This window comes from Cupressus sempervirens, chromosome 3 (assembly GCF_028749045.1).
Source record: "Cupressus sempervirens isolate cs-2001-9-10 chromosome 3, ASM2874904v1, whole genome shotgun sequence".
In the NCBI taxonomy this organism is placed as follows: Eukaryota; Viridiplantae; Streptophyta; class Pinopsida; order Cupressales; family Cupressaceae; genus Cupressus; species Cupressus sempervirens.
Genome location: NC_143120.1, coordinates 630,221,739 through 630,510,096, shown reverse-complemented (window position 1 = coordinate 630,510,096; position 288,358 = coordinate 630,221,739). Strand labels below are relative to the sequence as shown.

The window sequence follows — 288,358 nt, the reverse complement described above, 5'->3', positions numbered from 1 at the left end:
GCACATGTAGCATGTGTGTGACTCTTGTTTATAAGGGTGACCAAAAGGAGAAGGTTAAGCCCAATAGGGGTGATGATAAAGGACAACCATTTAGATAGAGTCATGCTAAGTAAGAAAAGTGTATGAAAAATGATGTCAAGTATGTAGGGAAGATAGAGAAATTGGTAGCCATGTAGAATGGATAGGTCAAGTTAGCAAGAGGAAGCAAGTAGCAAAATACCTATAACTATCACATCACGAAGTAGGAAGAATGCACTCATTATTGCATTTAATGACATGGTGATGTTTTCACATTGAGAAATAGTCAAAAGAATTCAAATTTGAATCCTTTCCAAAAATGTAAGTCATCATGGCTATAGAACATTTGTGACTTCTGTTCATACATGTTGCATCTAACAAGAATGGCACATGATATTTGTAGACACCCAAAAATTGGCAAAGACCTAAATCACGCAATTTCGATCAATCAGACCAAATTAAAGAGAAAATTAGAAGAAACACAATAGAATTTCAAATCAAAAATCACATTAGGTCATTAATCACCTATCAAATCGACAAGACCTAAAGCAACTTTAAAAGGGGAGAAAAACAATTCAAATTCATAAAATGAAATTCAAAAAAGGAGGAAAAAGACAAAAGTGCTGAAAATAAATAAGACATTTATTAAACCAACAAAATCATTTATCCTCACAAAATTGGAAATTTCTCTTTTTCATTTTAAAAATAATTAGAAATATCCTCAAAATCAAGTCTAATGGACTCTTCCTCCTGGTCCCTTATGAGATATTTTTAGTTTCACTTTCACCCACCAGTCAAAGGTGAAAATCTTGATTCTTACTCCAACCCCTTCTGAAATCCTATAAATAGGAGGGAAATCCAAGAGCAAAGGGACCCAAGTTTTAGGCATCTGCACTATAGGCACATTTTGATTCATCATTTTAGCATTAGCATTTTAGTATTGCTTTTATGTTATTTAGCATCATTTATTACATGTTAGCTTGTTGCATATCCATTTTGATAGCATATAATATGCATTATAGTCATAGATCTTACATGCATTCTTGTAGATATTGATTTTTAGCATCCTCCCATTCTATAACTGTCACTAAGATGCCAATTTGAGAGCTATTATAGCAGTTCAGTTAGAGAAACATGAGACACTTGTAGATATTACATTCTAGTAATTATATCTTAGGTTTAGATTAGTTCATCGTCAATATATCTGCATTCAACACTAAAGTTTCATGAATACGTGTTTGCATCATGTACAAAATGGCACCCACCATGGGGTTGAACTAAAAGCCTCTCTATTTTCAAGTTTTTCAGTCTAATCTTTCATTTGTAGTATAGATCTATGTTTCTTGCTATTCTCTTGTGTAGATATGATCGAATATAGGTTCTACAACATTTAGGAGGCCCCATATTAGCAAGAATAACATTCCAAAGTCTTCCTCAAGCATACAAGGGCTAGATTTGAATCTTTTGACACTTCTACACTCTATTTCAACACTTCTAAGAGATATTTTGAAACTTATGAACTCTTTTTTAATGCATTTAATCTTTTTGTAGTGCATATACATAGTTTTGTAATGCATTTACATAGTTTTGTAACACATTTGCATCTTCTTATAGTGCTTTTGAAGAGTTATGTAATGCATTTAATTATTTCTACAGTGCATATGAAGCATCTTTTAGTGCATTTGATTTTATTATAGCACATTTTCCAATTTAAATAGCACATATGAAGCTTTTTGTAATGCATATGAGCATTTCTATTGTGTATCTAGTAAAATTTACAGTTTCTTGAATCTAACTTCCAAATCTGAATCTTGTTTGCCTACATGTCCCTTCTAAGTTAATGAAAAGTTTCTAGATTGTGGATAACGTACAACAAGAATGAAGACCCTCCTAAAAGTGCTTAGCATTTTCTAGCTCCAAATTAGGTAAGTGGACCTTGGCTCTTGTCCATACAAAGTTTAGCATTTCAAAGTTCCAAACATAGCTTAATAGAAGCGTTTGATCTTGCTAGTCTGACACAGAAGTAGGCCTATGCTCTCAATTCCTTCAAGTTGATCAGAATGTCTGATTTTTTATAAAGATCAGTCACAAATGAATGAGGAAAGAATCCACACATAGCCTAACTAGGAGCCCCTCTGTCTTCAATAGTATAAGGGCTGGTAATCAAACTCTATGTCTGTTGTGTTTGGGAGGTCAAAATAGTAGGGATATGCTCTCGCTCTCCTTAAGTGATCAAACTCCCAGACCTATCATGATTTCCATTTCCTACTTTCCACTAGGTAGGGTTGTCTTTCTATAGAAGGGCTACCTCCCAAGTTGCCTTAGCTGGGTCGCTAAGAGGGATTTCCTCCCAATCTTGCATTCCTAATCGAATGCAAGCCACCTGTGTTCAAAACATAGCCTTCCTCTAGTAGTCCCACAAGGGATTGTGCCAAACCTCCCTGGCGTTGGTGGGAAGCTCTCTATCACAAGAGAGGTAAATCATAACACAATTGGAATACTAAGACAAACTAGTCACCAACTACTTTAGATAACCTTGATAGCAAGCCATTTTCTTCCATTTTCTAAGTGCGTGCAATTTTTCATTTTGTTTTGGTCTTACTACTATTGTGCTTGGAAGTGTTTTAAAACTTAATAATGAACACCAGTGTGGATCACAAACCTTCCAAAAAGACAAACTTCAAATTGGTAGAAAACAAGCCCAAGATGAAGACATCACTGAATCACCCTAAAAGTAGTGCATATACTGCATAAAAGAGCACTTTTGAATATTCCTATAATGCTTTTGATCTCTATTATAATGCATATTTCTTTTAAACAGCACATTTGAACCTCAAAATAATGCATTAGCCAAGTAGAATAATGCATCTAAATCATTAAACAATGCATATAACATTTATAATAGCACATATGACCAATGAAATAGTGCATCTGATCACTAAAATAGTGCATTTGACCAATCCTGCAATGCATTTGAGAAAAAACATAAAAAAGAAACCATCTGCGAGCATAATAATAATAATCATGAACAAATGATCAATTTGGATACCCTTTTCCTTGTTGGTATTTTACAAAGTCTGATAAATTATGTATCTAACTAAAAACATCCTTCCAAAACAAGTATAGCTACAAACTTCATTATCAACCAAACAGTTATCATTTCTTCATTTCACACATCAATTCAGAAATGTTTGGAGACACACATCCATCCCTTACCTGACTTCATGAAAGTAAAATGCATCCTATCAACATTCATAAAAAACTTGTCCAATCTAGCTTGTTACCATAGACAAATCATGGTCAACAGGAACCCTTGCCTTTTTGAACAATGCCTAAGAACTAAAGGAATCCAACTTATATTTCATGCCACTACATAAAACTAGTACAGCTACAAAATCAAAGTGATTGCATATACGAGTGAGTGCTAGAATAGCCAATAGAACCATTAAGTGCACAAAACCTCTAAATCTCCTCCAGCCTACTACAACAATAGATTGCCCACAAAATGTAGCTATTCACAAGTCACCCTCATTCAATTGAAACTTAGAATTTGTGGCCACAATGGATTCATCTAATGTATGGGATGACAAATGTATCAAAACTAAGATCAAATATTTCCAAGAAAATCCTAAGCTTGTTGACACCATGGACAAGATAGTCAAAAAACCAAAAGAACGTTATATACTAGTGTTAGCACAACAAAGTGTGAAATTACTATTTGATTTTTATGTGAACAACTTGAAATGAGACAAAGAAGAGTCACTCCTAGATGTTGTCACACAAAAGTTACAAGATGTACAAGTGGAAATGGAAAGAATGAAGAGAGGAAAAACACAACCCATGGAATTTAGCCTCGAGAGGGTGTTTCCTCTCCCCTTTGATAAGAACATTACCTTCATGCCTTTCCCACAAAATGTGCAAATACCAAAATATGAAAAATATTTTGGCACATAAAATCTACAAGACCACCTCAAACAATTTTATACCTTGAGTATGGAATTTGTCCATGACACAATGTACCTAATGCAATTGTTTCCTAGAAGCCTTGGAGGACAAGCGATAGAGTGGTTCTCCAAGCTACCCTTCAATATCAAAACCTTTGACTGACTAGCTTTCATGTTCATCTTCCAATATTCCTACAATATCAAAAGGGAAGTTACAGTGATTGACTTATGCAACATGAAACAACTCCCCAGTGAGTCATTCAAAACTTTCTTACAATGATGGAGACGCACTTTTGCTAAGTACCATAGAGACATACCTGATAAAGAGAAGACTGACATCTTCATTAATAGTCTCTCCAAACCAATGAATTATTGGCTCCAACTCCAAGGCCCCAAAATTTTCAAAACCACCTTATAAAATGTTGCTAAGGTAGAAGAGATCTTACTACATAAGGACATCATTAAACTATCAAAAGATGAAAAGGGCTTTTCAAATAACTCTACGCAGACTCATAATTCCTCCGATTGGACCACTAATAAACAATAGTTGTGGTGGCGAAACAATAACAAGAAAATTGTTAATGATGGGATGGTTGAAGCCAACCATGTGAAACCTCAAAACTAATCCCATCTAAACCAATCATATCCTATTGTCAACAACACTAACCCAAATACAAACAAGACAATGCCCACCCATTCTATCGATGCAATGCAAAAACCCCATCGATGACCAATCAATAAGTTTCTTACAATCAAGCTCCTCCTCCCCATAGATACCAATCTTCTAATATACCCAAGGTATATACTCCTATCAGAGTGGCTTATCAGAGTTTCTTGCAAATCCTCTTGGTGGATGAGCTCATTGTACCTCCTGAGACTAAACCCTATGAACCCCAAGTCAAACCAAAATGGTGGAATGACAAGCACATTTGTGCCTACCATTGAAACAAGGGGCATTTAATAAAAAATTGGTTTACTCTTAAGGGGGAAATCCTAAAATTGATCAATGATGATGTCATCAAAGTAAACAACTTTAGCAATAATGAAGATCATACAACCTTCAAGAACCCCTTCATGAGTTATGAAAAGGGTGAATCCTCCAAAGCCAATCAGAATGCACCCCCTCACACTAAGGTTAATTATGCTCATCATTATGACAACACCATTAACATGATTTTTGACTTTGATGACACCGTAAATGTCATCATAGTTAAGGATAAAAACAAAAATCAATCCTCAAACATCATTACCTAAGGCCAAGCCTCTAAAGTTATCCTACCACGATCTATGAAAAATTGTGACCCTACAACTGCAAGCTCTTCCTTGCCCAAATACAAACTAATCAACCAATTACTTAAAATTTTGGCCCATATCTCCATTTTTGAACTAATACAGATTTCCTCAGAGCATAAAGTTATAGTCACTAAAGCCTTAGCACCGAACGATCTGGATGTGAGTAGATTCTAAAACAGGGTCAGCAACCTCATCACCCCTCACTGCGTATCTTTTTTAGCCCAAGATGAAATGTCTGTCATCCAACCCCAAAACTCTCCTTTGCATTTTGAATTCTTTATCCATAAAAACTGAGTTAAGTGAGCATTGGTCAATGGTGGAGCAGGCCTCAATATTTGCACACTCAATTTAGTAAAAGCCTTAGAGTATACAAAGGATGTTGTTGATCCAAGAAAGAAAATTACCATCAAAGCTTATGATGATGAGGAAAGATCCTCCAAAGGCATGGTTATTTTTCCAATCAAAGTAGGACCAGTTGTGAAAGACACTTTTTGTTAGGTCTTAGATCTTCAATTAACTTATAACATCTTGTTGGAAAGATCATGGATTCATGAAATGCAGGTTTTTCCCTCCACTTATCACCAGTGTCTCAAATTTCCATACATGGGTCAAGAAGTGACCATACCTGAAGACCAACATTTTGCATAGTATTGTAATTCCCTAGTTCCTCACAATAGGGAAGAAATGAATACACCAACAGATGATATCAGCCAATCCACAACTACAAAAACTTCATGCTCTACCAACCAAAATGATAACCACTCATCAATGTCAACTAAGGGTAAAGAGAAAGTGGGTTGTTCAAGTCCTTTTGTTCCTTCACCATCATCATCCAGAGACCCTAAATAGTCACACTACAAAGAAATAGATAGATTGATGAAATAATTTTATAGAAAGTGTAAATTGCATTGCAAAGGGGTGGGCAAGTACTCAATTTCCTTATTTGATCCCTCGCTTTCTCTGAGATCTCATGGAAAATCATCATCCACCAAGCCTTATCATGCACATTTTATTAAAACAAGTAGCACAACTCCAAACTCAGTGGTAGAAATCAGTCAACAAAACATTGATATCTCTCCCCACCTACACCAAAAAGGTTTTGACCTAATGAAAAATATGGGATACATAGGAGATGGTCCTTTAGGAAAAGGGATAGGCATAAATGGCACAATTCAAGTCCAACAAGTATAAAATAGGGGTAGGTTATGATGGGCAAGATAGGACACAAGCCTCTTCTGAAGCTCGTCCTAAGCATAGCAATTCCTCCCCTTCCAACCTAGTGTGGATACCTAAACAAAAGGATGGTCATAGCCAAAAAACAACTAACATCATAAATGTGAACCTATCCCTCTCAAGTTCATATTCCACAAAAGAACCATCTATAAACACCTTTAATAATAAATATGATCACAATTTCACTAAATGGAAATTTGAGTCATTATCTGAGGAGTTTCTTCATGATAAAACAACTAACAAAAGGATGGTCATAGCCAAAAAAAAGAACCAAAAAATAACTAACAAAAGGATGGTCATAGCCAAAAAACAACTAACATCATAAATGTGAACCTATCCCTCTCAGGTTCATATTCCACAAAAGAACCATCTATAAACACCTCTAATAATAAATATGATCACAATTTCACTAAATGAAAATTTGAGTCATTATCTGAGGAGTTTCTTCACAATAAAGAATATGATGTAGTTCACATACCCACATTTGATAGTTCAGCTACACAAGGAATAATTCATAGTCCAAGACCCACTTCACTAAGAATCAAGATACAACAAAGCAGCTTAGAAGATGACAAACATGTCAAAGGATTTCAATTTCAAACCATATTCTCTGACTTCTTCCCAATAGAGGTTGAGGATGACTACTATGAGCCTCTCACAAGCTCTACTTTTCCTGATACTCTAGACAAAGCTCATGTCATAGGTCTAACAGATATAGCATATGAGCCATCTAATGAAATCATGTTTTCAAACACTGTTGAACTTGTTTCATGTTACAAATCATTACCCCTAGTCCATCTTGAACTCATTAACTAGGATACAACCAAGTCTCACCACATCCCTCATTTTGACACTAACAATGAAATCTTCCTCTACCTTAATGTGGTTGAACCACCTCACTGACAAAGAATAGAAGAAAGGCATATAGTCAAGTCTAGTATCAATTACCTCAGTCACATTAGAACAATTCAAGCATTCCACAACCTCAATGATCACTACCAAGTTGTGCCTGGCCTTGATTAAAAAATGGAAACAAAAAAAAAGTGATGCATTCTAACGTGAAAACCCAACTGTGGCACCCATGGATGAGGTGATTGATACTTTATCCAAACACTCCAAGGAAAGATCTTCTATTTTGATTGAACCAATAGACCAAGTCAACATCGACACTTAGCAAGAACCAAGGGTCATTTATTTAGCACAGTCCTTAAGCACAGAGTAAAGATAGGAATTCATCCACTTTTGTGAAGAAAGATAGATAAACTTTACATGGTCTTACGCAGACATGCCCAACTTAGACGCAAATTTAATCCTCCATTATCTCAACATTTCTCTAGAGGCCAAGCCAATAAAGCAAAAGCTTTGAAAGATGCATCCCCATATCACTCTATTAGTCAAAGTAGAGTTAGAAAAGTTAATCAGAAACAATTTCATCTGACCTTTGGCATATGCATCATGGATATCCAACATTATCCCCATATCAAAGAAGAATGGCAACATATGCATCTGCATTGATTTTTGAGATCTAAACAAGCATGTCCCAAAGATGATTTCCCCCTTCCCAACATTGACACCATTGTCAATCTAACAATAGGTCATTCCATGTTTTCTCTCATAGATGGTTTTTTAGGGTATAATTAGATTAGGATAGCACTAGACGATCAAGAGATAATAGCTTTTACTTGTACATGGGGCACATTTTGTTGGAATGTGATGCCCTTTGGGTTAAAGAATGTTGGGGCTACCTATCAATAGGACATGACCACTATCTTTCATGATATGATGCATATCTTCATGGAAGATTATGTGGATGAGATTCTTGTCAAATCTCATAGTCGAGAAGAACATCTCCCCATACTGACCAAAATATTCACCCACCTAGAAGCGTTCAAAGTTAGGCTCGATCCCAAGAAATGTACTATTTTCATCAAATTAGGCAAGCTCCTGGGATACATTGTCTCAGCCAAAGGGATTGAAATTGACCCTAAAAAGGTACAAGCCATAATCAGTATGCCACCTCCAAAGGACTTGAGTCGATTACACTCTCTTCAAGGTAGGCTTCAATTAGTTCATTGGTTCATTTCTCAATTGACAGAAAAGTGTATACCTTTCACCCACTTACTATACAAAGATATAAATTTTAAGTGGGATGACCAATGTCAGAAGGCTTTTGACTTACTCAAAACCTACTTGATGAAGCCACCCATGTTGGTACCTCCTATACCACACAAACCTTTGTTATTATACATTTCTATAATGGATAAATCAATTGAATCTCTCCTAGTGCAAGAAAATGACCAAGGAAAAGAATAGGCCATATATTACATCAGTTGTACCTTGGTCAATTATGAGCTCAATTACTCTTTTATTGAAAAGGCTTGCCTAGCCATAGTTTTTGCTTCCCAAAAGCTATGTCACTACCTTCTAACACACAAAGCCAAGCTCATATCCAAAATTGACCCCCTCAAATATCTTCTCAGCAAAACAACATTAACCGATTGATTGGCTAAATGGGTGATGATCCTAATCAAGTTTGGCATTGAGTATGTTGATAGGAAGGCAACCAAAGGATAGGCCACTGCCAATCAATTGGCAGATCACCTATAGAGATTTCAAATCCTATCCTAGCAAATTTCCCAAACATGTACATTCTTTAGATAGAGCTAGTAACATGAAAATTCTATTTTGATGGTTCCTACACACACCATGGATCAGGCACCAATATCTTGTTCATCAGATCACTAGGTGTTACCATCCCCATGTCTTACAAACTACTTTTTCCCTACACCAACAACATGGTAGAATATGAGGCTTTATTCTTGGGTCTCAAACTAGCTTTAGAATGGAAGGTGATAGCACTAGAGGTTTTTGGAGACTCCTAGTTAATCATTAATTAGGTCACCATCACTTACCAAACCAAAGATGAAAAATTATTTCCTTATAAACATATGGTTGACACACTCAAGGAATGTTTGGTTCACATTACTTTTGAACAAATTCCCAAAGAGAAGAATAGAGCAACAGATGCTATGGCCACCCTAGCCTCCTTACTCCAACTCTCGGAGCAGCACGAGCAGTATGAGTTCTTAGTAGAAGAGGTGGTTCAACCCACGTTTGTTCAACCCAATTCCCTTATCATTTTCCACTTAGATGCTCTTGATTCCCTTTGGTATAACCCCATCATCACTTACCTCCATGATAACACCATTCTATCTGACCTCTCGCATAACCAAAAATGAAATTTCATTTGAAAAACCTCCTATTACACTTTGGTGGCCAATACGCTATATAGGAAAGGTCTTGATGGTACTTTATTTGGATGTCTTGAAAAGAAAAAATCTAGAGTTGCTCTATAGGAAGTCTATGTAGGGATTTGTGGGTCACACTCTAGTGGGTTCACACTAGCAAAGAAGATTCTTAGGATGGGCTATTTTTGGCCAACCATGGAAAAAGATTCTATTGACTATGTCAAAACCTGCAAGAAATGTCAAATCCATGGTAACCTTGTCCATGCACCAGCCCAAGAGCTAAACCCTTCAGCCACACCATGGCATTTTTATCAGTGGGGCTTTGATTTGATTAGAGCCATCCATCCACCCTCCTCCAATGGGCATAAATGGATTATCACCAACATCGAATACTTCACCAAATGGGTCAAAGTGATGCCACTTGCTAACTCTATGGGAAAATAGATCTCTTCTTTTATTCTCAGCCATATCATTTATCAATTTGGCATACCACATGCCATTCTCACAGACAATGCCATGTACTTTAAAAATCAAATAATTGATGAATTATGTGAAAAAATTCATATTATACATCACTTCTCATCAATTTATTATCCCCAACGCAATGGCCAAGTAGAGGCCATCAACAAAACCATTATCAACATCCTCAAAAGAACTGTCAATGATATTGGTAGAGATTGGCATTTATAGTCGAACCCTACCCTTTGGGCCTATAGGACAAGTGTTAAGATTCCTATAGGCATGACATCCTTCTCCTTGGTTTATGAATGTAAAGTTATTCTCCCTTTAGAGGCTGAGATCCCATCCTTGAGAGTTACTCTTCAAGACATTCTATCATATGAGGATTATAGAATGGCCCATCTAGAATAGCTAGAATTGTTAGAAGAGTATCAGCATGTAGCACATGACCACCTAAAAGTGTATCAGAATAGATTATCTAGACATTACAACAAAAAGGTCAAACCCCATGTTTTTAGATTGGTGACCTAGTACTTAGAGAAAACCCTAAGAACCAAGTAGCTAGGGAAAAGAAAGGAAAATGGGAGGCCAATTGGATGGTTCTTACCTTATTACAGAATCCTTTGGGACTGGTACTTATAGACTTTCCAATTGTGATGGTATAGAACTACAGAGCCCATCAATAGCATCCATCTCAAATGACTTTAGTCTAAAAGCTTTAGGAAATACATCAAAAATAACAAAAAAATCAAAAAAACTCAAAAAATTAAAAAACTCAAAAAATATGGTATAAAAGAAGTGAGAACACCACCTTTGGTTTGAAAAAGGGTGAGAGATAGCACTTTTGGACTTCCCTAAACAACACAAGTCCTTCAATGCTAAAAAATAGTCAAGACAGCCCTCCAGTAACCTCCTCTAGACAAAGTTTGCTTGTTTGAGGCTCATCTAGCACATTTAAGTTAATTTCACACATACCCAATTAAGAAACACTTGTGGGTCATAGTTTCATGGTTCTTTTGGCATCAAATGTGGTTCACAGCAATAGAAACAACCAGTATGACAGCAGTAGTAGCATAAGGCAAATAGAGCCCATAATAGAAATAACAATAAAAATAACAAGAGCAAATCAAAGCCCTTTTCCTTGATTGAATGTACACCCATAGCTCTTTATATTCATGCAATAGCCCCTGTCCATACCACAAAGAAAAGACTAAACTAGAACTAGAAGTGAAAGTAGGAGGAATCAAGAAACATTTGTGGGTCACAATTTTGTGGTTCTTTGGCATCAAGTGTAGTTTATAGCAATAGAGATAGCTAGTATGACAGCAACAAAGGAGAGCACAAAAAATTCAAAAAAATAGGGAGTTTGATTATGTATTGAGATACCATAGAGATGGATTGTAGGAAAATAAATGCACATCTCAGCTATCTACCTTGACCAATGATCACTAATGCTTGTTTTAGTCCTTGTCTGACCCATTTGATGTCCCAAACATAGCCATCCACACCCATGTTCCTGCCTTTTGGCCCATTTTGGTCTCCTAGCCTCTTTAGGTACCTCACACGGTCCTAGTCCCCCCCCCCCCCCCCGTATTCCAACAAATCTCACTCACATCCTCATTCCGCTCCCAAAAATCACAAACTCATCCCAAAATGTCAAAAAAAAAAAATGAATATTGTCTAAAAATGTCAAAAAAATCCAAATTTGCAAAAAAATTCAAAATTTGCCTACAAATTATCAAAAAAATTCCAAAATTACCTAAAATTCAAAATTTTCCCAAAGCATTCAAAATGGGGTCATAATCACCAAACATAGCCGTGAAAGCTCAGAAAAATTAACAACACCCCAAAATTCCTATCAATTCTTTCCTCACCTTAGCTCCATTAGGCTATACAACAGGACATAAAATATTTGAAACCAACATGCTTCGCTGATGTTAAGAAGTAGCATAGTAATATCTTGAAACATTTTGCAAGACTTTGGAAAATCTGGCACAACAGAAATAGCACAAGAGGTGTCCCCGTTTCCTTCCTCTTGTCATGAGCAACAATTCCCCATAGATCATTAGTCTTATTTAGGTTGCAGTGGCCATGATTAGTCTAGCCCCCTTCAACAAATATATCAATGCTATCTTGAAATCCTAGATATCTATCGAACTCTTTCATACTCACTCAACCAAGGCCACAGAATAAGTAAGCGTAAGCATGAGATCTTGGCTCCCCCCTCTAGCACCTTTTTTAGGCCCCTCAAGCACCTTTTCCAAGGCCCAAGTGTCCTTTTTGGACCCCTAAAGTCTCTTTTTAGGCCCAAGCACCTTTTTTAGGCCCCTCTAGCACCTTTTTAGGCCCCTTAACTATCATTTTCAAGGCCCAAGCATCCTTTTCAAACCCCTCTAGTGTCTTTTCAAGCCCAAAATGCCTTTTTAGACCCCTCTAATGCCTTCTCAAGCCTCTCTATGATGGGGACACAACCCAACAACCAGAATAGACACAATAGAAAGGGGAAATATATTAACTGAGAAAATAAGCTGGTACAAACAGTGCAGAGAAAATAGACTCAAATCATGCCCTGCGGGCTTACAATAGCATAAATCTGGAGAATATTTCTCCTTTTAGCACCTCCTCTCAAGCTCCAATCCGAACTGCCTTTTGCAATGCCAGAAATCTCCTTAAATAGACCCCGGAGGGTTAAGGACTAGGAGTACATTCTAGAAAGTGCTAGTAGGCATCCACCGACAAAATAGAAGGTTTCGGAAGCTGCGTTAGAAGTCGGTGCAATTCTAGAAGAATCCAGAAATGGTAGCCGAACTTTCGGGAGGCATAACTTTTGAACCGTAACTCCGATCGACAAACCGTTTACATTTTCGGAAAGCTCTCGAAGCGCTCTATAGCCCTATGGACTAGCTTCGCTCGTCCCCCATTTTTTGACCCTTTTCGAGGTCATTTAATGCCCCAAACCTGACTCTGAAGCATTCTTAGGGGGTCTCCAAAACCCGAAAAATTGCAATAACTTTCAAACCGTGGGGCCTTTTGACCTGATTCTTTTTCTGGAATGCTCTAAATCTCGATTACATTCATCTGGCCAAGTCACACCTTCTAGGTCACCAAAATGATGGTCAAATTGCATGCTCCTATTTTTTCGGGATTTTTAAATGCACTGATAGTTGAACTATGAGAGTTGGAACCTTTATTTGAGCCAAATGGGTATCCAAAAATGCAAAGACATAAAATAGAAACTAAGTCTAAGTACATTTTTTTGGGTGACACAGGATTGCCCTTATACCTTTGGATGCTCCTGCATCACTCTAGCACCTTTTTCAAGGCCCACGTGTCCTTTTTGGACCCCTCCAATGCCTTTTTAGGTCCAAAGCACCTTTTTTTAGGCCCCTCAAATGCCTTTTTTGGCCCAGACACCTTTTCTAAAGGACTTGTTTTGCCTTTTTCAAGATCTTGATGTCCTTTAAACCCCTAACATGCCTTTTTTGGTTTAAAGCACCTTTTCAAGGCCCTATTTCACCTTCTTGAGACCCAAGTATCCTCTTTTGGACCCCAAACACCTTTTCACAGGCCTCGAGAATGTTCATCTCATCACACACCTAGGGAAACATCCTCACATTGGCCTTACTATTGTCTGTAACAGTTCTTAATATACACACAGACATTCTCACCTACTAGTCACAGCTATCCTCACTCTATGGATTGTATTGTTCCCACTTTCACAAGAGTCAAACCATTCCAATATTTATCACAAAAACACAAAAAAATTCAAATTTCCATTAAACATCCCAAAAACATTTAAATATTAGAAAAAAACACAAAAAAAATCCATATATATTTCACAAAATCCCAAAAACGAAACATGACCCTGGATTACAATTGACATTAGTTGTTCCTTTGATTGCTACAATAACAAGCACAAACTTTTTATTCTCCTATGATGGCAATGACAACATTACATTCAAATAGTGTCTAACGAATCATTTATTCTGGCCTTCTCAAGGGAGATGGAAAACCAAGGTGTCCACTTAATGGCATCCCTTCTGGTCTAGCTCCAGATGAAGAAGCCCTTGATGTCAACCCCCTACGTGTCCACACAACATCCATGGGAATCAGAAACCTCCTGTCATGTAATTATGTGTTCAACAGATGTGTAAATTCCCTATATATAAACTATGTTTCTCGCCGATCCTCATTCAAAAATGTCTAATAATAGCATCCCATCCAATAAGAAGCTTCCTCGTGTACCTTTACCATCCAGTGCATTTCCATGAACACATTCTCCACCAACTTGCTTACCCCCTATACAGTGATCACTCATTGGGCCACATCTCACTCTTGTTGCATCTAATTAGTCATCATTTTTCAACACTCCATGTCTTCTTTTGCCTCACCCAAACGTTGCTACAATTGCCTCACCTTCCCTTCACTTAATGCTAACCACTCCTACAACTTCAACACCAAGGAGTTTGCCTTCACAATTTCTTCCCTAAATGACTAAAACTGTGACTATAATAACACCAACTCATTCTAAGTGCTCTCTAAACCCACCTATGTCATCTTTAGAAATTCCTACAACTATTGAGCCCATGACTGTTCAGCTTGCATACCCACATCATTTCCCTCTAATCAGGAGTGCTCCACATGTAGCTTTATCTCTAGAAATTGCACCCACACCTACTTTGCATCCACCACTACCTACAATCATCTTGCCTCCATTTGTGCCCCATCCTCCTGTTCCTTCTCCATCAATCCTAGCAAAAATATGACCTCATGTTCTGCATTCTCCAGTCAAACTCTCTCTACAGCTAATAGTCTTTGTAATCCTTCCATGTCCTGTGATGATTGATCTTCATCTCCCACCTCTAGTTGTGGCTCCTCCACATTTACACCACTCATTCCCCCTTCTGTTGACTCTTGTCCTAGAGTCTCGAGGCTTATCCACCAATGTGTCCCACTCATTACTTCACCTCCACTAACACCTCCCACATCCTTCAAAGTTTCTCCCATAGACTTTTAAGGAGATTTTATTTACCCCACCTCATCCTCCACTCTCAACATACTCTTCATCTTTCTAAGTGGACTATTCTCCACCTACATCATTGGCTCATCATCTAATACCACATGCAATTCCTATTGTGTTGTAGTCCCTAATAACATCATTAAATTAGACAAAGGAATTTCTTTCACCTCCATCCCCACCTCTTTGGGTTGCACTGGCCCTTGTCCCAACTGAATTGCCTCACCCAAACCTAAAATTAACACTTGGACTTCTAACTGATCCGCAGACTCCTCGAAGGTTCACTGAATGCACTTCATTGTTCACCCTTGCCTCATCCACCTTCCTTGGCTAGCATCACCCTCCTACTTTGACTAATCCGGTGAGCCTGGCATACTTTCACTTGTAAAATTCCTACAACTTCTCAATACATCCAATAATTGCATTCTACTCTTCACCTCACCTTGGTTCATTTCTACTCTCCCTCTCTTATCCCATATTATCTGCCTACTTATAGTTGTCACTCACCTAAAACTTGTTCTACACTAGTCTTCCACATATCTACTCCTCACATCTCGTCGCACTGGTAACCGATATACGTGACCCTTTTCTCTGACATTCAGTCACCCAAATCCTTGACGATGCACACTAACCATCAAATTCCACTATTAAATCACTGCTAACACATCCCATGCCTTCTTATCTACCTGGTACAATAGTTGCTCCCTGGTAGAACTGAACAAACTCAACACTATTACACATAATTGGAAGAATTTCTGGTCTACAAATAATGGTTTTCTATGCTATCATGTGCTTTTGGTACCTCAATGATGTGTTTGACTAGAGGTACCAAGATGAAGTCATGATATTTTTATTAGTTTTCTAGTGTTTAACTCCAGTGATCCTTTGGTATCACACATTATTAGTGTCCACTTATAAGTGCCTCCTCTTGTATGGGATGCCATGTGTACCTTGACCAATTTTGTGCACTATCTAAGGTGAGGTCTTTTATCTGGCAAGTAACTATTTACGTGCCTATTTTTATTGTCTTGCAGCTATAGCTTCTATTTCTTAGTGCTTGTCATGTTTTCTTATACATCAATCATCTTTGATGTTACTTCTCGGCATGACATAGTATTCATATCACTATAGCTGAGCTAGTGGTGGTTGTACTTAGTCACTTTTTATCACATGCTCTATGATGACAATTAGTTTTCATCTATTTCAAAAAAGTGATAGTTGTATTCATCTAGTTTGCATTTTCATCTTAGGTTCCTTGAAAACAAATGGTTGGCACATAAGTTAGGATGCAATTCACCAACATTAACCAACAACTTCACAACTGGTTATCAAAAAGTGGACAACAACATCAACATCAACCTCAAGATGAGCTTATGAGCACTCAACTATCATGGACTTTATCTCTTGATCCCATTCACACCAGCATTACACTTCATGAATTTACCATTTCATTCCACTCATTGTGTATGTGGCTTTCAAATCTCAAACAATTCTAGTCACTACCAAATTTCACCACCTCATTGGCTACCTTACATGGCCTTTGAATCTCAAACAATCTCGTTTAACCACCTTCCATTTCCTCTAATTCATTGTATCATCTTTTCTCATCCTCCATCTCCTCCATTTTGCCATTTTATTCATTCATTTTGTGGCTTTTGAATCTAAAAAGTTGACACTCCACCTCATAGCCTTTGAATCTCAAACAATTTCATTTCCTTCCATTCTTCACCTTCACTCACACTTCATTTGTCTCATCACATTTTATCACATTTTCATTTATCTTTCCATCTCCTTTCATCCCATCCCCACACTTGGGGAATTTCTTTTTATTCTCATGTTACCATGTTCCATTCCTTGATACTTTTCCATGTATTCATGCATTTACATTTTTGTGTTCTTTACCCATTTCCTCTCATTCCATATTCATTATATCACATCACACTGTATTACATTGGTTTCCATCTCATTGCTTCATTTCATTTCATCATATATCATTTTGTTCATTTGACATTTCATTCCATCTCATTACTTCATTTCATTTCATCATATCTCATTTTGTCCATTTAGATGTTCCATCCCATTTCATTATCTCTCCTTTTATCACATATCATTTCATGTTATCCCATTACATTACCTATCATATCATTTCAAGTTTCATTCCATTTCATTACCTATTGCTTTACATCTCATTATCTATTTCATTTTGTTTCATTTCATTACCTATCATATATCATTTCATTAACCCATTTCATTTCATTATATTATCACCTCTTATTTCATTTCATTTCATTTCCTTACCCATTTTATTTCATATCATATTATTACCTCTTATTTTGTTTCATTACATTTCATTTCATTTCAAGTTTCATTACCTATTGCATTACATCTCATTATCTATTTCATTATGTTTCATTTCATTACCTATCATATATCATTTCATTAACCCAATTTGTTTCCTTACATTATCACCTCCCATTTTGTTTCATTACATTTAATTTTATTTCCTTACCCATATCATTTCATATCATATTATCACATCTTATTTTGTTTCATTACATTTCATTACCTATCATGGCCTCACCTATCATTTCATTTCATTACCTATTTCAATCCATTACATATTACATTTCATTTCATTTCATCACTTATCATATATCATTTCATTCATTAGACATTTCATTTCATTACCTATTACATTGCATTTCATTATCTATTTCATTCCATCTCATGTCATTACCTATCATGTATCATTTTGCTCATTAGCCATTTCATTTCCCACATAGTATTTCATCACATATCATTTCTTTTATACATTTCATCACATTTTTTTTTATATTTTTTTTTTTTATTACATTATCACCCCATTCATCTCATTACAAATCATTTTTCATTTCATTCCATTACATTTTATTTTCTCACATCACATTACCTCATGTTATATTTCATTATATCACATCTTATTATTTCATTTCATCAAATTTCATTACATCACATTCTATTTTACCAAATTTCATTTTTTGTCATTACATTCATAGTACCGCATCACATTTTCATCGCATCATCAATGCCATACCATCTATTCTAACTCATGATCTATCTACATTCATCATTCACATATATATACACATTTGCATCCACTGCCACCATAATCATCAAATCAAATCATCACATGCATACATAAGTCCATGATATAACAATTACACACATCTAAAACATCAATAAGCTTGGATATCTCATAAAGCAACATGACAATCAAACGATCCATCAAAAGGCTAAAAGCACATGAATATCAGATAAAATGTATCAACGTGAACATCATACAATCATATAACATGAATGTCCATAAGTCAAGGATCAACTAAGTACATCAAAAAAAATGTCTAGTGAATATCAAATGAATAATGATACATAATAAAGAATGAGGCCACAGTACATAATATACACTCATCCATGTGGGGGTGCCTAATCTGACAGTCCCTGCTCACTAGGGGCATCTATATCTTCTCATCATGTCTACTCTGTTGCATCTGTCGATGGTGAAACTAGTCCAATCACAACAGTATGACTTGATGATGCCCCATTTGTCCTCAATGGCAGTGGTGGTAGCAGCCCTGGTGTCATCACCGCTATAAATGTCTATAAGGTACTCAACACCTCACCCATCTGAGCCTCTATGGCACTCATCCACACCACCAAATCAATTGATCCCCCTAACCTCCCTAGTGGTGGTTGTGCCTCTGGTAGTACTAGTTGTTGTACTTTTGGCTATGCCTTTGATACCACCTATTGTTGTTCCTATGGTTGTGCACCTGGTGGATCTCTAATAGGACCTTGCACTCATGGCCTCTATCATCAAACAAACTGCACATTCTCTGGCAACCTAGCCCTCACTTGCTCTACTCCATCCCACTAACCAATCATCCCTCCTCTCACCCATGCACCACCCCAACTATGGATACCTCTGACCCTTCCTACACCCACTAGTCCCTGCATTGGGCCTTGTGTCACTCCCCTCTGTGGTAGTACCATGGCTACTTGGCCTCGCCTCCCCTGTTCTTTGTGCACTCTAACTTTGGCTTGTCATCTCCCTCTACCTCTCCCTAGACCACCCTCATCATCATCATCCTCTCCCCCACTTGATGGCTCAATAATCCCTAGAATCAGCTCGGTTGGGTCTATGTATCTAGGGAATGGATGATCCCAAAACCACCATGCATAATCCCCCTCCATCCCTACATCTACCACCCCATCTCGGAAAGCCCATTGTTGTAATGTGTCTATCATCTGTAAGAAGGCCTCTAGACAAGCCTCATACTCTAATGTTGGCCCCCATACTACCATCTCTGATTGTACCTCAACATAATGTCATGTCCCTTGTGGCATGCCCTACGCTGACTGAACTACCTTGCCACCCACCTGAAACAAAACTACTCTATCATAGTAGTAATGTGACCAAGCAGATACCTCAAACTAAAAAAAATACACCATCTCATCATCATCCTCTGCCCATGGCTCTATGAACCTATATGGTCTCCACACCACCTCATCAATATCACCCAAAACTTGTCATAAATACTCTATCTTGCCCAAATGGGGCTACATGATCAAACCAAAATAAGTATACATATATGCCATACCATGTGGCCATTGTCACAGGCACACTAGATGAGTAATGGGTAGATGCTCCCATGTCCAGAGCTATAACAAAATGACCCTTGCTGATAGCAACGAGGCTCCAAAATACACGACCTAATTTAAATCATGATATAGGTGAGCCAAAATACAACTGCCCCATGCAAATCTACATGGCCTATCAATCATATCCTATATCATTTGGCCCCATCCAACTAGACACCCTCACCCTCGGTAGTCTAGCAACAGAAATCCCCTATCAACCTAGCCAACACTATTGGCAATGCATCATACTATAACATCTAAAACTAGGACATGCTGTCATCACCAATACTGTCATCCCCAAACAAGTCTTGGAATGCAACACCATCGGTAGTCTAATCATAATATACCAAATCCCCTATGGTTGGGATCTAGAAAATCCTGTATACATCCTCAGGAGTCACTATCATCTCCCCCATTAGAAAATGAAATGTATTGTGGTCTAAGTGTCATTGCTCAGCCATAGTTGTCAGTAATCCCATGTTCACTCAGAATTGGCACATCTATAATAAATATGTGAAACCACATCTATCTATCACCTACCTATCTACATTGAACAATCGGCCCACTACCTCTAATGGCCATGGATAGAGTCCTCATACCATGAGCTTTCACCCATGCACTTGTTATTCACCAAACAAACACAATCCATCAATTTTCATCACAAATTGATCATCAGACATCAATCTCATATCTATATCTAGCTTTCTAGCTACCAGTTCTATCTTGGACCTATTACTCATCTTTCTCTATCCTGATTTAGATTGGCTTGTCTTCCCTACTCTATATACTAACTTGGGGCATCACCTATCGATTATCAGATCGATCCTACAACATCACTTCATGAATAAATGACTCCTATTATTTGCTCGTTATGACTATCCCTGGCTGATAGATTGAGAATCTAGTCTTTTGTGTTATCTTACACTCAATAGAGGACCTAAACCCAAATTTTGCCCTCCGATAATCTTTTGCACCATTTCCTAAGCCATATGCACTAACAAATTAGTCGAATGTGTTACAACATTCAAATGCACTACTATAACATCCAAAGGCACAATTCTATATCTCATATGTGCTATAAGATATATATGCACTAATACAATACTCAAATGTGTTATTTTATCATTCGAAAGCACTATTCTTTTGAAACATGCTAAAACATTGGCTATATGTGCTACATAGCCTCTTGTATGCATTATTTGATTCGTATGCACTATTAAATCTATTATATGCACTACAAGACTACCATATGTGCTCATCTGCTTGAAAACTAGGGTTTTTATATGCGCTGAATCACCCCATACATGTGCTATAACCTTACTCAAATCTACTAAAGAAATTCATATGCACTAAAAGAACTTTCAAATGCACTAAACTACTAAAACTACCACATGTACCCTAAAAATCCACACAAAACTTCAAAAACATAGGTAAAAATGCTAAATCTCAAACATAGAAGATCTTGACAACTTACCAGTGCATCATAGTCTATTGTGTGCTCATATCGACAATCCCTCTTGAATCTATGCTCTATTAATGGAACCACCATCTCCACTAAATCAGAGCTCCAAATTACCAAAATGCAAAAAGGGAGAGTGAAAATGACAAGGCTAAAAGGTCTTTTTAACCTATTTAACCCCCCACCCCCCAAGGGGCATTTATATCACCTTTTCACCCTACTTACCCACTATTGGCATCTTTTGGCTCACCAAAAAAAATTGGGTATTGTATCAAACCAATCTAATTATATTTTTCCGCCAAACTCCCAACATGTTAGAAATAAAATAGGAACCTACTCAACTTTTGCACTTCCATACCTTCTTCCAATTTAATTTCTAAGGGGGTAGTATATCTATATCAAATCAAGGCATCCAAGCTGGGGCATCAAAATATTTTGAAACATCAAAAACATCCTACCCCAAGCAAAAAATTTCAAACATCAAGTCTACCAAAACTGGGATATCCAAGAAAAAATATTGCAACACCAAATCAACATTGCAATCAAATCATCAAATCAATGACAATCAAATCATCAAATCAATAACAATCAAAACATCAAATCATCAATGATCAGAAATCAAACCATCACCAGACAGAGACCATGACAATGAAGAAATGTCAAAATATCATTGAATAGACATCTAATCATCAGAAGCTAACATAAAATCAAAAAAATCAAGACAGTCTTTGAACTAATATGTTTCGCATACTAGCTCAAAGAGGGGCATTTGTAGACACCCAAAAATTGGCAAAGACCTAAATCATGCAATTCTAATCAATCGGTTCAAATTAAAGAGAAAATTAGAAGAAACACAATAGACTTTCAAATCAAAAATCATATCAGGTCATTAATCACCTATCAAACCAACAAGACCTAAATCAACTTTAAAATAGGAATAAAACAATTCAAATTCATAAAATGATATTCAAAAAAGGAGGAGGAAAAAGACAAAAGTGTTGAAAATAAATAAGACATTTATTAAATCAACAAAATCATTTATCTTGACAAAATTGGAAATCACCGTTTTTCATTTTAAAAAGAATTAGAAATATCCTCAATTATCCTCAAAATCAAGTTTGTTGGACTCTTCCTCTTGGTCTCTTATGAGATATTTTTAGTTTCACTTTCACCCACCAGTCAAAGGTGAAAATCATGATTCTTACCCCAACCCCTTCTGAAATCCTATAAATAGGAGGGAAATCCAAGAGCAAAGGGACCCAAGTTTTAGGCATTTGCACTATAGGCACATTTTGATTCATCATTTTAGAATTAGCATTTTAGAAAGTTCATAGCATTTTAGTATTTATTTTATGTTATTTGGCATCATTTATTGCATATTAGCTTGTTGCATATACATTTTGATAGCATATAATCTACATTATAGTCATAGACCTTACTTGCATTCTTGTAGATCTGTACTTTTAGAATACTCTCATTCTAGAACTATCACTAAGATATTGGTTTGAGGGCTATTTTAGCAGTTGTAGTTAGGGAAACATGAGGCACTCATAGAGATTACATTCTAATGATGATATATTGGGTCTAGATTAGTTCTTCCTTAGTTTATTTGCATCTTACACTAAAGTTTCATGAATACATGTTTGCACCGTGTACAATAGTAATAGTAGGACAAGCTAGGTGTAGGCTTGAGAATTCAAATTTTGAATTCACATATTAGGGTTTCAAAGAATAGCAAGTAAAGACTATATAAGAGAATTTTTCTTTAGGAAAAAAGGTTATAATGCAAAGTGAATAGCAAGAGAGTCGTAAAGCTAAACAAAGAGTAATCTCAAAGTGAGAAGAGTAATGCTAAGAAGTCACAAACACAATGCGAAAGAGATCATGTTGAGAAGAAGCTGGAGTGCCCAATCAAAACAAGTAACGAAGCATATAGTAGTTAGGAGAGCCAAGCATATAAGAAATTGTGTATGAGTTGCAAAGTCAAGGGAGAGCTGAGCAAGTTGTAGAAAGGTGCAAGAAGAATATTGAAAGAAATTTATATTCAGCTAAGTAAAAGTATTTATTCTAATTAGATCATCCACTATGATTTTTTTTAATCACTACAATAGTAGATCCTATTGAGGATAGATTGTAACAAGTCTTTTGTATTAAATCCCAAAACAAGGTGGCACATTAGTTTTTTTTTGAAGTCCTCTAACTAGACTACTCTTATATTGGCTAGAATTTCACAAGTCTTATCTAAATCCCTTAATCAGGTGACACCTAATAGTTTCCTTGTAATCTTTTAATAGAGATAATCTCTTGATCGAGCACACTTCATAGGAGTGCAACCTTTGTGTGAATTGACTAGCACAGTATGGTTTTTACCTTAGTTGGGTTTCTACAAGATAAATACTATGTTATGTGATTCTATGATTATCCTTAATATTTTTGCTTTATCTTGACTGGTTGATTTGTAGCTTTACCAATAGATCACTTTTAAGACTAACCAGTGAGAAAAGTTGAAGTTATGTATAATATATTGATCACCCCCCCCCCCCCAACCCTCTCAATATATTTACCTATGTTTGGACCAACAATTAGTATTAGAACCTAGGTTCTCTAAACTAAGAAGTCTAACAACTTGAGTCAAAGATTAAGATGTCGAAAAGAGAAGCACCAAATTTTTCAAAAGAAAACTATAACTCGTGGTGTAGAAAAATGAGGTTGCATCTCAGAACTCTCGAAGATGCATACAAGAGTCATGCATAGACAAAATATGTGGAACCCACTACTCCACTCAACACATACTAGAGAAATAAAAAATAGAGTCACACATCCACAATGGATGCTCTAGCCAAAACTTTGTCTTTTACCAAATACAGAGATTTAGAAGAGCTAGAGATTATGTATGAGATGTGGGAAAACCTTAAAATTGTCTATGCAAGTGAAAAGCATGTTCAAAAGGATAAAGATAATATCCTAAGAGGAAAATATAACAAGATGAGAATGTAGGAAGGAGAAGACATTGAAACCTATGGAAAAAGGGTGAAAGATGTGATGTTATCCATCAAAGATACTGGACACTAATACATTAGGCAGTGTTTTGCGACGTCAATTTGCGACGTCAATGTGTAGTTGGCATTTTTTTTTGTCTTATGACCCAACAACATCGCAATTGCAATGTCGTCGAGTTATAAGACAAAAAAAAAAGGGCGCGTTGCTCACATTGTTTGCGCCCAATGAATCAGATCTCCCAACAGAGCGAAAAAATACCTTCGAGCACAGTGAATCAGCGAATCTGCCCCCAATCGAGCACAGAGCGAAAGTTTTGAGGTTAGGTTTGTGGGACACTGCAATTATTTGGAGTAAATTTTGAATCCAAAGACTACATGAATTGTATGCAAGACAAAGGAAACAAACAAATATTCATTGGACTTCAGGTCTAAGGTAAAATATCTCATTCTCTGAGACATCCTCCTCTTGAAGATGAAGGAAAGAAACAAATCTTGATTGGACTCCAGGTTTGATGTGAAGAGGTAAAATATCTCTTTCTCTGAGACATCCTCCTCTTTGATCTCGCCTTATTCGATTCATTATCTAGTCGATATAATGTTTAAATAGAATAGATTTTGTGAAATCTTTCAATGGTACAAGGTGTTGTAGTGGACAGTTAGTTTGAGTATTATTTTTGGGGCTAGATGTGAACGAGAATATGAATTTTTGATTTTTTGATTTGGGTATTGTTTCTTGTATGTTGTCTGATTGACGGGCTGACATGGGTAAATTTTAATTTTAATGAGACTTTAAAGAGTGTTCGATATGAGCATTCATTTTTGTTTGTTTGATTTACATCAATGTCTAAAGTGAGCACCTCGAACGATCTGTAGATCTATATATTGCTGGATTCTTCTGCTTCAACACACACACACAAAAATCCATGAATAATAACAGTAGAAACGGCTTGAAAACACTGATATTTTTGCTATAAAATAAAGGTAAAATAAAGAAATTAGATCATATTCAAGGGTCTAAATTTTTTGTTCTCTCAAAGAGAGAAGATCGTACTCCTCTAACTCTTCACCTTTCCAAGACACATCAAGAAAAATTCACTTACCTTAGACAACATACTTATAAAAATGTCAAAAGCTTCTAGGTTTTTTTATTCTCGCAAAGAGAGAAGAGTATAACCCCCTCAATCCTAACAATAACATAAATAATTAATCCCTTGTTGCCTATAGGAATGCCTCTTTCCTAACTTGGTCTAGGTTTCTGATTATCCTAAGAAGGAAATAAGAATACTTCCCCCATGTCTCAAATTTGTTTCAAATAGCGAGGATTGGGGTTCAAGGATACATGCTAATAGAGGGAGTAGGGATCATTCTTTAGGGATACTTGATGTTGGAGAGAGTAGGGTTGAGGGGGCATGCAGAATGAAACAAAGGCATGACATTATGAGAAAGCACAGAATGCCACTGAAGGCTGTAATCACACTTTCATAAAGAGGATTAGGGATAGTACATGTCATACTACATATCAATTCAATTTTATAGGATGAACAAGATTCAATGAGGACTCTATTATCCTAAGAGACTGGTCAATCAACAACATTGAATGGAACAAATTGAAAGTCATTAGACTTTCCATAACAAACTCCACAACCTACGAAAGCCTGCATGTCTCAAATTTGTTTCTAAGTTCTTGGAGATAAATCTTTGGACTATTGATGGAGGTATGAACCTGCAGATGATAATATGGAAAAAATAGTCTTTGTGGCTGCAAAATATTAAGCTACCTTCTAGCTTCTTCAACCGTGAGTAGAAGAAGAATTATAAGAGGCTCTCGAAGAATTGGGAGGTTAGACATAAGTTTAAATCAATTGTAGGTCTCTCTTTTTTTTACTTACTCTAGTTCACTTTAATACTAGATTTATAGTCTCTCCAAAGACACTCTATTAATTTTTTGGCTTCCCTTTGTTGGGAATATGAAGAGTATGAACTATACTAGTAGCTATAGCAATTATGACATGGTGATAATACTTTTAGCTTTAATATGTTAGATAAGAGTAGCAGAAAGAAGTTAATTCTCTTTATGATTGATAGCAACTCATGTAAGTTAGCTTTTACTACTTTTAGTATTACGTAGTTTTTTATTATTTTATTTCTAGATGGCTAGTACATTTCAAGTTGTAACAACTTGTTGTTGTGCTCTGCCAATGTGAGTTCATGTGTGGGTACATGGTCCTTCCTCTTCCAACTTAACTAAAATAACTATAGTAAAACACTTGAATGGATAAATATAAGGAACACAACATTAGAAAAAGTTGCATCCAATTTATCTTAGTCTAATAATTAAATACTTGTAACAATTATAATAAATTATTTTTAATTTAACTCTTTTATTTGTTATTGCAGAGGACCCCCCTTTGCAACAGCATAGGAATTTGAGATCAAGAACAGAGAAAAGAACTGATGAGGGGGGAATTGATGATGACACTGATGCTCCTCTTAGAGCTTACATAGAAAAAAGAAATAGAAAGAAAAAAAAGAAATGATTGTCATCTACATACCTTAATTGATAATGACTGAATTTCATGTCTCAATGAATTTAATTATGTGCTAATGAATGTTCATGAATTATGTGTTAATGCAAAATATTGATGAATGTTGCATGTTTATGAATCTAATGTGTTAATGAATGTTATCATGTGATATTGATTGAATGTTACATTTTATTAATGGTTGAAAGAATGAATGAATGTTAGATGTTAACGGGGAATGTAGAGTGATGTTAGGGGGAGGGGGGTGGGACCAAATGAGCTTCCACCTTCACGTGGTTGGCCCTGTTTAGTAGAGAATATTAAACTATTCTCGAAACAAAGTGAAGCTCAAATTGGCACAAATAGGGAGTCTATATGATGTAAGGGGTCATTTGAAGTCCTAGGGTGTCCTAGGAAGAGTTATGGGTGGATGGTAGTGTTTACATGATGTAATAGGCTATTAAAGCCCCTAAATGATGTAAAATGCACTCAAAGTGCAAGATCCGTTATTTCTCGCTTATTGCCCAATATCAAATCCTTTAATTTTGATCTCCTTGAAGTCATCTCGGAGGCTCCCAATTACACCGATACATGGATGCAAGAACACTGGCAACAACCTCATGTGTTAATAGGATATGGCATAAAGCTGCACAAGATGACAAGTTGTTTTGGCTCTTGGTGGATTTCGGAAACTATATTTTCTTTCCCTTTGGCCTATGCTTAATCCATCTGCTTCTTCTTCTTCTTCGCCATGTCCATTGCCTTCTCAAGCCTTGTCTCCCTTCTTATCAAAGCCTAGTCTGAATAAAAAGCACAGTGCAAAGACTCAATCTTGGGGTAAGGATGAGATTCATCTTTCTCTTTCTCTTTTCTCTATCCATTGCTATGAGAAAATGAGTAGTCCTCCTATGCAAAACGTGTCCTCTACCCAGTTTCAATCTTCCAAGCATCCCATATTTGAAGATGCAAGCAGGCCCAAATAGGTATAAATCCATCTAGCCCCACAATAGATATTGCTAGTATTTCAGTTTTGTGTGTATTAAATTTTCGTGAAGACCAAAGTTTGTATCTTTTCATTCCTAATTTGATCATGGACTTGTAAGTAAACATCAGAACCAGACAGACCTTATAGTTTTCATGTTAGATGTAAATATATAGCTAGTTTGATGCCCATACGTCTTACACTGCCTGGTCAGAAGGAGCGCTCGTGTGCAGCCTTGAAACCCTTCCAGGTGGTTGATAAGAAAGTAAAATTTCCAGATTTGATTTGTTTAGAGTGTTCCATGATTGGTCATAGGTATTGATGCATCAATGGCAACAGCTTATGAGAAGAAATTAGGTATTGATGCACATAAAATTATTTCTGTGCAATCTATTCGTGCATTTGTTGATGCATCAATGGCAACAGCTTATGAGAAGAAATGGCCACTTTACCTGAGTACTAAAAACACAATTTTAAAAAAATATGATGGAAGGTATGTTTTCAAATCAATACAAGGATTGATGATCTTATTTTTACCTTTTTCTCTAACACACCTTACTTCCCATGTTATCATTCTTTATGATTCTCTAGCTTAAGGATCCTCATATTCTTGGAGATTCTTCTTATATGTGACTTAAATTGGTAGGTTTAAAGATATCTTCTAGGAGGTATATGAGGCCAGTTGGAAAGCTAAATATGACGTAGCAAGAACCTGGTTGGTTTTGTTTCTTGGCACAATAATATGAAGATTGCAATGTTGATTATCTTGATTCTGTCAGGCACACAATAACTTCTTTCAATGATTGATTCATGAACAGGTATGAGCATAGGCTTATTGATGATGTGGTAGCCTATGATTTGAAGAGTGATGGTGCCTATGTTTGGGGATGCAAAAATTATGATGGTGATGTGCAGAGTGATTTCCTTGAATAGGGTTAGTGGTGCAAAATACTATTTTTCACTGAATCTAGCTTTGAACTGATCATTATATCTAATCTTACATATATCTATTGTTTTTGTAAGGAAGGAAACATGAATTGAGATTTTTTCGGGGAAGATATTGGCTGGCTCCACAATCATGATTAATCAGGTATAATCAGTGATTTTGCAAATTATTGCTTCTCTGGTTTAAATCTGTCACTTCTTTTACAGAGATAATATAACAATTTATCAATTATATTGCTTATTCAACAATTACAGTACTAACAGATTTGAAAACACCAAGCAATAACAGTATATGCATTAACTCTTTTGAACATATAGTTGAATATTCTATGGAAGGCTTGTACTATCGTGTTTCATTGCAAGGTTATGCATATTTTTGTTCTCAATAAGATATCACAGATAGACTTGAGACTTGATACATATTCCAAATTGAAATAAGTCACCATCTTTTCCTGAAGTAACCAAATTGGGTAAATATGTTACCTTGGATATTTGAGTCTTACAATTTATGTACAGATTATTTTATAGTATGATTAAGTATTGTTAACTACGTATATTTACTATTTAGTTGTATAGGATACTTAATGAAATAAATTAATGTAACTTTTTTTCTTTTCTTTTTTGTATGGAGTTACCCAGCCCCAAAAAACATTGTTGTATTGGTATGTTGTATGCAACTACCCATTCCCAATTATGATTCCAATTTGGCAACTTAAGAGTTGTGAGAGCAGTTCAAATCACTCACTGGGGAAGATGGTTCATAATCATTTCCCCACTTGCTTCCTTGTATTGTCATAATTGGAACATAGGCATCTCTCTATAATTAATGCTTACTTCTGATTTATTAACTATATTGTTACTATGGATATAACACAATTAAATTTAAATCTCTTGATATCTGGATCATCAATCCAAGCATGGCTATAGAGAATCGTAGTTGTGTAGACACCAAATTTGAACAGTCCACTTACAATTGAGAAATAGATTATTGGTAGTGTCCTCATCTACTTGACATATTGAGCATGCAGAAGCTTGGTAGGTGCCTCAAACCTAGCCCTAGTTTCATTGCCAACCATAAATTTGGGGTATACACGAAAGTTGTTTTGATCTTGTGAGCATTGAATATCAGGATCTCCATTTGACTTCTCGTTATTAATGCCTTGACTCACTACTGTTGGATAAATAACCTAGTTGAATTCCACTGCAAAGAGGTTGCTAGCTACCAAAGATTTGATAAGTGTTACGAAAATATTCACTGTAACAATCTCCTTCTAAATTGAACTCCCGATGAATATTAATCTGGGATTCTTTTGGCACCATCTTTTTTATTTGTTTTTTAATATTCTAAATTCCTACTGTAGCCTCATTGCTCTATTTTTGTTTTTATTCTATTTAATTATATATGTAATATTACAATGTGAAATTCAATGTTCAGATGTTTTTGGATGAAGTAATGGAACTTGTGGAGCTCACTTCTTTGAGAGGTGCCTTGGTTGGGCTTCTTCGACTAAATGGCCTATCTACTGAATAGCGTAAGTGGTTAACAATAGCAATAGAGCTTGTGGCTAAAATTTCAATTATATTCATGGATGAGCCAACTTCAGGCTTGGATGCTCGGGCAGCAGCTATAATTATGAGAACAGTAAGAAATATAGTCGACACAGGGAGAACTATTGTTTTCACAATCCATCAGCCTAGTATTGATATCTTCGAGGTATTTGACGAGGTAAAGATTTGGTTTTCTTAAAATAGCTTTGTGAAGCATTTGAAATTGGCATCTTCTTAAAGCTAAATGAAATATGTTGTAGCTATTCTTAATGAAGCGAGGAGGTCAGCTTATCTATGCAGGTCCACTTGGTCACAATTCTAACAAACTTATAGAATATTTTTCGGTAAGATGCCATCCACTACGGTTTTATTTTGTTGAGAGATTTAGATCTAAATTTGGTACCTTTTGATGAGCAGTTTGATTTTTGGAGTTGTAAGTAGTCATAGTTTATTGTACTAGAACTAATAGGAAGTTGATTTTATATACAAGGAATTGGTCATGCCAGATAGTGTTGACCACTAAGCTTTTAGCAAACATTCTCAATACGTTGAGCTTAAGAATCAAGCACTAGCTGCAATCATCATATATGTTTTAGCTAATTGAAAATGATTCATGTAGGCCATTGAGGGGGTTCCATGGATCAAGGAAGGTTATAATCCAGCTACGTGGATGCTGGAAGTAACTTTTATGTCAGAAGAGCGTTGTTTAGGTGTCAACTTTAGTAAAATCTATAAATCATTAGAATTGTATAGGTGAGTGAGTTTTCCTTATTGATCTCTTCAGCCTATTCCAATGGATTTTAAATTTTATTTTCTATCTTGTACATTTTCCTATCACAGGCAAAACATAGCACTAGTAGATAGTTTGAGCAAGCCAGTTCCAGGCTAAAGAGAGCTTCATTTTGAGACAAAGTACTCTCAGCCCTTTCTAGCATAATGCATGGCTTGCCTATGGAAGCAGCATTGGTCGTATTGGATAAACCCTCAATAAAGGCATCCAAATATCAATTGAAGGACAACTTAAAGCACGAAATTTTTTTTTTTGTTTTAATCCTTCAACCGTCGCAATTGGGACAGAAAACACAAGAATTGTGACGCGGTTGCCATCACACCTACCCTCCAATTGCGACGGGGTTGCTGTAGGTGCGACGGCAACCCCGTCGCAATTGCGACAAAAAAACACAAGAATTGTGACGAGGATGACAGGACAACAAGGTGGCTGCATAGCGACGAATAGGCATTGCAAATGTGACAGCAAGGGGTAGACGTCGTAAATTGTGACTAAATAACTACGATGTCTATGTCTGTCGCAATGGCGACACATTGCTGTCGTAATTGCGACACATAGCCGTCACAAATTGATGCCAAATCTATTAGTGGGAGGAATGCTACATGAAGGGAATTTATTAAGAAAGTTACTAAGAACCTTTCTACCAAAGTATGTCATAAGGATCTCATCCATGTAGGAAATGAGATCAATAGAGAAAATGAAGGTATCTCTCAATGCCTTAATAGGAAAGCTCACTATATTTGAGCTAAGAACTTTGACACCTATCAACCCAATGTTAAAGATGCATTCAAAGCCTCAATCATACCTATTTTCATCTAGAAAGGAAGGGAGGAAGAAAGTGTCTCTACATACAAAAGACACCTAGACAGTCACTATGCTAAAGAAGTTGAACAAGAAGAGCTAGAGGCTTTGTTTGTAAAGAGAATGATAAGAGGAAAATGGAAGTAAAAAGGTAATCTTCCATTCAAATTTTTTAACTCCAAGAAGGTAGGACATTGTGTTGTTAGATATATCTAAATCATGACAAGAAGGAGAACAAAAAAATATGGTCAAGCTCCAAAAGGAAAGGAGAAGAGTGATGCTATATTGTTGAGGAGGGTGTGACTCATGAAGAGTCAACTTATGTAGATGAAAAAGATGAGGATGAGGTATCTTTTGTAGCTATAATAGTAGAAAGGGTGGAGAGAGCCCTAATAACAAGTATCAATATCCACAAAAACTAGATAATTGACAACAATTTATCTCACCATATGTTTGGTGATAGGAGAAAGTTTCATGAGGTGAAAGCCTATGATGGAGGAATTGATTGTTCAATTTAATACCTTAGTAATGAAGGATTGGACATCCTCTCACAATAATTCTATGGTCAGACAGAATCATGTCTTTTACTTAAAATAGTATATTGACTTTATTAAATTTATCAATCTAGGAGCGTAAACTTGAATAATGACTACAACGTATATGCTCTAATTCTTCTTTAAGTCATTCCATCTAAAGAAAAGGCAATGCTAAAGGAAATCTATGCTAGAAACTGAAACAAAAACTTAACTTAAAGATTAAGATAATGTTATGAATGGTAAACCTATCTATGAATCTATGTTGCAGGAACAATTTATTGATTTTGCTATCAATGGTTGCAAGAGCAACAAAATTCTACCTTACAAGGAAATGAACAAGGAAATGAAATCTATTCTCACGGAATAGTTCACTCACCAAGTGGGCTCCCTTGGATGAGTGAATAGAAAGTACAACCAAGATAAGAGATATAATCTTCAATTGTGCATTCTATTCATTCATGGTGAAAGATTACACTTGATTGAAAAATAGTTTCACACTCTTCTGCTGTAAAAATCAACATATTCTACTTCTCCCAACTACTCACTTCAAAACTACAATAGTCATTTTTTAAAGGAAACTACAACTACTTCATAAATCTAAGATCACTCCATTAATGAGGATCAATTATAGACTCATAAAGTTTGAAATAGAAACATCATTAACCATGAATAAATCCTCTAGGTATATAGAAAATTATGGGTGCTACATTCATGCACTACAACAATAGAAAGTAATGAATGATTCACTCTTCTTGTGAAGGTCTAGCAATCTGGTTGGCTTTGGCTTTTTTAGCGCTAAAATGTTGATCTTTGAATATCTATCGTAAATACCTACAAAACAATCAATGTGCACACAATCTCCATATACATATATTTATTTCATCATCAATATTAGAGAAAAGGTGTGAAGTTTAAATTCCCACTCTTGCAAATCCTATGGCTACAGGAGGAAAACTACCCACGACATAGCATAGATGAAGAAACATATATCAGCATTTAATACTACTTCATTATACCATTTATGTCCATGGATTCAAGAAAATATAGCATATTTAAACTATCCATACTTCTACTTCATATCTTAACATATATATATATATATATATATAAACATAAGTTCATCTCCTTGAAAACATAAAGTCGTGATTGTTTTGCAAGATAACTATTTGAAAATAAGTAAAAAAGAACTTAGAATGATGGCCTTTTTGAGGCCCATCATTACCCCCAATTGAGCTATTGTTGGTCCCCAGCAATCATGAAATTTATGATTCTGGCCCGAACTCTCCAATCACTAGTTGTGCTCTCCCCTGGCTCATTCTTAACATAATCAAAGTATCCATAATTTTCCCTGAGCCTTCTCCATCACCAAAATTCTTCTGACATATCATGATGCTCTACATTGTGGATTACTGCTAGTGGCAGTTGTAGGAGAATGGGAGGTTCAAACCTTAATGGGAGCCAATATTTAAGTAGACTCCTTCCCAAATTTATATACCATGGAATTTTGAAAATGCAAAGAGTTAAATTTTGAGGAGAGTGGGGTTCCCTTATCTTCAGGTCATCTAGCATCTATGTTGACCTTTTTCTTGAAGCAACAATTATTGTTTCAACATCATAAGATGTGTGTTGCTCCCAATCTATAAAGGCTTGTTCTCTGACTAGGTATACTTTATTAGCTTCACTAGGGTTTCCTAGAATGGAAATCCAATCTAGAAATGTTTGCTAAGATTTTTCAAATTTTGGTCTCATGAGCAGAGGATTTGTTATTGCATTGTCCCTATATGGTGCAGCTTAGTGTTCCCTGCTTATCTCATTCTGCATCCAAGACATTATTGCTCTCAACTACACATCTCCTATATAAAGGAGTGAGTTCCACTCTGCATCATTAGGCATTGTCAAATTGTGTAGATATAATTCGCATAATAAATTCTTCAAAGGCATTGGAACAGAATAGAATACATTATAAAACTCATGTGGAGTTAAAATGGAGGGATTAATTCCTTCCATAATTCTTGTCAATTTTAAATTTAAAAGATATTACTTGAGAAATAATGCATACACCAATGAAGGTGATCTACATTCCATTAATTCAAGAATCAATCATGTGACTTGTTCAATCCTCCTCTTTAAAATTTTATTTTGGTCTGAGCTCTCTTTCAACTAATAACTTTGTTCATTAATGATATATTTCAATTTTTCTCATTTTAGCTTCCATTTTGCTCTTTACCATAACAATTATTAGAATAAATTGATCCTTGTAGATAGGGGTGTACACAAATTTAGTAGTAGTAATGGTTCTTGGTCGAGAATGCATATCCATTCAGATGTCAAGTGAGGATCTTTTGTGGCACTCTGTGGCATGGAGCATTCTCCCTTCCATATAACAAGCATTGTCACCACATTTTCTTTCTTATTGGACTCATATGCTACTTTAGCAAGTGTTTCTAGTCCATCCTAATTGAGCTTTTCCATTACTTCTTCAACAATTTCTTGCCTGAATTTTGGGTAGTCCTTAGAAGGAAGGTATTTGAATTCTCATAGGTTTCCTACATAATAAGATTTTCTTCAAACTCCTTATATGCTTCAGGCTCTTCAGAATCCTTATCACTATCAATAAGTACATAGTTAACACTAAGGTCAACTCTGGGTTTCGGACTTTGGTTACTATACTTAGTGTTACTAGTCATATTTTGTTGAAATTTTCTCTTCGAAGAGGACTCCTTCACAAATTCAGAAGACTCTAGGTTAACTACTAGAACAAAAACTTTAGTAACCCTACTACCTTCAAAAGGCCTCACATTTCAACTCGTAGGCGGTGTAGATAGGCATGGAGGATTCTTCATTTCCTCTTGCTTGTAGTTACTTCTACCATGGGTGCTTTACGAGGTTTTTCTAAAGCTTCCTCATCTTGTGAGTGTAGGGTTTCATTAAAATTACTTTCACTATCATGTTGTTGTTCTAATTTTTCCTCTTTCGATTCCATAGCTTTACATGTGCCTTCCCTAATGGTAAACCTGGTCTTTACAACTGATGGGTCTTGGGGGCACTAGAAGTTTTTTTATTCTTTTCTTTCTTCTTACTAGAAATGGAGTCATCAGCTTTATAAATCCTCTTCCTAGTTGGTCTAGGATTGGAGGGAGAGGCTTTAGGAACATTTTCAGTCCTAGAAATAACCTTGGAAAAACCAGTGGATTTTATTTCCCTTCGTCCAACACCCTGACCTCTAGGGCCAACCAATCTAGGTTCTACCTCATTTAATTTCAAAAACTCTTCCCATATCCCAATTGATTATTTGTTTAATTCCCTTTCCATAATTAATTTTATCAAACAATGATGGGAGATAGAATGATCCTTTCTTGATTGTACTAAAGAAGCTTTCTTGTTCACAATATTAAACAAGAAATTGGGAACATTTACCTATCTATAGTCATGCCAAAGATGGGCCAAAATCTTGAAATGTAGGGCATGTAGGTACTTATAATGACCTTCACAAGTGAAGTATTGAATGATAAATGCTACTAGTTGGATAAAATCCAAGGGTAAAGATAATATGGAGATTCCCTACTTCTTGTCTATGTCCAGCAAAGGGTCAGGATGAAAACTAAACTATGCCCTAGCTGTACATAAATCAAAATCTATTACCCAATTTTCTTCTTCTTGGAGTAACCTAGTGACTTCAGCCACCACATCTTTGGTAAATTCAATTTTTTTCCCCTTGACCATTGCAAAACCATCCTTCGAGGTACTCAAAAATTGAAGATAAATGTCTTCATCAAACCCCTTGAGACTGAGGTAGTAGTCTAAACATCCTCATCTCCTAAACATCTCACAATTGGTCATGTCACCTAGTAAAACCCTGTGATCAACTGACTTATATCTTCAAAGACCTCCACTCATTGTTATGAATATTAGGACCATGGTGTTCTCAGAACTCAAGAATGGTAAATTAACAAAATTCATAGAGTTACAACACCAGATGTTACAGACAGAAGAAATGGCATAAAATTACTACGTGCTTCTTAAAGATTTTTGATGCATGAAATCTCATGATATCATTTCTTGCATCAAGTCTCATGATTTTTTGTTCATGTATAGGCCTGCCACCTCAAACATGTTGTTAATATATCATTAAAAGTTAAGCTCAACTTGTAATTTCCTTAATTTCCTTAATGATGAAATCATGGAAGGACAGGTCATCAAAAATGTGATGACAGTCATCTCATAAGACAAAAACTTTAAAATTTACATGTGATTTGAAAATTTGAAAAATGAATATCCCTCCCCCAACTAAGGGCATGGGTCCCACCAGGCAAGGATATGAAAGAGTAATAAATTCAAACAACACAAATTCCTAATAAAGAATAAATAAAATAAATTATATACAAAGTTATGTGGCACATACCTCACAAGTGCTATAGGAAAAGTATTCTAAAAAAGATCACCTAAATTGATCGAGTGATGAGATGGGATGGAACTATGGTAAAGAGAGAAGGTGAGGTGGAGTGTACGATAGAGAAATGACTTTCAAAAAGAAAGTGTTTATTATGGAAATCTTGAACAAAATCAAGAATTAGCAGAATTTGGGGTAGAAGACCCAGACTCTTCAGTTGTAGGAATGACTATATGTTTGTTGTGTTGGAATAGTTGTAGGAACTCCTTGTGACTAATTGGTTTTTTGTAGAGCTCAAGGTCGATGCCCATTAACAAGTAACTTGAATTGAATAGGATCAATAGTAGACAACTAGACTGCTCCATTTGGAAATACAGCAACAATTTCATATAGTCCTAACCAACAAGTTTGAAAATTTCTCGGATTGTGTTGATACTTGGAATCATAAATAAGTGCTCAATCTCCCACAACAAAAATTTTATCATTGATAAATTTATCATGCCACTTTTTTCATTGATGTTGGATGAGTTTTGTGTTATTTAAAAATAGATATGTGTCATTCATTAAGGCTATTTAAACTCAAAATTTGGTCTTGTTGTGCAATAATAAGTTCCATACCAAACTCCAAAGTAGCCCTTAATTTCTTATATTCAAACTCCATAGGCATTACAGCTGACCTACCATAGACTAGCTGAAAAGGATTGAAACCTGTTGTAGATTTCTAGGTGGTTCTACAAGCCCAAAGAGCTTTAGGAACGCGTGTGGCTCAATCATTCCTATTGAGTGCTACTATTTTAGTAAGAATGGCTTCCAATTCTCTATTGGTAACTTCTACTATGCCCTTAGCTTTTGGATGGTAAGATGATGAATTACCATGCCGAATAGTTTATTCCTCCATGAGAGCAACTTTCAAATTAGATGTAAACTAAGCTCCTTGATCATATGTCAACTCTCTAGGAACTCCAAACCATGTAAAGATGGATTCATACAAGAAATTGGAAACATTTTTATCCCTTGGATGCTTCATGGGTTTGGCCTCTGCCCACTTAGTTACTTAATCAGTGCAAACTAAAATATAGGATTTATCTTGTGAAGAGGGTTCAATAGGACCTACAAATTCAATCCCCTATTTGTCAAAGGGTGCAATGATTATCTAAGGTTGCATTGCCATTTCATCTAATTTAGCAGGTTTCCCTATGCATTAACACTTATCAAATTTATTTGTGTATCTAGTTGCATCCTTGTATAAACTTGGCCAATAGTACCTAATTGTCAATATTTTAAAGGTTCTTCGCTTCGCTCAAAAATTACCTCCCGAGGGCTCATTAGGGCATGCCCTCAAGATATCATATGTTTCATCTTCCCTTATGCACTAACCATTACTTGATCAGGACCAATATAAAACATAAATCCATAAATCCAAGAATAGTTAAAGCTCTTTTCATCTAATAACTTTCTTTCTTTAGCAGAGAAGTGAACTGGCATTTTTCTTGTGGTTAGGTAACTCACAATATCTACATACCATGGATTTTTGGCTGACAATAGGAAAAGATGTTGATCTAGAAAACTATCATCTATGGCTACAGGAACATTAGGGACATTTAACTAAAAGAGAAATTTAGCTACCATATTGGTCCTATTGGGTTTATCTTATATACTATTGTGATATCAAATTCCTGCATAATAACAACAAGCAAACCAATCTTCCTGATATTGCTAGCTTATTCATTAGATTTTTTATAGTACAGTGGTCAGTATAAACAAATATTTCATATCCAATAATATAGTTCGTGAACTTATTCAGTGCATAGACAATTGCAAGTAGCTCCTTTTTAGTGACTGTGTAATTAAACTTTGCACCTTGTAAATTTTTACTAATGAAATAAATAGCATGTTCAACTGAGTCTACCTTATGGCCTAGCACTGCACCTATAGCATAGTCTAAGGCATTTGTATGAATGTGGAAAGGTAGTCCCCAATTGGGCCTTCTCAAAATTTGTGTTGTGGTGAGAACTTCTTTAAGCTGCAAGAAAGATGTAGCACACTCAGAGTCCCAGGCAAATTCAGAATCCTTTTTTAACAAGTTATAAAGGGGTACTGCAAGTTTACTAGAATTCTTGATGAATCTTCTATAATATCTAGCATGTCCCAAGAAACTTCACACATCTTTCTGCTTCTCTAGCATAGGAAAGGTACTAATGACCTCAATCTTTGCTACGTCTACTTGGATGCCTTTTGATGAAATGAAATGACCTAGTACTACTCCTCCTTCCATCATCATAAAATACTTTTCCCTATTTAGGGAAAGGTTATAGTCTTGGCATCTCTTGAGTACCTTCTCTAAGTTGGCTTTTTCTTCCTCAAAAGTAGTCCAATAAACAGTAAAATCATCCATGTAGATCTCTATATAGTCAGCAGATATATCAAAAAATATACTCATGATAGCATGTTGGAATGTGGTTGGGGCATTGCACAAGCAAAAAGGTAAAATTGAGTAGGAAAAAGTTCCTCATGGGCAGGTGAAGGTTTTTATTTCTCGATCCTTTGGAGCTATTTTTATCTGATTATACCCACTATAATCATCCAGAAAAGAAAAGTATTTCTTGCCAGCTAGGTTTTCAAGAACTTGATCTATAAATGGCAAGGGGAAGTAGTATTTCTTAGTGGCTAAATTAGGCTCCCTATAATCTACACAAACTCCCTATTTTCCTCCCTTCTTTGGTACTATAACCAAAGGTGAGACCCATTGGCTATTAGAGATAGGGTAAATAAAACTAGTACCTAATAGTTTTTGGAGCTCATTTTTAACTATATCCCTCAAAACAAGGTTGACTCTCCTTTGAGGTTGTCAAAAAAGTTTGAAATCAGGACTAATGTAGATCTTGTGAGTATAGAGCATAGGATCTAATCCTTTCAAGTCCATGTAGTCCCAAGAAAATGATTTTTGATTTTCCTGTAGTAACTACAACATAATTTCTAATGGGAAGGTGGCAAAGTATTATTTACATTCAACTTGCTTCCTAAACCAACTTCCATCTTAATAACTTTATCTGTCATGACTAAATGAGCAAAAGGAGAAGAATCCACCTCATGAGGTAATAATGAGGGAAGGAATTTGGAAGCTTCAAAATGTTGAGGTGTTCTCAAAAGTGGTAATATGGTTTCTAAGATGCAGTCATCTTGAGAACACTCTTGAGACTCCACTCCATACTTATTCATGATAATGGATGAATTTATCTCATCTTCTTCTCGAGAGGCTACAAATGACCCTTGACCTATCATTATTAGTTGATGGATGGAATTGGCCTCTAGATCATTGTCACCTAAGTTTGGCTAGATTACTTGGTCATCTAGAAATAGTGGCTAAGCAGGGGAGTATAAATCCAAGTTCTTAGTATATAGATACCATTGGATATTGTCATTTTCCTAGACCAAAAAGCTATATAGGAATCTACAGTAGCTAACCATGGTCACCCTAAAATTAAAGTATATCCACTCATGTTATCCTTTGGGGAAAGGAAAGCAAAGTTTATTAGATACTCACAAGAGTTTAAGGTAACTATGCCATCTTCTATCATCCCATCTGGCTTGATGGTAGAACTATTAGCAAGTTGAAGTATGGTTGGTGTTTCCTTGAGAACAATGATATGCAATTAAGACAATACCTCCTTTGTCATGACATTAATGGATGCTCCTAGGTCAACTAAAGCATTTTGAACTTGCATCCCATGAATGGTGATAGTAACCACAAGACTCCCATGGTTAGAACGTTTATGTACAATTAATTTCTCCAAAATTAAATTAGACAATTGTCCTAAGACGTGAATACTTCTTGGATCCTTCTTCTTTCTTTTGGTTGTTTGATAGATGCTTCTTGATGGCTTTGGTATAGGTAGGAACTTCATTGATAGCATTAAGTAATGGTATTTTTACTATCATTTGCTTGAGTTGATTAAGAAATTCAATTATTGCTTGGTTTCTTGCAAGTTGGCCTTGTTCCATCAACCTATGATGAAACAGAGGTTCTTTAGCTACTAAAGAGGTTTTCTGAACTGACACATCCACTTTTTCAGTTGGGGAATCTTCAAATTTGGTTATTATAGGCTTTTGGGGTGAAGGAAGAGTAATGTCTATCCTTAAGTGGATATAATTCAAGGAAATAGCATAGCTTTGTTATTGTGTTTTTTGTTTGGTATTATTGGGATTAGGATTATGATGAACTAGTAGCTAAGTTTTCTTAGGAGTATTAGTGGCTGGAGGAGGAGGTATTAGAGCTTGCTACTGAAGTGGTGGAATTAAGGCTTGTTGACTAGGTTAGGTATTCCAATTTTGGGTTTTTTGCCAACTTTGTTGAGGTTGTTACCAATTATTATTTTCGACTAAAACTAGTATTTTAAGAATTTTTCCATTGGTTGTTACTATTATAATTTTGGAATAACAACTATTTCCATAACCTACTAACATTCAGAGCATTGTGAGGTTGATAACAACAAGGTCAAGTTGAATTTGAGTCTCAAGGTCACTTGGATTAGTTTACTAGAGTTCTTGGGTTTCAGTTAACACAATGATTAGGTTAAATTTAGTTGAATATGTGAAAGAGAAAACTAAGTGTGGAAGGCTAGTAAGAAAAAAAAGGTTGGTAAGAAAAAGTGGTTGTGAAATTATATGAGAAAATAAAATTGTAATTGTACCGTCTATTGACTGCAACTGCTTCCATGCACACAGTCGCTTTTGGGGGCAACAGTAAGTTGGTGAAGTTTAAAATTGATTTGACTTATTGACATGGGCATGGACATGTCTTGAAATTTGCTTGGTGCAAATTTTTGGTTGTTTAGCCAGTGCTAGGGATATGATTTATGAGGTGGGGGTGGGGACCATGTGTTGTCCCATCACTCCTCTTGAATTTTCTTTCAATATTATTATTTTTTATCAACTTCTTTTTTCTTTTATTTTTTACTTTCCTCTTTAATTTATAATGATTATGGGTTTATTTCTTTGATTGAACCTTATATAAAACTATATTTATATTTCTAGCATATTGAGTCTAACATATAATGGGATTTTATATGTGCCTTGTGGAGAGAGTCAACATTATCCCATATTTATATGTGCCTTGTGGGAGAGTTAACATTATCCCCATACATTTTCTAGCATCCTATAGGTGTTCATTTTTGGGTTTTTTGTTAACATGTTTTTATTTCCTTCCTCACTTTATTTGTTTACTCATGAGGGTTAAATAGCATGGAAATTTATATTTTCCTATAGGTTGAGGGGTGATTTAAAGTAGTTTTCATGTGTTCCAATTGGGATTTTAATCTATAGTCTAACCATTGAATCTACTAGGTATAGTTAAGGTGCAATATAGGATAGATGTATCTATTTGAACATTAAATTAAGTCATGAACCTTGGGGAGCCTATTCAGATTATAACTTAAATTCCTCGTACAAAAACAAGATCTTATTAATATCAATCTCCTTTTTTACATTAGTGGAATCCAAGATTTCAATGGATAAATTATGGAATAATCAACTTGATAACTATGTTAAAGCAATCTTTTTAGAGACATAAATGAATTGAAATCAATTGAAATGTTGTCACATAATATACACCTTCCCATGATATAAACTTATGCAATTTACAACATTGAAACCATTTCATAGATCAAAATCAAGATACAATTATGCTCCTCAATACATGAATGCAAGATACAACAAGAAGGTGTGACAATGGAGAAGTCTCCACACAAGTGACTCAAGAACACCATCAAGACTCCAGTCCAAGTTTGCTCCATCATTGGAATCCATCACAAATCTGCAAATACACATAAAACATACCATAGATAGCTCACCTCCCAACCTAGGCCTCAAGGAGACCACCCACCTAGCTAGGAGAAACAATAGCCAATCAAGTGACAATCAAGTCCAATCCACAATAACACATCCAAGGTATTTCACAAATGGGTTTCACCTTGAACCGATGATGAAGGGGACTACTATATAGGAGATGCCAATGCAGAACATACAAGAACATGCCTCTTCCAAGGCTAGAATTCACATACAATTTTCATACTTCTTTCTCGTTATCTCTCCCAAAACAAGATCAATATCATTGACATGCAAGGGCACATACACCTTGCATTTCTTCTCTCTTCTCTCCATGAGAAGAGACTTTACACTTCCATGGAGTCCAACTAACACCTTCCCCATACTTGGCCACTTCTTCCCTATCCAAGGATGATCAATACTATTACTCCCTTCACAATTATCTTATACAAAAATCAAAAGATGAACATGAATAAGAATGAAATCAAAACTAAAATCTGATTCCCCACATTAAAATACCACAATATACACAATGCACATATGCAAAAGAATACAAGCACATACAAATCTATTTGCAAAGCAAGAACAAGATTCCATAGCAATGGAGATCACCAACCTTCACAAGTGATATGGAAAAATGAAGTTTGAGAAGAGCTTAGTCCCTTTTGCTTGCTCCTAATAAAAAACCCTAATGTCTCTAAAGATAGAGAGTGGGTGAACACCCACTAACTTCTCCAAGGGCCTCTAAAAAGGCCTCCAAATCCCACCCACCTGCTAGAAATAAATTTAGAATTGACCCTAAGTCCTTTGACCATCAACTTGTCCCCTACCATAAATGCAAGATTGGGAAGGAGTGTGGGTTTGGGAAAGGTCAAGAGTTCACTCAATTTTCGCAACATGTGAAAAGTGGAATATTTTGAGGGTCACCAAAGCCACTAGGGGGTTCTAGTAGTATTAAAAAGGTTTCCAACCCATACCCCTAACACTTAGGCACTTAGATTTCACAAAAATTGGCCCCTAGCACCACATTTTGGCCTCTAGAAGTGACTAGAAAATTTGAATTATAATAACCTAATTGGTGGGACTTCACAAGTACCTCTAATCAAGAAGGATTTAATTAGGCTCCTAATAAGTCAATTAGGTTAAGAATTACATTGTCAACCTTAGTAGACATGTCATTTACACATACACATGACAAGTGTCAAGTGACACTATAAAAATCACATTACATAACATATATACATGTCACTAATTACATAATGAAATAGTCTAATGCATACATACATATTACGATCACAAATTAAATCACTTGACAATGAGGTTCGGATCTCTTCATTGGATTTATTTTTATTTTTATAGTTGTACATAGGGTTTCTTATTGTTTCTCTGATAAATTTACATGGTAACTTTCCTGCACACTCAAATTGAATATCAGTAGTTTGATAAACACACACACACACACACACACACACACACACACACACACACACACACACTTAATTTGCATAATCAAATTTCACCAAAACATTCTAAATCTCATTTTGGTAATATTTTCTCATTGCCACCTATTGACTAAATATAACAAACTTGCATAATTGGATTAACCATTTAACATCCATAATCTCATTTTACTAAACTTATTTGTTCCTAAGAAATATTCATATAAAACACATGTAATTCAACACTGTGATATAACCCATCGATTCTAGTCCTAAACCTTTTAAACATATCTCATCAAATTATTTTGAATCTAATTTTGATCAATTGAATATTATCAAATGAAGTATTTGAATGTGTATAACGTAATCGCCAAGGTATGATAAATAAAATCCTCATGAGGTCAAACTCCACATAGAAAAATTAGAATAGATCAATGTTTAAACAGTCAAATAAAGTAGCAAGTCTTGAATATCAAACATGAATGTATCAATTGATATCAATTTTCATTTAAGAACCTAAACCATAAAACCTTAATTTGTTTTCATCATCCTAATCATCTAAGCCCATTAATTTTCTAACACCTAGGTATGTGGATGTATCCTAGAGAACATGTGCAATGTTTATGATTTACACCATAATTTCGATCAACCAAATAACTCATCTCAATACAAAAGTACATCCTCTTGTGCATAATACCCCAATACTCTTTACACACTAAAATGTACTTTTAATATTTCATATTAACTTACCCTAAGGGCACTTCTAGAGGGGTGATAATCTTCATCTTTGAATTTCTAATGATTCTAAGAGAGTAAATATTAAATTATTTTATCATAACAATCATCAAATTAGTATACATAAGATAGCAAGTGAATTTATCATAAGGTCCTCAACATGGTTTCTAGTAATAACCATAACACCTTCCTATATCATCACCTTGTCTTGCTCTAATATCCATTCAATTCTCTTTTATAGGGATTTAAGAGATAATTTTGTATTTAAATAGGTACCTACAAGGATGGGTTCTCCCCCGCTTTCCTTTGACTTCCTCCTAGAAGTCACACAAAACTAGACTGTGTATCTCATGCTAGACCTTGTCTAGACTTCTCCCAATATTTACTCTTATACAAAGAGAATGATTTAGAATTCACATATATACTCATAGATGATAACATATTTACCTAATTACCCTTAAGAAAACTAAGTTCAACCCATAATTTGGTATAGCTATGCTTTCTAGGGTTGAACACGTTTAAAAAATACAGATTACCCACATAACATGCTAAGTCGATAAGAAAATCCTTATAGAGCCTCTCATAATAATACTGCAAGGTGTTCCGAATTTCCATATGATCACTCATTAAGGTAACGACTATATAAGACCCCCTCACATAAGGTTTCCTCAATGCAAGTTGGATTGTTACCAAGGTTTAGTCACTTTTACTTTTAGAGTTTCCATTACATACTAATTTCTGGGTAGGACATTGAACAAGTCCATCTCTACGCATGCACCTTTTGCATCTAAAAGTACATTAGGTTAACTTGTAACCTTAACTAGTCTTATATCGAGGTGTAATACATTACTCATAATAGTCAACATGTATCCACTAGTCCTATTCTTGAAGTCTTGGGAGAGGGTGGGGCACAGATACATCCACTAAGAACCCCATACCCTAATGCTCTACCCCCACCTGATTGTTCTGAATCCCTTTGGTAGGTCAACCAAAAGTCACTTTGCCAACACAATTCACAAGAAGGTGCCTCATAATCTTAAACTCAAAATTGAACATAAAATATTTCATTCCCAAGAACAAAATAATAAATTAAAAAAATCAAGAATGGCCACAACAATACACTTTCAATCAAGAAATTAAAGCATGTCCTAGAGGCAAAATAGGACCATCAACAACAAATTTGGCCAAGTAGCCCAATATCACCTTTGTACATTGTTGGCAAGAAGGAAAGAGAATTAAAATATCAAAATAGATTTGAAATATGAAATAAGAAATTATATAAACAAGGCAATAAATCAAATTGCTTATAAAATTTACATTACTAACATAGTGCGGCCATATCAAGATCACTAAGGGAAAAGAGGGGTCATGGGTCTCCCAACTTCATTATAAGGATCTTTCTTTGAAAATCAGATGGTTGTATACTGGCCATATGACTAAAATTGTGGTTGGTCCCTCATGTCCTCAACGTAATTGGCTTGATTTGCATTGCCCAACAGGTTAGGGTTTTTTTGCATTAAGGGTGTGTCTAGACTAGAAACTTCATGATAGTGCACAAATTTGGGTAACCATAAAAATGAGTTCTCTTTTAACAATCTTACTATTATAGGAAATCTTCTTTCGGTAGAGTTCATGCATGTAGATAACTAATATGTAGGGAATTGTTGATAGTGCAGTTGTCTTATAAGTCATTATTTTAATATCAAACTCCCTATCCTCAATTCACTACAAATACATATTGGGGCATCTACCCCCAGTCTTACTTAGGTCAAATTCACCGCAATATACAAGTTGAAGTTGTGCTATCAAATCCACCCAATTCAATATGATTCTGAATACAATATATACCCTTGTCCTATATTACTTCATTGGTTACACAAATTCTAATTATCATCAGATAATGCACTGAATGTTGATGCTCCTTATCAATAATTCAATATTTTCATTCCCCTTAGCCATTAATGACTTATGGATTCATCTTAGATTGATGGTCTACATCTAGGTAGGTATAAAATCATAGGTAAGATGTTTTCAATTATTACTATTTACCAAGGTAAGAGGCCATCATCACTTTTCCTACCATGCCTCATGGCTTCCAATCCTTTTATCACGTAACTTTGAAACTTTAATCTTTTCATATTAGGTCAATGATATTATCGTGAAGTTAAGTACTCTATACCATAGGGTTACTAGTGATTCCATGCATTTCCAATACTAAGAAGGTCTATGAGAATACACTAGATACTTATAATTTTAGTACCACTCATACTTACATCATAGGCATGTTAACCTAAACAATTGCGCATGGTTCTAACAAGAAGTTGGGTTTTCTATCTTACCAGCTCAATGATACATGTTACATACTTCTCATCATATAGTTACATATTTACCATCATATTCAAATAATTCTATTACTCGATTAGGGTTATATTCCTCATAGTAGAATGGAGATACTCCTTTTCTTTGCATGTTCATACTAACTCACTTGTCAAAATGGCCTCTTAGATTTATTTTCATATCAATTGGGTTCCTAATGGTTACTTGCAAACATTCATTGAGCTCTTCTTTACTTTCCAAGGAATATTGAAACAATACATTTTAACATTGTAATAGGTTGGAAGTATCCTCATATCTTGATAACATTGTATACTTTTTAAGTGTTACATTCTTATTCTCTCACCATTTTATTTCATCTATGCAATAACTTAACATAAGAACAAAATTTAAATCGTGAAGATAATAGGTTTCTCTTACCTATGTTGTAGTGTCCAAATAAACATTAGTCTACTTGATCCCTTTTATACATTATATGAACTACAATACTTTCATGAGTGGCATGGTCATGCGTAATCTGACTTCTACTAAAGACGATGCTAACCATTTTCTCTTCAGTTATTAGGTTATTTACATGTTTCCAATTACATGTTTGAAAGGTGTTTTAAAGTTCTTAACTTAGTTTTCCCCATGGTGATAATGTTCAATAGAACATAAGACCTCAAGTTAGCAAGTATACAATTTCAAATACTTTATGAGATCATTATCTACCTTAATACAAATACAACATTCCTGCATTTAATTATTTGTTTTCATGTCATTAAGACCAAATTATCCATTGTAGTTGACCATGTGTAATCATTAAGACCAATTTCAAGTTTTAGTTAGGTTTACTTATCATTGTTGTAATTTCAAAGAATAAATTGGTTCAGTGAAATTCTACAATGAGAAATCTCTACTTCGTATAGTAGCCTAAAAACTCCTACACTTAACATGGACCCATCGTTTCCCAAGTGTTATGAACCTAGGCTTTGATAATCCAATTGAGGATCCTAGCATTGTGGTTCATGCAAGAATATATGGAAGGTGAAGATAGAGTGCATACATGTTTAGCTCAGTTATTGCACTTGGAAGAAGAAAGAGATGAAGAACTTGAAAAATTCGCAAAACATCAAGGAGTGGTCCCCTATTCTTTTCTTATTTGGACTTCATTTTTCCTATGGGTTTTTGGCTTTCAATAGTTAGGTTATTTTCTTTTTGTTAGTTTAGGGTTTGTTTCCCCTGAGTTTGTTTTTTGGATGGTTTAGGCTTCTTTCCCTTTTCTTTTGGTTTCAGTTTTGGTTTTGGCTTTCACCAAATAGCTTGAAGGTTTGGATGTCTCCATTTGTGAGAGGGGCATTGTGTGACTTGAATAACTTCATCTGGAGATTCTGTTAAGTTTTGTTTCTCTCAATTCTAGGATAATTGTTATGAAGGACTTGAGAGACTTGGGTTGTCTTTATTATGTTTTCATTAGGTTGTCTTTCTTTCTTATGTTTTCATTGTGTCTTGACACCCGAACTCTAAGATTCTCAAATATTTCATAAACCTAACTATTTCTCCAAGTTGATTTATGTTTCTTTAGGAGAGGTCATAGTTGGTGAAATAATTTAAATCTTTCTTTAGCGCCAGTGTAACTCCTAAACCCCAAACTCTGAGATTCCCATATATTTCACACCTAACTATTTTTCCAAGTTGATTTCAATTTCTTTGGGAGAGGACATAGTTGGTGAAATAATTTAATTCTTTCTTTAGCGTCAGTGTAACTCCTAGACCCATATTGAGCTTCATTGCTCACAAGCCAAGAGAAAAAAAAGAAATGCAATATCAATTGAAAAGTGATAAAGAGAAAAGAAAAGATGGAATAATATAATTGGCTTTTTGGAGTAAGCAAAAATCTCCATAAGTGTTCAAAAGAGAAATTCGTAGAAAGTGGAGCAATCTACGTTGGTTTTACAGCGATAATCCCATTGGCTTATTGATATCTAACTGGCAACAGGGCAATGTCCAAGATACTTATGAAGTCAAGAGGAACCTATAACTTTTCATGATTATTCTTCGGCTTTCTGAGTGGTTTTCTAAAAGAGGATATTAATGTATATGCACACACTAAGATAATCATAGAGGAAAGGTGTCTTAATCCAATTTACAATTCTCTTCCCTTTTTTAGTCTATTTTCTTCCTTCATGTAGGGTAAAGATCAACTAACCAAAGGATCTGAGTTCTAATTAAGTGTTTGTCCTTGAAATATTTGTAACATTCCACATATGGATTCGCTAGATGTTGTGACCTAAGCACCCATCACCCATCTGCATGCAGACACCCCCACACACACCCCGGCCTCTTGCCTCCACCATCTTTTCAATTTTCTTGGCTCTTTTCATCTTGTCTCAATATTTCCAGCTCTAGCTTTCAAGATTATTATTGTCCTACTTCAAAAATGTTGAATTAGGTCCAAAGTTTGAGTTACTTCCTTGACCTTTTGATCTCTTTTGGTTTTGTGTTGTCATTGTAGCTCTTAGTATATCTCACAATCCATTCCATTCTAGTTGAGAAGTGAAGTTAAATTTAATTAAGGTTTGGTTAAAGGTAATTCCTCTACCTTTAGAGGTGACAGTTTGAAGTTCTCCCTTTTGGGGACTGTCTAAGCGAGGGAAGGAGGTACAATTCTGCTTAAGGTCCATCAATGTGTCCATTGAAACTAAGATGAAAGAATACATAAAACATTGAAAGTGCCTAAATATGCCTTGTAATTGTATAAAAGCTACCTTAAAAAAAGAGTTCAAAGGCATTAGTTCAAATCAAGCAAGGAAAATTGAGTATGGGTCACACTTCCCTTACACCCAAGGACATGGATTTCACAAAGGCAAGAAATTGAGTCGAAGGAGTTGTGTGCGCACATGGTTGTTAACACGAAACATTGAAAAGGGTGGATCCAAAGGAGATAGAAAATCATCAAAGTTCACTAAAATTTGAAGGATTTGGGATTGCCAATAATAAGGAAAAGTTGGAAATGATCAAGTAGTGAAAAAATCACCTAGATGTGCCCATATTCTTGTAGTTAAGTTAAGATTTAATTGAAATAAAATAGGGAACATGAACATAAAGTCACTACATGTGGGGGGTTCATAGTCATCAATGCAAAGTTTAAAGAATTTGACACACTGGTGCACGCATGATCACCAAGGCATTATTGTTTGTAAACCTATATGTTGGGTCTAATGTCATGAAACTCAAATAGTATCAAAATGGGGCTACCACCAATTAAGAAATGCCATAAATGCTTTATCAAAATATGATATCACGTGGTTCTGATAGTCATAACACGAAAATAACTTGATGCAGACATGACATTTTGTGGTAGTGAGAGAATGCATGAGGTCAATTGAAGTCTTCAATCATGTTTGTATATTTGTGGGATGATTGGGCTTCATATATGTGCAATTCCACAATATTGGGAAAGGAAAATAATCAGTGAAGGGGTTCATTATGAACTTGAGCCGGATTTCAATAGGATCACAGAATGAAATAGAAAAGATCAATGAGAGTCGACTAGGCTCTGACACATTTCATTATAAAGTCAAGAATGTTCGAGAAGGGGAATTTCCCATAAGACCCTAAATCACATCCTAGACAACCAAGGAAATATTTTATAGAAAATTAAAATTTTTGTATAGTAGGGTCTTTCAATATGCAAATGATGCTAGGGGTTAAAGTTAATACTTGTCCAAGTTTATTATTAATTAAATTGATTGTGAAATCCAAGGTGTACGATATTTTTAGAAATTTCGAATATGGGGAAGAAGGGTTTTCATGGTTCGGGGAGGAATCAGCAAATGAAATTGTGAAATGGAAATTAATAAAGCCAAATGAAGTACATTAAAAGCCACAAAACCGAAGCGAGCGTGGAAATTAATAAAGGGAAAACTAAATGTGATAATCATATAGAATTTAGAATTGGAGAATGGATTAAATATTAAATATTAAATATAACATTTTAATGTTTAATTGACTTTTAAATTTTCATAAGGTAGGTAAGATCAATTTCTTTTTTAGATTAAATGCAATATTAATAGAATGTTAAATTTATTTGATATTTAATTGATAAAAAATTTTAAAGAAATTAAACCAAATTTTTGAAGAAGTAAAATATTTGAAAATTTTCAAAAGTTTAAGGAAATAAATTGGAAATAAATTTTTTTTTTTTTAAATCAAATTTTTGAAAAGTGAAATTAAATCATTTTTTTCTAATTAAATATTAATTTTTATTCATATTTAATAAAAAAATTTAAGTAAAAAATATGACTTTTTGAAAAATAACTCTGATGGTATTTTTTCTTCATTCAAAGTTAACTAAATATTAATTTTATCAATATTTAATTTATTAATCTAAAATTGAAATAGAGGAAAAAAAAAGTGGAAAAGTATGAAAAATGGATTTTTGATATCTTGGAGGGAATGTTTTTTGAAGAAATAATAGAAAATAATTAATTATTGTGATTCCTCTCGATAATTAATATGTTTTATTAAAAGCTTTGAAAAGTATTGACAAGTGGCAAAAAGAACTCTTCAAAAAGGGAGTCTTTGAAGCCAAGTAAAGCAGCTGCCTAAATTTAACACATACTCGTGATGGTAGCACTTGATGAGGAGAGGCTATATAAGAAACTCTTATTTCATTTTCTCACACCGAGGTTTGCAAAGCTAATGAGAAGCAAAACTTGAGACTCAGAAGGCTTGTGAACCAGATTTTGAATAAATTCTTTTGAAAGAACGTGGAAGTGCTTAGTATTCTTGAGAAGAGAGAATGAAGGGAATTTTCTTTAAAATGCTAAGGGTTCAATAAAAATTGTGAATTTCATTAGAAATAATTGTTTTCGGTAAGTCGGAGAAAAAATATGGAATGCACATTTTGAAGAGAAATTGAGGAATATGACAAATTCCCAGTCCTCTCGATTTGGAGAAATTGACTCTATTTTTTATTTTTTACTCGCATGTACGATTATTTTCTATTTTGCAGGAAGGAAGAAATGGCAAAACCAAGGGGAGCAAGCAAAACCAAAGCACAGCTAATAAAGAGTGAGAAGAGAGGCTTCTACCCTTAATCCAAGATTATTACAAAATGGGTAGAAATGACAGACACTAACATCAATGGCTTTCATATGAATAAATTCAACCTGAGGATGTTTGAATATAGAGACCATTAGCATACGCATCCGGCCTCCCAAATTGTGAACAATGAGATTGTTGTTGAAGTCAGATTCCCTCTAAGCTTTCAACATCTAGAATTGATTGTGTAGTGTACAAAACATTATAGCCACAAAGATATAACAATTAAGGATTTAGGTGGAAATACCCTTGCAGACTTCTCTCCAGCATCCATATTTGAAGCATTTGGAATTCCCTCACCTCTAAGAATGTTGACGAAAACAAAAGAGCAAACACTCAAAGTTTACTTCGTCAAGACTCAATTTTGTGAGGAAGTTATTAATAAATTATAGTTGAAGAATATGTCTTACCATTCCAAGATTCCCAAAGAATTGAATGCCTTGATGTACAACAGGAGCATATAAACATAGTCATGTTGCTTAGTCGTATTTATGGGATACCTCAATCCAAACGATTTAAAGCATGGACATGATACTTCATCAAGCAAGTGGTTGGAGAAGTAGATTGGGTTGGACTTATCAGCAACACCCTGAATGAACCAATAAATTTGGAACAAACAAAGAAAAATGATGGACTGAGATGCAAAGGGGCTCTAAACATGATTAGAACATGTGACATATTCAAGTAATTGATCAGATGGAGGACCCAAATGTAGTGCAAAAGGGATTCAATCCAAAAAGGGCAGTTCATCCATACGACTAGAAAAGGGAGGAGGTCACAGATCTTAACATATTGTCTAAAATAAACATGAACAAGAAGTTGAGCAACATGTCAGCCCCGGTGCGCATTAGGGTTTCAGTAGCAAAGGCTTTGTTGCGACCGTCAACTTCATCTACAGGTTCTCTTCCTACTGTTGTTGTAGGTGGTTTAGAATCCACGACAAGTAAAGAAGGATCGAAGGAGTCTAGATCAGGGTTTGTCGTTAATGCGATACCGGTTAATTTGGGTGTGGGTGTTGCTTGCCCTACGGCTATGGGATCAACAAAGGTCTCCTATGATGCATCTAAGGTTCCAACTTCTTCTATGACTGTTCCTAATAATATAACATTAAGCACTTGAGAAGGTATGGAGGATTCAACCAAGAGGATTGAATCTAAACCTTTTGCAATTAGTCGCTCTATTATGTTGGATCTTGATGAAGAAACGACATCGAATATTGAACAGATGATGGAGGCTCTCACTAAGGAGGCTCTCACTAAGGACGTTGTGATTTGTCAATTCAGGGGATACCGGCCAACACTCCCAAGGCTTCGTCATTGGATTACAAAGAACAGGGAACCTTGTGTTTATAATTCAGTGCAGATCTACCCTTTGGCTAATGGTTCCTTTATTGCAAGATTCGATAATCTAGAGGACAGAAGAATCATTCATTATGATCATTTTTACACTTGGGATAATTAACTTCCCTTAATGACATTAGTGTTTTAATCCTTCTTCTGAAGCTTTCTATAAGATGTCTATATGGGTTCGTCTTCCTAACCTTCCCTTACATCTTTGGATGGGTTTTGTTCTTGAGCAAGTGGGTGAAGCTTTAGGAGATTTTTTAATGGTGGGTTATGCTTCCTCTAATATGTTTCACTCTACCTTTGCTCAGATTCATGTTGACATTGACATATCCAAAGGTTTTTCGACAAAGCTTAAACTTTGTTCACAAAAAGTGCTCTTGGATAGAGAATCTAGATTATGGTGGTCTTCCTTATAGATGTAGAAAATGTTTCAAGACAGGTCACCTAGTAGCAAAGTGTGACAATCTCAGAGTTAAATCTAAGAGACCCTCTTCATGGTGGAAGGGAGCATCATTAAAACACTATACAGTTACAAAAAATGCAACTCAGGAAGAGGTGAATCCTATAATAGGGAAACTGAGATATAATGTGGGTCAGTTTCCTATTGTTGATCCTAGTTTGGAAAAAGTGGGAATAGTTGTTATGACTGGCTCGGATCTTCAAGATAGGTCTATTGTAGTTTCAACAGAGTATTGATGTTGTTGGTCATGTCCACCATGATGAGGTTGAGGTAGTTGTTGCAAGAATTGGTCAGAAAAGAACAAACAAGTCTGATGTTGGCACCAATTTGGTGGCTGGTAGTTCTAGAGTTGTTTCAATAATGGGGTCTCAACCCTGTGTTTGGTCTTCGAGGCCACATTCTTGGCACATTAAAGCAAAACTAGTTAAGGAGGGTTGGATCCCGATCATTGGAAAGCATTCAAAAAAATCTCCTCCACAATTTGATAGAACCCTTCAATCCCAGAAGAAGGGATACAAAGTTTTCCTTTAGTTTTGTTGTTTGAGGGATTATCATACCCCTCTCGGATAGTTTGGACTTGATGATTATCTCTTTCAACTGTCTTTGTAATATTGGTCTTGAATTGAGTTACTCTTGACCATCTTTGGCTGATCTATTTTGGGTTGGTAGACATATAATGCTAATCAATGCCAACTATTTTCTTATGTACAAGGTTTCGTGATCCCTTCAAAGCTTGTGTTTACCTTAATTGAAAACATATTGTCTAAAATAGTCTTGGATTTCACAAAGTGGTGGATTGATCGTCAACTCAACAAACTAGTTGTGCCTGAAACTAGATTCACCTATTGATTGATGGGACATTAACCACTTAGGGATGAACAACCAGGGGAAATATCCAAAGGAAGTATTGAAGAAGCTTGTGTTTACCTTAATTGAAAACATATTGTCTAAAATAGTCTTGGATTTCACAAAGTGGTGGATTGATCGTCAACTCAACAAACTAGTTGTGCCTGAAACTAGATTCACCTATTGATTGATGGGACATTAACCAGTTAGGGATGAACAACCAGGGGAAATATCCAAAGGAAGTATTGAAGAAGCAAAAACCCTATTGGCAAGTGTAGAACACAGCAAAGGGAAAGGATAGGCCAGACATTCAAGAACCTCAACAAAAGAAGCAAAGATTTGAAAATGTTCCCTCTTCCCCAATTCGCACTCCTAGTGTACAAGAGATGGATCATTTGAGAGCTTTGCCAAGGATCATAATAGAATCTTTGAACCCTAATTTACTTTCTTTTCTCCACATTCTGTGAAATTCTCAAAAAGGTACTTCATTGCAAAACCTTTCAATAGCTCTCAGGTCCAACATGACTTGAAATGAATCAAGAAAAATATACATAAGGCCACTTGTAATCACCAACAAATCACATCAACCACCAAGCTTATCTTCAGGCAAAACCTGACATAGAAGTAACTTGGAGTCATCTTGTGATTTTGTAATCTTAGCATACACGAGACTTTGGTCAAGAGAGGATAAGATACCTCGGTATTTCATTCTATTATTTGGTGGGTCATAAAACACAAATCACCAAGACCCTAGTGAATGTATTGCCTATGCAATTGTTTGCCAACAAAGGAAAAATCACTCCTCTCATTCTCCCCCTATTGTATGAGAGTTGTCTACCCACTCTTGATGCAGTCTACTACCTGTGTTGCTAGTGTGTTGTTAATCGTATGTTTTGGACCTTGATAGAACTAGTTGCTTGTCATTTTATTACGCCCTATGGCTGGGCTTTTGTAAGGGATGGCAGCCTTGTAATGCTGCTTTTAATATCAAAAGCATTATCTTGATTTAATGAGAGAGATCAAAATGTTAACATCATAACCTTCCTTTTTATGGAGAATTTAGATGAGGTGAAGTCTGACTTCTGTGATTTTGATGATTTGCTGTTAACTGTCAAGAAGTGCTCTATTGCTCAAATAGCCAGCCACATCTTTAAACCAAATTTTCCAATGAAAAAATCCAAAAATCTGACGCCAAAGAGCTTCAGCTCGAAGGAGGAGATGAACTTGAGGAAGCCACTCAACGAACCATGCCCTATGACCAGGAACAAAACGAAAGGATCTTTGAAATAAGGCTTTGAGATGTTTGTACTCCTTGTAGGCTCTTGCTTCCATTCCTTCTGAACCTTATTCCTTATGGTTTCATCTTCTGATCTATGGTTTCTCATTAGACTTCTCCTTGTCTTACTGTGCGTTCTAAGATTTGAAAGATCCCTTCTGTGGGTCCGAAATGATTCTTCTCAAATTATTATGTTATTTATACTACAGTGAGACCTACTCCCGCAGCTTATGAAGGAAAAAACACAGCTTATCAAGAAAAAAACATTCTTCTCTTTGAGAAGAAATCATATAACAGAAATTCTGATATTCCCAGAAAATGTCAAACCTGTTTCTACTATGAATGCTACCTGTGATCAAAACTTACACATATATTAGCTTGGAAGTTAAACTAATAGCATTATGTGGAGAGAATATGATAGCACTCCAAATTCATTCAACTTACCATAACATCTGTTGGTTATGTTCATCACTAACAGACTACAGGACATGGATGAGAGTGGGAAGATGATTTTTTTTTCAAATGAAAGCTTTTGCCTACACATTGTTCACTGTATTTTCTCAGAATAGTCAGCCTGAAAAACTTGACGTGACCAAGGTAATGGACTTCCAGCAAAGTACAAATTTGACATTTTTACACAAGTGAAACGTATAACAGATAAATTTATACAGACATGAGAAAAACAGGAGATTGGAATATTAACCAGAGAAAATCAAGAGGTATATTTACACAGCTACAGCACTATCAGGACAACAATCCTGTATGTGCTGAAATCATGCTACTGTCAACCATCAGAAATGACTTCAAAATGTTGTTGAGATTTTTGCTAACTCAAATATTATGACCCGAGGAATACAACTAGGCTTCTCTCCAAATAAAAACACTATTATCTTCTTGAGTTTCTTTTGGTCACAATGACTCAAGCCAGATCTTGGCTACCTGCAATATTCATCTCTGGGACCTGTAACCCATATTCACATTTCAAGGCAAGCATCTCAAAGCTGAGGTACAATTCTGCACCAGGAATTCAGCAACTTGAAATGGTGGAATTTAAATTATATTTCATTGTAGAAATCTGGTCATACACTCAGAATCTCAGATCCACCTTTCAAAAGCCCCAGAAAAAAGAATGAATCTCCTTGACTTCCTCGGCATCATTTAGGAATTGAGCATCATTTCATTTTACAGGTTACATAAAAACATTCTCAAAAGATCAACACTGGACAGCAGGATCAAATGAAAATAATGCATAGCTTTACAATCTATGCTGTCTTTCATGATATTTGGTAATCACAGTTGCATCACCGTGCAGAATGACACATGCTACAGACAGTCATAGAACTCAAATTAGCAAATGTACACTGACTGCAACTCCAACGGGCTGCATTATCGCCATTTCTGTTAGAACGGCTCTTTGATGTGCCAACCTTTAGGAATCCACCTTTGCCCTTGTTGCTACTAGAACCCTTAGAGGTACTGGTTCTGCTGCTGGCTGCTTGTGGAATACTCACATCTGATAACCCATTCTCCAAAGCTCGAACAAGATTCTCAAAATAATTACGAGTTACACTGGGCAGCAGAGGCAAAAAAAGAATCAGTCTGTGTCATGCAGCTGGATGACACCAGAAAGCCACACTTGAGGTATAAAATCAAAGCCCATATCAATCATAAAAATAATGCTTTATGCAAAGACAGGATTATACAATAGTTTGATAAAAGCGTACAGATAAAGAAGACAGGAAATGAGAGGCGGTTGCTAAGTTGTATTATCGTTTGGTGTTTTATATCATCTATGGTCCCTGGTTGGAATTAGAATTCACCAACCATAAAATTTGAAAACCAAATAGAAAAAAAGATTATTTAAATCAACATGAATTTTGAGAAATATAAATCTTTACAATATAGCAATAGAATAAATATTTTAAAATTTAGGAAAATTACAACTTTATACACATTTTGCACAAAAAAAATAAACTACAAATTAACAAAAGTAAATTTCAATATAAAAACACATTGCATGTTGAAAATTAATATTCAAATACTTTAAAACTATTATAATAGATGTGAAGCAACTAATTAAAGTTAAAAAGTAGAAAGTTAATATAATAATTGATGCAAGCAACTTTTTTATTATTATTAAAGTCAGATTTACTAATGCAATCACCGCCCAGCCTCGTTTGCTATCTGTGAAACATGGGAAATTGTTCTGTTGAATCATTTGGACACATTTGACTCTTTGAGCGACCCCCGAGTATCAGAAAATCTGTTTCCGCTCAAAAAATTACTCCATTGAACAGAGCTTTTCAAAAAGAAATATCTGCTAAGATTATGTGCTTCAAAATAGTCTTTAGAGATAGATAAAGGAGCAAATGTAGAATATCGTCATTGATGCCAAAGGTTGATGGTCTAGGTCGTATACATTTTGGAGTATTACTGAAAGTAACGGGAAACCTAAGTTGCCGGATTGGATTCTGGTTTGGATGTGGGTTTGACATTTGGGTTTGGAATTCACTCAAAAAAAATTTGGGCTGGGTTCAGGTTTGTTTTGGGTTCGTCCATACAAGAAATTTTATTTTGTTAATATTTTATATATATATATATATGAAAATGTATGTTGCAACAAATAAGTCCATACACCACTATGCTAATATAAAGCAATTTAGCAAAATACACCACCACATATATTAACGACTTTGTTCGAATGGCATGACAAAATGTCAAAATGCACCACCATATGAGTGTTTCGGTTCAAAAACTTTAAAACATCAATATCAACAATACTAATCCGTAATCAGTCAGACTCATATGTGATCAAATATCAATGTATCATCAAAAACCATCAAATAATATCCAGACCAAGCCAATAAACAGGGACGAGCTCCTTCCAACAGGGACAAGACCAAGCCAACAGCAAACATACACATCCAAACTGCCACTGCCAAAAATCCCAAACTGCCGCTGCCAAATGCAGGTCGCAATATGGAAAAATCCCAAATGGCATCGTTTTAGGTTTTAATATGTAAATCGCTACCTAGAACTAAGTTGGCAAGTCAATAAGATGACGTGGCCTCGACATTCACCCAAATTTGTTTCACATTCCTCCCAGGCTCAGAATTCAACCAAATTCGCTCAGAATTCCTCCGAATTCAACCAAGGTTCAAAACTACGAATTTACAGGGAATTCTGATGGTAACAGGCGAATTTGTAATGATTTCGAACTGACTTCAAATTTGAGCGAATTGAATGTCGAATTTCCTAGTTTTTGAGCAAATATGGTAACTTAGCAGGGAACTATAGCATAAAAGGTTATATCATGTTTCTTCAAACTCAAATTTCACTGCAGTGCCAAAGCAAAGCAATAAACTATTTATCAAGCTGATGATTATTCATCACTTCTTCATCAGCTCCTTGATCGTTTGTTTGAGCTAATTGGCTACTTGCTTGAGCTGGTTGCTTGCTTGAGCTACTTGGTTGTCTAGTTGAGCTACTTGGTTGCGTGCTTAAGCTGATTGGTTGTTTTCTTAAGCTGCTTGATCGTCTGCTCTATCTGATTGCTTTTCTACTTCACCCGCTTGCTGCCAGGGCAGATTGGCAAGTCAACGCTTAATGAAATATTCTTCAACCAAACCTTTTCTTCATGGATCCGTTTTTTTACCAGAGTCTATGCATGTTTTTTAGCGAAGCGCTCTTACTGGTTTGAGTAGTTATGGAGTTATGGAAAAAATGAGGCACAATTTAATTATTTATGGGCTGTGATTGTCTTTGGCAAGTGGCTGCTAACTTAAAATTTGTATTCATTTCATTTACTCAAATGGTTGGCATTTTTGTTTTTGAAATAAAATATTTTACTTATTCCTTCCATTTTTTAAGCAACGGCTTCAAGCATTTTTATGGCATCAGGTGTAACCACATTCTGCAATTAAAACTCAATTTATATTCTGAATGCATTTATAGTGATACTGTTCAGCAGAGCTATTATTGATAGGAGAATGTTTGTAAGTGGTGCTTTTTGAACACGAGCCAACGCATTGTTTTAAGGGATAAGCATTAATTATTTCTATAATTTCTGGGCAGTGCAATTTTTTGAGTCAGGTAGTGTTTTGAATGAAGCAATATTTTCCTTCAACAGTGAACAGTGTGATTGATGACGAATAAGAAAAAGAATTCAAGCCTGTGTGAAAGGAGATATACCTGGACAGTGATATTGGAAGCCAAAAAACACAGCACAAAAGGATGTTGGGTGTGGGGTGTATATAGGGGAGGCTAGAGCAGATATACACAGAGAAGAAGTTGATAAAGATAGCAAAACAGATCTCTGTAGTCTGTAGGAAACACACGGTCATTTTTATAGCAAAACTGAAGTAGGATCTGTTGCAGATTTTGACGGACACTATGGAGTCGAGCATGTGTTATGGAGTCAAGCATGTATGATGGAGTCAAGCATGTGTGAAGTCGAGTAGGTTATAAGTTGAGAATGATAAAGGAGCTGAATATGCACAAGGTTGTGGAATCGAGCCTGTGATGTTTCCATGCTTTTTTGAGTTGGTGTGTAAACCAAAATTGCTGCTTCAGCTAATCGGAGTTGGTGCTTCGAAGACTGTTGGTGCTCTCAATGAGTCAGTGCTCACTTATGTAACCAAAGTTGGTGCTCACTTATGTAACCAAAATTGGTGCACACTTACATAACCAAAGTTGGTGGCCATATCATTAAGGAATGTAAGAATTTGCCTAAGGGCAAAATTCACCCAGGAACTAAGAACTCAAACACAAGCACAACTGTAGACCAAAAATGGATATGATCAATTAATCAGAGTATGTCTGAATACATTGCTCTGTTCAAAATGTGATATTCAAACACACTAGGAGTGCCTATATATAAAGGCCTCTCAGGAAGCACCTAGAATGTCTCTAGAAACAACCAGAAGATAAGACAACTAAGCACCTTATCCAACATTCTAGATGAATGGATAAGAATGACAAGATGTCATATGTGTGTAGAAGATTCCTGTGTTGTAGACAACATGTGCTTAAAGGAGGTGCGGACCCCTTGTGATGTCATCATGACACCTCACAAGAGTGCACATACTCCTAGGTGACTAATAAATAAAATAATGCAAAATAATTAAATAATGCATTAACCTAAGTAAACTTAAGTAAGTGTAATAAGTAAATACTTATTTACACCAACACCCCCCCTTAAATGCAACTTAGGGGAATGTCCTTAAGCTTACGAAACTAGGGTGAAGATGCATAATGGGTCCCGGCTACTAGGCCATTTTAGGTACCCATGTACATAATGAAGATGCAATCTCTCATAAAGCGGAGAAAGAGGGAAAACCTCATGGGAAAAACCCTCCCCCAAAAAGAGAGATGAAAGAAGATGCATGGATGGATAGAGTAATCAAGACCCCCCCCATTACGACATACATCCAGTATATACAAAAAAAGAAAATGAGGACAAAACCTCTTAAGAGGAAAAAGTCCCCCCCCCCTAAAAGTAGTGTGTTGATTAGTGAGAAACGCTCCTATGTAGAAGCTGATCCATGACCTTTGAATGATGTTCCTCCCCTTTGGAAGAAACAATGGCAAGGGTATCCGTGAGATGTGTCCCCTGTATAGAGAAGGAATCTCAACGATGACTGGTGTCTCTGAAACCTATTCAAAAGTCCCTGTGTCGATACTGATGATGGCTTCCTCGAAAACTACTGAAGAGAAGTGTAGATCGAACAAGGAGTGTAGAACCTGCTTCAGGAAACCAACTATCTTCTCAAATGTGAAAGAGATCTCCTGCAGATGTTGTACATAAGAATTCACAATCATGCCAACCTGGAAGGATTGATCATGTAGAGAATCTGCAATAACTGTAGAAGAATTTGCCTCAACAAAGAGAAGCGATAAATCATTATGGAAGTCTCCCATATCTGTTGTGTGTGACTCCAAGAACAGAGCTGAAATGTCTGGCAAGAAATCATCACCTGGAAGACCTCGTGTACCCTACAATGCTGAAGTACATGAATCTATCATTGTGGCAAAAGATGAAGTATTCGCCTCAAAAAGAAGACGAATGTCATCAAGAATGTCTCCCACATCTTCAATGTGAGACTCCACGAATAGGTGTGCAATGTCTGAAAGGAAGTCTTCGTATGAAGGTAGACTAGGAAGACATAAAGTATCTTGCTGCACTAAATCTGAAGCATCTGTGGCTGGAACATGATCAGTAGGAGCAACAAGAGCTAGAGGTGTGATCTCATCTGAGGTTGAAGAAACCATAGCTGGAGTGAAAGTCCTCTGGAGATGGAGTATCACATGGATCTCCATATGCTTCCCAAATAGACCAAAAGATATCACAAGGAAAATGTGCCAATCTAAGAGGACCAAAAGATTCCCTACTCATACTTTTACGCAGAAATTGATTAAGCTTGATAATATATGTCCAATCAAAATGTGGTGGCATTGAATAGAGATAAGGAAGCAATCTTGGATGTTCTCTTAGATGGTCAATTATCGAAGTCCTCCATTTGTAATAGTTCCTTGTTATCAATTGTGGTCTAATACCAAACTGACAAATCTAACAAGAATCCATGAGATGAATCAATGAACCCCCAAAGAATCAAAGAAAATCAAAGAAACCCCCCCCTAATATATGATTTAGCACTTTGTAGCCACTTGCCAATTTAGGGCCTATTTCTGAAAGTGAGAAATTGGTCCACACAACCCAAGAATCTGACTTCAGATCTAGAAAGTAGACGAAAAAAAAAGCACTTTCAAAAAAAACGGAACTTGAAAAAGTGAGCAGATATGCCCGTACGGAGCGTTTGAAGTTGCAAAATGCAAGATTATGCAGGTACAATCGCCAAAAAATGCAATTTCTGCAAAATCTATGCACCAAAACCAGAAAACATCACCACTGAAAAATTTAGGAAATTCTACCTAATTTCAAAAAAAATTGCACCTGAATCCGAGTTCGAATGTCCGAGATATGGGCTCGCAAAGTTAGGCTGCCAAACTGAAAAGCAATCTGGAGAGGGGTTTGGAGGGAAAATTGAGAGTCTAAATTTGACGGTCAAACGGTCGTCGCTATAGTTGTAAAACACCTGGAAATGATGGTCAAATGGCCGTCAATTTTAACACCATATTCTGCTGACGTCAACAAAAAATTCGTGCCCTAGGGTGACATGGCTGCTGACTGGATGTTGACTAGGATTCCATACTGTGACGTGGCGTACAGATGATTACGTGGGAAAAGTGCAAGACCGGTTTCCACGCGGTGACGTGGCAATACCGGGTGACATGTGGAGGCTTTGCTAGATCCACGGGTTTACAAGGGGCTAACAGCTGGATTGATGGTATGTTGATGCGTGTCTGTCCTTAACCCACGCTGGGTTCGCGTGGCAAAACAGCGGTGGGCGGGAACTTTAATATGCCAAAATTTGGGCTAGATATTTAAAATGTGCGGGCGAGAAGAGTCCCCTAAAAAGTTTGAAATTGTCAGAAAAGTGTTGTCATGCCGGAGTTAATATGCACATTGTCGGATTTCCAAGCAGGCGCCGGAAAAGCTACAACGCCTGCAAAAATCCCACGTTGTTCTTGTCGGACGAAGTTCTACGATAGCTGGGAGTGACAGTTGCTGTGGAAAATGCAGAGATAGAGCCGAAAATCTCGATCGCGATGTCGCCGAGTTTTCCAAATCCTGTGCCGAAAAGCTGGAAGGCGAGGGCCGACAAAAACCAACGTCGCCGGAACTTTTTAAGATTGCAGGTGGGAGGATAAAACCACCGTCTGCAAGTGGAAGCCACCGTTGCTCGCTAGAGAACACCAAAGAAGGGCCAAAAATCTGCTGAATGCTACCAGAAAAGGTATAACTGACGCCGGTTTTTGATTAAACATCGCCGGGTGTGTTATGTAGGCTATCAACTTAGGGTAAAATCCCACATGCACCGTGGGTAAGCGCTATGCGCTTTGTAAAAAGAAACACCCACAAAATTATCAAACAAAGAAGCGACCGCTCAAAGAGTGAAGTGACCGCTCCAGTGGAGGGTGTGTCGGTTCCTTTGCCAGGAATGAAGAGTGGGTGGCCGGAATTGTACTGGGCTGCTTCAAATGTGAAGCTCGCAAATTTGTACAACCTCCTCATCATAAATGGAAAGTTACAGACTTGCGATTAATAAAATATACTTCCACAAATGGCAGATCCAAGGTGTCACTACCTGAGTCTGCTAAAAAAAATTTCTCCGAATCTCCGCAAATAATCTAACAGAAAATAAATAGCAAAGAAATAATAAAAAAATACAGATCCGAAATTAATCAATTAGATCTGCAAATGACCATACCCGAACTGCAAATCGGGGCCTCCGAGTTCTGATTTGCAACAAAAATTTGCCTCACGGTCGACTTTGGGCTAAGGTAGCCGAATTTATAGTCGATTTTCACTAGTTTAACATTTCGAACGCAATGGCAAGGTCAGATCTGGCTCTAGACGCTCCCAATTTCTGCAGTATTCTAGATTCGAGCTAAGGTGTTGAAGCAAGTGTGGTCTCGAATGGCTATGTGATGAGAAAATCTCCAAGGTCTGATACCATGTAAGAATTTGCCTAAGGGCAAAATTCACCCAAGAACTAAGAACTCAAACACAAGCACAACTGTAGACCAAAAATGGATATGATCAATTAATTAGAGTATGTCCGAATACATTGCTCTATTCAGAATGTGATGTTCAAACACACTAGGAGTGCCTGTATATAAAGGCCTCTCAGGAAGCACCTAGAATGTCTCTAGAAACAATCAAAAGATAAAACAACTAAGCACCTTAACCAACATTCTAGAGGAATGGATAAGAATGACAAAGTGTCATATGTGTGTAGAAGATTCCTATGTTGTAGACAACATGTGCTTAAAGGAGGTGCGGACCCCTTGTGATGTCATCATGACAACTCACAAGAGTGCACATACTCTTAGGTGACTAATAAATAAAATAATGCAAAATAATTAAATAATGCATTAACCTAAGTAAACTTAAGTGTAATAAGTAAATACTTATTTACACCAACAAGGAGAGCTATTAATGTGTCAGGGTTTTTACTTAAAAGGGATTTTCCACATAAAATTTGGTGTTTTCATCTTAATGTTTTCTCTTTCTACATTTTATGTGGTTTCATGCATTTAAAAGTTCAAAATAATGACTCACCCCACCGCCTTCCCTCTTAGTATTTTTCATGTGCTCTTCAAATGGTATCAAAATAGAAGTCTTTCACAAATGGAGCTTAACTGCTTGGAGGTTGACCTTGATTGCACATGGATTTTCATGAAGGTCTTGCTATGAGTAGAGGACCTTTAATGGGTGGCTCATGTTAAGAAGTAAAGTCCACACACAACTGAGAGGGGGGAAGGATTGGTTGTGACCAAATATAATTAAAACCAAACTTATAAATCAGATCTCCTACAATTAAGACAAGTTGCACAAAAATAAGAAACCATACACCATAACACAAAGATTTGTTGACTAAGGAAACCCTTAATCAAAAAGAGAAAACCCTGATGGTGATGGTACCCACAAGATTATGTACTAATATATAAGTTCCTTGTGAAAGGATGTGACTTGGTTAGGAGTCATATACAATGCATTTAGTACAACTATCCTTGTTAGAGGATGAATGCTTGTTAGGAGACCTTGAACCCTTGTTAGAAGGTTTCAATCCTATTAAAGGCAAAAAGGAAACAAATAGACCTGCTGCCTAAATGCTCCAACAGGTGTGAAAGACAATCTTTCACAATAACTTTGTTTGGCATCTCTTGCTCTCTTTCATCCTAATGATGGATCACGTAGTGTGATTCGAAATGTTGATGGTAAAAATCTTTACACAATTGAATCCAAAAACATCAATATATTTATGCAATGAATTGTGGAAATTTGATCTCTTTAATATCCAAAATTGTGAACTGACTGATCTGTAACTTACTAGTTACTTACCCAAACAATTTCTTTGAAGCGCAACTTAATCATCCATCATCATAACTCTTCCCTAATCATCCAGCATAAAAGTTTGCATCCATTGATCACATGCATAACGATTTCCAACCAAGGAAAAATCTTTCCTTTACACCCCTTTACAAATAATTAATTAGGTCAGTCCGTTAGAGCTTCCCTAATGTACATTTAATTACATAGGTCCATGCTAAGGCATGCATGCCTTCATAAGCATTATAACAAATGTTACAATGCAGTTCTCATACGTAACAACATTAACGTCACATTTGTCAATCATAAAATATACTCTTCCTCAACATAGTCAGCTGCCAATAAAATATTCCACATGTTACACAACAAACTTTCTAGAATAATCCAAATGCTTCCCAATTACAAACATAGACGCAAATAAAAGTCTTTTATCATATCCCAAGCTTGCTAACATTAATTTTAGCTCGCCAATAAGATACAACAAAAATCTTACCAATTGACTTTGTCATTATTCCCTGTTCACTAGTCCTCTAACCAATCCTTACTAGAAAGACTATAACTCATCCACAAGATAACATAAAACCCAACCAACATAGACATGATGTCTACACTCATCTTGCTACACAAATATAAGCTCACATACATAATGTTGTCATATATCAACTTTGTTGTATTGATAATCAACTTGCTATATATAGAATTTGAGTTTGTCATGATCATACAAACATATGTTGTCATTGCTGACAAAACTAGTCATCAATACAACACATCAACTACTCATCCAAGTGCTAACAATACCTTAGTTCCTAACAATCTCCCCCTTTGGCATTGATGGCAACATATGGTGAAAAAAACATCAATCCAAACACGATCTATAACTTGTCAAACACTTAATACAATATTTTGTATATCCTCAATATGTACAGGCTTCATCAACTCTGAAAGGTGTTTTCAACTCGTTCCTCTCCCCTAATCTTCTCACCCTAGAGTCTCTCCCTTTGGTTTTTCACTAACCAATGGCTTTGATCTTTAACTGAACTTCTCCACCTTTGACATCGATGGCAAAGGTGCCAATATGCCAAATAGCAATTGTTCTTTTGAAATGCTCCTTCTTTGATGATGATCTTCATCAAAGTACTTGTATTGGATCAAGCCAATCTACAACCAAAAACATGTCAAGTGCCAAGAAACATTGTTATACCAAAAATTATAAGATAAGAGATCTAGAAATAACTCTACTCAATGCAACCTCCCCCCCCCCCCCAAGGAGAATTACCAAGCATCACATCGAAATGATTAAATATGCTCTAAATACACTGGACTGATGCAAATCTACATCAATTACTTTGCACAAGGTCGAACCATTACCCCAAGCATATCTTTGAGGTACTCCAAGGTGTCTTTAGCCAATGGTTTTAGTGAATATATGTGCTACCTTCTCTTTTCTACTCACGTATTCTAGTCTTATTTCTTTCTCAATAACCTTCTCTCTCAAGAAATGATACTTAATTGCAATATACTTAGTCTTAGAATATAAAACTGGATTCTTGGACATGTTAATTGTACTCATATTGTCACAATGCATGATACTAGGTTCAGCGAATGTAATACCAAAATCCTTTAGCGTCTATTGCATCCACATTATCTGATTACAATTATTTGTTGTTGCTACATATTTTGATTCTTCTGTAGATTGAGAAATGTGTTCTTGCTTCTTGCTCAACCAAGATAGTAACCTTCCTCCAAGGAAAAAACGTTTCACCAATTGTGTTTTTTCGTCATCCACATTTTCTTCCCAATCAACATCAGTATATGCATAAAATGAGAAATCATTAGATCTATCATGCCATGAACCAAATTTCAATGTTCCTATGTGTTTCCTTAAGATCTGCTTGATACCCAACTACAAGTCCAACTACACTAGCAATTGTAGGAGTCAAATACTGTAGTATACCAATTTCTAATCTATATCGTGTTTACATAGTAGTGGGTGAATCATCATTGTTGATCAACTTACATCTTGTAACCATAGGTGTTCCGACTCGTTTGCAATTTTCCAAGCCAAACCTTGCTTAAACCTCTTTAAGATACTTAGTTTGAGATATAGAGATATCATCCTTTGTTTGAGTTATTTGCAATCCCAAAAAGTACTTCATTTCACCAATCATAGACATCTCAAATTCACTTTTCATTTTGTCAAAAAATGTATTGCTTACCTCCTCATTACCTCCAAAAATGATATCATCTACAAATACCTCAATAACTAGTAAACCATTTGAATTGATTCTTAAATATAAGTTACTATTTGCATTGCCCTTCTTGAAACTCAAACTCAACAAGTGTTTATCCAACCTTGCATACCAAGCTCTAAGGGCCCGTTTGGTTGCAAGCATAAGAATTGGGAATTAGAATTGGGAATGGGAATGGAGAATGGGGAATGGGAATGGGCAATGGCAATTCTAGTTGTGTTTGGTTCACTTGGAATTTGATGCGGAATATATTAATCCCATGTTTGGTTTGGTTGTACAAAACTAGAATTGAAATAAGATTAAGTTTATATTTTTTTTGAATCGGTCCCCTGCTATCAATTTTCCTTAACTAATGGCTACCTTCACCGTAACAAATATCCATTACTTGTTCTTCAGAAGGCCCTTCTCCATCTCAAACCCATCCAGTGTGAGTGGCATGAGTTTTTCCTGTCACCGAAGGCAAGCACTTGAACTATGGGTGTCTCTTCCCCGACTAGCAGCGATCTAAACCATGAGCATGATTGCAGTCATGGGAGTTTCCGCTCAAATTTGGGTTATAATAACACCCACAAGTCCTTAGACCCAACAATTGTAATTCAGGGCAATAACATTGCATTGCATTTAACAGATTTTATGCTAAATCAATCGCTCTGTGGTTAGAAATAAGCACTGAAGGGAGTATAAAGTCAGAATGCTAAAGACATACCATACAATCAACTCACACACTGATTTGAAACTCAAGAACATAGTCTGTGTTATGGAAAAGACCCATTGTAATAATGGGTCTTGATGGTATCAGAATACCAACCATCTCGTGTCCCTAATGCTAAAATCGAAAGCACATTTTCCAAATGCCACGAACAATAATCATGAGACTTATACGGTGGGTAATTTATTGATGATCCAAATCAAATCTCTGAAGGGCATGGTTCATGATTACAATCCAAACCTTGAGTGTGACCGCAGGTTTAAATGATGCCAAGATTCCTGAAACATCACCGAGCCTACCACACTCCCCTATGTGCACTCATCAACAATCCAAACCTTGAGCATGATTGCTGGTTTAAATGATGCCAAGATTCCTAAAACATCATCGAGCCTACCACACTCCCCTATTGACACGCTCATCAACAATCCTAACCCTATGCAAGTCGTGAGCGGATGCCAAAACAATTTTTCCCTTACACGAGTAACCATGGATCTCAAAAAACAATATAATTTAGAAAAATCAGATTGGGAATAGGAATGGCCTATTCCAATAACAGGTATTTTTTGGCATAGACATATGCTCATTTTAGAGGCAAAATGGGAATATGTCTTCCTATTCTCAATTCCGATTTGGCGCACCAAACTGAGAATACAAAACATATTCTAATTTTCTCTTCCTATTCCAGTTGTATTCCAGCAACCAAACGGGCCCTAAGTGCTTTCTTCAATTCATATAATGATTTCTTCAATTCATATAATGCTTTCTTCAATTTGCATACAATGTCTTCTTGTTCTGTCAAAGGAATTCCATTAGGTTGCTCAATGTATACTTCCTCTTCAAGTTCTCCATTCAAGAAAGTTGATATAACATCCATCTGATATACTCTGAAATTTTTGTTAAATGCATTAGCCAAAAAGAATCTTACTACCTCCATTCTAGCTACTCGAGCAAAAGTTTCTTCAAAGTCTATACCTTCCTCTTGTGAATAGCCTTTACATACTAGTCTTGTTTTGTTCCTTGCCACTTCTCCTTGTTCATTCATTTTGTTCCTGAATACCGATTTTGTTCTTATAACATTCTTGTCTTTAGGCTAGGAACCGATTCCCATGTATTGTTTTTCTCAATCTACTCAAGCTCTTCTTTCGTAGCATTAATATAAGATTCATCTTTGCATGCTTTGTCAATACTCTCAGATTCAATCTATGAAATCAAACAAATTTCATTTCTTACCTTTCTTCTTGTCAATACTCCTCTACTTGAATAACCAATAATCTGATCATCGCAGTAAGTTCTTGCAACATACTTAGGTGTTCTTTGTTCTTCTCTAGGTTCTTCAATCTAAACTTGAATTCCATCATCAATCTCCAAAACTAATGCCTGCTCTGCATTCTGATTTTGAATTGTTCTCTGATTTGTACTTACCTTATTAGAATCATACTCAAAAGTTCTCTCTCCTACCTGAAATCAGTCATCAATTCTGACATTTTAACTTTCAACAACTCTCTTTAGTCTCAAGTTATAACAAGCCTTACTCTTAATTGAGTATTCAAGGAATATACCTTCATCACTTCTAGGACTGAATTTCCCTATTTCATCTTTTCTTTTGATATAACATTTGCTTCCAAAAATTCTGAAATACTTAACAATAGGTGTACCAAACCACAGTTCATGAAGTGTTTTACCTATTCCTTGCCTGATCTAAACTCTGTTCATGGTGTATACTGCAGCATTAATAGCTTCTCTCCACTGTACATGTGATACCTTACCCTCAAGTTACATTGCTCTTGTTGCTTCACTAACTGTTTTGTTTCTTCTTTCTGCTATACCATTCTACTATGGTGTTTTAGGTATTGAAGTTTGCTTGCAGTTTCCATGATCCTCACAAAACACATTGAACTGATTAGAGAAGTAAATTGTCCACCTCTATCAGATCTTAATATTTTATCCTCGTACCTGATTCATTCTCAACTTTTGCTTTAAATATCTTTAACTTATCAAATGCTTCTGACTTTTCTCTCAAGAAGGCAACCCATATCATCCTAGTGAAATCGTCAATGAAAAGAATAAAGCACCTTCCACCATAGAATGCTTTGTGTCTTTGTAGGTCAACATAAATCTATGTGAACAATCTCCAATTTTCTAAAATAGTAAAAGTTTTGCTCTGAAATGTACTCTTTTTTTGTTTTGCCATCACACATTCCTTACATCATGTTAGAATTACTCACCTTCACTATATTATCAAAATTTATATGACAAACTTGTATGCTATAACCAAATGTCATCGAATTTTGCAACAAGACAACTTATCTCAATAGGATTCAACTGAAATACATTACCTTTGGTCCTTGTTCCTATGACAATTTCATTACCAAGCTTATCCCTAATTGAACATTGTTTATTAGTGAATTGTGAATGATAACCTTTGTCAACAAGTTGTCCAACACTTAACAAGTTATGCTTCTCCATCAGCAAAACATACATCTTTAGTTTAGTCTTATCATCAAGAGTTATAGATCCTTTCCCTTTTATAGGACTAGGTGCATTGTTACCAACTCTAACATCTCCATCATAGCTCTTGAATGGAACAATCTTATCATTGTCACCTCTCATGCGATGTTAGTATCCACTATCTATAATTCATTCTGTTTTCTTTTTCACAACAAGTGAAATAAGTGTTTTTTTTTTTCCTTAAAGGGACTTTCCTCTTTAATAGAAACAAATCCTATATCATCTTCGTCACCACTATCTCTGAAATTGATATCTTTGACCTCAATCTCTTCATCAGTGACATATAGACATTCTTTAGGAATCTTTGATTTGTAGGGTCTAGGTTTCACCTTAGATTCTCTTGTAGGACATCTCACAGTAAAATGACCAATCTTCCTACAATGCCAACAAACAAAAGGTGCCTTGTTTTTTAATATTCACTTACCCTTAGGTTCTCTTCTTGCAATTAGAGAAAGAAATTCATCTTTCTTTCTTTTTCTTGTAGTTCTTCCCAATAATCATCATAATCTCCAAGATTTCTGTTAATGGTGCTTGCACTTTTGGTTAGTGTTCTCTTGTCTTTATATGCACTAGTCCTAAAAGCAGAGTCAATTCTAGGAAAAACATCTTTCAATCTTCCAGTTTCAAAAGCTTGTAATTTATTAATCAATATTTCCCTATTAGAACCTTTAATAAGACGAATAATTTCTTCAATTGCATTTCCTTGTTGTCAAAATCTTCTAGAAAAACTTCATCTTTTGTTATGGTTCCTCCTAATCTTTTTAGCCTTATTGTAACTCCACTAATCCTCTGCACATATGCTTTAATAATTTCATCTTCTTGCATTCTAGCATTTTCTAGCTTAGTTTTCCAATTTTGCAACTTTGCCTTCTTTGTTAAATCATCTCCTTCATATAACTTTTCTCACTGAATCCAAATATCATATGCTAGGTCAAGTTTCTGTACCTCGATATAATCTGATTCAAATAGGGTGCTAATCAATGCCTCCCTTGCAATCATGTTATGCTGGAATATCTTTTTCTCCTCATTTGTGCTTGAAGATAGCTCATTCTCTGCTTTGACCTAAACTTGAGTCTTTGTAACCAATCAGAAGTCAATTCCCATACAAATCAAATGTTTTTACATCTTGTTCTTCCAACTGTCATAGTTATCACCATCAAATTTAGGACTCTCCTTCTTGTAAATCATAGACCTCCTCAAGCTATTAATCATTCTTGTCAAAGAGAACTTGATGCTCTAATACCTACTATTAAGAAGTTAAGTTCGCACACAACTAAGAGGTGGGGGATAAATCAGTTGTGATCAAATATAATTAAAACCAAACTTATAAATCAGATCCCAACAATTAAAACATGATGCACAACAACAAGAAACCATACACCATCAAAATGATTTGTTGACTAGGGAAACCCTTGATTAGAGGGGAAACCCTGGTGGGGATGGTACCCTTACAATAAAATACCATCTATAAGTTCCTTGTGAAAGGATGTGATCCTATTAAGAGTCGTATACAATGCATTTAGTACAATTGTCCTTGTGCAGATCCCTATTAGGAGACCTTGAACTCTTGTTAGAAAGTTCTAACCCTGTTAAAGGTTGAAAGGAAACAAATAGACCAACTACCCATATGCTCCAGCGTGAAAGACAATCTTTTAGGATAACATATCCAAAATCATGAACAGACTGATCTGCAACTTACTTGCCAAAACAATTCCTTTAAAGCTCAACTTAATCATTCATCAGCATTGCTCTGCTTTGATCACCCAACATAAAATTTGCATCCACTAATCACATACATAACATACATGGTGATTTTCAACCAAGGAAAACATCTTTCCTTTATACATCTTTTAGTTATCAGAGATTCACTAAATGAATACTAATGAATTCTACACTTATGTAATCATATGACTGCAAGAATGTATATGTAATGTTTGTATTTCTCTGAAATTTCACTCTGTAATAACTCTAACAATCTTCAATTGTAATGGCTGAAAATATAGAGGAGACAATCGTTGATGATTGCAGATGTAATAGATAGTAATATTGCCTTGCGAATGATAGTAATAACTAAACCTAATTAACACAAAGTTTGCTAACGACCGAACCTAAACAGGGCGATATTAGAGGCAAGCCCAATAAGAATAACTTGGAAACTCATATTTGATACAAGCCCGATAATATTCTGGGCGATCATGGTAACACAAATTCGTTATTGATCTGGGCAATACAATGGATGTCATTTGATGACATTACTCTCATGTATCAATGCTCGATGTATGAGATAAAATAATCACAGCATATATACGTGTGTGTGTGTGTGTACAGCTCAATCTGGGCATGATCACAAAGTATTAAATAGCTTGTGATGTCACTATGTAAAGGAAGCCATACACATCCATATATATATATATATATATATATATATATATATATATATATATATATATATATATATATACATATGTATATGTATGTGTGAACATGTTTCATATACTAACATCGACTTTCTCAGATCCAACTGAAGCTATACTTCGACACTCCCTCTTAGCGAGGGAAGATATGATCAATTTCTCAATCTCAATAATCCCATATTCGAGTTTGCATCAACAATGCTTATACACAATTATATCATTTAGAGAATATAGACTATCTGATTTCAGACAATTTCTAGGATAAGAACATAATCTATCAAATAGTCACTCTTGATCTCAGATAACAAGTATCATGATCTTCAGCTCACTCCTAGACTAAAGTAGTCTATCATGATTCACTTATTGTCATGACTTCTGGCAAAGTACGGGACTACAAGTTGATGTAGTTTGTAATGACAATGGATCAAGAACTCAAGAAATTAACAACACAAGTAGCATCATGATTTTCAGCTCACTCCGAGACAACAACTTAATGAAGTCAATCATGATGCTTTTGTTATCATAATTACCGGCACATTTCGAGACAACTTAATGAACTCTTATGATAACAGGTCACTATAGTTAAGGTCGCCACCTTACAATAGAGACTTTACATCCAATTTAATGAAAGATCATCACCTTTCATTAATTAATAGTTGGTGAAGGTTTTCCAAATGGGGTTGCAAATAGAGTGGGTTTGACCATGGAGGGAACTCTGTAGTTAAGTGTGCTCGAGCTAGAATAGTACTGGGATGGGTGACCTCCCGAGAAGTTCCAATGCTTCACCTCTGTGAGCATCACCTAGATCCAATGAGTGCTAAGTGTTCCATTTATTCTCATGAGAGATGGATTCGTGTTGAATAACTACTCATGAAACATGGATCAATGAGTTTGATTCAAAAACTACACAATTAAACCCTGATAGCAATATCATAATTTGACTTGTTGGGGAAATTATCTCCTACTTATCAATTGATGAGCTTAAGGGGCTTTCTAATGAATGGTTCATAAGGCACAACACTTGGTGAAGGTTTTGCAAATGGGGTTACAAGTAGAGTGGGTTTAAACATGGAGGGAACTCCATAGTTAAGCCCGCTCGAGCTGGAGTAGTATTGGGATGGGTGACATTCCAGGTAGTCTCGGTGCTTCACCTTTGTGAGCATCACCTAGATGCAATGAGTGTTAAGTGTTCCATTTATTCTCATGAGAGATGGATTCATGTTGAATCACTACTCATGAAACACAGGTCAATGAGTTTGACTCAAAAACTACACAGTTAAATACTGATAGCAATATCATAATTTGACTTGCTATGGAAATTATCTCCTACTTATCAATTGATGAGCCTAAGGGGCTTTCTAATGAATGGTTCATAAGGCACGATACTTGGTGAAGGTTTTCCAAATGGGGTTGCAAGTAGAGTGGGATTAACCATGGAGGGAACTTCATAGTTAAGTGCGCTCGAGCTAGAACAAACTGGGATGGGTGACCTCTCAGGAAGTCCCGGTGCTTCACCTCTGTGAGCATCACCTAGATCCAGTGAGTGCTAAGTGTTCCATTTATTCTCATGAGAGATGGATTCGTGTTGAATCACTATTCATGAAACATGGGTCAATGAGTATGACTCAAAAACTACACAGTTAAACCCTAATAGAAATATCATGATTTAAATTTGTGTATGAGATCAATATAGGCTTCTATTCGATAAGCTTAGTTTATTGTTGTTTTTAAATTTGCAAATCTTAGTTGACTGCCAAGTCCAGATCCGAGTCATAAATCAGACAACAAGTTTCAATACTTATAAATTGGTTTGTACTTCCCAATAGGATATGTAGTGTGCAACAATTGATATTGTTGGTACTTTGAATCTATTTTTATTTTGTATTTACGGTGAAGAGCCCCAAATAGAACTTCTATTCTATTGACAAAAATATAGTCACTACCCTAACCTCTCCAAAGTCCACAAATAAATTGTCATTCCTCAAACTCAGAGAAACATTGCATAATAGTTGTAAAGTTTAAAGTCGTGATTTAACGTTAGAAGGCATGCTTTCAAAATAACTTGATCAAACAATTTCCGATACATAATCCAAAATATTGTCCATTCAATTCAACTCTTGAATAATGACTTTCTCGAAGATTAAACAGGTTCAGATTTATACAAGCTACTACAAAGTAGACCACCAATAATATGACCATAGATACAAATAGTTCCACAATCTGGACCAAGATGGCACTATCCTATTTGTAATATAAATGTAGCACAAAGATTGCTAAAACAAAATATGGAACACAAAAGATTGAATGATAAAATTGTTAGGAATACTGGTCTAGTTGGCACTTAAATATGCTAGTTATGTGTTGTACTGATGACAGGTTTTATCATTGATGTCAACATATATTCTTGAGTACATGACAGGCAGGGACTATGTACATCGCAGAGGTTTATTGAGTCAGCGAAGTTGGCACAGAACAGGTTAAGCTATGCGATCTTAGGATTATGTTCACAGATGAGCATAGATGCTACATCTATGTTCTCTTATGTTTTTGTTGAGTATTGGTTGAGTTACAGTTCATTTGGTGAAGACTGGTAGCAAACCAATGTTCAGGAAATATTGACAGAGATAGTTGCTGGTAAATTGGTTGTATCTTATCAGCCAAGTGGAATTAATGTTAGCCAGCTTGGATCGTGGGTAAAGACATGTTCATGATAGCAAGTCTTGGAGATCATTCTGGAAAGGTTGCAAGAGTAAAATGTGAGATATATTTTACTAGCACTTAATTATGTTAGTGAAACGTGATGATCCTTATTGAGGATTGAGTTAAATGTATTGGAATGTGTGGGAACCTTATTGTAATTATTGTAATGATGCTTGAGAAGGAGCGTATGCCTTAGTGTGGTCCTATGTAATCAATTGTACATTGGGGGTGCTTTAACAGGCCAACCTAAATAGTTATTTGGATAGGGTATAAAGGAAAGAATCTTTTCTTGGATGTACTATCATATCATATAACATGTAATTGTGTGGATGTGACTAGTGGATGCGAGTGTGAGAAGAGCAGAGCTTCAAAGGAACTGCATTGGTAATTGAATTGCAGTATTGGTCAGTTCAGTGCATTGGATTTGTTATCCTGAAAATCTACTCCTCGTTGTTGACTAAAGCAATTTGGATAGTGAGTTTAGTTGTCTTCCTATCAGCCTTTAACAGGGTTACAACCTTCTAACAAGGGTTTAAGGTCTCCTAACAAGGATCTGTCCTTTAACAGAGACTATTGTAATGATTGCATTGTAATTGGCTTCTAATAGAGTCACATCCTTTCACAACGAACATTTATATTACTACGCTATCTTGTGGGTACTATCCCCAGCGGGGCTTTTCCTCTGATCAAGGGTTTCCCTAGTTATCAAATCATTGTGTCACTGTGCATGATTTATCTCTTGTTATGCTTCATTAGTTTGGTCATTGAAGTTGGATTTAAGTTTAATTTGGCTACAACTGATTCACCCCCCGCCCCCCTTTCAGTTGTGTGTGTGGACTTCACTTTCTAACAAAAATGTCACTAAATAACACGGTAACATGAGCTATACAGATGAGAGGAAAAATAACCTTGTGAGTCCTGCAAGTTTTGTCCGAAATTCATTGAAGTCTTGTGAAGGGCCATCACCTGCAAGATATACTTGTAACTCCTTTTCAGCACACTGATGAAGTCTTTCTAATCCAGATTCAGCTTCACCTGAAAAAGGAGTATGGATACATTACATTATTTCAACAATTTTTTTAATACCCTTATTTCAACTCTTTTTTTAATTAGTATGAAAATAAAAAGATGAGTTTCATCATGTTTATTATATCATCAAATTTCAATTTCTGTGTAGAAAATACCTTGCAAGTATTCAAAAAATAGCCTTTTAGCTTGCTCATATTCAGGAAGGTAATAGCCATATGCATAGGTCCATTTCAAAACACGTCTACATTCAACTATCTGCAAATTACAAAAAAATAATAATAATGAATATTGCTATGATCAGCTTGCTAATGTAATATCCCTCAAAATAAAGGCCCACATTTAATTGACATACCTGGTGGAATCCTTACATATGATAGCAATATAAACCAGAAACAAAAAAGTTAAAAAAATTTGCTTAGATAGTTTTCTCAGATCAAAAATCATGAATATATTTTGTAATAACTAATTTCACTTATAAGTTGCTGTTTTTTCGAGTGATATAGCATGAAGCATTGCATCAGCTCAAATACTTCAATGGCAGAATTAGTTCAATGCATATTTTCCCAGGTTCAGTATAGTAGAACTCTAGATGATCATCTTTGAAAAAAGCATTTTAATATAGGATGAGAATTAGGTCATAGAAATCTTTAGAGAGTAATTAAAACAGTAAGTCACTCATTTAGTCATACTGCACTTTCACCTATGTTACCAGAAAAATGCGTAGTACTAGAAGAGATAAAGAATTCAACACCTAAAAAAGGATTAAGGCATGTAAGTAGAAATAATCCAGGAGTCCTATCAGCATAAAACTATGGATCAAAGAATTTACCTCTACAAGGAAAAGTACAAAATGACTAAAGCAATGACGCAAAAACAATGAATTTCTACAAAACGGAGAAAAGACAGAAAAACATGCAAGTGGAAATCAGCTAAGGAATTTTGCTCTCCAAACATCAGGTGTTGGAGCACATGGTTGCCCAATGTGTAATGTCCATCTAATTTAGACACTACTTGTTATTCCCCAATTCAATGAATAGATAACAAGCTGCTGATAACGAAGTGCTATTATATGATGCTTAATTCCAAATGCATATGCTATTTACAATTTATAATCTGATAATGATATGAGTATTAATTCCAAATGCATACACTGCTGGAAGATGGTGATAACTGCATGACAATGTATCGCAATATATGAACACTGTATCTGATATTGCAAATAAATATATGCTCAATAACCTGAAATTCTGTCTCTGATATACAATGGATTGCATGTGAATATGCAGGTCATCTGGTACAATACCAGTGTTGTTTATTGCACAGGGTGGATTATTAGAATAACATCTCCTTAGTTAAAATGATTATATTTTTAATGGTCACTTATCGTATAGATATTTTGCATAATAGATTCTTTCTTTTGTTTTGCACGTTTCTTTGTAGAAACATCTCTCATGTAATTTCTATAAGATCATTTTGTTCTTTGTTAATCTTCATCCAATAATTCAAGGCCTTGGCCGTTTACCGATCAAAAAAAATAGAAAAAAATCTTCATCCAATAATTTACCAAATTACTTCTGTCATACGGTAACAGAGCTAGGTTAAAAAAATTGAAAATTTTACAATTTCTTATTGAAATAAATAGTTTCCAATATTTTGAAAATTATTTCTTGGAGTCTAAAGTTCTTTAAATCTGCAACTTGTAAAAGTCCTTCATTTGCGATTCAGGTTTGCTTGCAGATTTCGTGGCTATATATTTGCAGATATTCAATCTTGAGAAGTTTTTGAATCTAGAGGCCCATTTTTTTCTGTTTGAGGACTTCTTCTCTACTCGCAAGACCTAGATCCATCGTTTTCTGGCTCTCATGACCATTCCTATGGTCAATTTTTTCTGCCTTCAACCTCCCACACTTTTATTCCTGTCATTGTTCCTGGCTGACAGGATCTTCATTGCATGCACAGGTTCTTGTGTTTGGTACAGCGACAGGATTCTCGCCCTTTTCTTGCTCAAACAGCTCATTCTGAGGCTGTTTTTCTCCTAGCTGACGGATCTCTATACTTCTGCAGCGCTGATTTATTTACGACTAGGGATTTTTAGCTTCGTATAAACAAAAAAGAAGGCCTGCATTTTTTCCATCTTGACCAATGACGGGATTCTCTGCAAACAGGAGGCATTCTTTTCATCCATAGCTTAGCTTCTACACCTTTCTCAGCCCACCTAATCGTTTTTTGGTCGTTTATTTTTTGCAAAGGCCAATTTTACATTTCTCATGCCTTCATTAAGGAGTTTCTTGGATAAATCTGTATTTTTGACAGACCTTCCTCACAGCTGACTAGGGTTTTTTCAAAAATACCTCAGAATTCTTTACGGATTTAAAAGTTGTTTGCAGATTGTTAATGGCCATTTTGAGGGCTTATCTGCGTTGTTTGCAGAATTTTTTAAATCTGCCTTGAGTTCCCTGCCTACTAATCTATTTTGCTGTCACAAGATTTGTAATTGTTCTCTACATCAGTCTTATTCAATACATGATTTACATGTGTTGCACATATTATTTCTCAATATTTGTGCCGCCATTTAGTCAACCACCTTTCACCTCAGTCTTTTGCAATGGCATCTCTGATCAAAATTCTTCTTGAAGGCAGTCAGAAATTCAGTTGTAGAAACTACAGTACTTGGAAGCAGTGCATGATGACAATCTTTGAATATAGATTTCTTGACCAATTTTTTTCGGCAAGACTACTCGTCCTGCAGATATAGGTGAAGAGAAAGATACATTTGATGACAAAAATCAAGAAGCAGCCATGCTCACCAAACTCTCAATTGGTGATGATCAACTTCCCCACGTTCCTTTTGGTGGCATCGCATGAAACCTCAGGTAAGAATCGTCCATTCTTCCTAAAGAATATGCTCTTCTCGATCATGAAAGATGAACACAAGTGTTCTTGCAAGATCGTCTTAACAAAATCAAGGATAAATCAGTTGGAAGCCACTGGATGCAAAATGGGAGAGGACGTGGTGGTGATCACCCTAAGGAGTCTAGCATCTTCCTATTAGTACTTTGTTGAGACTCTCAACATTGCTTCCACTTATTCTGATGTTTTGTTTTCTGATTTCTTCATAATGATTCTACAGCAAGATCGTTGGAAATAAGTAATAACAATTCAGTAGTGGTTCTAGTTCATCTTCAAACACACAAACTTTCTCAGCTAGATCCATAGGCAAATATCAGTTATCTCAGTCTTAGTAGAATTCCTTTGCTTAGTCATCAGATGATCCAAAGAAGAAAAAATATTCAATGCAACTATTACTATAAGTTTAGTCATATGAAATTGGAGTGTCCCAAACACTTAGCTGGTCAAGCCAAGCAATCTAGTTCACAACCTCAAGTGCATGTTGCAAAGCACACTGAGTAGGGTGACTCTGGCTTATATGCCTTCATGGCTAAAAGACATGCAGATCATGTAGAGTCCTCGGCCTAGTATATTGATTCGGGTACCTCCTGCGACTTCACTCATCATTGAGATCGGTTCACAGTTTTTCAATCATTCTCAAAATTAGTTATGTTTCGAGGGAAGAGTATATTGATGCCAAAAAAGACAATATACAGATTCAGTCTAGAGGAAGGAAGCTAGTTTTCCTTAATGTGTACTATGTTTCAGGAATGGAACTCAACATTCTCTACGACAATCAAATTCTGAGACATTCCCAGAAACTAGACTTCACCTTCAGTTCACATCAATATTGTATCATTGATTGAGACACTTAGTCTATTATTGCAATGGGACTTGAGGATCATGGTCTATTCAATCTTATTGACTATAGTGATTCTCAAGAGCTTGCCATGGCAGTTGATCACTCCTTTGTTAGTACACTCCGGCATCAGCAGTATGGGCACTTAAATGTGCACTATCTTCTCATTGGATTGTTGGAGATTCAAACCTAGAACCTTGGCATTTGCAAGGCATGTCATGCTAGGAAGCAACATCACACTCCATTTTTTCTATGGCGACTCCCCAAAAGCTTCTAAGGAACTACACCTGGTCCATATTGATATCTGTGGACCTATGGCTACTGCCTCTTATACTCAGTCCAAGTAAATTTTTTTTTTTATACATTTTCTTGATGATTTCAATCGTACGATGTGGGTGTATTTCCTTCATAAAAAATCAGAGATATTTGTCTTGTTTCAAAAATCCTGAGTATTTGTAGAAAAAGAGCTTGGTCAACATATTGTTACACATAGGACTGACAATGGGGAGAAATTTGATCCTCTGCCTTCTCCCATTTTTGTGAACATGGCATAAAGTGCCAACTAACAACATCCTACACCCCTAAACAAAATGGACCTCTTAAGCATAGAAACCACATGACTACCAAAATGACATGGTCTATGCTTGAACACAAGAGTGTTCCAAAGAAATTTTGGGCTGAAGTAGTCCACGCATTTGTTTATCTTCTCAACCACTTTCCTACATTGGTTGTCAAGAAGCAAACTCTGGAAGAGGTTGGACATGTTGTAAGCCCATAATTAGCTACCTCAAAGTTTTTGGCTCAATTGCTTTTCTTTTGATTCTTGATGCTAACTACACCAAGTTAGATGCCAAGAGCCAAAAAATCATGCTCACTACCTACAATGATAATCACAAAGCCTATCACCTTGTTGACATCGAGACTAATCATCCCCTCTTCTATTGTGATGTGGTCTTTGATGAGGAACGAGGTCAATTTCAGCTCTCTACTCAAGTTTTAAATTCAAAGGAATTGTCACTCCAAGCTCAAGACTTGTGTAACTATCTTCCATTAGGTCCATCAAATGGGAGGCCTTCACCTGAGAAGGCTATGGTTGTTCATGTTCCTACCTCTCCACTAGTTCCTTCTCCTACAAGTTCACCAAGATAGATAGATAGATAGATAGACACGCACACAAACCCTTACAAATCATAATAGGAAGAATGTACCTAAACACCACCCCCCCCCCCCCCCCAAAACTTGAAATAGCAACTTAGTATAAATGTAATGTTTGTATGCAAATTTCCCTATATTTATAGTCATCCAATTGTTGTCCTCCAGCTTGGCAAGAAAAAGTGTAATCCCGAAAACTCCTCCCATTGTGTCCCAAAAAACTTTGGGTAACACTAATTATTACAATAATCATTTGTCACAAATTATCATATTAGCTATGCTTAATTATTCAATGTTACAACTGCAATTGGTATGAGGATTGGCTAAGTGTGTATGCAACATGATCGTGGTAATATAATGCCTAACAATTATAGTATGAGGCAATGTAATTATGATTATATGATCATGAGGCAATGCAATTAATGATCATATGAAATGGGCATAGGAAAGAATGCAATTATGATGCTATCAATATGAATGTGCTCTAAACAATGTAAGTTGTATCTCGTGTGTCTTTATGTAAATATGCTTCTGATATGGCGTCGTCTCTAATTAGGTCGATAGATATTTGCAATGATAATTGCCAAAGCCAATTTGCTCCTTCAAACAAAGTAATATGCTTATACCATATTCTAAATTCAATAGTCAATTTCTTTGCAAATGGTACGATCTCCAACAAATATGCCTGATACATGGAAGGGGCGTGAGGGAATAGTCACCTCTCATCATCATAACAATAACAATAATAATGAAGAGACACCACTTATCACCACAATGACCATAATTGTTAAATTTGGTAGCTGCGGGAAATATCTGTGTACCTGTGATTGCATCAGCATTATATCTCAGATGTTGTTGCAATATCTAATCCTTTAATATGATGAGACTGCAAAGAGTCATTATTTATGGACAATCTTGTATATGACGAGCCACATTTTTGGAAGATCATGAAGAGTCTTCAGCATTAGCTAGTGAAGAGACCATGTGCAGATATTCAAGAGTCAAGACAATGAAATGTCGAGACAATGAAAGGTCAAGACAACGAAGGGGTCTTCACTTTGTAACAGCAAGATAATGAAGGGTCAAGGGAATTTTATACATTCTTCAGGAGGTGTCCCTATGAAAATATATTGACATCTTGTACTTGTAAATATTACTGCAGTTTGAGCTTTGTGTTGAAGCAAATTGTATTTCAGACTTATGATTTCAATAAAAAGTGATTTTATTGTGTGGCTGGGCTTTTTTTGCCCTCACGTTGGAGGGTTTCCCCAAGACAAATTGCTGTGTCTTAGTGTGCATTATTGCTTCTGCTCTGACGGTATTGTTGTTTATCTTTATTTTTAGGCAAACATTAACATCAAATCGGAGCAGGTTTATGCAGCATCAGGATCAAAGTGATAGTAGTAGTTATTACTCAAGAGATGGTTCTTGTTTTTGTTGTTTAGTTCAAGATGCATCCATTGTTATGTGGATACCTATGTATTTCCTTGTATATGGTCTTTCTTTCTGCATACCTGTGATGGTTTCACCAGCATACATACTGTGATCTTTCCAGTGTGCTTGTTGATGCATTTAGTTCCCTATCGTATGTATTGAAGGGGGGGGATTTTGTACAAGAATTTGTTGCTAACATAATCAGCAGAGTTTATGTTTGATAATTCTATTAGCAAGAGTATACCGGCGAGCATAGTTGCTGCAGTTTGTTGTGATCATTCTACAATATAATCATTCTTTTCTTGATGATAACCTTTTTCCAAGTATCATGGGTAATACTAGAGAGAAATATGATCATGTTGGATAAGCCATTCAGTAACATCACTGTTGTATGTGCTGGTCAAGGATCACAATGACATCTTAGTTTTCAGTTACAAGCATTTGTGATTGTATGACTTGTTTGATTGTTATGGTTATTAAATTCTCTAAGACATTCTTAGACAGGATATGGACACTTCTTGTTGTAGATGTTAGGTCCGCGGAACTGTCATGGATATGAGAATCAAAATTTGAAAGGGTTTTATTAATTGATCAACAATAAAGAGATAAGTATTTTTTATTATATCTTTAAATATTGATTATGAATTTTTCGTAGTTAATTCATGCAATAACATAGGAAAGAGTGAATCATGTAAGCTTCTAGCATCAATTTGTATATTTCTCTTCGAGACATACATTGAGTCTATTACTAATCTCTCTATAATGCTTCTAGGATGGACAATGAAGCGGCACCAGGATGATGACAGATTAATAAGGAACTCAAGGGAAAGCTTGATGAGCTGAAGAGGGAGGACTTTTATAAGACTCAATAAGAATCTAAGGAAGCTTGTGTGGCAGAGAGAGAGTGTTAAGTCCTTTGCAGAGGATGAACAAGCTCGTGTAGCAGTGGGAATGCAAATGCTCCTTGTTTGGTCAAACATTGGTGTCAATTAATTTACTGTGATAATCAAAACTGTGAGTATATTGTTGATGAGGAAACAATAGAATGAATAGGAAATCTTGAACAAGAGGTCCCTAAATGCCTCCAAGACAAACTTGGCTTAAACCCTTTTCTTGTACATCACAAAGAACCCTACTTCTCTTGACACATCCCAACACTCCACGAAACCCTTTTTTCTAACTCCAAGGCTCCTATATGCCTCCTACTTGATGCTCTATGCACCTAGGTCCTAATGACTCATTCCCTTTCTCAATCCTTCTCTAAATTATGTGGCAAAACATGAACTCAAAGTTTTAGACATGGATAGGCCTTAGACAAATACCATTCCTCATTTGGACTCAAATTGCAAAGGTTCCAAATCCCACTTTTCTCTATTAGTGTTTATTTCATACATTAGGCCTAATAGAGACCTAATTCTACTAGCCCTCCTAAATCACCTTTTGGCTTCATATTCATATTTGTTCCAAACACCCATGTGAACTAATTGCAGATTCTAATACCCTTTTGGGAGCGCAACAAGATTCCTATGCTTTGAACCAGGGTCCCTCCTTTGACTTGGTCAACCAAAACTAGTTCATAATATAAATAGGCCCAATAGACCTAATTGTTGCATTTACAAAGTAACTCAACTGATATGATTCATCTCCTTCAAACTTCACTTGGAAAAGTGCTCCCACAACTTGAATTCACTTAATCCACCATTTAATTGCACCTACCCATGCTCCCTTGCATTGTACACACAAATTCATCTCTCTTCTATGACCGCTCACAAGGAGATGCCTAGCTAGGGCTCAATTGTTCTCCTAACTCCAATTAATTCCCTGCATGAAACTTTTTGAAACACAAAGTGCATCCCTATACTTGTGTTTCCCAATGGCTATTGAATTGCACCAGTAAAAGCTCAAGGAAAGGGCATTTTATTACTCAAACCTTGTCAGACCTAGGGTTTCAAATCCAATCTCACAAAAATGGGAATATCTCCCTACAAACTCCACCAATTAACACCAAACCAACTTCAGAAGATAGCTAATTTGTTCATCTATGCATTCCAATGGGTTTGGGGTTATTATGAATCCGTACAAATAGATGGCAACAATCAAAATGCTAGAATTTGGAGGAAAAACAATGAACTTATCATTCATGAGAAACCTTTCAACAACATGCCAAATCAACCCAAATGTCTGTAGATAGGCCCAACTCAACTTCCCCAACCAACTTTTGAACTTCTATAACCATTGGGAGAAGTTGTCCATTGGTATTCAAAATGTTGCTAATGTTGTCACAAAATTGTCAAGCAACTTCATTGACAACTTTTACCACTGTGTGCCTTTGATTATCTATCCCAAATTATTCCTAGATGGTTAAAAACATCATAAGATCATATTTACACAATCCCTAGACCTCCATAAGACCTGTTTACCAGGTTTGACTATGAGGGCTTATATGCCTATTATATCAATGGCCTTACAAAATGGGTCTTATTACATTGCAAACCCAATCTATTGGTCTGTGAGATCGTATTCCCTCTAAGGGTTCCTAATTACATCATTCTCCTCATGGCTTACCATGAGCCTTCATGCTTTAACTTGATCTTTTTCACCAATGGTCCCTATTGAGAGGGAGTCCCAGCCTTTAGATGATCTTCTATGTGCTTTAATGAGTTCTTCTCTGTGAGGGAGAAGTTTGAGGTGCAATCCCTTGTTAATGAGTTCTCCTTTGAGAGGTTCTGAATAAATCTAGGTTCTCAAAATTATCCCAAAGTTCTGAAAAATCAGGGAATATATTGGAAAATCTTTCTTTCACTAAATATGGTGGGAAATTGTCTTCTGGAGTAGATAATCAGATTCTGGATGCACAACTGGAAAACTGGATACAAAGTATGACTGCAGGGACGAGCATACAACAAAATAACTTTTTCAATTACTTAGAAAAGTATGAGGCTAAACAAGGGTTTCACACAGTGAAGGAAGAGCTCAATAACAAGAAGACAGTTCCAGAAAATCTAGAGGATGCTGGGAGACAAAGACTGGGATTAGCTGTGCAGGAAGCTCTCAAATGGCTAGGAAATGAAAAGCTTGATTTCCAAAATGTCAGCATAATATTGAAGGATCAGTGCTACAGTAAATATGGAAAATCGGGAAGGTCGTTTTACAACTATCAAGTAGCAAGCACTGTTCGGTGGTTCACAACCTCAAGTATGGAGGAAATTCAAAATCGAATAGAACCTGATGTCGTAAATAATAATAAATCCATGTCCTTTGTACCTTTGAAGGAGAGTGGGTTTTCAAAGCTAACAAATTCTTTTTTAATTCAGCACAAGACAGTAATACAGAGAAAATGCGACACCCTAAAACAAAACTAGAAAAGAAAGCAGCTTCCTTAAAATTGGAGAATATATGGGAAAAGAATGAAGATGCTTCATCAGTCGTGTTAAGTGTTCAGCTAATCAAAAACCAGAAAGGGTATTACAAAACAGAGGTACTCGATATGAATGTTGAGTATAAAAAACTCCCTTCAAAGTTTCAAAAAGAATTAGCCTTCAGTGATTTCATGGGTTTCCATCCAAAACTCCAAAATAAGACTGATATGGCAAAAAAGAAGTATCCTAAATTCGCTCAAGATCTCCTTGCAAAAGACCAGTGCAAAGATGTGTATAAAGAATGTTCAGCTGACCAAAATCTTCTAATAGAGGAAAAGTCAACCATCATTGTTTTGCAGCCTTCTCGTGATCACATAGGAGTTGTTACACAAGGTCCAAGTTTTTATGTTGGTGATTCGGAGGTTAGCTTTGACAAACAAGTTGAAGAGATCGATTGCACACGAGGTAATAGCAAATTGGAATCTTTGTATGATGAACCATATATTTTTGATACCCATGACATGAATTTAGAGGAACAATCTAAGATGACTGCAAGCTGATGAACTACATCAACAGGACAATAATGAAACACATACCTTAAAGAACCAACTGAGGATTAGTGAAGACATGGTTGTAGCGTCTTTGGTACATTATGACAACACTCACAAGTTGGTTGAGGATCTCTACAGGAAGGCTCAAAGGGAAGTGAAAGGAGATGGGCTTGTTGCTGATTTGTAGGTGGTCAAAACAACTCTCAAAACTTTGAAATCAAATTATTTATATTTGTTGTCCGATAGGGATTATATTCTTAAGGTTGCTGAAATATATGTTGATCGGTCAAATAGAGAAAAGAATGAGATTAAGGAGCTCAACAAGGAGCTTAAGTATGCTCGTGAGGCATTGGATGAAACTCAATTTTTCCTTCAGGAAGCGGAAAATCAGATTCAGAGCACAAATCATTTAAGGAACATGAGGATAAAGTGAGGCGGGGATTTTTCCTAGAGGTAATTGATGAACTTGATAGCATTCAACAAACGTATGATTTGGATAGTTGCCCCAAGCAACCAAGTTCCAAAACTTCAAATCACTTTCAATTTACAGACAACCCTTTGTTTGGATTTCTGATAACCCACTTTTTGAGGTAGAGGAGAGAGTTCCTCTTGATTTCTAGGAAGAGGATGACCTTGACTTCAGAGATTTGGATCAAGCTACAGTTTTTAACAACGAACCTTGGTCACAGGATTGGCGTGGTGAAGTGACTACTGTTGCCCCTCTTTCATACAGCTTGTACATGGTTCTGAATTCTAACTTATATATGGGTTGGATGGATTTCTTATTTCAGCAGTTAAACAGGTCCTGGTGGAGGATTAAGGAGAGTTATGTGTTGATCATAGGGAATGCTTTTTCAGCTTCATTCTTTCTCTTGACCCCTATGTATTTAGGGACTCTTCAGAATGATGATGGCAATATTATCTTTTATGCGCCCTTGGTGTTGATTTCAGCTTTTGGGCAGCTCGTTTCCTACATCATCTATTTAGGATGGGTCATCACTACCTACTGGGATATACATCACTTCTGGATACATTTTTATCTCATCATATCAGTTGGTTATGCCATCAGTGTTTGGGACCCAAGTGTTGGCAATATGTATCTATAGCTTGTTGAGAGTTGGGTCGCAATTCTACTTAGTCTGAGATTGGATACGATGACATTCAAAGTTTTACAGACCTCAGGTGTAGTGACATTAATTGGATTAACATGGGACCCAAGGATCTGGTTGATGGATGGATTGCAGTTCGACACCTTGCTTTGCACTATGGCTAGATTTGTTTTCAGATTGGGCTACAAGGCTACCTGCAGACTCGTATGGGATCCTGGCACTAATTGCTTGAGGACAAGCAATTTTAAGAAGGGGAGATTTTTAATGTCCCCTTTTTGGAACATTGGATATATTAAAGACATATTATGTATAATATTAAAATTGACTTGGAAAGCATGGGCTCGAGATATAAAAGGTCAATTTAATATTATAAAGTGGGCAAAAAGGACAAGGAGAGATAAGACGAAAAGCCAAGAAGCAAGTCAAATAGTCACAGCTGTGAGGATAAAAGGAGAAGACACTCTTTCATTTGGGCATGCTTGATTTATTATTCAGATTTCAGTTTCTCTCTTGCAAGAGTATTTGGAAAGCTTCACCTTTCAGCTAGTATGAGATCGTAGCCCCTCATGCCAGTAGACAATGGATGCAAACCCATTGTCCTTGGAGATGTCACATTAGGTGTCTCATATGCGCTTACAGGTTCTTCTCTAAGTGTTCCAATCTGACTGTAAATTCTGTGTTTAAGATTGGTTTTCGAGTACTGGTTATTGTATTGTTATTGTATAATGCAATAACGTTGTTTTAAGAAGTTTTCGGAGAGATTACTGGTTTCATTGTGTGGTTTGTAATGCATTTCCATATGCTTGAATACTAAATCTTATATTGAGAAGAAATGGGTTATTATCTATCATAGAATCTACGGTTTCTATTGTTGAGTTGTAATATATTTGCCTATCTTTAAGTCTGAATATATTGACTGAAAAGGAAACCAAGTCAATATCCAGTTTGGAATATTTCAAATTGGCTAAGTGGAGATGCAACACGATCATGGTAAAATGATACCCTACAATTATAGTATAATGCAATGCAATTATAATTATGTGATCATGAAGCAATGCAATATGAGTATATGAGGAAATGGGATTATCGGAGAACACAATTATGATGTAATTCTATTTGAAAAGCTGCTGCAATAAATGAGGTGGCATGATAAAGATATGGATGCAAATACATCAATCAGTATGTATTTATGTATAACATGATCATACTACTACTGTATATGTATGTATGACAGCAAAGGCTGTTATGCACATGTATATGGCAGAATGTACGATGGTGTCATGTGTGGATGCACGTAGATTAATCGCATTTGCATATCTAACTAAATGCAGTGCATATCATGATGTTGATCACAAGATGATGGTTACTATAACCGATCATCAAGCCATCAGTCCATCATATAACACATGAGCTATGGTGTTGTTTACAAATGACCATCCCTGGTCACTTCTAGATAACACCATAGCCATGCCACCTACCTAGTGGATGGATGTCTTGGCGATTGCCAAGCTCCATAAATCATCGTAAGATTTGTTTGTATACTAAATAAAAAATGAAGATTATCTACAAAGACAAAGTATGTTCGTTCCTTGCCAGCTCTTTTTGTTTAATAATGTTGGGATATCACACAATGTTTGCATAATATTATCAAGTTGGCATATTAGAACCTTCAGGCTATATGACACCTGGCCTTACACTAATATTGCACCTATCTTATAACCCAACAAACAAACATCAACCAATCAAGCAACTCATAATCCTTCACTGTTATGTGCAAATTTGCATTCATGGCTTTACAATACTCCATGTTCCTTGCATATTTCTAAAATTTGTGGACTTCACTTTACTAATTACTCATGAGGACTTATAAAGCAACAAAGCAACATGGCCATTAATGTAAAATTAAGAATGTGTAAAAGTTGCACAACTTCAAGCTAACAAAGAAAAGAAATTGTTGATATGGTCTAAAACTTGTTTGTGTGTTGATTTAATTATTTACACATGGGTGGAGGATCATAAATGTACCTGCAACCAAGCTTCAGTCACAAACTTCAGTTGTGAAACAGGTTGAGACTGTTTGTCACTTAAAATCTCAATCTGCAACTCATTCAAGAAAACAAAATCATTAGAACACAAATAATGAATGAAAATGCATATGCTTGCTTTCATGACATTGCAAGCTTCGCATCTAATCAGAAAAATTTCAACTGACAAATCATCTTGATGGTTATGGTTAACAAAAATGTCCTGCTTCCATTCCCAATGAGATGGAAAAGAAATATCAAAATATTATAATACTATAGGTAGCTTAAAAAAAAATTAACAACAAAAGAATTGGAAAATGCCAAAAAAAGGATGACAGTATATCAAATCTGATATAATACTAGAATATTTGGCCAAAATGTAGCCACCACTCTCATAATCTAATATTAAATATTGGACCAAGAAGTGACTCGCCTAAGGCTAGAAGCCACAACCCTAGTAAAAAAGAGGTTATTGAACAAGTTCAGCAGCAGGAAAAGATCATCAGATTTTCATTTTAGAAACTCTATTTTTAGGTATTTGTGTTAACTCGATCCAAAGGACAAAACCCCTGACGATTGTTTGAAACCCCAGGGCAAAAACCATTGAACATCTCAAATGGAGATCAGGATTTATAGTTGAGAGGTCCAGTTCAGGAATTACACAAAGCTTGGAGATTTCAGTGCAATAGTCCATTAGCAGTAAACCAAACACATGCCTCATTTCAGCATAATGGTCAAGACAGCACTCTGCTGCAGCATAACTGTAAATGAAGTAGCCCATTTTGGCACCAACAGTTCAGCTTAACAGAAAATTAAAAACAAAGATTATTGGCTGCGATTGAAAGGGCTGCAGACAGCAGCATAGACCAGCACCAACACAAGAAGTTTGCAACAAAGAACTCTGGCAAGGAATTTGTGAAAACAGTTCTCTCTCTGTGTTCAGACTTGTAGTAAGTCTCCATTTAAGGGGATAAAAACTAGAAATTGGCTCTGCTTTTCTGGTGCCCAGCAGGCAGACTTAATCACTAAACTTTGGAATTTTAACTGCTGCATCTCCCTTATGAACAATAAAATGTTGAAAGGAACGAGACAGTGAATTTTAACGAATCCTTCAGAAAAGTTGTGAAATTAGGAAAAAAATGTGAACCATAGACAACATTTCAACTTTTACCCAATGATAAATGGCAAATGAAACCAGCTAGCAATGTTCTCTTCTGTCAAACATTTGAAAGGGGCAGATCCTCCAAGAATCTGCCATTTTAGGACTTCTATTCACTTCTGCCTAAAAGTGAAAAGGGATCAAAATTAGTTAGTATGGCCAGAACTAAGATAACCTAGAGGCAAGATTATACAGCCATGAATCACTACAAGTAACCATGGATAGAATGTGAAAGAAAAGCAAAGATAGTCTTCCTCCAATATATAATATGTTGACAGGAATGAGTTTCAAAGGTTCAACCAAGAAATATAAAGTGTCTACAGTTTTCCTGGTAACTATGGTTATTAAAAGAAATATACAGGATAATGATACAACTACTCATCACTGTATATGTGCTAGAGAGGCTGTGTGTCATGAGACACTTTTAACAGTTTGATAGGATAGAAAAATGAAAATAAATAGCTTCATTACAAAATTCCTCTAATATTAGCACAGAGAATTAGAACACAAAACCAAAGATACAGTTAACATGGGCCTTCTAATGACTTTATAATGAGTTAATCAACATGATATAATGATTTCTGGGAAAAGAACATACAACTGAACGTCTGAACCCCAACAGAAATTGTGCATGTGAAGCAAAGACAACTTTCAGTAGTAGGTTAATATACATAACTTGCAAGAAAGGATGTAACCACAAATACAAAAGTAACTTATTCCTACCTAATCCTGCAACAAGGAAGTGATTGAAAAAAAGCATGAAATGTCATCTAAAACAATGTTCCTTGACAAGAAGGTGCCAAAAAGAACGATTTTCCTGAACACTACCACACTACTGAGACAACCGTTTATAAAAGAGAGGAAATTCATAGTGAGTGCTACACTAGATTAATCCAAGTACTGTTAGAAAGTAAAGTCCACCGATATAACTGAGAGAAGGGGGGGTGAATCAGTTATGCACTTTAAACAAACTTAAATAAACTTTATCAAATCTGAAACATATAATCAATAGATGCAACAACCATAAGATAATAACCATGCACAATGACAAAAGATATTTTAAATAAGGAAACCCTTGATCAAAGGGAAAATCCCGGTGGTAATGATGCCACAAAATGATGTACTAATATAAAAGTTCCTTGTGAAAGGATGAGACTCTATTAAGAGCCAGAAAAATACTATCAGTACATGTAGTCCCTGTTAGGAGACTTTGAATCCTTGCTAGAAGATTTCAACCCAATTCGGAGTTCTTTCAACACTGTTAGGAACTGATAGGAAGTCTATTGTACCCACTGTCCAAATTGCTTCTAAACTGTCTTCACTAAACAATTCTCAGCATAACATATCCAAGGGTGAACTGACTGATACAACAACGTACCTTGCCAATACAGTTCCTTTGAAGTTCCCAACACATCATTAAAATCATCCTCTGCTCTGATCTCATCAAATTCACATCTAAATCTCTTGTAATACAAATGATCATACACATGATACTACGATCACACACATGATGATTACAACCAAGGAAAATACCTTTCCTTTATTCCAAGTCCTTAAACAATTAATTGAGTCAGCCTTGAGGCTAGCCCAATGTACAATGAATAATATAGGACCATCATAAAATATTACAATTAAGTTCCACATGCTACAAAACATAAGACACCAATTACATAACAACAGTCGGCCTGATAGTGAACATATGACACATTACACTTCAGTGACCATCACAGAATGATCAACTGATTCATCTACCTCGAACACATCACCATCAACATGTCTCCAACCGAAATCCAAGCCCGTTGAACAAGCTTTAACCTTGTTGAACAGATACAACTCATTCATCAACATACTGCTTCCTGCACACTGGCCTGCAACCAGTGTTCTGTAAAACTATTGTAACTAACTCAAATCTTCATAACCCTTTCCACAAACATAGATACATCAAGAAGACATATCCAACAACACTACTAATCCCGTGGAACACAACACAGCATCCTTTGACCACGCTGAACAAAACTATTTCTGCAAATTTATTTGTTCCATCCAGAAAGCCAATATGTGGACATCAATGCCAAACCAAGTCATGAATGCAACACATTGTTAATTTTTGTAGGATCGTCTTCTCCAAATGTAGTAGCACTATAATAATTCGATTACTTACTGTGATAATAATCTAAATTACTGCCTGTAACAAATCTCTTAACAACGTCGATCAAGGGTAGGCAGGCGCGGTAACATAAGTGCCTTATTTAACATGGAACAAATTGCCATGGGGATATGTAGACCCCAATCTGTCAAGAACAGATCACACATTGATCACAAGTTATGTTACATGGATTATTAACATCATATAATGTCTTTCAGACTACATCCATTGATGGGAAACATTACTAAACACAAGTAGATATGCAATCAGTTGACAGTCTATATTGACACACTCAGAATTGTGTGTGTCTATATGTGTGTGTGTGTGTGTGTGTCAATCAGACTTCAAGATCCAACTGATGCTATATCTTCAAGACTCCCTCTTAGCGAGGGAAGATTTGAATAACTCAACCATCTTTGAGTTTGTTACTGAAAATATCATCAATCTCATAACATGAGCATTAGCATCAATATGCCTATTAACAAGTATATCTTGGAAGGATATGAGTTATCTGATTTCCAGTACATTCTAGGACAATAACTAAATGTAGCCTTATCAAATAATAATCTTGACCTTAGGGACGACACCTCAATATAGTCTCCATCATGACAAGTATAATAATCTCCAGTACACTTTGAGACATCAACTTAATGTAATCTATCACGATACATTCATTATTATGATCTCCGGCTCATTCTGAGACAGCAACTTAATGTAGTCCATCACGATAATAGATCAAGAACTCTAGAACAACTTAATGTAGCATCATGATCTCCGGCACATTCTAGGACAACAACGTAATGTAGTCTATCATGATTTCCAGCACATTCTAGGACAACAACTTAATGAAGTCCATCGTGATAATAGGTCAAGCCATTGTTAAGATCGTCGTCTTACAAAAGCGACCTTACAACACAAACATCAATGAAAGATCGTCACCTCTCATGATGTTTTCCAATAGAATCATGTAGTTACTCACATGATATCCACCATGAACCAAGTCAAGGGGTGGATCCATTAAAGTTGCTCCTAGAGGGTGGAACAAGGGGTTTCACCTCAAACTTCTCTCACACAGAAGAATGTATTACGAGGAATTATACCTCGAACTTGCCCCTCTCAATCTATAGATTTTTTCTAGTCCAAGGTTGCTTCTGATGGAAATGTCAAACTCCCTTTGGAACTGATATCAACCTTCTAACCTCCTTGTACAAGGTTATCTCCCATGCAGTGTTAGACTTCCTCTAAATATAATATCATCCTTCTAATCTCCTAGCAGCAAGTTTTTTCAAACTTAACTCGTTCAACAAGCCTACATACATGATCACTTGATAATCCATCTCAACATGGTCTACTTCATCTAAATCAATACGATCAAGATTATCAAAAGTTTGACCGAAGGATATCTTCTATATGCTCCCTCTCTTTGTTCAAGGTTGTCTCTAATGAACTGTAATGCTCCCTCTTGATATAGAAGGTCTCCTCAAGACCCCCAATTTATCTAGATGACCATCAAATGACTAATTACTCTGTCATCAAATTGAGTCCTGCACAATATTTGGTAGCATGCCTAATGTACCAATCTTCTTATCCTGAAGAACATCCCTTTAAATCTAAGTTACCGAATTCTCTCCAACAACCCTCAAAGGTTGGTTTGATTCTGTACAAAGTCTAGTCCTTGTCAAATTGTCCCCAAATTCGTCTATAGCCTACAAAACAGCAGATTTTCTGCAAATTCTATCAAAGGAACCCGGGCAGAACTTGGAGCGAATTTCGAAGAACTTGCTGCCCAACAGCTGAACACAGGCCACATTTGGTCTCAAAACAATTTCTTTTACTTTTGTAAAGTGTTTGTTTGACCTAATTTGGTCTAGTCAATTCTCCCAACCCTAAAAGTGACCGATAAAAAGGCCAAAAGTGATGGTTTATGTGTCATTCATGCATTTGTGAATGAAAACGAAAACTTTCTTATAGAGGAAATCCAAATTGACAATTATAGAGGAATTTATTTTAAAAAGCAATGATATCTTTGAACCCAGCGCTTAAAATTTAAATCTCAACTTTTGATCTAGCTTAGTTAGAATTCCTCTAACCAATAAAAAATAAAAATTCAGATAACTACAGTCTTAGTGCACAAAGTTCGGTAAATTTCACCCACTAGGTTCGAAATTCCACGAACTTCAAAACAACACGAAAAATTCGTTGAAGTTCGCCTAGTATTCCTACGGATATATCAAGCAGTCTTTAAGGATTTTCTGTGTATTTTTTCCCTGCACGTAGAGGCTTTTTCTAACATCATTTTGGGCGTTAATCCATTTTATCAGGGGGGTGAACAGGATCGAACAAACGACAGAACGAGAACTAGAGCAAGCAGGTGAGAGCACGAAGGCTCTAGGTTTTTTGTTTAACCATAAAATTGATGGACAAACAAACCAGGCAAAGTAGAGACGAGCAAAATAAGGTTTCTTTTTAAGATGAAGGCACCCCTTTCAATCTTGTTCGCCCGCCTGATCTGCGCTACCACTTCTTATTCCTTAGACGAGCACCTACAAACAAATGGTGAAATAAAATGGAGAGCACCATTCCAAACGATATTGTTTTGTATGTTAATATTATTTTTATTTGTATAATAATGCTAATGCCAATCAGGTATCTCTTTAATTTTTAATGTTATCAAGTTTATAGACTTTATATGTCCCGCACTTGGAATTGAATAATAATTAAAAGTAGTAAATATTATTTATTTATAATGTACTTTTATATACTTAAATACTATTACTTTGTATGTTTTAGATTATGGTAAAAGAAGGTTTTGAAGGGACCCTGAAATCCTTTAACAGCAAGAGAAAAGATATAGCAATAATAACCACCAGGAAAAACAGTCCTAAAACCTACTGAAAAACAGCATCAAAATCAAGTTTTACAGGGACCTAAAACCACAAACATAGTCCAGTAAAAGTACCCAAGTTTTACAAGGACATGGAACCTCACATATAGCTTAGACCGAAACCCAGTAAACAGGACCAAAAACAAGAACCATTTACTACAACCAGCAAATAGGACCAAAACAAGAACAAAACCCAAGAACAAGACCCAAAGTTGCTATTGCAGCTCCATAATCATCTTGGCAGCCTCCTTACCAATTGCAGCAGTATCCTGGATGGAGTCAACAGCCGAAGCAGCAGCAACTTTCAGGGCTATCTTCTTCGAGGTCTGCCTTGTTCTCTTGCTTGGACCCTCGGAAGATATAATTTCTTCATTAGCTCTTTTGCCAAGGCTTGCAACAGTAGCACAGATACTAGATGTAACCTATTCCATCTTTGTTCCACTTTCCTTGATAAGCAATCTGAGATTTGCTCATAGTCTTTAAGTTTATTTGGGATATCTCCCATCTGCACCTCCAATTGGCTGATTTTGGCTTGATCAGTTTCCTAGTTAAGTTGCAGAGTTTCCACTTTCTTCTTCAGCCCCATCAATTCATTATAAATCCATGAATCAACTTGTAGAATGGCGTCAAATTTGAGCTTGGCAGAATGCAGGAAGGAAAGCTCGATTTCCCTCTACGGAGAGTCACTGGTGTCTTCTGCACTGTCATAACGAGGGGAACCAACCTTGTCGATATGTGCCTCCCTTTCCATATGTTCTTCCTCCCTAGTCTCAACAGGGTCCTCATTGTGAACAAGGTCCTCCTTATCTTGTCCCTCAATCTCCCTAGCAGGTGAGGTAGGCTTAACTGTATGATCCTCCTTTCTCATATCAACAGGATTCTCAACTAATTTTCTGTCCTTATCACCTCCACTAGAAACAATCTGATTGCCCTCATTATCAGAGTTACTCTGTTCTGAGTTTCCTTCACTTTTGTCTTCCTCATTCCCTTTCTCATTTTTCCTTTGGTCTCCGGATACCCTTCCAAATTGGAACTTAAATCCCCAACATCTGTACCTTCCTCTTCCTCAAGGATATCAATCTTAGGGCTTTTAGAATTCTCAGACTCAGAATCCTCTTCCACAATTTGCTTTTGAGAATCAGAGGGTTTAAGTTTAAGAACCTCCTCTTTTCCTTTAACATTGTCCTCCTTACTTTTTTTAGAGTGAGAACCCTTATGTTTGTCAATAGGAGTGGAGGCTATGGATTTATTTTTACAATAACCCTCTATGAGAAGTATCAAACCTTTGTACAAGATAGGATGAGACTCCTTCTTCCTATGAGCATACAAGCTTTGAAGCAAAGAAAAGCGTAGATAGAAAGGGAAAGAAAGTCTATCCTTATGCTTGAAATGGTTAAGAAAAAGTCTATCCTTATGCTTGAAATGGTTAAGAAAAACAAAATGAAATTTATGGACTATTTTATTTCTACCATCGAGGATGAAATACTCATGGATACAGCATAGCACATCCTACCAAATTTCTTTTATCTATTCCAGATCAAAGAAATCTCCATTCTTTTCCAGTTGTTTCTCCTCAACATCCGTCTTCGGAATTTTTTGTAGGCAACATTAGAGATACTGGTTTGTTTAGTGAACTTAATACCAGCCATGGGGAGCCCCGTGATCTCAGCTATGAAGTCCTTCGTTAATTTCATAGTGACTCCATGAAGAGTGACCCTATCATCAGACCAATTTTTAGAAAATGCAGTCGTAACATGAGGTTTAAAACCATGTAGACGCTCCAGGTCACTGATCACCTTCCCTTTCTGTAAAATCTTCCAAACATCCTTCTGAGCCTTCCAATCATCACACTTTCTAGGTTCTTGCTTCCATGGTTTACCCCCCATTTGCCGAGAACAGAAAGAGCCTAAAACCAAAAACAACCAAACGTAGAGAGCAAATAAATTAAAATGAAACCAAGTTTCCATCACTTCAAATGAATCTCACTTTTTTGATGATACATGCAAAAGCCACATTACATTGACATGAATGTACTTCCTCGGGAAAGGTAATCTGACAGCCATAAGGCCACTCCATAAAATCATTAAATTTATAATCCTGGCAAATCTTTCCCACTTTCGAATGAATGGCGTCATAATTAATAATACCTTTAAGATCAATGTGCTTATTTAATTCATCAAGCCACCTCACCTTGTACCCCGCCTGAACAGCATGGTTGACTATCCAGTTAGCAACTCCATTGGCCTTTTGATATGTATGGGATATGACCACTTTTTCAAATTTATGAATTAGCGATTTGATCTCCTTAACCGTAGCCTCTATCGACCATGAAATAGAGTTTTTATTATTTAGAGTATTAATAATGTTCAATGAGTCTCCTTCAAACCATAATTTAGGATACCCCAAATCAACAGCTAGCTTCATAGTATAGAGGGCAGTTGTAGCTTCAGCAATATGGCTATTAGAATGACCTATAGGAATTGCGATAGCATCTATAACATTTCCCACATGATCTCTCAAGACACCTCCACATCCCGCTCTTCCCGGATTGCCCTTAGCAGCTCCATCAAAGTTCCCTTTAATCCATCCATTAGAAGGAACGTTCCATTTTATGATCGATCTTGGATTATCAATTTTCAAGTTAGAACCTTCAAATAAAGGATTATCGATTTTAAAGGTTTGATCAGTTTTCCTCTGAGTTTTAAAATTCTCCTTGATGGTTCTAATAATATTCTAACCAAGCACACATCCTGGTAATTCTTTATTTCTAAATATTCTGTTATTTCTTTCTTTCCAAATGCCCCACCAAAAATGAGGAAGAGTTAATTTCCAAAGAAATTGAACATCAAGGTCCTTAGAAGGCCATTTCCAACTTTTAAAAGAGAATTCAACATTGTTTTGATGGACCCAGGGCATACCCCAAAAATTAAGAATCTCAGTCCAAACTTGCTAGGTATAAGAGCAATTCAAAAACAATTGATCTCTATCTTCAAATCCATTTTTGCATAAAGTACACCTATTAACCACATTAATACCTCTTTTTTGCAAATTGTCCAAGGTCAGAATTTTATTTTGAAGCAGAATCCAATAGAAGATATTAATTTTGGGAATGAGACCCTTAATCCAAGCATAAGACCAAAAGGGTTGGTTACCCTTTTCCTTAGAGACGAAGATAGTGGAGACTTTGAATTGGCCACTAGGATCAGCATGCCAAATAATCTCATCCTCAAGAGAAGGATAAAGAGAGACAGCATTGAGAGATAATTGGATGTTCTTGAAACCTTGATCAATGTCAGTCAAGTTCACCTAGGAATCATTCTGCCAATAATAACAAACTCATATGCCATATCTCTGCTTGCTCACATGCCATATCTCTGCTTGCATAAGTCAACTTGAGCCTTGTCTTGAAAATCTTCAATCAAGGGATGATCCTTTAACCAGACATCTTCCCAAAATCTCACCTTAATCCCATTTCCAATTTTCCAAGAACACCCTTTTCCAAGCATTTTCTTAGTCCCCTAAACAGCTCCCCATATGGAAGAAGGATGAATAACATCAGGAGAAGAAAGGAAATCAGGAAGAGATTTAGCATTGAAGAGTTACTTATGTTTCCATATGGTACTCCACTCTTTGTTATCATGGTAAACTCTCCATCCTTGTTTGGCTAAGAGAGTTTTATTCATACTTTTGATTTTCCTGATTCCCAAGCCACCTTCGCTAATAGGTTTGCAAACTTGGTCCCAAGCAATTAAAGGCATTCTCTATGTTTCCTCAGTGCCAGTCCATAAAAAATTCCTTTGAATTTTATCAATAGACTCAGCAAATTTTATTGGAATTCTAAAAAGACTTAAAGCATAAGTTGGTATGCTTTGAAGACAGGCTTTGAGGAGAATTAATTTACTTGCCTAGCTTAAAAGATTTCCTTTCCATCCCACGAACTTCTTGCTGAATTTATTAATAAGATCTTCCCAAAAGGAATCAAAAGCCTTCAAACCTAGAGGAAGACCCAAATAAGATGAAGGAAAAGATCCTATAGAACATCCAAGGATATTAGCAATTTTATTTTGTCTAGGGATAGGGGTGTTGATAAAGAACACAGCACTTTTATTCCAATTTAACAATTGGCCTGAGGCAGAAGAATATAAATTAATAGCTTGCTTCAAGCTTCTGGCTTCCTTAACTTCAGACTTTCCCATGAAGATGGTATCATCAACAAATTGACCACGAGAACAAATGAGAGGATGGGAAGAAGGTTGCAATCCCCTAATAACTCCTCTTTGGACCAAGTCCCCAATGTACCTCCCCAAACAATCAACCATAATAACAAAAAGGACAGGGGATAAAGGATCACCTTGTCTCAATCCTTGAGAAGGATTAAAAAAACGAGAAGAACTTCCATTAACGAGAACAGCAATAGAAGATGTTGAAATCAACTAATGAATAAGACCAACAACCTTATGGTCAAAGCCAAAAGCAAGTAAAATGTTTGAGAGGAAAGTCCAATCAACTCTATCATAGGCCTTAGCAATGTCTACTTTCATAATGAATCCCTGATTGTTAGAACATGACAAGGAATGAATATTCTCATGAGCAGAGATGATAGAGTTAAGGATTTGTCTACCTTGGATGAAGCCATTTTGTTGACCAGCAATGATCAAAGGAATCACAAGGAGTAATCTGGACGTGAGAACTTTGGAAATAATTTTATAGAAAGAATTACAAAGGCTGATCGATCTAAACTGATCAGGAGAATCAGCTCCAATTTTCTTAGGAATCAGGCACAGAAAGGTGGAATTGACTTCCTTTAGCATCTATTTAGCTCCATAGAATTCCTTCACAACATCACAAACATCTTTTCCAACAAGTTTCCAAAGTTTCTAGAAGAAAAACATGGGAAAGCCATCAAGACCAAGTGCTATATCTCCTCCCAAACAACAAAGAGCTTTGAAAATTTCATCATCCTTAGGAATTGAACTCAACACTTTATTCTGTTCCTTCAAAACCAGTGGAGGGATCACTCTAAGGAAATCAGCCTGATGATCCAAATTAATGTTGGGATGAGCAATCATTAGATTAGAGAAAACAGTCACCATTTCTTCCATGATGTCCTTATCCTCAGCAATCTTCAAGTCTCCCTTTTTTAATTGTGAAATGTGAGGTTTGGCTCTATGCTTCAAAGTGGAAAGATGGAAAAATTTGGTATTTTTATCTCCTTCACTCAACCATAACAGTCTTGATCTTTGTCTCCAATAGATTTCTTCTTTAGTAATGATGTCATGATATTGGGCCAACTTCTCATTTTCTTCTATAAGAAGGTCAGGAGTATATCCATCCTTCTGAATTTGGTCCTGGGTTTTTTGAATATCCTCCTTCATAGCCGCCTTATTCTCAAAAATATTCCCAAAGCAGTTTTTATTCCAAATTTTGATTTCCCTTTTGACATTTTTAAGCTTAGAAGCAACTCTAAAGAGAGTTGTACCTTCAATGTCAATACTCCACCATTCTTCCATTTTACTCTCAAACTGTGGGTGCTACATCCACATCTTCTCAAATCTAAAAGGAAAATTCTTCTTAAAAATAATCTTTGCAACAGTGAAAATAAGAGGAAAATGATCCGAGCCAATTTTCTAGCAAACTTCCAACTTACAGATAAAATCTTTTGTCCAATCAGGAGAGATAAGAACACAATCTAGCCTTGCCTGAATACACTCATTACCAACTCTCTTATTACTCCAAGTAAACTGAATTCCATGGAGATCCATATCCATTAAACCCTCTTTGTTTATAAACTCCATTAAGTCCAGTCTCCCTTCCAGTTGAGTAGCATTACCTCCCATTTTCTCATGATCGTAGAGAAGAACATTAAAGTCTCCCATAATAATCCATCGTCCAGAATAATCCTTACTTTTAAAATTGGAAATAGAATCTCAGACCTTTTTCCTTACGTACTTAATGTTTGGAGCATATATATTCACAATATACCAATCCTCCTTATGGTCAACACTAGTAATTTTGGCTATCATAAGATATTTACTAGCAATCAGAATTGTTCCAGAATAACAATTCTTCTTCCATAACATCAGAGTTCCCCCTGATGCGCCTTCTGAACCACTAGCATTTATAGAATAAGTTTTAAAAGCTTTTATCTGTTTTATTTTCTCTTTATTCATCTTAGTTTCTTGTAGGAGGAGAAAATCAAGCTTCTGTTCTCTAACAAAATTCCTAACAACGTCCAGTTTATGAAAGCTATTCAACCCCCTAATATTCCAAGTAATGAATTTTCATTTCTATCTTTTGGGGGTAAAATCCAGAATAGTTGCTTGTCTACCATCAGCAATATTCTGCATACTTTCTAACTCTCTGGTTTTCTTAGAAGTTCTTCTTCCAGGTTTGTCCAGGGAACCAACATCTGGTTTCACCTTCGAATGCTGATTTGTTCTTTTTCCAGATTTTTTCAAGGTAGAAGCAAGAGGTTTCACTTTCGTTGGCTGTTCTATTTTACTGCTTCTAGTCTCTACCCCCTTAATATTGCTCTTTTTTTCAGCCCTTTTTCATTGATTTGGTTTATGCTTTGAGTTTTCTCCATTTTCTTTCACAACTTCTAGAAGAGGAGGTTCAATCATAGGAGAATCAATATCATCCTGAGAATTTAAAGGGTTAAAAACCTAAATCTCCCTGGACTGAATATTATGAAAATCTCCCTCTTCAAATTGATTTCCAGATTCAGCCAAAATTTCTCCCTCCTCAAGCACGATCTTATCATCTAAATCTCCCCATCGATCTTCCATCCTTTGATAAATAACAATTTGTTTTGATAAATCCTCCAGATCATCTATTCTTTGTTCAAGCATTATGGTTTCTAATTGCAAACCATTCCCTTCTTTTTTAGAGTTTACTTTCACAGTATCAGGCACAGAAATAATCCCTTCCTCATGAAGATTCCCATTAACTTTATCCACCTCTGCATGTGGAGCTTTTGAATCTACATTCTTCTTCTGCTCTTTGAGATGAGCTTCTTTGGGTTTCCACACTTTCTTTTGCTGAACCTTAGCCTTTTTCACTTCCTTATCACTGCTAGGGGGATTTTTACTTTTGGAGGAACAATTTTTTACCAGACGACCCTGTTTCTTACATGCATAGCAAGAGTTTGGAAGATCTTCAAAAATAATTTCTTGAGTTTTTTTACCAACTTAGAAATTAATTCCACCTTTTCTAGAAGATGGTTTAGATCCACCACTTTAACATAAAGTTTGGCACTTTGAAGTTTGGTTCTAGCAGCCATAGCATTATCCAATGCCACCAGTTCACCAAAAGAACTGGCAATACCTTTAAAAATGTCCTCATGCCAAAATTCTAAAGGGAGTCCAAGGAGTCTAGCCCAAATCAGGGTAGTTAAGAAAAAAGAATCTGATAAATCCATGTTAGGCTCCCATTTTTTAATAGTGAGAGAACATTTTCCAAAAGACCACGGTCCTCCACAAAGAACCAGATTCGTGTCTTCCTTACAGTTGAAAATAAACGAGAAGAAACCATTCAACATGGGTGCAATATCAACCTCTCCTCGAATAACCCATTTCTGTTTAACCATTTTTCTTAGAGAATCTAAATCTGGTCTTGCCCCTAGAAATTTACCCACTAGGGTGAAATCCACGGAAGATACAGAAAAATCAACTAAAGGGTCTAAGATAAAAACTTGAAACTCACCTTTCTCCCAGCAAGACTTAGCAATCACCGGCAAGAAAAATGATTTACCAATAGGTTTCTTGCCAAACAGGGATGACCAAGTCCTTTGTTCTAAGAACCCTACCTTCAGCCCTTCTAAGGACTTTACCTTATTAGATTCAACATTATCTTTCTCCTTCTCGAGATCCTGCCCCGACACGTGAAAAGCAAAGGAGGAATCCAGGGGAAGGTCATAAACCCCACAACTTGTGTCTGATACACGCGAAGACTTTCCATTGTCCACATCGGCCAAAGATTTTGTCCCATCCTTCTTCCCAGATTCCCCTACAGTTCCTCCAGGGTTTGTACCTCCTGCCAAATTCTCCCCAACCAGTTTCCCGCCTACCTACGAACCAGCTAATTCAAAAACTGTGAGTGTGCCCATTACTTGAGTGGAACATTGATTTCTCCTATTATATGTTATTATTATTTGTTTTATTATTATTATTTATATTGTGACATTTGTAGTGCCCTTTAGTTTTTAAAATTTTTAATGTTATCAACATTATTATTATTTATAGTGTTTTTATATTTAGATAATATTATTATTTAATATGATAAATAGTAGTAGATATAATTTATCTATTTAAATTACAATATTGTTCTCTATAAATATTTATTTAAATTTAAATTTATTATTTATCATTTTTAACAATTAATTATTATAGGCGAATTTAATGTGGAATCTTTTCCGATAGTTTTGAGGTGTCAATTTTATTCGAATTTCATAGTTGTCAAACTCGAACCTTGTGACTTAGACTGTAGTTATCTTTTGATAATTCCTTTCATTATGAAATTATCGCCTTGATATGGAAATATGTCTCATGCATGTGACCAAGCAAGTGCATCATGTTGTATGTATGGCTAAATGATGCAATTAATATCCAATTAAACTGAAACATAGATATGGTGGTGTATTCTGCCATGCTACTTAATATTAGCAGAGTGGTGTATGGACTCATATGGGAATGGAATATTGTTTATATTTTCCCCCACAATGTGGCATTGCCACTCTTATATCATCGAACAATTTTGTGTCACATCAAATATGGAAAGCTTCGTCCTGGGGGTCATGGAAAAGAACAAGAGCATAATAATAAAGCAAATAACGCTTCTATGCATGAATATACTTAAGAAATTGACTATCATATGCCAAAAAAATTAATATTCAAGAGCGAATAACCAACGATACTTATCTAATGAATCATTAACATTCCGGATGTACCATTCTTCTCTTCTTGCTAAAATATCCTCAAGGAACAAGGCAAAATTCTCTTATAGTACGTATTGAAATAAAATTAAGAGAGACAATACAGGAAGTAGATAAATGTAATACTTAAAGATAAGAAATATTTATCTACACATGAATGGAACATCTCCCTTTCAAAGATGATTTAAGTGGGAATAGGACATTGTTTATCATTTCCTCCTAATCACCAATATTCATATGAAGCACCGCATACGTCCCAATGATTGAAATCGTGGTCTATTATATCACCTTTTTGTTCATTGTATTTATATTTCTCTTTAATTTAGTCCCTCTTTCAAATTGCACTTCATTCTTCTTCCATTCTCTGTAGGTATCTTGTGTCCAATATAAATAGTGGTGGGGTTGCAAAGGTGAATAATAACCCACATCACCCTTTGCAAGCCTTGGTTGATGATTCCATGTGCAAAACTTATAATATGTTTTTGTCCTCCTTTCCGTCTGCAAAACTTATAATATGTTATTACCCTCGTTCCTATTCCACACCATTTTGTATGTATATCTATATCTTAATCCACCAATGGTACGTGTTCATTGCAAAACTTATAATATGTTATTACCCTCCTTCCTATTCCACACCATTTTGTATGTATATCTATATCTTAATCCACCAATGGTACGTGTTCATTCTCCCCCACCTTGGCGATACCTTCACTAGTCCATTCAAGTCGTTTACTATAATCTGACTTAGGTGTGTGGCAGTTTAATTGATTTCTCTTATCGGTCATTTCTATCCCTATTGCTTCATGCTTAGTTGCTGTGATCCTATAGTGATTGTTTTTACATCCTGAACCAATAAAGGTTGAAGTAAACATATGAGAAGTGTATGTGACTGAAGTGGGAGATAATAAGCTTGTATATATTTGAAGCTGGAGAAAGTATATATCCATTATCAATGCCAACGGTATACCTGATATTTGTGATTCTCCATTCTACGCTCGATCTGATTCAATATCTTCATTAAAATATAACCTCAGAACTATTGTTGTGACAAATATTTATCTTTGAACTGCAATGTTTCTGCGCTAAAGTTAAACTTTTCAATAATAGTGTGTCTTATATTATACAGTGCCCATCTTATGACTTACAACTCACATTAAAAAAAACTTTATTGATTATCTGGTAGGACATCTGTGCGTCACTCTTTCCAAGCAGTCACCTTGTCTTCTTTGAATGGTTTGTGTTTGTATCAAGACATTCTATGACTATATAAAGAATAGATAAGTAAGTTTCCTTCCTACTTGATTCTTCTTATACTTTATTCTTCCACCTTTTACATTTGCAATCCCAGTCTGAAACCATGTTAATTTTTGTAGGATCATTTTCTGCAAATGTAATAGCACTGTAATAATTTTATTACTTCTAGTGACTGTACTGATGCAACAAAAGCTTACTAATATATATTCAATACTATAGATGCAGAAGACTTGAGATAACTAGATAACTATAGCTATTGCTGCTTGTACTTTGCATGAACTTGTGATTAATGATTTCCAATACCAGCGATATCAAACAAAGTTTATATGCAATCCAAAAGTCTTACCCACATCGGGGCATGACTCTACGTGGCTTCTGCCATGTAGGGTCATGTCCCTACGTGTTAGAAATAATAAAATCGAAATGAACTAAAAATAAAGAATTATAATTTAATCCAAGAGAGTTTGTGATGAACATAATTACCACACTTTAGATGAGCTTTCCAAAATCAACACAAGAGAGGAGACAATGATTTTGAAAAGGGGAAGCAAAGAAAACCCCTTGTGAATTATATGAATGAGGCAAATGCCTAAGAATGAAGAGAGAGAGAGAGAGAGAGAGAGTGAAGGACATAATGAGGAGCCATAGTGCTCATTACATGAACTACATCATGATTGTATATGTAGAATGAGAGAGAAGCATCTCTTATAAAGAGATGAGAAGAGGAGTTATTTGTAACTCCCAAGTGAATGATTGCCACATTCATAAGTGTGTGCATAACAAGTGTCATAATCCTCTTGAGGAATAACTATTTTCCTTAAAAGGAATTACAAAATAGACTTGTCCTCACATGTGGACTAGAGGACAAACAACATAAGGGATACCTTGGTTTATCCCATGTAATAAATACAACCAAGGAAAGATTACCAAGTCTAACACTATGTGACTAATAATACAAATTACAGCCCGTAACAAATCTCTTAACAACCACAATCAAGGGTAGGCAGGCCCGATAACGTAAGTGCCTTATTTAATGTGGAACATATGCCACGGGGATATGTAGACCCCAATCTGTCAAGAACAGATCATCATTGATCGCAGGTTATGTTGCATGGATTAATTACATCATATAATGTCATTCAGATTAAATCCATTGATGGGAATCATTACTAAACAAAAGTAGATATGCGATCAGTTGACAGTCTCTATTGACACACTCAGAATTGTGTGAGTGTATATATATGTGTGTCAATCAGACTTCAAGATCCGACTGATGCTATATCTTCAACACACATAAGCACTCAATTATCTCTCCAAACCTGCTAACAATCTTCCATTTAAGAATACCATCAGCATTCAGGCTAACAGATAGTACACACAAAAAATCCAAAAAGATTTACCTTCATGTAAACAATCTCCAAAGTACATGTAACTTTCAGAACTATAGGAGATATATTTTGATACAAGTGTATTATAGTGTATGTGATTAAACATGCATACACTTGTTCTCAACTGATAAATATTGTGCTTTCTGATTTCTTGATTAACTGATATTGTGGTGTGAATAGACTGGACAGCTTCGTATCATATGGGTTATGCAATCTACTAGATTCAAGTAGAAAAAAAGAAATATACTACCCATTTCTTATTATCCTACACCATCCAGAATGCTGTAATTTTTCTCTAACAAAAAATTATTAGTATAGACTGTAAAGGTAACCTGAATCAAACTGGCGAACGTAAAATGACTCAACAAAGCATTGTCCTGATAGCAACTGAAGCACCAGAAAACATAAAAAGATGAACTGCACGAATATTTATGTACTTTGAAAGTGTTAGCTGGGTATAGCTGGCATAGTCTATACTCTTCATCTGTAGTTGAAGTAGAGTTTATACAGGCTTCAGACAGACTTGATAAAATTATACAAACTGCTTGATAATGGTGTTCAAAAATTTACAACCAAAAAACAAAAAGTGATGAAGGCCCCCTAGACAAACTAAAAATCCTAAGAATTAATTATGTCACCAAATTGTGAAATTGAAGGTATATCACCAAATTATCAGATGGGAAACTCCATAGGGCACTTGAACAGAAGTCATTTAACCTAACATGAATAATAATTGCATTAGACAAGCACTAATTAATCTAGCCATGAAAATACATAGCACAAATAGGAACACTACCTGCACAGATTGCATTCGCTGTAGATCATCCAATGCCTTCGCTCTAGACTGCTCATGCAACAGCAAAGCACAACTTCAGAAATCAACCTACAGTACAAAAAAGTCCTATTTTTGTATAGAAGAGAATGGGTAGAGAAAAACTCAACTGATTCATTGGTTGCCCATCTTTCATAATAATGAGTGTATTTCTCCAAAGAATTTTTTGCCATCTCCCTCCTCCTCTCAGCTTCATCATACTGCAGGGACATTCAAAACATTCCTTATTAACAAAAACATTTATTCATTAATACATAGACACCGACCTTCAAAAAACAATGATATTATTTAATCCAGCAATAAAAATATAAGCTTACAACTCCTTCCTGTTTTGCTGTCTCATATCTATTGCAAGCATAAAAGCCACCAGTTCTTTCACCATGCTCTGACCAAGCACCTAGACAAAGCCTGGCAAAGTAAAAAGGTAGCAGTTAAAACTAAGTAATCTTTCTTACAGTCATTGCAGGTTCTACTATGATGGGCAGGGATTATTAGACAACATTAACAATTAAAATTTCATTTGTTATAATAAGAATGCTATGATAGCATGTAGTCGCGCAGAAAATAGATGTTTATAAATTTAACTTAATTAAATATAGAAACATGGGCATTAGTGTCTAGTTAAAAAAGAGGAATAACTCACTACAATAGCAACTCAAACATCATAAAGTTTGATGATAAGACTTACCAGCAAAATTCAAATTTGCATGGCGGTGTGCATGTAATATGCATACATCCTTGATTTTTCTCAATTGGACGTTTGCACTTCGGGCATGGCTTAGAATTAGCAAGAATCCTGAACAAAGTTGAAACATGTAAGATTGGAGTTCTTCCAAAAAAACAATAGTATTTATTATAAAATTGCCAACATCTGAAATCCAAGAAAGATAAGTTCATGCATGAAAATAAATTAGAAACAGTTCAACATGCACTAAAACATCTAGAAGTAGATTGATTTTCATTCTGTTTTGTAGAAGCCACTGGCTTCCTGAAAATCAAATCAGTCCAAACAACTCATATGAGATACAAGAAGGTTTAGTAAGATGATAGAGAAAAGAAATAATTTCTATTTGAAAATATACATATTGATATCTAATTCACACCCAACAGATTATGCTGTAATTATAGAGAGGGGTTCTCCTAAGAACATGACCCAGTTTAAAATTCCCCTCATCACAATGTGCAGCCCATGACACCAGAAAAAGTGTGGTGAAATTATAGCATTAATCATATACAAAATGGAGTGCACTTAAGCATAGACAATATTTAAATCTTAAGAATGTGACCCAAGTTTACCCAACAAGACTTTGTTCAAAGCTCACCCTACTACGAAGTAATTGGTAAAATACTTGTTTGTTATTAACAGAGACTGAGAGGTCATTATATACAAAAGAATAAAACAATGTTTCTTTAGGAAACGATCGTAACGAATAGAAACATTCTATTATAGCTGAGAAAGCTAAAAAAGCTTCAGCTAACTAAAGCTAACTAGATATTTACAATAGATTACCATTAACTAATAATAGACGATAATCTATTATCGTAATACCCTCCCTTAATGGTTAATCTATCTAGAACACCAAGCTGTCCTCTAAATTTGAAAAATTTATCAGGACCAAGAGGCTTGGTGAGAATGTCTGCAATCTAACCTATGATAGGAACATACTGCAAATTGATTGTCCCGTCTTCATCCAGCTATCATATGTAGTAACAGTGAACATCCACATGCTTGGTTCGTTCATGGAAGATTGGATTTCTTGCTAACTTGATAACCCCTTCATTATCAACAAACAAAGTAGTTGGTCCTACTAGTGACATTACATATCCCCAAGCATCCGATGAAGCTAAACAACTTCACATCTTGCCTGAATAGTCCCTCTATATTCGGCCTCTACAGAGGAGAGAGAAACTGCCTGCTACTTCTTACTGGTCCATGTGACTGCACCGGATCCCAAACTAAACACATATTCAGAAGTTGACTTTTTATCATCAAAAGAGCCTGCCCAATCTGAATCTATGAACCCACTGAGTTTAGGATTAGAACTTCGAGAGTACAGAAGTCCATAATCAGAAGTGCCCTTCACATAATGAAGCACACGCTTTGCTGCCATCCAATGATCAGCCTTAGGAGTTGTCATAAAGCGTGAGATATAGCTGAATGCAAAGCTGATATCAGGCCTAGTAGCAGAGAGGTAGATGCAGCTGCCTACTAGTTGCCTGTATGTAATATCATCAACAGAAGGAGAATTAGACTTTGTGGATAACTTGAGACCTTTCTCCAGAGGTGTAGATACAGGCTTGCAATCCTACATACGGTATTTGTCTAACAGGGCCCTGGCATATTTGGACTAAGCGATGAATATACCAAAAGACTATTGCCAAATCTCAACACCTAGGCAATAATGCATGAGCCCAATGTCGGTCATATCAAAAGACTAGCATAAATTCTGTTTGATTCCCTAAATCAAAGATGGTGAACTGCTAGTGATGATCAATCATCCACATAAATAACCAGAAGGATGATGTCACTGTCAGTAGTCTTGATGTAAAAATTTGAGTCTGAAGAACTCCTCTTGAAGCCTTGATTAGGAGATGCGTGATGATCAGGTTCCTCATCAAAAGAATTTGGATCAAACTCAAGTGAAGCATCTACAAAGCGAGGTGCTCTTGCAAGAGAAGCCAGAGGTGTCTGTACAGGTATCACTATTATAACTAGAGCTACAGGAGCTACTGGAGCCCTCTCATTAGGTGGACCTAATGGAAGCCGAACTCCCAAATCATGAGCCTTCATAGGCCAATCTATAGGATTAGGAACAGAAGAAATAGGCATGAATGGTCCTCGCTGTCATTAAAGACTACATCACGACTATAGATGAGACGAGATGTCTCAACATCGATTAGGCGGTAGGCTTTGTGAAGACTATTGTATCCAGCAAGCATGAGTTTTTGACTCGTGGCATACAACTTGGTGTACATGACGCATCAGGGATCCAAACAAACGCAAGGGAGCCAAAAACCTTCAGGTGCCTGATTTTGGGCTTGCGACCTGACCAGGCATCTTCCAGAATTTTACCTTTGACCGCCACTGTCGGTGACCAGTTCAACAGATAAACTACAGCGTCAACTGCTTCTACGCAAAATTCTTCAGAATGTGTCTGTGTTCGACCATGGATTGAACCATCTCAGTGATTGTCTGGTTTCGATGTTCAACTACACTATTATGTTGTGGCATGTGAGGTGTGGTTAACTGGTGTTTGATGTCATATCTATCCAAGAAGCTAGAGAAAATATTAGAACAAAATTCCCCCCCATTGTCTGGTCTAAGAGTAATAATAGATTTCCAAGACTCTTTTTCAACTAAAGGTTTAAACTTTTGAAAAACAGGAAATGCATCTGATTTCTTTTTAAGGAAATACACCCACAAAATCATCAACAAACAACAAAAAATACCTAGACCCAAGAACAGAAGGAGTGGCCATAGGGCCACACATATCAGCATGAATAAGCTGAAGTACCTAAAAAGCTCACCATGTATCGCCATTGGTGAAAGGTGTACGATGTTGCTTCCCAGTCCGGCATGCATCACAAACTCCAAGCTGTTGAGACTGTATCTTTGGCAATCCAAGAACAAGCTCTTCCCAAGCAAGTTGTGAGAGATAATGCACATTTAACTGCCCATATCATTGATGCCAAAGTGTGCTAACAGAAGACCGTCGAGCAGCCATAACTCCCAAGAATCACTAGAATCAGTAAATCTGAAAAGACAATCATCCTCAAGATCCACTGCAACAGTAGACTGAGTCGCCTGATCAGTGATGGTGCACTGATGTGAGCTGAAGGTGACATCCAAGTGTGGAGAATGTCGCAATAGCTGACTGACTAAGAGTAGATTTAATTCCATTCTTGGAACGTAGTACAAATCGAGGAAAATGAGATTCCTCCTAACAGACACGTTGCCGACAACCAAGTACTCTTCTCCGCCACCAAAAATAATAGAGTCTGAATAAGGCTAGTCATCAGTAAACTAGTCTCTACGGTGAGTGAAATGACAAGAGGCACTTGAATCAATGTACTAGGCAGATGACTTCACATGATCTGTAGGTCTTTCAGCCATGAAGACGTAAAAGGCAAACTCCGTCTACTCAATGTGCTCTGCACTGTTCATTTTGGGTTGTGAACCTGATTGCTTAGATTGTACAGCTAAGCGTTTCCGACATTCAACCTTCATGTGTCCAAACTTGTCGCAGTAGTTGCATTAAATGTTCTTTTTTCAAGAACCATCTAATGCTGGAGCAGAAGACTTCTGTTGAGATGGCTGTTGAAACTTGCCTTTATCCTTCTAAAAAGATTTAGCAGCAAAGGCTTTCTCTATGGAGCTAGAGCTAGAGCTGCTACCGAACTGTTGTTTCCACCGATCTAGCTGCAGCAGTAGAGTGCAGAGATCAATGAACTTTGGACCAACCAAGAAGATGTGATGTTGAGAGTCTCGATAAAATGCTCGTAGGACTTTGGTAAACTCCGAAGAGTGATAACCACAATCTCCTTTTCCTCTATCTTGCGACCAATGGCAAGCAACTGATCACGGATTTCCTAAATCCTATTGAGGTGTGCCTGGAGCAAGGTTCGCTCACCCATGACAATAGAAAACAAAGTGTTCTTCAAAAAGAAAGCTCTTCTTTTGTCAAAAGTCTAATGAAGACCTTTGAGATGTGTCCGAATCTCAATAACTGTCTTGCCGGATGGAATTTGAGAAAGTTGGTTATTAGCCACTGATAATTTGAGAAGCATCACCACCTCTTAATTATTCGTATCCTGATCAAGACCAAGAGCAGTTGAACGCTTTGTAACACTCGGAACAAGTTGATCGGTGTTTTGATATTCAAAAATTGCGATGATCTGATGCTTCCAAGTGCCATAATTTCGACCATTGAATTTGGAGTTGTGCTCAAGAAGAATGTTTGTCAGAGATGCCATGGCACATTTTTCAATGGAAAGACGTGAAAATCTGTGATGGCACATTCTTCGAGGCAAAAAATGGAAGTCCCAAAAAATTCAGTGAGCCACCCAAAAAAGAGCTTGAAAACCAAGAAGGAATATGGTGTCATTTTTTGCATCCATTGGCTCAAAAATTGAGGAACCCAAAAAAAACTGAGAATCTAGTTGAGCTCTTGAAAAATTCACCAAGAATCTGAAATCAAAATAATTTTTTGAGCCCAAAAATTAGGGTTTCAAAGAAAACCCTAAGCAACTGCAAAATGAGCTCCAAACAATGGCAGATTTGGACAAAATTTGTAGTAGAAATCAACCAATAAATAGGCAGATTTGAAAGTTGGCAAAGTATGTGTTGAGGACGTGAGTTTATTTGGTAAAAATCTGGAGAAGTGCAGAGTCATGAGCTGCTTATACCACCAAAAGAAGGCGCCCAAGTTTGGCACACACAAACACTAGTTTGCCACGCAATTGAACAGACACAATTTGGAAAAAATTGCACGGGATGCAGTCACCAGTTGATCAGGAAACCACGCGGATTGCAGATTGGAGACGCAACTGTTCTAATCACGATTTGTAGACGGAAAACCACCCAAAAAAAAACACAGAAATTGCATGGGATGCAATTAAATGGTCAAAACTTTGCATCCATGAACCATGAACCATGAACCGGGGATCAGTCAATTTGCAAACAAATTAGGTGATTTGTTTTGCTGAAAACCCTAGCCGAATCTATTACTGGTGCAATTTTTGTTGGTTATAATTCTCCAAGATTCAAACAAATGAAAATCTTCAAAAAAAACGGAAACCCTAGCCAGGTTCATGTGAATAATCTCAGAAATAATTTCAAAAAATTTTAACAAATAATTTCAAAAGAAATTATTAAATTTTCGAAAAAATTTGAAGTATTGGCTCTGATACCATATTACGAAATAATTGGTAAAATACTTGCTTGTTATTAACAAAGACTAAAAAAAGCTACATTCTATTCTAGCTGAGAAAGCTAAAAAGGCTAAAAAAGCTTCAGCTAACTAAAGCTAACTATATATTTACAATTAATTATCATTAACTAATAAGAGATGATTATCTATTAACAAATGACAACAAAGAAATAGCTGTAGAATGATTATATGTATTCGAAAAATAAAAAATATAGGAAACTGAAAGTTATATTAGATGAACAAGTCATTCTGTAAGAAGTATTGATGTTAATTGATGATTAATTTTACTATCAAGATACAAGAAAAATGCTTCAAGACCTACAAGCATATTTACCAATATGTTACTCAGGGTGGTCAAAGTAACTTGGAGGGATTTAAATAAAAGCCTATAAGTCAAATCCATCAGAGCATACCAATTCATGTTTTCTGACTCTGCACTGTTCTTCAAGATCCACTTTGCCACTGTCTCGCAATCCACTGGACGGTGAGCTTCTTCTAAACACTGGAGGATATTTGAGTTACAAAAGAATAAAAACTCTTGACATGGGAAGAAACAAATTTGAATGAGCAATTCAGCATGTTTACCTTTTATGTCACTAAAGGGAAAAGCCTAGTTGCTGGTGTAATCAGATATCAGCAAACTAAGACACAAAACAGAACTTACATTCCAGCAAAAGATATATGAGCATTTGCAAGTAATGTCATAACAACCACTTCCAACAACAAATTCTACAGCATATTCGCAGCCAGGTGCCGGACACCACTTAGTCTACAAAAAAACAACAGATTATCAATTTGATGGTATGATACTGCATTATAGTCATAAAAATAAATGTCAGTTGATAGTTGAAAAATCCAATATTATGTTATGTAGCATATATGTCCAGGACAATTCAAATGAAATCATTTTAATTATAAATTTTGAAATAAATACAGTCAGAAACTTGTATAATAGCCTTCAGCCTTCAAAAGGATCTAGATTATGGTCATTATTTGGTTTGACATCATTTTAACCAGCAGTAAATGGAGCACCACTCCCACTGCATGAGGGTTATGGTAAATTGGTGTTGTATTAAACAGAGAAGACAAAAGCTCCGTATATAGATTTACAAAGACTAAGTGCTTAGAAGAAACAATGTGAATTAGAAACAAAAATAGAAACTACCTAATAGACTATAGACTAACTACAATGACTATGAGAGAAACATTACAATATCCTAATACCCTTGATGGAGCCTTAAAGTTCAAAAAAATTAGGCATCCATTTGAGCATATTTTATGAGTATCAGCCTCCACGATTAAAATCCATTTCTGCAATACATTTGAAGATGATGATGATCATGTTCACAAACTGATGGAGTAATGTAAAGATGGAGAGCTCTTTGATCAGATATTGAAGTCAAAGAGATAAGTGTTAATGTTAATCTGATGCAGCCGGCCTGTTCATTAGTCAACGGAAATTTTAGCATATGTTGTGCAAAGTCAGGATTGAAGGACTTACCTAGATCATTAATCCACTCTATAATGTCAATATGGGTACAATTTAAATGGCAACCAGAGACAGAAGTTTGCTGAGAGAGATTTGAAGCATATCTATCTTTGGATAGTTGTATATCCTGAGCATGTACAGTAATGCTTTCTGACTTTTGCTACCAGTCGATATGAAGGTAATAATGATGTAAATACCAGTCAGAGATAGTGCAAATAAGTGGAGTAACAAATGGGCTATGATTAGATTTCTTCCTGCAAGTAATTGTTGAAGTTTCTAAAGTCTGTCTTTCAGATATGGTGATCAGATGTAAATACTGGGCATATAAGATCAGAAGTACAGGAATACAAAGCCAGGCACTAATGTTTACATAAATAGTTATGGCATCAGATCTTACTGTTTGCTATAAAGGTTATCAGGACAGAAGTATCAATTCAAGGATTTTCTTCTCCAAAATAGCTTGCAGTGCTAGACATCTTTTCCTGAGTTTTTTGATGGAGAGCAGATATCATGATGAGCAGTGATTACTGGAGATAATATTAAGCAGCGTAAATATAATACCATTATCAATAACCAGTAATTTGATTCTCCAAGTCATCATGGGGTATATATGTCATAATCAAATATTAGATGTAAATCTTTAACTTCTTAATTTGCCCCTGAGGAAAGATGAACACATTTATTTAATCTTCAAATCTTTGAGTAAACCCGATGATTTTTGTAGGACCAATAGTTAATAACGGCAAAAGTAAGGGTAGCCACCACATGAAGAAATACTTTTGTAGCCATCACGAAGATGCTAAGACCATCATAGCGAAGGTTTATAGCTATTATAATTATTAAAGTTATGATTATTCGGGGAGAAACCTGTTTGAAGAAGTCGGAAACAAATACACAACCCGTTGAAACGTATTTGTCCTCCTTAGCATCGGCGTTTTCCATGGGGCTTTAAGTATCATTTACAATCAATTATCATCGATGTATTCTACTTATAGCATTTTGAATGTTTGTGGCCGGTGTACGTTTGGATGAAGGGGCCGTCAGAAATTGGAAAAGTATCATGGTGCACCATATCTATCCAATGGAGACACTTCATATGTGGCAAAATCTTTCTGTGGCGCCTCACACATTCGACAATGTTATGATCCTCACTGTAGAACAAGACAGAGATTTTCAAAGTGGTCTGGAGAACAGTTTGGCACCGTTGGGAGTTTGGCATATGCACAAGAGTCACATGCCCGATGATGGAGATCTCAACATTTGTTAGATATGTGGAAAAGTTCAAATGATTGGAGCTCTTGTTTGTCTTACATAATTTAATCGTTCCTGATTAAAGTTTTCTTTTATGCAAATGTTGAGGGATTTATCGATCGGTTATTTGTTATGAAAAGTTACATTGTTCTGGGAAAGGCATATTGCCTTTTCGTTGTTTATAAATAGGAGAATGTGAAATTCAAATATCACAATTCAGATATACAAAAAACTCTCTGCATTTTTTAAGCTTATATGTTATTAAGATTCCTTCCTTGAAAGAAATTGAATTTTGAACCAAGCTCCTAGATATTGAATGATTGGGCATATAATTTGATATTGTGTGAGATAAAATTGTGTTGAGTAGAGCATAAGCATTTAAGTGTCTTCAATACGAATTTCTCTACAATATAATCAGCAAAAAAAATTATTTTGCTTTAGAGTTAAATTACTAAATAAGTCATCCTTTATGATCATTTTTATCTTCTATTAATAATTTGCTATTAGGATAAGTGGATCAAATTGTTCGTTGCTATTTAAACCCAATAAATACAAATATCGTGAAATATTGTAATTGTTTCCTTATTTGTATCTATTTTGTCTCTATAAGGGTTAAAACATTATAGACTGGTTCAAATAAGCATATATACGAAGTGATTTGACGAATCCTGATAACTGAATTGTTTATAGATTTAATATAAATAATATCATAAAGTTGTATGTGAAAACATATAGTTTTGACTCTATCACCCTTTTAAATTTCAGCACTGATCATTAACTCGCTCATGATTTTCAATCTATATGCTGGCAATATTCTAATCTCTTTCTTTTAAGGGTTTGATATCTATTTGTTTTAATAATTCACTTTTAATCTTATTTCAGCATTCACAAGTTTATTAAAGTAATCATATTTTCAGAGATTAATATTCACTATTAGCAATCCAGAAGTTTCCTTAAACTCTTGCTATTTTGGGAAATTGCTTTTGCATTGAATCTATCTGGTATAAATGTCTTGGATCCAAGTTTGTTATCCAAGATTAAGTGCACTGGCCTTGGTTTTGCAAAGCCAAAAGCGCAGAGGATCTGGATTGAATTAATTGATCCTGTCAAGTTGGCCACAACCAATTAGATATCCCAGCATCAAGCAGGCAAGGCTTGTAGGATTCTAATATACGGTTTTGGGAACCAACAACCCTCACTTAATGGTCATTATCTAACTACCCTACAAAAGATTGTATATGTCTTGTAGTGTGTAGTGCTTCTCCCGTTTGCATTTTACATGTCATCTGATGGATGTGACTTTAATGATTGAAGCTTATTGTGTGATCATGTTTGGCCCATGAGTGGTTTACACCTTTGGGTGATTTGACTTATGATCTTGCATCAACAAATTGTTTATGGATTTTAATTGGTTGTGTGAAACACGATGTAGCTGGTTGTGTACCTTATTTGATAAGCCTTGCTTTGGTTATGTATGTGTATTGTTGCTCCTATGTGACCAGTTGAGTTGATCTTGTGAACCGGTGACTATCCCCGTACTATGCTTTTATGTGACCTTGTGAAATGCACCCTATATAATTTATTCAAGTCCACTCTCAGATGACTATTGTGGTTATGATTGGTACTTGGCTCATGAGATTTATGATGTGTTCTGATGGTTTCAGTGAGGTATGTGCCAGTGGTTAGCTAGTTTTGGATGGTATCACAATGTTCTAGTTCCTACAGTAGTGCAGTAGTGCTGATTTATATGTTAGATTTGTTAATAATATTTTGATCATATCTATATAATGATGCTTTATGATATTATCTAGTGTATTTTGCATTCACAATTATGGAAGTTATATCAAAATAATTTTTATGACATTTCATAATATATTGTGCCATATATGTTATCGGGTATTTTAGTTGTTACTTTATTGATATATGCGTAGAATAATTGTGAAGTGATTAATGAAATGATTAGGTTTTAATGCTTTATCATATGATTATATGTTGTACTGCACCACTACTATGTGTGGATTGCCTGTGGGTTGCTAGTAGCAAGTGGGAACAGAGCCATAGTCATTTTCTTACAAGATCTACACTGTGTTTCGTTCTCCTTCACGAGACTTTTGTCTCTCTATGCTTTGGCTATTTATATATTGAGCATCTACACTTGATGTTTTCATGTTTACTGAACAAGTACTAGGTACATTCATCCTGAGTTGTAAGAATTAAGTGTACATATATCCCCAACAGTGGCACCAGGAGATGGTACCTTTTCGACTTGTATATTGAGACAATGCCATCCCTATATCGGCAACGTATCTGATTATTAATATATTATCCCTCTGGTACATGATTGGTAAATCTGGATTAATATTACATTTGTGATAGACCAATGAATGTCTATGCAATAGAGTTCTCGCAATTGTCGCAAAAGAATTTCATTCAAATGTTGATTTAATGTATATCGAGGATTTTTAATTGCTTTATTTTAATTACTGGCGAATTTGTCATAGTTGGATTCCATCTAATTGGAATTGATTTATTTTATTTGGGGAAAGCTCAAATAGATTAGTTTAATTATTTACATGATCTATTTTGAAGGTCACTTTTGAAGAAAGTGCTTATATTGCCAAAATGTGAGTTTTATACACACTTGTTATTCATGCTATGAGAATTTGATGATTTTGCTCCAAACTTTCTTGGAGAAAATTGATCTTTTGCTTGTTGGGTAAAATTCGGGTGTTGGATCTGTGTATGAAATGGCTCATTGGATTCGTGTCGGAATTACTCCCCTTCGCCAAAGGCTTTGTCTTTATTTATTTCATCCTTTTCTGGGTTTTCATCATTCATGTGAGGTAGGGCTCTTCATATCTTCTCTTTCGCTCCGTCTTTTTGAATGAAATAAATTTCTATTAGTTCGTGGGTTGAGAACTAGTGCTCCCTCACATTTTCATTGATTTCCTCCACCCAGTTGGACGGTTGTGAGTATTTGTTATTTGCCCATGTGGGGTTTGAAGCTTTTTACAATGTTATGTTGTCGATTTTTTGTGAAGTGTCTGAATCTAATCTTTTATTTGAAAAGTTTGGTGTTGGGTGTATTTAGACCAATGGGTTTTAATTTTGTTGATTTATTTGATGTTTAATTTTTGGGCTTTTTATTTGCCACATCATTTTGCATGTCACCTAAAACCTATCAATCGCCATGTTTGGTTTTACTTAACTATGATTTTAGTAGCCTTTGCTACAAAGAGTAGGATCATGGAATTGAAATGGCTAAAGGATATTCTGAGTATTTTTATATCTCAATCTGAAAGTGCTCCTTCAGTGTTAAAATGCTGGTTTTTGCCCTCCGCTAAATTTTTGCCCTTTGCTGAATTTTGTCAGAATTTGAGTATTTGGTTGCTTTTTGGGTGTTTTGTGGCTTCCTTGTGTTCTAACGAGATGATTTATGAATTGCATGGGAATTTATGCTCTTGGCATAGTGGTTGATTGAGCTAGGTATTGTTGTGTCTTCCTTTGGTTTTCACTCAATTGTTCTCCTTAGGTGTTTGAAGACGAGATATCCTCCTTTTTTCGTTTACCCGTGTACTAGCTCCTTCCATGTTTGAGATTGAGCTCACATGTGATATGTGGACGTATGGCGTTTGAGACTGCATTCAGACATGTATTTGAGATATGCTCCTATGCCGAGGTCTGAGTGACCCAAACTCTTGGTGTTTGATACCAATTGAGTTTACTATCTTTTGTGGTTTACGACTTTGAGAGTCTTGTATGGCTTTTGCCACATTGCTTTATTCTTATTTATGTTATTTCTTGTGGCCTCGTTGTTGTATAAGATAAGCCTGTTTAGTTTCTAAGCATTGCAGTGGAGTGGCCCTCCAAGGTTAGCAAGGACACACAAGGATCCCAAGGTATCCCTTGGTAGAGTTCTTAATAAGTAGAGCTCATATCCATCCCCACTATCATTTTAGGTAGAGTTCTTAATAAGTGATAACTAAATAAATGAATGGTATCCTAAAATTATAACAACAGATTAATGCGATCGACTACCTTGTCGTTGTTTGAGCATAAGGACGTAGATATGCTATGTCTCGCCTTGTCATTGTTGAGGATGTTAATATGGCATAGTACCTTGTCATAATGGAGAATGGTGATGTGGTACACTATAGCCTTGCCATATGAGAGAAGGGTAGTTTAATGTGCACAGGTTTTCTGAGTTGTGTGATAACACTCCATTCTCAAGGCTCCACACTAAATCCTTGTTAGCACTAAGTAGTACCCTTAGTGTAATGTGACTTTTGGTGTCCTTGTTTACATTTGGTTAGTGGATCTCATGTTGAGTGTTCCCTATGTATGTCTGCATTCTACTCTAGTATATTGTATTGGACCTCGCAATGTCCTATGAGATTAAGTATTTGTCCAGTGTGTGTCTTAGCCACTCTATGCTTGTTTGTAGCATGGTTACTATCTCCACAAGCGCGGTTAGGGATTGAATTCCTCTAGCTATAGGGTTTGGCACTTGTATGGTCACTCTCTTCATTGCAAAGATATTCGATAATATCCACGTATATTTGATGTTGTAAGTATTGATGTTGATCTAGCCTTGCTTATTTATGCTTTACATTTATGTTCTAATGCAATCGAATGACCATTGACTTGATATGCTTGTATTTGGTTTTCTATGGTGTCAAGGTAGTTGCATTTCAATTGTGCATTGGTTCCATCTTAGCTTTGGTCTTTTCCTTATGTGTTTCATCCAAGACAAACCATTTGTCATATGCACTTGCATACTATTGTTTGCAACCTCTCAAGCTTCACCAAATGACATTTTTAAATGAAATGTCCTCTAAGTAGTTAGACATCTACAAATTGTTGTCTAAGAATTTTGGCGTCTACGCCTGAGATCTATCATCTGCAACCTCCATGGACTGGGTCTTTTTCAGACCTCACCAATTTCCCTTTTGGCCTTTGTGTATACAAATTGTCTTCTTTTTGTCGTCTCCTCCCAGTTTGAGTTGTGCTAGAAAATTAGGTGGTGTGTGATGTTTTTGACCTTTTTGGGTTGGTTCCTAAGGTGCCCAAGGATGTCTTCTAAGCCCTAATAGGCATATTTCATCACGAGGAACATATCTAAAATATATCTTTTACTTAAGATATATAGATATATAGATATATATATATATATATATATATACTTTTAGGATGTTTGAGAGTGGCTACAAATTTCTAGGATTTATGATAAAGATTCTAGATTTTGAAGGTTTTTAAGAAATTTCAGACTTAGCCAAATTTCAAGATTCAACATTTGTTCATCAACATGGTTTCCAATGGGCAAACGAATGTAGCCTTATGCCCTTGGCTTGTGCATGATCATTCGAGGGTCGTTGCTTATTGTATTGTTTATGCTATGGTCAGTTGGTAATGAGCTTATATGCTTAACAATGTTAGGAACTTTTATTTGGTGCTCCGAAGCTAAACTACCTCCACGAGCTGCTTTGACTGCTCCCCAATATTCAACTTTTGTTCAGGAAAGAGATACAATTTGTTGTTTCATACTAGTACAAGAGATAGCACTCGTTTGCAAACTAAATAGATACACAGAAGTGGACTTTTTGTCAACAATCCAGCCTCCCCAATTAGAATCTATATACTCAATGAGTCAAGGATCTTTAGTTCATCCATAAAGGATACGAAATCTGATATGTCCTTGACAAGTGCATGATGTGCTTCATTGTATCCTAATGATCTGATGTAGGAGTTATCATGAAGCAAAATACATTGAAAAGCTAAAATTAGGTCTAGTAGTGGTAAGATAAATTAAATTGCCCACTAGTTGCCTGAATGTGGAACCATTCTTAACAAGAGAGCTAGATTTAGTTGTTGACTTGAGACCAAACTCCATGGGTGTAGACGCGGGTTTGCAGTCTTGCAATCTGAATTTGTCTAATACAGCCCGTGAATACTTTAGACTAGGAGAAGAAGATCCTAGGAGACTGTTGTCAAGCCTCAACACCTAGGCAATAGTGTAGAAGCCCAAGGTCAGTCATGTCAAAAGATTGGCATAGATTCTATTTCATTCCCTGAATAAAAGGAGTCAAACTACTACCGATTATCAAATCATAAACATATATACCAAATAAGGATGATATCATCAATCAAGAGTGATTAGGAATCACACTATGCTAGGATGATATCACATCCATTTGGACCTTCCAACTACACTGAGTTGCCAAGGTTGAGACTAATCTGATGTGGCTCAACTTTGTCATTAGAGAAAAAGTCTCCTCATATTGTTTTGTTTTGTTTTGTTGGCCTATTCTGATTGGCCACACATTGTAGAACATGTGTGCAACAAATAAAACGACCTCATACGGTCATTCAAGCCAAAGATTTGGTAAAATAAACTGTCATATGTGAGTTGTTGCGTAGAGAATAGAATCTTATTACAATAGGGGTGGAAAACATACCCAAAAAAAAAGAGTAGCCACTAAAATGTGTGACTGAGAAACATAGACAGCAGTTGTGACTACAAGGAAAGGATTGACAACCAAAACGGGCGCAAAAAATGTGGTTTTCGAAGGAAAAAATGTGGTTTTCAAAAGAAAAAATGTTCACAAATCATCCAAGAATGGATGTGACTTGCAAACATAAGTTTTAAACAACCCTCACATGAGCCATTCTGAGACCAAAAAACAACCAAGAGACATGGACTCACAAAAAAATTCAAGAAACCCTAACTGGGAATAGAAAGATGATGATTTGCAAATTTAACATTAAAATTAAAATGCCAAGAAAAATGATGAAAATTTTAGAACTAATAATTTCATAAAGAAATTATATGTTTTTTTAAGAAAAACTAACTTAGCTCCGATACCATATTACACAAGTAATTGGTAAAATAATTTTATTAATTAACTAATGAACAAGAAGTTAATTTATAGTTTACAAAGCCAATGTTTCTATTACGAAACAATTGTACTAAATTACAGAATTATAACTACTAAAGCCTACATATTTTAGAACTTCAAAAAAAGAAAATATTAGTTTCTAATAAAATTTTAATTACAAGGGGTTAGAAAAACAAATAATATTGCCCATTGGGAAAACACCAATACGAGCATCTTCTTTGCATTAGGCTCAAAGAGCAAATACTATGATCTCATCTTGAGATGACCATACTAAACTCTTTCCTAGCATCATCCACCACTTCTAGAACTGAGAAGAGTCTTTAAAATATCAACTTGCACCCATTGACTTCACTATCTCTATATGGTGAGTTTTTCCCTAAACAAGAAAGTATCTTTGTGCTATAATATTTAGATTATAATGCATATTGTTGTCTTGCATTTTGTCACCACAAAATGTAGGTAACAGTACAAAACTTTTTCAACTTAGTTTCGCATTTCTCCAAGATAGTTCACTATTTAATTGGCCAACATTGATCAATCAATTGACTCCAAATTGCATAATGAGTCCATTTACTGAAGGATTTCGTCAAATTCTTTTTGTTTTTCATTTTATTAGGCCTATGCTTGATTTTTTAAGCCTTCGACATTGTTTTTTGCATTTTTTAGTGTGTTTGTTTGTTTTTGATCTGTTGGTTTTGTTCAAACCATTGTTTCCAGTGTTCCCTTCAATTTGGTATAGCTTAGGGCTTAATCAAGCTTGGCAGTCAAAAGATATGACTATTTAAGATATCATGTTATATTTTAATGTAGACATTCACTTTTTGAAAAATATAACATAAATTCACTTACTGTTATGTTTTTAAGTTACTTTATCATTTAAATTTATCACTTAAATAACTATAGAGCACTTTATGTTATATTTTTAACTTGAGTTGCTTTTTAATTTTTCACTTGAGTGACTTTATCAACTATATAGTTTGATTTGTTGTTGAGTTAATTTATGTTTTATTTCAAAATATTTAAGTTAAATATTACTTTTTGAATGATATTTAAATATGATATATTAAACTATATAGTGTAAATGTTATTTTTGACCCAATAAAGTGATGTGTCCTCAAAAATCAATCAAACATGTGCTTAATTGATCACTTACGTTGTGCAAATGCATCCTTTTAACTCATTTACATGTTTACATGAAAAGTGTCTCCAAGAGTGTGATTGCACTAGAAATGCATGTAATGGACTTCCTACAGTCCACTTTGCATGAAAACCCTCCTTTACATGTATTTCACTTTACATGTAATTGCATCCCGAGAGTGCAATTTGCACTAAAAAGTCATTTTTACGGACTTGGGCATATAAAAGCTAAGTTTTTAAAATATGCAATGGTCATCCTAGAGTGTGATTTGTATGGAAATGACTATTTACATATTAAAATGAAACATGCAAAAGCACTCCAAGAGTGTGATTTGCATAGAAGAACAAGTCTCATGCATTTTAAAACATGTAAAGACTCCTCAAGAATGTGTTTGGACATTCCATCACATGTATTTGCAACTTGAGACCACAATTTTGCCTCCAAGAGCAAAAACATCCATGTTCTTGCCCTTGAAGAACACATTTTTTAGAAGAAATTACCCATTTAATGGCTTGAAATCCATGTAGATAGGGTTGTTTTTCATCCTTGTGCCTTTTCATGCCTTAGGCATTGCTTTTCCTTGCAAAAATGATTCATTTCTTTGCACCTAGAGGCCACATTTTGCCCAAAAACACCCAAATTTGGAATATATATTGATGACATTTTTGACCAAAGCGGAATCGTTTTGGCATTTCAATCCATGTCATTGCTATTAAAGATCACATTTTTGCATTCCAATGCTGAAAACGATTCATGTTATGGCACGTTGAGACCACAGTTTTAGCAAAAAAAGTCCAAACACTGCTATCTTCAAAAAATATCTTGCATATTGGGGATTAAAGGGCACATTTTTGGCATATCCTTGCAAAAAATGCCTCATTAATTGCTCATTAATAACCATCATTTGCAAGTGTTGAGGAAGTCAATATAGTTGGTTAAAGATTTGAATTTAGCAGAGAAGCATTCTTCAAACCTATTAATCTTGCACTTTTGGCTCCTTGATCACCAAGTAAATTGGAGTTTCCAATCTTTTCTATTACATTGCATATTTTCATTCATCCTTGTACATTTGTCCAAAGATATGCCATGTAAACTGCAATTTTTCTTTAAATAAGATGAGGACTTCCATTTTTGAGTGTTTGGAATTTCCGCAAATTCTAAATTCAAATTTGCATAAGAGAGCAACTTGTTTTTTTACAGGTTGAGTCAAAGACCAGAGCTATGTTTTTTTTTTTTTTTTTGTGTGTTTAGTTTCATTTGTTGTTTGTTTGTTGTTTCGTTTTCCTTCCTTTTGAAGAGGTTGCAAGTTATTTCCCAAGAACGTGAGAGCATTTCACTCCATTTCACTTTCCATTATTTCATGCAAGTGCATCACATCATTCCATATTTATCAACATATGCCAAAGCACTTTGCATCTCATCCTCCATCCGCATTTACATGTAATTCCATCCTTCAAACCTAATTACATGTAATTACATCCTTCGAACCTAATTACATATTTACATCAAGTAATAATTACATGTCACTCTTTTAAACACCAAAGTCGCCATTTGCACACATCCATATGCATACTAACTTGCATTCTTGGCCATACCCTCAAAAGCCCATCTTTGTCCACATTCAAACCACCCTTGAGAGTCTGATTTTAGCCCTTTTCGCCCAAATACATATGCTTTCCGGTTCATTTCCAGCCATCATATGTGTTCCATAAGTGTCTAATCCATACTTCAAACACTCATCCCTTATTGATTCGTCATTGTAACTCAAATCCCGAAGTTTTCATGGATCCAATCCCATTGGAAGATGCTTTCATCTTCACATTGCGGTGCACTCTTCAAGATATGTCAAATTTTCTTCTAAGAACAAAGACATCCCATCGAGAAGATATGTCTTGATTCTCAGGAAGCAGTAATTCATTTGATCTCCATTTTCCCAATGGTTCTACGAGAACCTAAGTTCGTGTGGAAATGCGCCAAGCACTTTGCTTCAAAAAAAAGATTTAAAGGTGTTGATGGAAAGTTGTTCCGAGTTTACATCCGGACACCATCGAGAAGTTTTTCAAAGTGTCAAAGACTCCAGAAAGTGCTAATCTACAAAGGAGAATTCACGACAACTCTACCGGAAAAAAGCTTGGTCACATCAAGTTTTCAAATGACAACGGGTAATTCATCATAGAGAGTCAGATGCTATCAAAAGATGCAACACCATGATTATCAAGGTGAAAGGAGTGGCACGAAATATAGGAACTCTTGATCCTGTGATCATCTGGGATTGCATTATCAAGTACAAGGCATTTGTCGACAATCTACAGGATTGATTCATTCAAAATCAATAAATTCAACATATGCAAAAGATGGATTGCGTTACATGCAATCACATGTAATCTGATTACATATCCACATGACATGTGATCCAATAATTTCTCACCTAGTTTGATTGGGTCAAAGTTGGTTGAGTTGCGCCCACTTTTTCCTCCCATTTTTTCTCAACTCCTTTGCTATATAAAGGAGTGCCCCCTTATTGGAAAAAACATCTTTTGTTGTATGCAAGAAAGCTTTTCCAAACTTGTGCAAGCATAAGTTTGATTGTATAGTAACACTTTGGGAGAAAAGTGAATAGAGGAAGCAATTTGATTCGAAGTTTTGACTGTAATTTGGGCCTATTGTCTTTGATTCATGTTATTATTGTGTGTTGAATAATAGAGTGTAGTGAGTTAAAAAGCAATCGGAGTTGAAGCTTTGACTGGGAGCGATTGTGGTGATACATAGACTAGAAGCTTTGAGTGTAGCTTGTATTACCATCTCAAATTCACAAAAAATAGTTAGAATTAACCTACTTCTAGAAGTCATTGTGCCCCAATAATTGAGGTTTTGTTTCTTATAGGATAGATTAAAACTAAAAATAAGTATAGAATAGAAATCATCTACTTCTGGAAGTCTTTGCGCCCCAATTGTAGTGATTTTTCTTATAAATTAGAAAAACAAGACTTAGAACCAAACCGGTACCCTTTTAACTAGCCTTTGAGCTAGTGTGGATTTATCAGTATTACTGTTTCCAGCTTTCGATAGAAGTGTAGTTAGAGATTTCATCTTGCCCATTACTTGCTCTACGAGTAAGTGGTTTCTTTACTGAAAGTTAAGAGGAAAGAATATTGGTAGTACCCTTTCAAAATCTCTTAACTTTTTGCTTACCTTGAGTTGATCCAAAGAACAATGAGAAAGGGGAGTCTTCCCTTTAAGTTAGAAGAGACTCTGTCTCATACATTGTGGCTGGTCATCCTATTTTGTGACTAGATTTTCACAAAACTGTCTGTTGCAAAATATCCACCCAACACATGCAAGAAGATGCAATTGTGTGTTCATCATGTTCCAACAATGATGAATGATACACTAAGAAAAATGCTCTTCAACATCATTCTCTTTTAATGTTATTATGACCTTTAATTTTTCTAACATGGAGTCAATACAATCATAGATTTCCCTCAAACATAACCAATGTGTATAAAAAAACCTAAACATATCCATTAAAGGCTCAATGAAACTTGAGAGATAGTCCACAGAAGACCGCCACCTGTCATCTAAGATCAATGTCTTGACCTCCTAACCGCTCGTTGAATTCCATTGCTTCCAAATACTCCATTCATTGCTAGTAACCCAGAGCCTCCCTCACCTTCAAAAATCATCTTAAAAAGATATTTTGTGATGAGAATCGCATCTTACCAACCTCGAGTCATGTAAAAAATAAGTTAACGATACAATAAAAATCTAAGTAAATATAACATGAATGAAATTTTAAAAATAAATCTTATAATATAAGATAAGATAAATTATTAATGTCCAACTGGAGACCAGCAAAAGTTCTAGGGGGTTGAGAATTACAACCAAGAGACAGCAAGCAAAAGGGACACCAAACAGTGCCTAGGGAAAAGCAAACAAACAAGAAACGAGAAGGAAGCAGAAGAAAGCAAGGGCCACCAACTAAGAGTCCCTAGTCTCAAGGAAATATCCTCGCACAAAAGGGTACCTACCAAGGCGAGGGGGGGTGGTCCATGGCTGTCTCCGAGAACTACAAGTTCTGGAGGGCTACCACTGAGGTGTGTAGTCACTAGAGATCTCACAGTCTTGGTATGAATCAAAGCAGAGGGCTCCAATGAAAGCTTGGTGCCTCCAAAAAAGGTGACCGGCGTGAAGGAGGTGATGAGTTAAACACACTCAAGTCTTGGGGGAGACTAAAGCTATAAAGAATCATCTCGAAGATGTATGACCTCAAGGAGGTAGAGCACCAGACACTATTGGTTAATATTTCTGAAAAAGGAAGCAAGAGACCGACAATCCTAGAACAGACAATATAACCTCCCATGTGTCCCATAGTAAGTGGGGTAGTGAAATAGGAAGTGCCACTTAATCTCCACAAATCCCATATCACAAAGCTAGCAAATCCGATCGTCTACGTTTATCTAGTGGTCAATCTCGATGCGGAGTAGATGGGGTATCACTCTAAAGGAGCCCAAAGGCATACGCAGGGCATGAGTCCAGCATCTCGTAACATACGAGGGGCAAACAATGATCATGTCTTGAATATCAATGTAGTGCTTAGCATAAAAGGTCATTCTAAGACAAAGCCCTCCCGGGGGGTCAATCCAAGTCGTATAAATATACTTCATATAGAAGTCCATCCTAACATGTTCATTCAACTCCAACTAGGTAAGGAAGAGATACGCAAGGGCATCCAACAAGTACTGGAAGGGAGGTAGAGGGTCATATCTATGGTTACTAAACCAAGACAAGTCAAGGCCTGAGCATACTTGCATCGAGCCTAACCAGTCGAGTCAATTGCCACAATCGTCTTCGAGGAGGGGTAAGCCAAGTAAGAATATCTATGGCAGCCCTTGGCAGAGTCAACAAACCCTCGAAGACGATGCATAAACCACATCAAGTCGAAGATGGAATCCAGTTTATGGGGGTGAACTTGACCAAAATGATAGTAGTAGGTGTAGACTGGTGGCCTCTGATAATGCGCCAAAGAAGAAGCATCTAGATTTGCTCAACTAAAGTCCAATCAAAGGGCACAAAGGAGGGTCCCCAAACCATAGAGCCATAAAGGACCGTTGGCCTAATCAACGAATCCATAAGAGACAACTTGGACGTGGTATCTTGGAAGTGATGTCGAAAACATTCTCTCAAGCAAAGCAATGGAATCGAGGCCCTTGTTCACCTATGGTTGCATGGTCAATCTGATACTAAAATGGAGTCTCAAGAATCTGACAACCAAATAGGTGTAAGTAGATGAGATCTCGATCTTAAGCCCCTAGAAGAAGTAGTGCAAATGAGATGTCTTCAAGCAGTTGAAGCCCATAACCCAGTCTTACCTAGGTTGACAGTGAGTCGTCTCGAGTTACAGAAGGCCAAGTTGTCTAGGAGGCATTGAAAGCCCTTTTACGGAGGAGGCTAGGAGAACCACATCATCAACAAAAAGAATAGACATTAGAACCTAGAATAAATAATAGCCATTACCAGGCAGTGAGAAATCCCGAAGGAAAGTCACAAGCTCATCAATATAGATGCCAAAAAGGGTAGGGGAGAGTGGGCCATCCAACTTCACTCCAATGGTATTGTGTATGGGGTCAAAAAGGCCCCCAAGGAATCTTGAACCAACCCACCACACACTAGTAGAGCCTCATAATGGCATTCGAAAGGATCTTTGGAATCCTGATGTCTCTAAGTCTTTGAGATAAACTGACCAAGGAATAGAATCAAAAGCTTTGCAAAAGTCCACAAAGCAACAATATACCGTTGCCAAAATGTGGTCCATAGTTTGAAAGTTTATCCTAAAACCCACTTGATCTCTTGCACCACAATGTCGTCTGTCAAGCTCTTTGGAAAGGATGGCTTACAAGACGGTAGACATAGAGCCTGGCAAAGGTGTGCTCAACCATGATGGTCCTATAGTTACTAAAAACAAAAGTTGGCTCGATTTTGTTATCGGGTGGATGTTTTAGCTCAGTTCATCTTGCTACCTAGTTTTCCTGGGCTTCCACGGTTTTGCAAACGTTGTTAACAATCCAATCTGAGCTTTTTTTGGTGTGGAGTGTTGGTGTTTCATAGTACGAGGAAGATAGTTCCTTGATTTGTTTCATTTCCTCCTGCTACTTCAGGAACCTCCTATAGTGCGATTGTTGCAAGCCTCTCCATGGGGACCTTTGAGACTCGTTATGCCAGCTTCGGTCCTTGCTTCTGTTGTCATCCCTGCGCCATCCTTAACATATCAGAGACTATATGACAGACTGATCAAAGTTGAGGCAAAGAACCTTTGTTTGAGGGATACTATTCAAACACTCTCTCAGACCAACGTTGCTACTAAAGGGCAAGTAAACTCCATCACATTAACCCTCAACAATTTCTCTGCTACTCTCATTTCTGAAACTGCAGACATCAAAACTCACTTGACACGGTCATAGAACAACTAAGAGACCTTGACAGCTTCAGAAAATAGCAAAACAAACTCATGGTCAAGCACACTTCTCTTTTGTTGGAAACTAAGTAGAAGGCCAAATCTTGGGCCTCAGTTTGCACCAATCTCAAGTCCACTCCTCTAGCAGGTGCGAAAAAGATTGTATAGGGGCACATTACCAAGAAGCGTTGGAGAAGTTTCCGTGAATTTGACCTCAAGTTTTGGGGCCTCCCTAACTTCACCTTTGATCATATCACAATTGGACATTCCTTTCTCACATATTAGTTAGGCATCTTAGATATCTCTTTAGACAAGTATTGGGTGGGACCAAACTGTACCCTATTTCTGTGGTTCCTCACTTTCCAGCGGCTTACGAGCTCTTCGACCAAAGAGGGAGCTATTCCCTCTCCTTCGAAGATCTTTTTAGATGAGGACCTTACTAGAGCACAAGTTGCCAAGTTGAGACACTCCAAGGTTTGGTTGCAGACACAAGACGCGTTGGGAAGTGGGCGGTGATTCGTAACCTCAAAGCTATTATTTGGGATTCCCCTCCTAGTGGATGGGAACAAAAGCCGACTCTTCTAGTCAAATGATGGTCTCGCCAGTAGTCGCATGTTAGAGAACCATCCTTCAGCTCCCTTCATGTCAACTGCTAGAATGGAAATGGCACTCTTTGGTCATTACCCGGCTTGTTTTCAGATGCGGTTGGCTCACCTGATATTTTGGTTGTCATGGAGACTCGTGAGAGTCTGGCCCGCCTTCTCCCAGGGTTTTCCAGATATCAATGGCTATCTATTTGCAGAGAGGAGGTTCAGGCATCGGGTGGTGTCTGTGGCTCTCGTAGCGTGGCTTGTTTGTTCAGAGATGACCTCATCAATGTTACATCGGTGATTCACTTGGAAACCTCATCCAGATTTATGTGTCTATAGATTTGTCCATCTAGTCGCTATCGTAGAGACATCTTTATAGCACTCTATTATTTCCCACTGGCCACTTCTTTGAATGCCATACATAGTCTGGAGGATGTAGATCCCTTCTTCGATCTTTACCAGTGCATATCCAGGTTTTCAAGCTTGGGTGACATCATCATTCTGGGTGACTTCAATGCACAAACTACAAATCTTTAAACCCCTCAACATGACCGCATTTGTGACTTGACCTATACTTGGGAGACGGATCCTGCCAATATGGGCTTCCAATGACACTCTCAAGACTGTTTTGGGCCTCTTTCATGTTATGGTCACCATCTCCTCCAGCATTGTGAGTCTTCCGATCTGTTCATCCTGAATGGCCTCCCCTACTTTCTAGGTTCTGGACACTTCACTTATTGTCCCCATTGTGGTGATGCAAGTGTTGTCAACTAGATTCTCATGCCGACCTCCTTTGTCCCCTTTGTTAGCCACTTCATCATCGCCCTACCCTTTCTCTCGCGCGCCCGCACTACTTTCTGCTTCTCAGAGTGCAACTGCTACCTCTTCACCCTCCACCTCAAATGGCTTCTCCCCCCAACCATTTTTCAGATTCCTCCCAAGCTTTTATCTTTATTTGATCTCCTGGCAGCTAGTATTTGGGAGTCCACCCTCCTCTCCATCCCCCACTGCACTTCTCCATCACCACTCAACCTCGCTAGACGGAAACCTTGTCCCATGAACCAGTGGTATGATGATGATTGTAAGTCCTTCCACTGATCCCTACATGCTTCTTTGCTCCTCATTCCTCCTCCTTCACTCAGTTGCATTCCTCATACCATCATCTTCTTCGTCACAAGAAGCAGTTGTTTATGGCTTCGTAGTGTAGATCCCTGAGTGACACGCTCGCTCGCATCCCAAAACCTTTTGTCATACCTTGTTCCCCTGCCACCCTCCACCACCCTTCACCTTTGACTGGCACTCTCTAGTGTTACATGTCTCCACTCTCTATGATACTCCTGGCCCATCAAAATTCATGAGATGTAACAGAGTCGCTGATGAAGAAGGATTCCAAGCAAAGCTTTTCAAGCTCGGTATTATGATTCTTTGCTCCTTCCTTTCGGTGCTCTTCAACAAAGTGGTTTGCTCTAGGTTCCCTGATTCATGGTCAAGGCATGTGATCTATCTAATCCATAAGTCCAAGTTGGTTTCAAACCCTGGTAATTACATGACTTGGGCATACCTCTGCCAAGCTCTATGCCACTATCCTCAATACTATTCTTTCCAGACAGCTTGACAGGAGACAATGTCATGCTAGGGGGTAGGTGGGGTTCCATGCTGACATTCAGACTATGGATTACATATTGATAATGCAGGTTATCATTGAGGAGGCACGACACCATTCTAAGAAAGTCTACTGCTATTTTGTAGACTTTCGTAAGGCTTCTGACTCCATCCCTCAGGAGGCCCATTTTCCAAAGGCTCGGAGACATTGGTATTTCAAATATTCTTCTAACTGCGATTATGAGACTTTATGATATAGTGTTTGACAAATTTAGGACTCCTGAGGGTTTCTCTAATAAGATTCAGAGCACTGTTGGGGTGAAGCAAAGCTGCCCTCTCTCCCCCACTTTATTTAATATATATATTGATGAGCTTGAGACCTTCTCGAGTGAGGCTTCCCTCCCTAGGAATGATTGCTACTTACACCAAGTTCTGATCTCCATTCTCATCTTTGCCGATGGTGTGGTTCTTTTAGCCTCCTCTCCAGAGGAGCTACAGAGGCTTATTAATGGGTTGGCCTCTTTCTGCGATCAACGTAAGCTTGTTGTGAACCTGAGCAAGACTTGGGTTATGGTCTTCAACTATCTGAAGACCTTGCATCTTCGCTTTAGCTTTGAGGGCTAGGCGATTGAGATCATCTCTTCATACACTTATCTCAAGGTCATGTTCTCTTGTCCCCGCTTTAGCATGAGACCTACCCACCTGCCCAGAGTTGCTAAGGGATGGGCTCCCGTGCCCTTCTTGAGAGACTGCTTCCGGCATCACTTTCAGGATGCTCAATCCAAGTTATCCTGCTTGGACTCATTGGTTAGATCGACTATTTTATACGATTCTATGGTTTGGGGACCATCTCTTCTTGATTCAAATTGGGCCTCAATTGAGCAGGTCCAAACCCTTCTCCGTCGAATTATCATATGTCAACAGTTCACTCCACACGATATTATCTTGGCTGAGCTTAGGGCTCACACTTTCAAACTTAGCGCCATTTTCAATTTGATCTGGTTCATTCACCGCCTCAAGGGCTTTGCGAACTCCGTAGACAGTCGCCACAAATACTCCTACCTCACTCACTGCTTCTCAATTGATATTGCCAGCTCCGATTTGAGATCCAAGGCTCGTTGCTTGAATGGGCACGTAAGACTTGACATTTATAGACAGTACATCACCACGACCTGGATTTAACCCTCCTTGGGGTCTGTGCCCTCGGATGATCTACTTTGAACACTTCATGGAGATCCATGATGGGATTAGTGTTTGTCCCTTCTACATTAGTCAACGCTAAAGTCACGCCCTCCACATCTCTCTAGGATCTTTTGGAGTTAGTTCCCATCGGCTTTGATGTCAAACAGATCAACATTCGACTAGAGACGATCGAATTTTCCGCCTTTGCACTTTATTTGAGAGAGAGGCTGAGATCCACTTCATCTTCTGATGCCCCATTTGCTATGAGATCGAAGGCAGGTTTCACTACTCATTTAGAGACTGCAGATCCCTCTCAACCTTTTTCAGTTATTCTAACCAGCGGTGCTTAGCACTTTATCTCTAGGAGACTTCACAGCTTCGTGATCTCACTTTACAACGTTTGTTTCCTCAGAGTGGGGCCTCAGATCAGCTCATCACCACCTTTTTCCCACCCATGTCCCCCTCCAAGGGCATGAAGCAGCCACTCGTCACACCGATCTCCTAGCACACCAGATTTGTTAGAGCTCACCGTGGATTCACCAAACAATGACACACTATCTCTAGTGTTACTCAAAGACGGGCCCGAACCCCTAGTCATCCAAGGCCTTGTCCTTAGGTGTTGGATTTCTTTTTACCGAGAAAGGACATTTGGTCCTTCTCTCGTTTGTTGCTGTTACCTTTCTTTGCTTCTTGTTTGCTCTTTCTTGGACACTGTTTGGTGCTCCTGTTGGGTTGTCTTTCTTCCCTGTTGTATCTTCCAGTCCCTTAGACCCTTTGTTGGTCTCTTGTAGGACATCATTATCTTTATCTTATCCTATCTTATCTAGAACCATAGTTAATGGTCAATTAGGCTTCCTTTTTAGTTTTTCTCAGTTGAGTCTATTCCTAGACTATGCTATAATTAGCATTTGTAAAACTCTATTTAAGAGTTCATTATTAATGCAATAGCATTTCATTGTTTTGTTCATTCTGTTTTTAACAATTTCAATATTTATGAATCCATGACAGGACCTCAAGCGGAATATTGAGTTGCAGCAAAGCGGGTCCTAAGATATGTGAAAGAAACAAATGACTTTGGCAATCCTTGTAGCAAAAACATGCTCCTAGGCTGGTTGGACCCACATTCAAATAGGGAAGGCTTTGTTGATAACACAAAATCTGCTTCTAGATATATTTTCAGCGTGATATGCATGCAGTTGCATGGAGCAATAAAAAGAAGCAAGAAAGAACTCTTTCCTTGACACAAGCACGGTATCTAGAAACCTTCAAAGCAGGATGTGCGGCAGTATAACTTCAAACATGAGGATGGTTCAAGCAAGGCATCCACCCTTATTTTGTGACAATCAAAAGGTGCTAAAACTTGCCAAGAATCCAATGTTCTACGTGCATACTAAACATGTGGAGCTTCATTGTCATTTTCATCAGGCAACTATTGAAGATGGATCAGAGATATTGATGATGTTGCAGTATTGAGCAAATAAGGATCAAATTCCAGAAATTCTTACAAAGTTCTTGAGTCCCCGAGAATTTGCAACATTTTGGGATAAACTTGTTTTAGTTAGTAGATTGACCATTAATGGGGATTATTAATGTAAAATTGTAATTAAAGTTTATCATTTAGGATAGACTTTACGAATTATTCTTTATTATATACTTGTCCTCCTTGTCCTTTTCTTTTTTAGTTGTCAATCTTATTCTTTACAGTTAAATCTGTTGTAGCTATTATTTAAGGAGAAAATCTGTTGTGGCTATTATTTAAGGAGACTTTTGTACCTTTGTTAATATCAAATTTCTTGGTGTATTTTTGTAATACTCATATCAAATATCAACCCCTATTATAAAAAATGATTACAGTTTTGAATGAGAACCAATGTGACTTCTGTGTACATTAATAAATGCTGAATACACATATTGGAGTGTGTCAAACATTTATCTTTCAATCTCCATGCATTCATAGTTCTAACAGGAGAGAGCAAGGAAGCTGTCACACGGCCATTAAAACTTCTACAATCTATCCAAAACTCCAAAGTGAGAGAGAAAAATGAAGATTAAGATAAATAAGAAAGCATCAGAGATTTGCTGAAGGGAATATATAACTAAGGCTTAATAACACAGATTCAGGCAGCCAACAGTTATAAAGCGACAGCACTTACTTTAGAGATGTCTACTTATGAAGAAAGATATTATTAACCAAGGGTGGTGTCCATGCACCTCCCCTTGAGGCTATATAGGGAGGTCTTCACTTAAAGAAGAGGATTGATGAGAAATTTTTAAAAATATTGCATTCAAAAATACAGCAGCCCTTTATATTTAACAGAGTAATTGGTATGCAATTGGATTAAGTCTATCATTTAATCTCTTATATGAATCATTGCTTTATTTATCTGATTGACTTGAAAATCCACAAAGGAGGTAGAATTGACAATCATTCATCAAATTAAATAGAGCAATATTATTAGAAACGGGAAAGGAACCACAATAGGGATACGGAGTATGGATCCTATCCATTAAGTGGATGCTCATTGAGTGAGTTGCTTGTGAGCCATGGGATCAGATTGAGTTGGTTGCTTATTCGATGCTCTTGGGCTTGACTGTGGAGGACAGTCTTCCAGCATCCTATGGTGCAATCCCCTCAAGTTTCTATTATGGTTGAAGCTATAGTGTGTATGTTTACAAAGAGGAATCTGCATTATCATTTTGTTTAATGATTAATTGATTATTCTCCTAAATTCAATTGCTATTGTGTAATTCAATAAAAGAATGCTCTTGTAAATAAGTTATATTTTTTGATTTGTGATTCTTTTGGGCAACATTACATATATCATAAAAGGGGGCATTGTAGAGGCGCTGTCTACACAGGGACCAAAATGCACTTTTATAAATTAATTTAAAAATTATATATAATAGTTTTATGAATTTCAATTTATTGAAAGAAAAAAAACAAATTGATTATACAGGTGCATTTTGGCCCCTCCATAGCCAAAATCCATTGTAGAAGCCAATAGCTATGGTAACTATAACCTGTTCGTGAAGGCAATGAATTCAAAATCAAGAGAGACTATAACCAGTGAGACAAAATCAACAGGGCTCAACTGAAAGGAAACAAAGCAAACCAAAGTTATAGAAAAGTGACAATAAGGACCTACTATATTTGAGGTCAATAATAGCAAAACAATCAGATTGAAGGCCTAACCAACCTATTTTAAATCCAACAGATCAAATATCAACTGTTTATGAAAATTGATGTCTTAGCGAAAGGTCTAACGGCACATTAGAAAAAGAATCTGAAAATAAGGATGCAAGCCTGAACTGTAACCTCAATCATGCTAAAGTGAAACCATTGTTTGAAAACAAATCTTGGAAGCCCAATTCTTTGACTGCTATTGTGTTTATTCCTTTCGGGTTGAGCTACTCTCATTAAGATCTGAAAATATGTGACGTAAATTATTGACATACATACAGTGCAAGAGAGTGGCATACCTGGACTGGCATTTGTTTTATCCATTATAAATCCACATCTACATACACTTTCACTAGCATTTCGGATTTGATTGATTTACGCATGAGTGATGACATCATCACATTGACATTCACTAATGGCCTACTAGCATATAATTTTATATATATTTATAATTGTGTGTATGGTTATCCCCAAAATTTAGGAAAAAAATTGTCATCCCAGTGGCTCCTGTACCATTAACTCAGAGAAACTCCATTTCCCATAGAATGTTGGATTTAGAATTCTATATGAAACTTCAAGAAAAGTTTAAACGATTAACCAGCGAAAAGAACAATTGAAAGCAAAACTAGGTATTAGCACCCCATTTCATCAACATCTGAAAATAGAAGTCCCATTGATTGCTATTTATTCTATTATCAACTGCATGGACAAGCAAACTAACTACTAGGAAATGAACAAAAGTGTATTCCTCTGTGACGCTTGTCATTTCAGGTGAAAAATTAATAAAATACAATTTTTATTGCTGCAAATCATGTTAAGGAATAGTAAACACCTTTCTATTATCTTCAACATATGATCGAAGAAGGTAGCGCATATACTTGATTCTATCTTCGTCGGAAACCAAAGAAAGAACCATATCCTCCCCAACAGCAGCCACACATGACGGATCAGGGCATCGTAATGTCAGGCATCCCGGACCATCTCCAATTGATGTATGAATGTAACCTCCACAGTGAAAAATTTACCATTAGCTTCTCTCTTAAATTATCTATCATTGTTTTGACTAGAAAATATTTTTTAATCTAAACATCATACCTAGCAAGTTCCAAACCTAAAGCAATCAGAAAAGAAGTGCTTTGCTACATCAGGTCAAAGAAATGAACTCTGTAAAAAAATCAAAGAAACTTCCTTTCAAAAGAGTCACAGAAGATATCATGTATAATTTATGCTTAGCGTATTTGTCATTAACCATAGTGTACGGGCATGGCAGATAGTCACTGTGAGGACTGATCCTTTAATGCCAGCAAGTCAACCACACCATCTAACCAACTACATAGCATCTTGTAATTTCCATTAAATTATTTACAAACAAAAACCTGCTTACATTACAGACTTCATGGTAGCCTGTAGCCTAATATTGATAAAGATCAGTTGCAAAAGTCCACTCTAAAAAAATACCTGCCCAACATGTGTCACAAAACTGATGGCCACAAGCAATAGCTTTCATCTGTTGACGAGCATAAGTCTCAAAGCATATACCACATGTCAACTGCTGAGAGAAAAACAATGACTATTGACAATCTGGGGCAATAACAACAATCTATTCTATGCACAGGCAGATGCAAAAATAAAATCTGGTTAAAGAATGCATTAGGCAACCAAGCTCACTTACCTCTTTTACATCTGATCGTATTTCAATTATTGGCCTTTCCAACAGGCCTACTGTCTTCCGTACATTTTCTTCATCTGCAAACCACTCATCATTGACCTTACTGATGCTCCTATTAACAATAGCACAAGTCAGTTCCACCATAATGATCAAGCAAATATGCCTACATGGTGTAATATGTTAAAACATAATATACCTTGCACACACAAATGTGTATATACTAACTAAATGCTATTTAAATTAAGCCTCCTTAATTGATAGTATGGCTTCAATGGAAGTACATAGAAGATGTGAACTAGTTGATATGATTTTCTTTGCAGATTACTATACATAAGGTGCACATTATCAAACCATGAGTGGTCATCCAGCACCCATCACCATCTAATTCAAATTATAAGATCAATCTTTACCGCTTTCCTTATCCTTACCTCATGTTATTCTTTAGACAACTATTACTGCAATAGATAATTTGCTTTATTGACTGGAAGATGCTTGGCGTACACTTTTAGTCTAAAGAGTGGAAGTCAATCCGCGGTGGCCTTTTGAATTAATAGAACTTTTGACATAAGCAACGAAAACAACTTACTATCTCATTAAAGATTTGAAGTTTTCTTTCCTATAATGTTTAAAATAATCTACCCTGTTTCCAAGACAGTTCTCTAGTCACTACAGGCATACTCTTCTCAATTGGAAGCATAACCTTCTTTTATTTTTGTAAATACTGCCTAATTTATCTAAAATACCATCTATGTGCATAGATTATTACTCAAAAGCAGACCTGCAGGGATTCAGAATTAGGTTCAACTTACAATTGTCAGATCTGCAGCAAAACTACAGAAAACAAGATGCGTGTTAAACCTACAGGAACCAACTCCTTACAGGATATGATGGGGCAAAAGTAAGCTTTGTGCATAATGTTCAACAGAATCTCCTCTATTCAATTTCAAACCATCCTAGACCATTGGCAAACATTCAGTTAAGTACACTGAATGAATGCCACAGAACCAGGGATTAATGTATTATTGCTAACGAGTGCATGCCAGACATTTGGGCTGGGACTCTGATCCAGGTACTAGTGTGGTCTACATACCAGTTTGGTGCCTGTACACCCAGCGTCCTCCTCTGGTTCTACCTGGGCATCCAGGCAATACCATGGCAAATACCGGGGAATCTCTAGGCATATGCATGATCAGAAAATCCCCCTCCCCGCCCTGCCCCAAACAATGAAAAAACTGCAATTCGCCTGAACTTTATCTATTTAGTACATGGAAGTCATTTCAAAAACACAAATCACCAAAACCATTTTTTTCTCCAACCTGCCATTGTTGGGTTGCTTCATTTTTTCTGAGGTTGATGCTATAGAGGAGTAAGATGTACCAAAAGCTTAGGAGTCTTGTTGTACAAGGAAAATTTAGCCATTTCTAGTTTTCAATAATTTTTCAAGCTTTTTTCATTTTCAAGTTTATAAATAAAAATAAGTTCTAAAAAAAATTCAAACTTCTTATGCATAATAAGTGGGGTTGTAATGCCAAATCTGTTTTTATTCTTTCAATTTTAGTGTGTTAATTTGTAATGTTTTTCATTCTAGATTCATATAGAATGGCTAGACGTTGTAGCTTGGTTGCCCAATAATTAACAGAGTTCTTTAAAATTTACAAATTATCACCTCTTTCATGAAATACAATAATGACTCAACAAATATATGGTGGAGGGAGTTTTCTTTGGTAGTGTAGCCATTGTCAAAAACAGTATATGAGCTTATTTTCAAGTGAAAGTTCACTTACATGCCATCCCTTTACAAAGAATAAAAACTTATTCCAGCCTAAATAAAAAAGAATTGCCAAAGGATCTAATATTGGCTTATGTTAAAAAACAAAACGATGCCAACATGAAAAGTAATAGATCAAAGTGTCTTGCATAGCCACTTGCCAAGAAAAGATAACAAAAACCTCCTAATGATTTCACGCAACTAGTTTTCTCACATTCTTTCATACCAGTGCCACCATCTTTTAAAGAGGAGAATGTTTCAAAAATAAAATCACAGAGATTGCAGATCAAAGCATTGTTCCTTGCATTTAAGACAATGGGCATCCTTTCAACATTGGTAGTGTTGATGTATAGCTACGTCGAATCCCTTCTAGGATTGACCTAGTACACCTAATGGCTACTTGGCATGTCGGCCTTAGCCATGTTGCTAATGAACCTTTTCATTTCAGTCCTTAATTGGGTCAAGTCCTATTTGGGCGATTCACGTAACTTGCAATTATGTAATTGAGCAAGACCTATATAAAAGTAAATTGTAATTAATAGGCCCGATCCTATTCTTGGCACCAAAACTACAAGGCTGACTAGAGGTCTATTAGGAGGCGTTGATTCATATATATGCAAGGCCATTCTTGCATCAATAGTAATGAATTTTGCGATGTATAGTATATGTAATGTGCTTGAGTGTGATGACAAGAGCTTATCGTCTATGGTTGGGAAGGCAACAAATCTGATGGTTTGCCTATGGTTAACGAGCACTACCATAAAATTTAACATGCTATTAGAGCGGATCTAAGGAAGCGATCTGAACTAGAATACGAAAATTGGATTCTAGAAGATTTGTGATCACTTATGGGTGTCAAATATGTGGTTCGATGGATTATTGTATACTGAGAAATTCATGCTAATTGCATGCTAATGGAAATTTAAAAGAAAGAACCTATTCAGATTGTCATTTTGATTAGTTTATTCAAAGAAGAAGAAATGGCATACAAAGGGAGACTATTCGATTCTAGAAATCAAATATAGAGGGAACTTGAGTGACTGATGTAGAATGCCACGTCCTCTGCAGAGGATCAACACGCTTGTGTAGCAATGTGAATGCAAAAGGTCATCCCTGGATAAACATTGGAGCCACTTTACCCATATTGTGTTAATCAAAGCTATAAGAATGTTACCCTAGTTGAGAGAGAGTCTCACCTAAGAGGGAGCCTCAGCTTTTAGATGATCCTTTATGCGCTTTAATGAGTTCTTTACTGCAAGAGAAGTTCAAGGTGAAATTCCTTGTTAATGAGTTCTTCTCTACGCAAAGTTTGAGGTGAAGTCCCTTGCCAATGAGTTCTTCTCTGTGAGGGAGAAGTCCGAGGTGCAGTCCATTGTTCATGAGTTCTTCACGAGGGAGAATTTTGAGGTGTGATGCCTTGTTAATGCATTCTTCTCCAGGTGGGAGAAGTTCAAAGTGCAATCCCTTGTTAATGTATTCTTCTTTGTGAGAGAAATTTGCAGTGACAGCCCTCATCCCACCCTCTACAAGTATGGTGGATCCACCCAATGCGAGTATGCATGGTGCAGATGCATTCTTCTCTAGGAGAAGTTTGAGGTGAAAGCCCTCGCTCCACCCTCTGGAAGTAGGTATGGTGGAACCACCCTCTGCGAGTAGGCATGTTGCAGATGCATTCTTTTCTAGGAGAAGTCTAAGGTGAAAGCCCTCCTTCCACCGTCTACAAATAGGTATAGTGGATCCACCCTATGCAAGTAGGCATGGTGGAGATGCATTCTTCTCTGGGAGAAATTTGAGGTAAAAGCCTTCATCCCACCCTCTGCAAGTATGGTGGATCCACCCAATGCGAGTAGGCATCATGGAGATGCATTCTTCTCTAGAGAAGTCTGAGGTGAAAGTCCTTGTTCCACCCTCTGCAAGTAGGTATGGTGGGTCCACCCTCTACGATTAGGCATGTTGGAGATGCATTCTTCTCTAGAAGTCAAAGGTGAAAGCCCTCCTTCCACCTTTTGCGATTAGGTATAGTGGATCCACCCTATACGAGTAGGCATGGTGGAGATGCATTCTTCTATGGGAGAAGTTTGAGGTAAAAACCCTTGTTCCACACTCTATGATTAGGTATGGTGGATCCGCCCTCTGCAAGTAGGCATGGTAGATTTTATGGAAGAAATTCCATGATGTAGCACTTTTGTTTATTCACCCTCTCAGACTAGCCATGGTGAGCATCATCACATTTCTCTGATGAGCACTCGTGTTTTCATTCATGAAAGTAGCCATGATGGATCCACCCTCTGGGAGTAGCCCTGGTGGTTATATTCCCTTGCATTTTCAAGCAAGTAGGCACAATGGTTGTCACTATGTAACTTAGAGATTGAAGGAATCCTACCTAGATAAGAGAGAGTGTTGATGTGTAGCTAGGTCGGATCATTTTAAGTTCGACCTAGTACACATAATGGCTAATTGGCTTGTGAGCCATAGCCATGTTCCTAATGAACTTTATCATTTCAATACTTAATTTGGTTAAGCTCTATTTGGGTGATTCATGTAACTTGCAATTATGTAATTGGGCAAGACCTATATAAATGTAATTTGTAATTAATAGGTTTGATCCTATTCTTGGCGCAAAAACTACAAGGCCAACTGGAGGCCTATTAGGAGGCATGATTCATATATATACAAGGCCATTTTTGCATCAATAGTAATGAATTCTGCAGTGTATAATATATTTAGTATGCTCGGGGGTGATGATAAGAGTTTATCATCTATGGTTGGGAAGGCAATAGCTCTAATGGTTTGCCTGTAGTTAACGAACACTACCATAAATTTAACAGTTAGACCACCTCATTAGCAATGATATGGTAAATACCCTTTGCAATACACCTCCTAACTATGCTAGTCCTTGAGATGAAAACGTCACCGTATTGACATCATCAGAGATGTCATTGATAATGATCTAAGATACATTGTCACCAAACCATGTATGTCCACCACTTCTCTTGGATGAAAAGATAGCAAAAAAGGACCATTGATCAATGTTATAGGAATGCCCCCGAAAGGGGCAATGTTTTTTAAGGCAATTGATTGTGATGGACTAATAAAAAATGCAAGTTTCATTGCCAATATCCTCAAAAGATCCATTGAAATAGTGGGTCCTAAGGATGTCCAAATCATAATGAACAAAGATAAAAATTGTAGATAAGTTTTATCCCCATCATTCTCATACATGTTGTTAATAAGTCTTTCTTTTGACAAGTAGGCATCGTAGAAATTGAGACTCCTGCTGGAAACGAGTCTCAGCTGTGATTTTCCTTCTTGTTGATTATGGATTCTCATTTATGTGAAATCAATTAAGTTGTAAGGACAGCTATGAAAACTCTTTCACTTCTGAGAGAAATCCTAGCAAGCGTCACGTAGAGAGACTCCATGATGTCATCATGTTGAGAGATTCTGTGGTAGAAGTTGGATGTCATGTTGAAAGAGTCCAACATCACGTTGAGAGTTGGTTGTGATCCTTTCACAATTGACATGTTCAGAGATTCCATGACAGCATCACGTAGAGAGAGTCTATGACGTAAGAGCCTTGCAAGATTGTCATGTTGAGAGATTCCATGACAACATCACATTGAGACAGTCTGTGATGAAAACTAGCTGTGATTCTTGCAAGTTTTTCATGTTCAGTGATTCCATGAATCATGCTATGTTGAGATTACATGTTTTTTATGTGATTAGAAGTTATCATTGACATTTTTGGTGGCAGCTATGTGTGACTGCTATGCTAAAGATCTCTCTCTCACTAAGCGGTTGTGTTGAAGATTGTAGCTGCAATAGAGATTTTTATCTCTGGTTTTTATAAGTATGGTCATCATAATCATTATGGTCACCTTCAGCTGAAGAGGACATTGTGATAATAATTGAGATAATATCAAATATAAAGACATGTATCTTACGACATGTGTTGAGGCATGCATATGGAAATACGAAGTCATGTTTTGGAAGTTGAAGGGACCTTCGGTTGTAATGTGAAGGGTCTCTCTATCTGTTATCGATATCACATCAAGCGAAAAGGATTGTACACTTGAATATTTTTATGATCAATAAAAGTAATATTTTTGTTGTGTGGCTGGGTTTTTTTCCCCTTTATTTGGAAGGGTTTCCCCAAGAAAATTCTGTGTCTTTTATTTATCGTGTATCTATTTTTTCTTTCTTATTGCTGTTTATCTTAATTTCTGGGTTCAACTTAACAACTACTGCTGAGATACAAAATTTAAGTATATGTGAACAGATCCTTAAAAAAGGATGAGTACAAACACATCTATGTAAAAGAAAAAGATAATAGATATACACCAAGAACTGGAATGGACAAGCAACATAATTAGTGACTTCTTAAATACAATTCAAGCAACTTAACACAAGTGATGAAATATGAAGAGAGAAATTGTACCACTTAAAATGCCGCAGAAGGATTCCAGCCTTAACCCTTGATATTGAAAGAACTGTAGAAATGCTTGTTATTGCCTCCTCTTGGCAACGTCGGATATCTTCTTCACTTAAAATTGTATAGTTCAGCTGGAAAGCAACCAAATGACACAAAGTAAGATTTTGGTGTCAAATAGATTGCAAATGGGAATGTCCCAAAGGCAAAGATAAAAATAATATTCAATAATCTTTTGATTGAGTTTTCCAACCAGTGGTTGATTTGAATTCGTACTTATATGAGAATCTCCTCTCAAAAGCACTACATGCAAAGTTATGTATTTTCTCAAACAGGACTGTAATTTTAGACTTCGTATTTGATTATCAAATACCTACCTACTGAAAAGTTAAACTATAGCTAGATGGAAAGCATACATATTGTATAATAAAGGCCAACCAACACAAAAATGAGTAGATAAACATTATAATGCGAACTGACACCAACTTTTATGCCAATAGATAAGGTTACTGTAAAGTACTTATTTACCACAGAAATCAGAAATCTGGGATCACAAACTCTCACAGATGCAGATGTAAACAAAGCTGCAGACATAAGGATTCCTCAAGAACAGTGAAAGCAAAAAAATACATCGACTGAAAAAATAAGCCTAATAAACACACAAAACTAACTTGAAGAATTGTTAGTCATCTAAGCAATTGAATACAGAAGAAAAACTATAGAGAACTGTCATACATGCATAAATCATGGAAAGTCTAATACAGGAAAACTAAGGTGAAGAGAAAGCAAAACATCTCCACAACCACGTGCATATAAAACAGATTCTCAAATGTATTTTACTCATTCTCCATATGCAAAATGTACAGCCACCATAATACCCATGAAGTTAACTTACAAGAAGGCAGTGACCAAACTACATTTGTGTAATGTCCCCTTTTTGGGACATTAGAAATACTAAAGGCATATTATATTTAATATTAAAATTGTCTTGGAGAATGTGGATTTGAATTATAAAAGGGCAATTTAATATTACAAAGTGAGCAAAAAGGACAAGGAGAGATAAGACGAAAGGCCAGGAGGGAGTCAAAGAGTCACAACTGTAAGGATAAAAGGAGATGAGACTCTTTCATTTGGGTAGGCTAGATTTATGATTCAGTTCAGTTTTCTTTCTTGTGAGAGTTTTTCAGAAAGCTTCAGCTTTCAAGTAGTATGAGGACGTAGTCCCTCGTGCCGACGGACAGTGGACGCAAACCCATTGTCCTTGGAGATGTCACATCAAAGGTCTCGCTTGTGCTTACAGGTTCTTTTCTTAAGTTCTCTAATCTGACTGTTAAGCTGTATTTAGGACTGGATGTTGGTTATTGTATTGCTGTTGTATAACACAATAACATGTTTGAAGGAATGTAATGTGAGTTTACTGGTTTAATTCTATTCGTATGTAATGTACTCTCATATGTTGGCATTTTGAATGTTATTTCGAGAAAGAATGACTTAATATCTGTTGAAGATTCTACTAGTTTTATTGTATTTTGCGATACATCTGCACTGTTTAGTTCTAAATATATGGTTGAAATAGAAATCTAGTAAATATCTGGTTTGGGATATTTCAGTGGTATCAGAGGTGGTTTTCCTGTCAGCCTGTGAGATTATATAAAGATGAATGAATTAAGTTCACTATCAGAATTATCAATGTTTTAGCATTTAGATTATTGGTAAGAAATAGAGGTTATTTTATTTAGTATCTAGGCAAAAAAGGTAGAGCGAATAATCTTTGCTTACAGGTTGTGATTTGTTTGACCATTGATGCATGCCATTGGCTACCCATCTCAATGGACTTCAGTGCTCTTGGGGAGAAGGATAGATGGGAATACAAAGAATAGAATTATGTTGCTTATTGAGAGCAGACTCAGGATAGACAAACACCCAGGTGTTCTAAAAGACGGTAATCCTTACCAAGGAAATTAATGTGAGTGCAGGGAGAGGGAAGGAATATACAGTCGTTCAGTTATGTCTATTGGTATAGAGAATCTACTTATCATTGCGGTTTGCAAGTTATAGAGGAAAGGCACCCTTAGCGTATGGATAGACTACTGATAGAAGGGCATGGAGTTGTTATTCTTTATGCATATTAGAGGGTACTGAGTTGAAGGCCCCCTCTGTGAAGACATTAGCATTGGAATCGGGTTGTTAATGTTGTCTCGGGGATGGAGTTTCGAAGTCAAGAAGAATGGTGACAGCTGAACACAACAATCTGTCTCGTGTTTGTCATTGAAGGTACCAGACGTGACTGAGAATATGAAGCATATTCCATTGTTATTGCACAGTCACCATAAAATTTATACAAACTACAACAAACCATGAGTTGGGTTGAGCTACATACTACAAAGTGTACAGGCTCGTGACTGGATCATGAAGCAATACGAATTGTAGGAGATATCTAAAGCCTTGAGGTGGATAAAGCTGACACCCATAGACATACGACCAGTGTCCTTGTGGAGATTATTATCCTTGAACTATCGTGGACCATACAAAGCCTGGTTTGAACTGCTATTTAGGGGAAGATTGTTTGATCCGGTTAAGAAGAATGTTGCCCCAACTCCACATTCAAGATGATTTCAATTAAGTCAAATCCATTGTTATAACCACTAGTGTTTTTTAATGTGTGAAGGATTAATAACTGCCATAGATTGAATCGGATGTTTCTCTACTTGGAAAGACTTGTTATTTTAGTATATCGTAAGTCGATGTTGTCATGAAGTCTGGTGCCACATGGAAGGAACTGTAAACATCCAAACGTAATGGCATCTCCTCTAGATTGCATAATGTATGTTTGAGCAAGCTATTGGAGCTTTGCAGTAACGTGTGGGTTGTTGTGCAATGATGCACTCCAACTACGATTGGCAATATGGTCTGAGTGCACGTCAGACATAAAGACAAGGACGTGTCTTACCCAGACCTCACTTCAGAAAAGAGCAAACGTGTCTTATAGTGATTTTGTATTGGTTTGGGAGTTGTAACGCTAGGGGAAGACATGTCGACAAAGAACTCTGACAAATACGAGGTGATCATGAGCGAGAAATTTACAAGGTATAGCATATGATTCCAGTGTGAAGAGAAGAGTTCCTACTTGGTGCAATAGAATATTGTTTCGTGATGGCCGAAGCAATGCATTAACAAAACTTCATGAAGAGTTTTGGAAGGGCACACTAGCAAAAGCAAAGGTTGAGTTTGTGCACCGCATCATTAACGACAGAGCATAGGAAGCATGGATGTTAAGTGCCAGGTGGAGGTTTGAGTCGGTGTTTGACAAGAATCCTTCAACGGTCGGTTTCACATAAATAATAATCATTTCAACTTTGAAAATAACAGACCAGCCTACATAGCTATTACATCCCAAAATTTTGACCTAACTTTAAACTTGTTCATAACCATTGAATTTAATGGATTATTCTTTCATGATTATGTGAAATAGGTAGTTATTTATATATGTTGTATTAACTGTTAATGAAGATGGTCATTAACCATTAACTATTATTAGATGATTAGCAGTTGCTTGATTTAAATATAATGATTAGTATGTTTATATGAAATGATTATAAAATTGTTATTATGGCAAAAGTGTTTTCATGGCTAGTTGCAGGGGAAGATGAAGGGGGGGAAGCATTGCTAAACGGGATCATCGAAATGGGATGTTCGCTTAGTTCAATAATCAGGATCGACAGGTATGACCTTAAACTTCTTTGGAAAGGACGCAACAACTTGATCACAGGATATATTTATGGGACTTGCATGAGCAATTAAGAAAATAATCTAAGAAAACATAAAATAATCTAAATTAAAAAATAAAACATACCTCAAAGGATTTTTAATTGATCTTTCATCATAATATTATAATAAATATTTATATACGTACATATAAACATAAAAATGAAGTGGCACCATTAAATTATAATAACTTAATATAATGATGTCACCCTATTGATATACTTACATGAACGTATGTAAGTATATATTATAATAATAGTGAAACTATAATCTTTCCAACTTCTCTTCCAACCTTTTTATTTATTTTTCCCTCTCTTTTCCCAATCGATTTAATATTTAGAAATTTGGATGGCATATAATCTTTTTAAAAACGAAGGGAGCCAAGAAGTCACGGCTCATCCCTTTATAGGGAAGCCGAGAGAGGAGTCGGACGCGTTACCATCCTTTATGCTCTCCACATTTTCGAATTCCTTTTGCAGTGTTTTTTCCAAACTCCTTTAACCTGACTTCATCTCAATATTACAGTATTTTTACATCTATCGAATCCCTGCAAAATATCAACTAATAACTTGTTCAAAGCCAACGATATCTTTCCTTTGCCGTACAAGTAATTTTGGTTAAGATTCAGAAGTTGTGAGCACTGTAGTGACATTTCAATTTGCTGAAGAGAACCGATCAAAAGTTCAAGATTTTCAAGCATTACCAACTCCTTAACAGGTCATGTGATTACTATTCCAATATGTCCATTTTCTATAGCAGCCGAACCTCTTTTCTTTGTCTATGATCATGTTACTTTTAACTTGCTAAATAATCACTACAATTCATAAGGAACTGTCTTTTTACTTTCAATGTAACTAGAATCATCATAAAGAAGTTGATTTGTATCCCTTTAAGAAAAGTTTCTAAATGTATCAGGAACTTATATGATTGTTATTGATCTCAAGAACAAGTTTTATAATGTTGAAATTCATGATAAAAGATATCAAGAGCAGAATGCTCATAAACAACCAATACATTTGGGATTCACCGGCAAAGAAGCCATGGAATGGTGAAGAGGTGTAAAAAAGAGCAGAATGATCATAAACTTTTAATACACCTGGGACTCACCGGCAAGGAAGCCATGTATGGTGAAGAGGTAGAATAAATCTGCAAAAAAGCAAAAGAGAAATCAGACATGGAAAACTTAAATGATAATATACTTAATAGCTCATGCTCATCCCGTAATGTAACCTGTTGTCAAGTCGAGTGGTGTTGATCGGGTTGTTGAACCCATCGGAAATCCTTAGCCAAAGTAATTTATAAGCATGTGTGCCATCTAATGATCACTTGATGTCAATATCGCCAGATATGTAAGCATGTTTGTTTCATAACTGAGCGGACATTCAAAACACGAGGATGCTTAGGTGGCTAGACTGAAGAACATTCCAAGCCCGATCCCAAGGTAGGGAGGGCCACTCTAATTTAATAGAATGTGTGGGGATAAGTATGGTCCAAGGTTGGGAGGTTAAGCCTATGACAATGCTTCTCGTCTCACCAAAGCCGAGGCTTGCCCAACCAGCTAAAGATCCTCCGATGACACTTGTATGTTCCATTCTTTTTCTTGTTAAGCATTCAATTTTACTTGTAAGTTTCGTTATTCAATTGATCATGAATATAGTTATGCTAGATGGTTGTTAATCTAGTTATTTCAGCTGCTCATGAATACAGTTGTGAATAGTTAATGTTAAATCTAGTTATCACAATTGATCATGAATACAGTTATGCTAGTTAGTCGTTAATTTAGTTATTTCAGCTGATCATGAATTTAGTTGTGAATAGTTAATCGTTAATCTAGTTATTATAGTTGATCATAAATATAGTTATTTTATGTTAATTGTTAAAAGCAATTAATGTCATATGAATAGGATTCAGTCATCTATTTATGAATGTTGGAAGTTTTCAGTTTAATCCGTCTTTGTTTTAGATAGGAAAAGCCATTTGTTACAATAGCAAACACAATAACACCATCGGAGGTCCCAATAGGAAATGAGTTTATGTGGGGAATGACAGATGGCTCCAGGGAAATATTGCGTATGACATTAAATACCATTTTTAACCTGTCGTATATGTAGGGGAGCCGTTACCATAGCAAGTAAGAGGGACTCGAAATTGCCTGCGTGCCACAAGTCTCATGGATCTTTAATGTAACGGTTCAGGACAACATTTTATTTGTATCTCTATACGATCAAACACGTTATGAAAGAGCAGGCCACATCACCGCAATAAAGCATGAGCTTCATTTTTACTGGGTGGTGATCGGACACAGAATGGTGAAAGAAGAGTTTCCTTTACTGGTCCAAGCGATGTAAGGAATTCATATTTAAAGTATGGTTCAAGTCAAACTTTCCAAATTGAAGGCAAACATTTCCGAGTTGAAGGGAAACACTAGCACATAGTTTCCAAAAATATTAACCTGAAGTTTGTGATTGATTCACAAATCTATGATTATCTGGCATCGTATTGTATCGTCTATCTATTGAAAGAGTCCTAGAGAGTGACTTATCTACCACTTTCAAAGGATAGTATACCTTTGCATTTGATATTATTGTAGTCAAATCAACTCGAAGTAGTCTAGTGATTTTGAGGGATTGGATATAGGAAAGGATATGCTAGTCAAAGCTAACAGAGGAACAGCTTCCAACAATTGAGGCAGTTGTAAAGTTGCCTCCACCCAATCAAAATCTGGAGAAAACCATTCATGTACTAATTTTGAGTCCTACTCGAGAACTTGCAATTTAGTCTACTGCGAAGGCGAATGTCTTGTTGTAATACCATAAAAACATTGGCATCTAGATAGTCACTGAGGGTACTAAATTATATGAGGAGGAAATAGTAAACTTAAAGAACAATTATTCTAGAGGTACAGGCCACCTCCAAAAGGAGCATCAAGGATTTTGATTAGACAAGGGGACTCTTAGATTATGTGGAAAAATATTGCCCAATTTCCAGTTATGCATCACAATTGAAAGATTGTAGGGAGGTGTATTAAAGGGGAACGTATCTTCAAAAAAACTAAAGTATCAAACTTTCCAGTAGCTTAATGGAAACTATTGCAGGTGTTGATGATAATCTTATAGTAAAACCTAATAAGGGACTATTAAAGCAATTGATAATGACATGGATAAGAGCACCTTAAATCAGTTAAATTCTTCAAGATTGCATGCATTAATTGTTGGTCAAGGTTACAAGCAGGTGTGTGGTAAAGCTAAGGTGTGGGGAGATGGAGTGGTTCCTGAAGTCTCAACTCATCTAAAAGGAGCCAAAAATATAACTTTAGAGGGTGTCTATCACTCTCCTGTTGGAGCTGATGACATTTCTAGACCTTGGTATGGTTCAAATTCAATTCTTGACAAGTAAGTACCCCAATCAGTAGATATAAGAACTAAAATACTCAACATTTACAAAGAGTATCAAAGACTTCCTACCTGAATTCAGAATCATTTACCATTCAGTGAATACTTGGAGCTTCGTCTAGAGCATCAAAATAAGATGGATATGGCAAAAAGAAAGTACTTTGAATTGGTTCAAGACTTCCTTGAAAAAGACCAATGCAAAAATTTGTATGAAGCATTTCCAGCAAACCAATGTCATTTAATAGAGAATCTTGAAAAAGAAGAACAATCAACCACCATTGATTTGCAGCCTTCTCGCGATCACGCAAAAGTTGTTACATAGGGTGTAAGTTTCTATGTTGGTGAATGGGAGGTTAGCCTTGATGAGCAGGTTGATGAATTTGGTTGCACATAGGGTAATAGCATGATAAGGAATTTGTATGAGGAACCTTTATATACAAATGATAACATAACAAGCACCTTGGCTTTCACATGCAATTCAAGAGAATGGAGGAAAGAAAGCCTATGAACTTGAGAGGTGTGATGAACCAGGTATTTCTTATGGCCATGACATAAAATTAGAGGAACATACCGAGATGAAACTGCAAAACGATGAACCGCTCCAAAATGACAAGAATGAAATGCATACCATAGAGAACCAGCTCAAGGTTTGTAAAGACATGGTTGTGGCATCGTTGGTACGTTATCACAACACTCACAAGATGGTGGAAGATTTCTACAGGAAGGTTCAAAAAGGAGTGGAAGCAAATTGGATTGTTTCTGATTTGCAAGTGATCAAAATGGCTCTTGAAACTATGAAATTAGATTATTTATGTGTGCTTTCCGACAAGGATAATATTCTTAAAGTTGTTGAAATACATGTTGATCAGCTGAATAAAGAAAGGAATGCAATTATTGGGCTCAATAGAGAGCTTAAGTATACTCATGAGGCATTAGATGACACTCGGATCTCCTTTCAGGAAGTAGAAAATCAGATTAGGATGATTAGTCACTCTCAGGAACATGAGGATAAAGAGAGGCAAGAATTTTTCCTAGGAGTAATTGATGAACTTAATAGCATTCAGTAGACGTAAGATTTCGATAGTTGCCCTAAGCGACCAAGTTCCAAAACTTCAGATCACATTCAACTTATAGACAACCCTTTCTTTGAGGTGGATGCTGTTTGGTTTTCCGATAACCCATTTTTTGAGGTCAAGAAGAGAGTTCCTCTTAATTTCCAGGAAGAGGATGACCTCGGCTTCAAAGATTCGGATCAAGCTACATTCTTAACAGCGAAACTTGGTCAAAGGATGAGAGTGGTGAATTGACTGTGGTTGTACGTCATTGGATCAGTCCAAATTGGTTTCCTAATTTTGCACCATATAGGAGTTGGTTGGATTATACACATTAGCCTTTGGATAGTTTTCGGTGTAGTATTGAGGAGAGTTATGTGTTGATCATAGGGAATGCTCTTTCAGTTTCATTCTTATTCATAGTACCTATGTACCTGGAGGTTCTCCAGATTGATGATGACAGTATGGTATCTGATGTGACCAGGGTGTTACTTTCAATTTTTGAGCGGCTTGTTTATTTCATCATCTATTTTGCTAGGGTTGTCACCATCTAATGGGTCATGCATAGTTCATTGATACATTTCTATCTTATCATATCGGCTGGTTATGACAACGGGGTTTGGGACCCAGGTGTTGGCCATTTGTACCTATGGCCTGTTGAGTACTTGGTTAAAATCCTATTCAGCTTGAGGCTGGATGTAGTCATGATCAGAGTTGTAAAGTTTACAGGTGCAGCGTTTTTTCATAGAGTTGTATGGGATCCAGGGATCCAGTTAACGGAGTGATTGCAGAGGGGCACCTTGCTTCACAGTATGGCCGGATTTGTTTTTTGTTTAGGCTATAGAGCTACCTGCAAACTCGTACGAGATCCTAGTACTGACTGCTTGAGGACAAGTAATATTAAGGAGGGGAGATTTGTAATGTCCCCTTTTTGGGACATTAGAAATATTAAAGGCATAGTATATTTAATATTAAAATTGACTTGGAGAGCATGGATTCAAAATATAAAAGGGCAATTTAATATTACAAAGTAGGCAAAAAGGACAAGGAGAGATAAGACGAAAGGCCAGGAGAGAAGTCGAAGAGTCACAGCTGCAAAGATAAAAGGAGATGAGACTTTCATTTGGGCAGGCTAGATTTATGATTCAGTTCACTTTTCTCTCTTGTGAGAGTTGTTTAGATTGCTTCAGCTTTCAGCTAGTATGAGGACGTAGTCCCTTGTAACGGCAGACAGTGGATGCAAACCCATTGTCCTTGGAGATGTCACATCAAGTGTCTCGCTTGTGCTTACAAGTTCTTTTCTCAAGTTTTTCAATCTGACTGTTAAGTTGTATTTAGGATTGGATGTTGGTTGCTGTATTGTTGTTGTATAATGCAATAACATGTTTGAAGGAATGTAATAAGAGTTTATTGGTTTAATTCTATTTGTATGTAATGTACTCTCATATGCTGGCATTCCGAATGTTATTTTGAGAAAGAACAACTTAATATCTATTGGAGGTTCTGCTGGTTTTATTGTATTTTGAGATACATCTGCACTGTTTACTTATGAATATATGGTCGAAATAGAAATCCAGTAAATGTCCAGTTTGGGACATTTCAATTTGATTGACAACAATATTGCTCCTTTCTATCAATGGTCAATATACCTTCAAACTACTAACAAACTGTCTAAAGCAATCTTTATAATTGCCTTAAATAGGCTCTTTATTTGCAACAATCTCTGATAGCTCCTAGTCTTCTGTGCTGCAAACAGTATTAATCCTCATAGGAGCAACTATCGTTTGGGGAATTAATCGGCAGACCAAAGGTATAAAAGATTTCTTTGAACAAAAATCATGGGAAACACAGATTTTCAAAAAAACATAGAAAAGGAGGAAAAAACTGTTGTTTTAGAACTTGAAGGCACTTCCATAACATACAGAGAGAGAGAGAGAGAGAGTAAAAAAGAAGTGAGCTCATGAATTGTAGAAAATAGATTTTTCTGTTTATATTCATATTGTTAAATGCATAGGCAAATATTCTGTTAATTTTTTATGAGGGCAGTCACCAAATACTTGTCTATCCATGAGATCAGACAAAAGCCAAGTCTATTAAATACCTGCGATCAAAATAAATTGTAAAAAATAATTTCTTCATATAAAATCATATTGCTCATCACACAGGCAAATATTCAGTCCACTTTTTAAGATGGCAGTGACCAAATAGCTGCCATGTCTGAGCAAATATTCAGTCCACTTTTTAAGAGGGCACTCACCAAATTGCTGCCAAGTCTGAGATCAAATATTAGATAAGTATGTGAAATAACTGAGACCAAAACTTAAGAAAGACTTTTAAAGAGTGAAGTCACCAAATAGTTGTCTAAATCTGATATCAAATATTAGCCAAGTCTACTAAGTTACTGAGATCAAAATTTATCAGACAGCAATCTAACTATTGTTAAGAATTTATTAAAAGTGGAATTTCTTAAAACTGGGAACCATTTTGAAGTGATCCAAGACTTTCATTGTGATTGAGGCAAGAAGTTTTGAAGGGGTAGTACAATATTTGAGAAAGCTAGTAATTATAAACTAAAGGGGTTCTTTTCTTCCATGTTAAAGGGCATCTATAATAGTCCATAGTAGTTATAATTTTCAAATTAGTGTCTAATATTGATTATATAATCGATTGCATCAGAATCCATGGGGCAAGGTGTACAAAGAGCTCAGGTAATTGAAACCACAATTTAGAGCAAATCCATTTGCTGATTCGACACCATCTCACATGCAAATTCAAATATGATCAAACTGAATCTCCAACTTCAAAGAAAAGGTCATCCCTGTATCAATGACAACCTTCTTTTTAATATTCATCTCTCTTGCATGTTCGTTAATATTTCCTCTACATATTTATTACCTTCCAAGGTATTCTCTTCTTGTAAAGCATCTAATGAACTTGAATGTAAATCAATTATGTGGTTCAGTAAACATCAACTATACAATGTTGACATTTGGATGCAAGTCCTATTTTATAAACTTATTACTGGAGCAGCACTTAACTTCAATTGTACAATGTTGACAAGTTGGTGCAGCACCATTTATACCAGCAAAGCAAACCTGTACGTTTGTTGCCAATTGTATTGATCACAGTACATGACTATACACTTCATTTGAGGTTTTTTCTTATGCAATTTCCCTATAAATATGCTCAAGTTGCACCCACAAATTCAAATAAAAATGCCACATATATATCATTATTTTTATCATTTTTATTGCAATTTTGTGGTCCTGTTTTCAAAATATCTATGAACTTATAATGTATTTTTCTCTTACAGGACCTCAAACTGATGTAAAAAATACTTCAATTGTGTTTGTAGTTGAGGAAATAATGTAAACAATATTGAAAATGGGGTACATCTTATCCAGTCTCACATGATTGTACCTGTCTTGTATATATGGAAGAGTAAGACCATACTACCACAAAATTAGCCAATTTTCATTGAGGTGTGATTTGCCTCTATTTGCCCTAATATGCATAAAGGCTAGGATAACAGCAGTAGAACAGGTTAATGCAATATAACATAGTCACAGGACACATATATTGTCAGTTCTAGAAGATATCATTGTTTCTTATGATTAGTTAATCTCATTAATTTATCGCTTAACTTCATACATTTCATTCCTGAGCTGCAATTCTGCCCTCTTTCTAAGAAGCCGGATTCAAAATCACCACAACCTCCTTAAACATTCACAAAGACATTAATAAGTCTGTGAGTGCGAAAATAAACAGTGCACCCCAAATAGAATGAACATTGAGCATAAACTAAATCACCACTTCAAAGCCAATCTCTAATAACTCATATACTCTCCATTCATACTATTAATTTCCATAAATTTCTAAAATGTCAAAGAACATTAAGCAGACTTCCTCTATTTTAGATATATAACATAAAATGCAAATATTCCTTGAATTATTCCAAAAGCAAGAAACCTAACGAAAGAGAACATTTTAATCCACAAAACAATGATCACTTATCAAATCAAGCAAACAATCAATCAACAAACCACTCAATCAAATTAGCATTCACTCAATCATCATTCACCAATATAACCACTACCAGCATTCATTAAATCATCATTCACCAATACAACCAGCATTCATTAAATCATCACTCGTCAATCATCTAATTAACAATCACTTAATCATCATTCACCAATTCGTCAAATCATATTGTTGATTCCCTAATTCGGGTCTCGCTTCTTCGTAGGGGCAGTTCCAGAAGTGTTGCAGTGGTGGGAATGGATGTGCTCTTGCAACACAACCACTGGGATTTTAGAAGTCAGTTCATCATGATTGGTGTTTGGATAAAACGGGTGAGGATCACCTTAAATCAAATAGCCTAAGCTAAGGAGAGGTGATTCGCCAATTCAAGACTTTGTTGGACGAGCTTGGAATTTGACAAGTGGTATTCGCAAGGCTCCACCTTTTCTAGTCATAACTTTATGTTGTCGTCCACCTCCGACATGGTCCACCAAGTTCTCTTCATTGTTAGCAAGAGAATGAGAAGCGAAAGTCCTAGACATAGGGCTCACACATTCATATCTTGTTGTAGGAGGCATCTACAAGGGTCTGAATTAAGACACATCAATTCTAAAGTAAGTGCAATTCCCAACCAAGGAAATAGTATTCGGCACTATCTGAGGCAAATAGAAATATTTCAAATAAAGGGTCGTACGAAAATACCTCACTTCATATGACTTGACTCCCAGGAGAGCAAGTTGTAGGCGATGTAATTCATCCTTTGTTGTAAACTAAGCTAACATCAAATAAATGCACCCACAAACTAAATGGAACGCACCTATGAGGGTTCAACACATGACACATTAATTAAATAAAAGAAAAAGCCACCAAGTACAGAACCCCATGATTTATTAAGAAAAAACAAGCCAAGGCAAGAGAGAACGTCCCAAAAAGAAAATGCTACAATATACACCCCCGAACTACAAGCTATAGGGTCTTGTTCTCAAAAAAGTAGAACTCTACAAATAGTACAGTATATTTCCTCACCTACCAAACAAAAGTCCAATATTTACAACCTCTTTCAAAATACTAATCATTGAGGTTTTATAGAACAGCCCTCAATCGAGATGGCCTAAGAACGATTACAATTAGTTACAATTAACTGGTATGCCAAAAAATCCAACATGGACCACTCGACTTCCTGTGCTGCAAGAAAATGCTCGAATCTTATCGGTCCATTGCAACATGACTGTCAGTTGGACTCCAACTGCAAAGGCATGACAACCTACTCAGACTCACCATGATTGTGTAGGCAAATCTAAGCACTTAAAAGTGAATAGCTTTCTAGAAAAACTACAAGTCATGAGGCTTTGTCTAGAAGAGCATATTCCCATAATGCATCAGCGGGCCCTATCAAAATAAGGATGTTCAGAGGGGCATGTGACAGTCAGTCGGAGCTTGAGGGGAGTGCATCCTCTGCGAGGTTGTAAAGAACTCTGATGAGTTGACACGTATCACTCGGTGTCGGCCCTACATTGAGGTAGTGTAGAGGGATCAACATTTTGGCAACTTTTAAAGGTTCTCGGCCTGCCAAGAACAAACTTCACTATCTTTGGTTACACAAACTAGGGCCTTCTCCACTGGATTGGAAATCAGCTCAGCTTTGATTTCTTGGATCATCTCCATGAGTTGTTTGAACAAACATCTGAGGTGATGAATATGGCATGCAAAAGGCAAAGATCATAGTTCCCCCTTTTTAAAAGAAAGTAGCAACATTTATTCAAGGTGTAGAACAAACCAGAGGACTTAAAGCCTGATGCCACCGCAGGGAGAAGCTTTTGAGAGAGAGAAACGAGACCAAAGCTCCAAAACAACATTAGCCAAAAAATGTCAAGATAATATTTCTAAAACAAGGATCCAATGTGGCTAACCAATTCCCTCAAAGGAAAAGGGGCCACCAAGAACTGAAAACAAGTGGCTACATTTGATTTCAGCTTTGTAATGAAAATTTATATGTCATATTCCACAAAAATAACATGTCCAACTAGCACTCTAGATTAATTAATCATAAAGTGAAAGTAGATCATCCACAGATTTATGTGTCTATAGAGAGGGCTTAATTCTTCTCTTTACTAAAAGAAACAAATGGTCTCCACTTGTCTGCTAAACTACGTGGGTAAGGCATTGTCCCATAGCTGACTTGATAGAGCCTTGTTGCTAGCTAGGCTTCCATAGCCCCAACAAGGTTATCGCCTACCACCATTAACATTGCTCTATTGCTAGTCGAGGGTCCATAACCCTAGTAGAGTTGCTATATGACCAAAATTTTGCATTTTTACACTTTTATTTTTCAGTTCCACATTATACCCTTTGGCTTATATATGTATGAAAGATTATGCCATTATCCCTCCAAGTTAGATGCAAGGTAGTAACGGGACACCTTTGATTTTTCACCTAGCATTGGAAAGATATCTCATCCTCGATATTTAATCATGAAGCATGTGAATCCAAGTTGGTCGTCACCACTTTCATTAAATAACTAGTATAAATGCATAAATGCTACAAAAAATGTCTTCATACATACAAAATATCAAAAATAATCTTTCATTTTAAGCAAAAATTAAATGTGATTACCTTTTTCGGAGTTCAAGGAGTACAAACTTCCTCCAACAACAACAGTAGCCAAAACTTGGCACATCGTCCCAAAAAATAGACGTGGCAATTCTTGGAAACCAAGTGAGGTTACAAAACTGTAAAGACGTTATCTCAAAAAAGTTAAATGCAAAAGGAAATAATCACTTGCTCTATAAAAGGGCAATCGGTGGCAAAAGGTGGCATAGCATTTGCAGGCCTTAAGAGTTCGAGCAAAGACTAGGTTAGCCTAGCATATAGATATGGACACTCATGTGAGATTAACCAGCCCATTGCCTCAAAATCCTTTCCTGGGGCTCACAGACGACAGCCGACTAGCTACACTTGACAGAGTTGACAATAAATTGGCCCTCACAACCTTGAAATGGATTCTTAGCAAGGATTTTCTTCATAGTGAAGACCGATAAAGGCTGAACACTAACCTTTTGTCTCACTTTGTCAGTTCTCTATTGGATTTTAGGGACTCTGGACACAATTGTCTTCTGGTCAGAATGTTTGGCAAGGTTTTTTTTTTGAGGGGCTTGAAAACGTGCTTGCATCAGCGATAAAGGGCATGGGGTTATCATTTCTTGATGTATGTTTTATGACCCACCAAATAGTAGAAGAATATACTAAGGTATCTTGTCCTCTCTTAAACAAAGTCTCGTGTATACTAAGATTGCAAGAAGATCATACGATGACTCCAGGGTTCCTTCTATGTCAAGTCTTAACTATGGATAAGGTTGGTGGTTGATGTGATTTGCTGATGATCCCAAGGGGCCTTACCTCATTTTCCCAGATTCATTCAAGTTACGCTAGATGCAGAAGCTATCCAAAGCTTTTGCAATGAGATACCTTTTGGGGATTTTCACTAAATGTACAAGATAAGCAAATTAGGGTTCAAAGATTATATTTAATCCTAAGGGGTAGTGATAACAACAAATAGTACTTTGGTGGATAAATTCCTTAATTATCAAGCTTCGCTTCGCCAAGTTATACTACAACTATGCGTGACCTGGTGCAACCTTCAAAGGTTTTACAAAAGATTTTCATACCAACACAGACATCATCATGAAGAACAATGTATACGAATGATAGAAGTTGGGCACATGCGTGAATGTGGTTCGAACTAGCTTTTTGCACAACGATTTAGAATCAATAAAATGTGTCAAAGTATGAACCAAAGGAATCCATCAAAAACCATCATATTTTCCACTGCAATCACAAAACTTTATCTAATAGTTTTAAATTGATGCAGGAGCATCCTAGGGTTTTTTAGCAATCATGCATGTTGGAGGTGTTTTGGCTAAGTGTTGTGGACTCGGTCACCAAACAATGGTGCTCGGTTGTTGAAGGGTCTAGTTGTGGCCGAGGAGCTCAGTCATTGAAGGGGCTCAGTCTCTGAAGGAGCTCGGCAGATACTGGGAGGTCAACATAAACTGTGGTGCTCAACATGCACTAGGAGCTCAGCATACACTGTGTTGCTCGGCAATGCTTGGGAATTTACTGATGCTCGGCTTGGTCTTGGTTCCTATAGGTGTCGAGTTGTCTATGAGTCGACTTTAGGTATTTAATTTGTGTTGTAGCCAACTTGTGGCTCAACAAATATTTAATGTAAGGGATTTAATTTAATTTGTAATGAAATGGGCCGACTTGTGGCTTAGTTGGGTATAAGTAGGGGGTCTTATGGAGTCTTTAGGCAGAGTGATCCAGCTTGGAGAAGAGGATGAAGGCTAGATGTGAACTTTGAAGAGCTAGTAGCTGTGTCTTGACAACTAGAGGATTGGTTAATGGACCTGAGGGTACAAGTGTGGATTCTTCTTGGTGTTCTTATCCAGTTATGGATCTAGACTAGCTGGGATTGGGATTGTAAGTTGGATCTTGTGGGATCTTGCAGAATTGATATTGTAATTGTTGTTTGTATTTGGCCCTAACCTGGAAGGCCTTATAGCCAGGCATATTGCATGTAATCAATTATCTTATGAATAAAGAGTTGTGGTTTGGTATCAAATCTTGCATTGTTGTTGTGTTTCCATTGTGTGGTTATTTGCTTGGGGCTAGGACATCTCCATTGGGGATTCTCCCGCCTTGCACTGCATCATAAATGTAAATGAGGAAATTAAGAGAATAAGTGAGTGCTAAAACACATCAAGTATTTACCAAACTTCAATGAAAACTTTATTATCTCACTAGCTCATAGCAACAATCTTAGAAATCCTCCCCTTACAAATGAGAAGTGAGGCTATTATATAGGTCCTTGAATACAATGGGTGGTCTAAATCAAAAGAAAATGGAATCTACAGGTCCTTATGCCACATCAGCCCTAATTAGGGTTAGGGAAAACAAAATGGAATCTACGTTAATGCAAGATGGAATCCACTATTGCAATGGGTAATAAATGCTTGATCAAGAAAAGAATGAGGTGTAATCAATGACCACTACACCCACACCACTGTTCATTAAATGCATCTATCCCTGAATACGCTACCTAAAGGCATGGAATCGATCCAATACCATCTCTAACTCTTCTTTGTTGATGCTTGGTGTCAATTACTACTAGAGTTCCAAAATTGCCATTGCTCTTTCAGCCTTTCCTATACTTTCCTCCCAATTTGGTAACAAGTCCCAAGTGGTGTGCACGATATTCAAGAAGATGGAAAAGTTCTCAAAATCATCTCTCGAAAACCATGCAACAAAAAGATATCCTCCAACTTGCCTTGTCCATCGTTATTTCATTCTTAACCAACCTTTGTGACAACAAGGATGCAATTGAATTGGAAAACCCTTGCCTGATGTTGTCAGGTACCTTACTCCATGGAGCAAATTCCTTGGTGAAGCTCTCAAATGTTTCCTTGGTTGTAATCACTGCACTGAACCACTAGAGGAAGTCATAGACATCCCCTTCACCAAAAAATTCATCATCAATCAATGTCAACTTGGGGGTCTCCATCAGACTCTGTATATCAGAGATCAACTTATCTTGGTAAATGTGCTCATCCTCCCATGATCCATCCATGCATTAGATCCTAGAGAATACGGCTAATGCCCTACTATGAACTTGCACCAATTCTTTTGCACAATCGAATGCTTCTTCTTGAATTCTTTTCACCCTAACATTTGCACCTTGGGCAATCTGGTTTGATCCAATCAATATCGTCTACTACTTCAACTAAAACACCCGCAAGTGGAACAAAAGATGGACTTTCTCTCACTGGACGAGGCAAGTTCTTTATGAATTGACATAAGGTCTTGATTTCCCTGTTCTACTTCCGGTACTCTCCTTCCAGCTTTTGCTTCCTTTGTTTCAAAGCCCAAGTGGAATCATCAAACTCCTCTATTATTTGTTCAAAGGAGGCATGACCAAGATTGATTTTTGTGACATAGTACTCATTTATAGATGTTTGGTCCTTGGTCTTATCATTTGTAGGAGTTGCCATATGCAAAATCCTAGATCTTGATTCTCCCCTTACAACCTTAGTGAACCTTTTAGCTTTCCCCTTTTCCTTAGATTGATTGACTCGATCCAAAAAAAAATGTAACTCAACTATCAGGTCAACCCCTTTTTCTTGATTTTTCTAAACTTGTCACTTTAACCATTTTGGAATAGGTATATTTTATCTCCCTGTATCATCAGTCGATCTTTCCCATGGACTGTTCCAATGTTGATTTCTTCTTCACCCCTTGGACTATCCACTGTTACTTCAAGAGTTGCAACCTCTACGGTTGGTAATCGTTGCCAAAACTGCAGGAACTTCTTCCTCTTCTAGATTAGCCGCAGCTACCACTATTTCTTGCACCACGATTGAAACAAGACTTTCCTTTGTAGGCATATCTTGATCTATATTTTTCCCTATACAGATTTCTAATATGCATTTATACTCGAGCTATCCTATATTGGCCTTTCCAAGTTCTCTTCTCGCTCAAATCTCCTTTTGCTTGTCCCCACTTCCTGTCTCTCAAAAATTTCTATAGCTTGTACACTAGGACTGCGACTCAAGAAAGAGGGAACATTTCCAGACATTTGCTTATTTTGTTGAGGATTCTAAATGTTTGGCCTACTCCTTGCCTTCCTTTCTTGAGCTAGCTCTTTCCCTTTCCAAATATTTGCCTTGATCCTTCATTCGTAAGTGGTTGACATCTCATCAATTGATATGTGAATCCACTCTTGGGCACAACTAGTTTGTTGAGTTGACAATCAATCCACCACTTTGTGTAATCCAAGACTAGTTTAAACAATATGTTAAGATCTATGACCTACTTCCTTTGTCAGTCATATGGATGAATTGCCCTTGTTGGATTGAATCCCTTTTGCACTAAATTTAGGTCTTCCTCCGTGTGATTAGGTACTTGGAATATGTCACATGTGCTGATCATGTTTAGAGAAAATCTTGAATACATTCTCTTTCTGATTTCATTATCATTTGATGCATTTGTCCAAAAATCCTCGAGGTGCACTTTACGTTGGTACTTTGATCTTGCTACTAATTTAATCTTATTATAGGGATCAAAATCTTTCCTTCTCAGATAAAGTGGCAAATGGAGGAAAGCGTGGCTGCATATTGCTTCTTACTAGTCTAGGTGACTGCACCGTGTCATCAACTGAACCTACCCAATCTAAATCTGTGAATCCACTGAGTCTGAAATCACGACTCCTAGTGTAAAGAAGTCCATAATCAAAGGTGCTCTTCACATAAGGCAGCACATGCTTCACTACTACCCAATGATTATCCTTAGTAGTTGTCATGAAGCTTGAAATGTCGCTCACTGCAAAACTAAGATCAAGTCTAGTAGCAATGAGCTAGAAGAGACTGCCCAGTAGATAAGACTGCCAACTAGTTGCATGCAAGTAATTTCATCAACAAGAGGAGAATAAGCCTTGGTTGACAACTTCAATCCCTTCATTGGTGTGAAACCAGGTTTACAATCTTGCATATGAAACTTGTCAAGCAAATTCCTGGCATACTTGGACTGAGAAATAAAGATGCTACCATTAATCTACCAAACCTCGACGCTTAGGTAATAATGGAGAAGCCAAAAATCTATCAAATCAAAATCCTTGCACAGATTTGGTTTGATTTCTACAATCAAATGTGTTGAACTGTCAGTAAAGATCAAGACATCCACATAAAAAACAAGAAAGAGAATATCATCAACAAAGCATTTTGAGTCAAAAGGACAATGCTGAAAACCATGGGCAACCAAGTACTAGTTAATTTTGATGTACCACACTCAAGAGGCATGTTTGAGTCCATAGAGTGCTTTCTTAAATCTACAAACTTGTTGTTCTTTGTCAATAACCTTGAAACCTAGAGGTTGTGTCATGTAGACTTCTTCCTGCAACTCATTGTTGAATGATGCACTCTTAACATCCATTTGATGGACTTTTCATCCAAACTAAGTTGCAATGGCAAGAAGAAGATGAATTGTACTTGTCTTGGCAGCAAGAGCAAAACTTTCCTCACAATTAATGCCTTCCTGTTGTGTGAATCCTCGAGCAACTAATATGGCCTTTATTTATCTAAGGTACCATCTACATGATACTTGACCTTATAGACCCATTTGCATTAAATGGGTTTCCTCCCTATAGAAAGATTAGAGAGAAATCGAGTGTGATTCTTCATAAGAATCGTATTCTACGTCCATAGCACGTTCCCACTCTGGAATCCCTTTTGCCTTTTGGAATGTTTAAGGCTCATAAATGCTACGAAGCTTAGCCATGAGAGAAAAGTTAATTGTATCCGGTGACTTGCCTTTATTTCTAGAACGTCTTGTTACAAGCTAAAGTTGTCATTGCACCAAAAAATCACTTGTCAATTCCCAATACAACCACTAGACTTGAGGAACACAAGAGGCAATTAAGCCATGTCACATTTCTCAAATGGAAACCTTGGTGGTTAGTCCAACAATTCCCCCTTAGCGTTACTCAAGGAGATTTGAACTTGAGACCATGCTCTAATACCATTTGTTACAAGCTTAAGTTGTCGTTGCACCAAAAGATCAACCTGTTAGACTTATAGAACACAACAGGCAATTAAGCCATTTCACAAATTCCAAAGGGGAACGTTGGTGATTATTCCAATAGATCTACCCTTAATGAGCTCAATGAGACGAGGATCACTGATAGTCTTAGCCCAACATTTAGGTCAGAGAATCAATGTGCCAACATCAGTAGGAGGAATAAGTGGAGGTGGAATAGGATCTACAACAGGTTGAAGATTAGCATCATCTAGACGAAAGTCGAGTAGTGCATCATTAAATTCAGTTTATGTATCATCCCTCCCATCAGGTGGACCTAACGGAAGACAAACACCCAAATCAATGGCCTTCAAATGTTGATCCTCAGAATGTTGTTGAGAAGAGGAAAATGGTCCTCGTTCTTCATCAAAGACAACATCTAGACTGGAGTAAGACAATCATTATCTACATCAAATAGTCGACACATCTTATGGTTGTCACTATATCCCATAAACATGAGCTTCTGACACTTGGAATCCAACTTGGAGTGTTAGGGATTTGGAATCCAAACATATGCTTAAGAGCCAAAAACTTTTTGATGGTTGATCCTAGGTTTGTGGCCAGCGTAGGTTTCCTCAAGAGTCTCTACCTTAACAGCATGTGTGGGAGACCTATTAAGGAGATAGATTACAATAAACACTGCTTTTGCCCAATATTTCTTAGGAAAAGTTGTGTTCCATCATACAACTAGTCATTTTTGTAATGTTGCAATTGAGACACTCTACAACACCATTTTGTTGAGGGGTGTATGGTGTGGTTAACTAACATTTTATTACATGTGTATCACAAAAAGTAGAGAAAGCAGTAGAACAAAACTCCACCCCTGCCCCCCATTATTTAACCTAAGAGATATAATAGAACAAACAAACATTTCCTACTAAGGCCTTAAATTTTGAATAAAGTAAACACCTCTTATTTCTATATAAGAAAGTACACCCACATTTTTCTACTAAAATTATCAACAAGAAGTAAGAAATACCTGCACCTAAATATCAGTATTCATTGGACCACATACATCAGCATGGACCAATTGTAGTAAGTTAGTAACTAGAGGCTCGCCATGAGTCACCATCCTTGAATGGCATCCTATACTACTATCCAATCAAACAAGCTCCACAAACTTGTTGATTTTGAGTTTGAATTTCAATTAGGTTGTGTAATAAATCATCCCAAACAAGTCGAGCATAATAGTTAATGTTCAAGTGACCATATCACTGATCCCAAAGACTGTTAATAGATGTTGATTTTGCTACGAAAGAAAGCATGCTCAAGAGAATCGACATTATCCACAAGTCTATATAGACCATGATAGACCATGATCCTCAATGCCAATAGCAATAGTAGTGTGCATTGCACTATCAACAATCAAACACTTATAAGAACTTCATACAACATGAAGTTGAAAGAATGTTGCATGATCTGATTCACTGAGAGTAGGTTCACTTCCATGCCAGGAACATTGTATACATTAAGGAAGATGGGATTCCTCTCACTGGACTATATTTGTACGTTGCCCTTGCCGACAAGAGTATACTCTTTGCGTACTCCAAATTTCACTAATTTGATAAAGGGAGAAAAAATTGTAAACCAATCACCCCTGTGAGTGAAATGTCGAGATGCACCAAAATTTATATACCAAGCAAAAGATTTGAAATGATCTGCAAGTCTTCTAGTCATAAAGGCGTAAAAGGCAAACTCAATCTGCTTTGTGTGCTCAGTAACATTCGGTTTAGGTTGAGACCCTACTTGCTTTCATTGTTGAAAAGCCAACCAATTGAGACAAACCTTGAGAAAATGTCCATATTTGTGACAATAGTTACACCACACCCCTAAAGCATCCTGAGACTAATTAGAGCCCTTTTGTTGAGATGCCTGAGAGTGTTAAGATTTACCTTTATCCTTATGAAAGGATATGGCTGAAAAGGCATGCTCTAAGGAGGAAGAGGTGCCAATGCTACCAAACTATTGTTTCTAACGATCCTACTGCAAAAGTTTGGTGCATAACTCTGAAAATTTCTAATCAACATTAGTGGAAGTAATGTTGATAAGGTGCTCATAAGATTTTGGTAGGCTCTTCAAGGTGATGACTACCATATCTTCTTCCTCCATTTTCCAACCAATGGCTTCGAGTTAATCCTGAGTGTCCTTAATCTTCACGAGATGCTCCTGTAAGGACATGCATTCATCCATCATGATGGCGAAAAATTGGTTCTTCAAAAACAATGCTCAGCTTTTGTCTAATGTCTCATGCAACTCCTTCAAGTGTTGTAAGGGAATCCAAGGCAATTGATCATCTGTGACAAAGAGCTTGAGCAGCATGACAGCTTCTCGATTTCGCTCATCAAACTTGTCTATATTTGCTTGCATTATAGTAGAAAGAGTCTTTGTGCCCAAAACAATCGTCTCAAGTCGACGATATTCAAAAGATTGTCAACATGCATTGTTTCTAGGTGTTATAATTCTTGTCCTTGAATCATTGATTGTCCTCCAACATTAAGTTGCTCAATGACGCCATCTTACATGTTTCCTAATGCACAGAAAGCGAAAACTATAGAAGAGGCGATAATACAAATTCAAAACACATGAATTCCAATGCAGAAAACAGAGACAAATTTAGGTACAGACTTCAAAAATATTATGAAGTACAGCTAGCACAGATTTCAGGGGAATTCTCTAGTTGACCCAAATAAAACCAACGAAGACCCAAATGAGATATCAAAAAACCCAAGAAGAAACTGAAATCAAAATAAAATTCTGATGGCACAAAGTTTGAGGGATAGAAAACGAGGCACCCAAAAAAACTAAAAGCAACCCAATTGTGATCTCAAAAAACCCACCAAGAATCTACAATTAGTTTTTCAAACCATCAAAGAATCTGAGAGTTTTGAAGGAAACCCTAGCCATCTAAGTAAAACTCAAAAATTGCAGATTTCTTGTAAAATATGGTAGATATCTTTGTTTGAAACAGCAACAAATGGGCAAATTTGAAGGTCATTGCCACAACAATGGTCGTCGTCGACCATCAATAAAAAAAAGAGAAAGGAGGTCAAGATGCCTAACAAATCACAATGATTGGCTTAGGAAAAAAAAACTCATGTTACTGCTCTGTAAAAAAATGACACCAAAAATGCTCGTGGGTTGCAAATAATAGAGGTGACGACGAATATGAAAAACTGTTGCCGAAAAAAACATTCATCGACCTCCAAGCCAAAAAAAGAGCACAAAAATGGTGTTTTTTTAAAGGAAAAATCACCAAAAAAATGGTTACACGAGGAAGTTTTTGTTCCTGCTGAAGACGATACCAGCAACCCTCAAATGCAAAATGGCATCCACAAACACCCAAGTCGGGTTAGAAAAAACACAGCTCTAAAAAAACAGCCCAGGAAAAAAAATTCTAAAATCGTTGAAAAAAATCTAAAAATATAAAAAAATTCAAAAATAATTTTGTAACTTTTAAGCTCTGATACCATATTATGTAAAGTAATAGGTAAAAATATTCGATGTATTAATAGCAAGGTCACCGGGAGACGAGGAGACTTCGAGGTCTTCGGTACTGGTACTGGTACGGCAATTTTTCAAATAGGAGACGGGGGTACTTGGAGACGGCAATTTTTTTTTTTAATTTTTTTTAATAGTTTAAAGAGTATAATACTAAAAATAAATACAAAATTTGAAAATAGTAATACTGTAAGACTAAAGTAAATAATAATAGTAATGTCACATTTAAAATTAAAATAGACTAATAGAGTCAAAGATTTCAAAACTCACATGATCACAATATTGTATCTCATAGACATATTTGTTTTTTGAATATTGCATATGATCACCATCATATCAGATTGATAATTGCTGAGATTATCATTACATATTCAAATTTTAAATTCAAAAAAGTATAGTTTGATGCTGAATTGCCGATATGCAAACAAAAATGAACACTTTGTACAATAAACAAAAAATAGAAATATATCTAGTATTAGTATGTCGATGGTACTATCATCTACTCCACAAGGTTGTGATCATCCATCTCAAGGTCTTCAGCTATCATGCTCTCCAAAAAATCATCTCTCCAAAAATATTTTAAATGATTTAATCATTTAAATTGTCGAATAAAAATAATTTTTTTAAAGTGTTTCTAATGTTTTTAAAGTTATTAATTTATTAAATAAAATATTTTAAATGATTTAATCATTTAAATTGTCGGTGGTCTTAATTTTTGCATTAAAACATTAAAATGAGGGCTAAAATATATAAAATTATTTAATATTATATTTTACATTTATATTTTATTAGGAGACTTCAGGCAGACTTCACTTTTTGGTTTAGGAGACGGGGAGACTTCAGGAGACTTCGTCATGAACTCTCCAACCTTTTTTGAGGTCTCCGAAGACGCGAAAAGTCTCTTTTAGGGGGGAGACAAGTCTCCTGGTAACCATGATTAATAGATGATCAAAGAGATCATTATAAAGAGTTTCACAAATGTACAAAATAGAAAGTTTCTAATAAGAATCTTAAAAATATCATAAAGACGATCTTATTTACAAATAATTCAACATAATAAATAATTGACCATTGAAAGTAATAAAACAACAATATTTGAATAAACTGGGCTTAGGAAGTGGACTCCCATGCAGCCTAATTTTTTCCTTTTAATTGACAGCTCCAGCAATTTGTGGCAAAAGAAGGGAAGCAAGGGTATTGCCCTTCTTGGGTGTGACACGACAAAGGTGATGAAATCACAACTTGACTTGGGTACTTCCTCTAACATCACAAAAGACAACACCAGTTTCTTTGATAGGACCCTTTTCATGCTCTGATGTGAATATTGAGTGGTTCTAAATAATACTTGACTGGGGACCCACAAACCTTTGTCAAATGAATTGTAGTGGGAGATGTGTCAATGTGTTCTAATAGCACAACGAAAGGTGGTTCTTCTTTTTGGGATGCAGAACTCCTTCCAAGTGGTCAAAGTGATCTGATCGAGTGAAGCACAAAACACTTGCAGCTTATCCTAGAATTGCATGTCATCATCCTCTACTTCTACTTGCTCGTTAGATGGCTTGGGTAGTGCTTCTTGTGGTAACACTTCTCTTGAAGGTGTCCAAGCGTTCTTCAAGGCTTTCGAAGTTGAACTTTCATCATCTTCAACTAAACAGGAGAGCTCAAAAAAGAGGGAACTCAGACAATTGGCCTTTGTAGGTTAGGGGAAGTTGTCCTCGCTCGCTTGTGTCAAGGGGGGGTCTTATTGACCTTGTTAGTTGCTTTTCTTTGAGTGTCATACCATCGGGCCTCCCTCAAATAATGAAATCACATCCAACATTAGGGATCGGAAGGAGAACTTTGAAAATTTGCTCCAAACAGGTTAATCTCTCATTGGACATGAAACTTTTGGAATCTCTTCATAAATGTTGTGATTCTCAATCATAGGTTCTTCTGTTATGTATGACTCCTCATAAGAAACCTCTAGCATAGCCAAAGAGTGTCAGTGATGGGGACACAACCCAAGAACAGAATGGACACAACAAAAAAAGGAAAATTGTATTAACTGAGAAAATACGCTAGTACAAATAGTACAGAGAAAATAAACTTCAACACATGCCCTAAGGGCTTACAGTAGCATAAATCTGGAGATAATTTCTCCTTTCAGTACCTCCTCTCAAACTTCACTCCGAACTGCCTTTTACAATGCCAGAAATCTCCTTAAATAGACCCCGAAGGGTTAAGGACTAGGAGTACATTCTAGAAAGTGCTAGTAGGCATCCACCGACCAAATAGAAGGTTCCAGAAGCTGCGTTAGAAGTCGGTGCAAATCTAGAAGAATCCAAAAACGGTAACCGAACTTCCGGGAGGCATAACTTTTGAACCGTAGCTCCGATTGATGAACCGTTTACATTTTCGGAAAGCTCTCGAAGCGCTCTATAGCCCTATGGACCAGCTTCGCTCGTCCCCCATTTTTCGGCCCTTTTCGAGGTCATTTAATGCCCTTAACCTGACTTTGAAGCATTCTTAGGAGGTCTCCAAAACCCGAAAAACTGCAATAACTTTCAAACCGTGGGGCCTTTTGACCTGATTCTTTTTCTGGAATGCTCTAAATCACAATTACATTCTTTTTCTGGAATGCTCTAAATCACAATTACATTCATCTAGCCAATTCACACCTTCTAGGTCACCAAAAGGATGGCCAAATTGCATGCTCCTATTTTTTCGGAATTTTCTAGCACACTGATAGTTGAACTGTGAGAGTTCGAACCTTTATTTGACCCAAATGGGTATCCAAAAATGAAAAGACATGAAAGAGAAACTAAGTCTAAGTACATTTTTTTGGGTGACATAGGATTGCCCTTATACCTCTGGATGCTCCTGCATCAGACACCCAGGGTAGATTGAAAAGTGACCCTGTCACTTTATGAATGGTAGAGGAAATCCCAAATGGGAAACCTCAACTGCTGAAATCCAAGTTGAGTCCTCGATCGGTCGTCCTTTCCATTTGACCAAATACTCTTCATACTGCCTGTTTCTGGTACTCCTACCCACACGATGATCTAGAATGTCTTCTATCTCCTCCTTCTTAGAAGCAGGAATTGGACATGGCTCTAACACCTCATCTGCACCATCATCATGATACTCTGTTAAATCTGCAATGTTGAAAATGGGAGAAATGTGAATACCATCTAGCAGCTCCACCTCATACGCATTTCCTGAGTCATGTTTCTTCAAAACTTTGCAGGGGCCAAATTTCTTCATTTTCAGCTTGTTGTAAGTACCGGCTAGAAATCTTTCTTTTCGTAAGTGCACCATGACTAAATCCCCTACTTGGAATTCTTTATGTCTTCTCCTTTAATCAGCCCTAGCTTTATACTCTTGATTCATCTTGGTAATGTGTGCCTGAACCTCCTCATGTAGACGCTTGATATGTTCAGCAAATTCTTCCGCTTCAGCACTTGTCCTCTCCCCTTGCTCTATCTTCCTCAATTCTGGTGCAGTCCTTGGGCTATTCCCATATACAATTTGGAATGGTGATTTTCCAGTACTCCTATTTATAGAGTTATTATAAGCAAACTCTGCCTGTGGTAGAATCAAATCCCATCCCTTGGGCTTATCCCCAACTAAACATCTCAGCAAATTGCCCAGACTTTTGTTTACCACTTCTATTTGGCCGTCAGTCTGTGGGTGATGCGTGGAACTGAATTTTAGGTCTGTTCTCAACTTCTTCCACAATGTCCTCCAGAAATACCCCACAAATTTAGTATCTCTGTCAGAAACTATACTCCTTGGAAGACCATGTAGTCTTACCACCTCTTTGAAAAACAAGTCTGCAATATGGACAGCATCATGAGTTTTGTGGCATGGAATGAAATGTGCCATTTTGGAGAACCTATCAACCACCACGAATACTGAGTCATTACCCCTTTGTGTCCTTGGCAATCCAAAAACAAAATCCATACTTACGTCCTCCCATGGCCTTGATGGAACAGGCAATGGCTGATATAGGCCAATATTTTGACTAAACCCCTTGGCAACTTGACAAACTTGGCAACTCTGTACAAACTTCTTCACATCCTGTGAAATTTGAGGCCAAAAATAATGTTCTCTAAGAATGGCAATGGTCTTATCTCGACCAAAATGTCCTGCCATCCCTCCACTGTGTTTCTCCTTAATCAGATTTTCCCTCATGGAACTCCTTGGAATGCACAATTGACTACCTTTGAACAACATGACATCTTGAATCAAATAGTCTAACCACTTGGTTCTATCTACAGTAACAGGTTCTTTACAAGCTTTCCATGCTTCAGCAAAATCAGGATCCTCAGGGTACAAATTCTTGAGTTCATCAAACCCAACTACTTCAACCTGCATTACTGTAAGCAACAACTGTCTCCTACTTAGTGCATCTGCAACCCTGTTAGATTTTCCACTTCTATGCTTCAACACAAATGTATAACTCTACAAGAACTCTACCCACTTCATATGCCTCTGATTCAATTTACCTTGGCTATTTAGGTACTGTAATGCCTGATGATCAGTATACAAAACAAATTCTTTTGGCAATAAATAATGCCTCCATTTCTTTAAGGCCTGAACTATTGCATAGAACTCTTGATCATAAACAGAATACTTCTTATTTGCATCATTCAATTTTTCACTAAAATATGCAATAGGCTTACTTTCTTGGCTTAATACAGCCCCAATAGCGCTGCCACTGGCATCACAATCCACCTGGAAAACCTTTCTAAAATCTGAAAGTGCCAACACAAGCTGTTCTGTTACCTTCTTCTTCAGCAATTCAAAACTTCTCGCAGCTGCTGCAGTCCATTTGAACTCTTTTCTATCCCCTCTTATTGTATCAGTTAGGGGTGCACATATGCCACTGAAATTCTTAATAAACTTCCTGTAAAAACTAACCAGACCATGAAATGATCTTACCTCAGTAGCAGACCTTGGAGTAGGCCATTCCAAGATGGCTTTTACCTTCTCTGGATCCATTTTGAGACTTTCAGGTGATATAACAAACCCCAAATAGACTAACTCCTTTTTTGCAAAGATACATTTCTTCAGATTAATTAATAGTTTCTCTTCCCTTAGCCTTTCAAGGACACTACGAATATGCAGTAAATCTTCTTCCAAAATCTTGCTGAAAATTAAAATATCATCCAAATAGACAATAACAAATTTTCCCAAGAACTTCTTAAGTACCTCATTCATGAGCCGCATGAAGGTGCTTGGGGCATTCGTCAATCCAAAGGGCATGACTAACCACTCATAAAGACCCTCCTTGGTCTTGAAGGTTGTTTTCCACTCATCTCCTTCTCGAATCCGTATCTGATGATAACCACTCTTCAAATCTATCTTTGTGAAGTGCTGAGCTCCACTCAAGCAGTCCATAAGGTCATCCATCCTTGGCAAAGGAAACCGGTAATTGATGGTTATCCTATTTATAGCTCGAGAATCTGTACACATCCTCCACTCTCCATCCTTCTTTGGTGCGAGTACTGCAGGTACTGCACATGGACTCAGGCTCTCTCGAATCAAGCCCTTCCTCAACAGCTCCTGAACCTGTCTATTTAGCTCCTCTGTTTCAGTAGGAGTCATCCTATGAGTAGCCTTGTTAGGCAAACTAGCTCCTGGAATCAGATCTATCTAATGACTGATTTGCCTTATTGGTGGCAATCCATCTAGAACATTATCAAAGATAATATCTCCAAACTCCCCTAGTAAATTTGAAACTTCAAGTGGTATTTCACTACTACCTTCTTTATCTTTCCTAGGAATCAAAGCATAGCACATATGCTGATGTTTCATGCCATCTAAAAACTTTCTTCCATCAACAAGACAAATCCTAGCACTGCTACATACCTTTTCACCTTCCTTTTTCATGGGCTTCAATTTGTGGCGAACTCCATCCTTTGTCAGAGAGTATGTGTTTGCATGTCCATCATGCACTGCATGTCTATCAAACTGCCATGGTCTACCCAACAATAGATGGCAAACATCCATCGAAATAACATCACAGAGAACTTCATCATGGTAACTCCCAATTTTAAATTTCACTAAACATTGTTCACTTACCAAGACCTTATGATCATCTTTTACCCAAGCAATCCGATAAGGCTGGGGATGTTTCTCCCTCTTGAGCTTCAGCTTAGAGACCATCTCTTCTGATACCAAGTTATCAGTGCTACCACCATCAATGATCACGTCACAACATTTATCCTCACACTTGCATCTGATACGGAACAAACTCCTTCGTTGTCCTGGTTCAATCTCACCACTTAGTAGGACTCTTTCATTTACCAAGGTCTCTCCTCTTTCTGCATCTTCTGAATGTGATGATTGTGCATCCTCATCCACATGAGCAACCCTAGCTTGGCCCTCAACTCTCCTATCTGTCCTTCCTTGTTGTTGAGGGCATTCAAAGGCACGATGACCTTCTTCATTGCAATGGAAACAGGTACCACGGAAGCCTCCTCTTCCTTGTCCACATCCTCTACCTCTTCCTCTCTGATTTCCAAAGTCTTGGTCACAGGAGCGGTTGAAACCCTCATTCCTCTGGTTCCTGCTAGTACCCTCATCTTCATTTGTCTTTTGGGTTTCATTGCGGCCTCCAAATGACCTACCGCTTCCCCTTCCTCCTTGACCGTGTCCTCTTTGTCTTCCTTCAAACCTTTTATTAAGCTTCTCTTCAACTCGTAGTGCAAACTGGTATGCCTCTTCAATGCTGGTCATTCTTACCAGACTTAATTCCTCCTGGATGCTAGGTCGCCACTCACTGATATAGCGAGCAACCTTCTCCTTATTTGCTTCTGCATGCCCTGCTCTAATCAAGAGTCGATAAAATTCCTCTGTATATTCTTGGACTGATCTTCCTGCTTGCTTTAACCCATGCATCTTCTTAAACAAATTAAGCTCGTAGTCCACAGGAATGAACTGCTTCTTCAATTTGTCCACCATGCGATCCCATCTTGTGATCTTCTCCTTTCCTCTTCTGTTTCTTTCCAATTGAACCTCTTGCCACCAGATTTTGGCATGGCCTTTCAGTTTGGCCTTTGCAAACTTAACCCTATCTGGGTCCCTTATATCCTCATACTCAAAGTATTCTTCCAGTTCATTGATCCAATCGATCAACTCATCTAGTTTCAGATTTCCTGAAAATACACCCACTTCAATTGTGGGTCTTTTCCCAAACTTAGTAATGGCCCTAAAAAGCCTTTCCTCTGCATGATTCAAAACTTCCCCGTCAAATTCCTCTTCCGGTCCCATTACTTCTTCTTCATTGTCATCCTCACTGTTGTCACCTGCGGCAACATTTACTCCTCTACAAAGCTCCTCTTGCAATGCCTGCACCTGCCTTTGGAGGGCTCTAACCTCCTCAGGATTAGCTCTAGCCCTTCCACCACGCTCTCTTCGTGGAGGCATCTTCTTAACTCAAACCACAACCACACAGTCCTAGTGCAAACTGCCTCACAGTCGGCGTTCTGTCTACACACTCAGGAAAACCAGCGGTGATACCACTTGATGGGGACAAAACCCAAGAACAGAATGGACACAACAAAAAAAGGAAAATTGTATTAACTGAGAAAATAAGCTAATACAAACAGTACGGAGAAAATAAACTTCAACACATGCCCTAAGGGCTTACAGTAGCATAAATCTGGAGATAATTTCTCCTTTCAGTACCTCCTCTCAAACTCCACTCCGAACTGCTTTTTACAATGCCAGAAATCTCTTTAAATAGACCCCAGAGGGTTAAGGACTAGGAGTACATTCTAGAAAGTGCTAGTAGGCATCCACCGACCAAATAGAAGGTTCCAGAAGCTGCGTTAAAAGTCGGTGCAAATCTAGAAGAATCCAAAAACGGTAACCGAACTTCCGGGAGGCATAACTTTTGAACTGTAGCTCCGATTGACGAACCGTTTACATTTTCGGAAAGCTCTCGAAGCGCTCTATAGCCCTATGGACCAACTTCGCTCGTCCCCCATTTTTTGGCCCTTTTCGAGGTCATTTAATGCCCCTAACCTGACTTTGAAGCATTCTTAGGAGGTCTCCAAAATTCGAAAAACTGCAATAACTTTCAAACCGTGGGGCCTTTTGACCTGATTCTTTTTCTGGAATGCTCTAAATCACAATTACATTCATCTGGCCAATTCACACCTTCTAGGTCACCAAAATGATGGCCAAATTGCATGCTCCTATTTTTTCGGGATTTTCTAGCACACTGATAGTTGAACTGTGAGAGTTGGAACCTTTATTTGACCCAAATGGGTATCCAAAAATGAAAAGACATGAAACAGAAACTAAGTCTAAGTACATTTTTTTGGGTGACATAGGATTGCCCTTATACCTCTGGATGCTCCTGCATCAGTCAGAGAGCTCTTTGTTATTGTTCAAGCTCGATAATCCTTAGCTCATATTAAAAATCGAGCGACATCTCACAAGCATTGGGAATTGGGTCTATATGCACAAGTTGCAAAGCAGCCCAACTAGCATACTTGTGGTAATTTGGGTCCATGTCCTAATTGGACCTCAACCGTTGTTTGTCATGTGCATTTGTTGCATTCAAGTTGGAAGTCCCAAAGAATCCATTGGCTTTGGCAACTACATTTGGCTTTGTCCTACCATGTGTGCCAGGAAAAATTGAAAAATTGTTGGCTCCCTGACTTAGCTCTTGCCTCTTCGTATGGGCAGTTCCATAAGTGTTGCAATGGTGGGAATGGGTGTGCTCCTACAACATGACATCTAGGATTTTATAAGTTGGCTCTTTGTGGTTGGTGTTTGGAGAAAAGGGGGAAGGATCAGCTTTAATCAAAGAGCCTAAGAAGAGGGGAGGCAATTCACCAATTCAAAGCTTTGTTCAACAAGCCTGGAATTTGTCAAGTGGTGTCGACAAGGTTCCACCTTTTCTAGTCAGAACTTTGCGTCGTCATCCACCTCCAACACAGTGCTCAACATTCCCTTCATTGTTGAAGCCAAAGTCCTAGACATAGGGCTCACACATTCATATCTTGTCGCGGGAGGCATCTACAAGGGTTTGAATTAAGGCACATATTCCTAAAGTAAATGCAAGTATTTACAACCAAGGACACGATATTCAGCACTGCTCAGAGGCAAGTAGAAATAGTTCAAATAAAGGTTCTATGAAAAGACCTCACTTCCTAAGACTTGCATCCCAAGAGAGCAAGTTGTAGGCGATGCAATTCACCCTTTATTCTAAACTAAGCTAATACCAAATAAATGCACCCACATAAACTTAGTGGAACACACCTATGAGAGTTCAACACATAACACATTGACTAAATAGAAGGAAAAGGCACCAAGTACACGGTGCCTGTGATTTATTAAGAACAAACGTTCCAAGGCGAGAGAAACAGTCCTAGAGAGAAAATGTTAGTGTACACCCCTAGACTACAAACCATAAGGTCTTGTTCTCAAAAAAAGTAGAACTCTACAAATAGTACAATATATTTCCTCACCTAGCAGAAAAAAGTCCAATATTTCCAACTACTTTGAAAATACCAGTGGTCAAGAAAATGTAGTACAACCCTTGGTTGAGATAGCCTAAGAATGATTACAATTAGTTACAATCAATTAGCAAGAGAAGTCCAGCATGGATCGCTCAATTTTCCTGTGTTGTAGGCAAATGTTTGAATCTTATTGCTCCACCACAATGTGATTACCAGTTGAGCTCAAGCTGCAAAGGCATGACGGCTTGATCAAAGTCGTTATGATTGTTCAAGCAAATCCAAGAGCTTAAAAGTGAACAGTTTTATAGTAAAATGTTAGTCAAGAGGCTTTGTTTGAAAGAGAATATTATCAGAATGCATCAGTAGGCCCTATCGAAACAAGGGTGTCTAAAGGGACATGTGGCGGCTAGGCGAATCTTGAGGGGAATGCATCCTCCACAATATGCTAAAGAGCTCCAACGGGCTAACGCATGTTTGCCACTATCGACATTACGTTGAAGCCACAACTGCACTTGTGCAACCATGAACAAAGGTGAAACTATGGATTGCTCTGAAGCAGTATAGAGGGATCTACTTATACAATTGAAGGAATTCATTCAATCAATCAATCATTCATACAAATATCAATCATTCAACAACAATCAAATGGTCAAGTCTGATTTAAATTGAACTCAAAAAAGGTACAACAATCTAAAATATTAAGGAAAGCAATTTGTGTGCAATATTATTGTAATTATTATTCATTTATAAATTTGCTAGGGAGGTGCAACAACACCAATTTTCCACAAAGAAGTAGCCCAACCCAAGCTAGTTATCTTGTGGGCCAAGAGGTCAAATTGACTTGGTCGATAGATTTGCACTCTTGGGCTTAGTTGTGAGGAGTTTGTTGGTTTTTTGAAATGTCATGGTTTCAAATTATCGCAATAAGAACAAGATACATCTAGGGGCAGCTACTCCCCATCTGCAACATATCCTTTCAGACACTAGGCCAACAATAAGGCTAGACCCTTCTTCTACTTTAGGCTCTGCAAAACCTAGGTGGGTGTACCTATAGATTCTTTATATGGTACCAGTTGTTCAAAAGCATACACTGAATCTAAACAAAGCAGATAAAACCCTTATTTCTCCTATACTTATGCAATGACAAAGATATGCAGTAGCAAATTGCAACTCTATGATATCCACAAGCTGAGACTTTTTAGGACTGCTAACCAACAGAAAATGAGAGCTTTAGTTTCCGCTCATCGAGATAGAATTAAGCGGAAGAGAGATTTTCGTCATTTGTGGATTACTCGGATTAATGCAGCATCCCGTGCTAATGGATTCTCCTATAATAAATTTATACAATTTTTATACAAAAGGCAGTTGCTTACAAATCGTAGAACACTTGCACAAATAGCTGTATTAAATAATAATTGCTTCTCTATGATGCTCGAAAATATTCCTGTATTATGAAATAGTAACACCCAATCTCTCGGGGAAATTTTCTGGGAAACTAAAGACAGTACGAAAATGAATTCGGAGGGTAACATTTTTCAGCTCTTCAACATGAAAGGGAAAAGATTTTGATTAATGATGTTGAAAATCAGCACAACCCATGTATGTAACAGAAAACACATGCAATCTCCTAGTTGATCAATCCCTTATCTATTGGGCATAAGCTAAGTCAAAACACACACATGGATACCTAAGATATACTCATATATTCAGGTATCTGATCTATCCATTCGCCTTGTAAATAGACATCTATCTTTATAAAAACTCTCATACTTACTATAATATCCTCCTGGTGAAACTTGCAACCCTATCAAGGTAAATAAGCATTTACTTGGCTCTTTGTTCTAATAGCAAACCTATCTAGACATACAACCTTAAGGGATTGAAAATGGGTTTAAGCTCTTTGTATCAGAATGATATTAAGAAAATGAAGCTTTGTATTATTCTCCTTGAAACCAGTATATGCCAAAACTCGGAATGTACACAATAAACAACTGTATAATCTATTTGCTTAGAAGAAATCACAATTGTTGTTCATAACAGAGAGATATGCTGAAGAATGTGATGGAATCACAGTCCTGGATCCGACAATGTGGTTTCACAGACAAAACTGGAACCAACAATGTGGTATCACACTTAAAATTGCCAACCCCTACAATGGATGAGAAAGAGAAAGATATAGAAGAAGAATGGAATCTCGGATCTGATCTGAAGGTGACATGTGTCCACTTGAATCTCCATTCTTTGCTGTTGTAGAACATCTCTCATCTTTCTACCCATGAGATCTAATTTGGTTTTCATCATTATTTTGTAACAAACCAGAAATATCGCTTCTTCAATGATGAAAAACCTTATGTTGCCAAAATATCTGAAATGCATCATAAAATGCTGATGATACCTTGATTCAACTGACTTAGAGGTGAAAAATTTCACCAATAACTGTATTTCACTACCTTTTACATTCATTTAGTTCACCATTTCACTGAAAATCTGATCTAAACTGCCTCAACTGAATTAAACTGAAAATTGGGCACCTAAGACAAATCCTTGCATAATTCTAACTAGTAACCTCCTGTGCAAAAACAGACTCCAGAAACAGAAAGTTCATTCTCTCCCGGTTTTGGCAATATATATATCAGAAACTCCCAAAATCTTGCTTTGAAAATCAGGCTCCTTCTAGGCTTTGAAACTGCACTTGGTTGCAAATATTAAATATTTTTCAAAGTTTCAACTATAGGATAAATCAAACTTTATTTAAATCTGTTCTTGCACGTATTTCTGGGAGAAAACATTTTTAAAATAATTTTTTATCCATGTTTGATTTTTCCCTCCTTTTCTCCATCCGAGTCAAACCTGGTTTGATTGACCCCGCCACGTGTCAAGTTTTGATTCGCTGATTTATGTATAGTCAACTGAGACCCGCCACCTGGGCACCATGTGTCACCATCTTATTAGTTACTTGTTCCGCCACGTCATCGAGCCATGTCATCATGCCACATCACTGCCATGTCATCGGTCGCTATGTCATTATCTCAATCAGCATTGTGCCACGTCATCGAGACATAGTGACCACGTGACACATGTCATCTCGATCCTCATTAGCATCCAATCATCATGCCATGTCACTGTCCTGTCATCATGCCACCTCAGCTCGCCACGTCACCGCCACATTAGTTGGGTTGCCATGTCGCATGGTTATCGTTCGAACATCTTTGTTTTAGCGACAGCAACCATCGTCCGATCTGCCATGTGTCGCCATCATGTGCCTCCGACTTTGGACTGCCATGTGTCATTATGTCGCCACGTGTCAGTTATTGATTCATTCTCAGGTTCCACGTCATCATTGACGTCATCTATATGGCATGCGTGTCAATCCAAAATTTGTTCTGTCTTACTCTCCAGCCGACTGGGTGGGAACAACACGAGTTTGAGGCTTCAAAAGCCTTTGTGTCTTTAAGACATTATGTTATAGTATGGTTTTGTATTTAAACAACACAAAATAACCATGCCTGCTCAATGTGGGATAATGCATTTGAACTGCTTTCTTGCATGTGTGTTGCATCATTCAAACTCATTGCATCCTTTCATAATCCGTAGCCACATTTTCTTCTTTTGTGCCTTCACTCTCCAAACCCACAACTTCATCCATCTCTTCTTGGATTTTTTCATCACTATTGGTTTTCTCAGAAGCTCTGTCATTGCCCATTCAATTGTTGCTAATGTTGTGTCTATCCCTACAATGAACATGTCCATAAACATTCCTTTGATGTTCTCCAGAGTAAGTTGTGTTCCATCTTCTTTTAAATCTAGCATTACATCCAAGAAATCCTTCACATCATTGCTGTTGGGCCTTGACGCTGTGGGATTGCTTGGCAAAGAACTTGTTTGTTTCAACACGTGCCTGTAAAAAGGCAGGGTACGGCTCTTTGGAAGAAAAAAACTTCCCACTCTTTTCAAACAGCAGCTTCCATACTTCAAAAGATGGCATCAAACCAGTCAACAACCCAGTCAAGGGGTAATTGGATTAACTTTGATCTAGTGCAGCCGCCAAGGAAGGACTAAATTCTTTGGCCTCCTCATACTCAGATTTGGGGAAAGAATCACCAATGCACATGTTGGTTTTAAACAAAACAAGGCATAAGACGGTGCCTCTCCTCAATGCAAAAGGTCTCAAGAGCCCAACAAAGACTCGTCAAAAGGAAAGGCGAGTTCACATCTGCCCATATAGGATCCGTCCCTACTTCAATAATCATGTCCAAGCAGCTACTGCAGACTCATTTGTTTTCATGACCTTAGATGGGTGAGTGCCAACATGGCAGAGGATGTTTTGATAAGAGAAGTCCACATCGATGGCCAATCCTCTAATGGCACATCTGCTTACAAGTTGCAATAAAGGCAACGCCCCCACCCCCCCACCTTTTAAACTTAACATACATGTGGATATATGTTTAAATGGCAATCCACAGGGAATGATCTATTCGGCCAATGCTCTTTTTATGCTTGTAGAATCCCATAAACTTGTGGAATAAAAATATAGATGGCTCAAAAGGTAATCCTCCAATCAAATGTTCACTTATCACTACTAATGCAATCTTGCATACTCTTTGAAACTCAGACCACAAATATGCATATATTTTGTTATCACATTAAAAACAACTTTCAAATCTTACTCCACTTTTGCCTGATAACACACTATTTCCATTTAGGATGTTATCCCCAATGTTTTCGTTATATGAAAGCATATAGGTCAAATATCAACTTGATTAGAAAACATTATGTATGTTCATTTCTTACATCCCATTCGGTCTTTAAACACAAGTGTACATATCAAGGAATCATAATGAGTAAAAGTCATTACAATATTGCTTTAAAGACCAATGCATAATCAACCTGGTGAAATTAGTCGAGCCCCCAAGTGGTTCCGACTAAAAAAAAATTCATTCTAAAACACCTAACCGAACTCTGAAATCAAACATATTGATTCTTTGTTCTGCATTCTCTTGCCCTATCGAATCTCATCTCATGATGAATTCTCAGTCAAAAGATATTGACTGTCAAAGTTGCCTTCTCAGAACTGCCTGCAAGAAAACATATCAGAAAACAATAAATCGCGTTTGGTTTTGGCTTCGAAAACTGGGCAAACTGATACTTGGGGGCACAAAAACTAGGACATTGGTTCACTATCATAAGGACAATATAAATTTGCGATTAGGGCTCATGACGAATAACAAAGCAAATTTGGCGAGCGGTCAAAGTGGGCTACTCCAATTTGCAAACTGGAAACATTGGGAGGAAAGTGATTTTTTGTGAATGGAATGGACCTGGGAAAGTGTGCAAACGGATTCGCCAAAACTTGCAAATTGGCACACTTAAAGTATTTCTAGAGTAGAACACAACAGTGCAATCCATTCGATCTCACCTATCACGAATTTCGAGTTATGACATCTCAAACAGGGGTACTGACCAATCTGCACTTTATGCCACCAGTAAAAGTTCACAAATTGCATTTGGAATCGCGTTTGAAAATTGATCAAACGGATTCGTCATAAGCTCAAAACATAACAAGTCTTTGACCTATAGAATGCAATGCAAAAGGAATTTTCCCATTTCGGTCAGCTGGGTTAAAGTTATAACAAGTCAAACAGGGCCTCCCAGAATTCTGAACAATTTGCATCAGCATGACAACAATAAATGACCAACTTTGAGGGATTCAAAACCTAGTCAAAATATATCAAAACGACTCGAACTCTGATACATAGGTTCTCTAGTATGGACACTAAACACTCCCAAACCAGCGAGTCATGAAACAATACCGAGTGCGAGATATTCAATTGCAAACTAGGCCTCCTATTGTTGTTTGACAATTAGGCAAAAAATGCAGATTTGGACATTGCTCAAAACGGAACTTCACGGAATGACTCGGAATGGCAATTTATCTTCATGGGACGAGCAGATATACTGAATGCAAGGTGTTAGAAACATTAAACACCTCTTAGGCCTCAAAAGGACAGCCGGGTACACATGCATCAAAATCGCCTATAGGGCTTGATTTTTTCAATGGTACTCAAAATCAGGGCTTCAATTTTGAGTCCCAATAGAGTCAATATCCCAGAGTTCTTCAGCTATATAGCCCACCCAAAGTTGTTTAGCTTGTGGGTCAAGGGGTTGAATTGACTTGGTCATTCCACACTTTTGGGCTTAGTTGTGAGGAACCAGTATCTGAGCATCCTTCAATTAAGTAGACCACCCCCAGTTGCTTAGCTTGTGGGCCAAGGGGTGAAATTGAGTTGGTTGGTTGTTTCTACACTTCAACTTAATTTTGAGGAACCAATCTCTAGGCATCCTTCAATTAAGTAACCAACACCAAGTTGGTTAGCTTGTCATCCAAGGAGTTGAATTAACTTGGTTGATCATTCAGCACTTTTGGGCTTAATTGTGCAGAACAATCTTACTAGTATAATATTTGTAAAAAAATTATATTGTAGAAGTTGTTTTTGAGCAAAATTAGGTGTAGCCCTAAAAAGGGACATTACAATTGGTATTGGAGTTTTGATCCTACCAGCCTACAGGGTAAAGAGAAAACAATGGATGTATTTTATTCAAACAAATTTGAAGGTCTAAGAAGAAATCTTTAAACTCGGTCCAACAATGATAGTTCAAAGTCTATAATGATCAAATGATATACTAATGGTTATAAGTAGCCAACAATGGCACGGTAAAAGGTAGCTTAATACCCACATGTCAACATAGGCCAATAAATATCTTGTATGGGAAACTACCAATGATAAATATGCTATGAAAATTGAATGAGACTTAAGGAAATTCACTCGAAACGTGAAAATTCTTGGGCTCCATTTCAGTTACAACATGAGTGGCTATATAAACCCAAAATCAACATACAATTAACAATGCTTGTAATGTCAGGGTGACCCCATAGCAAATCTCTATTGATAGAGATGTGGAAGGTCTAGTGTTCAAATCCTTACAGGTTTATTGGCTTATTTGTGCATGCATTTTGGTAATGACAACGGTTGTTAATGGTGATGGTTGCTAGATCAATTTGATAGAGTCCAATGGAACCAAAACCAAGGAAATAGTACAAAGTAAGGAGGAGGTAAGAAGTTGAATGGCATACAGGTGGGGAATGGTTAAGAAACAGGAGTATGTGTAGAGGAGTACAAAGGTTGAGGGATGAATGGTGTACGGAATGCACGATGAAAGGATGATAGGAGGTTGGCACACAAGAGTTTGCGGTCATAGTAGGTTATGCGGTGTACAAGGTGGAAGCTCAACAATGTAGGAGCACGGAGAGTGTGGCGATTGGTGTATCAGGTGGAGGTGGCAGTGCAGTGCGAAGGAGTATAGGAGTAGAGGCAACAATGGATTACATGGCGTAGGTAAGGATGGTGAAGGAGTATAGGAGAAGATAAGATCGCAAGGGTGAGGAAAGATGATTGAGGGGCTGATGTGGAGAAAAAGATAATTTGCGAACGAACACATGGGAAACCCCACAAGGTGCAAGATTGATTAATGACCAAATACCACATTGAAATCCAGCCCAAGTGACAGTGATCAAAAATGTTAATTTGCATGCATACAGAGTGCAAAACGACGAAGGATATTATAGAGAGCATTAAGACAAATCTATAGGTGTTAATGCCTCAAAGCTATGAAGTGGGGTCCCCCACTATGATCCCACTAGTTCAAAAAGTTCCACTCGAAATTGATTGCCAACCAAAAAACACAATGCTTGTAACATCCCCTTCAGCTAAGTAGATGGCAGTGATCCCTTTAGCCTATTATATATATAATTCCGATAGGCTAAATTCAGGTTTTGTGAGGGAAGAAATTAATAAAGATCTCCAATAAAGTGATATTTCCAGATAAAATTATTTAAATTAGTTTCTGAAGTGGTTTAAAAGGGGCAAATGTTACAAAGACACTTTATTAAAGTGACTAATTGATTTACTTTGAAGGTGTGAACTAAAAATTAACTTCGGGAACATTCTATGGAAAATATAAAAGTGAATTAGAAGCTTATTTGCATATGCCTAATTCTACTTTTTGTTGTCGAGACTAGGAGCTTTCAGGGACAACTAACCCTAGAACAAAACATAAGAGAAATGATCTTGGTGGTGAGACATCTAGCCTAGCCTATTTGCAGGAGGAATCACATAGATTTCATGCAGGTGCTGAATGATTGAAGATTGAATAGTTTGAGGAGTTTTGCAGTCAAATAAAATTATCTTGGATATTTGCAGGATCAAAAGAGATTTATAGGTTAAATAAAGAAATAACGCATTTGAAGATTTCAATGACTAACAAAGAATATATATTGGCTGGGCAATAGCACTTTCTATGTGTTAGTTGATGGAATCAAAGTAACAAGAATCGGAATCGGATCGGAATCGGCAAGGCCGAATCAAATCGTGAATCGGCCATGAATCGGAATCGAATCGGCCATGAATCAGAAAATTTTAAAAACCCTTGAAATTTAGTGAGTAACTTATTTCATAAACCCTTTATCGCTGATTCGATTCACCGATTCATAAAAAATCGTTTGGCTTGAATCGAATCGCCGAATCGCGTGAATCGCATGAATCGCTGTGATTCTTGGAACTATGGATGGAATATACCTATTACTGGCCATCATTTTGGAGACATGCTGGACGTGAGTTTTTGTAAGACAGGTTGTGGGCTCTGACGCTGCATTCTGGCTGCTTCCTTTGCCACACATCAGTCAGACATTGCTAGGCATTTAAAATCACAGGTTGCTGGGTGACATTTATTGGTGGTTCAATGGTAGTATATTGTGGACATTAGGTATTTCTTTCTGGTAGATAGCTATTCCTGAGCTGACGTGAGGGGATTGAAGGAGTTTGTAGCAGACTGTATGCTAGGCGTGAGGGATCGAGGACTACCAGAAATTATGCAATGCCATTGTGAGCTGCAAGGGGCAGGGCGTTGGACTTGGAGTAGGATCCAGCCACGATACATAAGTCAACTCTTGTGAGGACTGATCCAAGTGTTTCAATCTGTTATCTAATCAGGTGAGAACAATGTTTCTGCTTATCGCTGTAATCTGAAAACAGCGTACAGTCATAATAATTTTCAAATATGCAGTTTTGTGAAATGATTACGAACTATTTGTTACAATATCCTCTAAAATCTATGAATGCCAACTTGAAGTTTGTGAAGACAACTATGTTATGGTCGGAAATCCCTCACAGTTATATGCACATAAACTGTTTGACAAAATAAGTGGACACAAATCTCAGTATAATTGCCAAAAAATGGGTAGAAAATTTGTTTGAATCTTTGCAATGCTCAATAGTAAATAGATTTCAACTGGCCTTTCAGAATTAAAAGTTTAACTCTTCAGACATCAATTTACAGTGAGACTAATTCCAGTCCTTTCATTTTCCACTGGCCTCGCCATACAAAGTGCTAATTTTAGCAGTGAACTCACATGTAAGCTTGTATGAAGTTTTTTCAAACACAATGTGGGGAGCAATGTAATATCATGTCAAATCGAATTAGTTTCCTTATATTGACAGCCACTATAATGTTTGGAAGAACAATCCACTTTCCGACATCGAGGAAATAATTGCCCCAGAATGGGTTTAAGTTCTAACTGGTCGATCCTAAAAAGACTTATATTTTAGCTGATTTCAGCAAAAACGGAAGGCGAGCAAGAACTCACCACAGTATTTCAGTGCAAGGATAGGCCTAGGGTTTAGTATACCAGCTCTACAATTGTCATGTTAGCGATTAATCAATAGTTGTATAGAATTACCTTTGTTAAAAGCAAGGATTCTTAACCCCTGACCTAAATGGAGATTACCTGGGGACGGTGAATAGAGAAATCGGGATCGTCAAGATCGTCGGCAGCGTTCTCGACAAAGCCATAGTCGTCGTCGTCGCCATCGCCGTCAATATCTTCTGCTACTCCGTCGCTGTCTTCGTCTAGGTACTCTCCATCATAGGCATCGTGCATGTCATCCTCAGATTCCATGTTTCCAAAGCAGAGGAGCTGCAGGATAATCTATGGCGTCCTGCTGGTTCGAACGCGGGTTTCAGCCTGATAAGTGTGATTTACATTCAAGCGAGCGAACGGGTATGAGAAGTTGGGAGTGTTTTTGTTGAATTGTCGTTGATGGCGCGGCTTCTACTCGCGCCGCTGCTATTGCTATAATTTGGCAAATAATTTACAATTTGCCCACTCACGCAAGCATATACCAACTCCACAATTAATTCCTTTCCCACAAGTATGTCATGTTTTATACACTAGCTATTGCACCTTAGTGTGGAATGGGTACGTCGAACTTTTTTGACCCATCTCTTGTCTACAACTTAACTAATTTTCTACTTATGTTCTCTATCATCATGATGATGAACCATAAAGTGTAATCCACAACATTGATGCTTAAAAAATAACACAATCAAATATAGAAGCATATTGATTAACTCATGGCTTATAGAAATCTACTCACTCCAAAATAAAGTTGTCCTCCACAACATAATAAGTCATTTTAAATAAACATATCTCCACTTTTCCTTATGTTTATTCTTCATTTAATCTCTTCACTTTTCTCACATTCATCTCATCATATTATTTCATCATTTTTCATATAATTATTCATTCTGTAAGGCTCACTTGTGCCAATTTTTACATGACTTATTTCATGAGAGAGCAACACCATATCATCATTTAGTGTTACATCATTGTTTTTGAAATATAAAGCGATCAAAACAAGGGGATCGGCCCTTACAAAAAAAGTTGGTAACCAGCGCACTACCACCAAACACCTACCGAAGTAACAAGATGCAACCCAACCACATAGACAATATCAATCAAAAAGCACTAGCAATAAGGAAGCAAAACTAGCAGAAGTCTAAAATAATCTAACCAACTAATGTTAAGGAATGTATAACCAAACACCATAGCCAAAAACTACATTGCTAAACAAACTATAAAGTTTCAAATAAAAAATTGTTGGCTCAAACATGCCAACCCAAGTCTTAGTAACAGTTGTGAACTAGCAACTATGTTGCAGCAGAAAACAAACAAAAAACTAGGATCCTTAAATCCCATAAAAATAGTCAATTTTTTTCTTTTCCTTTCCTGGCCAGGAGAACCCGAGCCTAGTCTTCAGTAAGAAACTTGTAGAGGAGCTTATTATCTTCCATGTCCATCCTCGAATCATCCTTCTCCTATGCCAACAATTAGAGGGTGGTAGTCGCTGCATGAGTGACCTTCAGTGCAAATTTAGAGAAAGTATGAAATCCCTCCTCCAAGGTTCTGAACTTTTTTTCTAGCGGTGCAGTCTTTTCATTTCGTTCCTCCTCTTTTTCGTTTCCATCCTTATCAACCTTTCCAGGTTCCTCATTAGTCTTTGTCAATTGATTTTCATCCTGCAAAACTTGAGGGTTAGTAAAAACATTACATTTTTCTTTAATCGGAGAGGAAATTGGGATGGGGGAAATGTCCACTTTGTTACTATCTTCACAAAAAGTTATGGGCTAAAGGGTGAAACTAGCCAATACATGAGTCTCAATGGTAATGTCTTTACCATCTAACACTAGGGTATTACCAACATACGCTTGGGAATTATCCGCCGAGTTTTCACTTTTCTCTTTTTTCTCTTCCTCATTATCTCTCTTAGAGTCAGAGATTTTCCTCCTCCAGCTCCCTTTCCTTGCTCTCAGAACTCCCCTCTTCCTCCTCTTCCAACCTATATCTTTTGGATTTTTGCTTGTACCTAGCCTAGGATTTAGCCAGCCATCCCAACCTACGCCTAACCTTACCCCCTCCCTCCTCTTTCGACTTCTCAATTTCCACCTCCACAGGTTTTTCAACCTTAATTTTTTTACAACCCTTTTTTTCTATAGCCAACACTAGTTTTTTCTTTTTCGTAACATCTCTGTTGGGGGAGGAGTGTGGGGTGTAGATTTTGGTACCTGTGCTGGTACTCAAGGGGGAATTTCAATTTTTGCATTGGTTATCAACCACTATAACCCTAAGGGGACAAAGGGCAAGGTGGAATTGATAGAGACTAAAAATCAGGCCTTGGTGGATAATGGTAAAATTTAGACCCTTGCTCATTTTTTCCCTAACATCATTAATCATATCCTCCAGAGAATGTAAGATATAAAAAAATGGAATAGAAATGAAATCTCTTTTTCTAAAATGATTGAGCAATGGAAAGTGATAGAGTAGTAAACTCCAAACCTACCTTCAAGCATAAGGTATTTCATAATCACCAGACAGACGTCATCCCATGGAGCTGGAAGCTTGTCCCTTTTGAATCCTCCCCTATACCTCACTAGTTCTTCATTCTCCTCAAAAAACTTGATCATACTGGCCTCATCTATAGTTTTTGTGACCTTCTGCCATTTTTCTCCCTCATGGACAGCCTAGTAGCCATTACAATCACTTCCTTGTCAACTTGGAATGTAATGCCATTTATTGTGACCTTGTGCTCATTCCACCCATTCACAAATTGGAGTGCACAATTTACGGCATATCTCGCCATCGTCTGCATATAGGGAAGAAATCCCCCCTCCTTCAACAAATACCAGGTTGCCATTCTGTCTTTAAAATTTTCAATCTTCGATGGTTCCAATCTATTCAAATCTCCACCCATCTCCTCCTCATTGATTTTCGACCCTCCAACCTCAACAATTCACATTTAAATTTCCTTACTATCAAGATTCTTGTAAATATTAATCACCAATATCACAGCAATCCTACGATTAACACCAATAGGGGTTTTAATCGTCTCCCAAACTGATTTTCGGGTTGCTTCAAAATCTCAATCAAAATTATGATGGGATTTGCATGTACTTAGCATTATTATTCTCACATCCCTAAATGTACTGACAACCTTACTATTGAAAGCTTTCGTACTTTCAAAAAGGAAGTAATTCAAATTTCACCTTGTGTTACCATAATGGCGAAATAATTGCCACCTCAAATCACCTCCATTTACTATCCAATCAGTATAGTACCATCTTGTCAACTTCCCCTTAAACTTTCCATTAAATTTAGCACATTTCGTCTTTCTAGGTATAATGTTGCCAAAATTGGCACTGACCTTTATTTGCCAAATCATGCTTAACTTTTGCTCCCCTCCTTTTCCTTGCCGATCAAGGCTTTCATTTCCTCCTTTAAATTTTCTAAGTTGCTCCAACATGTTAATTTCCTTAATTCAAATCCCATGGCAGTGCAAACATTTGCCACCATATTTCCTTCTATGTAAATATGTTGTAATTGGACTTTCTCCATCTCAACTACAATATGTCTTATATCCATGATAACATTTAGGATATTCTAGCCAGGTTTAGAAACTCCCTTCACCAAATCAATGATTAATTTGGAATCCCCTTCTATGGTTATTTCCTTTATCTATAATTCCCTTATCAATTGAAAGCCCCAAAGCAAAGCCATTGCTTCAGCCAGATTATTACTTCCTCCTCCAACATTCCCAGAATATACTAGCAGCACATCTCCATTTCTATCTCTTAGCACACCACCCACTGCTCCTATACCCGTTAAGAAGTTAGCTTGTGTGAAATTGAATCTATATTGTTTATGTCCATCCTCAAGTGAATATTACATAACTGATTCATTAATTGTATGTGTGTGTGTGTGTGTGTGTGTGTGTGTGTGTGTGTGTGTCTTATTATTATTATTATATATTTAATATTATACATAGACATATATACTTAAGATTAAGATTATACTAAGAATCTACATAATGTAAGCAGTTTGTATGTAATCAAATTGTTGATAGCACATTATGTTAAATTGTAGTTCAGTCAGATTGATATAATCATGAGATTCATTATAAATGGTAAATCATCATTAGCTATATATATATATATATATATATATATATATATATATATATATATATATATATATATATATATATATATATATATATATATATATATATATATATATATATATATATATATGGTTAGTTATATTAAATATACTAACCAATGATGATTAACTATAGAGACATGTCTCTTTATAAGACATGTCTCCTCCTTCTCATATTTATATGAGAAGCAAATCTACAATTGGAACACATCAATAACAATGGCAATGTTATTACATTTGCAGAGATCCTAAATTTTTAACATGTTATTAGAGCCATGCTGCAAAATGTAGAGAATGAAATAAAATTGACAAAGATTATAATTGTTTGGACAACTTCAAGAAAATATTTAAATAAGACAAGTTATATTAACAGATAGATATGAGCCCACATCATCAAAGGATAATGATCTTCAATTATCAGACATGCTCTTAGACGGTGTTTTCATTATCAGGAGAAAATAAAGGACAAGCACCTCTTCCAACATATTCCATTATGGATATCATACTCCTTCCCTTCATACTCTCATCTCTGACATTCTCACCTAGAGCCATTCCAATTCCAAAGGGAAGTTGTGTATCGTTGAGGACAGCAAAGCAGAAGACAACCACCAAGCATTGTCAAAGACAACCATGGAACCCAGCAAGTAGCATTGACACACAATAGAGCAGTGATTGAGAAAAATGGCAGTTCGAATCAAGTAGAAGTCATCTTCATTAATACATTTGATGTTACAAAAACAATCCTATGGGTTGTGTTATTGTGTATAGGACAAACCTACAAGTTAGAATTTGGTGATGACATTTGTACAAATGTGGAAGCTTTATCAATGCATTTACAAGCTGAGCACTTCTTTGACACTGCTGTGGAGACAATTGTGTTTTCTTGAGCGAATAATTATGGTCCTTCTCACACCCGAGCACTGTCTAGTACTCCAACTTTGAAAGTATGTATTTGCTGAATTCTACAAATAAATAACAAAAGCATGTCAATCATTTCCTTGTCGTCCCATTCATTTTTGGGAGGGGATAGGGTGATTCATTAACCCCACAAAATTTTGAGAACATTGTCCACACTAATGGATCAAATCTCATTGGTAGGAATTTAGTTATTCGTTGGTATTGAATTGAGAGGAATGTTTTTCCTTCAAGTGGGAGAAAACAAACACATAATAGCATAGTCTTCAAAGCCAATTCATCTGCAGTCAACAAGAATCAGAAATTGACAATTACTGTCTAACGTCAGCAATCCTCCACTTTTGGAACATAGAAAAGAAGAACATTGCTCCATCAATCCTAACATGACGGTCATGCAAATTCATGTGTGGATACAAGGAAAGATGATTGAGATGTATATCATCACTTGTCAAAGATAAGGGACTGAACAAAGTAAATAAGCATACCCCATGGACACTTTAAATGATAGTGAACCAATCAAAAGACATCTAATGTATAAGGGGAGCGAAAGGAATTCATAATCAAGTTAGTTGACCAAGGTTTTGGAATATTGCGAAATATATCAAATGAACAAGTGTTAACAATAGACGACACAGGTCAACAAGAATTGATTGAGTAATGTTAGCAGATAAGATTAGAGATATCAGGGTGAACATGACGGTGATTAGAACCATGTATGGAATAGGAGCAAATTTGACATCTTTTATGAAGTTATAGAATCACTTAAGATGGAATTGAACTATATCATGTTTCAATGCATGTCCCACGTGCACAATATTCATCTATGATCAGACTACTACAAGATTTAGTGGGGATAAGGTATGTATGTATAAACCATTATAATCGAAAGTAAATCTATGACATGTAAAACATTAAATATAATAAGCCCCCTGTAGACACCTAAATTTGATTACATCACTTAAGTAATCTTATTCAGTCATCTTCTAAGGCATTATTAATTAAGTATTTAATATTTAATTAATCTATTGTCATCCCCTAGTTAATTAGTTAATTTAATTAACTATAGTCCAATTGATAAAATTAAAAGATCACCCAAAATCAATTTATCAATTAAATCCCTATTCCTTTATTAAATTGAATAAATCCTCAAATCTATTCAATTTCATTCTATATCCCCATTTTATTAAATAAATCACTTAATAAAATATCTAAAATCCTCCTAACCCCTAATCCAACCCATTCACACATACTAACCTCACTTAGCCACCTAACTAAACCATCCCATCAAATCTAAGCCACTTACCCCCTAATCCCCCTCTAATCCAAGCCTAATCCTCTTCTAATTGTAGAACAAGATTTAGTATGCAAAGAACATTAATAATAAAGTAAACATTCACAAACCAAAACTAAATTCACATATATGTTTAGACAAAGAAAAACAAACAAGAAGTGCAAACCTCAAAAGAGAAAACACTCCATGCTTTCTTGATTTTGTAGATGTGTCCTTTGATGTGGATGTATGCTCAAGATGCTCAAAGCTGCTTCAATGGAGATGGGTAATGGAAAATTGGTAGCTTTGTGAGCTCTCAGTTTGGCATTATAAGGGTATGGGTGTGGATTTTGGCTCTCAAAAGGGCACGATAACTTTAGCTCAAGGATTGTTGTTGAAATGGCTTGGGATGGGATTCAATTTATAGGCCAAGGGGTAGAGGGATGGAGGGCTTAGATGCAAGGATGGGGAGATGGTTAAGGAGGGCTAAGATGCACTCAAAGGGGAGCACATGGATTGTTCTTGTTTAGCACCAATGGGAAGGTGACACTTGTCACAAGGAGGATGAGTGTGAGAGGGTAGGGTAAAGAGTTGGTTAAAGGCATGATGAGTGGGGTTGAGTATGTAAGAGAGATGTAAGAGGAATGAGTGTGGAAGAGGGAAGAGTGTGGAAGATGGATGTAAGAGTCATGAGTGGGCTTGTAAGAGTCTTTTATGGTTTGTAAGAGCACTCATGACTTGGTGGTTGGGATTTTTGAGGGGAGACTTTGGTTTGGTTTAAGAAAGTCTTAAACTTGTTTAGGGAATGTGACAACATTAGGGGGTGGATTAGGCTTTGGTTTAGGATTAGATTAGGGATGTTAGAGATGTGCAAGTGGATGGCATTAATGAGAGTGGGTGAGTTAGTGGCTAAGCTTGGTTAGTATGGGTGGATGGGGTGGATTAGGCTAAATGGAGGATTAGGGATAGGTTAGGGATTTGAGGATTTGAGGATTTTATTTATCAAATAGATTTATTTAATAAATGGGGATTTTTGAAATTAGATAGAAGAATAGGATTTAATTGATAAATAATAGGTTTATTTGATTTATCAATTAGGACTATAGATGATTAATTAAATTAATCAGCTAGGGATGGCAAAGGATTAATTAAATAAGAATTTAATTAATGATGACTTTAGAGATGGCTAAATTAGATTACCAAAGCGGTGTAATCAAATTTAGGTGTCTACATTTTGCCCCTCTTTAACATAGTGTTGAGACAACACTATTTCAAAGAAGTTCGAATGAAGACGACATGAAGAAGATGTTTTAGCAACAAGGTTGCCTCAGTCTCGGATAAGAAGAGGAGAGACTAGACTTAGATGATGCCCCCTCAAGAAGGCGACGAAGAGATAAAAGAAGCTCGACGGCTTCTTGAAAAGTACAAGAATCCGAGATGAGCAAGGAGACTCAGATTGGCTTAAGAGAAGAGGTTTAGTTAGCTCAAACTCTCACTGTGGGAGAATGATAAAGGGAAAATTAGAGGCACAAGAGTAAAGCAAGCTTAAGACTTTCTAGGATTGGGGGGGGATGGAGAAGCGGAGCGCTATAAAAGGAATCCATGGATAGGGGGATGAATGATGGAATGATAAAGTTGATGCAACAGGATTTCAAAGAGTCAGATTGGCAGAAGATGGGTTTTTGGAGATCTCTAGGACTAGGATTGTGGATCTCGAAAGATGAGGCTTGGTGGATTGATTTGATTGGTGGATCCCTAAAACTAGGATTGTGGATCCCTAAAGCTAAGTGTGAGGAGTGATCCAAAGAGATACTGATGCATAAGTTGGGATAGGTGCTGGATATGGATGGGGGATAATGGAGATGAAGGGAATCCATTGAAGCTTTTTGAGCGGGGGGATACTTCAAAGAGAAATAGCACCATGTAGTTGAGCACTAGATTTGCTATAGGACTATTGGTTAATTGCCAAGGTTACCAAGAACATCAAGGCTTTTTCACCAACTGTCCAAAGGACTGACGAACTGACTCAAAACAAACACGCAAGGATTGCCCTAGTATCACACATGAATCCCAGAGGAAGCAGTGTGGAAACGACACTAAGTAACCCACAAGCAGAAAAAGAAAACAAGCAAAAAACCTGATCAAGACCTTACGCTCTAATTGCCCCATTCGCAACATAGCATGATATGGAAGATCGTGGCAACCTTGAGGAGGGAACAAGGAGATTGCTTGGAAAAGATATTTCAAGACCCAAAACAAAAGATTCCAAATCAAAAGAAAGTGAAAATCCAAAAGAAAACCATTTGCCAACAAGATGGGTAGGACGAGGTACTAACGGACCAAGATCAGACATGAGGAAAGCTATATCCTGCAAGGACCTATCGGAGAGCACCTAAGCTGCTGGATTTGGATGAGTGATGCGTCTGGCAAGCTGAACTAAGAAGGATAACACTTTGGTGACAAGAAATCTAGCTAAAGGATGCATTGGAATAGCTAACCAAGGGTTGTGCGATGTGTGCAAGATGCTGATCAAGGAGGAACTGACACGAAAGGTGGATAGATACAATGGTACTAAGCTAAAAAGGATGTACAAGCTAACGGACCAAGATATGTTACAAATGTACAAGTTTGTTCATGTTTTGGTTTTTTGTGAGATGGAAATGTTTGTGAAGGATGGGATGTCTGCCATAGTTGATAGGTGGATAGTTAGATGATTTGTAAAAATCTTAAGTGAAAATAGGGTTCTTTGTGTGTATGTGATAGGATACAAGCTAGGATACAAGATTATTTACAAGCTGGAATATGGTACAAGCTTTGGACAAGATTCGGATATACAAGGTATGGTACAAGATTTACAAGGTATAATACAAGCTTTGGTACAAGATTTTACAAGCTATACATGAGGTATTTACAGGCTTCATCAGATTTTGGATATTTGGTTGGAACACCAAGGGAACAAGCAGGTTTTTTATGGCGATGGTGGGTGGATGGAGGAGGGATAGGATAGTGATAGATAATGGATTAGTCTTTAGTACACAAGGCACCTGAATTACCAGGTTTTCACCAAAGTACCTATCCAAGGCGTTTGAATTGCCAAGTTTTCACCATTGGACGCTTATTTTTCTTTACTATTTTTTTGTATTTTTCAAAAGCTGGGTATACCAAGGATCTTCAAGCATAGAACTTCTTGAGATGAATGATGTTAGTGGGATCATTCAAGAGTTCTCCTTCTGGTGTAGATAATTGATAGGCTCCGGAGCCAAAGGATGTCGTGACAACATAAGGACCAAGCCATGTAGATTCAAACTTGCCTTTCTTTTCTCGATCTGCTTGGACTTTCATGTTTTCTTTGAGGACCATGTCACCTGGTTGAAAGTGTCGTGGGAGCACCTTCTTATTGAAATTCCTTTGAGATGAGTTTGGTAGATTGTGAGATGGTCATAGGCTTTTTGTCTCTTCTCGTCTAAGAGATCTAGCTAGGTGAGCCGAGCTACTCTGTATTCTTCATCTGAGATTTTCCCTCGCAAAGATATGCATAGTGAGGGAAGTTCAACTTCTATAGGTAATACCGCTTCGGTACCATAGACTAGGGAGTATGGAGTTGTGCTTGTGGATGTACAGAAGGAGGTTCGATAGGCCCATAGGTTCGGATTTATTTGTAGGTGCCAATTGTGGCCAGAATCATTGACAACTTTCTTTAGGATTTTGAGGAGGGTTTTTTTAGTTGCCTCTGCGTGGCCATTACCTTGTGGGAAATATGAGCTAGAAAAGTTGTGATGGATATGGAGGGAAGTGCATAATTCTTCCATGTTGAGATTTTCAAAGTTACCTCCGTGGTCGGTGAAGATGGTGGATGGGATACCGAAGCGACAAACAATGTGGTACAAGATGAATTTGGAGACCTGAACTCCTGTAGCTGAGACTAGGGGGACTGCTTCCACCCACTTAGTGAAATAGTTTGTTGCTATTATTATCCATTTATGTCCATCAGATGAGAGAGGTGTGATAGTTCCAACTAGATCAAGGCCCCAACAAGCGAAAGGCCAAGGTGGTGCAATAGGTTGTAGATCTTGTGCTGGAGCATGCATAAGATTTGCGTGTTGCTGACATGGGAGACACTTTCTGAAAAAGTCACAGGAGTCTTCTTCAATGGTAGGCCAATAGTAGCCTACTCTAAGGATTTTTTGTGCTAGGACAATACCACTCGTGTGGGCACCGCAAAGTTTGGAGTGTACTTCTTTTAACACCATTGCGGCCTTGTTTTCATCTAAACATCGAGAGAGAGTATCGTGATAACCTCGGCGATATAGGGTATTGGCTATGATGACATAGCGAGATGATTTTCGAATAAGGTTCTGGCATTGGGTATGTGTGAGGTGCGGGGATATGATACCATCTTTAAGGTAAGCGTGAATTTCATGGTACCAAGGGGATTGGGGACCAACCAAGATACAAACACGGTTTGAATCCTCATTCGCATAGGCAGGTGTGAGGAGCTGCTCGACTAAAAACTCATACTGTGTAGCTTCTTGAGGAATTTTCAAGAGCGAGCCGATAGTGGCCATGGCGTTTGCTGCCTTGTTCTGCATTCGTGGCACTTGTGTAAACTGAAGCTTTGTAAAATGCTGGGTCAGTTGATCAACTAGATCTTTGTAGGGTAATAGCTTTTCGTCTTTGGTTTGATATTCATTTAGGACTTGCTTGATGATGAGCTGAGAATCGCCAAAGATTTGTAACTCAGTGATATTCCATTATGTAGCTATTTTTAATCCTGCTATGAGAGCTTCATATTCTGCTATATTGCTGGTGCTAGGGAATTGTAGCTTGAAGGCTTTTGGAATGTAATCTCCTTGAGGTGTAACCAACAATATTCCTGCCCTTGATCCATGAGAGGTGTATGAACCATCAAAATAAAGCTTCCATGGGGGCTGTTCTTCAATTAGGCAAATATGCTCATCTGGAAATTCGGTGAGCAAAGGATATGCATCTACTAGAGGTGCATCAGCTAGGTGATCTTCTATAGCTTGCCCTTTGATTACCTTTCTATCCACATACTGGATGTCAAACTCACTTAATAGCATAACCCATTTTGCTAGCCAACTTGTGAGCGCTATTCTAGAGAGCATATACTTGAGAGGATCAATTTTGGATACTAGTTGGATGGTATTACTTAGCATGTAGTGGCGAAGCTTTTGAGTTGAGAAAACAACTGCCAAACAAGCTTTTTTCATAGGAGTATAATTGAGTTCATAACCAACTAGGGTTCTGTTGATATAGTAGATGGCTCTTTCCCTGCTATAATCATTGTGTTGTGCTAGAAGGGCCCCTAGAGCAGTAGGTGTTGCTGATATGTACAAGATCAAGGGATGACCAGGAACTGGTGGAACCAAAATAGGGGAATTGGCTAGATACTGCTTGAGTTGATCAAAGCTGCATTGACATAAAGGATCCCACTTGAAGTTCTCATCCTTCTTTAGTAAATGTGAAAATGGTGTACACTTATCTGCAAGTTGGGAGATGAAGCGTCGAACGGATTGGAGCTTTCCTTGAAGAGAGCGAAGCTGTCGCAGTGTCTGGGGAGGAAGCATGTCTAAGATAGCCTTGACCTTCTTGGGGTTGATCTCTATACCTCGTTTAGAAACTATGAAGCCTAGATGCTTGCCAGATGTGACCCCAAAGACACACTTCTTGGGATTTAGCATGAGATGATATTGGGCTAACCTATCAAAGACTTTCTCCAGGTCAGCGAGATGATCCATGAAGGTGTGAGATTTGACTAGGATATCATCCACATAATCCTCCAAAATGCTATGGATAAGATCATGGAAAATGGTTGTCATAGCTCTTTGATAGGTAGCCCCAGCATTCTTTAGGCCAAAAGGCATCATGGTGTAGCAAAAGGTTCCCCAAGGGGTAGTGAATGTTGTCTTATGCTGATCCTCTTCTGCAATCTTGATCTGATTATACCTAGAAAATCCATCCATAAGGGATAGAATTTCATGTCCAGTTGTAAGATCTATAATCATATCTATGTTGGGTAAGGGAAAATCATCCTTTGGACAAGCTTTGTTAAGATCTCTAAAATCAGTGCAGATTCTGATGTCACCGAAAGGCTTAGTGACAGGGACCATGTTGGAGATCCACTCTGAGTAATCGATAGGTCGGATAACCTTAGCAGCTAACATTCTTTCTAATTCAGCTTTGACCAGTAATGCCACCTTGGGGTGCATTTTTCTAAGCTTTTATCTGACGGGCTTGATCTTTGGATCGACTGCAAGATGATGAACTACAAGCTTTGGATCCAACCCTGGCATGTCCTGATATGACCATGCAAATCGGCCAATGTTCTCTCTTAAGACCTCAAAGAGGAGATCAACTTGGTCTTGTGATAGGGATGCAACAACGTGAACAAGTATGGGGATCTCTGAAGAACCGATGTTGACTTCTCTAGTATCCTCTATTAGAATAGATGACACCTCTGGTTGATTATCTTGAGGAGGCAATACTAAATCCTCATGTTCTGCTTGTGGTTCTGGATGTTCTGGCCGAGGGGTTCTCTTTGCTGCCTTAGCTAGTCCTAGATTCACCTTAGTTCTAGTTTTGGGTGTATCGGAACTAGGTTGGGGATTTTCTCCAAAATACCCCTTGGGATCTAGCTTATAGATATAGGAAGAATCTGGCTTTGTCTGCTTGTGAGGTGTTTCAGCTCCCATGAATCTTAGAAGCGCTTCCTTTGATGCGAACTCATCAATGTGTATGATGCTTGGTTGGTCCCAATCTATGAGTTGTGGATGGGTGAGTGGTAGGTCAATGAGATGGATGGATAGTTCTCGGAGAACAGAGTCTCCTAGGAAGATTTGGTCTGGGATATCGCCGTAGGCTCTCTTTTCAACTTCCTCAGGAATGTCTTCAATTTCGATAAGGTTGCAGTGGATGTTCGAAAAAGCGTGACCGTTCTCGTTGGTGCCCCCAGTTGTGGGTATGCCAAAGCCAAGACCTGACTTCGTTTCCCATTTATGTGCTTCGATGGGACATTGCATGCCCCTTTCTTCTGGTCCTAGTCCACCACCTTGATAGTTCCATTTTTCAGTGATGAGCTTATGTTCTTGGGGATACTTCTGGCTGAAGTGATCAAGGCATGCTTGATTTCTTGGAGGTGCATCCTTATGTAACCAATTGTTGATATCTAGAGTGAGCTCTTCATGAAGAGGGGTTTTTGAGGACACAAAGGTGGTTGGGCCAAACTGTTTGTATCGAGGAGGTGGAATCTCCCTAGCTTTGTGATATGTTGGTCGTCCATGGGTATGTGGATCAAGTGGGATTGCTCCAACAGTAAATGCATCTGATAGACTATATTCTCTACAGCCTTTGTTGTTGATCTTTACGGTAGATAGGGTGGAGGCGAGGATGGTTTTTGTGTCATTACAAGTGTGGGATGAGCTGGCGATGGCTGTGCCGATGTCTATTCTAGGGCAATGGTTTGTATATGAAGCTTCAACCGCATTGCAGTAAGCAAAGGGTTTTGGATCGGCATGGATGGTCACCTCAGTGCCCTGATGCAAAAATTTGATGCACTGATGGTAGGTGGATGAAACGGCCTTCATAGCGTGAATCCATGGGCGACCGAGGAGGATGTTAAATGGTAGGTTTAGATCAACAACATGGCAAACTGTCTCTTGGATGACCGTCCCAACCTTGATTGGTAGCAAAATAATTCCTTCTGCGGTTCTTTCCAAGTTGTCATAAGCTTTGATAGTGATAACTTCACTGATCATATCTGCCTCAGTATACCCAACTTGTTTTATGAATTTTAGGGTGCAAATGTTCAAGGCTGATCCATTATCTATCATTACTCTTTTCATGGTAAAATTGGATACCATGATGGCTATGTGAAGCGGAAGGGTGTGATCTGGCTCGATCCTAGGTATGTCGGTGGGTTTGAATGATAGGGCACATGAGGAGGATAGGTGTCCAACAAGATTACGAAAATCAATAGCATTGATATCAGAAGGGACACGGGATTCTATGAGAGCACTATCAAGGATGTCTTTGTACACAGGACTAGTGCGAAGGTGGTCTAAAATGGAGATTTGGGCTGGCATGTTCCCAAGGTGTTCCAAGATATTGTACCGGCTTTTTGATGGAGCTAATGGTGCTGATGAAACTGGTGGGCCTGCGATGTTAAATCGCGCTCTTCGAGTGGTGACTGCACACTCATTGTCTGGTCCTCGGATATTGACAACATTGACAGAAGGCTCTTTCTCAGATATACAACCTATGAGGCTACCATAATCTATATAGGATGAAGTGTGGTCATTGTTCTTCCCATGCTGTTGGTTTGGCTGGCAGTTGTTGGTGTTGTTTTGGATAGGTGCTTTCCAGGATTTTGGTTGTTGTGTGGAGGAAAAGCATTTTGATAAATCTGTAAGCCTGCATTGAGAGAGGTTTGGGCACCAACAATGATTTCTTTCCGATCAATGAGGTCCTGCACATAATCTTTCAGTTTCATGCATTTGAGGGTGGTGTGACCATTTACCCTATGGAACTTGCAATACTCATTGTCTTTGTACCATGCAGCTTTGGATTGGCTTGGATCAATTTGTTGGGTAGGAGGAAATTTGATGAGGTTTTCCTTAGCCAATTTCTCAAAAATGACATCCAATGGCTCACCAAGGGGCGTATAGTTTCTAGGTGTAGGTTGGAATCTGGGTTTTTGCCCTACAGCTACATTGATGGCATTAGCTTGATTATTGGACCATTGAAAGTTGGGTCTTGTATTGTGGTTTTGATAGCTTTGGTTATTCCGTTGTTGGTAATTGATAGCTTGTTGGTTGTTTTTTTGATATGGTGGGTTAGACTGGTTTTGAGAAGGACCAACAATATTCACATGTCTGGTGTCAATAACCCCATCTGTTGCAACATGCTTGTTTTTGTTCCAATACCTAGACTTGTCATTGGAATGTGATTGATTTTGGTTGACCTCTTTGTAAATCTTGACCACACCATCTTTAATGAGTCCTTGCTCAAGGATCATTCCTTTCTCTTTGATATCCTTATAGGTCTGCAGACAGTTCATGGTCATGTGGTGAGCCAAACTGGGATGGGCATTATCAATAAATATTTCCACCACATGGCGTTCTGGCAAGGTGCAGGATATGCGGGTGGTAAGGGTTTGCCATCTTTGTAGGTATTCGACAAGGCTTTCTCCACCTTTTTGCTTGGTGTGGACAAGATCAACTATTGATAGCTCTGTTTCAACAAGATGGGCATATTGGGCTACGAATGCCTTAGATAATTTAGCAAAGTTTTTAATTGTGCCATAGGGGATTCTGTAAAACCATTCAAGAGTTGGTCCAGCTAAGCTTTTGGGAAAAAGGCGCAAGAGGAAGACATCATTGTATGCCACGTCCTGGCAGTGCATGTAAAATTCTTTGATATGTGTGACAGGGTCTCCTTTTCCTCTGAATTTGTCGAATTTGGGTACCTCAAAGTGTTTGGAAAATGGTGTCATGGTAATGGCTCTGTCAAATGGGTAAGGACACACATTCTCAAACTTGAATGTCTTTGGATCATTCCCTTCTTGGATTGCTTTCAGAGCTGTCTTCATTTGCTCCCATTCTGAATTAATAGGTGATGGCTGGGGTGCCCCCAATGTAGGAGTGCCTTGAGGTAGGTATGCGCTAGATGGGGCCACTGAATATGGATGGCTGTGAGGGATTTGTTGATAGGGATTGTACATTGTTTGGGCAGCTGCATGGTGGATGACAGGTTGTTGAGGGGGAGGTGGCGCATATTGCTGCATGTGCTGTGAGGCTTGCTGTTGATATGGGATTTGAGGTTGGGATTGAGGAACATAAGTTGGCTGTGCGATAAATGGATTGCTTTGTGGGGGTAAGGTATAAGATTGTTGTGAGGCTTGGGGAAAGGATCGGGGGGCTTGTGGGGTTTGACCAATATATGTGGGTTGTGCCCCCATTTGGGATGGTATCTGCAAATAATTGGTGGTTGGCTGGGGTGGTGGATTACCTCCTAGGAGTGGCATTGAAAAGTAGTTGGTAATAGGGGGTAATGGATTAGTTGGTGGTGGAGGTGGTGGGAATTGAAAGCTTGGGAATGGAACTGATGGGGTTTGATAGCTTTGTGGCTGGATTTGGAAGCTTGGTAGAGTGGTGGCGGGAGCTAGGGTCACTTGCGAGCTTGGCAAAAAATTGGCAGTAGCTTGTGAGATTTGATAGCTTTGTGGAGTGAGGGTAGTAGCTTGTGGATTTGTGGCTGATGGTATTGAGCTCCCAAGACCTAATGGAAATGATGGGATTGTGCTTTGGGCTGTGGTGAACAAGCTAGGGGTGATGAAAGGTTGATTACTTGGCCCCATGGGTGGCATCCCTGTTGTATATTGCTGAGTTTGGCCAAAGATGCTAGCATTAATTTGGGAGATGGGTGGATTTGGAAGGCTGGGTTGGGGAGCAGCAGTAGTAATAGTGAAGGGAGTGAATGGTGAGGTGTTTTGGGTAAAGGGGGTTTGGAGTGGAGAGGTATGAACCAAGGATGGAGTGGTGGTGGCTGGGTTGGCTTGCGGCATGGAGATTTCAACTTGGGTGGATGATGGTATGTTTGGGTCTGTTGGATCATATGGATTGGCTGGAGGCTCTTCTTTTGGTATATATTGAGGATAATTTGGATCATAAGAGCCTATGGGTGGTGGCAGTTGCCAAAACAATGAGTGAGATGGATCTGATAATGGAGGGGGTCTTCCAAAGTCAAAGGTTCCTACATTGTCCCTTCAAAAATTAGCCATGATTGTCTCTTTGTTCTTGTCTATAATGGTGTTTACCAATACTGCATTTCCTAGTTGGTTCATGAAAGCTTCAATGTCAGTAGGTGATGGCATAGCTTTTTCTGGGCTGAAGGATGGCTGAGTGCTCAAGGGGGGTGATGTTGTTCGGTCCAAATGATAGGGCTCCATTGTTTCTTTCTTCTTGGCTAAGCGAGTGACGGGTGGCATGAAGATGCAGAATGTTCCTAGGGATGAGATGCAACAAATGCTGGTGGATGCAAAAGGGGGGAAGGCTTTTCTATGCAAATGATTTCCTAGGTTGAGGCAAAGCTATATGACAAAACCTAAGGAGGATTGGGTTGGGGATTCTAACTTCAAAGATATGTTGCCGAAGCACAAAAGGTCTGCTTTCCTATGTGCAAGTTTGGTGGTGATTGTGTCAACTTAAGGATAGACTGATGATCCTTTAGGAAGAACACAAGATTGACCACTTGTGGATCCCAACCTTTAGCTCAAGGTGATGAGGGATAACAAGTGACAAAGCTAGATTACCCTAGACAAAGCTATGCCAAAGGGATAACCTTTGTGAGATTGGTGGATTTGGAAGATTTTAGGAATGACAAACTTTTGGCAAGGTGACAAAAAATTTTGAAGGCTTGGATGTGAAGATTTTGGATTGCTGGCTAGATGGTTTGATTCTAAATGAGATGGATGAGCTAATAATGCTTAAGGGGATAACCTAAGATGGCTGGCTTTTCTACAAAGATGACTCTAAAGTGAAGCTTATCCAAGAAGATGTGGAGAAACAAGGGTGTCTAATCATAGAAATCATGCCTAGTTGGTAAGGCATAAGCAGGATTAACTCCTGGATGTTGGCTAAATTTGATGGTGCGCTCTAACCAGGCCTCTTGAAGTGCTTCGTTGGTAGCTTTTTCCTCTGCTTTGTGAAGTTTGGCAATTCGTGGGCTTGGTGTTATTTCTTTTCTCTTGGCTAAAAGTTCTTGGTATGCTAGAGATGGCTTGAGTTTGACTTTGTGAAACTTCTGTTTGGGTTTGGGTTGTTTCGACATAAATTTCTAAATTTGCTTGGCTTTGAGAGATCTCAGTTGTTTTGCTTCGACTCGTTCAACTTCTGAAATAGGTAGTGACTACGCTAAGTGTGGCCTAAGCTAGGATTGACCAAGTTTGGCAAACATTCATTCAACAAGTAAAATAAAATCAAGCAATAGATAGGAACACCTAGATAGAAGTTTGTGGTTCTCAGAATGTGATACTTGCACCGAGGAGTGTGTATGTTCTACAAATGTTTCGATCAGTCATTTCAAACACATTAACATCCTAGATGGTTGTCTGCAAGGCTGATAATTGGTTTAGCTAGGGAGTCCTCGATATACGCAAGGTACGTGAGGCCCAAATCCGTAGATGAGACCAAAAAGATGTCACACAGCCGAGAGGAGCGGTAACCCACTTCTCCTCTTTCACTTCTCAAGGGTATAAAGTTCCTTGAGGCTTAGCCCGAGTGACAAAAATCTTGATCCCAAGAGAGGTGTCTTTCGATTCACCTCCCGATTCTTATACTCTACTAAAACACTGGAGTTGAGGTCGTCCAAGGGGTGATGAAATCTCCAAGCAGGCCTTCTAAAAAGCAACAAGGTTTTGGATCCTAATCTTATGCACCCAAGATGGCCTCAAAAGACGACAAGGGTAGAGAAGACTTGGATGACCTTGGGCAAAAAAACACGCTTGTTCTTTTACCAACTGACTCTTATGTGTGCTAATCTAGACTTTGCAAGCACTCATGTTTAAGAGAAAATGTTCAATTCCAACTTGAAGCGCCAATAAAAGTAAATCGATCGAAGAATGCAAACAATAAGAAGAGTTAGGGTCAACAAAAGCAAACTCGCGCACCTGGAGGCCCTCCACGTCAAGTATCGATTAATTTTCTTTAAGACATTCAAGATTGAGTGTGAGTTTGTTTTAAGCCCAAAACAAAAGTGTGTGAGATTCGATTTCAAGCGCGCGCCCGGAGGCTCTCCGCGTCAGTTGTTGTTCAATTTTAGTGCCCAAACTTGAAGTGTGATCGATTTAATCTAGAGTTTTGGTCATTTAAGAATTTTGATAAAGTTAAAGCAAACGTTCAAAGACCAAGTAAGTTAGTTAGATTGTGAAACATTTAACATCTTTTTAAGTAGACCCATCCCCATAAATGGCGCTAAGATTGCAACCAATGGTTGAATTGACGGGTGATTAGAAAAGAGGTGAGTCTAAGGAGCTATTCAAATTGATTTTTGCAAATTTGCATTTAACTTAACAAAGTTTCTTAATTGTCCAAAAATCAAACTTTGCCCAAATTACATGCAAAAGAGAGATTTGTTTGTTCTTTTTAATGCACCAAATTAAGTGTTTGATATTGCAATGGTTAATTGATCTTTGGCATTCAAGATTGGATTTGTTGTTTTAAGCATGCATTCCAAAGAAAATTGATTTTAATCCATGGCATTCAAGAGTGTGTTTTGAGCAACATTCATTCAATGAAAAATGTGTTTAACCATTCAAGTTCGTTTTAGCAACATGCATTCAAAGACAAATGGTTAAACATTCAAGTTCATTTTTTAGCAACATGAGAACCTGCAAGAAACATGGTTAGTGGTTCCATATGTGCTCCAACTTGCAATGAGACAAAAAAAAACAATTTAGTTAGTTACCAAAATCTTCAAAAATGAGGGCTTAACTATGGAAAAATATTTTAAAACTTTTTTTGTTGTTTTTCCTACGCGTAAAAATGCTTAAAATGGTCTAAATCCTACGGAACCACTAAAAGTCAAATTTTGATTTATACTCTTTAAAAAAAAAAAAAAAAAAACTACAAAGTGCAGAAATAAAGATTTTAAAACAGAAGTGCAACAAAGACAGGTGAAGACGACAGTTCATTAGGCGCAAATGCCAAACTGTAGAGACGCTGATTTGCGGAGATGCTAATCTGTCGAGACGATGGCGGCAGCGGAGACGACAATTTAGGTTGCGGAGACGACAGAGTAGCCAACGGAGGCGCTGATCTACGGAGACGATATTCCAAGATGCGTAGACGACAGTCAGAGACGCCAAACTGTGCAGACGACAATTTGGTTGCAGAGACGACAAAGTAGCTGGCGGAGACGACAATTTGCAAGCGCAAACGCCAAACTGTGGAGACGACACTGCGCGAAAGAAAATTTGAAAAATGTGGATTTTTTCCAGAAGTTTTTTTTGTTATTTTCGAATTTTTTGAGGGTATGTCTTCTTCTTAAGTGCGTTCTTTAACCTGCAAAAATAAAAAAAAACACCCTACAACTCACTCAAACAACAAGAAACATTAGATTGTTAGAAAAATAATATATAGATAGAAATTGATGATTAAATGACCCATAGTGGGGTCCCACCAGGCGTGCCAAAATGTAGAACAAGATTTAGTATGCAAAGAACATTAACAATAAAGTAAACATTCACAAACCAAAACTAAATTCACATATATGTTTAGACAAAGAAAAGCAAACAAGAAGTGCAAACCTCAAAAGAGAAAACACTCCATGCTTTCTTGATTTTGTAGATGTGTTCTTTGATGTGGATGTATGCTCAAGATGCTTTCTCAAAAGGGCATGATAACTTTAGCTCAAAGATTGTTGTTGAAATGGCTTGAGATGGGATTCAATTTATAGGCCAAGGGGTAGAGGGATGGAGGGCTTAGATGTAAGGATGGGGAGATGGTTAAGGAGGGCTAAGATGCACTCAAAGGGGAGCACATGGATTGTGCTTGTTTAGCACCAATGGGAAGGTGACACTTGTCAGAGGGAGGATGAGTGTGAGAGGGTAGGGTAAAGGGTTGGTTAAAGGCATGATGAGTGGGGTTGAGTATGTAAGAGAGATGTAAGAGGAATGAGTGTGGAAGAGGGAAGAGTGTGGAAGATGGATGTAAGAGTCATGAGTGGGCTTGTAAGAGTCTTTTATGGTTTGTAAGAGCACTCATGACTTGGTGGTTGGGATTTTTGAGGGGAGGCTTTGGTTTGGTTTAGGAAAGTCTTAAACTTGTTTAGGGAATGTGACAACATTAGGGGGTGGATTAGGCTTGGGTTTAGGATTAGATTAGGGATGTTAGAGATGTGCAAGTGGGTGGCATTAATGAGAGTGGGTGAGTTAGTGGCTAAGCTTGGTTAGTATGGGTGGATGGGGTGGATTAGGCTAAATGGAGGATTAGGGATAGGTTAGGGGTTTTTGGATTTGAGGATTTTATTTATCAAATAGATTTATTTAATAAATGGGGATTTTTGGAATTAGATAGAAGAATAGGATTTAATTGATAAATAGTAGGTTTATTTGATTTATCAATTAGGACTATAGATGATTAATTAAATTAATTAGCTAGGGATGGCAAAGGATTAATTAAATAAGAATTTAATTAATGATGCCTTTAGAGATGGCTAAATTAGATTACCAAAGTGGTGTAATCAAATTTAAGTGTCTACACTAATCATGTGCACAATCATAAACATGGATTAGGACTTGCTAACCCAAGCTAAAGTCAACAATCTCATTCTCCCCCCAACCATCTCCATTTATAACCCAACCATCCCCATTTATGGCTCAACCTCCCTCATTACTCCTTTGACCAACCCATATTCTACCCTCTCACATCCAATCACCCTGTGACATGTGTCACCTCCTAATTGGCTTCAAACAAGCACAATCCATGTGCTCTCCTTTGAGTGCATCCTAGCCCTCCCTCACCATCTTGCCATCCTTGCATCTTGACCATCCATCCATCTACCCCTTGGCCTACAAATAGAAGCCTCTCCCTTCACAAACATCATCCACTTTTCAAGCAAACTTATAATGCTATTTTGAGAGCCTAAAAACTACCAAAATACCATCATAATGTTGAAACCCCTCCATACCTTCATTGATGAATCATTCATCCACACCCATATTTGATTATCACTCATCCACTTGGAGCTTGAGCACATCGTGAGCATACATCCGTTATCCATTAGGGACATAGCTTCGTCATCATCAGAAGCACTTGAGGAGTTTACCATCTTTGGTAATTTTATCTTCTTTGGTCCTATCTTAAGTGTTTACTTGTTTTTAGTATTGTTAATGCTTTCATTTAATAGTCAGTATTCATATTACAACACTAAAATAGGTGATACATCCTAGTTCCAATTCAAAAATCACTCAAAAATACCAAAAATAAATAAAAATTCAAAAATTGCCAAAAAAATTATAAAAAACATTCATAAATCATCCAAAAAAAAAAAAAAAAAAGAAGCTTCCTCCTCTCACAATCCTTTCACACACACCTTAGTTTCCACAATAAAGACCTTGACATGAGACAAAAAAAAAAGAAAAAAAACCTTTCACGGACCCTACACATTGAGAAACCAATAGAGTTACAACCCTTTCACATAGACCTCTCGAAGAGAATCTTTTGGAGTTGTAACTGTTTGCAAGGCCTATACCAGTTGCCTCACACCATAAAAGAAGAACCAACCCCATCACTCCTCTACCGACCATCGATACATCTAGAAAATGAAGCCAAACTCGCTCTTCAATGTCCTCCATTGGATTGCCAGAGGATTATGCACAAACCACCCCAAAAATCAAACCCACAAGGATGGAGGGAAAGACAACGCTGATAGCCGACACAGCTACCCAAAATCACCCAAAAATACCAAAAAAATATTCAAAAATCATCCAAAAATACCTAAACAAATTCAAAAATTGCCTAAACAATATAAAAATAAAAATAAAAAAAATTCCAAAGCATTCAAAAAGGGGTCATAAATGCCAAATATGGCCATAAAAGCTTGAAACATTAAAACACCACCCAAAATTCCTCTCAAAATTCTGATATTAAGAAATTGATATTAAGAAGAAGAAGAAGTGTGGTAATGTCCTGAAACATAATTCCAGGCTTAGGAAAATCTAGCACAACTCAGATAGTGAAAGAGATGCCGCAAAGCCGATTGTCGCCTTCCTTCCATGCAACCATTATTAATGTGAATCAAGAAGGATTTTTAGTCTTATTTAAGTTGTAGCGGCCACGATTTTTCTACCCAGCTTCAACAAATATATCGATAGTGTCTCATAAGCCCACGTGTCCTTTTTGGCCTGCTCTAGCGCCTTTTTAGGCCTAAAAGCTTTTTTTCAAGGCTCACGTGTCCTTTTTGGACCACTCTAGTGCCTTTTTAGGCCTTAAAAGCCTTTTTCAAGGCCTAAGTATCCTTTTTGGACCACTCTAGCACCTTTTTAGGCCTTAAAAGCCTTTTTCAAGGCCCAAGTGTCCTTTTTGGACCCCCCAAGCACCTTTTTTAGGCCCCTGAAATGCCTTTATAGGCCCAAGTGCCTTTTTTAGGCCCCCAAAATGCCTTTTTAGGCTCAAAGCACCTTTTTCAAGGCTCTATTTTAACCTTTTCAAGCCCTAGAAATGCCTTCATAGGCCCAAGCACCTTTTTCAGGCCTCCGAAATGCCTTTTTAGGCTCAAAGCGCCTTTTTTAAGGCCCTATTTTAACCTTTTCAAGCCCTAGAAATGCCTTTATAGACCGCAGCACTTTTTTCAAGCATCTGAACTGCCTTTTTAAGCCCAAACACCTTTTTCAAGGCCCTATTTTGACCTTTTTTGACCCCTGAGACATCTTTTTAGGCTCAAATGCCTTTTTCAGGCCCACAAGACATCTTTTTTGGCCCACACGCCTTTTTCAAGGCCCTCTTTTGGCCTTTTCAAGACCCTTTTTGAACTCTTTTGGCTATCACAAGCCTTGCGTAGGTCCCAATGCCTTTTCCACGCCTCATAAGCATCTATCTCATCACACACCTAGAGAAACGTCCCCACATTTTGTCTTATTATTGTCTATCATACTTGCTAAATCTACACAGACATTCTCGTCTACGAGTCATGGTTCCCTTACTCTACAGATTGTATTGTTCCCACTTTTGCAAGAGTCAAACTATTTCATTATTTATCACAAAAACACAAAAATATTCAAATATATATATCAATCATCCCAAAAACATTTAAATATTTGACAAAATAACATAAAAACATCCATATACCTTCCATAAAAATCCCAAAGACAATACATGACATTCCATTATGAACAACATATGTTGTCCCTTTGATTGCCACAACAACAAACACAAACTTTCTATTATCCTACGACAACAACAACAACATTTCATTTAACTACTAATGTTTGGTAGATTTTTTATTCTGGCCTCCCTGGGGGAGGTGGCAAAACAGGGTGTCCAATCAATGGCATTCCTTCAGACCCAATCCCAGATGATGATGCTCTTGGAGTCATCCTCACACCTGCCCAAAGAGTATCCATTGGGATTGGGATGTTACCACGCCTCAAGAGTGTGTTTATCTGCTCCATAAAATATTTTTTAGATTATACAACTCCTCTCCTTTGCTCCAAAGGGACCGCTTGGTGATATAATCCCATATAGTACGTCGCCTCTCGCGCAACCCTCACTAATTGCTCCATGACATCTTTCATTTCTGTCCGTAGTCTTTCTACTCCTGGAATAGTTGTTGTCCTCTGCGCAATATCGCATTCTCTTTCATATCTATTGGCTAGCATTTTAATTGACATCATCTCATATTTCACTGTATTCAACTGATTTTGGTACCATGTAATGTACACATTACTTGCATTCAACTGCATTATCCATATTTGGATCTGCTCTGTAAGAGAAAGTGCATTGTGGCATATTGGTTGCAAGTAACATATATATATATATATATATATATATATATATATATATAAGGAACATTGCCAATGATTTGCAGTCATTAAATCTGTGTACCAAAAAAATTCATCCATTGTCAAGTTAGCATTCCATTATCAAATCTGAAACAGGATCACATTAGTGTTAGCAATTCCTATACATACATCAAACTTTGAAGAAGATTCTTAAAAGATGATCTAAAGTGTTATGAACATCGAGACATGAAACAATCAGTTTCCTTATTTCATTGTATTGTTCATTTTTGGACATCTAAATAAGAGTTTATGATTATTATCAACAATGTAAGGACTAAGGACAAGAAACCTATGTAAATGTTTAAAGCCCCAATATCCTGAATGTGTTTTCTGAAGGACAACATGGGCCAAAGCATTTTAACCATCTACAAGTCTCTCTTTGATGAATGAAAATGTATGATTTATAGATTCATTCATGTAGCACCACTCAAATATACACATATATATTTGGAGATAGTGATTGACAAAACATCCACAGAATGTATCTCATCAAATAGATAAGTTGACCAAATCATTGTTAATATAGAAATGATTTAATAATCTTAGAATCTCAAGTATCTTCTATAATAAGAAATAATTGATTCATATGATTAGTCTCTCTCTTATGACACATTTTGGTACAACCCAAATGTGCCATCCTAAGATACACAATGGAGATATTTATGAGTTGCATTAAAACTGATTGCATCGAGTCATGAAAGTGAATAAATCAAAATGGAGTGTAGTTGAAAGGTCGAATATAAATACCCAAAGAATCAATGTTAAGTATGTAACTCAATATAACATGTTATGCAATCTAAGAAGTATAGTTTATGCCCTCGAAATTCATACACCCAAAATAAGTAGAAATTTACATTATGGAGCATTGGATAATTACCTTAACCAATGTTTCATTCCCATGAGAGTCATCTTTTTTTTATGAGCCTTTGCTGGATTCATTAATATCAAGGTTGTTGATGTATAGATAAGTATTTATTATTCTTAAAGTATTACATTTATCTACTCAGTATAGTCTCTTTGTAATTTTTCATTTTTATACTATATGAGTTATTTTCCTTGATCTTTTCCTCTAAGAATGTAACTGCAGGAATGATATCAAGACTCAAAGGGAGTTTGACACTTCTTCAAAAGCAATCATGGATAAGGAGCTCTAATAATGATATTCAAAGGAAGTTCAAAAGTTGTTATGAGTAATAAAATGATTTTAATGGGTATAGACGTTGTGAACATATAAGAAAATAAAACAAAATTCCTTAAATAACTTGCATGATCATACACTAGGGTACTAAGTATGTAAAATTGTTCAAGAGTTGAATTTCACATTGTGAGGGGTAAATATAATAAACAATGTTCAAATTTCCACTTGAAATTGATGTTCATGGATTGTCATAGAAAGATAAGTAATTCTTACTGTTGAGTATTTCAGCTATCTACTCACTATAGTCTCTCTCTTTCTTGGTTATAAATTTATATGTACTATAAGAGTTAATTTGCTTTGACCTTTTCTTTTTTCCTTCATATCTAAGGATGTTCTTGCAGGAAAATAAGGTCGGTACTTTACATATGCTACCAAATACTGTGCAGACTCAATCTTATGAAGTAGCTCCAAAGAAGTTGTGATCTAGAATTCATTAGTCTTATGATGATCAAGTTGAATAATGTGAGGATCTTGAAACAAATATCCATGATGATTGCGATTATGAGTATCCTTCTTTATTAAGAGGGAGTCTAACATTTCTTCTAAAGCAACGTTGGAGCTGAAAAGATTTATAATCAGAGGGAGTCTAGAAATACATGGGCATGTCTTCGTGAATTTGATGGGCCTGCCTCTATGTACATCATGACGAAGTATTCACTTATCACCTGAAGGTTAAAAAGATTAATATTTTATTCAGAGGGAGTAGACCATAGCACTTCAGAGGTAAACTTGACTTGACATCAGAGGTTTCTTATGCACTTACTAACATCATATGGTTGATGATTATATGCATACAGTGATAAATCTACTTTTGTAGAAAATGTTCCATGAATTAATGTCATGTGACCTTATGATATGTATCCTAAGGATGATATTGGTGCACTTAGCAAAAGGATGAGTTATATCATTTAGTTGATATGGAGGTACACTTGCATCATTTTGTTGCATCATATTCATGAATATATATAAAATTTGTTTGCAAGCTTGTTTTGTGAAAAGTGACGATTTTATTTTAGTTGATCTGTCTTCAAACAATGGTTAAATTTGGTGTTATCTTTGTTCTTTGGGCCAAATTTTTTCAGACACATTGGGCGATAGCCAGACACCATGAAAACCCATTGTTTTGAAAGTTTGGGTTATCTTTGTTCTTTGGGCCGAATTTTGCCAGACACATTGATAACCTTCATGGGTCTTTTGGGCAATAACCAGACACCATAAAAATCCATTATGTTTTTTTTTATTTCTCTCTCTTAATTTAAAATATTATGATGATTACAACTTATTGTGTAAGTTAAACTTGTTTCAATTTCCCTTGCTAAAGAGGGAGTGTTAAGAAGTTAGCTTGTGTGAAATTGAATCTATATTGTTTATGTCTATCCTCAAGTGAATATTACATAACTGATTCATTAATTGCATATGTGTGTGTGTGTGTGTGTGTGTGTGTGTACACACACACACACACTTAAGATTAAGATTATATTAAGAATCTATGTAATGTAATCAGTTTGTATGTAATCAAATTGCCGATAGCACATTATGTTAAATTGTAGTTCAGTTAGATTGATATAATCATGAGATTCATTATAAATGGTAAATCATCATTAGCTATATATTCTTTACACACACACGCATGCACGCACACACGCACGCACGCACGCACGCACCCACACACACACACACACACACACACACACACACACACACACACACACACACACATATATATATGGTTAGTTATATTAAATATACTAACCAATGATGATTAACTATAGAGACATGTCTCCTCCTTCTCATATTTATATGAGAAGCAAATCTACAATTGGAACACATCAATAACAATGGAAATGTTATTACATTTGCAGAGATCCAAAACTTTAACAATACCCCCTTTTGCAACACCATCGGAATTTAGTTTGAGTTGTGTTAAGGTTGGTGGTTCTCATTTTTTTTTTCTGTCTCTTTAAGACCTTGGAGTTATCAAAATGATTGAAATCCTCTTGGATACCCCATCTCTTTGCTATTTGTGTTTCTTTTCCACCTGGTTCTTTCTTTGGTAGCTTGCATTTAGCAGTCATTATATTTTCCTTTAGCAATTTCTGCATGATTCCCATGACAACCTCCTCTGGTTTTTCCTCCTCCAAAAGATTTTATTGTTTCTTTCTTTCTAAATGTGCTAGAAAATATAAGGTGGAACACTTTTCCATATAAGTATTAGTTTAGGGTGATAGAAGGGACAATCCCAGTTTTCCACAAATTGACTTAAGTTATCCTTCAACACCCAACAAAATCCCAATTTCCCCCAAAAAAACTCCCATATATTTAAAGTATATGGGCATTTTAAAAATAGGTGGGAGATATTCTCCTCTTCTCCTTTGCAAAGATAACATCTGTTTGGTACAATAAAACCTCTTTTTTCAGATTGTCCAAAGTTAGAATTTTTCCATGCTGGATAGTCCACCAATTTTTATTTTTTTTGGGGAGGAGATTACTTATCCAAACTTTACGCCATATTAGGGGGTACAAGTCTTTACTCCATAGATGTTTATAAGCTGAATTTACTGTAAAGTTGCCATTAGGAGTTAAGTCTCATACCACTTTATCCTTTTGAATTAGAATTGGGATTCTTTGTGCTTCCATCAATTCTTCTAGTTCTTCAAGGAGTTGAATATCCTCTTGAGAATATGTATCATTTTGCAATTTCTTTCACCTTATTCCCTGGTCAATATAATCCACCACTCATTGTCCTATCACCTCCTTCAACTTGTCCATTAGTCTTCTAAATTTATTGTAAACCAGTGGTTTCCCTCCCATCCAGCTATCTTCCCAGAAGCTTATTTTGTGCCCATTACCCAAGATCCATCTTACCCCTTCCCTTAGCAGCCCCTTATTCCTAATAATATTCATCCAAATTTTGGAACCTCCCAGAAGATCATTATTAAACAGATTATGGGAGAATAGGGAGTTTGAGAGATCTTTAGCTTTTGTGATACTGCTCTAATCAATATTTCCTTCTCCCAATCTCATCCAAATTTTGCAAGGAGAGCCTTATTCAAGTATCAAAGTCTTCTAACTCCCAATCCCTCCTTTTCCTTCTATTTACAAACCTCCTCCCAACTAACCAGGTTTAATTTGTTCTTATTTTTCATTCCTGACCATAGAAAGTTCCTCTATATTTTCTCTATTTTGTCAGCCATATTTTGATTAATCTTAAAAAGAGACAAAAAATAGATTGGAATGCCCTGGAGGGCCACAGAGAGTAACTGTAATTTACCAACATTACTTAGAATCTTCCCTTTCCATCGTGCCAGTTTCCTTTAGGTTCTTTTGGCAATAGTGTTCCAAAATTCATTGGTCGCCTCCCTAGTGGTAAACGATAGTCCTAGATATGTGTTCAAGAGGTTGGCCGACTGAAAACCTAATATGTTCCTTATCCTCCTTTGCATAATAGCCTCAATATTGAAGAAATAAAGCTTACTCTTAGAGTAATTTATTTGATGCCCTGAGCTTTCTTCATAAATTCTAAGTATACTTTTCCAAGCCTCAACTGCCATAATAGAGGATTCACCAAAAAGAAATGTGTCATCCACAAATTGTTGTAACACCTCAGTATCAGCAGTAGTTGTAGGTTTTATTCCTTTCACGCATCCTGTGTTAACCAATTTAGAAAATGATCTCTCCAACACCAATTTAGAAAATGATCTCTCCAACACCTCTGCTACCATAATAAAAAGATAAGGAGACAATGGATTACCCTGTATTAGTCCTCTTTCTGCAAAAAAATTACCCCAAGGGGATCCATTTAGAAGGACAGCATATTGAACTATCCCTACCATCATCTTAATAAGGTTTATAAGTCTATCATTAAACCCCACTCTTCCAAGAACTTTTACAAATATCTTATACATTATGTTACAGAGGCTTATTAGTCTAAAATCCAATAGATTCACTAGTGTCAAGGTCTTGGGAACCAAGGTAATAAAGGTTTTATTTATCCTTTTTAGGATCTTCCCTGATTTGAAGAAATCTCTGGTGGCCCATATCACTTCACTTTTAACAACCTCCCAAAAATGTTGGAAAAACATAGGAGGAAGCCATATGGACCTAGGGCCTTAAGGGCTTTCATTGAGAACACAACCCTTTTCACTTCCTCTTTCGTGATGTTACCTAAAATGTAATTATTTTCCACATCTTTGAGCACCTGTGGGATTGCATTTATCAAACTTCTTCTAATAACTTGATTTCCTATATTGTTATCCTTCTTATAGGCCTTGCAAAAATATTCTACCGCATGTCTCCCCATCTCCTCTTGATCCTTATATTATCTTCCCCCTTCTCCTTCCAAATTATTAATCATGTTTCTTATTTTATGATTGGAAGCAGACCTGTGGAAGAAAGTAGTGTTCCTATCTCCCTCAGTTAACCATTGAACTCTCGATCTTTGCTTCCAATAAATTTCCTCCTTTAAAATGGTGTCATTCCATTTTTTTTTCTATATTCTTCCTCCTCCCGAGTATCAACATCTAGATTATTACCCCCCACAATCTCTTTTTGTAGCTTTTTAAGTTTTTCCTCCACTTCTCCTTTAATTTTGAACAAATCACCAAAGGAACTCTTAGCCCAACCCTTAACATTCCTCCTAATGTTGTCTAACTTCTACATTAATCTATACATAGCAGTACCATCTATTCTTATATTCCACCGTTCTTGGATACAATCTTTGAATTCTAGGTGGGACTGCCACATAGTTTCATATCTGAAAGGTTTTGATCCTCCTCTTTAACCATCCTCCTAATGAAACATTAGAGGGGAGTGATCAAAGACAGTTCTTGTGAGATTCTCCAGAAGAGAATTACCCAATCAGTCCCAATTCCTTGACACCATTAATCTATCCAATCTTACTTGGATTAGATCTCTTCCTTTTCTATTATTAGTCCACGTGAATGGGTTCCCTCTTAAATCAACATCAATAAAATCCATTCTACTCATAAAATCATGAAGATCTTGCAAGCTTCCAGGGTTGTCTCTATTTCCCCCTAATTTTTATGAGTGATAGAATGGGATATTAAAATCTCCCATACACATTAATTGTTCATTATTTATGGTATTTATAATTCTTTCCAGGTTTCCATAGGTTTCCTTCTACCTTGTTATTAGAAGCATAAATGTTAATAAACCCCCATTTTTTATTGCTAGTTTGGTACTTCGCTGTTATAAAAAAATTATCCTTCCATATCTCAACCCCAATCATAAAGCACGGGTTCCACATGGTTGCAATACCCCCTAAGGCTCCCTCAACATCCATATGTAAAAAGGTAGCTCTTGGCTAGACATGACTAACTAGTCTAACAAAATTAGCACTAGACATTTTTGTTTCTTGAATTAACACACAATCAACCTTTTCTTGAAATATATATTGCTTTAGAGCATATTTCTTATGGGAGGTTATTTAACCCCCTTAGGTTCCAAGAGAGAAATTTCATTTCTTACCTCTTGGTACAGTCTCCAGTGTAAGTTGCTTACCACTGGCCATGTCCCTTGCTGCTTGTTTTGTCTTGGTTGCTCTACTAGATGGTCTTCCTACTATCCACAAGTTCCTACATCTGGTTTCTTCCCTCCCTTTTTCTTTCTTTTCTACACTTCCCATTCCCCATTCTCACTCTCTTGCAGTGAGATGGGACTTAATTCATTTTCAACTTTCTCCAAACTTTCCATTACCTTAGCAACGATCTCCGTTAGGGAGGCCTTTGTCACTCTTAGAGGAGTGCACACCCGTTCTTGGGTACCAAAGTCTACCTCAATATGTTCTTGTAAGTACATATCACCTAGACTTGCTGGCGAACTAGGAAGGGAGTGGTATGCCACTATTTTACCCTCTTCCATTATTTCTCCTTCCTTAAGCCCCCCCTAGTGGTGAACTTATTAATTCCTCTATCTCACGTCTAAATGGGTATTCTTCCATTTTCCTATTCTCCTCTAGAGCTTCCCTTGCTTCAAGTACACTCTACCCCTTGACTCTCTTAATCGAGATATCCTAAGTTATGTTATCCTCTATATTTTGGACATCAACAACCCCCTCCTCCAGTCTTGGGGCATCTAAAGGTTCCCCAACAATCTCTTTAACTATTCCAGGTGATCCAACCTTTTGTTTTTGTTTCTGCATTTGGATTTTACAGTCAACTATAAGATGTCCAAATTGCCCACATTTCTAATAGAAAGTCCAGTGTTCTCATACTCTATGGGTTGGTACTTCTCTCCCCACTTAGTTTTAAGGGTAACTACAGTCAGGAGAGCTTGATTCAATGCCACATTCACATAGAATTTGGCATACACTAGCCTAGATTTCTGCATTGTCACCTTGTCCGCAGTCACAAAGTGACCAAAGGAATTTCCTATCCACCTTAGAGTCTTCTCATCTCGAAATTCAAGTGGTAATCTAGGTAACCTTACCCAGACAGGAGCTAGCTTATTGAGTTCCACACTAGCATCAAATCTTGGGTGCCATCTTGTTAATGCAAGATAATGCTTCCCATAGTACCAAGTTCCCGAGAGTATAAAATTGAAATCCTCCTCTGTAGAGAATTTAAAATAGAAAAGGCTACTCGGCATAATAGAAATATCAAAACTACCCATTATCTTCTATTTTTGGCTAACCCACTTATGCACCATCTCTCTCATGGGTCTGAAGGCCACAAATCTCCCAACCACACAAAATTTTAAACTAGAGGTAACATGGTCCACCCAATCATCCAGGAGGGAGATCACCGGCCCCTTGGCATTGTGAGCTATCCTGGGTTCCTCCTTAGAAACATTAACCACCTGGGATCCCACAAGAGTATTCCTCCAACCTCCTAAGGTCCCATTTGTCATCTTTTGACCACTTACGATCAAGCAACCCACTGAGACCCCATTTTCCAAAAGATTAGGGTCAGAAAGATTCCTTCCCACCTCCTCCATGGACCCACACCCATCAGTCATAACCTCTAAATTTTTGTGCAAGGTCAATACCATCTGTAGATCAGAGCAGGGTGGAGGGTCCAGAGGCTTAGGGCCCGCCATGGACATACTCAAATTCAAACTTCAAAAGAGCGGCAACTTCAATTTTTTTGAATTAAATGTTAGTATTACATCATTGTTTTACCCATAACTACTTTTCTTTTCTTTAAAATAATACCTTTAAACATTGTCCTAAAGAAGGACAATAGGTAAACATTTAAATAATATAACCTTTGACCTTTATTTTTCTATCATAATCAACTAAATACACATTTTTATGTTATCATTCATAAACATCATTTAATCCTACCACATAACCTCGGTCATTTTATCATCACCTAATACTTGTCACTTAGTCATCCTATTAATTTCACATCATTAACCATTTTTATGACACTAGTTTGTAGTTTTTAAGGGAAACATTCAAGTCATATTTAAGGTTGGAAGCAAAGCATAATAATTGGCATGTCTTGAAGAGATTCGATGTTACTCTCTCTAAGATTTAAAATCTATTACAAAATTTGATAGCCAATACAGTCCAATGGAAGACAACATATGTCAAGGAGATTTAAGGCTAAAACTATTTTGAAATCTAAATGATAAATATAAGATCCAATAGAGCAAAATACATGTCTATTATGTCTAAGAAATATATAAAAATATATAAGTTTTTGAATTATAGTATGTGGATAATTTTCCCTTTTTCTCATTCATTTCTCTATGTAACTATGAATCATTAAATATGATTGAAAGCGTAGAGTGAAAAACTATACCAAGCTTAACCTAAAAACTTACAATACAACATCTAATAAAATGTAACCCAAAAACTTACATACAACGTCTAATGAAATGTAATATAGAAAACTCATGCCAACTACTAATATCATAAGAGCATCTAATACCCATAAAGCATCTAATGAAGTAATATCAACTTTTCCATCGTCCAGATTGAGGTGATAAGCATCCCAAATTGTAGAGGAAGCATCCATACTATTTTTCTAACTAGGCAGTTGAAAATCATGTTATGGGTCACATCCATGTCCACAACTTTAGCTGTGATGGATATCCTAAAAAACGGAAAGTCACAGCTTATATCAAGAGACTTCATGGGTATAAGCCCCACATTACAAAGTATTTCTTCAAAAATTGGTTTGAAGAAAGGCTTACGATGCATGGGATCACTATGAAGTTGTCGGAGGAATTTATTGCTGAGATTACAGGTATTCCTATTGAGGGTCTTATATTTGGTAAGGAGACTAGTATTCAGATGTGGCCTTCAATAAATTCCCTAAAATTGATGAAGAGGAGAAAAAGCTTGAGAAGAATGGTGATTTCTACAACTTGAGCCAGATTAAGGTTATCTGGAGGGATGTTTTATCATGCATTCGTGAGTATTTTTTCCTTGATGGTAGAGCTAAGAGAGTCCACAAGATTCATTTTGTGTTCCTAAATTGTTTTAGGTATAAAGATAGAATATATTTTCTATTTTATTTGAAATACTCTTTGATTCAAAGCCTCCAAGCCCATTGGAAGGAGTCATGTCTTGTGCTCCATGAGGGTTTAATATTACATATTGAAAATTACTGTAAAGCATGGTTGTTAAACCCTCTTTGACTATGGGGAAAAAGCAGTAAGTGACTGGTAATGAACCTCACTCTAAGAAAATGAAGGTTAAAAGTGAGGAAGGCACTAGTGACAACAAGAGTACCAAAAAGGGTAATAAACAGGAGATTAAAAAGAAGAATGTGGAGGAAGTAACATATTTTGAGAACTCTGTAGAGAATGATAATAAAACAAAAATGGGGGACCTCAGCTCAAACCTGGAAGTTTATTCTAGGAGAAAAGGAATGTCAATTGGCAAAGATCATGTGGAGGGTAGTAAAGATAGGAAAACTGAGTCTAACACAGGGTCTGAAGCTTTAGAGGATGAAGAGGGGAAACAAAGTGTTCACCCTTCTCCTTCTAAAAGGAATTATAATGAGGAGAAGATCGATATGGACACTAGAAAGAATAATGAGGGTAATGTCCTTGTCATGAAAGAGCATAGTCTGAATAAGGAGAACAAAGAGGAGTTTAATGAGAAGCAGGATGCAAACAACAAGATCCAAGTCAATATAGAAAATAAGAAACCACTATTGACATGGTGAATGGGGTTGATGAAGGGTGCAGGGATGAATCTCTGAAGTTATCTTTCTTTCATATTGCCAAGCTTAAAGTGGAGGTGTAACGTCAAGGTGACTCATGGTTCTATAATGAGATCATGGTGCTCAAGAAAAAAAAATGGGGTTATTCAAAAAGATCTGGACCATGAACATGCCATGAGAGCCCATATAGAAAGACAAGTTGGTAACATTCCTGACAAACTTAAGGAGTATGAGCTAGAACTCCATCAATTAATAAAGGATAGTGGGCAAAGAATGGAGCAGGTTACCTCCAGTTTGTGTGTTGCGGCAGTCAGTCTGGGCAAGAAAAGCAATGAGGAAATTATGTCTCTAGGTACAATTGGGGTGACAAGTCCAGGAGGGCCAAGCAAGAGAGCAAGGCAGAGTATGAGGAAAAAGATTATTGAAGCACCTGAGTCTCCTAGTTTTGCCATGGTAGATATTATACAGAGTACTGCAGAAGCAAGCAAAGAGGTGGAGAAGATCATTAAAGAGTTGTTGTAGGTGTTGGTCATGGTTGCTAGTTCATGTGGTTTTGCTAGTTCTACTTTTTAATTTTTTCAACTTTTGTTTAAACTTTAGGTTCTAGGCCCTTGTAAAACCTATGTGTGTTTGGTTTAAACTTTTGGTTTCAAGTCCTTGTAAAACTTGGTTTTATGTGTTTTTTTAATAAACTTTAGGTTCTAGGTCCTTGTAAAACTTGGTGATGCTTATTGTTGATCTTTTGCTTTTGCTAAAGGGTTTTAGGTCCCTTCAAAACCTATTTTTACTTTAATCTAAAACTTTAGCTGTGATGGTCTTACCATTTCCATTGATTTGGATTCTCCTTTCGCAGCATCTCTAATTGTCAAACTAGTTAGTTGATGGGTCCATGATCATCTCTCTATTGTAATGAAATTGGTCGTCACATTTAGACACAATGTCGTCTCTCTCCCCTTCACTAAATCCATTGAGAGTAAGAATGGAAGAATTTTGTGAAGGGATAGGAGGAGAACAATCATCTGTCGGGTAACTCTTTGTCGCTTTGTAGCACTCCGATCCATCTATCATGTTGTACTTGTCATCAATTTCATGCAATGGCTCACTAGGTTGGCACATGTCCTATTAGCCTCCAACAATTACCACCATCTGTTTGGCAGATTTTGGATAAATTGTGCTTGATGAAAGATATTCATGAAATAGTCATTCACCTTAAAATGCCTCCAAACCCATGCTTTTGGCTCATGCTTGTTGGCCCGACTATGTCATCTTTAGATCTACAATGGGCTCGAGAGCAGGCATGGTGGTCACACTTCGTATTGTGTTTTCCTTACTCAAATTAAAATTCATTGAGTATAATGATACTAATAGTTTAGTATGGTGATGGTCTTGACCAATTACAAGTGGTTGTTTTGGTGGTTCAGTTTCTCTTTGAGGTATTTCATGAATTGATCCAATCTCGAACATTTCCCACAAATGATGCACTAGTAAGGTTTCTAAAAATCCCACCTTTGGGCACTTATCTTGTTAAATTATTCATGGAGAAATTGAAGTGGTGACACATCTTCTGTGTTTCTAGGGACTCTAGTATGGTTCTTAACAAATTGATCCAAGACAAATCCAGGTCCCCTGTGAGAGATCTCTTCCAAACAAAGTAAAAGTATCAAAATCATGAGAGGTAGAGGAATCATAAGCCAATATAGAGATCGCATGCATATAATCATTCATTAAAGAATGTATATATCAATAAGCTGATGATTTTGACTCTACATACAATAGCTACTACTAAAGAGTTCATCCCCTATGGTTAAGGGTTCTTACAAAATGTTGGTGGTTCAAAGTAAATTGCTTTTACTATGAATGCCAAAATATAAGCCAACTACAAAGTATGACCAAAAAAATGAAAGGTATTGCAAATGTGAAAAGATAAGTCAGAAAATGAAAAAGAGCTAGGATTGTTTGAATGATCATCTTCCTCTGAGCGAGATTGTTGATCATTACATTGAAATATGTAGCTTCTTCACTTCAAATATGACTATGTCTATGACATAGCAAGTAAGAAGAGGAGGTCAATTTATTAGTTCCTCACGTTAAGGCAAGAGAATAAAGTTTTCACTATACATTTTACTATTAGTTCTCCTCATAAACAATGTAGAAGAAATTAAACCTATGGTTAATCTATGCTTTGATACATAATATTAATATTAATTAATTAGTACTTATTTTTTCCCTCTTGTGATTGGCCCCTTCCATATTAGCTAGTGGTAATTTTCTTTTTAAATAACATTTTTTGGGGAAAAAAACATCTCCAACAACAAACAACATAAATGGTGGCATTTGTGCATTTGTTTAGCAACCCACATGCCTATGTTGTGCATCCACATTTAGTATGGTCCTTCAAATGCGACATTCCAGTTTAAGGCAAGTAGCTTCAGGTAAAATTTCATAATAGTGATTCTTTGAGCTAAATTATATTCTTGGATTAGCTCTCCAATTGAGTTCAATCTTGGATTGACTTGACAATGGACAACATTTGCACATAGATTGAAATATATTATATTGGGAATGATTGTACAAGGTTAGAAATAAAATAGAAAATCACCTCTAGTTATGTAATTTTAGGACAAATTTTAAAGCCAATTGTGGCATCTATACTTTTGTCTACAATGTCCTTTAATGTATATTTAAGACTATCAGTGTCAAGGAATCCATAGATAAATTATCGATGGTAGAAATATGTAACTATATTATTTCTATATCATTTATTTGCTGCCATGGATTGTGTGTAAAATGGCCATGTGATAATTTATTTCTTGTGGATTCTCCTATAAGTGTTCTTTTAATTATATTCCTTTTTATGTATTTCTCATTTAAATTCCTTTGTTTTTTATTTGTAAGTGATCAAGTGCGATTTGGATGATATGCCAACAAGCATATTGACCATGCCAACATTCATGAGTACAAACAAAGTGTACTTTATATTTTTCTTCTAATTTTTATTCTTGTATCTCTCCAATCAACACCCTTTTTGGCATGTAGTATTGAAGTTTTCCTCTAAAAAATCTCATAGCTTGTAAGACATCAGAGATTGCCTTGGATTCCATTGCATTTCTCTACAGGCTTCAAACTAAATCTTCTAGGGCTACTGAATGGGGGCATAGTTGTCTGAATGGCATACATGGCCAGACTAAACCATAAGCTTCAGATAAGAAAACCCTATAAAATGCATTTTGTATATATAATATTTTGTTCTAAATTTCTTTGTTATATTTTCTATAAAAGAAATCCTCAAAAATATCCTATATATCTTTAATATTTTGTACAAATTTTCTCTCGAGCTAAAAATGCCATAAAATTTAGCTAGAAGATTAGTAATAGTTATAGCTTATACTAGTCGTATGTGTATACATCATAATTTGTGTTACTGTGAGAATTTAGCATTTACAATACAATTGGCTATTGCAAAGATATTACAAGGGTGATGGTAGCTATTATAGGTTTCTACTACACTTTTTACCACTGCCTAGTAATTCATAACTTCATATCTATCAATGAATAAACATGCTACTCTCGTCTTCTTGTCTTACATTCTTACTTTGTCAACTTAAATATGCTTGATTCTTAAAATGGATCATTTTTTGGCCAAATATACAAATTTTCTAGATCCAATTATTATTTATATAACCAAGATACGTTTATTCTCTCTTGATGTTGTGTTCATTAGTGGACTTGAAACCTCCTAATGCAATCTACCCTTAGTTTAACCCAAAATTTAGTTTTAATATTTCTTGTTGAACATTGTTCATGAGCTTATTTGTTTGTAATTAACAAGTTGGATGTTTTAGGGGATTATTGTCCTAATCTTTCAACCCGTAGAAGAGGGAGATAGTGGTGCAAAAACAATGATATGAGATGGGGCATTAGAGAAAGTAGAAGCTATATTTGAGGTGCATGTCTCCAACCATCATCCAACCAGTGTTATTGCTTCCAAGCCTAGACCTTTATTGGTAGGGGCTCATTTTTTCAAGGTAGTCATAATTGGAGAGGGGGGACATTAGGGAATACCTCGACATGCAATTTATCCTATTCTTGCAGATTTTGCTTCTATTGTTAGCTTCAACAACTTATTTCTAGGGTAGCTAACCCCTTGGACTCATGAGTATTTTACATTACATTTTTTTACATGGCATATACATCTAGTTAAGCATGCGACCAATGGAGATGGAGTCCATATTACATTGTAAAGAAGCAAACCCCAAGCCAAATATCTTTAGTTCATTTCTATAAGCTAGTAGTTGACATAATTATTGAATGCATATTTCTTATGAAGCAAATTGCTAGGAACTGAATATGAATTCCCTTAGTATTCAAAGCAGTTAGGTTTAGCTTCAAGTTTTCATGGGATATGCATGACCAAAATCAAAATTCCTCTTATCTTCTACATCCTTGTCTAAGTTTGTCTAATTTAACAATTATTTTATAAATCATAAAAGTTATTTTTCACCTCCGTCAATTATATGTTGTCCAATTTCTACCTTATGACCAATTTAACAATTATTATGTAAATCATAAAGGTTATTTTTCACCTAATTCAATTATATGTTGGAAACTGCAATTGAAACAATTACTATGTTGTCATTGATGTGAAACCTTACTGGTAATACATTTGCTAATAGTGTAGAGTGTCATATCAGATAACTGATGAAGACGATTTGAAAAGAGAGATAATTGAATGAATTGGTGAAGTTGTTGAGTAAAGAGGAGTAAGTATCATGGAAATACAATGGGCACTTGATTAGTTAGTGCTTGACAAGATAATGTGTTGTTTGATCATAAGGAGTACAATGAAGTGTAGGACTAGTGATTGATTCAAGTATACAAGTCAAGAAGTTAATGCATTGCCAAGTAACAATTTTACCTAGTCAATGAGGAAACCAAGCATTACCGAGCAAAATAGTATTAGCCAAGTACTAGTGGTGGTCAAGCAAGAAGAAGGTGAATTCAAGTAGCTATCGAGCATAGTAAAGACTGAGCAAGCTAGTGTAAGTTGAGTGATAAATATCAATGATGACCATGTTACCTAGTGATGACCGAGCTAAAGAACATAGTGATGGCCAAGTGAGAACAAATTAACAATTTGTGAAAGAATCAAGATCTGAGGCTGACATAATTGAATTGATAGAATAGTAAAAACATGTAAAGGATAAGGATTGATGAATTAGAATATTTAATCCATGAATTGAGTTTGTTAAGCAATCTAAGGAGAGGATTGAATGAGAAGTTTCTAGAAGTTTCAATGAAAGAGCAGAAGGACAAAATGATGGACAACTTCAATGAATCTCATCAAACCCTAAGATCTATGGTTATGTTTAAGTGAAAAAAGATTAAATTACCTATTTAAAGAGGCATGAGAGATGTTTTAGGTTGGTTGATCGGTTATTGGACTAGAAAATTTGTGAAGAAAAGTGAAGAACAAAGTTGTAGAGGAAAAGTGAGAAGTTGGTGATAGCGTGATTACTTGAAGTGTTGCCAAGCAGATCAGAGATGGAGAATGTAATGAAGTCCAGTCAATGAACCAAATGGAGATCTAAATTTGAAAAGTTATTTGTATTTTATCAAATCAATGTAGTTGTTACTTTCTAATCATTGTGGTAGTAGAAATCCTTTAATCAAGGTTAACCTAATAGTCATATTATAAATCCTTTAATTTAGGTGACATTCTCATGGAATGATTTAAAGTCCTCTAATAAGGTCACTCCTAATAAGGTGATTAAATCCTTTAATGGGGCCACACCTAATAGTGTGGTATGTACCCTTTAATAGGTTTGGGTCTTAACCAAGCTCACTTCATAAGAGTGAAAAAGTGGTATCATGTTATTGGTAGTTTTTCCCAAATTGGGTTTTCACATTAAATATTGGTGTTATATGTGTGAATGTTGTTTTCATATTGCATCTATTTACTATTATATATACATATATCTATTAGTCAGTATATACTAAATAAAAAGCTAAGTGGTGAATGAATAAGTTGATTTATCGATGAATTGCTATATTGGTTGAGTGGATTTATGAGTTTGGATAAGTTATTTGAAGTTGTTAAAAGTTGAATTGGTACATCTAGACCTGAGGATAATTGATTCACACCCCTCCCCCCCAAGTTATTCTAATCACCCAGAGTAGTCCTATGGACAATGATAGTAGATCAGACGATGATCTTGAAGAATTATTATCAAGAAGGATACCAAGAGGGAAAAAAAAAATGAAGGTAAACTTCTTATTATATGATTTACATGCAACAAAGTTGGTCATATTACTACAAGGTGCCTTGGCAGAGATGAAAAGGAGGAAATAAAATACAACAAATATTGAGGAAGGTAAGACAACAAAGACTACAAGGGAAAAGGTAAGAAATCTTGTTATATTGTTGAAGAAGATTGTTCTAAAAGTAATTCGAAGAAGAAGTTGTTTATGTTGCAATGAAAGATGACAGTGATAGTGGATCAGATGATGATCTTGATGATCTTGAAAAATTATTATCAAGAAGGATACCAAGAGGGGAAAAAAATATGAAGGTAAACTTTTTATTATATGATTTACATGTAACAAAGTTGGTCATATTATTGCAAGGTGCCTTGGTAGAGATGAAAAGGAGGAAATAAAATACAACAAATATTGAGGAAGGAAAGACAACAAATACTACAAGGGAAAAGGTAAAAAATCTTGTTATGTTGTTGAAGAAGATTGTTCTGAAAGTAATTATAATGAAGAAGAAGAAGAAGTTGTTTATGTTGTAATGAAAGATGAATATGATGAAGATGAGAAAATTTCTTTGATCTCACGTGTGAGTAAGAATGATAGATGGATAATTGGTATAGATTGCTTACATCATATGATTGGTGATACAAGTTTGAAAAGCTAGAACATTATAATGGAAGTTGTGTTAAGTTTGGAAATGATGCACCATGTTATGTGAAAGGTAAAGGTTCTATTGCATTGAATGAAAAGATCATATGTGATAATGCAAATTGGGTTCAAGGATTGAAAACTAATTTGTTGTGTATGGCACAATTGAATAGTTCAGGCTACTGAGTTGAATTTCAAAACAAGAAGGTAAAGATCTATGATGCTATTGATGAATTGATTGGTGGAGAGAAAACAAGAGGTGAATATAAGACAAGGATGTGTATTGATTTCTAGGATTTAAATAAGGCTTCTTTGAAAGATGATTTTCCTTTACCAAAAATTGATATGATAGTAGACTCAACCGCTGGACACGTGTTGCTATCTTTTATGGATGGATTCTTTGGGTATGATCAGATTTTTATTCCTCCTTATGATCAATACAAGCCAAATTTCATAACTCCTTGGGGAAGTTTTTTTTGGGTAATGATGCCTTTTGGATTAAGAAATGTAGGTACTACTTATAATGTACTATGACATCAATTTTTCATGATTACATGCATAAGATTCTGGGAGATTACGTGGATGACATTTTAGAAAAGTCTATTAGATGTGATGAGCATGTTTGTATTCTTAGATAGATCTTTGAAAGGATAATGAAATACAATATGCATTTAAACCCATGAAAATGTGCCTTTGGTGTTGATAGTGGAAAACTCCTTGGGTTCATAATATCTAATGGAGGTATCAAAGTAGATAGAGATAAAATTGATGTTATTGTCAAAATGATTCCTCCTCATAATATCTTGAAACTTTGTAGCTTACAAGAAAAGGTACAAGTTATTCACAAGTTTGTGTCTAACTTGGCCAATCATACTATTCCCTTCACTTCCTTGCTTAAGAAAGATTATACTCTCTCTTGGAATGAAGATTGTAAGCTCTCATTTGAACAATTCAAGACTTATCTTGCTAATCCTCCTATTCTAAAACCAACTTAACCTAATAAACCATTATTTCTGTATACTTTCACCTCTAAGGTGTTGAGTGATATCTTAGCTCAGCATGATCAGGATGGTAAGGAATGTCCTATTTATTATATAAGTCGTACACTAATTGATTATGAAACACACTACACTACAATTGAGAAATAATGCTTGGATTTAGTTTTTGCTTGTCAAAAACTCATACATTATCTTCTTAATGGTGAAGTCCACATTTATTTGAAGTTTGATCCTTTAAAGCATCTATTTTCAAAGATAGATTTATCTGGGTGACTTGCTAAATGGGTCATGCTCTTGACAAAGTTTAATTTAAAGTTTATTTCTCATAAATTTATTAAAGGGAAAGATTTGACTTATTATTTGGCTGATGCTCCCTCTCATATTCTTACATTGACACTCGATAAGTTTCCTAACAAATTTATCTTGCCTATTAATATAGATGAGACATGGGAGTTATACTTTGATGGGTCTAGATGTCAAATTGGATCCAGAGTAGGTGTTATATTAAATAGCCCTGTCTAGGAAACCTATTCCTTTATCTTCCAAACTTACCTTTTCATGCACTAATAACATTTTTGAGTATGAATTCCTTATCATTTGATTGAAAGAGACTTTATCCTTGAATATCAAACATATTAAAATCTTTGGTAATTCATAACTTGTCATACAACATATTAATGGTATGTATCAAGCTAAGAATGATAAATTGACTAAGTATCATGATCTTTATTTTGATATGAATTTTTCTTCTTTCTTTATACAAAACTCACCTCAAAAAGATAATCACCATGTTGATGCTATGGCTAGGGCAGCATCCCTTATCACTTTAGAGGAAGGCATGTTAGATTTTTAATTCACGATTCACTCTTTTTTCGAGCCTTCTATTTCACATGATAACTTTCTAGATGTAACTTGTCTTAACTTACATCTAGATGAGTGGTATTCACATATTTATTAATATCTTAAAGATGGTTCTTTTCCTGAATCAACAACTAGAAATCCTAGGAGTAGAATGTGGAAGCTTGTGGCTTGATCTAATATTCTTGTTGATGTTCTTTATAGTAGATCTTATAATGATCCTCTCCTTAGATGCCTTACTAAAACTAAAATCCCTTTGGAATTGCAAGAAGCTCATGTTGGATCATGTGGGGGGCATTTTGGTGGGAAGTCCTTAGTTAACAAACTCCTTTGTATGGGATATTATTGGAAAACTATAGAACAAGACTCATTTTCCTTTGTCAAAAAATGTTTGCAATATCAGCACCATAATAATATTATTCATGCTCTTGCATATGCCTTGCATTCTCAAGCTCCACCATGGCCTTTTAGTGTGTGGGGTTTTGATCTTATTGGTAAGATCTCTCCTCCTTCTTCTCAAGGACATACTTATATCCCCATTGCTACAAATTACTTTACTAAGTGGGTAGAAGTTTCACCTCTTTGCTCAACCACTATAGATGTAATTTACGACTTTATTTTTCAAACCACTATCGCTATATTTGGTAACCATATGGCTCCCATCTTGAATAATGGAGCTCAATTTAAAAACAAGGAAGTTAAGGCATTTTTAGAGAAATAACGTATCCATCACCATTTCTTTTCTCCTTACTTCCCTTAATCTAATGGACAAGTTGAATCTTCTAATAAGGTAATAAAAAAAAAACCTTTAGAAGATAGTTAATAAGCACACTAAGCATTGGTACTCTCAGTTGGTGTATGCTTTATGGGCTTACTAAACTAATGTTTGAACTGCAACTGGAATGTCTCCTTATAACCTAGTTTATGGGGAAAATGCGAAAATGCCTTTAGAAATTGAGATTCCTTCCTTGAGATTTTCTTTCAAAGATATAATCGATAGTGACACTTTTTGAGAATAATGTTTGCAAGAGCTTGAGATGTTGGATGAACAAAAAATCAATGCTCTAGAACACATCATGGCTTATCATAAGACTATAAACAAAAGATACAAAACTAGAGTGATTAATCACTCTTTTTTGGTATGAGATTTAGTTCTTTATGAGAATAAAGGGAACCTAAATGCCTTACCTGGTGAGAAAGGGAAGTTTAGTCCTAACTGGCTAGGTCCTTATATTATCACAAAAGTATATCAATCTGGGGCATATAAACTTGTTGTGATGAATGACGTGCCTTTTAAGGAACCTATTGGTATTATACATTTATGATTTTACTATGTGTAATCATTCATTCATTTTACAAATTTTCTTTTCTTTTCATCTATAATTAGTTATAGAAAATTAATCAAGGAAAAGGAATAGCAAAACATATTCATTATATATATATATATATATCATTAAAATGTTTTGGTATACATAAGTAGACACTAGATATAAAATGTGCTTGATATCAAAATGGTGCAATAAAATCTCATCCATAGGATAGTGAGATCTAGATCTCTCTTCTCTCTAATGTGATGAAGGGGTTTTCCTTTGAGTTGTGGATAAATATGTATGACTTGTAGAGGTACTCCTCTCTAATCAGCTATATGATCTATACTAGTGCTCCCATAGCTCCCATAGCTCATGACCTTGTTGATCCAGCTACTCTCGCATTAATTGGAGCTCCACTTCTACATGTGTAAATATGTCTGAATGGAACTTGATATATCATCCCCTCATGTATTGGATCTGTGAAGTGGATATAATCCTTTCTTCTATGGCCATGTTCATCATGATATCTCTCGCAAAGGATCTCCATTCCTCTGTACTCATTGTAAAAATACAATGTTCACCAATCATATATTTAGTATCATTACTTATGCATTCATTCTATACCACTTTTTGTACTTGGATATCCTTTCTAGAACTTGAGATCTATATCTTAGAGGTGGTTAGCTAGTGGTGGATGACTGGACTCTCCACACTCTACCTATTTGGTCCTAAGAGTAGTCTTTGGTGGAGGCTCATCATCATCATCATCATCCTCATCATTTTTATCATCTTCATCCTTTCCTCATAATACTCTATAGTATGGTCTTCAATCACATGTAGGGTAGTCATCTAGGAATATCACTCTCACACCATGAAATTGAAGTACCATAGGTAGTCTCTAAATACTCCTATATCCTCCAATGTAGGGGGTACCTCTGTGTCATCTGGACCCTCGGTATCTATCAATGTAACATCATCCACTGTCAGTCATTGTTTGGTCCAAGGAATATCCCTATATCTAGATCCATATGGATATTAGTGCATAGATGGAGGAGAATCCTATTGAAGACCAAATTGTCACATCACTCTATCATAATAGTAGGGCACCACCATGTACTCATGCCTACCCTTTAGAACTCTTTTTCTTTGCATCTGCCTTAATTGTACTATTGAGTCCATCCAAGCTATCATGAGATGGTAGGGTCTCCATGTAACATCAATAGACTGTAACTAGTTTAATATGATCCTCCAATATAGTATATCTCTGAACTACTAGGGATGACTCAATGCATAAGCATATACTCATGGTGACTCTACTGATATCTCAGTTGAAAACCTTGATAGACTCATGTATGTGAAATTCTTGAAGGCCCACACCTGTAAGAGTGTACATGTCCTAAGACTAGATTATTGATATTTCAAAAACTTCCCTAACTCATAGTACAAATGTGTTATCATGCTCCATCCCCATGCATATACTGTTGACTCTCTCTCTCTCTCTCCATATGCCTAACTATATGTGCTAAAGGAGTTGGGAATATCACACCCTTTCTATCGAGTATGACAATAGTGGTTGTGATGTATAGCATAATCTTTCTCAAAAGAGGTGCCCATCCAAATATGATGCCCTTCTTATGCACTTGGTCTAGTCTCTGTCTCTCTCTATATGGCATACCCATAAGATACTCAAATCTATCATAATATCACTACATGATCTCTATCCTTGGTGTCTCATTACAAGTCCCCAAACTAGAAGGCATAGAATCTGATATGTATCCTCCAATGTGGCTATCATCTCTCCCACTAGTAAGTGGAAGGAGCATGTAGTCTCATCCCATCTCTCCATCAATGCTAATAGCATACCTCACATGTGGTTGTTGTGCCACCCAATATAGACTTGTATCCCTAAGTATCTAGATATCTACTAGTCCCAGATCCTAGATATGATCTCAGATGTATATCACACCATATGACATGTAGTTCTCTCTCATAACTGGTGGATCTTATAGAAGCATCAAACAAGAGATCTATCAGTCCATCATATCAATGTGATACACCACCTAATCTACATATGGACTAGGATGACCTCTTGGGGGACTAGGTTGAGTTTCCTAGGATTAGGTCAGCCTCTCAAGGGACTAGGTTGACCTCCCTAGGGACTAGGTCAACCTGCCTCTAGACTAGGTCGACATGCTCATGGGATACCCTAAAAGCCTGAGGACTAGCCGAGCTAACCCAGGACTAGGTCGACCTCCTACTAGGGACCCTCTAGATCACTCATACAGCTACAATCTATGAATATGGAAACCAAATATGTGTGAAATAATGTAAATATGGGTCTGATGCTTACCTCTTCAAGTGTGGCACCATCCAACCCATCATGTTGGAGCACCTCCATTTGCATGGGCTATAGTTGCTTCATCTTCAACATCTCTCTTCCTTCTTATTCTCTCCTTCAAGCACAAGGTAATAAATGAGATTTCAAAAGGTAACTTGGACTTATAGAACATTTCTCTAGGTTATATTTTGAATATTTTTTACAAAATCTTAATTTACAAGTATTAAATTTCCTCATCGTTACAGGCGTTAGAATTGTAATTCAATTACATACCCTTCTAAGATCCTCTTGACATATTCAAAGTCAATCTACTAGTGTTTTGATGGCTCATTTTCATCACTTCCTATTCACAGTTATTATATTTAGCGTGATCCCATATTTCACCTTTTCTAATGAGCTAGCTAAAATAGGGGGAGGGGGGCTGGCTATCTCTAAGCTTCACCATATTTCTATAGTAAGTACTAGGTGATTTTGGATTATCACTAACTTCTAATTTTTTAGGATGGGGTTACAAATGTTTTCTTGCAAGGTTTGCACGTGTGGACATTGTTATATCCTTTTTACAAGTTATGATTATGTTTTCTTATGTTACCTTGCATATGCACGTAGTGTCATATCCCATTAAAGTGGGGGATACACGTACTATCTTAAATTAGATGCACTTTGATTTAAGATATTTGAACTCCTCTTTAGTGTGTTTTGAATTTCATGTTTACATCTTTAGCACACACCTCACATCTTTTCTCTTCTTTATCTTGGGTGAAACTGAGGTAGGACCTAATCGATCCTCCTTGATTTCTCCCAATCATTCAATCAGGACCTAATCTATGAGTGTCATCTCTTCCTAGGATCCTAAAAGCCTAGATTGGATCTATGGGTGATAGTCTAGAACACATATTTCATTATTGAACATCTACTAGTCTGAAATCTAGACAAGAAGACCCTAAGATTAGCCTTTTGGACTAGGTCAACCTAGGTCAACCTTGTCAGACTAGGTTGATCCAGGTTGACATGGTCCAAACTAGGTCAACCTGGGTCAACCTAGTTCAAACTAGGTCAATTTTGTCCCAATGCTTTCAATGATTTTGGGCTTGTAGTTGTTTAACACTCCCGTTAAAATCTGGTTTGTGTAGTTGGCCCCGATGGTGTAATTTTACAATTATTCCAAAAATCCACTATAAAAGGCATCAAATCCCTCATTTGCACATGAAATGACATGACATGGTATGAGAGGAGCAAGGAGAAAGAAAGTGTGGACACCCCAATCTAACTTAGAGCAATTGCAAGGTGGAAACAAAGGCTAGTTTCTTATTCTTCATTACAAGTAAGGCTATCATTCTTCAATCAAGTGTTCTAAGGAGAATATATCAAACATGGAGTTGAAAAGGGATATCAAAGATGGTTAGAATAATCTAGCCTTGGAGGCTTGGTATGATTTATATGTCATTCTTTAGATCTAATTCTTTAAACCTTCATACATATACATACATGCACACTTACATGCTAGGGTTTCACTCAGAGAGTAGATTCTTAACATTTTGGCATCTTTATATTCTAGATCTACACATATAGGATAACACACATACACATGAAATTTTTCCTAACAAAATTTGTGGAGGTGTAAATCACCAATATTGAGGGTTGACTAACGCAAACCCCTTTATAGCCACCTACACACACACACACAAAATTATTACAGATTTGTAGGTTGGGAGCAAAAAGGATTGTAGATCTAGAACCTATTATACAAGATCTTTATGGAATTTTCAGTTTTAGAATCATAGATTATGTCAACTTGGTTGTAGGATGTCTTTCCAAGTCAACCTAGTCCTCTAGTCTTAGATTTGCAAGAGATTTATGGGTTTTATTCCTCTTAACATTTTATTCTAAGATCTGCAGTTAGAAGTTTGAAAATTGTTCAGATCTACAAGTTCTAGAGCCAAATTATATTTTCCACTATGCATTTCTTGATAATTACTTCATCTCTTATTTTCCCTCTTAGCATACATTTATTTTCATATCTCTGTTGGGCTATTTATGTGTATTCAGATCAATACTTGTCATATCTCTTATTTACATTGCATGAAAGAGAACTTGCTAGCATACTTGATGAGTTTCTAGATTTTGTATTAGCATCCCTTTATCCTTTTTGTAGTTTTTCTAATCAAATTTAGGGCTTATTGAGAGTTATTCTTGGAATCCCCTCTTTCTCTTGTATTAACTAGCTCAAGGAGAAATTGTTCCATTTGCTTAGTCTTGTTTGCATTGTTTAGCATTGGTGCCATTTTCCTCTTGGAGAACATGAATAGAAACTAGTGATAAGAAGCTCCAACCAATCTCAAATCCAATGTAAGTGAAATGAAACATCCAATAATATAACCAAGACAAACAAGAAACCATGCAAATCATAACTTATATATCATGTCCTTCTACACACACCTCTAGATTTAAACTATGGAAAGTAATATCCCCTCCATAAAAGCCCAACAAGAAGCAATAAAAACAACCACAACATACCATATAACTAATCATGAATGTAAACCTCTCACAAGAAGATCAAACTCATAAACTATTCCTAACCCAAGGAATAACATTTCATAATCCAATGAATATGCCCAATATAAGCCATCTCCTAAGCTCAACCATAATGAGAGCATAATATATTCACAAGGAGATAACCAATGATAAACCATATCTCAAATGAACCCTTCAGAAATAAGTCATGTACAATAGCTCAAGATTCATATCAATTAAAGACAAGCATAAACACAATGCACTCGAGATAAACAATGGGTTGTACCTCTCAAGTAGTAAATCATTGATTAAACCAGAGCGGGGAATGAGAATGCTCATCAAGATATCCGAGTCTCCAACAAAGACTCATTTGAGAACAATATTCTCTCAAGACATATCAGGTGAATTTTCCCCAAACTTCTTGTTGAAACTATTAATCATCCCAACAAATACATCTATATTCCAATAGAAATAAACATCACCACTGTCTCTAAGTATCCATGAGCACTTGTAACTGATTAATCCATACCAACTCCAAATGCAACATAACAATATTATGAAGTATCCAAAAAACTATCAATACACTCAATCATGACTTCATGAATACAAACATGATTACACAATCTAACCATCTCAACCAAAGAGACAACATGCTTCATATGAACATACCATAACATGTCAAAAAATCTTACATGTATAGAGAGTATACCATGACATAATAATGAGACCATCCTAACACTAAGGATGATATGTCAAATGAAAGCATAAACTATACCTTTACCAAGAAACCCATGAGTCGTTAAGATGCAACCATCTCATTACACCATGAAGATAACCACCACCAATAAGTGCACCATGTAAATTTAAAAGATGCTTCTACAACAACAAAATCTAAGATATCCTCCAACATCTACAAATGCTCAATAAATATATTAATGCCAGTAACTCCCAACCAACTGTGGTATTGAGTCACCCATGGCATCATAGCAACCATCTTCTATATGAAGATCCTCCAAGTCCACACAAAAAAAAAAAGTGTCAATACCAAGTGAAACCAAGATTTGAAAACAAAGAAGATACAAATCAAACTAGGAATGAGTCCTTCACTGCCACATCATAATTGTCACAAGCTCTCACTAAACTATGTATTCAAGCTATCTATGACATTACAATGAAAATATATTAGCATGAATGCTAATAGTACTACTATGGGGGAGTATCCTACCATTATTGGAGACATGATTCAAATATTGTGTTACATTCATGATAGAATTTGTCATTGATGTCAACATACTAGTTGTTCAATGAAGATTGGTAGTGTAATTTTCAGAGCTTGTGTTCATATAGTTTGAGGATTGAGGATCAACTTATGAAAGCTTAAGGATATGTTCTATAGAGTATCTAGATGATACAACTAAGTGTGTGCGCAAAAATATGAAGACTGGACAAAGTTATTAAAGATTTAGTGAAGATTGGTTTAAAGTAGTGTATATAGAGAATAGTTATTGGTAAATTGGTTTTTATCTTCTCATAGAGATTTAATATGGTTAAGCAGAATTAGATAGAGGCTGAAGACATGTTGAAGATGTTGAGGTTGAGTGAGAAGAACATGAATATCATTGTGTGAAGAGTTATGAAAACTGTGATCGACAAATTGGTTGTAATTATGAAAATATGTAATGTTGCAATGTAATATCTTAAGTTGGTCCTATATTATTACTGTAAATTGGGAAAACCTCAAGGCTGACTCAATAATTTGATCTAGGACTTCTGTGTGGTAATGAATTGTGATATATGGTCATATCTATTTGATGTATTATGTGAGCTTACATGTGAATATCTTTTGGATCAAAGAAGAGGTTGGTGCAATAGAGGCACAATGAGCTTACAAGGAACTATATTTGGAAAGAGAAGGTGTTGGTGAATAGTTGTTGATGTACACTTATATTATTTAACAAGGATCATATTGAAGTTGTTTGGACATTGGGTCCTCCTATCTTCCTATCAACTCCCAATAGGGTTGGAATCTCCTAACAGGGATTCAAAGTCTCCTAAGATGGACTCATGTACTAAATGTATTTTATTGAATCCTAATAGGTTCTTTCCTTTCATAAGGAACATTTATATTAGTACATCATTTTGTGGGTACCATCCCCACCAGAGTTTTAACTCTAATCAAGGGTTTCCCTAGTTAACAAATCTATTATTATTATCTATGGTTATCTTTCTATGGTTGTTGAATTAATAAGGATAATGAGAGTTGTTTTAATTGCATAACTAATTCACACACCCCCACCCCCCCCACCTCTTAGCTATCTTGGTGGAATTTACTTTCTAATAATTTGTATCAAAGTGTCAAGTCCTTGAAGGAAAAGCTCAACAACTTTAAGGAGATCTAAGGTGAGTCAGTCTAGGAAAGAAAGTCCAAAATCTGATAGAGTGAACTATGATAGTTGGAAAGAGAAGATGAAGACTCATTTTCTATGCATGGGTCTGCGTTATTGGTTGATTGCTAAGAACAAAAAGGATGTGATTGGTAAGATAATCTTGAAGGTTTTGATGAAAAAGAAAAGGACATATTCATGTTCAATATGCTTGCAAGAGAAGCAATATTATTAGCCCTTCCTGAAACTAAATTTTCTCAAGTACAATGTTTAAGACTTGCTCATGAAATTTGGAACACTTTTCAAAGTGCACTTGAAGGTGATAATCATGCTTAGAAGGTTAGATTATAGAATTGGATATGCTTATTTCAAGATGCTAAAATGAGAAGATGAATCTATAAGAAGTTGCTTTTGTAGAATAGCCAAGATTGTTATACTAATCAAGACTTATGGAGGAGAAAAATATGAAGATGTTGTATGGAAAATATTGAAGAATTTGACACCTACATGTTGACATACAACACAAATGGTAGAACAAGTTATTCCCTCAACAAAAGATTTTACAAGAGAGACTCTTCTTGGGAGATTATAGTCACCAGAAATATGGATGAGATAGAGTAGAGAATTTTCTAGAGTTGAGATTTCTTTCAATGCATTAAGTGTTCAACCTATGTTGACAAGGAGTGCAAGTATAAGTGGAGATTATGCTAGTAGTAGACAAACAAGAGTAGAAGACCAAAACAAATTTTAAGAAGGATTTTCCCTACCGATGAAGAGAGTGTTAGCATGAATGCTGATGGTATTCCTTTGGGGGAGTATCCTAAGAATTAGTGAGCATGTGGAATAATTGCATTCATGACTATGTTTGTCATTGATGACAACATAGTATGGTATCTGTGAAGATTGGTAGACTAGCAGACAAAGATCATGGTTGTACATAAAAAGTTTTGATGGTCAGGTGATGCACGATTAAGGACATGTTCCACATTGTGTCTTGTTGTTGAGGTTAAGTGCTCATAACATAAGTCAAAGAAATACATAAGATATACATGATTTAGAGAGAGAAGTGTAGAGACAAAGTAACTGGTAAGTAGTTTATGATGATTGGATTTTATCTCCCAACATAGATATAATTAGGGTATGTGAAGTTATACACTAATAAAGGAGAATCTGATGATGATGTTAGTGAGTGCATAAAGTCTAGAGTCACATGTGTGAGAAGATGTATAGAAAGTGAGCCGACAGTATAATGTGATTGTGAAATAATTAATTATCTTAATGTGGTCTTATTATAATTAATTGGGAAAGCCCCAAGGCCAACTCAAGGAATCATTTTGAGGACTTGGTATAAAGGAAAGTATTTTCCTTGATTATAAAATGTGTGGAAAACAAAGTGATCAAGAAAGTGCAAACAAAGAAGAGTGTTTAAAAAATGTGAGTAAGAGATCTGAGGAAATATTAGATATGAAGTTTGTGATCTGGTATTGAGATCAGAAGGAGAAGATGTTCAGTTAACAGGACAAAATAAGAGGAAGAAGCAGTATAGTTCATTTCTATTATTTTCACAAGGCATAATATGGAGATCATTTGGACAGTGGGTTCATTGGTCTTGCCCTTAAAGTTGTTTGGAAAATGGGCCCATCTACCTTCTACAACTCCTAATAGGGTTGTAATCTCCTAATAGGTATTCAAAGTCTCCTAATAGGGTTGACACAACTCTTAACAAGGATTCAAAGTCTCCTATCAGGGATTGATATGTACTGAATGTTTTCATAGATTCCTAATAGGGTCCATATTCTAACAAGGAATATTTATATTAGTATATCATCTTGTAGGTACCATCCCCACTAGGGTTTTCCCTCTAATCAAGGGTTTCCCTAGTTAACATATCTGGTGTTATTGTGCATGAGTATTTTGTTGTAGTTTTTTGTTATATTGCTCATATGTTTACGATATAATAAGGTTGATAATTGTGATAATAATTGGATAATTAATTCAACCCCCCCCCCCCCCCCCCCCCCCCCCCTCTAATTATATTGGTGGACTATATATTCTAACAATTAGTATTAGAGGATCAAGTTCTTGAAGGGAAAGCTTAACAACTTTGGGAGGTCAATGGCGAGTCACTTCAAGAAAAAAATTCCTAAGTGTAATGATGAAATTTTTGACATCAGGAAGAGGGAGCTTCTTGGTGAGATTTCAAAATTGTGTAAAGAATAGAGCATCGAGTTTCCTAATCTAGAATCCTTTTGTTGCATTCAGAAGAACAAAGGCATAAGTAAAAATTGATCCAGATTTGAAGAAGAAGAAGATCAAAGAAGGTATTGATTTGCTTATGAAAAGGGAGCCAGAAGGTATGAAATTTTTTGTTTGTTGGACATGTAAAGAATTCAATTATTTTTTGTCTAGATGTTCTAAGAGAGTAAGGAAAACTAGAAAGAATTTGTTTTCTGATGAAGATGAAGAATTTAAAGCAAGTATGGAAAGATTATTGAATGATAATGGTGATAATGAGCCTAAATTGGTTAAGAAAGAGGAAGAATTAGAAGAGATGACTTTAGTAACTATTGTTAATGATGAGGAAGAAGATAATCTTATAATTGTTAGAGAAAATGTATAAATTTTCTTTGAGACTAGCAATGACTTGCAAAATGTTGTACAATTTTTTGAGTAAAGAGGAGAACATAGATCTAAACCAAGATAAGAAATAAGAGGTGAGATAGAAACTACTACTCCTAACAAGAATCTGATAAAGAATCACCCTGAAGAATAGATAATTGGAAGCAAAGACAAAGGAGTAATGACAAGAAACAAAGTAAATGAGGAATTATATCTGATTTCTCAAGTTGACCTAAGAGTGTAGATGAGGCATGCAAAGATGATCATTGGGTTCAAGCAATGAATGAAGAATTAGACCAGATTGTGAAGAATAACACATGGGAATTAGTCCTTAGGCCTAAAGACAAGAATGTTATTGGAACTAAATGGGTATTCAAAAACAAGATGAATGAACAAGGCGAAGTTGTAAGAAATAAAGCCAGACTGGTATGCAAAGGATATTCACAACAAGAAGGAATAGATTATGAGTAAACTTATACCCCTATAGACAGAATGGAAGAAATGAGAATGTTCTTGGCCTATGTAGAAAATAAGAAGTTCAAAGTGTATCAAATAGATGTCAAATCTACCTTTCTCAATGGAGAACTTGAATAAGAGGTATTTATTGAGCAACTTGAAGGTTTTCCTCTGATAGAAGACAAAGATATGGTATATAGATTGAAAAAATCTCTATATGGCCTAAAATAAGCACCTAGAATCTAATATGCAAGGTTGGACAAGCATTTTGCAAAGCTTGGATTTGCTAAAGCTACGACAACTAGTAACTTGTACTTGGAAGAAATTGAGAATAATTTACTGATAATAGTAATATTTGTTAATTATATAATCTTTAGAGGAAATGATGAAGAAAGTGATAATTTTTCTAAAGAAATGAAGAATGAGTTTGAAATGAGTATGATAAGAGAGATGAAGTTCTTTCTAGGTTTGCAAATTGTGCAAAATAATGATGGTATTTTCATTTCACAAGCTAAGTAATTGAAAGACTTGTTGAAAAGATTTGGCTTAGAAAATTGTAAACCTATTGGTACACCAATGGTAATTGGTCATAAGTTTTCTAGCAAAGATGAGAAACCTACAATTGAGCAGAAGAAGTATAGATCAATGATTGGATGTTTGCAATATCTAACTCACACTAGACCAAATATAACAATGTAGTTGGGATTGTAGCTAGATTTTAAGATGATCCTAAGGAGTATCACTATGCAACAATAAAGAGGATATTTAAATATTTGAAGAGAACATCTGATTATGGGATATGGTATAATAGATCAAGTGATTTCACTCTATGTGGTTATATTGATGCAGACTGGGCAAGCAGTATGGATAATAAGAAAACCACTAGTGATGGAGCATTCTTTCTTGGAGGAAGACTAGTTTCTTTGCTAAGAAAGAAACAAGATTGTATTTCATAGAGTATAATTGAGGTAGAGTATGTAGAAATAACAAATAATTATAATTAGGTCATGTGGATGAAGCAGATGCTAAAAGATATTGGGATAGAATTTTCTAAACCTGTTATCATATATTATAATAACAAAAGTACAATAAGTATGTCTAAGAATCTCATATTGCATTCTAAGACTAAGCATATATCTATCAAGTATTATGTTTTGAGAGAGAAGGTAACAAAGAAAGAAATCAAATTGGAGTATGTTAGCATTAAAGACAAGATTAGAGATATCTTTACAAAGCCCTTGCGTAAAGATACATTTGAGTACTTAAGAGGTATGCTTAGGGTTATGCCCCTGCCTACTTTAGAGTAGATGATGCAGAGATTACATTAGACTAGTGGTACATAGCACTATTGTTTGACTAGACTAAATATTGATGCTTCTTGTATGGGGGAGTATCTGTGATGAGCAGAGTCATTAAGGACTCTTGGTTATTGGTCTTGAATAGTGTCTTTGGACAATTGAGCTAGTTAAATATTTGGAGTAGAGAATTGACACAATTAAGTCTCTATCATTGATGTCAATGGGGGAGATATCCACATGAAAAACATCATCTTTAAGTATGGGGGAGAGAAGTGTGACAACTCCTAAATATGAATGGGGGAGAGACAGACACCATATCTGTATTAGGGAGATTTATAAAGATTCATGTAAGGAGAAGGAATATCTCTATGAGGGAGATATACAACATAAAGAGTTATGATGTATGGGGGAGAAGCTAAGAGTTGTTTAGAATGTGAACAACTAATGCCAATCCTAAGAGATGCAGAATATAAAAGTGTTCCAAAGAATTTTAGATTTGATTAATGAAGAGGATTTGAAAAGATGTGAGCAAGAACAACAGAGTGTTGCTTTGGTATTCTTGGAAGTTAGATGTTTTTCATCTATGTTGCCGTCAATGCCAAAGGGGGAGATTGTTAGCATGAATGTTGATGCTATTCCTTTGCGGAAGCATCCTAAGAATTGATGAGCATGTGGCACAGCTAACATATTGCATTCATGACAATGTGGTATGGTTTTTGTGAAGATTGGCAGAGTAATAGACAAAGATCATGGTTGTACGAACAAAGTTTTGATGGTTAGGTGATGTGTAGTTAATGACATGTTTGACACTATGTCCTTCTAATGAGGTTAAGTGCATGTAACATAAGTCAAAGAAATACAGAAGATATACCTGATTTACAAAGAGTAGTGCAGTGACAAAGTACCTGAAAATTAATTTTTGATGATTGGATTGTATATCCTAACATAGATATAATTAGGGTACATGAAGTTATATAGTGATAAAGGATAGTCTAATGATGATGTCAATGAGTGCTCAAAGTCTGGATTCACACATGTGTGAAGTTGTATAGACTGTGAGCTGACACTATTATGTGATTTTGAAATAATCAATTATCTTAATGTGGTCCTATTATGATTAATTGGGAAAACCTCAAGGCTGACTCAAGGAATTATTTTGAGGACTTGGTATAAAGGAAAGTACTTTCCTTGATTATAAAATGTGTGTAGTACAAAGTGATCAAGAAAGTGTGAACAAAAGAAAAGTGTTTGGTAAATGCGAGCAAGCAATCCAAGGGATAATTGGATGTGAAGTTTGTGATTTGGTATCGAGATCAGAAGGAGCAAAAGTTCGGTTGACAGGACAGAGGAAGAGGAAAAATAAGTATAGTTCATTTCTATTATTATTCAAGGAATAATACAAAGATCATTTGGATAGTGGGTTCATTGTTCTTACCCCTGAAGCTGTTTGGATAGTGGGTCCATCTGCCTTCTATAACCCCTAACAGGGTTGACACAACTCTTAACAAGGTTGGAATCTCCTAACAAGGATTCAAAGTCTCCTAACATGGACTAATATGTATTGAATGTTTTCACAGACTCCTAATAGGATCCATCCTCTAACAAGGAATATTTATATCAGTACATCATCTTGTGGGTTCCATCTCTACCGGGGTTTTCCCTTTGATCAAGGGTTTCTCTAGTTAACATATCTAGTTTTGTTGTGCATGAGTAGCTTGTTGTGGTTTCTAATTATATTGCTCACATGGTTAAGATTTAATAATGTTGATAATTATGACAATAATTGGATAACTTATTCACCCACCCTCTCAGTTATATTGGTGGACTATATATTCTAATAGAGAGAACATAAAGGTAACAAAAACCTTTAAGTGTTGGGCTTGTAATGAATACAGTAAATATTGTTCTAATATCCTAAGAGAGTAAATAAATTCAAGAAGCCCTATAAATAAAGAATGCCTAAGGATTTCCATTTTTCTAATGAAGAGGAATTTAATGCTAGACTAGAAGAATCCTTGAGTGAAAGTGATGATGAGAATGATCAAATAGGATTTGTTTCTATTAAGGAAGAAATCACTGAAAAATAATTTAAAAAGTTAGAGAAGAAAAAGCATTAGTATCACAAGTTGAAAAGAAGAAATCTGATTAGATTATTGATAGAGGTTGTTCTCGTTACATGACTAGAGCTATGAATAAGTTTGTTGAATTAAATAGCTATGATAGAGGAATAGTTAGAGTTGGAAATAATGTAGCTTTTCATATAGAAGGAAAATGAAGGAAAAGGATATATTACACTTGATGGAAAGACTAACACTGATGATGTTTATTTTGTGGATGGTTTGAAACATAATCCTTTGAATGTTAGTGATCTAATGGATAAGGGATATTAGTTGCAGTTTATAGGGAAGATTACATTATCAAAGATAAGGATGAGGCATTGATTGGTACTAGTATAAGAACAAGAGGTAATGTATTTTAGTTGAATTATATTGAGAAGCCAATCTTAGTTGTTGGAGTGGATGATAGTTGGTTATGGCATAAGAGATTTATTCATATCAACTTTGATAACATTATGAAGGTGAGTACTACATTTGCTATTAGAGATTTGCCTAATATTTTTAAACCTACTAACATGGTATGTAAGGAATGTCTAATGCCAAAATAAAACAAAAGTTTATTTGCAAGCAAGAAATTCACTACATCTATGAAGTTGGAGATTGTGCACATAAATTTGAGTGGTCCTACAGAGACAAGAGCATTCTATTGTGAAAGGCATTTTATGACTCTTGTAGATGATTTTAGTAGAATGATGTGGGTAGCATTTCTTAGAGAAAAAATTGAAGCTTTTGAGAAATTCTAGATATTTAAGAGTAGAGTTGAGAATGAATATGGTTTGAAGATCAAATGTTTGAGATCTCATTGAGGAGGAGAGTTTACTTCAAATGAGTTTAAATTTGGTGTGTGAATATAATGGTATAAAGAGACAACTATCAAACCCTAAGATACCTAAACAAAATGGGATAGTAGAAAAGAGGAACATAACTATGTAGAAGCAACAAGAATAATGGTGTTTTAAAATAATGTATTTGAGATATTTTAAAGAGAAGTAATAAATACAATAATATACACTATGAATAGAGTAAAAATTAGACAAGGTACTAGTAAGACACCTTATGAACTTTGGTTTGGACATACACCATTAGTTGAATATTTCAAAATCTTTGGAAGTAAATGTTACATTAAGAGAGATGATGATATTGGAAAGTTTGATTCAAGAAGTGATGAAGGTATGTTTCTTGGATATTCACTAAAAATTAAGGCATATAGATGTTTTAATAAGAGAACTAAGACTATTATTGAGAGGGCAAGTGTGAGAATTGATGAAAAATTTAGAATTCAAGAAAGAATACTTGATTATAATTCTAATGAAGAAACTAATACAAGCACTAATAGAAAGAGTGTTAAGAATAAACTATTTTATGAGACTAACACTGATTTTTAGAATGAGATTCAGAGAGAAGAACAAAGAGAAGAACCAAGATATGAACCTAGAATTGAAATCAGTTTTGAAGTAGTGACACCTAGTGTAAGCCTGCTAAAGAATCACCCTACTGGTCAAATTATTTGAAGCAAAGCCATAGGAGTTATGACCAGAAATAAGGTACACGAAGAACTATGTTTAATTTCTCAAATTGAACCTAAAAGTGTTGATGAAGCTAGCTAGTAAAGATGATTTTTGGATTAAAGATATGAAAGAAGAACTTGAGTAGATTCAAAAGAAAAATACATGGGAATTGGTTCCTAGACCTAAAGATAAGAATATTGCTGCAATTATATGGGTATTTAGAAATAAGATGAATGAACAAGGTGAGGTTGTGAGAAACAAAGCAACATTGGTATGTAAAGGTTATTCATAATAGGAAGGAATTGATTTTGAAGAAACATTTGCACCTATTGCTAGATTAGAAGAAATAAGAAAGTTTTTGACATATGCAGCTAACAAGAACATTAAATTTAATCAAATGGATGTCAAAACATATTTTTTGAATGATGAACTAGAAGAACATGTATACACTAAGCAACCTGATGGTTCCTCACAGATGATAAAGATATGGTTTGCAGATTGAAGAAGGCATTGTATGGACTAAAACAATCACCTATAGCTTGGTATGCAAGATTGGATAAGTATATGACAAGTTTGGGATTTTCAAAAGGAAATGCTAAAAGTAACTTATATTTGAAAAAGATAGACAATGGTTTATTGATTGTTGAGGTATTTGTGGATGACAATGTTTGGAGGAGATAATGAATCAAGTAAAGCATATGTAGAAGAAATGAAGAAAGAATTTAAGACGAGTATGTTTGGAGAAATGAAGTTTTCTTGGGATTGCAAATTATTCAAAACAAAGATGTTATTTTCATATCACAAGATAAGTATCTTAAGGATTTGTTGAGAAGATTTATATTGGAAAGTTCTAAACATGTTGGAACACCTATGGTAACTAGACATAAGTTATCTAGCAAAGGTGAAACCCCTACCATTGAGCAAAAGAAGTACAAATCTATGATTGGTGGATTAAAATACTTGACACACACTAGATTTGATATAGCTAGCACATTTGGAATTGTGGTAGGGTTTCAGGTAGACCCTAAAGAGACACATTATAATGCAATAAAAAGAATTTTCTAATATTTGAAAGGTACACTTGATTATGGATTATAGTATGACAAATCACACAAATTAACTTTATGTGCATACAGTAACATGAATTGGGCGGGAAGAGTGAATGACATAAAAACACCAGTAGTGGAGCATTGTTCTTGGGAGGAAGACTGGTTTCTTGGCTCAACAAGAAATATGATTGTATTTCATAGAGTACAACAAAAGTAGAGTATGTAGCAGCAAAAAACAATTGTAATCAGATTATTTGGATGAAATAAATGTTGAAATACATTGGGATTCAATTTTTAGAGCTTGTTATCACACATTGTGGTAACACAAGTATAGTGAGTATGTCAAAGAATCCTAAGACAAAGAATATATCTATTAAGTATAACTTTTTGAGAGAGAGAGAGAGATGCAGATAAAGAGATAAGATTAGAGTATATTAGCACAAAGGAGCAGATAGAAGATATATTTACAAAACCTTTGGCAAAAAAACATTTGTGTACTTGAGAGGTATGCTTAGGGTTATGCCCTAACCCACCTTTGAGTAGTTAATGTAGAGATTGCATCAGCCCACTGGTAATAGAGCATTAATTATTTATTTGGACTGGATGATTGATGCTTCCTCTATGGGGGATTATTTGTGTTTAAGCTGAGCCATGAAGGACTCTTTGTACCGGTATTTAATAGTATCTTTGGACACTTGAGCTTGTTGTAGATCTTATTTATAGAATTGACACAATGATACCTTTTTCATTGATGTCAATGGGGGAGAGAATAACACATGAAAAACATACTGCAATATGTATATTTTGGGGAGAGAATAACAAATGAAAAAATGTCTTGTGATATGTTTTGTGGGAGAAGATTTGAGAGATTCATGTTAATTGATGAAAAGGATTTGAAACGATGCTAATGTATGGGGGAGATTAACACCTTCCTTATGCATGTTGATTACTGTACACATGACATTCATGGACAACATGAATAGGGAAGCAAATGCAACATAGATATAATTGGTATTCTTGGAACTAGGATGTTTTTCATCTATATTGCCGTCAATACCAAAGGGGGAGATTGTTAGCATAAATGACAATAGTATTCTTATGGGGGAGTGTCCTAGCATTGTTGGATACATGATCCAAAGGTTGTGTGTCACATTCATGATAGATTTTATCATTGATGTCAACATATTGGTTATTTAGTAAAGACCAGTAGTGCAACAGATAGAGTTTGTGTTTGTGTGGTTCAAGGATTGAAGCTCTACTTATGCGCACTTGAGGAGATGTTCTAAAAAGTATCTACATGCTATAGCTAAGTGCGCATAAATAAATATGAAGACTAAATAAAGTTATTAAAGATTTAGTGAAGACTAGCTTAAAGTAGCGTATGTAGAGAATAGTTACTGGTAAATTGGTTTTATCTCCTAACATAGATGCAATTTGGTTAAGTAGACTTATAGAGGTTAGAGACTATTTGAAGATGTTGATGTTGAATGAGAAAAACTTGAAGATCATTGTGTAAAGAGTTATGAAGACTATAAACTGACAAATTGGTTGTAATTGTGAAAAGATGTAATGTTGTAATGTAATATCTTAAGTTGGTCCTATATTATTATTTTAAAATTTGGAAGGCCTCAAGGCCGACTCAATAATTTGTTCTAGGACTTGGTATAAAGGAAAGTCATTTTCTTATGGTAGAGGATGTCAGTGAATCTATCATATACATTCATATCTATTTGATGCTTTATGTGAGCTTACATGAAAATATGTTTTGGATTACAGAAGAGGTTGGTGCAATAGAGGCACAACAAGCTTACAAGGAATTGTATTTGGAAAGAGAAGTTGTTGGGGAACAATTTTTTGATGTAAAATTGTATTATTCAATGAGGATAGTACTAAAATTGTTTGGACTATGGGTACTTCTATCTTCCTATCAGTTCCTAATACGGATGACACAACTCCTATTAGCGTTGAAATCTCCTAATAGGGATTCAAAGTCTCCTAACATGGACCCATATGTACTAAATGTTTTTCATTAACTCCTAAGATGGTCTACCCTTTCACAAGGAATATTTATATTAGTACATCATTTTGTGGGTACCATCCCCACTAGGATTTTCCCTTTGATCAAGGGTTTCCCTAGTTAACAAATCTGGTGCTATTGTGTATGGTTATCTTTCTATTGTTATTGTATCTATTGTTTACATATTTTAGAATTAATAAGGATAATGAGAGTTGGTTTACTCATATAAATGATTCACCCTCTCCACACACCACCCCCCCACCTAGTTATCTTGGTGGACTTTACTTTCTAACAAAACTATCCTCTAACCATGAGAAAAAACCAAGACATCAAACCATCAAGAACTCAAAGTGCACATCATGAGCTCCTCAAAAGAAATAAAATAACCATGATCCTCAACCAAGAAGATATATTTCCATAACCAAATGAGGAGTCCACACTAATAAACATCAATGAAGTACTAGTATATCCAATCACGTCATGCCAAAATCTATTCCACCATGATCACATTTTCCAACTTGTCAGCATAAAATAGTCAACCATAATCCTCCACCATGATTATACTTGGTAACAACATATCCTCCTCTCTACATGAAAACAAATCAACAAATCATGTGGCTAAGAGAATAGACAACCCAAATCAAGGCCACTAATTTGAATATGCATCAATAATGAAAGATCAATGGGAAAAGACAACCCATATCCAAGTCATAAATGCAACCTGTAAGTATAGACCACTTACAACATAGCACAACTTGTAGACCCAACAAGTTATCATACATATCCAAATCAAACATTGATAACCATATCATCATGAGACTGATCTAGAATACAAGTTATGTATACAATGACACTACAATACAAATCTCACAAATATACCATGTCATAAACTCACAATGTTATCATAGTGAATATAAATCATAAATCATTTAGATCAATATATCATCTAGTAAACCATGTCAAACCTACACCAAATATGAACCAATGTATAGATCTCTCTAAGAACATTTTGTTGACTTTTTGAACTCCAAAATATGGCTCCATATGCCCAAGTTATGCCCAAAATTGTGTAGAAATAACATTTGACTTCTGGGCTCATAAAACATGACAAAATTTCAATATCACAAAATCAAACCTATACCATTGTCTAGCTCTTTGAATCAACTTTTCAAAGACTATAAGAAGTCTAAAATCTGACCTCCTAAGTGAAAGTTATGGTCGTTTGAATAGGACAACCTATTTGCTTATATAAACAACTTTCAAAGTGATTTTTTTTATGACAAATTTTTTTGATGGGATTAAATTTGACGATCGTCACAACATGCAACTAAAAACTTATTGTATTTACTTTCAACTTAATCAAACTGGGCATATTATATATCAAGATTAATGGAAAGGCCAACTCAAATAAGTTTAGATAAGCAAATCCAATTTTATAACCTAACCAAATATGTAGGCCCCAACCAAAACTCCTTATACGCCCGACAAATAGGTTTTGTAACTAATCCCTATGTAGATCTATCATATCCTGATAAGAGTCAACATGGGAATTTTGTAAATATTTGCTCCATTCCTGCCCCCTCTACCCCTAAATATTATATCCCCCACACCATAAGATTTTAGCCCCAAACCCTTATCCCCATTCTGTTGCCCTTCCCCCTTGCATATCAACCCTAATCCAGTCAAGAATGAAGAAAAAGTCCTCATCATCAGCAACTAGGATAGCGAAAATCAATGGTAGGAGTACCTAAAGGTTGGTCTTTTTGCTTTCTAGAATGGGCCAAGAACAAAAATGCACAATCGAGCATTGATTGTCTTGAGGACTTTTGCAAAAATCTGGTAAGTATCTCTCACCACACTAACAAATTACTATACATCCATTATAGTGATGAGTTTGTTAAAAAAGACCTTTTGTATGTTTCTAATTGTTTCTTCAAAGGTCATGCCATCAGTTTTTTTGAATGATTTCTTGACTATAAGGAAGATAAATTAAATTTCTTAATTCCAACCTAGTTCTTAATTAACCCCATCCCTTTGGAGTTTAGATAGATAGACATCATTAAGAAAATGGGTCTTTCAATGAGAGATCTGATTGGATTGGATGCCTCCTTTGAATTTTGCAATAACATCAAACTCTTGGTTAAATGTAAGGCTAATAATATGGAACTTAAACCAATCAAAGTAATTGCCAACAAATCTCTATACAAACTAAAATTTGAATCCAATGTATGGACTAAGATGGTAAGAAGTAATGTAATAAGAAGAGAAGAGAAGAAGAGTGAATTACAAAGCCTACAGTAGTATAAGGAGGAGAAAAGATTTATCTATCACAACAAGGTGATTACTATACTCAAAGGGATCTCATTTAGCAAACCAAGTTGCAGATCAGAGATCAACTACTACTTAATCCTAATAGGTGGATTAGTCAAATCCTTTCACAAGGTAGACTTAACAGTCTTATGTAAATCTCTTTACTGAGTGCATACTTCATTATATGTTTGTAAATCCTTTTGCAAGGTGGATCTAGTAGTCCTTATTGCTCTTAATAGGGCAGATCATCAGAAGTGATCATTGTAAGCCTTAACAAGCCAACTTTATACTGCAATACTAAAGTTTGTGGGTATCATCCCCACCCTAGTTTTACTTTCTATTTGGAAGGTTTTTGGGTCACCAAATTGTGTGTCAAAGTGTTATGAATGCTTTAATGTTTTCAATTTCTCATGCATGTAATTAGATCAGAATATACATGAAGGATTAATTGTTAGTTATGGATTAAGTTTTATTGATTACTAATTCACCCCTCCCCTCTCAATAACTTAGCCTATCATAATATTTCCAACACAACATACCTCATGCCATCCTAATAGATAATGCCTTGTATTTCAAAAACTAAATAATTGATGAGCTATGTGAAAAGATTTAGATCAATCACCATTCCTCCTCAATTTATTATCCCCAAGGCAATGGCTAAGAAGATGCCACCAACAAAAAAATCACTAAAATCCTCAAAAGAACCATCAACAACACTAGTTTGGACTAGCATTTATGGTTAAATCATGCATTGTGGGCATATAGAACAAGTGTTCAAATGACTATTAGGGCAACCCCCTTTTCCTTAGTCTATGGAAGTGTAGCAATTCTCCATTTGGAGGTTGATATTTTATCTTTAAGAGTCACCCTACATGATGTCATGATAAATGAAGACTACCGAGTTGCCTACTTAGAACAATTGGAATTCCTAGAGGAACATCAATGCATAGCCCATGAACACCTCAAAGTGTATCAGAATAGGTTGTCCAGACACTATAACAAGATGGTAAAGCTACATGTTTTTCAAATTAGAGATTTAGTTTTTCAAGAAAACCCTAAAAATTAGGTAAATTAAGAAAAGAAAGGCAAGTGGGAAGCCAATTGGATTGGCCCTTATATCATCATAGATTCTTTTGGGACAAGTACCTACAAACTTGTTGATTGTGATGGGGAAGAAATAGTAGAACCCCTTAACAACATCCATCTCAAAACTTTCTATGTCTAAAGCCTTGGGGAAACACTGCATATCTGAAAATATCAAAAACAACTAGAAAATATTCCAAAAAAAAAACTAGTATAAAAGAAGTGAGAAATAACACCTTTAGGTTTCCCCAACAACACCTATCCTTCAATGTAAAAAATACAACAAAACATGGCTATGGCAAAAAACCATCCATGCCATTTTTTTCTTATTCGTAGCCTTTCCATTGCTTACCTCAAGACTACCTAGCACAAGTAATAGAAAATTGAAAAAGGGGATATAGGATGTCGCATTTGAGTCAATTTTACACATACCCACTTGAGAAACACTTGTGGACTGTAGCTCAATAGTTTCTTGACATTAGAAATAGTTCACAGTAGATATATCCAACACAAAACAACAAACAAGGTAGTAGCTCAGAGGAAAAATGGAGTTTGATTATGTTTTAAGATACTACGAGCATGAATTATAGGAACATAAGTACACAGTTCAAATATCTCCCATATGGTCTCAAAAATCCATTTTAGCCTCCATAAATCCATATATGGTCCAAAAAATCCATTTTCACCTTCATAAATCTATATGTAGTCCAAAAAAATCTATGTTTACCTCTATAAATGCACATATGGCCCCAAAAACACACTTTTAGCCTTCATAAATGCATGTGTTCCCAAAATCCACTTTAGTCACCATAACTCTTTATACACTCCCAAACATCCCTTTTGGCCTTCATGTCTGCCCATGTGGTTTCCATATTCCAACAAATCTCAAATTCTTCCCCTTTTCACTATTACCAGGTCAAAATAGTCAAAAATCATCAAAAACAATCAAAATTCATCAAAAACAGTCAAAAATCATCAAAAACTTTTTTTTAAAAAAAATCAACAATCAAAAATATATCATAAACATTATTATTAATTTTGCATGAATTATTTTTATATTTTTCAATCTAATGACCCACTGATTTCATGTTGAGTTGGTGCCCATTTATAATTATCACCCCTTCGAGACGGCTTTGTGTACCTCAACCAGTTTTATATGAAATCAGTGGTGATGCCCATACATTGAAAAATATTTAAATATTTTATCATTGAACCCTTGCCCAATTACTTCTAACAAAGACATTAAAGCAAACAAAAAATTAATTAATTAATTAAGAAGCAATGCCATTATGTCTTGAAACATATCTTAGAGCATGAGAAAATCTAGCAAAATGTGGATAGCTGAAGAATTTATCCTTTGTCCGTCCTTACACCCTTCTCCTTCTCTAGGAAATCAAAAGGGCATTCAAAACTTATTTATGTTGCAGAGGGCACAATTGATCCAACATCCTTCAACAAATATATCAATGTTATCCTAAAATGCCATCATGACCTCGCATCTCATCTCTATAGTTTAGAGCATGTTCATAATTTTTTCATCACTCAAATTGCTACAAATGCCCATCACAATCTAGTTAGGTCACCATCCTACTACACAACAATAATATTTCTAGCACTCTACAAGGTTGGCCTACTTCCCAATTGTAGGAAGCACTACATGAGACTAAATGCCACACAAGTTGAACCCTTGACCCTTCTAGCTAGTGGTGGCATAGAATAAGTAACAATTTGATAGACCATCATGGCCCCCAAAATGAAGGCCCAAGTGGCCTTCTTCGAGCCCCTTAACACTTTTGTTTTAGGCCACCCAATCCCTTTTGTAGGCTCAAACACCTTTTTCTAGGCCCCAAACATCTTCTTCAAGGCCCAAGCACCCTTATTTTGGCCCCCTAGCACATTTTTAGGCCACTCGATTCCTTTTTGTAGGCTTTAGTGTCTTTTTGGGCCCCTTAGTGCCTTTTCAGTCCATCAAATGCCTTTTTTGGGCCCCTCAGCACCTTTTTCCACCAAATGCACCCTTTTTAGGCCCCAAAGCACCCTTTTTTAAGGTTGACATGCCCTTTAATTGGCCCCCTTTTTCTAGGCCCCCTAGTACTTTTGTTTTAGGGCCACCCAGTGCATTTTGTAGGCCCAAACACCTTTTTCTAGGCCCCAAGCACCCTTCTTCAGACCCCTAGCACTTTTTTAGGCCACTCAATTCCTTTTTGTAGGTCCTAGTTCCTTATTGGGCCCCTTAGTGCCTTTTCAGGCCATCAATTGCCTTTTTCAGCCTAAACACCCTTTTTCAAGCCCCCTAGCACCTTTTTCCACCCAACGTGCCCTTTTTAGGCCTCAAAGCACCCTTTTTTTAAGGCTAACATGCCCTTTAATTAGCCCCATAAGTATTCATCTCAACCCACACCTAGAGAAAAATCACAACTTTGGCTCTAACTTTTCTATAAAGGCTATCAATATACACAGAATTTTTAAATCTAGTTCTTCCTACAATTCATGAGGTAGCACTTCCAACTTTTTCCACCTAGTACACTTCTACTCTCAAAATGTTACGCATGTTCATACACATTCTTCATTAAGAGCCCACCTTCAATTTTTTTTTTTAGCATCCAGTTATCACACATATGTGAAGGTCAATCTTCCTCTAAATATCCCCTATTCATGCTTTTTGTGGATATCAACAACTCTCCACTCTTGCAAAAATACCAAACCCATCCAAAACAAAATAAATCTAATGATTTCAAACAATGTGTCCAACAAGGCCACTTGCAACCCTACCAAGGTACACACATTGGTATATAGACAAGAGATGCATGCCAGATACCTTTTTTTTGCCACGAAAAAGACCTTTTATTTATTATAAAGGAAAAGGTACAATTACATCCAACACAACACCTCACAAAATACTCATTCTAGCCTCCCTCGTTGAGGTAGTATGCTAGGATTTTTGGTTGGGGGCATCTCCCCAGGCATCCTCCTAGAAGTTGAAGCTCCTAGTGTTGATCCCCCTCACACCTGAATATCATCTATTGGTATCGAGAACTTCCCACTATGCAGTTGAGCATTCAACAAGTACTTAAATTGCCTATCCAAAAACTGAGTCTCTTGTCATCGTTCCAATGGGATAGACTGATAATATAACCCCATATAATATGTGGTTTCCCAATGCACTTTTGTAGTCCTTTGCATATCTCCAAACCTGTTGTCCACCAACCTATTGATACCTAGTGCAATGATTGCTCATTGAGCCACATTATGTCCATGTTGCATATGTTTGACCACCACCTTCTAGTGCTCCACATCTAATTTTGCCTCACCAAGCCACTGCTGAAATTGCCTCATCTTTTCCTCATTAGTCAATAACCACTCTTGTAGCTATAATGACATGATGTTTGTTTTTTACACCACATCCTCAAAAGACTTCAACTACACATGTAGTAACACTAGCTCATTTAATGGACTTTCCACCTCTTGAGCCATCCTTCAAGTATCCTACAATCTTTGTACCTATACTCACTCAGATTGAATCCTCGCATAATTTCCCTTTGCTCATGATCTTTCCACTTGCATCTCAGCTTCCAATGACCACCCCTAAGCCGATTCTACATTCAACACCACTTAGAGAAATTTGGCTTATGTTTGCACTCCATCCTCATGAGCTTTATCCATCAAACTAAACAAAAATATGACTTCTTGTTCCACATTTTTTGGCTAGACTCTCTCTATGGTTAGCACTCTCTGCATCTCCTCCACTTCATGTGTCACTTGTAGCCTCTGGCTTTGGCTTGGTCATACCTAATGCTCCCATCTCCTCACTTGTTAACCCTTGTATCAAGATATCAAAGCTAATCAATTAACATTTTGTTCTTGTCACCTCACCCACACTAACATCCTCAATCATCCTGTGCACTTTTCCTACAGTCTTCTTAGGACAGTATGTCTCCCCCACACCCATAGCTACTCCTAGCATGCCTTTTTTCACCCCTAGAGGACTACCTTTCACTCACATCATAGGATCACCACCTAGTTCCTCCTATAACACTTGTTTCACTACACTCCCTAAAAACATTAATAATGTTGACAAGGGAGATTCTTCTACCCTAACTCTTGAGCCTCTAGGTTGTGTCTACACTGGCTCTATCTGACTCAACTCGCCATGATCATGAACAAGTGCCTGGAGCTTAGGCTGGTATACTAGTTCACTTAACATACAATGGTTACACATTTCCCTCCACCCTTGCCTCACCCACCTTCTATGATTGACATCTTCCATCTCTACCTCTTGTCTAGTGAGCCCACCATGCTAACAACCTTTCACTTTGCCTCTCTAATGATTGAATCTCCCATAATTGTGATACTTATTCCTTCATTGTGTTGTATTTCACATGTGCATGCTCATCTATTTATGGCCATCACTCAACACGCATTACACTTTTTTTTAGTCTAGCTACACATTCACTCTACGTAACCCACCACACTTGTAACAAGTACACTCACCATTCCACTCTAACTTTATTGTGCCCTGGTACACATACTCATCTATCACTAACACATATCTTCCAAAGTAATCATCATGCATCCCACTACAAAATCCACACTATTACACTCAATGACTTGTTACAAGAATCATACATCAGCTTTCATCCATAGAGCACTAAACAACCTTGACGGTATTGCACATAACTATTGTCATAATGGTCTGAAAATATTGGCCTTTTTACTATCATGTGTTTCTAGTACCTCAATGATGTATTTGACTAGAGGAACTAGGATGAAGCCATGACATTTTATTTGCCTTCTACTTTCACTATTCTTATCCAATGATACTTTGATTTTATACATTATTGGTGTCCACTTATAAGTGCCTCCTCTCAATTGGAAGGCCATGTGTACCTCAACCAATTTTATATAACATCTTAGGTAATGTTCCTTGTTTGACATGTATCTATATGTGTGTGTACTAAGCTTATCTATAGGTTTTCTTTTACTATGATAGACTTTTGTTAATGGTTACCATATTTTTTCATGTATATTATTTTTTTTCTATGAAAATTCTTAGCATGATAGAGTATACATATTACCATAGCTGAGTTAGTGGTGATTGTATTATATCCTTTTTATTTAGATGCTCATGTTAGAAATTTTATTGAAAACCTCATTGTTGTTGAAGATCAAAGAGGGAGATTGTTGTAAAATATTTTTTTCAATCATTGTTTTACCATTGATGTCAAACCTACTATATGTAGGGATGATATTCGCTTACAAGATTCATGCACTATCACTTAGTTGATTGATGAAGAGGATTTGATCAACAAGATGTAACAAGAGCACCTAAGGGAAAGGTTGAGTTATGATATTGTAATGAAGTGCAAGAATCAGTTAAGACAATGGTCAAGTAATGTATTGATGACAAACTCAAAGATAAAGAGTTTGGTCACACCTAGATAAATTGGAGGAAGAAGTTTTAACAAGGTTAACTGCAAAGCCTTAACTTTGGTCATCAGTATGTGTTGAGCAAGTCAGTTGAAGCCAAGTAAGAAAATTCTTAGTTGATGTCGAGTGATCTTCAAGTGTCGAATAAAGATCAAGTGTCAAGAATCAAAAAAATTTAGTATGTGCCGAGTAATCTTCAAATGTTGAGCATCAGGAAAAACATAGTTAATGCTGAGAAACATAGTATGTGATGAGCACCAGTATTTTAATAGTGCCGAGCTATTGCATTATTTCAAATGATGAAGATTCACCAAATCTGAGCTGACATAGTGGTTGCATTAAATTTTGTGAACAAGTTGGAAGATAAGGATGATGAGTTGTTGGCATAGAATCTTATGTGAACCATTTTTTTGGGTGAATTCTAATGAATTATTTAAGAAGTTTCTAGAGGAAATAGAATATGGAATAGATATAATGTATCCTACTCAATCCATGTGAATTGAAATTGAAAAATGGAAGAATCGAGTAGGAAAAGTAACTCCAAGACTTCTATTTAAGAAGTCATAGACCAAGAAGCAAAGTGATGCTAATCCTATTGCTACAGAAGTGCCAAAAATTTGCAAAGTTATTGAAAGGGTGTCAAGAAGGAGACATCTAGGAGAAGGAAGAGCACAGAGGCTCTTCTTATAAGAGTGGTCATGAAGAGATGATTGCCCTAGTACATTGAGTATGGAGACTCAAAAAGACAAAGCTTGAAAGAAAAAGCAAGCAGTTAAGAGTTGCAAAGATAGAAGGCTAGGCAAGGATATGAGTTGAGAAGTGATATGAAATCTGCAAGATAAGTTGTATGTTGAAGTCAGGTCAAGATTTTCTAATACTCTCTAGTAATTGTATTAAATCTAAAAATCCTATGGAATTAGGTTTTCCTAATAGCCATTTGTAAATCCTTTAATAGGGTGGCATTCCAAGTGAATGTTTTAAAGTCCTTTTACTAGGCCCACTTCTAACAAGGTGGTTAAATCCTCTAACGAGGTCACACTTAACAGTGTGTATTGTAAGCCTTTAATGGGGTAGGCATTTCATAGGGCATCACTTCAAAAGGGTGAGAATTGAGTAGCATGTTACTGGTGGTTTTTTCCAAATTGAGTTTCCTTGTAAATCATTATGTTATGTGTTGATTTCTTGTGTGTCGTACTTGCATGTTAATTTACAGTAACTTGCTAATTTGACAAGATAAAGTTTTGAAGAGTGAATTCTTGGATTAGTTCACTCTGTTAAGAGAAAAGATTGAATAGGACATATGGACCTTGAATAACTGATTCAACCCCCCCCCCCCCAGTTATTCTAAAGCAATTCTAACAATTGGTATCAGAGTAGTTTGCTGATTTAGTTTCAAGTTACTAGAAGCAGGAAGATCAAGATGTCCAAGAGAGAAATTTCCAAGCTTAACAAAGACAACTTTTTTGCATGGTAGAGTTTGATGAAATTGTACCTTGGATCAATAGATGACTATGCACAAACTTCCATTGGAATAGAGCATGTAACTCCAGTAGGACCCCTTACTATAGATGACTTAAACAAAAAGAAGGAACATAATCAAGCAATGTTGGAGATTGCCTCTGCACTTAGCTATGCTAAATATGATGATGTCAAAGACTATGACACTGCATTCAAGAAGTGGAAAACTCTATCAAAAATCTATGGAGGAGATCAAAATGTCTAGAGAGCAAAAAGAGAAAGTCTAAGAGGAAAGTTTGATGACATGAAGATGGAGAAAGGTGAGAATGCTGCTCAATATGCTGCAAGAATAAAAGAAGTGGTAAGTGCAATAAGGATTCTAGGTGGTCAACTGGAAGAAGAAACATCCATCAGTAAATACTTGAGAACTTTGCTTCCTATCTATGCTATAAGAGTTTTAGCCATTCAAGAGCTGAGGTGTGTACAAGGAAACACACTAACTTTTAAAGGAATAGTTGGAAGATTAACTACATTTGAGCTATCCAATTTTGACAACTAAAGACCTGAGAACCTTGAATCTACTTTCAAGGCTAACATGACAATAAAAAATACTAAGGAGGACAAATCAAGCAAAAGAAGAAGAAAAGGAAAACATGCATCTAGTGATAATAGCACAGATGAGGAAGATGTGGAATAGTTAGAAGTATTACTGGCCAAGAGATTTCATAGAGGTAAAGGTAAATTCAAAGGTAAACTTCCTATCATATGTTTCAATTGCAATGAAGTAGGTCATATAGCTGCAAGATGTCCATAGAAGAAAAACTTTAAAGAAGGAAGCAAGTTCAGGAACAAAAGAGAAGATGATAGCAAAGATTATAAGGAGAAAGGAAAGAGATGCTACATTATTGAAGAAGATTCTGATGAAAATGATGATGAAGTAGTGTATGTAGCCATGAAGGATGAATCAAACAAAGATGAAGATGAAGCAATAGCATTGGTTACCTGTGTAAACAAGAATGACAAGTGGATCATAGACAGTGGGTTCTCACATCACATGATAGGAGATAAAAGTAAGTTCATTACCTTTACTCAATATGATGGAAATAGTGTTAGATTTGGTAATGATGCCCCATGTCAAATCAAAGGAAAAGGCTCTATAAAACTTACAAAGAAAATTTCATGTGACAATGCATACTATGTTGAAGGATTGAACTACAACTTGTTGAGTGTATCTTAGTTAGGAAATGTAGGTTGCAAAGTGGAATTTGGAAACAAAATAGCCAAGATCTATGATATTGATGGAAATTTGATAGGAAAAGGTGAAAAAAATAGGAGTAATTTGTTTTACCTAGACATGGAGGAAGTAACATTTCTTATTGTTAGACTTGATGATGTGTAGTTGTGGCATAAAAGGTTGTGTCATGTTAATTTTGATAATCTGACCAGCAATAGTAGAAAGAAAAAAGTTAGAGGATTGCCCAAGTTAAAGAAACCTAAAAACATAGTGTGTAAACAATGTCAACTAGGGAAGATGACTAAATCTAGTTTCAAAAGAAAAGCATACACTTCCAATGAAGTTCTAGAGTTAGTTCATACAAATTTATGTGGTCCAATAGAAGTACAAAGCTACCTAGGAGATAAATACATAATGCTATTTGTAGATGATTATTTTAGAATGATGACAATTATGTTCTTAAAACAAAAATCTAATGCATTTCAAATGTTCAAGTGGTATTTGGCTAGAGTTGAGAAGGAAACAAGAAAGAACTTGAAATGTCTAAGGTCAGATAGAGGAGGTGGATTCACATCAAGAGAATTTGAAGTATTTTGCAATGACAAAGGTATCAAAAGGCAAATGTCAACACCAAGAACTCCACCATAGAATGGTAGTGCTGAAAGGAGAAATAGGTTAGTGATTGATTGTGCCAGAACCTTGATGATGGAGAAAAATGTTGCACTTAAGTGCTGGAGGGAAGCTATAAGTACTACAATCTACACACTAAATAGAGTTCAAGTCAAGAAAGGTACAAATGCAACACCCTTTGAATTATGGTATGGTCATTCACCTAATGTTAAACATTTCAAAGTGTTTGGTTGTAAATGCTATATTCTAAAAGACACTAGAAATGGCAAGTTTGATGCAAAAAGTAATGAAGGTATATTTCTTGGATACTCCACTAGAAGTAAAGCATATAAGTGTTTGAATACCAACAATAACAAAGTTGTGGAGAGTGCAAATGTAAATTTTGATGAGCATGCAAAAGTTTAGGATGATGAATCAAAGCAAATAGAGGACTATAGATCCTTTATATACTTCTATGAAGAAATGATAGCTAAAGACAATGCTACAAATCAAGTTGGGAATCAACAACAAACTTTAGTATCTACCGAGTCTCAACTAGTGAATGTCAAGTTGTATTCAAAAGCTGAGCTGTAGAATATAGAACATGCACACTTTGATTCTAAAAATAGTATACATGAAAGGAATGATGAATTACCTGATGAAGAAGAATGAAATGACTTTGAAGCTAAAGGAGCAAATGTAGAAAGAAGGACTGAGCCCAGATTAGCTAAGTATGTAAGAAAACATCGCCTTATAGATCAAATCATTGGTGATAAGGATGCTAGACCAATGACAAGGAATAGATTCAGGAATGAATCATGTCTACTAAGCAAGGTTGAACCCAAAATAGTCAAAGATGTACTACAAGATGATGATTGGTATAAGGCCATGAAAGAAGAGATAGATCAAATTGAGAAGAACAAAACTTGGTCTCTAGTTCCTAGACCAGCTGATAAGAATGTAATTGGTACGAAATGGATGTTCAGAAACAAACTTGATGAGAATGGTGAAATAACAAGAAACAAAGCCAGATTAGTTTGCAAAGGCTATGCACAAGAAGAAGGATTGGATTATGGAGAGACATTTGCTCATGTTGCAAGAATGGAAGGGGTAAGAACATTACTTGCATATGCTACATATAAAGGTTTCAAAGTCTACCAGATGGATGTGAAGTCAGCTTTTCTGAATGCTATACTAGAGGAGGAAGTCTACATAGAACAACCAGAGGGGTTTGTTGATGAGAAGAACAAGAACATGGTCTGCAAACTACACAAAGCACTCTATGGACTAAAGCAAGCACCAAGAGCATGGTATGAAGGGTTGCACAAATATCTTGTGAATATAGGATTTGAAAGAATAGATGACAACAACAACCTATACATCAAAGCTAAGGAAGGTAAAGACATTTTGATTTAAGAAATCTTTGTTGATGACATAATATTTTGAGGAAAAGATGTTTTATGCAAAGATTTTGCTAACCAAATGAAGCATGAATTTAAGATGTCAATGTTTGGAGAAATCAAAATCTTTGTCGGATTACAAGTACATTAGTTGAAGCATGGCATATTTGTGACCCAATCTAAATACATCAAGGAAGTACTGAAAACATTTGGGCTAGAAGAGTCAAAACTAGTCAGCACACCAATGGTAATAGGTCATAAACTATCAAAGAATGATGAATCTGCTGAAGTAAATCAAACATTAGACAAGTCAATGATTGGAAAATTGCAATATGTTGTACATAGTAGACCAGATATTGCATTAGTTGGTTGAATAGTAGCAAAATTTTCTACTAATCCAAGAGAAAATCATTTAATGGCAGTAAAAAGAATACTAAGATACCTAAAAGGAACTGATGACTTTGGTTTATACTACAAGAGGAATGAGAAGTTTGAACTAAAAGCTTACACATATGCAAACTGGGGAGGTAACATTGATGATAGAAAAAGCACTAGTGGAGGAGCACTTTTCTTAGGAAAGAGGTTGATCACATGAACAAGCAAAAAGCAAAGCTACACCTCACAATCTACTATTGAAGCTGAATATGTGGCAGCTGCTATAAATTGCACTAATATTGTGTGGATTAAACACTTATTGCAAGGTATGAAGGAAGAGGTAATTGAGCCAGTGACACTTTATTTTGATAATACAAGTGTTATCAATATATCAAAGAACCTAGTTATGCATGCTAAAACTAAACACATTGCAATCAAGTATCATTATGTAAGAGAACTAGTGGAAGACAAACAAGTGAAGATGGAGTATGTCAACTCAAAGGAAAAGATTGCTAATATCTTCACAAAAGCACTACCTAAAGATTCTTTTGAGTATCTTAGAGGTAAGTTAGGGGTGATACCCCTAGCTAAAGCTACTTGAACCAAAAAGTAAGTATAACCTACATCAAATAAGTAGAATGATGAAGATTTTACATATTGATGCAGAGGATGTTTACTTTGGGATTCATGCCTAAAGTAATAGAAGTAACAGAGAGAGAGACTAACTAAATTTGCAAAGAGCTACATCCGCATATTAAAGATGATAATATGTATTTGGAATTGTTGTCAAAGAGGGAGAAGTGAACAACTGATCAATAAGATTGTTAAAGAAAAAGGATAAAAGAAGTAGAGGGAGATTTTAGAGGTTGATCAGAATAGAAAAAGAGGAATAATACAGATACAGTAGCAAAGAGGGAGAAGTGAAATAAAGATGTGATGTTACAACTTACTTTTTGGCATTTGATTTGTTGTTCTAACCTAGTAAGCTTTTGGTGGAATAGTTTAGTTTGATGGCTAATCAGTTTGGTTTGCCATCAATGCCAAAGAGGGAGATTGTTAGAAATCTGATTGAAAACCTCATTGTTGTTGAAGATCAAAGAGGGAGATTGTTGTAAAAGATTGTTTCCAACCATTTTTTTGCCATTGATGTCAAACCTACTATATGTAGGATGATATTCACTTACAAGATTCATGCACTATCACTTAGTTGATTGATGAAGAGGATTTGATCAACAAGATGTAACAAGAGTACCTAAGGGAAAGGTTGAATTATGATATTGTAATGAAGTGCAAGAATCAGTTAAGACAATGGTCAAGTAATGTATTGATGACAAACTCAAAGATATAGAGGTTGGTCACACCTAGACAAATTGGAGGAAGAAGTTATAACAAGGTTGACTGCAAAGCTTTCGCTTTGATCATCAGTATGTGCTGAGCAAGTCAGTTGAAGTCGAGTAACAAAATTCTTAGTTGATGCCGAGTGATCTTCAAGTGCCGAGTAAAGATTAGGTGTCGAGCATCAGAAAAATTTTAGTATGTGTCGAGTAATCTTCAGGTGTCGAGCATCAGGAAAAACATAATTAATGTCGAGTAACATAGTATGTGCCGAGCACCAGTATTTCAATTGTGTTGGGTTGCTGCATTATTTCAAATGATGAAGATTCGCCAAATCTGAGCGAACATAGTGGTTGCATTGAATTTTGTGAACAAGTTGCCAGATAAGGATGATGAGTTGTTACAGAATCTTATGTGAACCATTTTTTTTGGGCAAATTCTAATGAATTATTTAAGAAATTTCTAGAGGAAACAAAATATGGAATAGATATAATGTATCCTACCTAATCCATGCAAATTGAAATAGAAAAATGGAAGAATCGAGTGGGAAAAGGAACTCCAAGACTTCTATTTAAGAAGTCATAGACCAAGAAGCAGAGTGTTGCTGATCCTATTGCTACACAAGTGCCAAAAATTTGCAAAGTTATTGAAAGGGTGTCAAGAAGGAGACATCTAGGAGAAGGAAGAGCACAGAGGCTCTTCTTATAAGAGTGGTCATGAAGAGATGATTGTACTAGTACATTGAGTATGGAGACTCAAAAAGACAAAGCTTGAAAGAAAAGGCAAGAAGTTAAGAGTTGTAGAGGTAGAAGGCCAAGCAAGGGTATGAGCTGAGAAGTTATCTTAAATCTACAAGATAAGTTGTATGTTGAAGTTAGGTCAAGATTTTATAATACTCTCTAGCAATTGTATTAAATCTACAAATCCTATGGACTTAGGTTGGCCTAATAGCCATTTGTAAATCCTTTAATAGGGTGGCATTCCAAGTGAATGTTTTAAAGTCCTTTTACTAGGCCCACTTCTAAAAAGGTGGTTAAATCCTCTAACAAGGTCACACTTAATAGTGTGTGTTGTAAGCCTTTAACAGGGCAGGCCTTTCACAAGGCATCACTTCAGAAGGGTGAGAATTGAGTAGCATGTTACTGGTGGTTTTTCCCAAATTGGGTTTCTGCATAAATCACTGTATTATGTGTTGATTTCTTGTGTTTCCTACTTGTATGTTAATTTATAGTAACTTGCTAATTTGACAAGATAAAGTTTTGAAGAGTGAATGCTTGGATTACTTCACTCTGTTAAGAGAAAAGTTTGAATAGGACATCTGGACCTTGAATAACTGATTCACTACCCCCCTTCTTAGTTATTCTAAAGCAATTCTAACAACTCAAAGATGACATTTAATTTATATCTCTTTACAAAATGTGACAATTAGGTGCATTCATGTAGATTGTATTTCATAGGGGGTCCCATAAAACAAATGGTTAGCACACAAATAGGGAATAATTAGGAAATCTTACACAACATCATCTAATAGATTGATAATAAAACTGAGACATAACATAAAATAACTCACAACAACATCACCATCATAATGAGCTTTCACCATTCAAGTATTGTGTACTTCATTTTTCATCAACACATAACTGCATTTGATCACACTTCATTACCTCATTATCTCACAATATTCATGCCACCTATTGTATTTTGTGGCCTTTGAAGCTCAAAATTTTCGATCACAATTTACTCTCATTGCCTTTTTTCTTCCATCATCAATCATATTCTATTCATTTACTACATCACATTTCTCATTAGTTTCATCACTAGTGACTCAAGAATTATTTGTGGCCTTTGAGTCTCAAACATTTGAGTTGCATGTCCATCACTTTGTCCTCATTTTCATCTTCCATTATTCCATATCATTTTATTCATTCCTTCATTTAATTATAAATTCTTTAACCCATTTTCATCACATCCTTATTTTATCTTTTTAATCATTTTATTCCTTTTCATTCATCTATTTAATTCATTTTCATCTCCTCACTTCATTTTATTTCTCATAAAAAATTTATTTCATCATCCTTTTATCATTTTCATTATATTCATTTTTACTTAATCATGTCATCTTCATTTTGTTATATTGCGATGCAAGAGCATCCTAGGCTTGCTTGCAATCCTACATGTTTGGTGGGATTTTTGCATAAGTTATGGTAGCTTGGCATGGTCTTGTAGCTCATCATGGTCTGGTAGCTCAGCATGGTCTAGGAGCTCAACATGGTATGGTAGCTTGGCATGGTCTAGTAGCTTGGCATGGTCTATGGAGCTCAGCAATGCTTGGGAATTTACTAGTGCTCAGCTTTGTTTTGTTGACACTCCACTTGTTCTTAGTTTCTACTGGTGCCGAATTGTCTATGAGACAACTTTTGGCATTTAATTTATGTATGGGTATTTAATTTAGTATTGTAGCCAATTTGTGGCTCAACCTATATTTAATGTAAGGATTTAATTTAGTTTGTAATGAGCTAGGCCAACTTGTGGCTTAGTTGGGTATAAGTAAGGGGTTTTGTGGAGTCTTTAGGTAGTTGTGATCATTCCAGCTTGGAGAAGGGGATGAAGTGTGGATGTGAATTTAGAAGAGCTAGGGCTATGACTTAGGAACAAGAAGATTTCTTGGTGGACCTGAGGGTACAAGTGTGGATTCTTCTTGGTGTTCTTATCCAATTGTGTATCTGGACTAGTTGGGATTGAGTTTGTAAGTTGGAACTTGTTGGACCTTGCATAACTGGTATTGTAATTGTTTTTTGTCTTTGGCCCTAATCCAAAAGGCCTTATAGCCAGGAATATTGCATGTAAGCAGTGATTATATGAATAAAGAATTGTGATTTGGTATTAGATGTTGCATTATTGTTGTTGTGTTGTTGTGTTTCTACTATGTGGTTGTTTGCTAGGGGTTTGGACATCTCCTTTACGGATTCTTCTACCCTGCACTGCATCATATTACCTCACTTTCATTTCCTTTTTCTTTACTCACATCATCTCATATTAATTTCATCTATCATATTTCATTACATTCATTTTTAATTATTCTAAACCATCTTCATCTCATCATCTTACATCATTTCATATTCATTTCCATTTCATCATTTACTCATTCCATTTTTATTTTACTATCTCATTTTCCTATCATATTCATTTCATTTTAATTTCATTCTCTATTATCACCTCCTATTCATATTACACCATTTCATATTCATTTCAATAATTCATTTTCATTCCATCTTTATTTCATTGTACTACATCATTCCATGTCAAACATTAAACCATCACTTTTCACCTCTCTAATTTTGTCATTTCCTTCCATTTTTCACCTTCATTCTACTATAACCATTCTCATTCATTTCCTATTTATTCCATTTCATCATTTTAATCATTCATTTTCCTATCATTAACCCATTTCATTTTCTTTAATCATTATCACTCCATTTCTTTCAATCCATTTTCATCTCATTTCCATTTTTTATTCTTTTTTTAGTTAATCATATCATCTTCATTTGTTCATTTTACATCATGTTTATTTTATCACATCTTTTCCTTAATTCATTTCATCTTATTACATTCATATTTTCTTAATTATTTTCCATTTTATATCATTTCCTGACATCATATTATAACATTGCACTCATTATCTCATTCTCATTTCATCATTACATTGAACCATTTTTATGTCTTTACATTACCATCTATTCAATTATCCTATTTTCATTATCATGTCATTGCATTACATTTCATTTCATTCACCCATTTCACTTCTATATTCATCATCTAGATATTATTTCACTACACTAAGCATTGATTCATATGTACGCTAGCTACATTAAACATCCACATTACATCCACATATAAGTGTTGGAATTATGATTATTTTTTTCATTACTGACAACATTTACTCAATTCTGAATGCTTACCAAGCATCCAGTGGTTACCTTGTAAACTTAGCAGTTCAGCAGTTTACACTGAGTAGACTGTGGCTACCAAGCAAATACTAACAATGTGAAGTCTAGCAGTGTCTACTGAGCTTCTCAGTATCTACCGTGCTTCATAGTGTCTACTGAGTAGATAGTTTGTGTCATGAAGATTCAACACAAATCGAGCGATGAAAGATTCAGTGTTTACCGAGTGAAGTAAGGTAAACTCAGTGTACAGTATCTACCGAGTGACACTACATCTACCGAGTCACCAGTGGTTACAAAGTTCATAACTACATCAAGTGATTAGTATAGACCGAGCCTTCACTTCTACTAAGTGCATGATGATGCTGAGTAATGTAGTGGATGTCGAGTATCAGAAGGTCACCGAGTCAGTTCAGTGAACCTAAGTTATTTACTATTGGGCCAACTTTGTAATGTATTTGTTTACTTGTATTTTAGCCAACCTTGTACTTTTGTAAGTTTGAAAGGTATATATGTAAGATGTATTGTAAGATATCAAAATGTATGTATGTATGTATGATGCATGGAATGAGAAAGGAATGCGAAGTAATGTGAAGTATATGCGAAAGATTATCAGCAGCAGTTCACGAAACTCAGCAAGGTTAATTCAGAGACTGAAAAGTTATATCCATCACATGAGGTGATCACTCCATAAGGGATCTTATCAGCAATCAGTTACAAGTAGATCCACTACTTCATCCTAATAGTTGAATCAATTTTTCCAAATCCTCTAACAAGGTAGACTTAACAGTCTTTGTTGAAATCTCCTAACAGAGTGCATACTTCATTGTATGTTTGTAAATCCTCTAATAAGGTGGACCTAGTAGTCCTTTGTACTCCTAATAGGGTAGATCACTAGAAGTGGTCAATGTGAGCCTTAACCGGCCAACTTTATATTGTAGTATTGAAGTTTTGTGGGTATCATCCCCACCCCAGTTTTACTTTCTATTTGGAAGGTTTCTGGGTCACCAAAACATTGTGTTCTCTTGTGTAATGATTGTTTTATGTTTCAGAACTTATGCATGCAGAAGAATAGATGGATGTATGGTAAATTAATAAAAAAATTTAAGGTTACTGATTCACCCCTCCCCTCTCAGTAACCTATCATATCTTGAATATTTCCAAAAATTAGTATCAAAGCTTTGTGGTTCTCAAGATAAAAGTTTAGCATCTTGAGCAAAGATCTAAGGAAAGATGGAGATATTCAGACTTAGCAAGGCAACTGAAAATGAAAAGCTAGATTTGGAAATGGCCATGGCTCAACTCAAAGAAGCAAAGGACCATCTTTCTCAATCCCTTAAAAGAAGGAAGGAACTTGCAAGACAAATGAATGACCATCAGTATGTTGAAGAAAAGATTGAAGACCTTTTACCATCAAGCAGTTTAGATGAAGCTAATGAGGCAATAAAGGAACTCCTAGCAAAGAATGGATCTCTGCAGGAAGAAGTAAGAAAACTTAAAAGAGAACAAGAAATCCAATCAATCAGGCTATCTGAAGTTTTGGAACAAAGAAACAAGGCAAATGAAGACTTGGAGGCAAGAAACAATCGATACAATTAGCATGAAGACCTCATGGATGAAATCACTGGAGCAAATGAAGAAATCAAGATTCTCAAAGCACAAAAAGAAAGAATAAGAAGTGATCTAAATAATGAAAGGGAAATTAATGAAAGAATATTAAGAGATTTGAGATGTGAAAATAAAATTGTTGAAAAATTAAAGAGTGACCTAAATACTGAAAAAAAAATCAATGAAAGAATGATGAAGTCACAAGAGGACATGAATCAACTAGTTCAACAAAATGAGCAGAATCTTCAAAAGCAAAAAGATAAAGCAGGACTTGGATACAATGAAGACCAAGGTGAATCTTCCAAGCAAGGTGCAAAAAGGAATCTAAAACCCTCATGCAATCATTGTGGAAAAATTGGTCATACATCAAACAAATGTTGGAGCAATGGAAAAGGAAAATTCAATGGAAAGTGCTATAACTATAATCAACATGGTCACAAAGCCAATGAATGCAAGGAGAAACCAAAATTTGAAGGTAACTGTCACAAATGCAAGAAGCAAGGTCACAAGGCATCTCAATGTAGATCCAAAACATTCAATCCAACTGAACAACTTTTAAAGGCAATATTTGGATGGGACTACAATACCTGGTGCAGATGTCATTATTGTGGAGAATATGGACACATTGGTATAAACTATGCAAGACATCACCTAAGGAAGAAGGACACTACTATAAGGTGTTATACATGCACTAAACTTGGTCATATAGCTAAAAATTGCATGAATATAGGTAAAATTGAAGATGAAAAGAAAGCAAGGGCTAACAACATAAGGAAACAAATGAAGCAGCAATGGATTCCTAAATCCACTGAAGATACAAGCTCAAATCATGGAAGTGAAGTCACTCAATAAGTGGGTGACTCCATCCCCTCAAACTAAATTCCTAAGAATGATTTGGAGCTATACTCAGCAAGCAAATCATAAGCAGTTCCAAGAAATGTGAGAAATGTAAATGATCCAATCAGTATTCCAGATACATGGCCAGGATCATAGAAAATACATCTTTCATTGATTGCATCAGACTTTACCAAGAAAAGTGGTTAAAGACCTTACCGAGCGAAGTTGGGAGTAAAGGAATTTTGTTCGTCTACCGAGTTGATACTTATGTTGAGTTAGGTTAGTGGATGACAGTCTGTCACACACTATGACAACATGGTACCTAGCATTAATGGAAAACTTTTTATCAAAATGGGCAAAAATCAACTTCATTTTCATCATATTCTCAAAGCTAAAAGATTTCTAGGTGCATTTGAGTGACTTCAAAGTGATTTTGAGCAAATTTGTAGTTACGAATTTGTTCAAAGATTTCCATTACTTACCGAGCAATAATGGCTTCTACAAGCACAAGCACTAGCAAGGCAAAACATGGATCAAAAATGTTGGTCAAGGGTGCAAAATGGAAAGCACCAAACTTCAAGTTGGTTCCCACAGTGGCAGAGGCACTAGACCCTAATGGTGCTCAATCACAAATACCACCAAAGGTACTTCTGATCAATGATATCCAAACCCATTTCAAATGTTCAATTCAAGAAATGGGAACCCTAGAAATGGATAGTGCATTAGAAGAAATGTGTGTTAGTGGCCCACTAAAACTCAAACATAAAAATTTGGAGACGAAAGGGTTAACCCACATATCCCATATGCCAAGAAGCTTCCAAATAAAATGGATTAGGTATATCCTTAGCCATGTTCACAATGGTTAGCTATGGCTAGAGCAACCTATATTGATCACTAAGAAAATGATTCACAAGATTATTGGCCTTCCCATACTTAGCAAAGCTAAATCTACTAAAACCCTAGGTCGGGATGAACTTCAAAAGAAAACCCTAGCTGAGTTGGATGACAGAGGCTTAAAGGTTAGCATAGTTACTAGTGTAGAACTTAGCTATGGAATTCATTTGATAGCTCACAAGATCTATAGCTCTAGTTGATTGAACAATGTGTCTTGTGAGGTCATAGACCTGGCATTTAAGGTTGTGAAGAAGAATTTGGAGTATGACTTGTCTAACCTAATGTTAAGACAACTGAACAAAAACATGGACAGTATCTAATCATCCAAGAATAACCCCTATAAATTTGGTTCATTATTGACATGTTTATTCTTCTATGGACAAAAATTCTTTCCCTCCAAAGATTCTATCGTATGGAGAAAAGATGTCCCCATTCTATATCAGATTAATGAGTTTATAGCAGAAATGGGTGTCAATTTTGATAGTATAATGGACAACTATTTTGAAGACTTCAAGCAGAGGATGAACAATAGGTTTACAATTCCTCCTAAACTTGTTGAAGATTACAAATATGATGTTTATTTTATGGTTGACTACGATAGAGTATACATTTAGGCAATTAGGCCCCGAGTTGCATGGGTGAAACCTCTACCTTATGAGGTAAACATTGATGAAACTAGGGATATTATTGAAGCATTGGTAAATGAACCAGTAGATCCCAAGCAACCAATTTTTGGAACCTATGATGAGGCTAAAGCCACAATAGAATTGGAGATCAAACTTCCCCAAGCAATTAGTAAAGGTAAGAGAAAGGTTGCCAAGTTGAAAATTACTACCAAGCCCTTAATGATTATAAAGGGAAAAGATGAGGATGAAGAAGAGGAGCAAGAACCTAAAAATGAAGAAGAAGAATCACAGAAGGAGGTAGAGCCTACAAAGAAGAAAGGTAGGGTTATCATCACAAAACCCCCAAAGGCCTCCACAGTTGTTTTCACTAGGTGAGGAAAAGGTAAGAATAAGGATGAAGTAGTATTCATTAAGCCCCAACTGACCTTCTAAGAAAGGTTGAAATAGATGGAAGAGGGAGCTGGCATCACAAATTTCAAAGCTCTAAAATTTGAAACAAGGACCGATGCAGAGAAGATGCAAATTGAGGAACTGGTACCTAACAAGATGGAAAATGGAAGTACTCCCCAAACCAAATTGCCCCTCAAATCTCTAAAGAACTGTTGGTAAGACTACAACCATGGTGGGAGTCAGCCACCCAAACAGCAAAGGACATATATGAGCAATCCTTGAAGAATCTTCTACCGAGTCTTATTGAGATAGAAATAAAGGTAGTTTTGAAGAACAACGAAGGTAAAATGATGATCAGATTTCACACATGTTTGATTTTAATTAAGGACATTGAGCATGTTGTCAGAGATGCAACAAATATGTGGAAGAACATCTACCATCTACATAAGCCCAGTAATGATCTAGTGGTAATCAAGGATGATGATGGCACTATTAGTGATGAAGGTGATGAAAGCGCTCCAAGTGCTAGTGATGATCAGGCACTAAGGTCTGATGATGAAGAAAAAGGGGAAGAAGCTAAAGAGGAAGACAAGGAGGAAGGGGATGAAGAAGATGATCCAATGAAGATTGCAACACAAGTCATTACTTCCCTTCCTCACTCTCCACCTAAGATGGTCACATCATCAGGGTTGCAGATAGCTTCAGTAGGATTGACCACATCAGAAACATCATCTACTCCTACCTCCCCACAGATTCGAGCATCCTCTATGGAAGTAACAATTACTTCATCTACCAAGCTGCAGCCTTCTCCATCAGCACTCAAATAATCAGTCACTGCAGCATCAGCTATATCAACCTCCTTTGATCAATGTATAGTAAGTTCTATAGTTCTTTCTACAATTTTGTCTACAACTCCAATTGTGAATATTCCAGTTTGTACATAATGTTTGGGAAGCACACCAATTTTGGATTTAGTTGGTACTTCTCTCAACTTTCCTCCTGTTGCACCAATTCAAGTATTTTCTGCTAGTCCATCCATGTCAACTATTGTCTCTATTTCCAAATCCAAGGAAGTAAGCATAGAAGTAAAACTTAAGACTCCTCTAAAACTTATGCTTACCGGGAAGAAAATTGATGAAGACACAGATTTGGATACATAAATTGTTATTCCCAAGATAGACTTGGACAATGCCTCAGCCAGTGAGATGAGAATGGTTAGTTAGCTTTTAGAGCAGAAGGCAAGGCAGAAGCAACTTAGAGAAGAAAGGGATAGATAATATACTATTATAGAAAATGCTTAAAATATAATTATTGAAGCTATTGGTGTTGATGTTGATTCATCTCAACACATTTTGTTGCAATTAGAAGAGGTTGTAGATAAGTTCAATGAGGACACCTCTGGGCAAGAGAAACTCATTGAAAAGGTAAAAAAGAAATTTGATAATAAGGTGCTTGAGCACATTGCTCAACACATTGCAATAAAGCAGGTTGAACTATCTTCAATTTTGAGCAATCTTGAGCAAGCATTCACAAACGTAACATCACTTTTTGGCAAGCTCTGTGATGTTACCAATTTCACTAAGGAATTCAAGGGAAAAATGAATAAAGTAGATGTGGAATGAAGGATAGTGCTCAAAAGTTGCAGCTTGACCATAGTTCAAGCTCATCTCATCACATGAAGGTGAATTTTTTGTTCAAAATGCAAGCAGAGTTACTCAGAGAAGAAGCCAGAATCAATTCTACACTGATTGACATTCAAAATATGATTCTTCTAGTCATGGATCAAATGCAGAAACACATTGCCTACTCACAAAAATTGATTCATGACAGCAATTTTTCAATAGTAGATCATATGATTGAACTTTTTGTAGAAGTTCAAGTGGCTCTCTCCACCTGTAAAATTTTGCAAGATAATTGGGATAAGAAATTTTCTCTTATTCTCAAGGTACACTCAGATTTTCTCTCACATTTTGGTCTCTCAATTTAAATTTATTGTATATACATTCTTTGGCATTATTGTCAAAAAGGGGGAGATGAGATTGTTGGCGGGGGGAGATAAGATTGTTGGTATTGGAAGTATGAGTTGTATAGGAAAAGGAAGAAAAAGGAAGCCATATGTATGGGGGAGATATGTGAGATATGTGAGATATGTAAGATATGTAAATAGCAGAGTAAATTAGAATGTCAATTTTGATTCATAAGTGTTTTTGTCACTAATGCCAAAGGGGGAGATTGTTTGCATTATGATTTTTTTTTCATTAGTGACAACACTTTCTTAATTCTAAATGCTTACTGAGCATCCAATGGTTACCTTGTAAACTTAGTAGTTCAGCAGTTTACACTGAGTAGATAGTGGCTACTGAGCAAATATAGACAATGTGAAGTCCAGCAGTGTCTATCGAGCTTCTCAGTATCTACCATGCTTCACAGTGTCTACCAAGCAGATAGTTTGTGTCATGAAGATTCAGTGCAAACTGAGTGATGAAATATTCAATGTTTACCAAGTGAAGTAAGGTAAACTCAGTGTACACTATCTACCAAGTGACACTACATCTACCGAGTCACCAGTGGTTATCGAGTTTAGAACTACATCGAGTGATTAGTATGGACCAAGCCTTCACTTCTACCAAGTGCATGATGATGTCGAGTAATCTAGTGGACATTGAGTATCAGAAGGTCACCAAATCAGTTCAATGAACCCGAGTTATTTACTATTGGGCCAACTTTGTAATGTATTTGTTTACTTGTATTTTGGCCGACCTTGTAATTTTGTAAGTTTGAAAGGTATATATGTAAGATGTATTGTAAGATATTAAAATTTATGTATGTATGTATGTATGATGCATGGAATGAGAAAGGAATACGAAGTAATGTGAAGTATATGCGAAAGATTATCAGCAGCAATTCAAGGAACTCAGTAAGGTCAATTTAGAGACTGAAAATTTATATCCATCACATGAGGTGATCACTACATAAGGGATCTTATTAGCAATCAGTTGCAAGTAGATCCATTGCTTCATCCTAATAGGTGAATCAATTTTTCCAAATCCTCTAACAAGGTAGACTTAACATTCTTTGTACAAATCTCCAAACAGAGTGTATACTTCATTGTATGTTTGCAAATCCTCTAACAAGGTGCACCTAGCAGTCCTTTGTGCTCCTAATAGGGAAGATCACCAGAAGTGGTCAATGTAAGCCTTAACCAGCCAACTTTATACTACAGTACTGAATTTTTGTGGGTATCATCCCCACTGTAATTTTACTTTCTATTTGGAAGGTTTCTGGGTCACCAAAACATTGTGTTCTCTTGTGTAATGATTGTTTTATGTTTTAGAGCTTGTGCATGCAATAGTATAGATGGTGTATGGTAAATTAATAAAAAGTTTTAAGGTTACTAATTCACCCCTCCCCTCTCAGTAACCTATCATATCCTAAATATTTCCAACAATAAGAACATCATAAAAATAAAACAACATATGCATATCACATAAAACCATCCATAACATGACTGCATGCCACTGTCAAACATATAAAGTCCATGATACAAAGACACAAAACTCCAACATAAACATAAACGTGAAAATCTCGATTGGATTGGTCATCATCAAAAATGATACATCTGATAAGCCAAAACATCCAATACAAAATGATACATAGAATCACTCCTAAGCCTCACCACCTAGGCCACCTGTCTCGTCTATTTGTGTCTGACCAGGAGGTACCTAATCAATGGGGGCACTCATCCCATCTCTTGGATCTTGATTAAATGAGCCTATACCTTGTGTCCTTGGAATGGCTAGAGCAACCTAACTAGTGGTCACCCCATCTATTCTCATTGGTGGAGGTGGAGGTGGAGGCTCTAGTATCATAGATGTTATGAATTATTGCATTATATTCATCAACCGACTAATCTAAGTGCCAATCAATTAAACTTGTGCCTCTATAGCACTCATATGGGCATCCATATTAGATGACATACCTAGTATAATTTTTAGAGGCACTAGAGCTATGAACACCTATGATTGTATTAGGGGTTGTGAGCTTTGTACCCTAGTAGAGGGATCTATACTCAAGGCCTCTATCTCTTCACAAACTAGACATCATTTGGTAGCATGTCCATGTGTTGAACTATCCTACCCCAATCCATATCATCATCCCTCATGCTTAGCCCTACACCACTACCTATTCCTACTCCCATCACAATCCCAACTCACCCACGGACCACTCTAGGCCCACCACCCCTAGTCTTTGTGTTGGCATCTACCTCTATACTGGAACCTGTACTTGAACTCTTCATTGTGGCAATACCATAGTGCTACCACTACCTTTATACCTCTCTCGCCCTCTATCTCTACCTCTAGCCTTGCCTCTCCCCCATCCACCCTCATAATCATCATCCTCCCCACCGCTCGACTGCTCCTCAATCCCAGGTATCATCTCTATTGGATCTATATATCTTAAAAAGGGATGCTCTATGAACCATCATGCATAGTCCCTCTCCATCCATGCATCCACCTCATTGTCCCATAATGACCATCTTTGAGGATTCCCTATCATATACATGAAAGCCCCCCAACATGCCTCATGCTCCAATATAAGACCCCATACTGGTCCCTCTACCTAAACATGGGCATAATGTGCCAATCCTATCGGTGCCCAAATTGTCTGACTACCCTAATGAAACAAAATCTCTCCATTATGGAGGGGATCCAACTAAGAAAATACTATAGAGAATAGAATTACACATCTCATCATCATCTACCCATAGCTCTATAAACCTATAAGGCCTCCATATGACCTCATCAATGTCATCCAACATACATCTCCAATATTTTGCCTTTCTTAGATGGGGCTAGACAATAACACCTGAACATACATATATGTAAAGCAAGACTAGTGGTCATTTTCATAAACATATAGGTCAAGCAATGGGAAGATGCTCCCATGTCCATATCTTTAATAACACCACACCTGTCGAAGGTGACGCAAACCCTGAATATACAACCTAATGCAAATCATTATACAAGTGGGCTAAAATGTAGCTACCACCCAAAATCTATGTGGATGGTCAATCACATCCTAAATAATATGGCCCCATCCAAATAGGCATTTATGTCCTTGCCTATCTGGAAAGAGAAATCCTCCTATCAACCTGGCTAACACAATAGGTAATGGATCCTACTAAATCATTTGGAACTATGGCACACTATCATCCCCAATATCATCGTTTGCAAATAGATCTTTGAAGGTTCTCCCATAATCTAACTGATCATAATATACTAGATCTCCCACTGTAGGGATCCTGAGAATCCTATATATATCCTCTAGGGTAATCATCATCTCCCCAAGTGTCATATGAAAGGTGTTGTGGTTTGAGTGCCACTGCTTAGCTACAGTTATCAATAATCCTTGGTTTACAAGGAGCAGAAACATTTGAAGAAGATATGTGAATTTGCATCTATCAATAACTTGACAATTAGCCACTAACAATCTACCAATGAACTCTAGTGGCCATGGATATAATCCCCAAACCATGAGCTTTCATCCATGCACTTGTTTCACAAAATAATCAAACAATGGCATTAATTTTTCATTAAAAGTGATTATCTTACATCAATCTAAGTTGGCATCTAGCTATCCAGCTAATGGTTGAATCCTAAACCTATTATTTTTCCCCCTCTATATATTGATATGGACATGTTATTTCCCCCTACTTTGTATCCTGAGGTGGGCACCTTTTCTATCTATCTAACATACTTGATTGATCCTACATATCGCTTTATGATGAAACAACCCTATCATTTCAGTTATTTGTGTGAATGGGTTTGTAGATTGACATCAACCTTATCATTATCCATTGGAAATCATGATTATATCTTAGACTCTAATCAATATTGTGCATGTTCACATTTACCTATCCAAACACTTTCCTATTCAACAAGCCCTACGTTAGCCCTTGCTACATCCATTCAACCCTCTCAGCCCCATACACTACTCAATAGCACTAAAATAGAGCATGAAAACATTGTACACCTCATAAGCACTATTCTATTAATAAAATGTGTTATCACATACCATTAATATGCTACCAAGTTCATATATGCTACTAAATACAATGTATGCATTATTAGCCCAAATGGATGCACTATAAGTTGTAAAAGTCGTAGTAAGTTAACTATATGTACTATTTAATCAAGTGGATGTGCTATCAAAATTAAAAGATCTATGAAGTTCATTATATGCACTATAATAGGTGAAAGTGCTATTCCAAATCATATAGGTGCTACAAGACCCCTATCACACATACCCATGTTCATCATCCTAGACTCAAAGATTCCAAAATGGAAAATGTTTTATTCTATTGTTTATATGTGCTAGTAGACAATTCATATGTGTTACAACACTCAAATGCACTATCCAAATATATGTATGTGAAATTTTTCAAACCTAGGGCTTTCTAAATGCATTATTTTGAACCACGTATGCACTATAAGAATTTAAAAGCACTAGAACAAACTTTAAATGTGCTAAAATGCTAAAAATGTGTATATATTGAATCAAATCATGTAAGAGCTCATAAATTCCTCCAAAAAATCAAAAACTTGGAATCATAGAGGTTCTTGATGAATCACCAGAACTCCATAGTCGACTAGATGCTCGTACCTATGGCCTCCCTCGAACCTGTGCTCTCGTAATGGGACCACCATTTTTGTCAGATCAAAGCTCAAAAGGGAGGAAGGTCAAAAGAGAATGTAAAAATGACAAGGGTAAAAGGTCATTTGACCTATTTATCCCTCACTAGGGGAATTTTATGACATTTTTGAACTTTATATGCCTTATTTAATGCCTTTAGACCCATTTTCTCAACTTGGGTATTATTCCATCCAATTCAATAACATACCTCCAACCCAATTAATCTCCAAACTTTGTCATCAACATTTTTTAGAAATAAAATTGGATTTTCCATATCTTGCAAATCTAGTTTTCCAATTTTATTTCTGAGGGGGCAATATACCTATATCAAACTAGGGCATCAAACTTTCTCAAAAACCTTCTACCCTAGCCAAAATTCAACTTCAATCAAACCTTATTAGGGCATCCAAAAAAACTTTTCTAATTGAAGTATTTTTAAACATTGCAATATTAAAATTAAACATCAAATCATAAATAATTAAGCATCATAACTACTTCAAATCAACAAAACATCAATGATCAGACAGTCAATGATCAAAATTCGGCTAAAAATCAAAAAATTGAGACATTATTTGAACTAATATGCTTCGCATATTAGTTCAAAGAGGGGCATTTGTAGACACCCTAAAATTGGCAAAGACCTAAAATGAAGTGAATTTTGATCAAACGACAAAAATTAAAGACAAAATCAAATAAATTAGGAAAATAGCAAACTTTCAAATCAATTACAATTCAAGTCATTTGAGTGGTTAATTAATTAATCACCTAAACCTTTGATCAAATTCAAAAAGACCAAAATCACTTTTAAAAGAGAAAATCCAATTCATAAAATAAAATAAAAAGGAAAAGGGTAAAGACAAAACTTGAATATAAATGCAATATTTAATAAATCAACTAAAGTCATTGATCCTCTCAAAAGTGAAATCCACCTTTTTTGAATGTAAAAGAATTGAAAATCCCTATTTATCCTCACAAACCAAGTCTGTAGAACTTTTCCTCTTGGGGTTTTGTTAGATATTTTAAGTTTCACTCTTACCCCTTGTGAAAGGTAAAATCCAATCTTTACCCCAACCCCCTTCTAAAATCCTATAAATAGAAGGGGAAATAAAGAGAAAAGGGGACCCAAGTTTTAGGCATCCTTACTATAGGCATATTAGAGCTATCATTTTGCTAATCTAATTAGCATCATTGTTATAGAGATCTTAGCATCATTTTGGTATCATTTTAGTGTTACTTAGCATTATTTAACATTATTTAGTCTCATGCATACACATGTCTTAGCATTTTCATGTTCTTATCTTCATTTAAATTGCATTTCATATAGATCTTATATAGACTTTTATAGATTTGCATTTATAGCATAATTCAATTCTAGAACTATCACTAAGATGCTAGTCTAAGAGCAATTTTAGTAGTTGTAGTTAGGGAAACATGAGATGTCCATAGAGGTTTTATTTAGCAGATGTTTCTTGGGTCTAGCCTAGTTTATTATTATTCTAATTGTACTATACACTAAGGTCTCATGAATACGTGATTCCACTGTGCACAAATTGGCACCCACCGTGGGGCTTCCTTTTAAAGCTTCATTCTTATTTAATGTTTCATTCTAATATTTGAATCTCTTTGTAGATCTTTTTATTACTCTTATTTCTTATGTTGATATTACTTAATATAGGATTAATAATATTTGGAAAGACTCATAACAGACGTAGCAACCTTTCAAAGATGCTCCAAACTCACAAATACCAGATTTGAGATTTTTTTGATGTTCTAGAACTTCTAAACACTGATTCAACACTTTTAAATCATATTATTACATATTTAAAGTGTTCATTAATGCATTTTCATTATCTAATAGTGCATATACAATATTTTCTAGTGCATTTACAAAAATTTCTAGCACTTTTATAAGATTATGTAGTGCATTTGAGAAATATTGTAGCACATATGTGTAGTTCTGTAACACATTTGATTAGACCTAAAATTTGTCATATTTAACTTGAAGATCTAGTTTTTGGGTGCTTTTAGGTCTCTTCTAAACCAAATAGGAATCTCAGGTCATTGAAGTTGCAAGAAGGGAGTGAAGACAATTAAAAATGTGCCTAACATTTGCTAGCATCGAATTAGGTAGGCCAAAAACTCTTCTCAATTAAATTGTGGATTTTCAAGATTCACAATCTAGTTTAAGTAAGAAAATTATTTCTTTAACCTACTTGGAACTAGGCCTATGCTCTCAACTTTTTGAGTTGATCAAAATGCCAATAGGAATCAATTTGGGAATGAAAAAACACATAGACTAAATAGGAGCCTCTTATTTTCCTAGTTTAAAGGCTTGTAATTGAACATCTTTCCTATTTTTTTGGAGAAGTTGGAGTAGTAGGGATATGCTCTCACCCTTTTAGGGTGATCAAACTCCTAAACCTACTTTTAATTTCTATCTCTCATGCATAGGTAGTTTACTTAGCCATAGAAAGGAGTACCTCCCAAGATTTTCCTTAGTAGGGCCAATGAGAGGGAAGGCCTTCCAACTTGTATTTTTAATGGAATGCAATTTTATTTCATTTGAAACATAGCCTTCCTCTAGTAATCTTGAAAGATATTGCACCAAACCTCCCTCACATTGGTGGGAATCTCTCTTTCACAAAGAGCTAAATTCGAGCATAATCAAATAAATATTAAAGCCTCATAGTGGTGGAGTAATATCAAAAGAGGAGATTGAAGCCTACGTCAAGTGAGTATAGGATATTGTGCTAGCCATAAAAGTATGTGGTGAAGTAATATCAAAAGATGAGTGTATAAGCAAGATGTTAAGAACCCTACTACCCAAGTGTGTCATAAGGGTGTTATCCATTCAAGAGATGAGAACAATAGACAAGATGGATGTATCACTTGATGTACTAATAGGAAAGTTCACTCTATTTGAGCTTAGAAACTATGACAATAGTCAATCAACAAGAGTTGAGATGACATTCAAAGCCTTGATTTCTCCAACTACAACACTAAAGGAAAAAGTGTTAGGAATAAGGTGTCTCAACCTTGGATAGTTCCTATTCTTATTATTTGTTTTTTAAATGTATTTTTTTGAAAATAATATAATTAAGTGTGAGTGTACACATTCATGTGTCACTCCACTTGTATGTTTCGACGTCTTGAATTGTGTGTAAGGAGATCATGGCTGAAATAGTTATGATGGATTCCTATGACGTGTAATAGCTATCTCTAGAAGATTCCATGACATATGAAAACGTGAAGACATGTGGAAATTGATCATTGAGTACTATACACTCGAGTATCCTATTTTTTTGGAGAATGGTAAAACCCTAATACAATTATTCTTTGGAAGTTTCCCTAAAGGGAAAGTGCATGATATAAGCATTTTTAGGGTTGTAGATTGGTGAGTGAGAAAGTGTATTGTTGGTATAGTATGTTGCTACTAGATTGGTCTTCTATGTTATTGTTCTCCTAAAAGAACTTGCATTGCAAGTGTGTTGTAACCTTCTATGTTGAAGATAATACATTGTGTATGTTTTGGAGGGGTGGGTTTGTTTTACCAAAAGGTTTTTTCCCACTGGCATATCTTTGTGTTTATGTGTTTTCTTTCTCTATCTATTTTATGTATTCATGTCTGACTATAATATTATTTTTTACATAATATCG

At 36.4% G+C, this 288,358-nt stretch overlaps 2 protein-coding genes and 1 long non-coding RNA gene across 3 annotated transcripts; 2 read left to right on the top strand and 1 right to left on the bottom strand.

Moving 5' to 3' along the window:
- Positions 1 to 28,668: 28,668 nt before the first annotated feature.
- LOC149568261 (uncharacterized) lies at positions 28,669 to 29,109 on the top strand. The gene is made up of 2 exons (XR_016361666.1): positions 28,669 to 28,785; positions 28,875 to 29,109. It is a non-coding gene; the product is annotated as an uncharacterized LOC149568261 (long non-coding RNA).
- A 1,272-nt stretch (positions 29,110 to 30,381) lies between these two features.
- Positions 30,382 to 31,581, top strand: LOC149568260 (ABC transporter G family member 32-like). Its single transcript, XM_089816703.1, has 4 exons — positions 30,382 to 30,522; positions 30,605 to 30,688; positions 30,964 to 31,097; positions 31,422 to 31,581. The coding sequence occupies exons 1-4, from the start codon at positions 30,382 to 30,384 to the stop codon at positions 31,579 to 31,581; spliced, it is 519 nt and encodes a 172-aa protein (XP_089672829.1).
- A 25,298-nt stretch (positions 31,582 to 56,879) lies between these two features.
- Positions 56,880 to 191,239, bottom strand: LOC149568259 (putative E3 ubiquitin-protein ligase ARI8). The gene is made up of 15 exons (XM_089821246.1): positions 190,969 to 191,239; positions 147,327 to 147,451; positions 141,124 to 141,232; positions 140,910 to 141,000; positions 140,284 to 140,456; positions 116,336 to 116,440; positions 116,085 to 116,173; positions 110,430 to 110,537; positions 110,059 to 110,149; positions 109,852 to 109,941; positions 109,706 to 109,753; positions 91,148 to 91,219; positions 77,925 to 78,024; positions 77,649 to 77,775; positions 56,880 to 57,774 (listed from the first exon to the last, which is right to left on the bottom strand). The coding sequence occupies exons 1-15, from the start codon at positions 191,137 to 191,139 to the stop codon at positions 57,507 to 57,509; spliced, it is 1,767 nt and encodes a 588-aa protein (XP_089677372.1). The 5' UTR covers positions 191,140 to 191,239; the 3' UTR covers positions 56,880 to 57,506.
- Positions 191,240 to 288,358: the final 97,119 nt, after the last annotated feature.

Bases quoted from the DNA above. Each gene is read 5' to 3' on its own strand.
- LOC149568259 (XM_089821246.1), bottom strand. From the start codon at position 191,139: ATGGAATCTGAGGATGACATGCACGATGCCTATGATGGAGAGTACCTA. The intron at 147,452-190,968 runs GTAATCTCCATT...GTTGCTTTCCAG, and splicing joins TCTCTATTCACCGTCCCCAG to CTGAACTATACAATTTTAAG. The intron at 78,025-91,147 runs GTACATTTATGA...TGTAATTTGCAG, and splicing joins TGACTGAAGCTTGGTTGCAG to ATAGTTGAATGTAGACGTGT.
- LOC149568260 (XM_089816703.1), top strand. From the start codon at position 30,382: ATGGATGAGCCAACTTCAGGCTTGGATGCTCGGGCAGCAGCTATAATT. The intron at 30,523-30,604 runs GTAAAGATTTGG...AATATGTTGTAG, and splicing joins TCTTCGAGGTATTTGACGAG to CTATTCTTAATGAAGCGAGG. The intron at 30,689-30,963 runs GTAAGATGCCAT...TGATTCATGTAG, and splicing joins AACTTATAGAATATTTTTCG to GCCATTGAGGGGGTTCCATG.